The 213,666-nt window shown below is 35.6% G+C and overlaps 9 protein-coding genes across 21 annotated transcripts in view; 6 read left to right on the forward strand and 3 right to left on the reverse strand.

Moving 5' to 3' along the window:
- Nucleotides 1–1,820: 1,820 nt before the first annotated feature.
- On the reverse strand, nt 1,821–7,903 carry LOC135155332 (uncharacterized). Its single transcript, XM_064104279.1, has 3 exons — nt 7,891–7,903; nt 4,405–6,596; nt 1,821–4,277 (listed from the first exon to the last, which is right to left on the reverse strand). The coding sequence occupies exons 1-2, from the start codon at nt 7,901–7,903 to the stop codon at nt 6,154–6,156; spliced, it is 456 nt and encodes a 151-aa protein (XP_063960349.1). The 3' UTR covers nt 1,821–4,277; nt 4,405–6,153.
- LOC129260935 (uncharacterized) lies at nt 1,821–34,297 on the reverse strand. Of its 10 annotated transcripts, none has more exons than XR_010293740.1 (11): nt 34,227–34,297; nt 33,851–34,039; nt 32,618–32,676; nt 30,895–31,004; nt 24,410–24,552; nt 23,790–23,964; nt 22,962–23,080; nt 19,651–19,698; nt 15,497–15,547; nt 12,053–12,112; nt 4,877–6,596 (listed from the first exon to the last, which is right to left on the reverse strand). XR_010293740.1 is itself a non-coding variant. In XM_064100305.1 (10 exons), exons 2-9 carry the CDS (start codon nt 33,942–33,944, stop codon nt 12,072–12,074), a joined length of 789 nt encoding a protein of 262 aa, XP_063956375.1. In that variant the 5' UTR covers nt 33,945–34,039; nt 34,227–34,297; the 3' UTR covers nt 1,821–6,596; nt 12,053–12,071. The 10 variants fall into 10 exon arrangements, 6 of the variants coding, with proteins under 6 accessions (XP_063956375.1, XP_063956383.1, XP_063956378.1 ...); XR_010293746.1 differs by having other exon boundaries at nt 34,218–34,290; XR_008584590.2 differs by lacking the exon at nt 19,651–19,698 and having other exon boundaries at nt 1,821–6,596.
- A 241-nt stretch (nt 34,298–34,538) lies between these two features.
- Nucleotides 34,539–44,641, forward strand: LOC129260965 (enoyl-CoA hydratase domain-containing protein 3, mitochondrial-like). Its single transcript, XM_064100340.1, has 9 exons — nt 34,539–34,644; nt 35,656–35,798; nt 36,552–36,687; nt 37,702–37,807; nt 38,941–39,025; nt 40,152–40,261; nt 41,253–41,311; nt 41,864–41,970; nt 43,098–44,641. Exons 1-9 carry the CDS (start codon nt 34,561–34,563, stop codon nt 43,216–43,218), a joined length of 951 nt encoding a protein of 316 aa, XP_063956410.1. The 5' UTR covers nt 34,539–34,560; the 3' UTR covers nt 43,219–44,641.
- A 2,248-nt stretch (nt 44,642–46,889) lies between these two features.
- LOC129260991 (intraflagellar transport protein 74 homolog) lies at nt 46,890–65,631 on the reverse strand. The gene is made up of 12 exons (XM_054899017.2): nt 65,468–65,631; nt 62,746–62,878; nt 62,232–62,330; nt 61,056–61,134; nt 57,936–58,050; nt 56,507–56,691; nt 54,913–55,068; nt 54,683–54,760; nt 53,974–54,057; nt 53,491–53,649; nt 51,892–52,059; nt 46,890–50,414 (listed from the first exon to the last, which is right to left on the reverse strand). Exons 1-12 carry the CDS (start codon nt 65,520–65,522, stop codon nt 50,211–50,213), a joined length of 1,515 nt encoding a protein of 504 aa, XP_054754992.2. The 5' UTR covers nt 65,523–65,631; the 3' UTR covers nt 46,890–50,210.
- On the forward strand, nt 65,622–97,926 carry LOC129260974 (vacuolar protein sorting-associated protein 11 homolog). Of its 2 annotated transcripts, XR_010293754.1 has the most exons (27): nt 65,638–65,714; nt 66,760–66,834; nt 68,503–68,676; nt 69,339–69,389; nt 70,181–70,350; nt 71,135–71,282; nt 71,847–71,936; nt 72,411–72,547; nt 74,084–74,145; nt 76,016–76,095; nt 76,639–76,718; nt 77,126–77,279; nt 77,829–77,975; nt 78,367–78,411; nt 79,216–79,362; nt 80,602–80,707; nt 82,550–82,683; nt 83,664–83,798; nt 84,559–84,647; nt 85,040–85,114; nt 86,146–86,323; nt 86,962–87,083; nt 87,953–88,048; nt 89,031–89,157; nt 90,567–90,632; nt 92,732–92,878; nt 94,011–97,926. XR_010293754.1 is itself a non-coding variant. In XM_064100352.1 (26 exons), exons 1-26 carry the CDS (start codon nt 65,640–65,642, stop codon nt 94,785–94,787), a joined length of 3,540 nt encoding a protein of 1,179 aa, XP_063956422.1. In that variant the 5' UTR covers nt 65,622–65,639; the 3' UTR covers nt 94,788–97,926. The 2 variants fall into 2 exon arrangements, 1 of the variants encoding a protein (XP_063956422.1); XM_064100352.1 differs by lacking the exon at nt 92,732–92,878 and having other exon boundaries at nt 65,622–65,714.
- Nucleotides 97,927–99,011: 1,085 nt separating this feature from the next.
- LOC129277624 (cytochrome P450 2U1-like) lies at nt 99,012–110,612 on the forward strand. The gene is made up of 8 exons (XM_054913813.2): nt 99,012–99,465; nt 100,298–100,471; nt 101,298–101,457; nt 102,104–102,237; nt 102,830–103,065; nt 103,605–103,721; nt 107,840–108,167; nt 109,294–110,612. The coding sequence occupies exons 1-8, from the start codon at nt 99,273–99,275 to the stop codon at nt 109,515–109,517; spliced, it is 1,566 nt and encodes a 521-aa protein (XP_054769788.2). The 5' UTR covers nt 99,012–99,272; the 3' UTR covers nt 109,518–110,612.
- Nucleotides 110,613–114,200: 3,588 nt separating this feature from the next.
- LOC129260999 (telomeric repeat-binding factor 2-like) lies at nt 114,201–136,738 on the forward strand. Of its 2 annotated transcripts, none has more exons than XM_064100369.1 (9): nt 114,201–114,405; nt 119,121–119,362; nt 120,537–120,635; nt 123,854–124,000; nt 126,339–126,461; nt 128,566–128,617; nt 132,027–132,087; nt 133,428–133,573; nt 134,388–136,738. In XM_064100369.1, exons 1-9 carry the CDS (start codon nt 114,258–114,260, stop codon nt 134,651–134,653), a joined length of 1,284 nt encoding a protein of 427 aa, XP_063956439.1. In that variant the 5' UTR covers nt 114,201–114,257; the 3' UTR covers nt 134,654–136,738. The 2 variants fall into 2 exon arrangements, with proteins under 2 accessions (XP_063956439.1, XP_063956444.1); XM_064100374.1 differs by having other exon boundaries at nt 126,339–126,410.
- A 6,981-nt stretch (nt 136,739–143,719) lies between these two features.
- On the forward strand, nt 143,720–192,035 carry LOC129265717 (prolow-density lipoprotein receptor-related protein 1-like). 2 transcript variants are annotated; one of them, XM_064100383.1, is made up of 23 exons: nt 143,720–143,927; nt 149,008–149,141; nt 152,030–152,044; nt 152,854–152,934; nt 154,204–154,254; nt 156,256–156,285; nt 159,761–159,913; nt 160,576–160,770; nt 163,081–163,203; nt 163,722–163,826; nt 164,499–164,594; nt 165,508–165,618; nt 169,217–169,330; nt 170,360–170,467; nt 171,576–171,707; nt 172,464–172,592; nt 176,133–176,258; nt 177,512–177,604; nt 180,557–180,646; nt 181,988–182,066; nt 182,982–183,250; nt 184,513–184,655; nt 185,180–192,035. In XM_064100383.1, exons 1-23 carry the CDS (start codon nt 143,917–143,919, stop codon nt 185,351–185,353), a joined length of 2,562 nt encoding a protein of 853 aa, XP_063956453.1. In that variant the 5' UTR covers nt 143,720–143,916; the 3' UTR covers nt 185,354–192,035. The 2 variants fall into 2 exon arrangements, with proteins under 2 accessions (XP_063956453.1, XP_063956456.1); XM_064100386.1 differs by lacking the exon at nt 154,204–154,254.
- The window catches only part of LOC129265730 (suppressor of tumorigenicity 14 protein homolog), a 48,052-nt gene continuing 22,296 nt past the window's right edge, over nt 187,911–213,666 (forward strand). The window contains exons 1-11 of the mRNA XM_064100393.1: nt 187,911–187,999; nt 193,051–193,184; nt 195,467–195,481; nt 196,314–196,394; nt 199,857–199,886; nt 205,923–206,075; nt 206,783–206,977; nt 207,649–207,771; nt 210,392–210,496; nt 212,219–212,314; nt 212,996–213,106. Coding sequence (XP_063956463.1) covers nt 187,989–187,999; nt 193,051–193,184; nt 195,467–195,481; nt 196,314–196,394; nt 199,857–199,886; nt 205,923–206,075; nt 206,783–206,977; nt 207,649–207,771; nt 210,392–210,496; nt 212,219–212,314; nt 212,996–213,106 — 1,054 coding nt within the window. The 5' untranslated portion in view covers nt 187,911–187,988. The remainder of the gene's footprint in view (nt 188,000–193,050; nt 193,185–195,466; nt 195,482–196,313; nt 196,395–199,856; nt 199,887–205,922; nt 206,076–206,782; nt 206,978–207,648; nt 207,772–210,391; nt 210,497–212,218; nt 212,315–212,995; nt 213,107–213,666) is intronic.

The following is a 213,666-nucleotide window of genomic DNA, read 5'->3' on the forward strand; positions in this document are numbered from 1 at the left end:
TTCATGATTACAAGTTCAGGGTACGACTAATATAAAAACACACTTTTGAGTAGCATTCAACTCCTTGTGGGGCAGTGGTAAAGAGACTATTTATTTTGATGGAAAGGTTTGAGGTTCAAATCAAAGGCGGGTGGTGTTAATTCTTTTTATAAATTAAATATATGGGGTATCAATAGCATTTATCAGTCAGACCGCAGGTCCCTATGCTAATGAGCAAAAAGGCCAGATTCATCCAAATCATCTCGTGGCTGAATCCTCCTCCTTGCAAAATCTCGTGATTCGTGAGATTTTCTTTCTCTAAGAATTTACCTGTTTTTACCTCAAGTTAAATGAAATATTATTGCACCATCAGATAGAGTAAAAGTTACTCTTTCATATTGGTCATTTATTTTGTATACAATATTTTGTTAAATAAGTAAATTTCTGGCCTGAAAATGTGCCTCAAAACTGAATTTTCTTCCTCTGTTTTCTTTTGCAAATTGTGCAAAACTTTTTATTTTGAGCCTCAATGATATTTATATCAACATAAAGCTGAACTTCTGTACTTTCTCACAATGCCACTCTTGATATGCAGCACCTTTTAATCGGGTCAAGATCACACTTTTCCCACCAAGGTACAAGACGAGATTTCTGAAATTTTGTACTTGCATGAAATCCAGAGTTCTGATTGGCTGGATAAGATTCACAGAACAACAGGCGCGGTGTATTTGAGGAGATTACCACATGGGAAGTGTGACCTTCCCACGAACCCAGGCACTGGAACCGTTGGAATTCGCCAGTGTGCGGTCTCTTTGACCAATCAGAGTGCAGTATTCTTGTTTTCAAGCTGCTTTATGTACTTGGCAAATGAAAAGTGTGATCTTGACCCGATTAAACCAATTCTTATTTTGAAACCTATATCATTTCAAAGCATACATATTCAGCTTTATCATGATATAAAAATCATTTGGGCTCAAACAAAAATAAAGTGTGAAAATAGCAGCTTTTGTCAGGTGAAAATATTTATTTTGTAGCATATTTTAGATCAAAATTTTAACCTATATTACAAAATCTTTGAATAAATCCAAACACATGACCTGAAAGAATGATTCTTCTTTTTTACAATGGTACCAAATTCATGAAATTCGATGCACAATTAGAGCAGCAATGACCAAATGAAAAGAGGTGTTTTGGTCCGCATCAAGCTCATTAAATATGCAAAACATCTCAAGTCATGAATATCACTTGGATGAAAGAAGCCACTTTCTTGGGACCTGCAGTCTGACTGTTATTCCGCTGATGACGTATTTGCAAACCTGACAAAGTTGTTCATTAATGAGCCTGCCAAATCTACACAAGTATACTGTCATAGAGAAGAGGGTCGAGGAAAAAAATTAGGATATGGTCCGTGGAGTGTACAATTTATGATCATTAGCACATGGGGCAATTTTGTCTGGAGACATCTGAATACTACGAACAAATGGGAGAGCCTCTTTCAGTTTTGCAAGCATGAAATTCAATATATGCAGGTTTGTTGACTCTGTGACACTGAAATATCCAACATTTTTTTCTTTTCCATTCATACAATGTAATATTCCAAGGCAACAAAGGGGCTGTTCTTAATGTCCTATTGACAGGCCCCACTGTTCCTCCTTATTTTGGGGAAACATTTGGTGCCTTTTTTTATTTTGCCCATTTGTGATGAAATAAAAAATGTGCACTTTAGAAATAATGAAAATATTTGTTAAACGCTCATGTGAAAATATGTACGTAAACACTCAACATACTATTTGACAGACACAAAATTCGACTAAAATGAAAGAAACGTCACACAGTCCAAATAAGTCTACTACTACCTTTAATGGTAAAAAGATGATAGAAAATTCATTGCAATAAATACTGCCCATAAATAATGTGAAGTCATATACTTGTATCCCATAGAAAGTTAAATACAATTTAAAAAACAAAACAAAAAAATTTGACGAGTTTTACAAACTTATGATTCTCTGGACGACACTTTCTTGTACAGCACAATTTGTCCATGTAACTGCAGTTTCTTTGAAACATGAAATGATAAAGATATACACTGGACAAAATTTTATGTGGAGCACAATTTTTATCTGCCATTACTTTCTTTGAAAATGAAATCATAAAGATATACATTTATCTCGTTTTAATATACACAGCAAAAACAATATTGGTCAAATGTCTAATTGCACAATGTGATAATAAGTAAATACATGTACATGTATGTACTTTTTCCCTAGGGATAAAAATGAAAAGGCCTCCCAAATCACACTTCGAAAATACAATAATTGTCTTTTTTTCAATTTTCCTTATTGCATTAAGATTCATTTTGGTCCAGAATACAAAGGTAGTGATACTGCATTTATGATACTTCCATTACTTTAGCAAATATTGATGATAAGCCTTGCAAGATTACAAAACAAAAGGATATAATGCAGCAAATTCCATACTACAAATGAACGTGATTGGAATATATAAATGATATTTCAAGAAACTTTCAAATAGATAAATAAATGTTATTTCAATGTATTAGCACAAAACCTATACCCATGTTTCCATATCATATTTCAAATATATACCCATTTTTTTTATTATTTAAGATGTTTCCTCCATGATACTTTTCTTTGCTTCTAATTTTTCAAATTTCAAACAAATAATAGTAATATTAAAGATGTTTACAGTATTCAGAGAGAACAAATAGATCCAATACCTTTATACTCAATCTAAGGTCACATCAAAAACTTATTTCTAAAAGTGATCTTTTTACATAAATATTAAAACGATGAAAGACATACTCTATTTCTAGTTACCTAAACATGTACATACTGCAAGTAATTGTAAAATCATGCTAAATTTAAATTTTGAGTATCTGTTATATTTATGGTACAATAGTTTAACATGCACAAACATTTGCTCATTAAATGCTACAATGATTCAACATGCATGCTATTGTGAACTACATATTAAATGTTTTTCAACAAATCATTTATTGCTGGTAAATACAAATATGAAGATATTATACAAAGAGTTAAATTATACAGTACATGTGCATGGATATCCACATGTAAATTGTGGATTTTCCTGAATCCAAAATCAGAATTTTACCTGAAAGCTGACACACTTGTAGTAGTACTTGATATGATAACCTTTTTATTAGTTTCACAGAAAAAGGTTATTGAAGTACTTCAGAATCATTTGATAAAATGCTTAAGCTTCAAGTGAAGATATTACGAATATTCATTCATTTTCAAGCTACATTGGTTTCATAGAAAGAGGTTATTGAAGTACTTCAGAATCCTTTGATAAAGTGCTTAAGCTTCAAGTGAAGATATGAATATTCATGACGGCATAAGTGTAGTACTATAGATTCATATAATTACTTTATGAATATTGAATTTAATACTATATCACTGTCTCATCTAATCGTGATGAGGAATCACAGGCACACATATATTCATGACGTAACATTATGACATTATGCAAATTTCCCACTATTATAAACAATGTCCTTATGGACTGGTCAATATTATTCAAACAGATCATTTTTCCGTCAAGAGTTTCTAATTACAATTATTTCAAAAAATATCTCAATTATTCCAAACACCAATTCAATAACGGTTTCTACATGTACCAACCACCACCATGTTCATCAATCTTAGTTAAAATTGAAAGCAAACCAAAATATTTGGTTTTGATGAGTTTAAACATAATCATGAATATTTCTTCCTGCTGTGAAACAATGGACCAGACGACACTCTCAGCTAGATTCAGGTTTTAATACAGTAAGAGGTAAAGAATTGCTCAAGGTTCCAGGCCCAAAATCACCACTTTCACAGGTAACACAACAATTGTTCTGGCAGTTTGAATATATCAGAGGGCAGAGGGTTTGAGTTAGGATTGTAAGAGACTTTTTGTTTCAGAATAATGTTAAGATAAGGATTCAGGTTTATTTAGTTTTGGAGGTTAGATATCATGTTTGGGTTTAACATGCAGATTTTCCATCGGAGCAATTGTCGCCAGAGCAAACGTCATGAAACCCTTTCACAAAGATTTTATTTAGGCATATGTGATTGATCATAGGGCTGATTCTTAAGATTGATTTAATTGATCATTACATGCAATCAATTGTACAAATCAACTTTGCGATCAATCCCTATGCTTTGTGATACAAGCCTCTGAGGCAAAACATTGCTCAAGTACAGTTGAGGCCAAATATTTACATACACCCATGGAATTCAGTGAAATTTGTTCGCTTGCCAGAAGTATAAATACTACCATGACAAATTGGAATCGAATGAAAGAGCGTATTAAGCTCTTTTACATGATTGGGATGCGGTTGGGATTAAAGTATATTTCAGGTGGAAGTTTCTTTGAAGAAAAAAAGTAATATATTTGTGCCAAATGTATTCTATTGTTTTTTATTATATTTTCAAACATCGTTTCATAGAAATGTCAAATCTATGATTTATATTACATTTTCTATCATGGTATGTCACCACTGAACAAAAAAGTGTAATCTGAAATGATTGTGTTGAGAAGTAACTAGCACAGATATGAAATGTTTTTGTCAAGTTTTTATTTTCAATTTCAATTTAACATACCCGTACCTGTAGGCATCATCAAACAAGATAAAACAAGTTGACAGTTTTCTTGCTTTTTATAGAGTAAATTACCTATCTAAAGCATCTTTTTATTTTTATGGTCCATTTTGGACATTTTTGGCATTTTTTTTACTTGAATTTGCAATCCTTAAAACATCTAATTTACAAAAATAGGAAATAGTCTTCTCATTGACAACTTCCCAACAAACAATTCTGGACGGATATATAGATAAGAAGAAGAATAATACATGTGAGGAGAAATAAACCTGACTTTTTCATCTTACAGACTAATGAATAAATGCATAACGTCAATGGGATGATAAGCTCAATGTCTCGTAAAAGGTCAAATTTGTATCAGAGCCGGGAGTCAAGGTTGCCATATCTTTGGTACATACGATGGTAACCTTGTCAACCAACAGGAGCACATCATTGACTCCATTTTGCAAATTGAGACTGGGTTCTGGTGAGCAAACCAATACTCACTAGAACTTGAGATAAGAATCCTATAAACCCCACTGATGTTATGCAGAAAATCCTTCAGCTTCTTGAAAGACAATACATTGACCAACGGATTGTTGTGTCTTCAGGCATTTCTTTCCACATGAAATACAGCCTTCGGCACACCTTGGCTGTCGATCATCATCGTAAGCTCATTGTCGCAAAATCATCGCAGCAAACGTACACCACCCTTGAGGACAACTTGAAAAGCTTGGCAATTGAGGGTGGGGCTGTTTCATTACAATTCCGCCCCGTCTTACAAAGTATATGGAAATCCATCAATGTCATAATTTTTTCTTCAGAAAATATGCACAAAGTCCTTTGTAAACAAAGAGAAGCACACTGAATTTTCAAGAAAAATATGAATATACATCACAACTAGGAAATATTCTAAACAATCATGTATTTTAGATGTTGACGTTGCTGGCTTTCCGTAGTTGTGATTGATTGGATCAATCGTAACTCTTTGTAAGACGGGGTCCTGATCATACAGAATAATCTATGCATTCAATCATAGAAACCAGCTTCGAGATCAATCACTAGGCCTATTAGTGACGGTTCCTGACATCATCAGAAGATATGTCCTCAATACCGTTGTGAGTACTATTTTCAGAGAGATGTCACAAATTGCCCACCAAGTTTTTTCACATTACAAGGATGGAATAGTACAGGAAACAAGGGCGAGCTTTCGGCAAAGGTGTATTTGAGATAGCCTTATGCAGGAGGAACCCAACTACAATATGGCTTTATCGGGACTGCTATTTGGCATCCATCAGCATCCTTTGAAAAAAAAAGTTATCCAAAGATCTAAGCTCACCTCTAGGAATGATGCCATTACATAATAAAGGATATCTTTAAATCTGGGTCTCCATTTTGACAAGAGCCAAATTTTCGGCAATGAAAGCCAGAAATTCACAGTATCTCCTTTATATTACTCTCCAAATCACCCTTTCAGCTAACCTGGACGGTTTAAAAGTTCCAAAGCACAGTTAATAATACTGACCCGAATATTAAAAAAAGGTTAAAGGTTGGAGGGCAATTGATTAACCTACGACCCATGATTATTTTCAGAGAGTGTTGCAAGTGATTTATCGTCCCCCTGGTCATCATCCTTGTCGATGGCATCGACCAGGGCTTGCTTACTGAGCTTACGATGATGCTTCTTCTTCTTCTTATCTTTCTTCCTATCCTTGTCATCCGAATCACTGCCATCGAGGGACATTGTCCTCGGCGTGCTTGATGTCACGAGTGGGGGCAACTCGATAGCATGCCTTGACCCTCTTTGCTGGAGGAGGTAATTGGAGTTGTTCGATGAGAAGTTGTCTAGCTGTTTAGCGGGCTTGACCTCGATGGGGGTCGTGGTACCATTGGTGCTGGACTGGACTTCTGGTTGGACTTGGACTGGGGTATGGGCTCGAGCTTCTCGTCCTTCTTTGAGCTTCTTTTGTCGTCTGAATCTCTTGGTGGTGGTTGCAGTTGTGTTGGTGTCGGCTGAGGGGGTTCAAAGGAATGGATAATGAAAAGAAAAAAAAAAAGCCTGATAATTCATTTTGTCTACATTAATTAGGCCTACCATCAATTCTCTGTGTAAGGAGTTTTTTAGTGGTATCTTGCAAGAATATTATTAATGCAACTGACAGTGCAGAACTCCAGCTCATTATATTTCATATATCTTAAAAAATGACAATTAAAGCAAAACAAAGTCAAATTAAGATTCTTGTGAATTATTGAGAATTGTCAATCTTGATACAAAAAACAAATTGAATTAAAGGTTAAATATGCATGAAATTAAATACTGCATGTCATACATGTAATATGAGGATATATCGGTAACAATCATATGATGCAAGTGACATGAATGTTGACATATAGTAAATGAAATGGATAAAGATGTTAGAATGTTAGGATGTACAGTAATAATGCAGTCTAACCGGTGAAACCCCCGATACCAGACCAACAAAGATATTATTAGGCCCATAACACAAAGGCGGGTTAGCAATGATCGTAGAACCATTTTTTTTTTTACAATTGATTGCATTGACTACAATGTACAATCAATTGTAGAAATCAAACGTATGATTAATTGCTAACCTTGTGTTACGGGACCCTCTTAATAAGATCATTGACATACCATTGGTCGGTTGGGAGTCGGTTTTCGAGTGTTAGGAAGTAGGGCAGGTTACATTGTTAAGAACTTGGAATAAGTGATATAAGAAATGGAAAATACATTTAAATCGTTTTTTTATGTGATTTTTTCAACAATATTATGTCATGCACTTTCCCGTTGAAGGCATTCAACATTATCAAGAGCAGAAAACTTCACTCATGTAGGGCTGTGTCATAAAATCCAGTTATTAATGACAATTTCCAAGCTAGCATTAAAAGCAACTGAAATGGTGGCGTATGACTGGCAAAAAGCAACTTTGTCATTGTATTCCATCTAGCATTTATAATTAATTTTAGACAAATTTTTTAATTCAGCACTGAGGGGACCATTTCATGAAAGTTGTCAGCACTGACAAGTTGTCTTTCTCCGACAGTTACCATAGTAACAGTCAGAGCCAGTGCCTTTCAGCCAATCAAAACCAAGGATTTCACTGAAATTGTCAGCACTGACAATTTAGTCAGTGCTGACAACTTTCATGAAACACCCACCTGGGCTTACATGTATTTAATGTCATAAAGAGAGATAAAACTGTCCAATATTTTTGAAAATTACTTATTAAATTATATAATTCAAATGGAAAGTGTACAGTATTTTTAGTTCTCTGATAACCAGCAATACAGCTTACACACATGTCAACAAAGATATGATATGAAATAGTAGCTGGTATTAGAGGCTGATTCCAGAAAGTAGAGAGATGATGAAGGGAAAAGCAGCATGAAGGGACAAAAGCAGAATGTAGAAAAAAAGGATAAAGATTAAAAAGAAGGAAAGTTCTATCCTGCCAATTTTATAAAAGTAAAGCTTTGCTTCATTTACCCTTTAATCATACATGACTTCTAAATGAAAATGAGAATCTAAAATATTTTAAATAATCATCTATTGCAAAATGGTCAATTGCCAAAATGATAATCAAAGACCTATCCCATTTCATATTTTATTATGGAAATTATAGATCTGGGGCCCATTTCATAAAGAATTACAACTGTTGTAACTTTGCCATTATTGCAACTACCATGGCAACAGGGCTCAGCAGCCAATCAACATCAAGGTTTCCATGGTAGTTGCCATAATGGCAAAGTTACAACAGTTGCAACTATTTATGAAACTGGCCCCTGGGTGGCATTTCACAAAGAGTTGAGAGTGACATGCTTAAACCCCAATGCGCACATGTACATGTAATTTAACGCATAATAGATTGATCACTCCGCGGTAGAGTGCATCCCAGTCTTGCGCATGATCTGGGCAATATACAGCATGCAACTGAAATTTTAGTGAAATCTTTGTGAAACCCCCCTGCATTCCTACATGTAGCATTTACAGCACTGTGCAAAACGTAGCACGGTTTATTTTCAATATCTCTAATGTGAAAATGATATTTCATAGGTCAAAAAAAGATTGAATCATGGAGGACATATTCCCTCAAACGAAGATTTATATGGCCCTGCCAATTAAGGGAGGCTGTTGAATAGATGGAATCCCATCAAAAACTATTCCAAGAGAAAGAAAATAAGGCATGTGAATACAAGATTTTGTTTGCAGATTGGTGGGCATAAGGTCTCTGCCTGACCGCAGACAAAAAATAAGAAATATTCTACAGAAATAGAGGGCTGTTTGAACTCTAGCTCCTTGGTACAGCAAATGAAAGACATTGGTACACATTAACAATGGTCTTGTTTTTAATAACAAAAATTATAACATTACAAAGTATATTAGTGTAACTATGCTCAATCATGTTTGTAGACATCTCCATGTGCTTTCAAAAGATTTTGGCTAGTATTACTAATGAGCCTGCAGAGATTTAGCACATCTGATAATCTTATCATTCCTGCATTTCAAATAAGGTATTCCCACCAGAAATGTAAAGGTAAAAGACAGTACAATGAAATAACCCTCCTTTATTGGTTCTATTGTGATTGCTGAGTTACATTTATTGGTAGCAGAATTTCATACAATTATTACAGAAACTACATTTTGAATGCTTGCATTTTTGCTAAAAAAAGAATAGTAGAGCAAAGCTGTGTATATGAATATAGTAACGTTCCAATTAAGTCCATCTCTTTTTTTTTCTTTTGTCCAAGTCCATGTTTTAGCTACAATAAATCAAATATGAGACACTGTTGTTTAAACATTTACCAATCTTGTGTGTAGTTTATATCCTGAAATTCAACATTGAAATGCCCGAAAAAATCTGATTGAATTCCTCATTGGAATAACCAAAAATTGTTTTATTCCTTTTTCTTTAATTTACTTGAACTGAAATATAGACTTGAGTCATTCAATATTCATATTCTCAATTGATAATGTTAGAACTGCTGCACTGTACATGTATGTGCTATAATGGGGTTCTAACATATGTTGTAATTTCAGTGCAAAGTCAAGAAGGGGGGGGGGGGCAGTGGATAGTAGGAAGGGGAACATAGTATATCAATGTATGAGACCCCTCTGAAATTATCTATATCTTTTTTTGGAGGAAAATTATGTGAGATTCCGCCATCAGCCATGGTTGTGATTATTGTACATGAAACAAAACTTTAACCCATCGCCTATTTTAACGGGTGATCCCCGTTCACAGCCTTTGGGAATCATCGAATTCAGTGGTAAATGGGTTAACGTCTTGCAAAAAAGGTTAGTAGTTTTTCATATAATAGTAGGTTTATAATTGGTATCCCCATGTCATATAAAATGGAGTTTCTATGGTATTGCCGATTAAACTATATTATGTACACATGAAATAGAAAGTTGGGACATGGGCTTTGTTACTGTTATGTCTGACAGCTACATGTACATGTAGATAGATCCTTGTCATTTGATTGGTTGTTTGATGTCGATCATTCAGCCCATTTTACAATAACGTCATTATACGTGCAATTTTTGATCCATACGATTTTGTCCATTGCACGCTTGCCGAGACAACCTGCACCGGCGCTCAACGGAAAAACACTTGTGTTTGCAGTGCACATGTTGTAAATGCGACAATCAACAGACAGCATTCACACTGCATGCACTTTTGCATTGAAATTTATAAGTTTCAAATGACAAGGATTTTTTTTTTCAGGTGTCAAATAAAACAAATAATGAATGTTCTGTTCATTCGTGCAATGGACAGAACACTTAATTCTGTGAAAGACGAAATGAATGATCCATTCAACGAGGCGTAGCCAAGTTGAATGGATCTTTCACCTCATGAAGTAATCTGTCCATTGCACTCAGAATCATTTATTATTTGTAAGGAGTAATAGAAAGATTGAAACAGAACAAAAATTTAATTCAGATCAGTACAACAGAAATTATTTTCTCTACAGATTGTGGGGCTGCATGGCCAAGGTTTCTTAAATTATTTTTATAGCAATTTGTTGGAGAAAGGGGGGTGACATCAGTTTATATTTGCTTTAGTGATTTTTTTTTTAATTACAGCCAAAGTTTGATGAATGCTGAATGCTCTATAATCTAAATGCAATTTATGTGTGCCAATTAGAATGCATTTATTACTACACCAAACCACCCACATATATGATGCATATTACTGTGAATATAAGTAAGAACTGGTCACTTTGAAATAGTAATAATGATGACAATTATTTTTCTGATATCATTTATCTAACCTTTTTCATGACTCTTTAAATTTAAGAACCTCAAGGAAAAAATAATAATCACCATTACACTATTGGTGACCGGCCCTTAAATTAAATGTACATGTACCCAACTATACTGTACTAATGATATACTGCATGTCAATAAGTGCATTTCAGAGAAGAAAATATACCCATCTGTGGCAGATTTTTATTCAAATATAACTCGAATCGAAATGACATTTTCTTTTGAATACAATCAAACAATTGCAGACACACTTTTATTTTCAATATGACTCATGTCTGACCTATGTAACATAGATCTCTTTATTTTGGGGGTGGAAACAAATGAATTATGAATATAGATAGATTTACTTCCAGGGGTATTAAAAAATGAAATCTATAGGAGTACTTTATATTCATTATTTCAACGATGATAGATTAATATGTTTTTTTTTAAATCTTGTCAAAAATACTTCTACCAAGCTTCAGCTATAAATGTAATACATGCTAAATATTCTGTTGTGTATTTCATGTGTAATCTGCTATGATGGAATGCAAATTCCAGTAATTTGCAATACTAATCTGCAATTGAAGAATACCTAAGATGCTTGTTAACTACTTTCATCCTGCTATGTCACTTCACCTACATGTAGGAATGTACATCTATCCTGTAGTTAGTTATATCATACTTATATCTTTGAGTACATCCTATAAGTGTTTATCGCTTTATGCTACGCATCTTCTTGGCCTACTGAAAGTGATTAAAATTTGTACTCTAAATAAACTTTACATCACATACATGTAACAACCTTAGATTTAATAATTTAAAATAACTTTATGCCTCAAGATATCTCTCGATCACGTCCTACTTTTTGTTTGAAAAGAAAATGTATTAAACTCAAGACGTATTTATTTTCTTGTCTGGTAATAATATTGGACAATTGTAAGCATAGCGCATGCTGCATGGAGCAGTTTCAATTGATTATGCGATATGTAAATGTCAGCATCTTTTTATTTATTTTTTCATTAGACCTTCCTCAAGTTTTCATCTTCAGAATTTACACATCTGCCTGAAGCTGGGTATATATTTTTTTTCCTTCAAAGATATGCACTGTCGACATGTAAGTAAATTTGTGTATTATCCCAAATAGATGTTATACAGTACATGTAGAATATAAAACTTTTGACTTGCATGAGGATCAACTGACCTGGTCATAAAATCCTATATTAAGATGTCAACGCAACATTGACACCTGTAACATCTTCACCTGACAAGGAACACAAAAACAAAATCTCACACATGAAACTGTTCTATTGAGATAAAACCATAAGCAAAGAAATTGATATAGCAAACAAACAACAACAACAAAATAAAGAAAATAACATATTGAGAAAATAACTTTACAACTGATGGAATGGTCAAAATGAAACTGCAGTTTCACCAAATATGGACCAAAATGTCATAAAATTATAAACACTACAATTTGGAAGTTAAATTCAAGAAAATAAAGAATTACATGTACAGGTAATAATCAGAAATACCAAATTATAAAGGAAATTTACTTTCAAAACTTTTTATAACTCTTTCTTTCATTCTAATTTGAAACCAAGGCTTTCCCAGATATACACCAAAAGGAGAGTAGAGCAAGTGACGAAAAAAAAAAAATGAAAATGAAAAATATATATTAAACATTTTAAACTATCTTTCAATACAATACCGGTATAAATGTAATTGTTCAAGCATGTGACATTTTTTTTAAATATTACTATGGGAAGCAAAGTCTTACTCCTTGAAAAGATAAATGTGGGTTTTGGGGTTCTATGCTGAGAAAAAAAGGCTAACAAGCTAGACAAAATGTGTAAATGAATCATGTACAGTTGTTAAAATAATGAAAATGTGACACCATATTGCTGAAAATAATACAGTGAAAAGGCACTGCAGAAACTTAATAGGTGAGAGAGGGGCTATGTGTACACCACAAGCCAAGTGCTGTCAGAATTCATGGTAGAGTTAGTGTATTTTAGACCATGGAGATTTGTCATGAAAAAAAAAAAATTATTATGAAGTTGTTTGACAAATTTCAACGAAACTGACAATTGAATTCATTCATTGCCAATTCATAATTTGTTGTGTAGAAATGCCACTTTTTCATAAGATATCCCCCCCCCCCCGGGAACTGCTTTAAAAATGGTGTAGAACTTTGAAGAATAAAATTTTGAAATGGGAACAAACATGATTTTGCTTTCAAATGATTCACCTTCACAAAAATGCTCCTCTCTAAGATAGGTGTTATTCTAATTCTCTCCAGATTACTGTTTTCTCTTTCTTTTAAACTGAAAAATATTCTACGCTGTTGATAATAAATATTAATTTGTTAGTAAGAAAATGTACACTAAAAATGTAATGAGGTCTGCTTTTCCTTTAAAATATACATAGAAAATAAATTCCAATATCTGCACCCCATGTCAGCAACATTATTGACCTTCTCGGGGAGAATAAAAGAACCTAATTTCCAAGAAGGAAATGTATGAATGAATGCATGCACTGAAGCTAAAATCTTACAAAAAGTATAAATATAATACCTAAAAAAAAACAAGAAACATCAGCATGCATCTAAATACATAATTTGAGAAAATAAGTGGAAAATATGTACATTCAAAAAAACATATTCTAATGCAAATTAACAGGTCCTCCATCTCATACATGGAACACTCATTTCATGATAACTTGATTAACCTTCCACAAAAATAAACCTCCAGCAACCACCTATGGTGGGCGGAGACGCGGAGTCATAAAAATGAAACCATGTATGCATGTACACTGCTGAACCTCTATACTCCAATCGCCAATAATAGAGCATAAATTTCCCTCATTTCTTGATGTATAATATAGCTTTAATATAATGGCAACCTTCCTTCCCTTTTTCATTAAGCCAACATAGGTCTTAGACAATAATATAAATAAATGTATTATAAAACATTGGGTGATTTCAAGTTCAGTGTTGACCTTTAGGTGTTCGGTCAATTTTTACAGGATTATAACACCAAACATAAAATGAAGATGGTCCCGAAAAGTCACTCACTGGTTGTTGAGATGTCAATATTGTGATCTGGATCAGTTTTACAAACTCTGAATAAGTTTTGGAGCAACAATCCAAATTTCAACACTAACACCAAGGCCAACACCGTACTTGAAATCACCCAATGTATTAGGATACCAACAATTAAAACCAAATGCATGCAAAGTCTAGAGTAATTGTTGCAAGAGAGAATGATGTCATCGCACCCATTATGAAACCTCTTGAATTTTTATCTCTGTACATGACTACATGCTACAATAATTTCATTCATCCTGACCAGGTTCAACATACAGTACAGTATTAATAACAGAAAAGGGGTACACAATCACCAAAAAAAATCATAGAGCGAGCTGCAAACAAATTTATACTAAATCAACTTATCCATAATAGGATGTAATTACTTCATCTAAAGCTTAGTTTTTGATAGTTGGACTGAGTTCTATGAATGATTGCATTGAGTATTGTGTATGATCAATCTTAGAAACCAATTTTTTTCCTATGGGGGTCCTGCCCCTGGGGGGGAGGGGGGCACTTCCATTGACGAGTGGATACCATGCACGACCATGGGGTCTTAAAAAGCACCCTGAACAAGTATTTTCCATATTCTGAAAATGCACCCCTTAACAAGTATTGGCGTGTGAAACCCTACCCTTAAAAAGTATTGGAAACAAAACGATAACCTTGGCAAGTATTCCCTGAAATGACATAAACAAGTCGGCGATATTTTAATTGTTATATGTCACAGACGTCGGTTTTACATTTACCTACATTATTGGGTTTTGTACGGCCCCACCTCCCACACCTCATGCAGGTCGGACTCTAAGCCCGTATAGTGTTGACTGTTAAGGCAAAAAGTACATCCTTTATTTTTTAGTCTTTTTACCCTCACAAATTTGACCCTAAACACGTAGCTTCCAGCGAAATAGATACCTTTTTTCATTATTTTAGTGTTTTTTACACCCTTATTACGTATTACCTACGTAACGTGCCCTATCTTGAAAAGAAATCCTTTTTACGTGTTTTTTTGGTCGCGCATGGTATCCACTCGTCAATGTAAGTGCCCCCCCCCCCCGGGGGTCCTGTTAAATACTGTACATATACATCACATTTCAGTATCTTTTGTGTTTATCTGACTCTTCAAGAGACATTTCTAGTGTTCACTCACAATTATTATCCACTCCTGAAATTGATAGTGGGTTGACCCCCCCCCCCCAAGAAAAAGAATAAATAGCATACAAATATTGTAGCATTAAAAAAATCAAAGATGCTCATGAACGATAATACTCCCAACATACTAACTAATCAATGCACAAGCCAAAATAAATTATAGCATGCTAAAGCTTGTTTTAACGCATAACCTGAACCAAAGATTGAAAGAAATGTTAGTATGTACAGCAAATGCATTTTTTGAAACGAGTGATATTTTTTTCGTAAAAACAGGAATACAACAAGCAAGGAAATCATAAACACGAATGAAACAGAAACAAGCAAGAGGTCCTGGCATCAAGCAAAAGGAAGAACAGAAATTATTTTTAGAAAAACAAAAACACAAGGTGCGACGAATCTCTATACCTTTGTATGTGAGAACGGTGTCGAAGTATTGCCTATTTTATGCCTTCACCTCTGCCGATTTGTTACAAGTGAAATAAAGAAGTGAGGTGAAAGTGAAAAAAAGAAAGAAAACAATTAGTACAACCACTCGGGGAGTGAATGATAAGAATTTAAGAAAATGGGGAGGGGATATTAGAATATTTTAAGGTCAAAGACATATAAATGTAGGACTTTGGACTGAGAACAATGGAGCGTTATCTCTACATAATGATACAGATATGTTCCTGTGTAAAGGATTAATACAGGAGGATTATTCCCAATTGTCCCCTGAATAATCAATTGAATACAACATTCCATTTATCAATTAACTTAATTACATGGAGTCATTTGTAACATCTACTTTTAGAGCTTAGAGCTACATGTAATTGAATGAGATTGAGCCCTTGGAACAAATGAGTTTATATGAAAACAGAAAAATGAAAGAAAAAACAATTGTTTGAGAACAATTGAATAAACAATGAGAATTAAAGTTAACATGTCAAGGTCAGTATTAATGCTATGGAGATCCTCCCACTCGCTACTCGACCAATATTTGTGATGTCGCACATGAACAACTCTCCCCTTTGGACACTGAAAATTTCCCCAAAACATATATATTTTTGCTCATTCTGATATGATACTACAACTCTTTATCCATTATGAAACTTTTATTACGTCCTCCAAAGAAAAGAACATCCGATCTCCTGACTTGATACAAAGTGAGAGTTGACGTAAAGTATTACAGAAGTAAAGGGGGAGTTGCACAGGTGTCACATCACACATCATATTGCCAAAAGGAGGATGTCCATAACAATAGAGATCTCTACATTCAATTGCTAATTACTTGTCCAATACTGTTCTCACTCAAATGTTCACTGATCTTATCTTTTAATATTCTTTTATAAAAAAAAGGCAAACTTGGTCCAATTGCTTTATTTTCCTTTTATAGACACTATTAACATTTACTTTAGAGATTAGAGCTCATTAAATTTCAAAATAAAAATGGCAGAGCATATTAACTGAAATCCAACCTCAATAATGAAAAAAAAGATGTTTGTAATACTGGTGAAATTTTAATGAAACCAGACAAAAATGGGAAAATTATTTCATGATTTTTTTCTGAATGATATAAACAAGTATAACATAGTCAGATTTGCTTCTTGTAAATAGGCAATGATGCAACAACAAAAAAACCACCATCTGTTGCAAACATGATTAAATTTGCAAAGCATTTGAAACAGTGGAACTTGGCTAATTGATACCTTTTAAAAGGAAAGTTCAACAATAGTCCTCTACCTTTAGTGAAAAGTGCTACATTGTACTTTTTCATAAAACTTTTTTCAATAACTAATGCTGAAATACATATTAACAAATTGACTCTTAGCCAATCAAACATCATGATGTCAGTACAGTATACATTCTATCACTATGTTGTCATTGATACATATGTTTTACAAACTAAGGAGTGCCCCAGGGACAGCTATACTTGGGAGATTAACAAAAACGGTAACTATGCAAAAACAAACAAGTGTCATATATATTCTCACTAGTTGCAGTTCACTGGAAAGAAATGCCTATTTGAAATTTTCAGTGCAGTGGGGATCCCATCTTGCAAAGCATTCATGATTTCCACAAGGCTCTTCTTATTCTGCCTTTTAAATGAACTTTGAAGAGCAATACATAAAAGTGGCAATAAGCGTATACGTTTACATCATAAAATGATCATATACCGTCTATGTATCTAGGTGCACAAATTGAGGGCTTCACTATCATTAGGTAAAACAGAGAAAAAATGACATGGGTGCTCGGGTGACTTTCCACCTGAAATTGTAAAAAAGAGACTTGTAAATAAAAAAGAGCCTGGAAATTCCCCATTCACTACAATGTTAAAGCTTATCCATTCTTGCAGATTTATGAGGTAGGTTGTCAAAAGTAGGGCTCCCAGAAAAAAAAAGATTGCCTGCAGAAAAACCCCCAAAAATCATAGTATTGAAAACTGTATATTCTCTCGCAAGCGTAAATACACTTATCTGCATAATTATGAAATTTCAACACATATATCTGCATAATTATGAAATTTCAGCAACATGCACAAATGCTTTCGGAATGCACATTTCTGACTAAATACACGTGTATATATTGAAGCATTCTTGAATTTTCTTTTGTAATTATACTCAGGATAATTTAATTTTGTCTATGAATATCAGACAACTAGTTTGAATGAAGATGCTAGGTTTCTGATTTAAAGCTTTTTGGTGAATGCGAATGTGTATGAAAATTACAGAGAAATTAGTAAAATCATGACCACACAGGCCCTTCAACCCACTTACAATGCTTGAATTATGGCACCTCACAGCCAACATACATGTGTATTTAACCCCAATGCTTTCCCCACTCTCATGTAATCATCATATCATGCAGTCCTATTTTACTATTAATCTCTATTAGGACAGATACATGTAATGCAGGGCTCCACACTAACCCTTTTTTCTATTGGTCCAACCTGTTCATGTCAGATCAGTAGATTCCCAGTTTTCCCATTTTTTACTTGTCCAAACCTAAAATTTACTGGTCCCCAAAAGACTTGAGTTTTTTTTGCTGTCTCTTATCCCCCCCCCAAAAAAAAAAAATACATACACAACATAATTCATGAGAGCCATTTATCAATTTTGGAGAGCCATTTTCATAATTTACGAAAGACAAAATATCATTTGTATCAGTTGGATATATTTATTTTTCACTGGTCATGTCGGACCAGTATTAAAATCTGGCTATTTCTGAGAAGTTACTGGCCTAGCAACAAATTTTGCTGGTCTAGGACCATCAGACCAGTGCCAGTGTTGCGCACTGGATAATGATCCAAGTTATGCATGAAGTTTGTATCTACTGTACATGTGAAACATACAGATAGCATTTATCAACAGAAAAGTGATGGCTCAAAGTCACTAAAAGGGTTTCAGTTTAATAGTACGATCACTAATATGATAGTCATACTTAAGTTAGCTTCTGGAAATCACTAAAATCTTATAATACCTTTTAATTTATGCTTGGTAACATGACTTTAAAAATATCAAAAAACTTTTTGATAATAAGAACATGTTAAACATTTGAAATAAAGGACGACTGATTCAGGATATTATCAAAACACCCCCACCCTTTTAATCCATTTTGAGTCCAAGATGCATCATCTTTCAATCTGAGGGACGTGGGCTCGATTCCCAGCCATGGCGTGTTTTCCTTCAGGAAGAAAATTTACCCACATTGTGCTGCACTCAACCCAGGTGAGGTGGATTGGTATCCGGGCCGGTAGGATGAAATTCCTTGAATGCTTTGGTGCCTACATGGCAGCACAGCTAAAGCAGCGCTTTGTATCCTCAGGCAATAAGCAGTTTATGAATCAAGCTGTCATTATTATTTTGAGTCCATATTTGGCAAAAAGCAAACATTTCACAATAGTTGATGGGTCTGGTATGATCATGATACATTGGTATCAAGCTGTTGGCCCGGATATTCTTCATGCCAGAGGGACAAAAGAGAAGATTCTTAAACATTTACATGAGGCATTATTTCTGGAGCCCATCAGCACAAAGTTTGAATACTTCATTACAGGTTAAAAAAAATAGATACGGGGGCTTGGGGTGATTTTGCCCACCCCCCCCAAAAAAAAAAAGAGCCCCAAATTCTTCCTATTCACTGTGATGTTTTAAAGCTTATCCAATGTTGCAGATTTAGGTGGTAGATTGAGAAGAGTTGCCCCGAAAATAAATTGGGTTATTGCCTCCAGGCTGGAATGCTTTACTAATGCTTACATTGCATCCAACAAGAATTGAATATACTAGCAAAACAATATTAATATAATTTGCACAAACTATATTTTCAATCCTAATATGCAGTAAATTCAGTTCGTAACACACACCAATACAGCTGAAAATGGTCAGAAGTTTTGCTTTGGCATAGATGGTTATATGCAGGAGATATAACGGTTCTTTTGGCACTTTTCAACAAATCCAGAACAACATACAAACATTGAAAAATACATGCCCTTTAATGGAAAATGTAAAGCCGTGTATAAATAGATCAGATCAAGGCATACTATGTAGCTGTACAGTTTAAAACCAAGCAATTGCTTAGGTTACCTTTTTCTTCTTCCGGTTTAGCAACATTATCACTGACTTGTACATCGACTGCATGTACAAAGATATAGGAAACATTGAGATTATGAACAATGTCAATCTGGGCCCCATCTTACAAAGAGTTACGATCAATCCAATCAATCACAACTATGGACGGCCAGTAATGTCGACATCTAAAAATGCAAATTTGGTCAAAATATTGTCTAGATATGATGTACATTCATACATTTGCCGTTCCCTTGAAGATTCAATGTGATTCTCTTTGTTTTATTTTGGGAATTCCCTGTAGAAAAAATTATGACACTGATGGCTTTCCATAGAGTTACGATTAATTGGATCAATCCTAACTCTTTGTAAGACGGGGCCCTGTTGAGATCAGAATTTCAAAGAAATTGTAATAACATTAATAATATATGGACATTCCAACCAATAAAATCTTAGTGATCAGAGTTCAGAACAGTGGTAGGACCGCTGAAATCGAAATTCCGATTAGATAGAGCCTCCCTGTAGGAATAAGAACAAATTAATTTCCAAACTGTAACGATGTCATCATCGGCTGTGACTTGAAGCCAATTTGGGTTTTACTCCGACCACAGGGCTTGCGCAAAGCAAAATTATGATATAATTCGTCCTTTAACATTATGCCGAACTTAAAATGACATAACTTTACTTCTTGGAACTTTCACATTTAATTCAAAATGTGATTTATTACAAAACTTGTGTCGCATAGTGTTCGCTGGGCTTCAAGATAATTTCTTCTTCTTTTTTTTATTTAAAGATACTCCAACAGTGTAGGGAATACTTGAGCCTAAGGGCACCAGACAATTTTACCCTCATGACAGCCAAAAGTGCTTTGGGGCAACCATCTTTTCTAAGGTTGCCCCAAAATCTATCAGAAACAATATTTAGGGATGCCAGTTGGAATCGATCAGAGGGCCTGAAAATCACCTAGAATACATTATTTTGTACACAGAAATGCTAAAACTATGGCCTGAAAAAAAATTACCAGAGCCTGAATTCAGGCTTTTGCCTGAAAACTGGCATCCCTGAATATTTAAGAACATTTAGAAAATCAGTATTCTAGTATTCTACATGTACACACAGCAGAATAACGGCTATGCCTTTACAGCATAATTACTCATTGAACGATAAAACTAGCCCCTGAAATGAAAGATAAAGCCCCTGAAATTCAGCAATCACCCCAATGTGACTGACATAGCTCCTAAAAACAAACAAACAAATTCTTACCCTGTCATATTATTATAAAGGCCTAATTGTCTAAAAAAAAAAAAAAAAGCAGGTTTAATATGTGAAAAAAGAGGGGGCAGGGCAGGAGTAAAAAAAATACATTAGGAAAATTTACAATGAGATAAGAAAAGATAGAGACAGAGGTTGAATTTTGAGAATTTTTTTACAGAAAAGAAAGAGGGATATGATACAAATCAGAGAAAAAAACATAGAGAATTGTTTTGCAAAAGAAACTAATAAACAAAACAAATACAAGAGAAGAAATTAAAAGAACAGGGCACGGAGATAGAAGAGGAGAAAGGGAGAAATAGAAAGAGAAAGAGCAGAAGGAGGAGAAAGAAAAAGAAATAAAAAATGGAAAGGAAGAGGAGAAATGGCCAGATGGGTGGAGTGAGCGGGGTGGGGGGGGGGGGGGGTAAGAAAGAGGAGAAAGGGTTCAGAAAAAGGACAAAAAGAAAAAAAATGTGAAGAATAATAAGGAAAAGGAAAAGATCTCCATGAACCATCAACAGAGGAGAGTACAACATGGATGAAACAAAGATTACATACAGTGTAGAGGTACATTGAGGTACAATTCAACAAGATATTTGAACAAACTAGTAATTGAATACTGTATCAATTGAATGTTGAATGATACCAGCTACATTTAAAACCCCATATAACATAGCTTGTTACAGTTTGGCAGAAATGTCCCATTGGTATAGTATGCAAAGTGCAATGAATAGCACATTATAATATTGTTTACAATTCTTGAAAAGTTCAGAATCAAATTACCTTGTTTCGCTGGAAGTTATTAATGCAAAAGAGAGAAATAGTGGATTAAAAAAGCACACAATACTAATTTCTACATTGACACAAGATAAAAGCATGGTGACTGAAATAATATCACACAGCATATCTTCGGTCCATCAGTTACAAAAGGCATTAATAGACTGAAATATTAATGATTAAAGGGTGTTTTACAAGATGGAAATTTAAAATTCAAATTAAAATTTGAATTGTAACATTTGCTCTAAGGTGGCCGTGAGGAGAGTCAAAATCAGCCGTTATAACATATTTTGTGATAGCTTCATATCTATACTTGGTTTGAATAAAACCTGTTTTCAACTTGCCGTATTGCCACCGTTGAGCAAATGTGACTGAGGTATAAGACAATGTTTTAACCCAAAATACACCAGATAAGCCATAACTTGCTTGCCTGAACAGCCATGCAATTGATAACCTTGCACCAAGATTCTTGCGTTAGAAGAGTTTACGCATGTCATGTACAGGAAATATGTGTACAATGCATGATCACTCATGCATGGAAAAAAAAACATTTAAGCTTGGCATTTTGCGAGGACAAACGTCCATTAACACGGCACTTTAGTATGGGCCTGGATACATGTATATGAACATTGCAACCCTGCAAATGCACAAAATTGGTTTGACAAGGTTAACACTAAGCCCTGGAACATAATTGATTGGTTGATAGTGGTTAGAGCATTGGACTCATAATTGCAAGGTTGTCAGTTCAAGTCTCCGCTCTGCCATTGTCCCTACTTTGATAAAAATACCCAAGAGTAATATCTGTCATCTAATAAGGTAAACCACTATGCCTGATTAACCTAGACGGAAAGCGTTTCCTAGGAGATTGGTTATATACCAGCTTGGCGTTTGCCAGCAAAAAAAAAAGCTGTCCTGTCGAGTTCCTAAAGGAGTTACCATGAACAGAAACAAAAGCATTTTTGCAATTAATTGCATTGATTATAGTGTATGAGGCGAGACAAAATTCATAAAGTGTGCGCAATCTCCCCCTTCCCACAAAAAAAAATAGCGAAGGGGAGGGGCAGTTTCCCTGACTAACCATAACAAGGTCTCATTTCTTCTCCAACCCATTCAAAGTTGTGTTGGCTCAATCATGGGAAGTCCTCAAACTCTGAGAGGTGAGCCGGTGTGCTCACTGAGGGAAGAATGTTCAATTAACAGTTCAATTTAAGAGTTTGGAAAACAAGAGATTAATTCCTGCCATGAGGCAAAGAGGTCTGTCATCAGAATGGGAAGCTGGCTGTTTTATTCATACTCACCATTGTTATCTTCGATGCTATATCCACCGCTCTTGACGGCTGTGAGGGTGATCCCTTCATCTCCCTTGGAGCCTAGCTGCTTTTGTCTCTGCTCTTGTATCTTCTTCTCCCCACGCGACCTGAAAAAAAGGATAGCGACATGAACTAATCTCACACGCAGTCTACCACTTAGAACAATTCATACAGAAGGATAGGTAGCGCTTCTATGGGAATTACAATAAACAGTAAGACATTATTTGAGGAGTAATTTTCTCATTCAACACTGAAAATGCGTCAGGAACTCATTTTGTAGAATTTGACATGGAGTTCAACATGACATACATGTACATGTAGGTCAAACTTGTGCATTTGTTAGTGAAAAGCGACACCTTGTTTGGATTTTACATAAAGTACATGTAGGCAATTGTTAGTGTCTACAGGCATCTCCTGTGACAGAGAAGCACTCTCATGCAATACACAGTATATCTGAACCATGCAAGCAAAAAGAATGCTGAAGTCCTTTTAGGTAAAAAAGTATCAATTCTGAGATTTTTGCAGAAATTTCAAGTGGAAGTCCGATTCTAGTATAGGTGGCGAAATTCTATATTCCATTTTTTCGGGATATGAAAAGATTTTGTTCAACACAAAATTCAGATACAGACTTTGTACTATTAAATGCATTAAAAAAAATTCAGCAAAATCCCATCTTTGCACATATGAATGCCACCAATTCATGTAGCATTTAAGAAATTCTTTCCAAATTCGTCCCTCGGGTGGAGAGCGGCAATGAGGATTCATGTTTCGTGAGTTGACTACTTTGACCATGAGAACAGCGATAACAATACTCACTGCATGCAGGTCAGACAGACCGCCAGGAGCACGACAAGGACAAAGAGCACGCAGACGATCGGGACCATGATCTTGTCCAGGCCGGTGTCCAGCTCAATGATGCGCTTGTCACCAATGAACACAAGTGCCTGGCCAGTGGCGTTGTTGATGTCTGCTACACTCCCCTCCACAATAGCTACAAAGAGACAAGATTTTGATTTTTAGAGAAGAGAAAATTTGATAGTTCAGTTAAATATTTCTGTCTCCATAAACTAACATCAAATAGATTTTAACTTTATATTCATATTTGAAAAAAAAAATACAGCACATGCAATGTAAACATGTATGTTGAAGGTATATGGGCATACAGTATTATGACATTGTGGGGTAGGGGTAGCAAAATATTTAAAACTAAATAAAAATATGAAAAAATGTATATTCAAATATATATTTATGTTATTTAAAATATATATAGAGTCTGCATAATCACATTTGCTCTCCTCTAAATTATGGTTTTGCTGAATGTGTAACATAGTGAAGTCGAATTTTAGGCCAGAAATGTAAAAAAAAAATTATGATAGTGGTCTTCAAAATTTATGAAAACAAAACCATCTCAATACTGGAGATAGTAGAGCACTTACTGACTACTGTGGCTTTAGGAACGACATACTCCATGGCGGCGTCAGACGCCCTGTCGGCCTCAGGAATCCTTACATAAAAGGTCATTTTGATGTCCCCATTATAATACTCGGGAGAATTCTCAGAGAGTACAATGGTAAAGGGGCTGCAGAAAGATTGAAAGATTGTAGAAACATATGATTTAGATATATTATCATTTTATGTAACTGTTTTAAAATCCTGTCGGACTACATGTATGTACTATGTAGAGTGCTGATTAAAATATAAATTTCATATAAATTAAGTACACATTTAGCTTTATGCTTGTGGAAAACCATAAAAAATACAACAAAAATATTATTATCAAAAGTCTACAAAAACAAATGCATTTTCATGGATTTCCTATTTGTAGCCATATTGCATGGTTAACTATGCATGGCTGATCGCTATAAATAAGCTAGCTTTTGAAAGGTATTCATTTATTCAAATTATAGAAATTCAAGCATTATTTTGAAGTACTTAAACAAAACTTTTGTGATTCCTTGATTTCCTTCATCATTTTCTTTAAGGTATAAAACTTTTGAGGCATGCAAATTTCATCATGAAGTTCAGATACTGTAAAGCCAAATGATTTTCAAAAATATTCATTATTCAGATTGTTTCTACTCACTCACTCATGAGTACTAAGTAATCACAAAATCATAAAGAGGAGACTTAAGCTTTACACTGATGGGTCATTTTATTTGTGATACACTGTAAGTTGGGGTGTAGTGGTTAAGACTAGATAGTCTTTCAATTTGAGGGCCGTAATTTCGATTCCCAGCCATGACGTGTTTTCCTTTGATCAGCAAGAAATTTACCCACATTGTGCTGCACTCAACCTAGTTCAGATTCTGAACGATTTTATTTAAGAGCAATCCCCCAACCGCTGCCAGGCCGAGAGATGGCGTGATCCCGAATTGTACGGGCGAGGAATCCTCGCCCGTACAATTCCTCGCCCATACAATTCGGGATCACGCCATCTCTCGGCCTGGCAGCGGTTGGGGGATTGCTTTTAAATAAAATCGTTCAGAATCTGAACTACACTCAACCCAGGTGAAGTAAATGGGTACCGGCAGGAAATAATTCCTCAAAAAGCTGTGAGCACCGGAATCTGTAGACTAGCTTAGCCGCTGGGGTAATATATAGGAGAGCCTTGGGCACCTAACAAGGTGGATATGTGCACTAGATACAAATCCTAATACTATTATTATCATTAATAGAGCATCAGTTATTCTTGGTTCTGTTTTTTTTTCCTGTCCAGTGAACAGTATTGCATAACTCAACTTGGTGATTACACGATAATCAAATACTTGCTAATTACTTTGAGGCCGTTTTTTCTACCTATCTAATGAACAATACTACAATTCATTTCTATTATTAATGAAAAATACAATTCTCATACAGTACAATGCTGTCATTTCAACCTCCAATGACAATTTTTGTTTAAATGGTATACTAACATGTATCCATAACAATTCTACAGATTATCTTCAAAACAAACAGAGAAACCATGGTTAACGATATTCATACGTAGTGTACTACTTACTAGTAGCTTGCAATACATATTTACTCAATGATCAATGTGCATACATGTAGGAAAATAACTTAATTGTTAGACTAAGACTAGATTGCTACTTATATGTATAAATATGCATGCACCTTTAGACCTACAATGAACGCAACAAGCGTTCAAAATAAACCTCAAAATTGCCATTGAAAATGTTCCAAATTTGATAAAGACAATCAAAACATAAAATGGAAAAAGAACAATAAACTAAAAATGAAAATGAATGCTCAATGAATGAGTACCATACATGTATGAGTATGATTATTGATGAACATCAAGCATACACGAGCCTTGTAAGGGGCGTCTGTGTATATCAGCACTCTCAATGATTAATCTATCAATAATTAAACACACCCGCACAGGCTGCACCCAACAGAGTTCTTTCAGCAAAGCATAGTGATACAATGAATAGAGCCATTTAGACTTGAGTGCTTTACTGTATCACAATACAAAATTTCATTAATCATATTCAGTGATCAGTATTGTCAATGTTTTAGTTGTATTACATCTTCATGAACAAGTTCAATGAAGAGACAAATTTTATGTATGTCCTCCGTACAGTTCATGTAAAAAAAATTGAATATGAGCACAAGATATATGAGCAACTTTATAGGAGTATCATTTTTTTATTACGTACATGTATGTAGCTCCATATATCCCTGTACCACGGAGCTCCATGCCTATTCACTGCTAATTGTAATGATGTATTTTATGTATCATACAATTTTATTCATTTCATGCATTATAATGCATAAATAGAATAAAGTACATATGCTGACTTTTAGAAGTAGCCTTTTGGCCTCGGGGGGGGGGGGGGCACTTCCATTGACGAGTGGATACCAGCCACGACCATGGGTTTCGAAAAGCACCCTAAACAAGTATTTTCCATATTCTGAAAATGCACCCCTTAACAAGAAGTATTGGCATGTGAAACCCTACCCTTAAAAAGTATTGGAAGCAAAGTGGTACCCTTGACAAGTATTTCCTGAATTGACCCCCTAAAGCGATATTTAAATTGTTACATCACATACATGATCACGGACTTCGGCTTTAACTTTAATACATTGGGTTTTGTACCGCCCCACCTCCCAGGCCCACATATCGCTCATATCGGACTCTAAACAGATTATAAAGCATTTCATTCTTTTTTCACACCCTCGCAAATTTGACTGAAAACATGTAGCTTTCCTAGCAAAATACACCATTTTGGTATTTTAGTGTTTTTGACACCCTCATTACATTACATACCGGTACTTAACGTGCCCAATCTTGAAAAAGAGATCCTTTTACCTGCCCCCCCCCCTGGATTTTGACCTTAAAATGAATACTGTTCTATTATTTATTTCAACCTCAGAGGTGATGCCTGGGTAATTTGGTAGGGGGTGGGGTTGAACTTAAGGTGTTCAATTTTCTCCAAATTACTATCGTCTACCATTTTCAACACCTATCCCTATCTCTATTCAAATTTTTTTTCATATCCCCCCCCTTTTTTTTCCTTCAAGTTTATTTCACTGGGGGCTGTAAACGCCCACCTCCCTCTCTCTACAAGCAGCACCTCCTTGTTCATCCTGCTTTACAACAAGTAGACAATGTCAACAGTAGGCTATTGTCTATCATAACAATAGACAGTAGCCTACTCCATATACTACGCCTACTCACGTTCATGCAACTCTGCATGCAAGCACTTCATGTAATAATGGAGTGTATATACTACCACTCATAACACAAACACAGGGAGATACTATGCTTTGTCAAATTATGCAATGCTTGAGTGATTCTGGTCCATTGGATGTACAGTATTTTATAGATCCCTGAGGCTGTTTAATGATCCAATGCACTATGAAAAGTGTCATCTTCAGATGGCAAATACAGGGTGAATAGTTAATTCCTCTTCCTCTTTTACTACTGTACTACATCATTTATGTATGTATTGAAATGCACACGCATGCAATAACTAGAAGTGCACACACATGCAGAAAATGATATTTAAAAAATTATTGTTGTTTTATATCTATCAGGGTAATCCTTTTTTGTAAATACATGTATCAAAAGTGCAAGTGGTACAACATTATCCTTTTGAGAATGGGGGGGGGGGGGGAATACAGCATGAATGAGTGATCTACATGTAAATGCATGTATAATTTTATAAATGGAGATCATACCTGAGATACATACGTCAGGATGATTAAAAATTCTACAATTAAGTACCTGTGGTCTCGGAAAGCCCTCACCTGTTTCACTTATGTGGGCATACCAGCATTTTACCAGATTGGAATTATTACATCAGGGAAGTGTTATAACACTTCCCTGATTACATCATCTAATAAGTACACATTACACTAGACAATTGCCTCACATACAGTGTAGGAGACATTTATCATCTTATTATTTAGTAACTTGTCAGTAGTTATTTTGTTGGGCAGAGGTTCTTAACCATTAAAAAAAATTCAGTTACACCTTTAAAGAAACTTTAAGCAATGGCCTACATGCAATTAACTCTGATGCCCTTCTGATATGCATCAATGCCCCTCTTATTGACATCAATTGCTTTTTTTTTAGTCATTTTGTTATGTTCCCCATTCTATACTCTAATAATAATAAAGTACATGAACCCTTCAAAAAGAGATATTGTCCAAAAAACAATTGAAGTTTGAGGCCTGCTAGTATATTAACTATGAAAGGTAATTTTTTTTTTGTATCTCAGATGGATGCCGTACAATAACAAGTGGAATGCCTCTGGCCGTCTCACCTGCATCACGCGATTCAATATAGCAGCAGTGCTGATTTTGAAAACTACTATAACTCGCACAAGATGTTCAGTGATACTTGGTTACTCTTATTTCCACGTTTTATGAACTAGACCAATACACTTATAGAGATATGATGACAATTCAACAAATACCCCCAACGTGGCCAAAGTTCTTTGACCTTACATGACCTTTGACCTTGATCATGTGACCTGAAACTCGCACAGGATGTTCAGTGATACTTGATTACTATTATGTCCAAGTTTTATGAACTAGACCAACACACTTTCAAATTTATGGCTTTAATTCAACAAATACCCCAATTTGGCCAAAGTTCATTGACCCTAAATGACCTTTGACCTTGATCATGTGACCTGAAACTTGCACAGGATGTTCAGTAATACTTGATTATTATTATGTTCAAGTTTCATGAATCAGATCCATAAACTTTCAAAGTTATGATGGTAATTCAACAGATACCCCCAATTCGGCCAAAGTTCATTGACCCTAAATGACCTTTGACCTTGGTCATGTGATGTGAAACTCAAGCAGGATGTTTAGTGATACTTGATTAACCTTATGTATAAGTTTCATGAACTAGGTCCATATATTTTCTAAGTTATGATGACATTTCAAAAACTTAACCTTAGGTTAAGATTTTGATGTTGATTCCCCCAACATGGTCTAAGTTCATTGACCCTAAATGACCTTTGACCTTGGTCATGTGACATGAAACTCAGGCAGGATGTTCAGTAATACTTGATTAACCTTATGGCCAAGTTTCATGAACTAGGTCCATATACTTTCTAAGTTATGCTGTCATTTCAAAAACTTAACCTCAGGTTAAGATTTGGTGTTGACGCCGCCGCCGCCGTCGCCGTCGGAAAAGCGGCGCCTATAGTCTCACTCTGCTATGCAGGTGAGACAAAAATAAGCAATTCATCAACACAACAAGAAGAACACATACATGTACATACTGCCCAATTAACAAAATAGAATTACAGTGTAACATTCTGAATGACCTAATTGCAGATCCCATATTATGACCAAATGTACGTATCAGAAGTTGTCAAGACCAGTTCTAAAATGGATCAGTCCACTAATTCTTAATTTTTTTAAACATAATTGTCATCCAAGTATGTCTGACCCATTAAATTATTCACATACTATGAGTGAACAAGCTCTCTCCAAGCAAACATCCATACTGTGAAACTTAATCTTCTTTTATTCAAAGCAGCACTCATACAGAAACTATTTTGAGAATATTTGCCCTATCAAATATTCCTCCCACTTCCTGAATAGGTAGACTGTGACCCTAACCTATTAACCAAACCAACACAGCAGAAAAATACCAGTCTTGGAAACATAAACAGAAATACAATTATCAAATCAAATTGCACTCTCTTATTTTCTTGCAATAATTGAGGCACATTTCCATAATATTTAAGTCACATTTTTATATCTAAAATTTAAGTCACTTTCAATTTTCTTTTAGTTAACAGATACAATTTCCATGAGAATCTTAACTTAAAGATCAACATATGGGCTTGTAACAAATCAATCTTTATGCACATTTAAAGTCACACAAAGCATAATCAATAACAGATTAAAGAGAAAAAGAAAACAGGACAGGGGAATTAATTAAAAATTGCAAGAAGAATGCCTTTATTAATTCTATTTTCTTCTGAAAACAGTCAGCAAGATATTGGTAGAATACAAATGAATTGTAGCTGATTACACACTAAATTTTTACAAATATATTTGACAGATGAAATCTCATCTATTCTCTTTCCTAATTTCCGGGATTAAATCAATTTTTCATGTTATTCTTCATCAAGACAGTACATCAGGGCCCCGTCTTACAAAGAGTTGCGATTGATCCAATCAATCACAACTATGGACGGCCAGCAACGTCAACATCTATTATTCATATTTGTTCAAAATATTTTCTAACTATGATGCATATCTCAGGCATTCATTGTTTTCTTGAAAATTCACTGTGCTTCTCTTTGTTTACAAAGGACATTGTGCAAATATCCTGGAGAAAAAATTATGACACTGATGGATTTCCATAGAGTTACGATTTATCGGATCAATCGTAACTCTTTGTAAGACAGTACATCTGAACAAGGCTTTAGACTACAGAACTTACTCATTGTATGCCGAGATCTGACAGGAGGCAAAGTTACTTGAATCCATACAATAGTTGTTCACACTTGTAGTTACTGACGATGTGAATCCAACAGTCATGGCCTGGTCCCACTAAAGATTATAAACAAAGAATGATTCATATTAAAATGTATGCAAAGTGGGGGAAGGGAGGGATCAAGGTAAATGCTGTGGTTGTGACTCTGGTTGTCCCCATTCATAACAGCAGATTTATTACTTCTGACTTCATATTGAATAATAATTTCAAGTTCCCTCTGAAATAAAAATCATTTGACAATTATCATCAAGCTACATATAAGAAACAATAGCAACATGTTTGTGTATGCCTTGGCTAACCAGTCATCAAGTATGTACTCAGATCACACTGCCATTTAAAGAATCATCTACAAGTACGATGATACACCAACCTGGTGGACTGTTCTTTAACGGATGATGATGATGATGATGATGGAACATGTGAACCCTAATAAAATCATGAACAACATAATATACAAAGCTTTTTTTTTACAAAGCTAATTTTATCATAATGCCAAAGCTTTTAATTTTGAATTTTACTTCTTTCTTATCTAACTGAATCAAGTCACTTGTGTGCCTTCCATTTAAAACTTGGGTATCTCTTCAAAGATCAAATCATCATCCCCTTTTCTACTATTTTCATTCATATGTATTTCTTAAAACTGAATCCATAACTGCCAACCCTGACAACCAAGAAATAAGTACAGATTTCTAAGAAATTTCCACAAATAAAATAATTTCCTCTCCAAGACTACATAAACATTTTCAAAAAATAGGAACATGCAGGTCCATTCCTTTTCCAAAAATAAGAATATTCATTTTTAAAGGTGAAGTTTTAATAAGTTAGTCTTCATAAAAATCAGAAAAATCACATAAAAATATTAGTGAAGGTCTGATAATAATTATAATAATAATATTACATCACTTTATAGCGCATAATAAACAGAAAGTTTCTCTATGCGCTTTACAATAGAGGAAACAAAAATACATATCATAATAATTATAAACAAAGAAATAGACCTATAAATTACAGCAAATTATTCAAACTTACAATTGTTATCAATAAAATTATTTCCAATACTAAACCTAGTTATGAGTTACGGAAAAGATGAGTTTCAAGTAAGGACTTGAAAGTTGAATAAGTGGATGCCTGTCTGATATTTAGGGGTAATTTATTCCAAAGGGTTGGTCCAGCTACAGCAAATGATCTACCACCATAAAAGCATGTGTGGGTTTTGGAAATTTGAAGAAATGCTTGTTTGCTTGATCAAAGGTTACGGGAAGGGTTAGAATCATTTAGTAAATTGGACAAGTATGATGGAGATAAGCCATGCTGAGCTTAAAAACTTAACAAAGAATCTAAAATGTGATGCGTTTTTCTACAGAAAGCCAATGTAATAATGAAAATCAATCCAAGAATCAGAAAGTTATGATTATTTTTCAAGCTTTTGATGTGTCATATTTTATGCAAGCATCTCTCCCAAATCATGTATTTCTTAATGGAACATGACAGACTCAATAAGTCATCTTGGCATTAGATTACACTCAACTTTGCACTCTGAGCCAGAACAAAAGAAATGACAGTGAATCAATTCTTCTGCCTCGGCCACTCAATTGTTCTGGTCCTGAGTGTAGAGTCAAGTGTAATTACACTCAAAGATTGCAGACGGCCATTGTTCACCATTACTTACATCATCAATATCATAGATTTCATCAAATCTGACTTCAAGGGAATCACTTCCGATTTCATCTGATAAAAAGAAAAAAAAAATCTTTTTGAATTCAAACATAAAATCATAATTGAATACAAATGAGTGTCAAATGTTAGTGTTGTACATTTAGAAGATGAAATAATAAAGTTCTAAAAATAAAAAAACTTGGATCCATATCTGACTATATGCACCATTTCAATCATTTCGGGGGTTTCCTAACACACAAGCATTAATTTTACTATCTCTCTAACCTCTGCAAACATAAACGATCAATACAAAAAAACAACTTAGTATCAAGTACTGTACCAAAATTTACTGAGGATCGGGCAAACCATTTTCCTCTCTAAAATATGCAAAGTCTGTCTGTCAGGGGTATGTAATTCAAACACTGGTTCACCCTATATCATACAGTGTCTGTGTGCCCTAAAGGTAATAAAGCTAGGGGGCGCTGATTTTCCATTTAGGCCACAGGTAATATAAAAACAGATTTTCATGTGAAATTTCCATTCATATTCAATTATAATCTTAAATTAATACATGTATGAACTTGGTTCATACTTAATTCTAAAATACAGTATTTAGTTTTAGACGGAAATGATTTTAATTAACTTTGTGTCATGCCTATGGCTTGTATTCCCTCCAAATCATTTACAGATTGTATTATTTAAAGCTGAAAATGTAAAAAAAAATGCTTTACAATGAGTAGGCCTATAAATTATAATATCATGTTCAAAACTTTAATCCAATACAATAATCCCTCAGCTGGACATTCAAAACACTGTATCGGCCGAAAGATTGTGCAAATTTTTTTTTCTATCACCATGACAAACACCAATATAGCAGCGTAACCATCAGCACATTTTTCTTGCGATTCTAAAAAAACAACTTTTTAAATCAATATGTTGATAATACTTAAGTCACATTGTGTTTAAGCGTGCAGAATTACTATGTTACAAGTTAAAAATACCATATGCTGACCAGAAATTGTTTTGCAGACCTTGTTTACATATGCCATTGTGGGGAGGGGGTGATGCAGGATTGATACAAACAAAACAAAAGAGCCATTAACAGCAAATTATTTTTCCTCTAAGGCTCGAACTCCATTTGTCACCAGATTAACCATTTTTCAGACAGAACTTTCATGACTTTATCTTTTCTATTTGTTAATCTACTATATTATCGTCTGTCATTTTGTAGAAATAAGACACAAACCTTGCAATGTACACAAAGCTACATTTAAAAATGCTCCCAGGATTAGAATTAGCTGCACAAGCAGCTTTTCACTCAAGTATCCACGCCCTTCCATCGCTTGCTAAGTAATGCCGCTCCGCTCTGCTAACCCGAGCTGATTGAGGTATACTATTGTACTGCCGCACTGTTGAGTGTTGGCTCCCGGCTTCCCTGTGTAAAATTAAAACGAGATGAGGGCAAATTCCGGGTTAAGAACATTCGTCAAGCAGAAAAATAATCACTACTATGATTAATATTATAGCTAGAAGTGTGACTTGACATCTATGATTTCATTAAAAGCTAAATGATTAGAAAATTACTGTTACATTTCAACAAAATAACTGAAAACAAGACTTACTTTGATAAGTCGATGCGAGGGGATATAACGTTAGCTCTGTTATGTTGCCAAGCCGTTTATCATTATCAATTTAGACAAATCCATTTTATGTAGAGGGAAATATTTTAATATTGAGAAGAATAATATTATGACAAAAGAGTTCATGGTGAATCGATGCAAAAAAAATTGAACTATTGTGCTCAAATTGCGCTATAATTCTGTATTTAATGGGCATTTTCTTTGAAAGATACAAAATTACTATGTTGATTGAAGGAGATACACCCCCACATAAACCGTACACTACTTGCGAATTGCATGGCATGTGGGCGTGTCCTCGTTTTGATATGAAATCAAAATGGCTGCGCCCATGGCCGTGTATTCTGCTGTAAAACTGGCTCTAAATCCAGTAAAAACATGCCACTTGTGGAACTCTGTATCGGTAATATCTCCTTTTTTATATTCCATTAAAATGATTTCATATCATTTCCCATGTTTTTTCTACAGGATACACTGCAGCTGCCCGAAAAATAATCGATCTAAAAAGTTAGAGTAGGTTCATGATCTCGGTACGTGCAGTTTAATTTCGTTTCGCACGACTGATTTCATTTTGATCGCATCCCGGCCCGACGAGTCCCCGCAGCCAGCGGCCAGCTAAGTCTAAGACTAGAGATAGCCGGTCGGTCGGTGTGTTGGCGAAAGCGCTCTGACTTGCGGCTCACAAATTATGGCACGATTTTAAGTCAAGACAAGAGTTCAATCAAAATCAAGATTCAAGTGCACCACGGCCACGCGCCACCCCCACTGCTTTTAAACAATTTTTTACGTTGCTTGTTGTGGCTTGTGGCTTTGTGCAGTGATTTGGATGGATCGAATCCAGCAAAACAACTTAACAATAACATAAAATTAACAAGTCAAAACATTTATTTTAGTTGTAGGCCTCATTATGTTACTTGTTAGACTGAAGTTTGAAGTTCAATTTTTAATGAGTTTATTTCATGTTTTATTTTAGGTTTTTGCATATGACAGTGAGTTCATGTGTTGGAAATTGTTTATAGATCTATTTGATTGATGTTGCTATAATTTAGCCTCAAAAGGTTTAACAAAAAGTCAGCATTCGTCTCCAAGAATTTGGCAAGCAAAAAAACAAAACAAAACAAATGAAAAAAATAAAGGGACTTAATTGGGCCTACACAGACTGGGTGTTGTGGCGTGCGCCTGTAATCCAAGCTATGTGGGGAAGTTACAAATTGATGCAGAGGTTCGAGGTTCGAGCCCCGGTCACGTCTTTCGGATGGTGACGTTAAAGGTCGGTCCCAGACGTACATAATCATATCTAATTGATACACGTCTGACAAAACTCAAAATACACACACACACAATAGAACCCTCTAAAGAGCAAGCAAAGACTGATTATGATACTGTGTTTTTTTTTCACCAAAAAATCAAACAGGCAAGAAATGTTCATCCATCTTTCAACCAGGCAATCTTTCATCATGAGAAGAGGAGATTCTGTGCAGAGAGTAGTCGACCTCTCACCCAGGTCACTCAGGTAGACGGCATCAGGAAGATCACTCTTAGCAATCCTAAAAAGAGGTAAGTCGCAGGTCTTTGGTACTGGTACTAAGTGGTAGTCTGATTTGGTTTGAGGGGCAGGGGGCACCCCCCAAAAAAAAAAAGAAAAAAAAAACACCCCAAAACAATTATAATTAATAATCATAAAACTCTTAATAATGATTGATGATGATGGTGATGGTGATGATGATGATGATGATGATGATGATGGCAATGATGATGATGATGACAATGATGATGATGGTGGTGGTGGTTATGATGATGATGGTGTCGATAACGATTATGACCCAAAAATGAATAACAATAGAAATAAAATAATGAGAATAAAAAATAAAAAAAACTCTTCCAACACCCTTTTTTCGATTCCAATTTTTTATGCACCAGATCAAAACTTCATTGTTTGACCAGTCTATTCAGATCAAAGCAAATTTTTACTTCACTTCTTTCACTTTAACATCACCTTTTGAATAATACAATTCTTTTCAAAATCTGGTCAAACAAATGATCCCTCCATGATGATGCACTATATTGTGTATCTTTGTATTGTGTATCACAGAGGAGCTCTGTGTACCAGATCAAAATAAAGCAAATTTTAACTTCACTGTCATTTTACGACACCTCTTGAATATTACAATTATATTCTTTTCAAAATCATGTCAAACAATGAATTATGATATAAAAAGTATCCCTCCATGATGATACACTATATTGTGTATCTTTGTGCCTGACTCTCCTTTGAATTAGTTTTGTCGTTCTTCTTAATCTTTACAACAGGAATGCTCTTTCACTTGCCATGCTTAGCAGAGTCACAGAGGAGCTAACTCAAGATGTTGATGATGGCAACCTAAGGGCAATCATCATTGCTTCCCAGGGACCAGTCTACTCAGCAGGTCATGACCTCAGGGAATTGGTGAGTTCAGGGCCTAGAGGAGTTTGATCGATCCAGTCCATCTAAAGTTTAGAATTCTTGGCCCGAATTCACAAAGGTGATTTTGAAAACCATCAGTTAAACCCATGGTTTATGCAGATTTCATGTATGAATTATGCTTATTTACCATGTGTATTAAACAATGTCAATACTGATGCACACTTTTGTCATAGTACGTGAAATTGACGCCTGTTGCCATGGTTGAGTACGCTATTTTATTCATGAGTCCACTGTTATGAAGAGTGGCCTCCTTATTTCAAAATAGTGGACTTGGGAATAATTTTGCGCACTGTGACAAAAGCGCGCATCGGTATTGGTCATTTTTTTAGATACACAGTAAATTAAGTGTAAATTATACTGTTAATCTGCATTAACCATGGGTTCAACCATGGTTTTCAAAACCACCTTTGTGAATTAGGGCTCTGCTCTAATGGCTGAAAAAATGCAATGGCAACTACATTTATGTATGACTTGAATGTCATACATCACATTATTGATCCTTTGCCGAAGCCATGCTTAAAACGCGATTCCTAAGTCCTTTTTTCATCATATTATTAACCCATTGCTGAAGCTTTAGCTGGGTTTTATAAGCGATTCTGAACACTTTACAAAAGTTATATAACATATCATTGACCGTGTGCTCAAGTTTTAGCCATGCTTCAAAGGTGATTCCCAAGTAATTACTCAAGTTCACATTATTGAACCTTCGCCAAAGCCTTAGCCGGGCTATAGAGACGACTCCCAATCACCAAGTCCTTCAGAGAGGACTCAAAACCGATGGTACTTAGTTGTTTTCATAGACTCTGATACATCCAACCAATTATTCTTGCTGGGCAATAATATCCAAATCCGTTAGAAGCAACTGGAGATGTTAAACGGTATATGAGATTTGATGTATTAGAACTAAGTATTATCATTATTATTGTAACCCAGGAGAATATTAAAAGTAATCAGTATAATGTCTATTTCTCGAAATCAATGTCTTTCTGTCTACAGACCACCAGGACAGGTCGTGCCTACCATACAGAGGTGTTTAAGAAGTGCTCTGAAATGATGATGCTCATTGAAGATCTTCCTGTGCCTGTCATTGCTCAAGTCAAAGGTATACCACATGAATAGGCCTTTTTACTATTGAAGTGATTCAAATTTATGCATGTTTCTCTCCCGTCACGTCCCGTGTTTCTCTCCTGTAACCTGGTGAAAAGGTGTCACTTTCACCTAAATTATCATAATTATGATAGACTATTAAATTAATTGTTGCTATGGCTGGCAAACTTTCAAGCTGTCAAGAACAACCTTTGTTTGAGGAATATGCATACAATATTCATTATTATAGTAGATATTATAGTTTACAGGTCTATTATTTGTTCCCATTTGCATATGCTGCCTGTAAGGTCATTAGAATGGTCATAGAATTAACATCTGTAATGGAGTAAATGCTGTTATCAAAGTGGAAAAAGATAATTAAACTTTCATCTCAGCTGTGATGCAAGACTTTTTTGCTAAATGGGCTGTCATACTTTAAGACTTAATGCACTTTTACATTATTTTGGGGATAAGGGTGCATGATTGATTGAAACATAAGTGCTTGTTATTATACAAGAAATGGTGATTCTAACATTACTAATTACATATTATGCACAATCACAATATCCCACTTTCAGAGATACTAGAATAAACACTACAATGTACACTACAAGGCCTTGATTTAGGAATTCATAGGGGCAAGGCTATTATTTAAGAGGGCACTTAAAGAAAAGGGAAGGGATTGCTCACTTTAGAGGTTCTCCCAAGGTCACAGGCTATCAATAGTAAACTGTACTCTTCTAAGGGACCCTTGCACTGGATTACCACATGGCACCAAGGCCTCAGGTAAAAAGGGCACTTATTTTGGCCTTAAATCTAAAAAATAATTCGGAATGACATCAAGGGCTCGTATCATAAAGGATTTGCAACTGTTGTCACTTTGTCATAATGGAAACTACCATGGTATCAGGGCTCAGCAGCCAATCAAAATCAAGGTTACCATCAATACTATGGTAGTTGCCATATTGGCAAAGTATAGTTGCAAATCCTTTATGAAACAGGCTCCTGAGGGCATTGGAAGCCATGGCTTTTGGTAGCCTTGGGTTAATTTGAGCCCTGCAGTATGATATACTTTATGGAACCCCAATAAACAACAACTCTGTTTTATTCATTTCTCATATGTTATTATTTCTTGATATACTCTTTTAGGCCTTGCCACTGCAGCTGGATGCCAACTGGTAGCCAGTTGTGATATCGCTGTAGCTGCGGACACAGCTAGATTTGCTACCCCAGGGTGAGCACCATAATGGCATTGCCATATGTTATATTCTTTTTTTAAAAAGAGAGAAAAGGTGAATTGCAATTTTCATTTTTAGTATTTTTTCAAGAGATTCAATGACTTTTAATGTTTAAACCTATTATAAAAAAAACTTGAGCAGGAGGAGGCATGATAACTCAAGTCCATAGAGCTGGGGCCCGTCTCACAAAGAGTTGCGATTGATCCGATCAATCGCAACTATGGAAAGCCAGCAAAGTCAACATATACCATGCATGTTTGTTCAAAAGAAAATTCTAGATATGACGTATATTCATAAATTCATTGATTTCTTTACAAGTTTGTGTGTTCTCTTTTGTTTAAAAAGGACATTTTGCAAATTTCCTGTAAAAAAAATTATGACACTGATGGATTTCCATAGAGTTATGATTGATTGGATCAATCGTATCTCTTTGTAAGATGGGGCCTAGGAGTTTTGGATTATGGTGACCTGGGCGCGGGATAAACAGCCATGGGCTCCGTGGCATAAAAGTTACCATTATGGTAACTTTTCCATGCAATGGTAACTTGCATGGAATCCTTGATTCTTATTGGCTTTTGATCATCATTACCACATTGTGGAAGCGCCGTGGTGTAGCAGTTCTGACTCTAGCCTTATAATCAGAGGATCGTGTGTTTAATTCCCACTCTGGCCTAGCGTCCTTTGGCAAGGCGTCAATCCACAATTTGTAACTCTCCACCCAGGTGTTAAATGGGTACCCGGTAGGATGCGAATGCCTATGTAGTATGCCAAGCTATTGAGTCTTGGAACTCTTGTTGGAATGCTCCCCAGGGAGTGGAGAAGGTTCATACATTGTATGCAGGCATGCAAGGATCCGATGACCGGTGTAATAATATATCTGAAAAGCGCTTAGAGATGTCATTCTGATGTGTAAAGCGCTATATAAATGCGGAATATTATTATTATTGGATGGCAAAGTTACCAAAATAGTAACTTTTACACAACAGGGCCCTGGTCGGAATAAAAACATCCAACAAGTCCTTTCATGACAGCTCCTTCCTGAGGAGTAAAATAAATACTCTGAATCATCACTTTATTCCTCAGAGATTTCTAATAGATCTCTAATTTCATTTCACTATTCAGTATATCAGTAGGTCTGTTTTGTTCCACGCCAGCCGTTGCTCTAGGTCGAGCAGTCCCTAAGAAGATTGCAATGCAGATGCTCCTTACAGCCGAACCCATCTCTGCTGAAGGTGAGAGTAATAATAATACCATGTTAGTGAAAAAAAATTGACATCTCACATATCCCCAATTTAAGGAAAAAATATGTCATGAATACATAATTATTACATATGGCCTGAAAGAGTATATTCTCTCAAATAATTTGATACCATATTTATGTTGTATGTTTTAATGCTTGGATGATCAGGAGGTACTTGCAGCGATGTAAATTTTGATTTGCCCCAAATGAAGGCATGACTGCAATGAATAAATCCGGATGTCAGTGATGTCATAATCCTACAAGGGTGCCATTAAAATCCATTTCAAAACAAATTTTCAGTAATTTACATTGTAATTGTTTGATAAATACATTTTAGTAGCAATTCTAAAGTTAATATCATTGAAAATGGATTAGCAATTATGTTTTACTAACTCATATAGAATTATGACATCATTGGCATCTGGGGTTCATTCATTGCAGTCATGCCTTACTTTGGCGCAAGTCAAAATTCACATCACTGCAAAGAATACCTCCTGATTATCCAAGCGTGAAGTTATTTGGGCGAAGATACTCTTTCCAGCCATATATAATGATTATGCATTCATGACATATTTATAATTAAATTGGGAATTTGTGAGGTGTGATTTTTTTTTTACTCACATGGTAGTTTAATTCTTTATGTAAATCAATCTTTTTGAAATGGTGATTAGGATCCCAATGGATTGATTGGCTGAATTCTGTCACATGACCAGTTATTTATTCAACCTAATAGATTAATTTGCTAATGACTGGTACTAATGGCTAAGTCTATCGACCAAGCATGATTTTGAGATGTGAATGGATTATCAAATAACATGGATCCATATCACTATCTTATCAAACATATAACAAACATCATTTTGCTCAACAATCCAATGTAGGTAAATGTAGGTACTTTGTATGTGTTATTCTTGCTGGTCCTCCTGATGATATGTAATATTTTTATATTTATCTATTCTGTGTTCTTATTTTTTCATTTACAGAGGCTCTCAGACATGGCTTGATCAGCAAGGTGGTACCTGAAGAAGCAGTGGAAGAAGAAGTAAGAATGGTTCTTTGATAAACCAAAAATGGGAAAGTCCTCCTTAAGTTATTTCACACCTTGCACATACATGTAGATCAGATATAAACGGTTTAGTTTATGATACTTTTCTGTTAAACAGAAAATGCAAACTTGAGAAAGAATCACTGTTAAACTTGGATAAGTCTATATTGGAAAGCTTGTAATAATTTCCTATATGAAAAGAAAGTAATATGTATTTGTAATTATGATATACACTCCTAAGATACTACTATGTGTTTGATGACAATTTCACTTTTTTAAAGAAGAGTTCTTGGGTCTTACTATTCCTAAAAGGTGCTGTTACTGATTGGATTAGTCTCTGGACTTTGGAACCACAAAGTCCGGGTTAAAATCCCACCACAGCACTTGAGTCCTTTGGCAAGGTATTTATCTACATTTGCCACTCTCCACCCAGGTTTCATAAATGGGTTCTGATTAGGGTGTCCATGCTGTAGCTTGGCTAGAAAAATGCAGTGATCAAAAACATAGTAAGCATGATATAAATGTTGCATACTATTGTTATTATAACAGACTATGAGGATAGCACAAAAGATATGTGAGTACAGCGGTTCTGTCATCTCTCTTGGAAAAGCCTGCTTCAACACACAAATGAAGATGGACAGAAACTCAGCTTATGAGTAAGATACAGTTTGACATTCATTATCACAGTTTAATCAAAAAGAGATTCACATATTTTTTTCACTCCTCAAATTTGTTACAAATATCAATTATCTACTCTTTTCTTTAGAAAGAAAATAATAAATATGGGTAAACCATATCGAAGTCGAAATGAACAATGGTTTAAAAATTTCTTATTGAAAATATTGGCACTTTGCATTTTTACATAGTAAAGTAAAAAAAAATTAATTGCCTTGCCAATACAGTGTAGTGATTGATAAGCTACTACTTTTTATTTGGGGCACTGTCAGTTTTATCAATTTATTTCAAAACCCTTTTTTTTTCCTGTCAAATCCTGTATATATATCTTATTCTGTTTGGGATATCTAGTATTGTCCCTTGAAGGAGACGTGGTACCTCTATGGGTAACCATTGTACATGCAAATGGTTATAGCAGTCTTATTGACTGCATAGTTGTGGCATTATGCTTAGTGAAACTGGTATATAAAAGACTGCAATAGGAAACAATCCTACTGATGTAGTGTAGTTCAGTTGCAGAAATCCACTTGCAAGTTGGGGCCCCTGGTTCCCTATGAATGATCAATGGAAAGTTAGAGGCTGCTTTTATTAGTTACTAAAATCCTTCATATTCAATGACCACCCCCCCCCCCCCATAAAAAAAAAAAAAAAAAAAAAAATTAGGTACAATAATAATAATAATATTATTAATAATAATAATGATCATAATAATAATAATAATGATAATAATAATAATAATTGTAGATTTCTAGCAGTTGATATTTTAATTGAGTAATTCTTTTTGTATGTGTGACCCCCTTTTTCTTCACTCTTACTTGACTTTATGTACTGCTCAAGTAACATTTTAGAGCACTAGAAAATAGAGACAAGTCAATTCTGGAAGGTCCCACATTTAACAGGGGGTATGGCATTGCCCTTTCGATAACAAGTTTTGTGCAACTAGGACAAGATGTTGGATATTAGCCTGGATTTTCAGCAAGTCAGATGTAGGCTTATAATTATTACACATTTGAAATGATTGCGTGAAATATATCAGTAATCCACCTCAGTTCAGTGCTTCCGATAGTTTAATTGAAGTTTTCACATTCTCTTTTTTTTTTACCTGCAGCCATGCGAGTGATGTAATGGTGAACAATTTATCCTTGGTGGAAGGGCAGGAAGGAATTGATTCATTCGTCAATAAAAGGTCACCAGTCTGGAGGCATGGGTTTGACAAGGCGCATGATTGAGACATTTCTCCCCTTCTACTTTCTAACTGTCTTTCTCTCTCCTGTTTCTCTTTCTTTTTTCCATCTGCCTCTTTTCTTCTCTCTCTCTATCTTTTTCTTGCATTTCTTTCTCTCTTGTTCTCTTTCTGTGAAAGATGTTAATACAAGATAACAGTACCAAGTCTTCCATGAGCATGAATTGTAATATTGCATTTGCATCTCCAACTCGTAACTTACCCATTTTAACAAAAAGCATTGTTTGTATGCATAGATTTAATTAACCATTAAGAGACAATATGCAATTGAATAGTTATACTGTCTCAGTCAAATCTCTTGATACCACACTAATTTCTTCAATTTAGGCAAGATTTTACTTTGCAGATGCAAATAACACATTTTGAATATTCCTGTATGAAAATTGCTTAAGCTTGGGCGTTTATTTGACTTATGAAAGGCTGAGCTGTGCAGACCGTCACTGTATATTGTTAAAGAAAACTCATGCTTGATGTAAATTTTTCTTATTAATACACATATTGCTGATTTTAATTCATATCTTGTCAGGAATTATGAGAAGAAACTTTCCCCAAAGACTGGTAACTATGATCACCTCTTGTACAGTGATGAATTTATTCACTTTTACACTTCAGTTTTACTTTTCTCTACAGTGTTTTGATGAAGGTGGTAGGTTTCTATATTGGTTGAAAGTCAATGATATACTTTGTCAGTTTTCAACAGTCAAGAAAATGAAGATTTTAAGTTTCATTAATAGTTTGTACATGTATGTGAGGAGTAAAGTGTGCTACAAATTTCATCAACCTCCTTGTGTTCTGAACAGTAGAGAAAAATAAATGTCCAAATATTAAAATTTATTACAATGAATTTGGTTAATTTGTATTACAATTAACACTACATAGTTTAAATTTGCATAATTTAAAATGCTTGATAAATCATGGGTATCCAAGGATCTGCCTCTAATTTATGTGTGGCACATTTATTTGAAGCAAAGTCTGACGTCCCAATGTATTCATTGGTGACTTATTTCTGAAGTTCGATGTACTTGTCATCCAGACTTGCTAGGTCTCACACCCTAGGCGTGAGACTCCAGCATTTCCAAACTCTTGCTCATCCCCCCAAATCTCTTTCTCATGCCTCTATCACAGCCTATCCCCATATACGTAAAACAAAATACCTGATGATCTCACATTGAGTCAGGGTTCCCTCCCTAAAATTTTTGTGTCACTGGTCTTTGAATTTGGCATCTCTGGTCATCAGGTAGCTTGGATTTTGAGAATAACTTGCCTGTCGATTCATAGTCAAGTTACCAATGCCAAACAAATCAGTGCTCATGACCGAATGATTGTACTGTTGTGTATATTTTAATTTGAAAAGAAATCATGTAAAAATTGTATATTTTCAGAGAATAAATATAACTTATCAAATCTAACTGTATTCTTTATTTAGAGTTCTTGTGTGCTACATCATGGTGTAAAAATGCTTTAAATGAAACTACCGTGAGTCGAAATTCAACAACAGGAAATTCATGTCATTATGAAAATGAAAAAAAATCACATTTTTAATAAATCAATGTTGCTACATGTAACTCACATGTAATTTTTTAATGATTTATTGCTCATGAAGATTAAAAATATTTTGGTTATAAAGCGTGTATGAAATCGTCATGTCGATGCAAGAAGGCCATTAACATCACACATTCGCGCATCACATGTGCACAAATACACCCTTAGCAGCACGCATAAGGGCATTGCGTAAATGTGTTTCTGCACCGATAAAATGCGCGAAAATGTTTTGCTAAAGGCGTTCTTGCTCTGACACAACAATAATGTGTCTGAAAACAGGAGCAGCGTGTCTGGAGCCCGTCTTACAAAGAGTCGATTGCAACTATGGAAAGCCAGCAAAGTCAACATAAAATGCATGTTTGTTCAACCTTTTTTCTAGATATGAGGTATATTCATAAATTTATTGATTTCTGACAATTTGGTGTATTCTCCTTTGTTTTCAAAGGACATTTGCAAATTTCCTTTAGAAAAAATTATGACACTGATGGATTTCAATAGAGATACGATTGATTGGATCAATCGTAACTCTTTGTAAGACGGGGCCCCAGGTGTATGGGGGGGGGGCAATATGCCCAAAAAGGTGATGTTATATTTTTTCAATATAATCATGGGGCTAGTATAGCGTTACATGGCCCAGACATCTAATTTTTATACTCTTACCTTGTTTCCTCTTATTTTTTCAAATATATTCTCCTTTTTTTCACATCTTCAAACTAAATAAAATCATAACCAGGGGGGATGCAGTTCCTCCTGCCCCCTGTGATATGTTGAAAGCACAAATAAAATAATTTAAATTTTCCATGAAAATGGCACTTAATTGGAATTATGACATGAGGAACTTTTCACATGCAACATAAAGAGAAAACTAATTTTTTCATGGATTTAAACCAACCTTCATTTAATTTTCTGCTCTTTTTAGAACTAGCTGCCACAAGGAAAGACATTACTTTCATTTTCATGAGATGATCTGAAGTTGTTCATGTATACCATTTCACACACAGTGGTATACGAGCCGCACCATTCAAAGTTTGCAACTTCATATCGGGAGGGGGGTGGGTTCAGTGCTCCCTGCCCCCGGGTTATTTAAAGAAGTGGGGGAAGCAAAAAATGTCCCCCCCCCCCATCAAAATATTGGGTGTTACCCCGAGTCATATCATATATGGTAGAAGTGAAAGGTTTGCAATAACCAAAAAAAAAAAATCATGCATCTGAAATATTTGTGCTATTTTTTGTATAAAAAGTGAAGAGCTTGTCATGCCTTTTTTAATGCATCAGGTATTTCAGAGGCTTTTCTCCTGAAACCTGATATTTGGTGAATATTGATGTTGATTTAAATTTTCTTCACACCAAAGGCAAATCACATTTTCATTTTTTCCTGCAAATTGAGGTGAATGGAACTAAACGAAATATACATTTTCAATTTTTACATTACATTAACAAAAAATACTTGAAATCAGAATTTTCTTTTATTTAAAAACAGCTTACTCCATGAAGATGCATGTAGATTTTATGTTTTGGGCAAATGTACAATGTCTGGAATATGTAAATCAACAAATTTATGAATAAAGTAAAAACAAATTAGACTAATACTGACTGATTGGAAAATTTTATTTTGAAATATATGTTTAGAATATATATGTACATATACATATTTTACAAATTATAATGTAATACATTTGACAATTTCAAATTACATCTAATAGCTTTTCTTCAGTAAATGAATACAGCAGAAACTGGAATGCTTTACACACTGGAAATAGTATAAATATATATATGACACTGCAAACACGGAAAATAAACAAATCAGGAATGAATTATACTCACACCAATGGATTTGGTTTGTACGTTAATTTCCACAGAATAAAGGAATGTAAATGGTCTTTGAAATCAACAATCAAATATCTTTCTAAATACAACATCCACTATCACTGTTGAGTATTATGACCTCGTAATGTATCTCAAATTTTAATGAGAATTACTTGGTTTAATTGTTTGAATGCTAACATAATCAAGCAAGTTATATTCTCTCCTATGCAGTTGTATCACTCTATCATCCAAAATGAAGCAACTGACATGCTGAACAAAAGGATTTGTATCTCTTAAACTTCTTGCACTTGTATTTTTTATGCTCTCCATCATAACGCACCTGTAATAGATAATATTTAGTAATGTTGCCAAGCAGTGATATTTTACTGTTATATGAATTTATTGTTTACAGGTAATTTATTATTTTATTGTCAGCATCAAAATAAAATCAGTTATCTACATGAACAAAAAATAAAGGTTCAATAATGCACAACAAATTAAATCAAATATTTTTCAGATTTGTAAAAAGTAAAGAGACAGCCTCAGTATATTTGTTATACATGTAATGGCATTAGGATTAAAATGACCCCAAACAAAAGAAAATTGCAAAAAGAATCACGCATAATAAAGATATTAATTTGTTTTTCAGAGCATGATGACATTACTCTAATACAATATATATAGAAGTGGAAAATGAGTGAATTGATCAACTATTTTGTTTAAAAAGATTATAAGAAAAATGGATGAGGTACTTGCTTATTATAAGAGGTTACAATACACACTGCGATACATAAACTTTTTTTCACTCTCTCTATATTCAAGACGATTCCATAGAAAGAGCCCAAGAAGAAAGATACTATAGTATCATGGGCCCTCGGCCTAGTGTCAGAAGGAGAACATCATCCTTTTTTTCACTCTCTCTATATTCAAGAGTGAAAAAATTCAATAAGAATATACATGTACACACATATGGTTCTGAAACATTTTCTTTCCAGGAATACTGGTGTAGGCATTTCATAAAGATGTTAATGAAGTTATGCACAACTTTACGAACTACTGGAACATGTTCTTGAGTGGAAAGTCACTTACATAGGGATTATCATGAAGCAAAAGAAAGGGTCAACAGTCATTCATAAAGTCACTCGTAACTTACAAACGGCTTTATGAAACACCCACCAGAGGCCCATTTCATCAAGGACTTGCTACTGTTGTAACTTTGCCATCATGGCAACAACTACCATGGCAACAGGGCTCAGCAGCCAATCAAAATCAAGACTTCCATGATGATTGCCATAATGGCAAAGTTACAACAGTTGCAAGTCCTGTATGAAATGGGGCCCTGGTGTTAGTGTCCTAATATGAGATACACCAAATTTTGCCCTTTGCAACCATAGGGTTGAATTTTCTGTAAAACTAATGAAAACAGTAGACCTTATATTCATTCAGTGTATGCTTCTTAACAAGGATTTTAATCTACAAAGATTGGATTTCAACAAAAGGGTTACCAGTCGTGTGTAAATGTCGGTAACTTACAAATTACAGCTACATGTATATGAAACACCCAAGCATAACGTAATAGCGTGATTAGGAATATTCTAAGAGTCACCACATATGGCTAAGTTTCGCTGACAAAGTTCTAATCCTATTTTAATCACACACTTTGATTCTAACTTTCTTTCATTTTACAAACATTTACAGAATGCACAAACACAGATTCTAAACAACTTTGCATCTATGCACTGCAAATCACTAATACTACATACTCGTAGGTCACAAAAACAAATCTTAACTACTTGCAGCTGGAAATCACAAGTATGTGCACAATCAACTGTGAGCCATTCGATGTCTAGTATTGTACAAAAAATGACGATGTAGGCACAAGTAAACAGACTTATGAACTTGATGCAGGTGTAATTACATGTGGTTCTTTGGATGCTTGTTCATGCATTCAAATTGCTATTCCTTAGTTGTCTTTCATGTTCTGGGGCCCGTTGCTATCAAACGCAACTCAAAAAATTGAACGCAACTTCATTTTCATTTTTCAACCAATGAAATGCCATATAAGGGGCTTGATCTTGATTTTTTTAGTTGCGTTTAAAGGCAGCACTTTTGGTAACCGTCTCCAGAAAAGAGTCATGCTGTAGGCACCTTGTCAAAACATCCCCCAGAAGAATTATTCCTCTTTTGCGTGAATTCCTGATAAATCCAAGCTGAAAACAACACAAGATCAAGTATGATCACATGCGCAGCGATGTAACTAAGATACCCAGCGTTTGGATGAGTTTGCCACTGCACAATGTATTATTAAGTGTGTATTAAATGTGTACATACATATTAGCACTAAAAAGCATAACACTTAAAGTAGCAAGTGTAATAGCGTGATTAGGAATGAAAATCGTAGTAATTACAACCTTTTCTTAACAATTAACAGCTTTGGGAATACTTTGAAAATTAAGGCACACAAGCTTCAGGTAGATATGTCCTGTTGATATACCTCACAATACAATCAGTTAAACATTTAAAACAGCATGAATTAATAACAGCATAAATTAATTACAGCATCATTAATTAAATTGACAATCACCAATATTCACTCAATTAGGTGAGTTTATCTAAGCACTGATGAAAAACCTCTTTTTCTTCCTGAATTCACAGAAAATATTGTTTGAATAGCACCACTCATGGATACTTTTATGTAGTGAAATCCTCCCATAAATTTTTTCTTTCTTTTTACAATATTACCTGTAAACTTGATCAAATTGTCATTTTCTATAGATAAACAACTTATCTAGAACAATGTCTGTGGGTATAGATGGCATGAATATGTATCACATCTTGAAAGAATAATTCTTTTTTTTTAAACTTACCAAACTTGGTGTTTGAGACCATTTCCTTTTATTAATTTGAATCTTTTCTTCAAGTGAAATTTGTTACAGAAATTTTCCGCACCAGAAAAAACTGCCTATGCGCTACTTTTGGTGTATGTTCACAAGATTTATTAAAAACTGAAAATATAATTTGAAAAGAAATAGACCTGGCTGACATCCAATGATGAGAGCGTCTTCGTGTTTTCAACTACCTTTACCAAACTATAACATTTAAGCATGTTGCATTGTGTGTTTGATCTGCAACTGGAAACTTCTGACACTCATATCTTAATCCCTCAAAACTATCAGTCTAATCACATTCTAAATAAACCTTCTGTACACGTAGTAATGGACATAGCAATCATGCATGTTAAAAACTGTTTCTTCATTCTTCTAGCTATTCTTATCAAGCACTGATGAGCATGATGTGCCTGGTATTGTCCTTTATATCGACTACAGATTTTCACACCCCTCTTACCATTTTCCCTTTCCAAAAACTCTTATGGTAGTCATGCTTCATGAATATTCTGGAGTTATGGACCTGGCCATCATACTATGGGACAGTTTCTTCATGCTTTCGGCCATCTTCTTGAACTCCAACCATTTATGGCTCTGGACAGTGTTTCTAAAGCAGAATGATTAAAGGTCAAACCCTAATGACCATAAAGTGCATTGGATTGTTCTTTACATCAGTGACTACAGAATTTTCTACTCCCTCCCCGTCCCCTTTCCAAAAACTCCTATGGCATCAGGTACCTATTTTTCATGAATATTCTGGGGTAATGGACCTGGTCGTCATGCTCTGGGAGAGCTTCTTCATGCTTTCGGCCATCTTCTCGAACTCCGACCACTTCTGGGTCTGGATGGAGCTTTCTGCAACAGACTGCCTAGAGGTCTCGTCCAGCCTGATCTCCAGGGTGTGGATATGACTGTGAAGTCTCATCACCTCATGCTCCTTCTCTGCAAGCTGATCCAGAGAAAATCATTCATTTAATAATAATAATAATAACGGTATATTTACCCAGGGTTGCCACTTCAGTAGTTCAGTTCCAAAAACTGTTCTCCCAGCGGGCCCTGCTATTATTGTTACCCGGCTAAGCTGGGCTACCTATTCAGGTGCACACAGCTTTTTGAGGAATTACTTCCTGCCAGTACCCATTTACCTCACCTGGGTCGAGTGCAGCACACTGTGGATGAATTCCTTGCTGAAGGAAATTTCGCCATGGCTGGGATTTGAACCCACGACCCTCTGTTTCAAAGTCCGAAGACTAATCCACTGGGCCACGACACTCCACATTTCTTTTCATTTTAGGATTGCTTGGAAAATGTGACCAGTCACCCCAGAACTAACAATAAGTCGCCCAAAATGAATTTTCTTTAGTTTGAATAAGCACATATCCTTACCTTTAAAATGATATATAATTTGTCAAAATTGATAAACAATAACCCACTCAAACACTTGAATGAATGCAGAAGAAGCAGAGTGAAAGCTTCAGAAAATACAAAGAAAACAACCTTTGAAGTTCGTGTTTACTCAAGCATGAGATGTTTGCACTCACTCAAGCATGAGATGTGCACAATGTGCAAATGTCAACAAAACTTCCAAGCAGTCCACAAAACTTGAGTCAAAGAAACTCTTGTATCTTGTTTTCTAATCAACTTTACAACTTGAAATATTTACAGTATAAGAGATACTCCTTCAGATAAGTTAATTTTTTAATTTTGGCTTTTTGAAGACCAATTTACTATTTTGGCAGTTACAGAGAACCTTCCCTGGCGAATTATTGGTGGTTTTGGGGTGGCTGTTCACAAATGTGCTTGAACAGGATATGAATAAGGTTAGGATCAAAAGTTGGTTTACAACTTATTTGTGGTTGATTTGGGTAAACTTATGTCACAGGAGACACACCAACACATATTTGTATTAGATCAATAAACAATTTAATATAATATAAACAAGCAAATGCTCCTGTGCAACACAAGTCAACCAAAAAGTCAGTAAAATGCATGATAAAACACAGAAAAAATATACAAATCTACCATGACGTACAAGGATTTGACTAACGTACTCACATCAAAGGAACATCAAAGAGAGGGAGAACGGTACCACTGATGTTCTTAAGTGTGAATAGTTCTAGCTTGTTCCGAAAATGAGTCATTGTAAATTTGTTTTATATCCATCTGCATCATTCCTCATAACATCACATAAAGAAATAATAAAGAAAGAGAAAATTACAGCTTCAATTATTTTTATCGTATTTTTTGGGAGCACCAGTTAAGTGCAGGATGTACATAGTGGTTCAAGCTGCCAGGTGCAGTTCACATCCAATGACAATGCCTTTTTTAAATTGGACTCAACAGGGCTTATATCTTGAATAAAAAGCCATGAAAAATTACTCCTTACTTGAATTTATATAAGAGTAAATATCAAAAATAATTTTTACCTGTTTTTGAAGGTCAGAGACATGATCAACAAGCAGCATCTTATCCCGCCTGAGCTGAGCGTTCTCCTGTTCTACCCCGCCCTGTCTGCCTTCAAGCTCGGCAAGTCGACTCTTAGTTGTGTTATGGGTCAGGATGTTGTGGGTTTGTCTCTCGTCCTGCTTCGACAGCTGATTGGAAAAATGTCAAAATGAATGATTTCACATGATTCAACTTCGGCTGCCCTTTTTATTTCAAGCAAATATACATTACTGAGTCAATGTCAGCATGTTTACAATGATTTAACCTAGGATAACTTCTGCATGAAATAAATCATAAGAAATACTGTGATAAGTTAAGTTGGGTTAAATACAAGCTTTGACAAGCATTTTAATTTCATACTTTCAAAGACTGTAGATTTCACCTTCCTGAATTGATAGATACAGGATATTGACCCTCTTCTGTTTTCTGAATCTGTAATATGTATAGGATATTTTACTATCCCCTCCCTTGCCTGCTGCCACCTATCACACCCATAGATATGTTTTGTTTCATTCTTGTTTTGCCTTATACCCCCCCCCCCCATTGTTTACATTTTATTTTACCAATTTTTTTGTTACTACTTCATATCATAAGTTTTTCATGGGGTAATTAGAGGGACAGACCTCGATAGGTCAATGGCCTCCTGCCTGCCCCCTCACATCCGCCTCATAACAGTTTTGCCTTGCTTTGTTGTTCAGGGTTCCTACAGAAATTTGAAAATTGCTAAATTGCTGCTTTTGTTATGTAGAAATTGGGATGTCACAAAACTGGGAAAAATGGAAATAATGAACACCAATTATAATAGCAGAGTATGAGAGTTGTGAGACACGACAAACTGGAAAGCTCCCATAGCCAAGAGGTAAAAAATTCCATGACTTTTCACAAATTTTCCAAATTCCCTTACTTTTCCCTGACCAAAAATTTTTCCAGGATTTTCCATGACTGGGAGAACACTGATTGTTTTTGCTTGTTCTCTGCATATCCTCTTGTATATAAGTTATAATATTTCGATATGTTGTTTGTAATTTTTAAGAGATGTGAAATAAATTGAATTGAATTGATATTTATGACCGAGAAAATGCACAAGATAATTTACTATCATTCTGTCGTACTGATGATATCATCTCTATTTTGAATATTACAATATCAATCAAATTTTATATTGCAATTAAGCCCTTCTTTACCAGGCAAATGACTCTGCATCGGGCAAAAAAGTCTGGAACAATGTGATAAAAATTCAAGCTTGTAAGATCAATCATTGACATAGCTCCTACCTGCCCTTATATGCTAGAGCTCCTGTGAGTTCTGAGCTGACCGGGCTTGCCCCTTAAATTGTCGGTGAACGGAGCAGCAGGTAGGAGGGCACCAGCCCCCACCAGGATCTAGCTAGGAATTCCAGTGGGTGATACAAAAGTGTTCTCTTTGAAATTATGTACTCGGTTGTATTTGTTAAGACCTCTTTTTTATTTGTTCATATTTGCTGTTGTTTGTATATCCAAAGGAACTGTTGCTGGGCTAGCGCCATGAGTGTCTCTGGATGGTGAGTGCGCTCAACAAGATATCACAATTATTATTATTACCTGCTTCATAAGGTGTGCTACTCTTTCTCTCTCCTGCTTGAGGGATTCTCTGGCCTGGTCAAGATCAAACTTGAGCTGTTTCTCTTTATCCTTGACGGTGACAAGCTCGGTGATGTGCGTGGAGTGACGCGTGTCGCGAGACTCTCTCAGCATCTTTTCCTGTATACGGTAATGACAGCTGGATTTGATACAGTGCTTTTTTGCCAGAAGATACAAAGCGCAGCTGTTACTACCCAGCCTTTAGCCTGAGCTACCACTTTATCAGCAGTGCTCAGTGTATTTAACAAATTAATTCTCCAAGTTTACAGCAGAGTGACCAAAAATGAATACCATATGAACATGAAATCATTGCTATCATTATAATTGTTGTTCATCATCATCATTATTATAAGATTATCATCATCATCGTCATTGTCATTATTTATCTTTTTTTTTTTTACAAAATACACTATATGTTGTTAATGATAACAAGAATATACTCACCCTGTCCAGTTGTTTTTGTAGTTCTAATACCTGAGCTCCCATCATAGCATTCTCTTTTACTAGATTATTTACATCCTCAGACATCTAACAATAACAGTGAAAAGAGAAGGTGGAAAATTATAACGGTATCATTTGTTTCCCATGTCATAAGTTTTATTTAATTGCAGTCTCCATTATCCTACATGTTTATGTTACTAGTACCCCCCCCCCTTAGTATTGTGACGGGATAGTGAAGAGGAAATTTATTAAATTCAACATTTTGAATATTGTCAACAAAGATAATGAAAAAAAATACACAAGATATAACTGAATCATCTCTCGAAAATCTATATACAACAATGAGATATGCATAAAGCCACATAAATAAAAACAAATTAATAAGTGTTTGGTACCGCAAAGTCATAAAATAGCCTTAAAATGAACATACTGAAGCTTTACGACATGCACTCGTCGGAGTAAAATCGCATGAATGACCAGACCACTAGAGCGTAACAATATATAATAGAACTAAAATAGACAATGAACGCTAAACGACGAGCTGTGATTGGCTGTCAAATTATTTGAATTACAAAACTGCAACAGACACTGGTGTTGCCATATGTAGCTGTTGATTGTAATTCCACTGTATTTCACACAAAGTGAGAGGTGTTGTGATTTGCTTGCAATAACAAAAAGAAATGACTCATAAAAGAAAAGAGCAATGACTTACTTTGCTTTTTAGAAATCGATCTTGCTCTGCTTTCATCTCAGTCTCTTTCAGTTTCCGCTGCAATTGTCTGATCTCCTCCTGTAAGGAAATAACACAATGAAAAGATATTGGTCATATTTAGGGTCGCATGCGTTAAAGTCATGCATAACTTACAAATAGCTTTATGAAATGATAAATGACAAAAATTTGTCAAATTTGAGAATATATTTAAAATCACCACGCATTTTTACCCTGAATTCATTGACGGCTTGATCTTGTATGGATGCTGTGCTGGAGTAATATTTGTCCTCCATTTCCTGTAGTTGGGTTTGGGTTTTCAGCAGATCAGTCCTCTTTTCTTCCAATGCAAGCTGGGTTGCTCTCAAAGTATCAGCCTTCTGTTGCACCTGAAAATAAAAAATACCCTTGCATAAATTAGACAATGATTTCCATTCACCAAAGGAGAGAATGAGAAGATATCTCTGTAAAGGTAATGACTTGAATTTTTCAAATTTGTATTGATTTTCTGATTGTTCACATACACTTGTCAGCACTTGACTGAGGGGTATGTTTTTAATGAACACAGTGTCAGCTTTCTTTTTTTTTGCATCATCAACCCTAATTAATTCATTCTTTTCACATCTCTGTATATAACAACCCAAGAACAACACAATTTCACTTAAAAACCAAACAAAAAGTAATAAAATAATTATTGTAAATTGTTCATGTCTGCCATATGTGACAGTCAGAGGTTAGGGGGCACTTAAAAAGAGTTTTGACTTTAATACAAGTAGTAATTTAATTCTAGTTTTATATGAAATTAAACAAAGGTAAAACATGCTATTTGAACCAATGAGATTGCAAATCAAATTTTGAATGCTCATTAGGAACTCAAGCATGACTTTCGGCCAAACCAAACGCTCTGTACATTACTATTTTCATCCAACTCCAGTTCCCTAGTTATTCCCAAATCTACGGAGGCATGGGGGGTACAGGCTTTTGCACACACTGGCTCATTTCTCTAGAGTGATCTCCCTCTGGTTATCTGAAAATGAATTTCTGTTGACCTTATAAACATTACCTGAAGACACATCTAATCATTGCTTCTTATTCTTAATTGTCATAACTCCTTCTTTAATTATTATTGCATATAGTATATTTTTTCTCACTCTTTCTTTTATTGTGGATTGGGCACTGCACAGAGCGGATTCGGTGCATCATAACTATTATTATCAATATGACTTCATTATTCCTCTGCAAAGCTGCCAAGTTGTATTTTGCATTTTCAGTATTCTTATCCCCCAAAATCAGTATTTTGACAAAAAAATCATTATTTTTACCTTGTGAGATAAATATTTTGTTCTTTTCCCCAAAAAAGTGTATTTCATAATAAAATGCTTGGCGCACTCGCCCATCACGGCGCTCAAGCTGCATGCAAGCTAAAATGTGCACTGCTCTTGCAGATGAAAAAAAAACAACATTGAAACTTGTGTATATCTCACCCTGGTTTTTACAAAATGATTGAAAAAAAAACAAGTTACCTGAAATTACATTGATCTAATAACCATATTTGTGTACGTTTTATGAAATAGAGACATATAGAGATGATTTTTCTCAATAAATTTCGATTTTTTTTTTTTTTAATACAAAAAACGTATTTTTTAAAGAAAAAACGTACTGCCATATTTTGGTTGCAAAAACGTACTAAATACGGAAAAATCGTACTACTTGGCAGCTCTGCCTCTAGTTTAACCACAGTTATCAGTACTGCCTTAATATACCTTCCAATTATATCATACACTCTTTTTTATTCAAGAAATTAATCATAATTCATTTATTCCTCACCTCTGACTCAAGCATCTGAATACGATGTTCTGCGGTAGACAGCGATGAGGAACCCTTCTCTAGCTCTCCCCTTGCCATGGATATCTGCTGTTCTCTATCGTGTATCTCTCGTTGTATCATCTCGTTCTGTTTCTTCAGCTGTACAACCTCCTCCACCAGGAGTTTCTTTTCACGATGGTGACTGTCTGTAAAAGTGAAATTTCAAGAAGAAAAAAAACTGCTAAAAATCTCAATGTTAAACTCTCCCAAAAATATATCCATATGAAATCTATTGATACAATTCATGTATGACATCATGGCAAATCTATACATATACAATCTATCTATATGCGGGACCTTCTTGAAATAATTTGTCTCTGATTCGTGCATCATACGATAAGGTTTGTTCTTCTGCTCTAATTAAAACAAACTTATCGTCAGGGTGAACTTCCCCATTAAAGATGGAGTGAACTACCCAACACCGTGTGGTCTCTCAATAAATGTGTGTTATAAATAGATAGTCTCAAAATTTATCATTTGAGAAAACTATATGTAATACAGATAATAAAGTAGCCTATACTTTCTCTATGTTAGGATATTAATATGATTTTCAAAGGAAAAATACATGTGTTGTTACTTGGTAACATAATGTTTGTGCTAGGAATGTATCGACTAGTGAAGTTGTGTGTTATCATTCAACTGGTCATATATAACAAGACAACACTGCTCAGAATATTGCATTATGGGTAATAATCCTGGTCAGATATGAGCAGTTAAAAGGACAAGTCCACCCCAACACAATGTTGATTCAAATAAAAAAATAAAAATCCAACAAGCATAACACTGAAAATTTCATCCAAGTCGGATGTAAAATAAGAAAGTTACAGCATTTGAAGTTTCGCTTAATTTTACAAAATAGTTATATGCACATCCGGTTGGTATGCAAATGAGGGAACTGATGACATCACTCACTCACTATTTCTTTTGTATTTCATTATATGAAATATTATAATTTTCTCATCATTGTCCAGAAAAAAAGTTTTATTTCTCCCGGAACATGTGGCATTACCATTGTTAAACAAGTTATGGTTCAGTCAAGTTGGTCCTTATTGTCAAATCTGTAAAAATTGAAATATTGTATAATTCAAACAATAAAAAACAAAAGAAATAATGAGTGAGGGACATCATCGATTCTCTCATTTGCATGTGGCTAAATTGTGCCTATAACTATTTTGTGAAAAATAAGCGAAACTTTAAAATGTCATGACTTTCTTATTTCACATCCGATTTTGATGAAATTTTCAGCATTATGCTTGTCTGATTTTTCTCTATTGATTCAAATCAAAAATTTTCTGAGGTGGACTTGACCTTTAAAGACTTGAGGTGGGGCCATGAAGGCCGCCGGTTTGTAGGCCTTTCCCGACTAATGGGACCATGTGTTGCTATTTACCTGATAACATCCTGACCTTGCCATCCAGTCTCTCTTTCTCCGTACTGACCATGTCCAAGTTTGATTCTTTCCTTCTCACTTCAAGGTGTAGACTGTCAACATCGGACTGAAGATCCTGACAATTAAAGCAGTCACAAAATAATCACAAATTTGAAGCATTATGACAATTAAATACAACTGTTTCTCATACATAATGCTAACTTGAGTGAAATGTTAAACTACAACCCTTCTTATTAATTGGGTAAACCACAGTCCTCATCCATTTTTTTTTCTTATCAATTTTTAAATATTTGTGTGTGTGTGTGTGTTCTCACTTGATCTAGAACTCTATTGAGAACTGCAGATTCATGTGAATTCCAGAGAAGTACTTAATTAGCTTAAGTAGCTTTACTACATTAGACACCCCCTAAACTGGGGGCAGATCCAGGATTTTCCAAAAGGGGGGCACATTCATTTTCCAAAAAAAAAGTCCTCACTTATAAATGATCGACATATTATTGTTTAAAATATTTGCTGTCAATCTCAAAAGGGGGGGAGGAACACTTGTGTACATGGGCGGAAATCCCAGGGGGGACAGGGGGGACGTGTCCCCCCTACTCAAAATAATAGGGGGGACACAATATCAAATGTCCCCCCTACTATTTTTGGTCTTTTATGATGTTAAGAAATACATTATTCTAAATCGAAATAAAACATGTATTTTGGGAAGAGATGACCTTACTTTGGCGATGATAACATTTTTTTTGCTTGTCAAATTTTCCCGCCCCTTGTCCCCATAGGCGGATCCAGGGGGCCGAGGGGCCCGCCCCCCCCCCCCTCTTGGCGGAGCAAAAAAAGAAAAAAGGGAAAGAAAGAAGGGAAAAAGGAGGGAAAAGAGAGGAGGAAAAGAAAAGAAGGACGACGAGTGCATAAAATAAGATGAGGGGAAGACTTGGAAAATAAAAAGAATCTTTCGTGCCACTATATAAAATTTTCGCTCACTCTTCGCACTCGCATTGCCTGTTAGGTGAATTACATATCTTGTTCAATATGGAGTTCGAATATCAAGTTTGAAGTCAATATACAAAACATATTTCACCTCGGACATCGAACTTTCATTAATTTGTGTAATTTACAAATTGGTTTTTAAAAAGTGCTCTGTAAAAATGTCAGTTTTATGGTCTGAATGTTAACATTTGCTGCTTGCGCTGCGCGCTCGCAAATTTTGATTTATCAGGTACCTATTATTTTCGTGTATTCCATAAAGTTTTCAAAATATTCCTTTTCAGGTCTGATTGTCAAGACGTATCAGCTAGCGCGCTGTACGCTCGCATTTTGATTGGCGAGTTATATGAATGTTTCAATATTGATTATACAACAAACTACTTAAAATCCCCTTTTCATGACAGTTTATCAAAAATTTTAGCTCGCGATTTGCGCTCGCATTAATGGTTAAAAATATATTAAATGATGCATCCTATTCATAATAAAAAAAGTGAAATGTCCAGTTTTTAAGCCATGATATCATCAGATTTCGCACCTTCATTAGGCATTAATAAATATGATATTGATTTAATAATTAAATTTTCCCTTTTGTTTCATCTCGCGCTTAGCAAGAGGAATAGGAAGATAGTCATCATTTACATATGTTGTCATGTCGTAAGGATGTCCCGGTCCTATGTCAAAACTCAAAGTAATAATAATATCAGCTCTTTTTTAAGTGCGATCTATATCTACCTTACAATTTTTCTACAAAGTGCTTCAAATATAAAGCTGAAATTGACTTTTTTTTCAGATCGGAATATCAAAGTTTCATGATTTTCATGATTAAAGTTGTATTTAGAATGCCTAGATTATAGGTCTAAATATGAAACACGCTCGCGCATATTTATTCAGATACTCAACTTGTTTACTTATATACCTATTCTGCTTGAGTTACAAAAAGTGCTTAGAATTTCCAATCTTTAGGTGAAAATGTCAAAAAAAAATCAGCTTGCGCTTCGCGCTCGCATTATTTGATTGTCAAATGCTACTTTAACAGGTATCTTTTCCATCAGTTCATTTCTGCTCGCGCGTTGCGTTCGTATCTTTTTCAGGATAACAAACATTGCCCCTTCAAAGAAACAAACAAAAATCAACTTCGTGCTGCCGATCGGGGAAAATATGGCTGAAACAAATTTCCGCCCCCCCCCCCCCTATTGGCGAAGGCTGGATCCACCCCTATGTCCCCCCTACCTTTTGGGAGAGATTTCCGCCCCTGCTTGTGTAAGAATAGAGTATCAAGGTGTGATGTCATCAATTTTCCAATTTTGCATTTCAGCATTTTTGATACCATTTTTGGGTAAAGTCAATATATCATCGGCCTGGTTTCTAACTTTTAGAACCAGGCCAATAATACAGTGTACATTGACTTCAATGGGACTAATTATGTATTAATGAGGTCATATCTCAGGCCCCCATGGACTGGTTCCCACCAAATTTTTAAGGTGGAGGTATTTCATCATGCTCTAACAAAATATGGTATCAAATATGCGGAAATGCAAAAAAAAAATTTGTGACGTCATCACTTCGGAACTCTATGGCATATCTATATTGAAAATATTGACTGACTCTCAATGACTCTCTTAAGGGGGGCACGTCCCCTAGATTTGACACTGCCCTTAATAAACACTGGTTGTAATAAGAGACAGATTCACTTTGACCATTTATTAAGCCAAGGCCAGGGTTTATACATGGACAAGAAAATAAAGCTTTCATCATGAATAAATTGCAAAAACAAACCTTGATAAAGCACTTTCCCGCAATGTACATTATACTAATCATGGCAAGTTAAGGATCATGCCACAGCATATCAAAAGCAAAGAAATATACATCATTGACATACGTTTCAAGGAACTAAATCCCAACTTTTAGGATTAGAACATTATTGCAGATATGTAATGCTGGATGTTTTTCGTGGGCTGGAAATAGTCCAGAGCGTACAAAATCTGCACAATCTCAGACATTTATAAAAGGGTCTTCCTTTGGACAGGTTCTTCATTCACCTCAGGAAGCCAGAGGACAACAGGCAAAAAAAATCACATTAATGAGTTGTTAGTTCCAGTATTCATTTATTACAAGTTTTTAAACTGAATGACATACCTTGAGTCTATGCAGCATCTTGCTAGCTTCTTCAGTCATCCTTGGTTGAAGTTCAGTTGCTTTCTTGGCTTGGTCTCGAGTACAGAATAGTCAAGGTCAAAGAACATAGTGTTAACATTTCTTTTCAAATTTCCTCACTGATATAACATATGACCTTATGTCTTACTTATGACACAAAAAGCTCCATATAATATTTTGTGTTGAAGTATGGCATGGGAACCAAACTCAATTGATGAATGTCCATTCACATCTAAATAATGTTTCCAATAATAGCCTATACAGTGCGTCCCACAAAAAACGAAACCAAGATTAATCGATGATTTATCATAACTTACTCACAAATAAAATAGACAAACGACCTACCATTGTAAAGCTTAGAATCTCCCGTTTCATCTGAAATTATTAAGATTATTTCTCATTCACGCATGAGTGAGCAAAAACAATTTGAAGAGGGGATACCAAAAAGTCACTTGGCGGGCTGTATCTGGGTTTCAAAAAGAAAACCACATTTAAAAAAGTTCAATATCTGCTCTTTAATATGATACCTCAATTACAGAAAATGGTAAAAAAATAACAAAGTTCTGGTTATTTGAAATACGGCTTGAATTTCAATAATTTCATAAAATTTAGGGGTTTTACAGGCTAGCTTTCAGACTTGCTTGACACTCCGTTTTGTTGACGATCAGCCATGCATTAAGTCTGTTGTTAAAAATGCGATGGCTTATGTGGGAAACGGGCGAAAATGCGTTTATTTATTGAAATTATGGAAATACAAGCATTGATTCGAGGGTACAGAACTTTTTTACTTCTTGACCATTTTGTGATTAAGGTATCAAATAAAAGAGCAGATATTGAACTTTTTAGGCATGTGGTTTTCTTTTTGAAATTCAGATACCCCCAGCCAAATGAGTTTTTGGTATCCTTTCTTCAAATTGTTTTTGCTCACTCATGCGTGAATGAGGAATAATCTAAGTAATTTCAGATGAAAGAGGAGATGCTAAGCTTTACATTGGTAGGTCATTTGTCTATTGTATTCATGATTAAGTTACGATAAATCATCGCTTAATCTCGGTTTCGTTTTTCGTGGGACGCACTGTATATATTTTTGCAAAGTGGTGTGAAAAACTTATATTTTTTTACATTTACATAATTTATCTTTTTTTTCACAAAGGATATAGAAAATTGGCTTCCAGCTCCAGGAAGTAGATCTGCTGTTGTAGATTTTTGATGTATTCTGCTTCCAGGTTGTCATAGTCCGATCCTTTGGTAGATTTCCTGAGAATGTAGAAATAGATCATTTTAATGATGTTCTCACAAATACTTCTTTTAACCCCTCAAGATGTGCTTTATGGAGGCTGCTTTGAAATGAAAGGTCTAATCGACATATATTTTGACCATACTTCAAAACAACTTGCATAACAGAGCCTTGGAAAAACGCTTTAGCCGTATTTCATTAAACATAGAAAACATCATTACAACATGTACTATCAAGAAAAGAAAAATCCTTGTTGAAGTAATGATCTTTCATACATAGATAACTTGAAATTCTTCTCTTAGTCTTTAAAAATTTGAAATATTATCAACTTAAAAGTAATATGGATTTAAATTCATTTGAACACAGAAAAGAACAGAATTTGAATGATAGAGAAAAACCACACACTAATTCAAGAAAGAGAACTTGAGGACGTACATCGTTCCGGAACCAGTTCCAAAATTGGCTGCAATATTGGCCGAGGATCGCTTTGTCAGACTTCCCATGCTTCCACTGCGTCGAAGTGAAGATCGTCCCGTTCCTATGGTTCCTGTACCGGAAAAACTGGGTCCTGTATTTTGAAGAAAAAAAAACCAGATACATTGTGAAAGTGCTTTGTTGATGAAACATGGAGTAACCGGTAGTGCTTTAGATATGTCAGAGCTAATTCAACATTGGCCTTGTCAATGTCAATGACAATAATGAGACGATGATCAAAACATGCACAGTTCTAGAATTCTAACTGAAAATAATCTCATGCTTTCCTCATCTTTTATTGATCAATTCCCTATACCAACCTTGGTTTAAGCACTGAAATCCCCCCCCCAAAAAAAAAAACATTTACGAGAATGTTGTTTATAAAATCTTATATGAAATTAGTGTCTTGTTGTGGTGATGTGCTGGCATACGAGAATAAAATTGACTTTCACTGTGTCACTGTCAGTGTTGTAAATCGTAAATTGTGCTCTGCCATCTTAGCTGTCTTCCAGCTCAAAATCTACTGAAATTAATGTTGGTATTTTTCAACAGGTCAGCGTGTACATCTTGGACTTTTCCTAGCTTGTTACCGACTACGCACACGTCCACACAACTGACTAGACATCTAAGTATGATAACGTGCCCCAAGTCTATGCAGTGCCCCTTCTCTGTGCATATGCTAATCACAATTTCTGCGTGATTCTTATAAAGAAGATAAAGAACTATTATAAACTTTACACCAAGTCACCAGCAATATATTTGACAGATATTCATTAAGAAAAACTCAAAACAAAATGGTGGAAATTTTTTTTTTCAGGCATTTCATGGGACGGCCTCAAAATGCACCCTGCCCTTTCTCATCAAAATCCCCAAATCGTGTGTGAAGTGAATGTGTGCACAGACATGCCACACCAAAACAATTTTTTGTCCAATCTGAAAATGACTGGCCGATGTTGTTTTTCCAATATTTCTCTCAAATTTTCATGATAATTTTAGCACACTTTTCACTTATTCATAGTAGGGTGTCTGAAGCCACACTGAAAAGTGTCAGCATAAAACAGGCTAATTTAGGGGAAGATATGGCACATTTTTTCAGGGCAGTTCAGGCTACTAGAAAAATGTGATCTGAATTGATTATTAACTTGTGTTTGGCATGTATGGAAAGAGAAAATTCAGGGGCTTCTTTTGACAGTAAGGACAAGTTTATATGATCATTTTAAATAAGGATTTAGAGATAAATTGCAAACCCTTATTTTTGTGTGTGTTGAGATTGCCATTTCTCCATGCGTTTTCTATGGGAAAATGAAATTTCTGTTTTGCACATATTTTTTCACTTTGTCGCAATTTTTCATTGTGATCTGGTTTCCAAATCTTTATAAAAATCATACCATCAGATAGAGCATAAAAAATCCTATTGGACTCTTTATGGACAAGTTTTTGGCATTAATAATAAATTCATAACAGCTCTCGGAAGCTAAAAATTTGGATTTGTGTGTGTCCATTTCTTAACTACACAGTCTATGGCAGAGAAATGCTGAAAATTTACCTAATTTCATTCTTCTTTTTTGCAGCCAATAATTGGATTTTTTTCAAAAATGTTACATTTTTGTCAGTCTGAAGGTCATTTCTCTTCAAATTCACCAAAAAAATGTGATATTTTCTTGAAATAAGAAAAATATTTTTTTTTCTCCAGACACCCTATTCATAGACGTTAAGGCCACCGCACACCTTACGACCCGACCAGTCGCCGACTGGCTTGCGACTGGGTGAGGGGAGATGTGACGTCACAGCTCTTGTCAGCTTCGAGTCGCAGACCGGTCAAAGACAAGTCGCAAGGAAAATCGGAAGGATTTGACATGTCGAATCCTTATGACTCGATCGCAAGCTCAATCCAACTTCCAACCAATCAGACAGCAAGTTGCACGACGCGTATATGATAAACAACGCGCATACGCAGTAGTAAGCGCACTTTCTCAGTTGCTATGCCAAAAAGCAAAAAGCAAAAAGCGCATGCGTGAGTCGCAGATCGGATCGCAAGGTGTGCGGTGTCAAGGCTTATGACTGCCTTGCGACTCATCTCCCCTCACCCAGTCGCAAGCCAGTCGGCGACTGGTCGGGTCGTAAGGTGTGCGGTACGTGGCCTTTAGATTTAGTATAAAGGCCTCACGTCAGGCCTAAGTTAAGGCTATAATCTTATATTAATAGATCTAACTTAACTTAAGTTAGATCTAACGTTAGATCTGTCTAAGTTAGGAATTAGGTCTGTAACTTGTCAAGTCATGTCAAGTTTTCGTAAATTATGTAACTATTGTAAGGAACATTTGATTAATTATCCATTAATTTTTGTTGGCTTCCTTTTTTGTGAAGGAATTCATATCAAATCTTAACAAAACAGCTCAAGTGGGTGGTTATGTTTGCAGCTGTAAGAAACGCTAGACCGTCTCTGCTCTGGTAGTTTGGAAAATTGGCGGTTAACTTGAGCTAGCTAATATCCACTGCTGACTCAACCTAGGCCTAGCCCGCCGAGCGCCCAGCCCGCGGGCCCGGCTCAGGCCTCAGCTTTAGGCTGGCTCTGAAGTCTGAGCTCTGCACTGCTGCAGCAATTGTTGCAAATGCAAACAATCTGGCAAAAAATTATATTCGATGCCGCATAAATACGCTTACAAATTGCAGAATATAATACCTTTTGAAGACCTTGTCGGACTTTTGAATCTTGCCATACTTGAAATGGACGTCATCTTTGTAGAGATTCGCAGATATTTTAATTTTTAGGTCTGCAAAAATGTAGCTTTGCCTCTGGCTTTGGAAAGCGTTACTGGCAACGGGAATCCACGGAGGTACCAGGTCAAAGGTTAATGGGGAGGGGCCATCGCGCAGCCAGATTGACGACAACTAATTTCTATTCTGTCTACAAAATGGCCTTTTTGCAGGTAATTTCACTGGCTATTCGATTCTTATCGTTTGGTATAACTGTTATAGTTCTTCTTTTCTCATTAAAGACTGATTCTGTATTGTGCACTTAATCTATCGTCCTCTTCCCGACAGGATTTATCATGTTTTTATTGTACAGTCCCATTTGTATGATTTTTACGTTTGTTCTTTTTAAATTTTGTTTCAATTTCATCCTGTCTCCAATTTCTGTTTACCTGTCGTTGCCCCTTTTCCTCCTACTAGTTTGCCATTACATTTCGTCTATTTTTTTTCACGGATTCATCTTTGCGTACAATACACATTGCTTTAAGAATATAGATCTACACGATCTAACGTTAGATCTAATTAATTGAATTGAATTCTGCTGCTGAATGAATTGCAATGAGTGTGATAAATTTTGATGGGTGATTGATCAATGTAAAACTAAAAGATGAAACTGATAATGATGATGATGATAAAGATTGTCTTGATGATGATAAAGATTGTATTGATGATGATGATGATGTGATGATGATGATGATATGATTGATGATGATGATGTCGATGATGATGATGATGTCGATGATGATGATGATGTAATGATAAAGATGATAATGGTTTTGATTGTAATGATGATGATTGCGATGGTGAAGAAGATGATGATGATGGTGATGATGAAATTTCAAAAGTTCTATGAAAACCTGGTTATTCACACAAGCTTTTAATTAATTATTAATTCTTCCCCTTTTAGTTGGTTTCCATTTTCTTTTCTTTATTGCACCTTGAGCATCTTTTTATGATGGATAGCGGTGCATTACAAATGTTTGCATTATTATATTATTATCATTATTATTATTATTGTTATTATTAATAATAATAACAATAATAATAATAATAGTAATAATGATAATAATATTATCATTATTACTATTATTATTATTATTGTTACTATGCTGGTGATGATGATGAATTGTTGTTGTCAAATTTTTTTCCAATATGCAAAGTAGCTATTATTGACTTGATTATTTTTTTATCTTTAAATAATTGGGGAAAAAATCATTTCAGTGGAGGAGGTTTAATTTCTTTGAGAAGGATGTTGTGAAGTACCCTGACAGCACAGAGATCTTTGCAAAGCTGAAGGTAAGAATGTGATTCATCACCATTCATTTTAAGGTCTTCTTCTTAAGGGTGATTCTATATGTGTCGTACGGGACATTTCAACAACTATTTCTAGTCTCTTAGCTGAATGCTTGAGCAGTGAAATTTTCTTTTTTGTCAATGATAAAGTTATAGGTATTCGTGTGAAAAACTAATAACCAACAAAAAATGTTTGATCATGGGTGAATTAAAGGTGAAAATGTTACTTGTGTGTCGTACGGGACTCAGAAATGTCCCATACGACACGCAACATTCTCACACCTCTAATTCACCCATGGACAATGTATTTTTGTTGGTTGTCAATTTGTTACATGACTAGCAACTAGTACTTTATTATTACCACAAAACAAATTGAAGTTCCTCATTTATTTGGACAGCACGTTTAAAAGTGTTGTGAAAATGGTTTATTTTTCTAGCATGGAATCAACCTTTAAGGGGAAACCAACCCAAATAAAAACTTGTTTCAGAGGAAAAGGAAAAATCAGACAAGTTGATAGGTGAAAGTTTGAAGAATAAGAAATTTATGAATTTTTGAAAGGTGTAATAATTGGTAATCACTATACCCATGGAAACTTTAAATTGGCCGCATATGTGATGTCATAGTGATGTAAGGCAAGGGCTACTCTTCCATGTACTTCAATACATAAAATTGCTAAAATGTCATTTTTTCAAAAATAATGCTTCAAATTATATTTTTCTTTCATGAGGACATAAAACAATATACTACCTGGGTTATATTTAGATTACTGCCCCAGGGGAACAGGAGAAAACCAGAAATCCTTGATAATTAAGTACATGGCCTATAGGAAAGCTGTCTTTGCCCCTTGTCATAATTTACTTACCCAGTTGCCAATTTGAAATCTACATCTAGTCTTAGGGATCTCAATTTTAAAGCAGACATAAATTTCTTAACGCTTGTCTGATTTCTTTCAAATTTTCATCATTCTGTTTTCCTTATTTTTCTTCTTTCCAACGCAACATTTATGACCAAGGCTGGGTTCCCCTTTAACCAATACATGGCATCAGTGATCTTATCCATGATATTTCTCTAGTTTGCCGTTATTAGATTTATATTGTTTGTTTAAATCAATAACTGTATAATTTTCATGTGAATAAAAAAAATTGTTGTGAACAATGAAATCATTTCTCTGTACTGAAAAAATCCCCCCAATTTACAAATTTTGACGATCAGTTCATCTCTTAAAGGAAGCATGATATTTTGCAATGTTCAATTTTTATGGGGTATAGATGGTGTCTGTCTCAAATTTGACAAGGAAATGCAGTTTCATAAATACGGTAGCTATGATATGATATTGCAGTTTGAAAGTAATTTTTGTTCATAGCATATAGAATTTAATTTGATGATATAGTAACTGTAATCATGGAGCTATCTGTGTTTTATAGCTCCATGCTGTAATCTTTTGAAATTTATCTTTAAATTCAATGCATAATATATGCAGATGCATTTTGAAAGTTACCTGAAAATATATTTTCTTTACAAAACAAGTACTAGTAACCTAGTAATAATTCTTCTCAACATGCCAAAAGTTGTTCTCATTCTTGCACTTTTATGCTATTTTGCTTCTTTTATATTGAACATTGGTTCCATGTGTTACACTTTTTTTTATTCCTCACTGACTATGTTCATAGGACATTGACATCACGACATGTGCAAGTGGGCGTGGCCAGGTTACCCTGGGTGACTCGGAAGGCAACCTGCTGTTCTTGGACCGGAACCTGGATCTGGATGGTTTTAAGGCTTATGAACTGAGAGTGACCCATATCCACCAACTCAAGCAACATAATATCATCTTCACTATAGGGGTAATTGTATACAGTCAAGCCTGTTTTCACAACTCACCTGTATGTATAGAAGGACCAACTTTCTATGAAGACTACAATATTTGTGTCCCCCTTGAAAAGCTATGCCCATTCAAACATATATTATCGGAGCATGTCCATATATAGAAAAACATTTTTTTTTATGAGTCCACTGTATTTATTCATGAGTCCACTCTTCAAACAGCGGATTAAATAAAATAGTGTATCTAACCATGGTAACATGCGTCAATTTGGCGCACTGACAAAAGCGCGCATCAGCATTGGACATTTTTTAAACACGCGCCCGATTAAATTAAGCGTAATTTATACAGGAAATCTGCATAAACCATGGATTCAACCGTGTGTTTTCAAAACCACCTTTGTGAATTCGGGCCATAAAGAGACAGGGAAAGGAGTTGGTAGGTGAAATTAAATTGTACACAATTTGACAGGGAGAGGGGGATGCTGACTACCGGGTAGTTGATATTTATTGATTTTGTTCAAATGTAAAGAGTTATATGATGCAAAATTTATACATCGTATAGGTGTTATCAAATCTGCTCATGTTGATGCTTTCATAAGAAAAAGAATTATTTAGTTAATCTTATTTTTAGTGTCTAATTTTTTGATGTAGTTGTTTTCTTTGTTTTTATTGACATTTATAGCAAGATGAAGCTGGGATCAACCCTGTCATTAAAGTCTGGAATCTAGACAAGGTACAGTAATGATTATTTCTCTATTGTAAAGTGTTCTAAGTAGTTACAATATTTTGATGTTTTTACCATTCTTGTTCTATGGTGTTTACAGATCTATACCTAACGTGTCTTTAAATCATTCATTCTGCCTCTCATCTGGCTTTTCCATTTTCTTGCAATTTGAAACTTATGTATCATTATCATAATATTTCTTGTTAGTCAAGTTAATGTAAGAAAACCTGTATTTTTCCCCCTTTGTGGATAATAGATTTATCACTTTGATTGCCTCCCCTATGAACTGCAAGTTAATTGAAGAGTTCTTTATATATTTCCTTTCAAATGAACATGTAGATTATGTTATATTATGAATTGTTTGGAGTTATACATTATTTCTTCTTTCTGTCTTTATTAAGAAATAAACGTAAGGAAGTTTCTATAAAAAGAAACATTTCAAGCCATTTAAAGCCTCAGCTTATCACTCATATATATAAGTCTTGGTACACTGACCACTTTCCTAATATTGGAAGACTTTCTTGCTTGTACAATACATTCCATTGCATATACGCATACATCTTCATGAAAGGTACAGCAGAAATGTATTTCTTCTAAAATTAACATCATAAATGAACCTGATAAAGTGTATTTATACAGAAGTAATTGCCTTTATTGTATTCATTTGATAATTGAAAGAGAAACAAGTTTTTATTTACATGATTTATAATTCTTAAATGGAGGGATATGTTATTATTGTTAATGAAACTTAGGTTTAGAAAGTGAATAACATATTGCATTTTTCTGTATCTTTTTTGTAGCGTGATAAGTCCAACAACCCATCATGTAGCAGGATAACTCGAGCTTTGCCGGGCAGCAACGTAACGGCCAACGTGACGGCTATAGCAGTCAGCGAGAATCTGAACATGATGGCTATCGGCTTTCAAGATGGGACTGTGACACTCTTCAAGGGTGATGTGACCAGGGATAGGTAAGAATAGATGATGGTGATGATGGTGTTGATGATAATGGTGATGATGATGATGGTGATGTTGATGGTTATGATGGTGATGATGATAATCAAAAAGTGGTGGTGGTGGTGATGATGATGATTGTCATGTTAATGATGATGATGATGGTGTTGATGATGATGATGTTGGTGATGGTGATGAGGATGATGATGATGAGGATGAGGATGAGGATGATGATGATGATGATGATGATGATGATGAGGATGATGATGATGATGATGGTGTTGATGATGATGATGGTGTTGATGATGGTGATGATGATGATGGTGATGGTGATGGTGATGGTGATGATGATGATGGTGATGATGATAATAGTAAAAAAAGGTGGTGGTATTGGTAGTGATGATGATGATGATGGTCATGTTAATGATGATGATGCTGATGATGATTATGATGTTAGTTGAAGTGATGCTAATGTTGAGAATTATCCCTATGATTTTAATGGTGACAATGGTTTTGATGATGATTCTTATGACAGCAATTTTTGTCCTTCAACATTCCTAACTAAGAATGTTAGTGTTAGATATTTGAGGAAAGCTAAATTCTAATCTTTATGTAGGAAAATGGTGTACATATCATGCCAAATAAGTTTTTATGAATCATACATTAAATGTGAAAAGCAATTTCTGCTATTTGGCACATGTTTATCGTATAAATTTCCAGAGAGTCTTACAAATTTATCATAAGACTTTGCCTTACCATGTACCGTTGAGTCTTTCTTTTAATATTTCATTATGTATGCAGACACAGCAAGTCGCCAAAGGTTGTTCATAAGGGTCGTACCCAGGTGACCGGTTTGGCTTTCAGGCACACTCAACGCAGTAACGTTCTCTTCGTCTCAACGGAAGATGCCGTCATTGCTTGTCACATTGGCACCAAGGATGTTCGTACAGTGAGTAGAAATATAATTCATGATGATAGCATTGGTTATGATGATGATTAGGAACATCGCAAGGTTCTACGAGACAACATCCAAGGTATCACAAAGCTTGATGATGAGGGGGAGGAGGAGCAGGAGCTGGATGAGGATGATAGCAATAATGCGAACTAGTGTAGATATAATGATGAGGGATGGGGAGGAGGCGAATGAAGAGGAGGATAGTTTTAATGTTAATGATCATTTTGATGATTTGATTTGGTGATGATAATGTTAATGATGATGTTGATAATGATGGTGATGATGATAGGATGAGAATGATGATGAAATTATGATTTTGCTGCTTCTACTAGTTCTTCTGCTGATGATGTTGATGATGATGATCATGATGTTCATGACAATTATGGTGATGATGATAGTGATGATAATGATGATGGCAATGTTGTTGATGATGGTAATAGAAGTGATGTTACTCTGGTTGATGATGATGATGCAGATGGTGATGATTATGATGCTGATTCTGATGATTAATATGAAAAATGTTTTAAAATCTTTGAATTTTCTTTTCATGTTTTCTAGGAAACTTTGGATCACCATGGTTGTTCATCTCATTGTGCTGTCATGAGTGATGCGACTCAAGACCATCAGTTTGTTATTGGTAGAAATGATGTAAGTGATGCTCGCTCTCTCTTTTTATATTCAAAATTTGATGTGTACTCTTAAATAATTTATGATTCAAGGTACCATAATATGGATTCAATGTTTTCCCCAGTTTATCCTTCTTTGAATGATTGAGAGATTTTATTAAATTTTATTTAAATTTCAATTTGATTTAGACTCAAATAAACCATGAACATGAAAAAGTAAAGAGGTTGTGATGAGTGTTTAAAACATCATATTCAAGATAATTGCTTTCATACTAATTTGGCTGAAAATATACAGATATTTTGTTGCTTTTATTTTCCTTGAAAATATCAAAAAACTAATAATTTTTGCATTGGATGTAGATTAAATTTGTACTAGCATTATCAATACTGAGCTATCCTCTGTATATATAAGCAAATGCACAACAAAGGTTTCACAAAGTAATTTTTTTCATTTCTAAATTTTAAAGGCATAAAATCTGATATCTTTCATTTTTAGGCTGTGTACTTCTACCAGCCCGATGGGCGTGGCCCTTGCCTTGCCTTTGAGGGGCGTAAGACCATACTCCATTGGTTCAGGGGATATCTGGTGGTGGTAACGAAGGATAGTAAGACAATACCAAGACAAATCGCTGGGTGAGTCTTGAGAGATAGATGGAAAGATGGATGAATGATTGATTGATTGAATGAATGAATGAATGAATGAATGAATGAATGAATGAATGAATGAATGAATGAATGAATGAATGAATGAATGAATGAATGAATGAATGAATGAATGAATGAATGAATGAATGAATGAATGAATGAATGAATAAATTAATGAATGAATGAATGATGGATGGATGGATGGATGAACGAATGAACAACTGAATGAATTATTACATAAATGAATGAATGAATGAATGGATGGATGGATAGACGGACGGACAGACAGATGGATTGATAGTTAGATCAATAGAGATACAGTTCGTCAAAAAATAAGATTGATTGATCTCGTGAACTAGAATGATAGAGATATAACATTTACATGGAAATAAAAAATAGATAGATTATTACATTATTTGGTTAGATAGGCTAAGAGATATTTTGAAATAAATGAAAGGAGGTAGAATGTTGAAAAGATGGATGGATGGAATGATTATTTGACAGATGAATGGTTAGAAGAAAGATAGATAGCTATAATGATTATAAGATAGAATGTTAGTTAAATGGATTTTCAAAGTGGATGGAAAAATCAATAAATAAATGGATGGTAAAATTGGATGGATTGATAGATGTTGGATAGATGAACAAATTCAAAATATAGATGGATTGTGAGATTAGGTGGATATGTAAATTAATAAATGTTTTTTGAATGAATAAATAGATATATTGTCGGCCTTATGCCAAAAGGGCCTTTACTGTTTTTTGTCATTCTGGGATAATCACGTTTAAAGTTTTGGCTTGTTTAAGAAGCAATTTTTTTATGATGATAACTTCGTTTTGGAGGTCAATTTCGATATATATATTGAGATATTACATTTTACATGATATTGTATTGTATTTTTTGAAAAATATTGAGAAATTTTCATGCTATGAGCAAAAAAATATGTTAAGGGCCTTTTGGCATATGCGTTGAGTGAAGCTTATTTATGCCAAAAGGGCTGTAACCGAAGCGTATTTACGATTGCGCCCTCTTTTGGCATGAGGCATTATTGGCACGCATCTTCATCAAAAAGGGCCCTTTAACAGTGTGCGCGCACATTAGTGTCTTTTTGGCATAAAGAAATATAAAGAAGGCGCAATGAATATAATTATGCCAAAAGGCCTGTTGTAATGCATTATGTATGGTAATACCATTGGGTACAATGTTACCCTATTTAAGGCCCTTTTGGCAGACCAAAAAACGGGATACTCATTTAGGGCTTTATGGATTTCATAATCATAATGAATTTGGACAAATTAAGGACATCATTTTAAAAAGCATGTCAAGATGATACACGATGATATAAATAACTCAAATCACCCAAAAAATGGGTTTAGGCCCTTTTGGCATGAGGCAGACGATATATTAATTGATTTTCACAGATGAATAGAGAAATCAATGGATAGATGCACTGTTTTAGACTTTATGATGATCAAATTGTTTATGGCAGCATTATCTATCCTGATCCATTTTGTTTCCTTCAGAGAGGGCCTTGCAAGGATGATGGACACAGTGACTGTCTATGACATCCAGAACAAATTCATAGGTAGGTGAACCTTTGAACAAATTCTAAATGAAGTTATCCTGTAGTTGATGTAGTAGAGCCCATTTATACATATATATATATATATATATAATGGTGTCCTGCGTCATCTGTTGAGTTGGCCTCGCCTCATCTCATTATGTTTAATATTCACAACTCAACAGCGGTTGGTAGAAGTAAACTTCATCATCACACTATATATATATATATATATATATATATATATATACTTGTAAATAATTCAGCATCAACGCAAGACGTAGCTTCCATGTATCTCTTTATTACAAGCTTTCGGCCAATGGGGCCTTCATCAGGCCTATAATACATTGAAACAAACAGAACAAACCATACAAATAAGGTCGAAATAACAAAGTAAATGTGTAACAAAGGGTACAGAACAGAAGGGTTACACTAAGATAACAAAAATAACAGAAATTAACAACAGAGGGGGTTGAGTACAGAACAGAAGGATTATAGTAAGATAACAAAAAATAACAACAGAGGGGGTAATGACTTGAACGAGATGGTGGAATACAATAGAAACGATTGGGAAACTTAAGTGTGTGAAAGGACAAGGTATTTACCGGCATTGAAATTAACTTGGGATTCTGTTCATCAGGAGGAGTAGTGAGTCTTGTGTAGGTAATACTGTGAAAAAATGAGGATAATGTTTCAAGTAAAATGATAACTCGTTTCAATATTGTATCTTGTATTTGGGTACATAACTATATTGATCCGTTTACATAGTATTCAAGTAACTGGTGATACAAGTTGTAGTTTGAGACATAAAAGGGTACATTGTCATGCGCGGGGAAATATATACGTGTAATTTATATTGATGTTTGAGCGGTAAGCAACATAATATTTTGTTTATTATTATTATCAAACATCAATATAAATTACACGTATATATTTCCCCGCGCATGACAATGTACCCTTTTATGTCTCAAACTACAACTTGTATCACCAGTTACTTGAATACTATGTAAACGGATCAATATAGTTATGTACCCAAATACAAGATACAATATTGAAACGAGTTATCATTTTACTTGAAACATTATCCTCATTTTTTCACAGTATTACCTACACAAGACTCACTACTCCTCCTGATGAACAGAATCCCAAGTTAATTTCAATGCCGGTAAATACCTTGTCCTTTCACACACTTAAGTTTCCCAATCGTTTCTATTGTATTCCACCATCTCGTTCAAGTCATTACCCCCTCTGTTGTTATTTTTTGTTATCTTACTATAATCCTTCTGTTCTGTACTCAACCCCCTCTGTTGTTAATTTCTGTTATTTTTGTTATCTTAGTGTAACCCTTCTGTTCTGTACCCTTTGTTACACATTTACTTTGTTATTTCGACCTTATTTGTATGGTTTGTTCTGTTTGTTTCAATGCATTATAGGCCTGATGAAGGCCCCATTGGCCGAAAGCTTGTAATAAAGAGATACATGGAAGCTACGTCTTGCGTTGATGCTGAATTATTTACAAGTGTACATAGAACATGACGCGCTGTAATACACGTTATGCAAAGGGCCCTCTTCTTTTATATATATATATATATATATATATATTCTTGGAGCAGTCATAAATTTTTTTTTAATCACTGTACCTCTGTAACACTCAAATAGAATTTTATCATATGGAGATCTTTGACTTTTTTCTCTCAAACAATGTAACTACTCAAAAGCTTCATTCAAAGTTGCAAGAAGAGCTAATGTACAAATCTTGCAGTTACCTCTTGACCAAGTTCTACAGGGGCCAATTTGGTCCAGTAGACAATGTGCTATATGATGGGAAGAATAATTTTTTATGCATGTGATTACTATTCTTTTAAATTCATACACATTATTTATTTGTCTTCAGCATATTCTGCACCCGTCCCGGAAGTACTGGACATCATCCAGGAGTGGGGCTCCCTCTATGTTCTCGGAGGAGACAGGAAAGTAAGTGTGTATCCAAGATATGATTAAATATGAGCAATCCGATCCAATACTTATTTAACGAAGCGCCTTAATGTTCAGTTACAAAGCAGTGCACTCACACTACTCCATGTTTGGGTCACTAAAACAATAATTCAGTGCCTCAGAATGATTGTCTCTTTAGCAATTGACACTAGATTACCAAATTAGGATTTAGACTTTGACAACAGTCAACAGATTATAGATATATACTTGCCAACTGTCCCTATTTTGGGGAAAGAAAATCACCAATAACGACTCTATGTCCTTACTTTTGTGAAAGTTTGTCCATATGGTTGTCTAGAAAATTTTGCAATGTCCCTTATTATGGACTTGCAAGATTCGCAGGGTTGCGGATATCTATAAGATTCCATAATTTCAGTACATACTCGGACCATGGCTTTTAATAGATAAATCAAAGCTCTTTATTCATACTAATATGTAATAACATGTTTGTATCATGGATCTTGATTGTAGCTTAGCGTTGCTGTGGTTGCTCAAATTGTAATTTTCTTCTTCCTGTTACAGCTGTATCAACTCCAAGAGAAAGACACTCAAACTAAACTGGAGATGCTGTTTAAGAAGAACCTGTATGTCATGGCCATCAAGTAAGTACCGGTATTAGAATGACACTTTTTTGATTGCTTTTACAATGGTGAGATGGTGATGGAAGTGATGCAAAAGGTTGGGATAATGGTGGTTTGGGTTGTTGAGATTGTAGTGGTTATGGTGGTGTAAGTAGGAGGAGGTGGATGGTATTTAAATGAGATGACATTTGAAGATTCTCTGATCAAACTTTAAGTTTAAAGTTTGTTATATCAATTTGACGTTCACTTTGTTAAAGAACAACTGATACCCCGATCGATTATTTTCAAGCATCCAAGCTTTATGTAAATAGTTCAAATGTAGCAAACATTACTTCTGCTGAGAATTTGTCACTGAGTTTATGCATGATTTAAACTTGTCATTGCCATTATAGCTACAAATAATACATTACATTTACTTGAATTTGCAGTCTTGCCAGGAGTCAGCATTATGACTATGATGGTTTGATTGATATATTCACCCAATATGGAGATCATTTGTACAGCAAGGGGGACCATGATGGGGCCATAGCACAGTACAAGAAGACCATCGGTAGATTGGAACCTTCGTACGTCATCAGAAAGGTAAGAGGGTTGATTGGGGTAATAGTGGTGGCTGGGAGGAAGAGGGAGGAGGGAGAGGGAATGGATGGAGGAAGAGGGGAATAAGGAAGTAGAGGGGAAGAGGAGGAGGAGGAGGAGAGGAAAGAGGAAATGAGGAGTTTCAGAAGGACTTTAATAGATTGGAACCTTTGTATGTTGTCAGGAAGGTATGGAGACTGGTCAGGGTAGTAGTGATGGTTGGAAGGAATGTGTAGAAATGGGACGAAGAGGGGATGGGGAGAGGGAGGAGAAGGAAACGGTGGGAAGAAGAGAAGGAAACTTGAAAAACAATACATTCATTTTACAGAAATATGAATAAGCAAACAAGTTTACAAAAGCTTGACATGTACTATGATCTAATGCTAAAACAAACTAATGATTTCACTTAGAACTTGCTCAATATGATTTTTCTCATTAGTAATAATATCAAGTATGTCCAAAGATTTAGATACTTATACATGAATGAATTTTAATTTTCAAGATATTCCATCAATATGTTACCTAATTTTACCCCTGTCCCTCCTTCTGTAGTTCCTTGATGCTCAGCGGATTCACAACCTGACTGCCTATCTTCAAGAGCTTCACAAGCAGTCTATAGCAAATGAAGATCACACAACTCTCCTGCTCAATTGCTACACCAAACTCAAAGATACCAATAAGCTTGATGAATTCATCATGGTAAGTCAATAAGACAGTTTAGGGTTATGATACAACAGATCCTCACAACAATTTCAATTGTTAAGGTATTTTGCACAAAAAAAGCATGTCATACTTTAAATTAATGATCACACTCTCAAAGGACAGTTTAGTCTACATACCAATCTACATTCATGTATTCAAACTCATCACATGATTTTCTTTGCTTAACTTTGAATAGTCTAATTGGTTGAAGATAGTTTTGCACTCTCGTGTCCCATTAAAAACTTATTCTGTTTTGAATGAAGAATTATCCCTATTTAGGTTTTTGCGAAAGTTAGATCTCTATAATTTTCTATGAAAACACATGTAATCTTGTTAAGTTGTACATGTAAGCTATTAACACCTTAGGAATTCTCCTTTTCCTTTCTAGACAAAGGATAAAGATGTTGACTTTGACGTGGAGACAGCTATGAAGGTATGTTCTTGATTGATTAAGTGGATTTTAATAAAATATTTGATTGAGAGCATTCACATAACCAAGCATTTTATTGCTGAACATGTAACATTGCTTTTGAGGATCAGTCATTAGTCAAGTACCATAACCGGTCACAGTACTAACATTACAATGAAATGCCAATTAAAAGAATCAACATTATTTTATAAAATTGATATTACTCATCATCTTGCTTAAGCATCCAATAGTTACCTGAATTGGTATCTTCAAACAATCTACACAAAATGGGTATTTCCCTAACCATTGAAATTGTTTCAAAGGTACCCTTTGGTATATTTCTTATTTATGCCTTCATTGTTTCATATTAACGCTTTGGTGATAGGTATATCTAATGCCCTCAGTGTTTCATAGTTACCCCTTGGTGATAGTTCTATGCCCTCATTTTTTCAACAGAATCCTCTGATGATAGTTATTTCGATTGCTCTCATTGTTTCAAAGGTACCCTTTGGTGATAGTTCTTAATAATGCCCTCATTGTTTCAAAGCTGATAGTCCTTACTAATACCCTCATTGTTTCAAAGGTACGCTTTGGTTATAGTCCTTTAAGAAGCTAAAAGAGTATGACAAATTCAATCTTGGTCAATTGAATTGCAGTGCTGGTAGTGATATGCATGATAGATGTTGGTTACTGTGTTTCAAGATTTGACATAAATCACAGCACTTTAAGATGGGACCCGAGAGTTAAACTTGAGATAACTCAAACTAACACTTCCCATTGATTGGTAATTGTGAATGTTACATTTTATCATGTTATTTCCTATTAAAGGTATGTAGGCAAGCTGGGTACTTCAAGCATGCCCTTTTCCTGGCCGAGAAGCACAAGCAGCATGACTGGTATCTCAAGGTACAACTGGAAGACATCAAAGATTACCAGAAGGCTCTGAATTACATCAGCACACTAGAGTTCTATGAGGTAAGATAAATCACTGCATTAGGGTGAAAGAGGGGATGGGGAGGGATAGGGACTGTGGTATTGATTGGTATGCAGGCAAGCCGGGTACTTCAAGCACGCTCTTTTCCTGGCTGAGAAGCACAAGCAGCATGACTGGTATCTCAAGGTACAACTAGAAGACATCAAAGATTACCAGAAGGCTCTGAATTACATCAGCACACTAGAGTTCTATGAGGTAAGATAAATCACTGCATTAGGGTGACAGAGGGACGGGGAGGGATAAGGATTGTAGTATTGATTGGTATGCAGGCAAGCTTGGTTCTTCAAGCACGCCCTTTTCCTGGCCGAGAAGCACAAGCAGCATGACTGGTATCTCAAGGTACAACTAGAAGACATCAAAGATTACCAGAAGGCTCTGAATTACATCAGCACACTAGAGTTCTATGAGGTAAGATAAATCACTGCATTAGGGTGAAAGAGGGGATGGGGAGGGATAGGGACTGTGGTATTGATTGGTATGCAGGCAAGCCGGGTACTTCAAGCACGCTCTTTTCCTGGCTGAGAAGCACAAGCAGCATGACTGGTATCTCAAGGTACAACTAGAAGACATCAAAGATTACCAGAAGGCTCTCAATTACATCAGCACACTAGATTTCTATGAGGTATGAACATACTATACCAAAGGGTATAGTATGAGGTATAGAATTCTATGAGGTATGAACAACCTCTGCAGTCGAGAGGGGGAGGGGTTACTTGGTATTTGATAAGTGTGCATGCAAGGCAAATACTTCCAACTACAATCCCACTTGCCTACATTGGTTCTGATCAATTAAATGAAATACAGAAGGCTTCAACTTCAATTCTGCTGAATATGTTAAGTGAATATATAAACACGTTGAAGATTCAGAAGAAATATTTGAATGCCTTTTTCTTGATAACCATGTATCCTTTTTTTCTGCAAAAGCAACAAGTTTATAGAGAAGCTGCAGTGATTTTGTAACTTGTTATATGTGTTCTACTGTTGATTCATTCCCATTTCTCATTTCTTATTTCATTGGACTAGTTGGTATGAATTTTCTATGATGGAATATTTCTCCTTTGTTGCCCTATCTGGAGGGATATGACAGTGATTCTTTACTAAATTTAAAAGAGTATTCGGTTAGGCATTTTCAAAACAATTTCCCCTCTCATAGAATATTTAAATTTAAATATGAAAGTGGAAGGCACTCATTTTTTTTCTTTTCATCTCATCCCATTTAGGCAATGGATAACATCAAGAAGTATGGGAAGATCCTGATGACTGAGGTACCCAAAGAAGCCACTGATTTCCTCAAGGTCTTGTGCACAGACTACAAACCAGCAGACAGTGAGTAGTTCATCACTTTATATATTTTCATATATCAGGGCCAGTATTCAGTTAAAAAGCACAGATTGATTAAGTACATTTCTAAATATTTCAAGAAAAATGCTTATACTCATATGCGGATCACTTCAAATTATTTTATTTATCAAGTCAAATTTATGCAAAATACTAACTAACATCCATTGTGACATGACGTCAAAGCCAAATAATGCGCAATGTATGTATCCTCCTGTGCACAGGATGTATGACTGCGCATATCTTGTAAACTGTATGCAAGCCAGAATCAAGCCAGTTGGATGTTTCATAAAGCTGTTCGTAAAGTTACGCACGACTGGTGACCTTTCTTGTGCCACACTATCCCTATGTAGCTCACTTAGCACCTAAGATCATGTTCCAGTCTTGCGTAAAGTTGTGCGTAAATTTGTGCGTAACTTTAAAACAGCTTTATGAAACACCCACCAGGTAGGGAGCTGACCTAGATGTTTAAGCACAATGCATAACCAAATGAGACAATTAAATAGCCAAGATATAAACATGTAAGTATTTAACTTAAGCAGAATACTGAGTAAAATACTTAAATTCTTGCTTCAGTATCAAATTGAATTCAAAGAACCATCCCCAGCAATTTGTTGTTTGTTTTGGGGTTGGCTGTTCATATATGCATTTGACGCACTGTAAAATGCAGTGTTACATTCGTTTCTAAGAGTGATTGCATCTCTTATTGAGTGTTGCAAGAAACTGCAATCAATTGCACTTCAATGTCAGGTCCCAAAGTTATTCTTAAGTAAGTCTTGCAAATAATTGCAAAATTTGCAATTGATCGCTGGTCTCAGAGGTCTATTTCTTGTATCAACAAGTATAAATTGATTTGCTTTAATGAAAGCTGTTTATTGCTTGTAAATTTGGCATTGATTGCATGTTTCATGCAACACCCCCTTATCAGTCTTACAGGGTTCTGTTTGATTTTGTAAATGTTTATTTCACAGCCCAAGATTCCATGCAATCAACTGATATAGAACAATCCAATGGTAATTGATTCTGAATAGCAGCATGCCACAAATGATTACATGGTGTTTGAATTCTGAACATGATCAGGATATGGTTGTTATGCACGTTCTGGGGCCAGTTTCAGAAAACATGTTATAGTATAAACTTTTCAGTTACAGTTAAAAGCTACTGAAATTCTCCAGTCTGATTGGTTGATAGTGCATTTGTTATATAAATTATGTTTTTGTTATTTTAACAAGTCTTTGTGAAATGGTTACCTGTTCTATATGTGCACCTATTTTTTGTCTTCAGTAGATTATTTTTGTTGATGCCTGTAAAATTAAGAGGGGAGAAACATTATTCACCTCCTGTTTCATGTCAGATTATTAATTGCAAAAAGAAACTGCACATTTGTACTAAATTATAGCATGATACACCATACATGCGGAGCTGCCTTCCATATATCTGTGCAAAAGTTAATAATTTTGCATGGTTTAGGTAAAAGGTTTGTTTTATTGCTTGGAATAGATTAGATGGTGAATCATAAGAAGAAGAATATTTGTTTCATGTTGCATGCAAACAAGTTCAGTTTTTCAACAGAATGACTTTGTAAATTTTGGGAGACATAGTTCTTGAACTTTTACTCCTCAGACAAATTAAGAATGATTCATTGTTTAAAATGGCTAGTTGGATGTAGAAAGTATTGGACTTTGCCCTATATTTCTTCATCACTAAATAACTAAGGACCATGAGATACGTAGGAAAATGTTTATTTGATGCTTTTCTTTGGAGAATTATTAAATTTATGAAATGTTGTATGCCGAGGTAATTGTATCCGTTTTCTTCCTCCCTTTTTAGGGCCCCTAGTGGACCCCTCCACTCTGTCAGGGGGGATGCCGCCTCCCATCCAGAGGGCTTCTGTCGAGGAGTTCATCCACATCTTTGTCAACAACTCGGCACAGCTCATGGAATTCCTGGAGCATATGATCAAGGTATTCACTTTTCAAATGCAACTGTCTAACCTTAATTCTCTTTGTACACTTTAAAATATAAATGCTAATTGTGATAACAATTTCAAACTGAGTTTGAGCAATGAATATGAATAAAATGACTACCAAAGTGTTTGTATGTTTAAATAAGAATATGTGTGAAGTGATTCTCTTAGAAAATGTATATTTGCTGATATCAATCAATTAGGCATGGAATTTCAATCAAATGTTGAGTGTCTTTCCATGCATTAATAATACACTGCCCCTTATGTACTTGTTTGTGTTGATGATCTTCAGTGCATTTTTTTTTTTCAGCTTAGATTTCTTGAATTCACAAAGTTAGGTTTATATCAATGTACCAGATGAAGATTCACGATGATATAATGACAATTTTGATTGAAAGGAAAATGAAACCTTTGAAACAAGATAGCCTGCATAAAAAAAAACAGAAAATGAGAAAAATTGAATAAATAATAAGAAAGTTATAAGCATTTATAGTCTAGATCATTATCATAATGTAGATCCTCCAGTTGGCAATGCGACAAAGATGTGTGATGTCACTTGTGAACAACTTTTCCATTACTTTTCTATATATTTCACCTTAAACTGTCTATTTTATCACATCTGTCAGTAGATCATGTATTCTTTCAATAAGAGGGCATGTAATACAGATTTTTAAAGAATACATTATGGATAAAGAGTTTGTATCACTATAAGAACGAGCAAAAAGGACAATATTCAACTGCTCATAACTTTCTCATTTGTCCGATTTTTCTCAAACTGTCTTTTATCTTATTCTTTCATTTTTCTCTTTTCACACAAGCCCACTTGTTCCAAAGGTTTCATTCCCCTTTAAAGACTTTCTCTTAGAATCCTTATTTGCTGTAACTGCATTTCTGTTGCTATAAACTATCTTTTATTGAAAATTTGACATCTTTTATAAAACTATTTTTTTATTTTTGATAACTTGTCCTTTTAATCAGGTCCAGACAGAGTCTTCCAGTCAGATCTACAACACTCTCCTGGAGCTCTATCTCCACGACATGGCCCACGAAACAGAAAAGCGCCCTCGTTTGGAGCTTGAGAAGAAGGCCATGGCTTTGCTGCAGGCAGGAGAAGTGAGAACCAAAAAAAATTGATTTTTGCATTGGTAGTCTGAGACTGCATTTACGCTTCCATTGCAAAGACAGAATCAGCGTTTTGTACGCTGTTTTAGAACGCCAATCGCAAACATGGTACTGGGAGTGCTGTTTATGCTTAATTTTTTCAGAGGTGAAATTATGATAGGCAGCTGGCTTTGCATCACATGTTTTGGTGTCCCAGAAAGAGAGGTCATAGACATCATCAGTTCGGTTTTCATTTGTAATACTGTCTCTGTGATGTCTCCTCATCTTAACTCATGTTCCATATATTTTGCTCCCTGAACATTCATTGTAATGACAAATCAGAGGAATATTAACAGCCTTAGTACTTAAATTGATAGTTTCACATGTATTTAATTTTTTAGTCATTATTAAAAACATTAAGTGCTGTTTAAATGAAAGTAAGAAAGGACGCAACCATGTTTTGAACTAGACATGTAGGAAATCACCGATTCTGGCTTGAAAAGTGTAAGTATTTAAAACACATCCTTAGCTGAACAAATTCAACAACTAGACATCCAGTTTTTAGGATTTAATCTCTGTACATGTGTACTTGTTAGTTTTTCAGTGATATATTTCACCAATGAAAAGTTGCATGCAGTCCTTAAAAATGTTTCAACTTTGATAGGATTTGTATAAGAAATATTCAATTAGAAATCCCCAAAGTAAAATAAAATCATTTGCACATTTCTCTCCTTCTGTTGTACTCAAAGTGATTTTCTCTTCTTGAAAACAGACCAGATACGACATAGACCAGGCTCTTGTACTTTGTCAGATGCACAGTTTCCAGAAGGGTATTCTTTATCTCTATGAAAAGGCTCAACTGTAAGTAGTCATTTCTCTCAGAAATAACCTTTTTTTTCTCTTTTTCTCTCTCTCTTGCTTTATCTCTTCTTTCTCCCCTCTCTCTTACACCCCCGCCCCCAGAAACACAAACTTTCTCTGTTTTCTCCATCTTTTGTCTTTTAGCTCTTTTTCCTGTTTCTTTTTTACGTACTCTTTATGATCTGTTTTCATCTACAGTATCTTGCTTTTGTGGTGCTTTTCTAGAACAATCATATAACAACATCTCTTCAAAGTCTTATGTATTACAGTGAAGTTGATTTATTCCAATTCATTTTGATGTTATTATTATAATTTTATTATTATTTTCATTTCTTACTAAATGTTTATTGATTCAGTTTGCAGCTAAAAATCTGTTTCTATCTACTTTACAGCTATCAACAGATACTCCATTTCTATATGGAACATGACAGCTATGATAAGATTATTCAGACTTGCAAATCCTATGGGTAAGTAATAAAGGAGTACAAAACATACTCTATTTTGTATTTTCATTGAATATCTTGTAATTCATACTTCAGTTGTAATAATAATGCATGCTTTATTACTTCAAAAACTTCTGAGAGTATCATGTCATATTGCATAGAACTTATTCTTTTAAATGTGTGATCATGGTAACTTCCATGGGATCCTTGGTTTGATTGGATGTTAGCATTGTTCCAATGATAGAAACAATTTATTGTCAAAATCTTCTTGAAAAAATTAAGTTAAGTTTTTAAGCAAAGAGCTTTTTCAGATTGAAATGTTATTGTCATGAACAAATACTGTGTTTATCATTACGTTGGATAATTCCTTTTGCATATTGATAGCTTTGTTTTACATGTATTTATTACATGTTGAAAACACTCAGTAAAATCAAGCATTTTGAATTCCTTTCGATAATGAAAAAGTGAAAATGGCATGAAACTAGATAACTATATTCTCTTATGCATGTCTTGTATTCTCGTCAAAATTCCTTGAATCCTATAGTAGATGGTGAATTAAATACAGATTCCAGATTCACCCTGACGGCTTTTGTTTTATGCACCACTCATTGTATCAACATGCTCCTTATTTATTTCAAAATGTGCGAGTTGACGTTTGACGCATTCTCATCGATACGATGACATGTTACTTTATGTCATCTTTCACTTGGAGAATGTCATCCATGATGCCGTCACCTACTGTGGGCATGCCAAGCGCAAGACTGTCACGGCCATGGACGTGGTCTATGCACTAAAGAGGCAGGGCCGTACTCTGTGCGGTTTCGGCGGCTAATCTAACCATATGGTTATGGCTTGAAATAGGCATTTTATTGTATGAGCAAACAATTGTTGTTCAATTTTCTTAAATTTCAATTTTTGTCAACAGATTTAAAAGTACTTTCAAATGCATACCACATAAAGATTTCCTATTCTATGACCACCTTTCCGTATTTCTTTAATCTGACTGTTCCCATTACTCAGAATTTCCTCCATCCCCTGCATTTTTACTCTGCCAGGAACAAAGATCCTAACCTGTGGGTACAGGCCCTTTCCTATTTTGCTGCCAAGGAAGAGAACTGCAAGCCGTTCATCGTTGAAGTCCTCTCCCAGATTGACCGAAGGAATCTGCTGCCCCCTCTCTTGGTCATCCAGACGCTTGCCCACAATTCCACAGCTACGCTGTCAGTCATCAAAGTGCGTAAAGGAAGTCTTGATTAACAAATCCAACATCTAGCACAACTGCGCACTATCACATATATTTTTTTAATTTTATCCACCGATGATTATCGTGTCGGCAAGACAAAATATTCATATCTCCAATATTTTAGATGAAGCTGCCCAATATTTATTGTGTGATCTCCTATAAACATACTTGTAAAAAATAAGGGGTTGTTTAAGTGCCAAATTACTCATGATATTTAATGCACAATCTCAACAATAGCATGATCTGACCAATGAGGTGATGTGTCTTGGAAATTCAAGTGTGACTTTTAGCCAAACTTTAATCTTTGTTTATACCCCCTATTAATCCTATATTTTTGTTGCTATCTGATATCAGATCAATGGACGTCTAAAATATTGTTGAATTCTACCACTACATCTAAATGAACATATTACAATTTTTTTGCTTTTGATGATGATTATTTGTCGTTTGTTTGACTGTCATTTTCTCTCTCTTTATTAGGGAACTATTTATAACAATCTTTTAATTTTCATTTTAGTCTCTGATTTCATGATTTATTGTTCCATGTTACTTTTGTGTATATTTCATGATTTTATGACTGAATTGATGGATCGACATTAAAAAAAAAATGTATCCCTGAATTCTGCAGGATTATATTGTGAGAAGACTGCAGCAGGAGAACGATCAGATTGCCGATGACGAGAGATTGATCAAACAATACAGAGAAGAGACCAAGAAGATGAAGAGCCAGATTGAAGAAATGAAAACAAGGTAAGAATCAGATCCCTTGAAACCATTTGATTTGTCGAATAAGGGCCACCGCACATCTAACGATTAGTCTGTGACCAGGGGCCCGTTTCATAAAGGACTTTCATCACCATTATCATCCCCACCACCAACACTAGCGAAAGCATCACCACCATCCTAAACCAATGTTTGTGAAACTTTGCCATTACGGCAACTACATGTACCATGGTAACCTTGATTATGATTGGCTGCTGAGCCCTGTTACCATGGTAGTTGCCATTATTTTTATGGCAAAGTTTTAACAGTTGCAAGTCCTTTATGAAACGGGACACTGGTCTTAAAAATTTGATGCGAATATTTAGAAGACATCTGGAGGGATTCAAAACTCCAATTTAGTCTGACATTTTATTTTCAGTTTCTAGTGAATTTCCAAATTGACAGTCAACATAAAATGATCTTTATATTTCATCTGTAGACTTGGAATGAAAAGTAAAGGGCCAAGAGTAGGGAAGGAATCTGAAAATGTACATGAATCAACGATATGAATTTCATTAATTTTGATGAGATAATCATCCACAGGTCACCTCAATAGAAATATCTAACAATTTCCGATTATTTTTTCTTTGTATCACTTGTCTGAACTTCTTCCAACTTCCTTTCTTTTCTCTTTTTCTTCTTTTCTCCCTTTGATTTCCTATGTTTCTTTGTACCTCTTCTCTTTATTTTCCTCTATCTCTCTTTCTCTGTATCTCTCTTTTCTTTGTTTCTTTCTCATGCCTTTTGTCTGTTTACTGTATCTCTGTCTGTCTCTGTTTCTGTCTCTCTTTCTGCCTTTCTTTCTCTCACCCTCTATCTTTTTTCTATATTTTCTCATTCCCTTTGTCTATGTACAGTGCTAAGATGTTTCAGGTGTCTAAGTGTAGTGTGTGCAATCATCCGTTGGAGTTGCCCTCGGTTCATTTCCTCTGTCAACATTCCTACCATCAACAGTAAGTTTAATCACTTTTTGGCAAAGCATTCAGGGTAAAATGGGAACCAAATTTATTTATTTTACTTTTCATTTATTCGGTTTAAAACATAAATACATAATTCAAAGGTCCAAGGACCAAAATGAACATGTTAACAAAAAATACAAAAACAAACTATATCTGGAACATTATAAAATATGATAAAGTAAATAGGCTGCAAAAATGAAAATAAACAAAAAATTGCCGCACTTTTTGATTCACCACATGTCCGACAGAGTTTTTTTTCCCCTATATGTAAAGGCAAAAGGCATTCTCTTGATGTGGAGACTAACCAAATTGCTTATATAAGTACAAAGTTCTGTAGGTCAGGAAGAAATTGTTTTCCTATAAAATAACATGGAAACATACATAAAATACATATATCGTTTTGGGACCATATATCCTCAGATTCAACCTTACCTATCATTCTCAATAAGATATATAGAGATTAATATGTTCGATTTTATTTCACAAAAATTACATGAATTAAAGTTTCTGAACCAGGTAATGATGGCTGTTTAGAGATCTGAAATCAAAGCTTGTGTAATATCTGTTCTGTAATTCAGGAAAACTATATCAAATATATAAAATGTTTTTGTTGTTGTTGGTGTTATTATTATTATTGTTATTATTTCATTACAGTCGTTTAAAATGTTTTTGTTGTTGTTGGTGTTGTTATTATTATTATTGTTATTATTTCATTACAGTTGTTTAAAATGTTTTTGTTGTTGTTGGTGTTGTTATTATTATTGTTATTATTTCATTACAGTTGTTTAAAATGTTTTTGTTGTTGTTGGTGTTGTTATTATTATTATTGTTATTATTTCATTACAGTTGTTTAAAATGTTTTTGTTGTTGTTGGTGTTGTTATTATTATTATTGTTATTATTTCATTACAGTTGTTTAAAATGTTTTTGTTGTTGTTGGTGTTGTTATTATTATTATTGTTATTATTTCATTACAGTTGTTTTGAGAGTTATGCTGAGAATGAGCAGGAGTGTCCTGCTTGTCTGCCGGAGAATCGCAAAGTACTTGACATCATTAAGGCCCAGGAGCAGAGTAAAGACCTTCATGAACAGTTCCATCGACAGGTAAGAAAGCTTCTGCTTGCAATGACACATTCAATTTGAATAGACCCGTTTTAGAGGGTTCGCACAAGCTGCCATGTTGGAGGACAAGCATTAAAGTACCTCATCATCAAACCATGATCAATCATGAGCGCCTAGGCAGCCCAGCTAAAGCCGGGGTAATAATAATAGCAGGGCCCACTGGGAGAACAGTTTTCAGAACTGAAGTGGTTTCCCTGGGTAAATATACCTATATTATTATAATCATTATTATTATTATTAATCATTGTTTTTATGGTCTAATGCAGAGGTTTCCTATTGTAATGCCGTTCAACATGGCTGCTTGTAACTTCATTACCCCTCAATATAAAGATTGTTCTAAACTTAAAATTACTGAAAGAACATGTCAAAGATAACAAATATTTTGCATGTCTTATTATCCTGACATCTCAATAGTCAATGGCAAAGCATCAAAATAAAGACTTTTTTATTCAATATGACTTACAGTGCAATCAAGTAATTATGACAGAAATGTGTAGTTTTAATATTGACCTTGTTATATTTGTTTTGATCTTTTATACACAAACTCTGTTTTACTCCTTTTTCATCTCTCTCTTTACTATATTCCCACTCTTCTCCCCTGCTCTTCCCTCATAATCACTCTCCTCTTCTCTCTTTTCATCTTCCTTTTCTCCCCTTCCCTCCTCTCCCCTCCCCTTTCCTCCCCCTCTCCCCTTTCCTCCCCTTCCCTCCACTCCCCCTCCCCTCCCCCTCCCTTTTCCTCCCTCCCCTCCCCCTCCCTTTTCCTCCCTCCCCTCCCCTTTCCTCCCTCCCCTTTCCTCCCCTCCCTTTCCTCCCCTCACCTTTCCTCCCCTCCCCTCCCTCCCCCTCCCCTTTCCTCCCCTCCCCCTCCCTCCCCTCATCAATTCCTCCCTTCCTTTCCCATCTTCCTCATTTTTTCTCCCTCTGTCTATCATAACCCCCTCCCTTCATGATACCTGTCACTCAATTATTCTTGTACATAAATTCTACTCCTTTTCCATTTCTTTGTCTCTTTCCATCTTCCTTTTCTCCCCTCCTCTCCCCTCCCCTTTCCTCTCCTATCCTTTCCTCCCCCCTCTCCCCTTTCCTCCCCTCTCCCTCCCTCCCCTCATCAATCACTTCCTTCCATTCCCATCTTCCTCATTCTTTTTCCCTCTCTCTATCATAACCCCCTCCCTCCATGATACCTGTCACTCAATTCTCCCCTCCCCTTTCCTCCCCTCACCTTTCCTCCCCTCACCTTTCCTCCCCTCCCCTTTTCTCCCCTCCCCTCCCCCTCCTCACTCCCTCTCCCCCTCTCCTTGTCTTTACTCTCAACCCCTCTCCCAATCATTTCCCCCTCTCTGTCACACTCACTCCTCATGCTACCTGCCACTCAATCATTACTGTAGCTGGAAAAGTCCCAAGATGGATTCTCAGTTGTAGCAGATTATTTCGGCAGAGGAGTTTTCAATAAGGTATTTAGACAATTTCATCTTTAATTCGATTACACTACAATGCCATTTTCCCGTCAATTAACCTTGCTTGCATCTTGTAGAACTTGTTTGCATGTGTAGTTTGAGTAATTCTAAGAGTATTATCACATGTTTATGTAGTGTGTTTCTTGTCTAGTAATTATGCTGGTACTGGGTATGTGTTAAGGTAATGGTTTGTATTAGGTGTGGTGGCTTGCAGTGCATTTTTATATATTTGTGTTGATTATTACTCTTCGTTGTATGTGTGATTTTATTTTATTTCTTATAAAAGGTAATATTCTAATTTGTATAGCAGAGTTACCGAGCACTTTTATGTAGTACGCATCAGTTGTGCTGTGCAAATGGTTGTTGGTTCTTTATCAATATACATCATTGTGCAATAGAATAAGTTTAAAAAATTAATTTTGACATCAATTACATTCTCTGCCTTTGTCACCTGGTAAATCAAAAAGTAGTACTGAAACCCAAAGCCAACACTAACCCTAGAACTTACCATTATTTCAAACACAAATCCCTATCACAACTCTAGCCATAAGATTTTGGAGAATTTAAAACAGGAGCAATTGTCACTGGAGCAAATGGCATTAGCCAGTCAGAGTCAATGTTGCATACACATTTTGGCCAAAACACTGATCGGGAACCAATCAGAATTGTTCTGTCACATTTGCAATCCATTTCAAACCTCTGTCTTAATACTGAGCACTGGTTTCAACATAACAACATTTCTTGTTTTACTCCTTATTTAACACCCCTCCTTAACTGTGCTTTACTGTATTGATGGTGGGTTCCTATTCACACCTCATTTGAACAATCTTCTTCAAAATTCTTCATTTTCGTAGTTTGTAATATGTAGGTTCTGCAGAGAAATTTGTGTCAAAATCACTTTTCATGAAAAACACCTTCAATTAGAGAATTTTTGGCAGGGCATTTTTCCTGAAGGCAATGATTTATGATTATGTTGATAAAAAAGTTACTTTTATGGTAATTGCAGTGGCAGAAGTTGCCTCTTTTAAAGTGTGAAAGTTTTTGGCCACACTGTCTTTGCTTCAAGGTTCTCTGCATGATCTGTGAATATTTTAATGTGAAAAACTTGAATTAATTTCTTCTTGGAGTTGGGTTTTAACATTTGAGGGCCTGTAACACAAAGGATAGCGATTGATTGTAAGGTGATCAGTGTAATCACGTATAAAAATTAAATGTACTGTACGATCAAGTGCTAAAGTTTGTGTTATGGGTCCCTGGCCTGGATTCACAAAAGAGGTTGACCATTTGTGAGGTTTAACTTCTCTATGCATACTGAAATAAAGATTAATTTTTGAAAAAATTGATAACAACTGGATCTGAGCCCAGAACATAAGCTGAGAATTGATCATTTGGATGATTTTTATGATTGATCATACACAATGTATAATGCTATCAATCTTAAAAAATCAGTCTTGCAATCGATTGCTAAGCTTTATGTTACAGGGTCCTGGTTGTATATGCCTAGGGGCACATTGCACAAAGAATCACAATCAAATGCAACTCTACACATCTTAACATAACTGAATTTCAGTCATGAAAATCATGCATTTTCGACTTGTGATTTATTTTTTTTACTTGAGTTTGAAAGCAACTCTCCCTGCAACGGCCCCCCAGATGACCATACCGGTGAAGTGGGAGGGGTCGAGCCGATCTCTGGTTCCAACTTTTGTGAATCCATCCTTCTGGTCCATATTCTGAAGTCTGGTTTAACTATTCTGTGGTCTAACTCTGTGTTAAAATAATGGGGAGCTAAAATTTCAAAATTGCATTAACCCTTATATGTCTCCTATCCTTCACTTGGCTCTTTACTCATGTCTTAATGATGAAGATAACTATTTTAGTAATTATTTTGAGTCCATTTTGAATGAGTGAAATGTCAAATGAACCGTCAAATTGAACTTTTTCCTTTAGAAGTACAGTACCTGTCATAATTGGCTCTCCATAGTTAAACCACAACTTAAGTCCAGAGTGTAAATTAAACCAAACTTCAGAATACGGGCACTTCTGTGTCTAACCTCTTTATTGTACACCTGTCTTTCAATCTATGTCATTGTCAGTTGATAGTGTCGTCTGCCTCAATTGCCGACCACTCTCTGAACGATTCTCAGACACCCTCCTCTCACCTCGACAACCTTTCCTTCTAAAAGCATGAAACCAAATGGTTGCCTGCTGTTTGCATTTTGTCTTTAGTCTTTAGCATTTTTGTAAGTGTTTGAGATTTGTCTAATGGTAAAGCACAGTTTTGGTAAGGGTCGTACCCAGGGGGAAAATATTACAAGGAGGCTCAAGGCAATAATACTCAATGAGCCCTGGAAAATGAGAAAAGAGCACCATTCTCTGCAATGTTATAACTTATTAATCAATGAATGTTGCTGATTTAGGCAGCCTTTTATGAAAAGTAGCCCCCCAAAATTAAAAATTAATTTTTTGCCCGGTCGTACCAATCATTTTCCTTTTACATAATGATTGAAATGTAATTTGTTTCTGTAAGAGAAAGTAAAATGCTGATGACATTTGGTCTCCTGATAGATTGCAAATTTACTGTTCATAATATTGACATACCTTCAATTCATTATATGTTCATGCAGTACATTCATACACATTTACATGAATTCATAGCTTGCATTCAAATTCATAGCTAGCATTCAACATTCCAGCATTTGTCCTATTGAAATTAACATGCATATGCACATATGTATCTGCAATTTTATTCAATTTGTGCTCATAGTTGTGTCAGCTCCACATTTTGACCTGAACTGAAATTGTGCTTTACCGTTGCATTGTTCTGTTCATATTGGTTTTTGTTCATTATTAATTTGTGGTAAACTGCCTTAAACAATTTTTTTTTTAAATCTAAAATAGATATCGAAATTCAAGAATAACAAAGTATAGGTGAAAAAGTTTGAAAGCTTGAGCAATGACACAGTGTATATTCAGTTTTATTTATTTTTTCATTCATGTAAAATATAGAACACTGAAAGCGCATTATGCAGCATTTAATTTGTTCTTTTTTGTGCAACCATTTTGTCTTGATATTGTGAACTGTGATCTTCACAGTGAATTAGTGTTCTGTTGCATGTGTTAATTGTTTGTATACTGATTTAATTGAACATGTTTTATTACTGCCTTGTTATTTGTGACTTCATAGCTATGAACTAAAATGATTAATGGAGACAGGACTAGCATGGATAAAATGACATAAGATTGTGGTATTAGATAAATGCTTCAAAGTCGTAGCATTCTTGATGATTTTATATCTTATGTATTATTAATTTTCTTGTAGTTTTTATTCTAACAAATGATTCAATATTCTAACTTAATTATTATCTTGTATAGGTCACCCTCCTCACAGACTCCTTTAGTCCTGCTAAAACGACAACCTCAAATCAAAGGTCACAACCAAGCCAGCCAGCAAGACCACCAGCCCAACCAGCCCAGCCAATCAGGTCTGCAGCAACGCAAGCCCGACCAACCCCTAGTGCAATTTCCAGTGCCCCTAGACCACAGGGAGGTATACCTACCCAACAACCGGCCAAGACCCAGCTTTCCAGGCCCCCGACCTCATCCACGCCAAGCTCCCGCCAACAGGCTCCCCCGCAGAGACCCGCCACGCCCCCAACAAAAAGAACCCCGCCCCCTTCCCAACAGGCTCCACCAACGAGGTCCGTGCCACCTCCAACGCAAGCCATGGCAAGCAAGCCCATCAGGCCTGCCGATCCCCCGAAGAGGGTACAAACCCCGCCCCAGCAGAGCCAAGCCCGCAGCACCCCGCCCGCCAAAGAATACAACCCGTTTGACGAACCCGATGAACCGGTGAAATCTACATCCCAGCAAGGGCGGAGTACAGCTCTCCCGGCTGCCATGATGAGGCGGGGACAGGCGGGCGGTAAAGGTTCGGGCCAGTCATCCCCTGCAGAGTACAATCCATTTACCCATCCAGATGGCCAACTGAGCAGGGGTTCACCATCTTCCACCGGAGGACAGCAAGCTGCTCCCCGCAGGGCACCCACCCCTCCTAATCCATTTGATGATGAACCTAGCTCGACTGGAAAGAATCCATTTGAAGATGATATGATACATGACGAGGACAAGAATAATCCTTTCTTTAACTGAAATTCTTCAAATGGCACCAGTACAAAATGGAAATGAACTCATAGACATTGCCAGTTGCTCAATATTGCATTTATCATTGAGATTATGCTTGAGCTTGATCTTGTTATATTTTACTGTAATTTTTACCTTACTTGAGATGAGAATAAACACTGACTGTTGTATGGTATTGGTTAATCGTACGCCATAATAATGTTTATAATTATGTTCAGGTATTTGTTAATTAATTATGTTGATATTATCGATATTTCAGCAATTGGTCTCTGGTCATAGCGTTTATTAGATACACATGACATTCCTTTATTTGCCTGGAATTACTTGTTTATTTATCAACTCTAGCTGTACATGTATTTTTGTTTGGTTATTGCTTCAAGCTGTAATGATAGACCAGTCCGTAGTTACTTCATGGACAATTTTGGTCAAATGACCTTTCATTTCTTTCATTATGATAGGCAGATTTCAAAGCAAGATATTACATAAGCTTGCCTTACATAGCAGGATGAAGAAATTGAATAGACCAGGTGACTAGAATAGCACACAAATGAACACTTTATGAAGGTATTCGTTGCATTCCTACTTTGAATGCATATCATAGCATGTTGCACAATGTACTTGGCAAACTGTGAAATACCAGTGTTCGTGGACTCAATGTTGCTCTTTGTGGATGTGAATGAAAACCACAATTCAAAAGAATATATGAATAAACAAGACATCCAGGTTGGTGCTTATCTCATTAGATTTTAAACCACCATGTCACTTTAGTACAAATGACCTTCCTCTGATCATGCGTAGAATCGTTTGATCATGCGCAGAAAGGAACTACGAACTGGCTTATTGCTATATTCTATCATAAATTTGAAAAATATTGTATTCTAACACTCACCAGTGTGTTTGCAGTAAGTACCAAGTAGGAGATTGGTCTGATTCTGCACATATTGTAGATAATCATATTGAATGCACTTTCTATTTCTTTAACAGATACATTGTATCTATAAATAGTCCAAAATGCAAATTCTTCTTCAGATTTTCAACTACCAGTTCTATCGATTTTTGTTTTGGATGAGACATTCCTCAGCTTTGCTTGCAGGTTTTTTTATACGCCTGTCCAAGACGGGACGTATTCTGGTATCACGCTCGTTGTCTTGTCCGTCTGTCTGTCCGTCTGTTAACTTTTCCTTTAAATGCGATAACTTCACTGTGACTTAACCTAGGCTCATATAATTTGGTGTGTATGATACTAGCATGGATCCCAGGAAGCCTATTGATTTTATGGTCAAAAGGTCAAAGGTAAAGGTCACAGTGACATGTTTTCATCTTAGCCTTCTGCAGTCCTGGTAAACGTGATAAGTTCAGTTTGACTTAACCTAGGCTCGTATAATTTGATGTGTATGATACTAGCATGGATCCCAGGAAGCCTATTGATGTTGAGGTCAAGATCAAAGGTCAAGGTCACAGTGACATGTTTTCATCTTAGCCTTCTGCAGTCCTTGTAAATGCAATAACTTCAGTTTAACTTAACCTAGGCTCATGTAATTTGGTGTGTATGATACTAGCATGGATCCCAGGAAGCCTATTGATTTTGAGGTCAAAAGGTCAAAGGTCACAGTGACATGCTTTCATTTTACCCTTCTGAAGTCCTTGTACACTCGATAACTCAAATAAGTTGGTGTGTTTGATACTAGCATGGGTGAAAGTATTCCAGTTTCTCCTATAATGGTTTTTTCGCACCTATCAAACAGAATGCCAGTAGCTCCTATGTAGGTTAGACTCTACAACTGAAGAAGCATTATACATCATCAATTGTGCAATGAAATATATGTATATTCAAAGATACAATCTTTGAGAAAGTGTCAGTGTACAAGATTGCACTTTTGCAGCTGTAAAATATTCTGTACTCTTAAGGTGCAATTCTGGGGGCAAACAAGTATAAAAGGGTTCCCAATGATCAAATCATAATTGTGTTTTATTTTCCCTGGCTAACCACTTCAGTTATAAGACTGCTCTACTAGCAAACCCTTTATAACATGTAATTATGACACTTCTTCAATCTGAATACTAAGTTCCAAGCAAGATAGCAGAATGTTCTCCTTTGCTAAGTTCTTGGAAGGACTCGGCTGTAGATTGAACCCATGACCTCCTGTTCAAGAGGCAGATGCTCTACCACCGAGCCACCAGGCTAGGCTTGCATATAAAACCTAAGATATGTGCATAATTCATTAGATTTTTGTTTAAAAATTTCATTTTTGCATAATAGCGCATTAATTTCAAAAGGCACAGGTGACGCCAAACAAATAATAATAATAATAAAATAATTTTATGTCATGAATCCAACAACATACATTCTTGTATTTTATATGATGAGCTACATGCATACTATGTTTAGATGAATTGAAGAAATAAGTGAACAAAATTGTAGACACCCCCTTCCCCCACCATATTTTGGGGATTGAAATTGCCCATTCTTTTTTAGCACTAAAAGCAGTGTTATATAATGGACTATAAACTAATAATCTATAAATGCGAAGAAATTTCATTAAATTCTATTTTTCCTCAAACTTTCTTACAAATCTTAATTCATATTTTGCAGTGAAACGTAATCATTGATGCACATATGGCATATGTAGCACTTATATACTGATTTTCCCCCCAATTTTTTTCCAACAATAAGGATATTAAGAATATGTGACCTAAAATCTGTTTTTCAATGACCATAATTTTGTTTACATTGTTATATAATGTATTTAAGTACATGTATTCCATTTATAACACAGAAACAATCTTTATCAAGATACACTGTTGTGTTTTTCAGTTAAAGATATATTAATATTGCATCTTGCCTTTATTATAAGATTAGAACCAGAGATATTTCTCTTTAGTTTGGGTCAGTGTTTTTTTAATTTTTATAAAACCTATGCTTATCTTCATTTCCTATTATGGAAGTAAATAGCAGAGTTGGAAAGTTATTGTTGATTTTTATATGTTTAAAAAGAATATTAATACTCATTTATTTGGCATTTGTTGATATTGTCACAGAGGAGAATATAATGTACAAAGTACAATAATGTACAAAAGGTGAATGCATGTAAAATTGTAAAGAAATTGATCATGAATATAGTTGAATTAAATATAATTAGAGACTTTACATCTAAAGATGTATCCAAGTATCAATGCCTAATTAAGAAAATGTAGACTTTGCAGGGAAAAGTGAAAGTTAGACAAATAAATGAGATAAGCATATAGAGAGAAAGAAAGTAACTAGTCGGAGAGAGGGAGATAGTATGAGAAAAGGATGTGTGAGAGAGAAAGAAAGGGATGTGTGAGGGTGCTTGTGTATGTGTGTGTGTGTGAGAGAGAGAGGGGAGATAATGTGGGGTAAAGGTTGTATGTGTGTGTGTGTGAGAGAGAGAGAGTGAAAAGGAGAAAGAGAGGGCAGAGGTAGATGGAGAAAGATTGCCCAAGGAACGCAGTTATTAATAATTACCTCTTATAAAGCACTATTTCAAAAGTTACAAAGCGAAAGCAAAATGACAATAGATTTAGATTGTTTTAATATTAAAGAAAAATGTTCATACACAGACGATGGGGTGGGGGTAAGGTGATATGGAAAAGAGATAGAAAAGGGGACAGATAGAGGGAATAGATTATGTAGATTTGATGAATAGAAGTTATAGAGGTAACAGATTAGAATAAAAGCATTAGAAAATTTCTGCTTTTCTCCTTCTTTTTCTTCTTTTATATGTTTCATTATTTTTTAGAATTAACCATGTGAATCATTAAAATTCCTGATGACTTAAAAAAACATTTAATATAAAAAGAAGATAACAGTTCTAGCAAAAGAAGAACCGGGGTATAACAAAGATACCGGTATCAATTATAAAGGGCTCCACTTTTCTCAGATTATTTTATTTAAAAGCAACTGATATATAAATGTTTAAGAGTACATTGGAATCGCATTCAGATAGCAAATTTAATGTTTTTTTCATGTTAGTTTGTAAGTACTATGGTCTACCAATAAATTTCAATTTCTTTTTTTGGATATACGGAAAAAGATTACGCACGACGCGGTTCAAATCCCTCGCCACAGAGGGAACAATATCCATAATCGCAATCGGAAAGGGGTATTCTTCCGAAACCACTGGCGCTTGTTGTCCAAATCCCGACACTATTCACATTGGTTTATCAAGCGTGCACTAACAGAATGTAGGTAAATCCATATTAGAAATAGCTGTATTGCAGACAGAATTATTATGAAACCAACTAGCTCGTCACGTCAAAACCGGCGTCAAAATTATCAGACAAACAGCAGACAACAAAAGCGACGATATTTATCTCGGTGCAACACAAATCGGCGTAAAAGTTCAAGTACTCTTCCATCTTTTAATATAATAATTTGATAAATCAGCACTCTCAGTGGAAGCCGACGACCGAAAGCCTGAAGAAGAGAGAAAAATAACCATTATTCACGAGACATTATAAGCGAAGGATATTATGTCACTTGATTGTGTAATCGGAACGTTTGCTGGCCTTGGGTTGCAGACGATATTAGTTGGGTTGTTTGGCGCCCTTTTGGTTATCTGGTGTTTTGGATCGAGAAAACAGACGACATCCAACCTTCCACCGGGACCCACGGGACTACCGCTTTTAGGATACCTGCCCTTCCTCAAACTGCCACCGTTCAAAGGTCGGAATATAAGAACTTTGCAATCTGTTTGTTTTGAAAGATTATACTGTATTCTTTATCCCATGCATCCCATGCATCCCCGTCCCCTTCTCTCTTTCTTTCTCAATCTCCTTCGATCCTGTATATGATGTCTTATTTTATTCCCTCGATAATTTTTCCGCCCTGCATCAGTTATGTATGACTGCCTTTTGTATGTCCTACCCCCTAATTAATCTTGCATATATATATACCTACAGTAGTCATCAGCATGGTGAAATTGATATTATTGGATAAATGATGATTATAAACCTATAACACTGAGAATAAATATCTGCGGTTCATATTGGCAGTCGCACAATGTGTATATATGTATAGTTTTATTTCACACATCTTTTTTTTCCGCCGCAATGTTTCACCTAGAATAATTGTTCTCTTTTCATTATCGATCAGACACGTCCTCATAAAGCATGTAAAAAGCGGTCTTCGTTATTATTATTTGTCTTTTTGAAAAGCTGTGTTACGGATAACGAACTTTTACCTCACGTACAACCAAAGCTATGCTTTTGAGTGAATCTCCCATTTCCAATTTTCCACAGATACCTTTTTTTTCTATTTAAATCATGTTATATAATTTGTCAACAAGATGTACCATAATTTGTGTATATCTTTACATGTTTATTTTAATTGATGTTGTTGAATATAATTATAATGATAATGATTCGTATCGTAAATATTTGTTATAAATGTATGAAAATGATTTGTAACAATATTTATGTCATTTCTGTTGGAAATAAAATCTGAATCTGAATAGAAACTGTAAACATTGATTCTCTTTGCAATGCATTACATAAAGGTTTCACACATTTGGCAAAGCAATATGGCGGACTGATCAGCCTCCGACTCGGCACCAAACTATGCGTGGTCCTCAACGATGTCGACTCGGTCAGGCAATCCCTGATCAAGGAAGCCGATGTCTTCACCGATCGCAACGTCCCCATCGAGTACTCGCTTGCTCTACCATTAGAAGGTGACGGAATCACAGAAATTATTTTTTTTCAAAAAGGCGCATTTCAAAAAGTAAATTTTTAAGAGAAGGAAGTATTTATTTAATTTCCGCACAAGACCACACCCATAACCCTGCGAAGCGTGGTGCCCCCGAGATGTGTCTACTTCATAGTAGGGGATGCTGCGTATGTTAATCGGCAGCACCCCCTGAAAACCAGATTGGTATGCCAAACTGTAGAATTTTCACCCGTAATCACCTTCATTTTGTAGCGTTTGTAGCGGAAACCCCTTTTTTCTTGTCTAAATTATTTCTGATCAAAATAAGCTTCATTTTGGAGCAAGAACCTATTTTTTCTTGTCACCCCCTCTTCAAAATTCGTCCCCAGAGCCATGACCACACTCTTATTCATGTTTGATCTCTACGTTTTTTCACAATGAAATTGTGCGCCTATAATGGTGTTATATTCGACACTTTTAAAGGATGCAAAACACACCAGAAATTGATGGATGGATGGATGGCTGGATGACTTGATTAATAAAATCAATTCTTCTTTCAAAACAATTACCAAGTTTAGTTGAGTATATACCGAACGTATGCGTATTTTAAGGCGGCATACATTTTCTATATAGAGGCATGCATTAACAGATGAAGGAAGACTTAGGAAGATGCCATCACACTTATCATGCTTATAAAGGAGTGGTCCTCCAAGATGCAGAGAATAGAGCAGAAAGTAGCTTGTCTGATGATGGATTTTAAGTGTCATTCCATACGGTATGCAATACATTATTAGCACTTGAGCAAAGATCACATAAATATGAATTTCCGTACTTACGCAATATCTTTACAGGAAGTCTTGCGTTTGCCAGTGGAGACAAATGGAGAGAACTGCGGACGTTCGTCGCCAAGTCGTTCAGATTGTTTGAAGTTGAAAAGGAGAAGTTGGAGTCGGTGATCGTGAGAGAGTCGGAGCGACTTTGCAAGGCTTTTCATGATGAAGCAAGCGAAAGGTTCTAAGCTAAAGCTAGAATAATTATATGCATTCATGATGAATAACATGCTGAACAATTGAAAATATCATTACCACAAGGGATACTAATAAAATACTATTGAAATCTAGAATCTCTCAAATAGAATGTCACAAAATGAAATCGAGGACAATGACTTTTTGAAAAAGTGATAAACGTAATATAAGAAATCGATTTACGAGTAAAAGAAGCTGATTTTTTTTTACAATAGTTCTTAATGCTCTCATCTCACTCCAACTCTAATTGTATCATCACACAATTCTCTCCCCCCTCTCTCTCTCTCTCTCCCTCATTCTCTTTTATTATCAACTTGTCCCTCTGATCTCCATGTATTTATTTCTCCCCACCATAATGATGACCGCACCAACCTTGGCACCAGCCAATATGGGCCTGCGGTCTATTCTAAACTTGGTACTCCTTAATTAGTATTGTATAAGTGGGCCTATGCGTTATCTAGTATTTTTTATTTTTGAAATTCATCCTTATTTTCTTTGTACATACGTTTCTTTACATAATGTATAATTATCAGACTGATTTGATTTTAACATTCGATTGTTAGACAAGAATAAAGACATATTTCCAAACAAAGCGATAAGATTCATCATTATCTCATTATTACAATTCAAAGCTTCTCAGGAGGTGATGCCTTTGACCCACATCACATCATCAAGAACGCTGTCTCCAACATCATCTGCAGCATCTGTTTTGGTCAAACTTACGAATACTCGGATCCAGAGTTCAAGCATATTCTCACCGTTGTAGGTTCGTATTGAATGTTAAGTCTAACAGAATATTTTAATTCCGATTTATCAACTTATGAACATTCACAGAGAGAAAGAGAGAGAGGGGGGGGGGGTCGGATATAATAACGTCTATGAATAGTAGATAATATATGGTTGTTTTTTTTACAATTCGATATACAGGTCATCGTAAGAATTTTTATACCAAAAGAACTCTGTTCTGATAGCAATACGTCGGTTTCATCCAAAATTTGATCCATTTGAAACAAAAAAACATAAAAGAATACTACTAAAGATATGACACACTGTTTATTTGATATGAGTAAATTTATGAAAATAATTTGATTAATTATTCTGACAGAGGAAAAGAGAGAAGAGAGAGAAAAAATCCAAATCAATCATATTTCAAACTTGTGACTTACCCAGTTTTGAAAGTTGATAACTTTAAGTTATACAGAATGAAAATTAGAATATAGGATGTTAATCCCTTAATAAGGGATTAAATGTATTATTTTGCCCCTAATCATTAAATGATTTTAGGGTGGAGTGAGAGTTGGTATACTGCAAACTCGTGAGAACCTCTATTTCGATACCTTTTTTTTATTCAATTCTAGGAAATTCCTTCCGGAGCTTATCACCGTCTGGGCTCCTCTTGGTCAGTAGATATTTTTACTATACCCCGCTCTACCGTGAAGTCCGCCACGACCTCGCGATCCTCCAGGACTTCATCCGCGGGATCGTCCAGCGACACCAAGAAACTTTTGACCCGGACAACACCCGTGACATCATCGATATGTACCTGGCAGAGGTCAGACAGCTGAAAGAGGATGGAAAAGAAACACACCTTAAGGTACAAGTTCAAGTTAGAACGGGCGGGTGTTTCGTAAAGCAGTTCGTAAATTACGAATGACTTTAAGCACAACGAATTACTGTTTCTTGTGCTAAATGATATATTCCTATGTAAATGACGTACCGTCTAAGAACATTTTCCAGTCGCTTGTGAAGTCCTACGGAACTTTACGAACAGTTTTATGATTCGCCCATCAGATATGTACATATATTTTCTTATTTAGTAGTCGGGCACTCATATTTTGTCTCAATCTTTAAATCGGTCTCGAAGGTCTAGGCGTACAGCAAGGTTTTATTATCGGTCCTCCCGTTTTTCGTTTGTATGATTACTATCTTCATCTCTGTTCTGATTTATTAACCTTTGTTTAATTGTCATCATTGATATCTGGTAAGGATGAACACTGACTATCTGTTCTGTTTAATATGTTATAAGGTATTAAATCTGTACTTGTGATTAAAGAAAAATGTATATATATCATGTTAGGAAACAAATACCGATTTTCAACTTTATAGTTTAATCTCCTTTGGTGTCTCACATAGGAAGAGAATATCTGGAGGGGTGTGTTTGATATCTTCCTCGCTGCTTCTGAATCGATGACGTCAGCATTGCGTTGGATCTTACTCTACCTTATTGCACACCCCGGGCTACAGAGAAAGGTATTTAAAAATTAATCGGGTATTGTCTTTTTGGAATATTAATAATAAGTGATAAAATGCAACCTGATCAGGTGCTCGAGCATCCAAGGATTCCTTCGTAGTGGATAACCATATATTTACCTGGGTGGAGAGTGGCAAATGTAGATAAACGCCTGGTCAAAGGACGCGAGTGTCATTGTGGGATTCAAATCCGGGCCTTGTGGTTTGGAGACTTATCCATTGAACCACAACGCGTCTATTGCAATCGATTCATACAAATTACATAATGACATTATGTGTCTCATCTATTCATACCGACTACATTAACATATGTGTTCCTATATAAACAGTAAAAGTTGAGGTCAATTGACATCGGTTTGGTGCAAGGGGTAGGTTGACGAGAATTGACACCGGTTCGGTGCAAGGGTTGGTTGACGAGAATTGACACCGGTTCGGTGCAAGGGTTGGTTGACGAGAATTGACACCGGTAAGGTACATGAGTTGGTTGTCGAGAATTGACACCGGTTCGGTACAAGGGTTGGTTGACGAGAATTGACATCGGTTTGGTTCAAGAGTTGGTTGACGATAATCATGGGTGTCGATCGGTATTCTTGGTTGGGGGGGGGGGAAGATTGACACAAATGTTCTTGTGGATGGGGATCTTTCAACATTACCCCCAATAAAATCACAAGTTAGGACATTTTGGAGTGGTTGATATGCATGGTGTTCTTGCAGTGGCGTACCGTGAGTCACGGCATTGGGGGGGGGTACCAGCAAAATTTTTGAGTCACTTAGTGAGCGCGCGAAGCGCGCTCAGTTGCCAGGTATACTGACCTAATAGGGACATTTTAAGGACAGTAAGGCGAGCGCGAAGCGCGAGCTGAAAATTTTTGATATGCAGACCAAAAAAGGACATTATAAGCAAATTTTTGTAATCATGATACATACCTGTCTCGCTAAACAAACAATGCGAGCGCGAAGCGCGAGCTGAAATTTTTGTAAATATTTACCCCAAACAAGGACATGTTAAGGACTATATTTTAGGAATCCATTAAGAGTATACATATCTCACCATAGTCATCTAATGCGAGTGCAAAGCGCTTGCTGATTTTGCTACATCTAAACACATGAAGCACTTTTTGTAGTCATTGTAATCATGATAATACGCATCTCACTCATCAAATATTGCGAGCGCGAAGCGCGAGCTGAAAATTTAGGATATTTAGACCTGAAGAGAGGCATTCTAAGGCCTGTTTGTAAGAATTCACTAAGACCATACGATACGTATTCACTAAACAAATGATGCGATCGAAAAATTTTGATATTCAGATCAGAAAAAGGGACATTTTAAGGACTGCTTTTTAGGAATTCATGAAGAGCAGTCATATCTCACCAATCTACTAGTGCGAACGTAAGCACGGACAGGAAATGTTTTATATTAACACCTCAAAATGGGGCAATCACTTTAAGTAGTCATGAAAAAGAACCATATGTCACTACATAAAACAATAATAAGTCGAAGTGCGAGGAATTATATTTGGTGTATATTGACTTAAAAACGTTAAACAGACAATGCGAGTACCGGGAACAATGAAGAAATCTAGGCCTGAGCAAAATAAAGTTATGAAAATATGTTTCTTATGTATTATAACATAACATTATTATAATATAACATTATAATGAACAATAATTTCTTTATTCCCACTACGTTTCTCTTCCTTTCTCCCCTTCCCCGTTTTTTTTTGTCCAGCCGATTGGGGGACACGTGTCCCCATGCCCCCCCCCCCCCCCCGTAGTTACGCCACTGTGTTCTTGGAAATTCTTTCATTATTGCAGTGTACTGTACTTATAATTTTTTTTTGAAAATTCAATTTGTATTACAAGTAAGCCTATTCTAAACTCATACGAAAGAAAAAATGACAAAAATTGTCTGGACCATGTACAAAGTGATCTGTTTATTGGACATGATGTATACAACTTCTCTCTTAAATCTAACCCGACTGGCGATATATTTTTTCTTCTTAATGCATGATGATAAAATGCAGATTCGGACAAATTAAGACTAGCACAAATTACAAACTGCGTGGCTTCTCGTGCACCATCGGGCTTACCGTCATTCCTTAGACGATTTTAACCCTGGATTTCAACATGTTTTAAATGCTTTATAAGTGCATAAAACAAAAACAAACATAAAAACAATCAAAACTCAACTGTCATGTTATGATATTTCTCCAACATTTTCTTGAACCATCAGTGTGTAATATCAGCTAATATATGTGTTAAAATGAAATTTACGTACCGCATGAGTGTGCTCATATAGAATGCAAAACTGTCATCCCTTTCCAAACTCAAAAGAGATTTCTTTTTGCCAAAATAAGAAAGAGCCAATCAAGTTTAGTTATTCAAGTCCATAACAATAACAAGAATAACGTGGGAAAAAATCCGATTTTCATATCCGAAGATACGCTTTAGAGAGAAATTAATTATTCTTTATTATTCTTTCTGAAAACATTAATTGATTTCACTTATTAAAAATTGTAAAAATATGATCATATTACCACTGGTGGGATGGAACACCCTATCAACAAAAGTTGTTTGTCGTCGGGGTCCTTTTATGTCATGTGTTAAAAAATATCATATACGTAAACATTTCATTCTTTTTCATCTTGAACCTCCACCCATCTGTTTAAAAGTCCTGGAAAAGAATGTTTTTATTTAATAACAATATACACAAATTGCGAGGGAAACAAACTGATTGATGGCATACTATAATCATCACTATAATCATCATGATCAAACCTTTACATTTTTTCATCATCATTATTATAAATTTTCTACCCTAAATTATTGGGGGGGATGATAATACAGGCCATCCCCCCCACTTGAAATATTGGGGGATATATCCCCCATCCCCCCCCCCCCCGTGATCGACACCCATGACGAGAATTAACCCCGGTTTGGTGCAAGGATTTGTTGACGAGAATTGACCCCGGTTTGGTGCAAGGGTTGGTTGACGAGAATTAACATCGGTTTTGTGCAAGGGTTGGATGACGAGAATTGACACCGGTTTAGTGCAAGGGTTGGTTGACAAGAATTGACACCGGTTCAGTGCAAGGGTTGGTTGTCGAGAATTAACACCGGTATGGTGCATGAGTTGGTTGTCGAGAATTGACACCGGTTCGGTGCAAAGGTTGGTTGACGAGAATTGACACCGGTTTGGTGCAAGGGTTGGTTGACGATAATTAACACCAGTTTGGTGCATGAGTTGGTTGTCGAGAATTGACACTGGTTTGGTGCAAGAATTGGTTGACGAAAATTTACACCGGTTTAGTGCAATGGTTGGTTGACGAGAAGTAACATCGATTTTGTGCATGGGTTGGTTGACGAGAATTGACACCGGTTTGGTGCAAGGGTTGGTTGACGAGAATTGACACCGGTTTGGTGCAAGGGTTGGTTGACGAGAATTGACACCGGTTTGGTGCAAGTGGTAGGTTGACGAGAATTGACACTGGTTTGGTGCATGTGATGGTTGACGAGAATTGACACTGGTTTGGTGCATGTGATGGTTGACGAGAATTGACACTGATTTGGTACAAGGGTTGGTTGACGAGAATCGGCACTAATCGCTGCTTGAAAAAGGCTCCATAAAACATTCTGAAGCTGGATGTAGACCAGGTGGGGATGTACATATTTTGACAATGGTTCGACCCGAAAGCTTTGTCTGCTTAGAACGTTAAGTTCCGGTGTCTCTATGGATCTAGTGATGCATGTCGAGTTTTGAAACAGGATATTATAACTAGGTAGAGACGTTGCGTGCTACCTCTGTGTTCTAGTTTATACTCTGGTAAATGCAGTTCAAAATTTTCGAGGTTCGTCCTAGCTATATCCCTTGATCCATAAAACGAGTAACTGGATAGCAACGCATGGCCAACGTGAGGTCTCACGATTAATGATCCACATTTTATTACCATATTTGGCGATAATTTTGTTTCAATTACAATTTCCAAAACTTGTATTGCCCTTCGATAAACAAAGCAACGACATTTTTATTTTTGCTCTCGTTGCGCTGCCAAACAAGGCAACAACTGATAGCTGTATTCGAAATATTTGATATGATGTGATTCTTTCTATTCATACAGATACGAGCTGACATTTTGCGAGTCATCGGGCCGTCTCGTAACCCAACTATCAAAGACCGTGACGAACTCCCGCTCATCGAAGCTACGTGCATGGAAGTCCTTCGACTTCGACCACCGGCTCCTATGGGCGGTCCCCGACAGGTCAAGCGGGATGTCGAGGTCAAAGGTTATGTCATCCCGGAAGGGACGTTGGTCCTGACTAACGTCTGGCACATTCATCAGAACGCTGAAAACTGGCAGGATCCGGAGCGGTTTAACCCGAGTCGTTTTTTAAACGAAGATGGAAAGGAATTGGTGAAGAATCCGGCTTTCTTGCCATACGGAGCAGGTAATCAGGCCACTTTAGAGATTTCTCAGATGACCTCACACAGTGGACGGCATAAGAAACATGAGCCTCAGATCATAAACATTGAATTGTCACGGTTTGATACACAAATATTTGTGTGCCTTCTAACATGTCTGCCTCTGGGAAAGTTATATTCCTGAACTATTCCTTCGCTCCCCACATACAGCCTAGCTGTATATAATAAAAAAGCTTTGTAGCACTTGCTAAAATCCAGATTTGGAATGCTCCTCGGAGAGCCAGAATTCGATAACTCGAGTATTAAATCATGTATGTTTGGATGTGGATGATGTATTAAGCGCTAAATATAGGGAAATATTTTTATTCATTATTATCATTAATACTATTAGACTATTATTATTCTATTTAAAATGAATAAAACGGGGGATTGAGTGAATGGAAGAGCGCAAGAGTTGGCCAAAGAAAAACGGAACGGTGAGTAGGAAAGCTGGCACACCATTCACATAAGCACATTGCTCTTTATTTCATTGTAATTGATTGTTTCAATTCATTCCATCAAACTTAAGTGTATCATCGATCTGTTTATTTCCCTAAAACTATAGCAACCGTGTCGGCATCTATGCATCAGTATACAAAATTCCGTAATTTTTCCTTTCAACTCAAATCTCGTAAAATTAAGGAAAAACTAAATGATCCCTATTCCCTACGATGGTACATGGATGGGAAGTATTATGATATCACCATGAAGCCAATTGGTAATGACAATTTACATTCAAGACAATTTTAAATACGTCATAAGCTAAGAGGCGTTTTGTGAACATATTTTGTCGTTTGGCAATTTGTCAGATCTGACAACTTTTCTTGATTTCGATTAGCCGATGAACACATGCAATTCTTGTAGTAATGTTGGATAGAACATACTTTGGCGGATGGTTTTATCGGATAAAACATCCGATGGGTCACGTAATAACGCTTCCCCCGATGAGTTGTGAAAATTGAGAGGATTTCGCAACTTAACAGAACAGTAAGTTCTATTGATAATATTGGATAACTGACAAGAGAAAACGCCCTATTGAGCTAAAATATGAATTATACAGCTATTGTTTTGAAATAAGCATTCGTGGTTTTCTTCCATTTTTCAATCTATCAGGTAGGCGTCTATGCATTGGAGACCGAATTGCTCGGATGCAGATGTTTTTGTTCCTGACCACCTTGATCCGAAGATTCGAATTTTCCTTGCCGGATGGCGATGTTCCCGATTTCAACGTCGATGGTGGCAACTTCACCCTTTCCGCAGTGCCCTTCAAAATTATTGTCAGAGAAGTGGAGAGCAATATGGCCCCGACCGCCGTGCACACACAAATAGAAGATTAACTTTTTTCCTTTTGATATTTTTTCGTAACAAAAAATTTAGAAAAAGGGTGATATTAATATAAAACCCCTTCTTCCTTTTTTCGTATTGTGTTTATGTATTTGTGTTACAGGTGTATCCCACAAAAAGCTTTACCTTTAGGGAATTACGTTTTCTTTTAACAAATCTGTTCTATATTTATATTATATTTGATGACAAATTATTTTTTATGATTTATATTGAAAAATTATATTTTGTGAAAATGAAAGAAAATAAATGATTTATTTCAATGAATGAATTTAATAAAAATATATATATGTCGCAAATATATTTTAGTTCTGTAACCAAGAGCTATTCTTGATCAAATTTTATTGTGAAAAGTATGCCTTATTATGTTTATGTTATGATTATTTTGATGATGAAGTTAGACAGCATGTAAGGGGCACTGGGTCACTCCCCTGCGGTCCTCCCCATCCTTTTACCGAAAGTTGTACAAGTTTTAAGGTATCTTGTGATGACAGGTGTCCTCTCCCCTTTGAACTTCGGGTAAAGATCGATCAACTTTCTTGTAAGAATGAAAACCAAGTGGATCAATGGCCTTGTCAGATTTTTGGACAATAAATTGTCGTTTTTCCGATGAAGAAGCCCCTTTTCTCGCGAAACTAATTATATTCCCTATTTTCTGTGCCCCACAATGTCCCGTTATGAAATTATACGAAGTTGCAAAACAGATGTAGCTATAGACGCATTACTAATCACAAATCTAATATTTCGGACTTTTCATGTTTTTTATGATGATAACGTGGTGTAATGGCAATTAAAAATAATTGTAGTGAATAAGTGTTTAAACGTGCACACGTTGGTACCATTACAAGCAATACCTTCAGCATCATCTATTCAATACGTGATTAAATGACAATCTAGACAAAATATTCTTTGATCAAGGGCGTAGGGGACCTGCTGACTCGTGTAGGTGATCGAACACTGGACCTTCTCAAACGCCTAAGTCGACGGCTTGGTCACAAAGCAACTTTTTTAATTGCTTCGGAATTTCCTTCTGTATAATTATTTCGATAATTCTTAATAATGAAAATAAATGTAGATATATCTATAAAATATTTGAATTGTGATTGCGGTTACATTTTTAGTACTTATAGAGCGTGAGTAGCTAGAGTGAGAGAAATCTAAAGAGAGGGGTGAACGTGAAAGAAAGATTGCGGGGTTGATTGAACTATCTAATTCCATCACTGTGGGTGTCGATCCGTGTTCATGGTAGGAGGATGACTGATACATTTTCCCCTTATTAGTCGGTTTTTTAAGTTTTGTTTATTTTTATTTTATTTTATATTTATTTTATTTTAATGTATTTTATTTTATTATTTATTTATTTTTATTTATTTATTTATTTTTTTTTTTTTTGGGGGGGGGGGTCAGTGGCTTGGTGAGTCTAAAAGAAATTAGGGGACGTAAATGGCACAATTTATATAGCTGCGGGCGAAGCGAGCATGTAAAATTGTCATCTTTTTTATACAAAAAAAAATCTATTGGGGGATAAATTTTGACATGATTTTTTTTAATGTATCATATTTCAGAGTTTTTCTATCCTTTTTTTTTTTTTTGGGGGGGGGGGTCCATGGCCCTCAATCCACACATGCCATCAAGTGGGGGGTAGTAAGTCTGGAGTTTAGAGTATGTTAGCTTTATTCATCAACAAGACTAGGTACATATACATGTACATATAAGGACTTTATAAATGCAAAAGCATTGCGCGCCGGGGCTGAAATTTGAAAAATTAACCTGACTGAATAAGCCATTTTCACTGCATCCTTGTGCTGCACAAGAACATGGAGTACTATTGCCTTCTCAATCTAAAAATGGCATGACTGCCGTTTGTATGTGTGTTAACGGGCTCTTTCTGGTTTTATTTCCCTTGGATACACTATTTCAAATTTAAATTCTCATTTCAATCTTTGTTCTCAACTTATTTTATAAACCGGGATAATTAAAGCAGGTCTGAATTAAAGAATACTAACAACAAACTTAAGTGTGTTAGCTTTATTCATCAGAAAATATTAATATCAAGAAAAAAAAAGTGACATTCAATAGGTTCATAAAATAAACGGGGCACAGGGGGCACATCCCATGCGCTTGGTCGTTGGGAGTCGCGATTTAAAAATATATATATATATACAGTGCGTATCAAAAAAAAGTTTACACTTTGAAAAAATCCTGTAAAATTATACATTTGTAATATTTTGAAGATTTTTCCACATTTTAACATTGGTACAGATCCATTTAAGCAAATGACAATATAACTGCCGAAAAATATTTCCGCTTGAATGAGCACCACTTACTTTTGAAAAGTTAGTGAAAAACGATTTGTGCAGAACTTTGAAAATGTTATGCGAATAAAAGTAGACCTTAATCATGAAGGATACATGGAATTTTGCTAGTAAAATTGATTTGAAGATATCTTTTGCCTTTTTGTATTTGTTTCCTTGCCCAAAACACTTCAAAGAGTGCATTTTGCCCCACCCCACTCCCCCACACACCGAGGCCATTATGACGATATTTGCTTTACACTGAGCTGTGATTTACATGGAATGGCTTAAGCCTGATTTTCATTTTGTTCATAATTGCCAAGCTTGGGAAAAGTGTGGAGAAACAAGTATTAAATGAAAAATAAAATGTAAACCCACATTCAATGATAAAAACTTAGTGAAAAAATGCTGGAGATGTCTGATATAAACTTTTGTTCAGATTAAGTTATGTCCTCAGATCAAGCTGGCACAAAAAGGGTAAAGGTTGTGCTTACTAAGTGTTAAAATTTCAATTTGGGTGGCAAAATTGTTCCAAAATGCTTGAATGTATCCGTTTTATTTCAATTGACTAAAAGTGCAAGGGAAATGTCTGAGAAATGTTTCGCAGGCAGGGGTGTCGATCCATTTTTCAGATTGGGGGGGGGGGGCAAAATCATGAATCAACTTTCCAAAGGCGCTCGATCACACAAAACAAACAGACTCAAACACACACACACACACACATATGCCTATATATATATATATATGCACACACACACACACACACACATCTCACCAACAAATTAAATTTTAAAAACTTTAAAAAAATAATAGATGCGAGCGCGAAGCGCGAGCTTAAAATTTTGATATTTTGATCTGAAAAAAGAAGAAGTTTAATTGACGTTTTTAATAAAGAACAAGAAATATATCCAACAAAAGATTATTGCAAATCGAAGTGGGAGTTCTTTTGAGGTATAGAACTGAAAACGGGACATTCTATTCACCTATTCAATCATGAAAAGTATGGGTTTTTGCTACAGAAATGATGCGAGCGCGAGCTGAAATTTTTTTATATTCTAATCTGAAAACCGGACATTTTGAGCACGATTTTAGATGAAGAACAAGTTGTGTATCTCAATCTCGCTTGCTGATTTCTGTGTAACATTACAATCTTATTTTATTTTTTGCACATGCGGAATTATTGGGGGGGCAAAACGATATGTTTGCCCCCCAATATTTTCATTGGTGGGGCGGTTGCCCCCCCTGCCCCCCCCCCCCATGATTGACGCCTCTGTTCGCAGGGTAAGTTTGATTTCGCCCTTTCCCCTTGACACAGCGTGAAAACGAGCATTTCTGCGCAAACAGATTTCTACGAGCTTTACAAAAATGGACAGTGCTCACTCAAGTGTAATATTCTGACAAAACTTTTACTTTCATTGGATAGATGAGACCCAAACCCAAGATTATATGTGGAAAAATTACCCACATGTTGTATATTTTTTAATTCCCAGTGCTTTTTCACAGTGTAAACTTTTTTTTGATACGCACTGTATAATCTAAGCAGTTACCTTTAGTGACCTTTTTTCTTTTTATCACCAATCTGTTTATGAAAGGCATGGTTTCATTCAACAACAATTAATACAAGAAAACTTCAAGAAAAAGAATGATGGTCATCATGCGCATACACGCGGCCGTCAATTATCATGATCATCTTGTAGTCCTTTGATCATGATAATCATGATCATTATTTTCATATGATTCACATTATGATGTCCGGAAATTATCGGGGGATGAAAACACATGCCATCCCTTCTACCTGAAATATTGGGGAGATATATATATCCCATCCCACCCCCACCAAGACCTATGAATTTAAGTTTACTTAGTAATTCTATTCTATTTTGTTATGTTCCTTTTTTAGTAGGCCTATTTGCTCTAGGCATATCTCGGCTCTGACTGGTAAACATGTCAATTTGCAATAAATAAAACCGGGAGTGCTACACTACAGGCGGTAAGGGTGACTACCACCATGACTTTGAAAGAAGTGAAGAGAAAAAGGAATGGGAATACAAAAAGAAAGAGAAAAAGGGAAAGGAAGTAGGAGAAATAAGATTTATATTGCCCCAAAGAAGGATTGCCTATGATTTTGAGTGATTTTCGATTCTCGTGTGTTCTCATGGAATTTTTTTGCTGTCTACGATACCCCTGCCACCCCTCCCTGCCAACATAAGAAGCACACCTAATTTTGTCTGAAGGAGAGCAGCAATAGACATTCTACTTTGATCGATGAACAGGCTTAGTCCTACAACATCGTTGTTGTAAACTAAACTAAACTAAAGAACACGCCAAAACTGGTTTAGATTTGGTGACAGAGTCTACTTTTCAAAATTGCTTTAGTAGCTCAAAGACACCATGAAACCTTAACCCGCGCCGAAGATATGATTTGAAATCAAAAAAGTTATCATGGAATCTAACACCTCAGAACTTCTCATGAAAGCAGATGACTGCGAAATATTTGGATGGATTTTTGATTATGCTGCATGGATGGCATGGGACGAATTCCAGCGAAATCATACCGTCGATTCCAGAACAGAAAGGTCATTCATGACGGGTACGTTAAAGCGCGCGGAGGGCGGGGTGTTGAGGGAGGCGCCAAGGCCGGAGGAACGCCCGAGTGCCTGGCCTGAGTTACGGCAGTATGCAAGGTCCTAATCCCATCTGCCACGACTGGTGCGGGGCTGAGCCAGGCCCAGGGTGACCAGATTTCACAAAATGAAATACGGGACAATCGAAAAAGCACGCTAGCTGCACGAGCGGATCTACCGAGCCAACAAAGAAGGCTAATGTTAGACTTGTAAAAAATATATATATAAAGGAAGGGAAGGTGAACGAAAGAATGAAGGAGAGGAAGAAGAGATGAGAGAAAAAGAGACAAATTGAGACTTTAATAAGAGGAAAGAAAAAAAATGAAGGGCAAAATGAAGGAAAAAATAAAACAAGTTAGAATAAAAGCAGGATAAATGAAAGATTGGGAAAAGGTGTCCATCATTCTTTGAAATGAATAAAGAAAGGAAGGAAGGGAAGATGAAGAAATGTGTGAAAGAAAAAAATAAAGGAGAGAAAGGAGGAAGAAAGAAAGAAGGAAGGAAGGAAAGAAAAATGTTTCATTCATTCTTTCAAAGAAAGAAAGAAGAAAACAGGAAGGAAGGAAAAGAATATAAGGGAAAAAATAAGATTAAGAAGGAAAAAAGAAAATGAAGAATGAAAGAAAAGATGAAAGAGAGGGAGGAAAGAATGAAAAAAAGAACGAAAATAATGGAAGGAGAGAAAGAACGAAAAGAAAAAGGAGAGGAAGGGAGAAGGAAGGAAAAGAATGAAAGAAAAAAAAGGAAAGTGGGAGAAAGAAAGAAAAATGAACAGAGAGAGAAAGGAAGGACAAGATAGAAAAGGAAAAATAATTAAAGAAAAGAGTTCAAACTTCAAGCAAATCTACAAAAATCCAATCATCTAAAAAAATATATATATATTTTGAAATATATTTAAAAACGGTAGCACTTGCGGGGCTTCGTTCAAGGTACAAAGAATTTTCTATATTTTTTGTTTAATTTGTCATCGCTTTGAATGTTTTCCAAAAAGTATCATCAGCAAAAATAATATAAAAAGTACATTTTTAAAGTTATTGCATTTATTGGTGTCTCTATTTTATCAAACAATCATTGGAATTGCGCTTACAATGAATCAAGAATCTAGTTTTAAAATACCCACAAGCTGAATTAAGGTTGTGAATTGTATATTAGCGCCACCAACGACCTTCCTTTTATTTCTGTGGAAGAGACATGCGAAGCCACTTTCCAGGCCGGAGTAAGCGATTTTGCTCTTTTTTGTGTCCTTTTTATATTAAAATATATGTTAAAAATTGAAAATGAAACACTTTTCACCAGAAAAAGCCCTGGTGAGTAGCGGAATGAGTTTCGGCTAACATTATTCGCGTTATGAAGAGACAACTCTACAGTCCACTGCGTAGACACGTACATAGTGCGAGGTTAGTATAGTATACTAACCTGGCAATACGTGTGAGTGGCCTAACGTTAGCCAGGCAGGCGCAGGTTCTTTGTAGTAGAGAGTAAAGTTACTCACGTTAGCCTTAAAGGTCAAGTCCACCTCAGGAAAATGCTGACTTGAATAAATAGACAAAATCAAACTAGCATAGTGCTGAAAATTTCATCAAAATTGGATGTAATATAAGAAAGTTATGACATTTTAAAGTTTTGCTTATTTTTCACAAAACAGTGATATGCACAACTAGGTGAGTCAGTATACAAATAGCGAATAGGCATGAGTGCGATGGTGCGAGATTTCGCATGAGGTGAAAGAAAGATGATCTATTCAACGAGGCGTTAGCCGAGTTGAATAGAGTGTTTCTTTCTTTCACCGAATGCGAAATCTCGCACCATTGCACTCATGCCTATTCGCTATTTGTGTTGTACAACGCCTCGGAGTTTAGCGAATTTATGAAAAACAAAGAGTTTTTCCTGCAGTAATCTATGAAAAGGGAGCAAAAATATGGAAAGCGAAAAGCAAAATCCCACACAAGCGAACACCTCGGGCAGCATTGCGCATTTAGCCAGCAGGCTATACGCGTATTGCACCTGCATTCTTACTGAGCGCAATGAATTGAATCGTATTGTGACGTCACCTCCTAAAGCCGTGCAACGGTACATTTTGGATGGTACGTCTTTTGTGCAACGGTACGAATGTTTGACATTCAGCCTCCCATTTGCTCGCGTACAACAAGCTAAGTAGGCGTTGTACAATAGATGATGTCAATCACTCACTATTTCTTTTGTTTTTTATTGTTTGAATTATACAATATTTCATTTTTTTAGATTTGACAATAAGGACCAACTTGACTGAACCATATAGTATTGAACAATACTTATTCTACATATTCAGGGAGGAATTAATCGGTGTATCACTTGACAATGGGGAGAAATTTAGAATATTTCATATAATAAAATACAAAAGAAATAGTGAGTGGATGACGTCATAGTCTCCTCATTTGCATACCAGCCAGGATGTGCATATAACTGTTTTGTGAAATTAAGGGAAACTTTAAAATGTCATAACTTTCTTATTTTACATCCGATTTTGATGAAATTTTCAGTGTTAAGTTTGTTGGATTTTTCTCTTTTTATTCAAATCAACTTTTTGTTGGGGTGGACCTGTCCTTTAAATACTATTCACGGAGCCAGAGCGTGTGCCTGTTGAACTCTTACCTGCTTTAACACGGGTTGGGAAAAAATTAAACCTGGCTTAACTTAAGTCTTGACTTTAGATCTAGAGTCTATCCCCTGATTTTCCGTTTTCCCTCTCAATGAATCCAGCGAGGCATAGATTAGATTAGAAATCATGATGATTACGCGAACAGTTATAATTTTTTTCTTGGATGTAATTTTTTTTCACTTTTGTATATTTGATGTTAGAATCTACAGTAACGTATAGAGGCGCTGGTCAGAAAATTTGGATTGTCCCATTTTACAGGGACTGTCTCAGTTTTCAGAGATTTTTCCACACAAAAAATCTAGAAAAGTTCATTCTCTTGTTAAGTGCGGACACTAATCAAGTGTGCTAGTCAATGTACCAGGACCAGGTTTCATAACGATTATTGGACAACAGTGCAGAAGTCGTGAAAAATCTATGGTGAACTGGGGGAATTGAGGTCACTGAATCTATTTTTAGCACTCTCAATCCCCGTAATTGCCATCTATGTCCCGCAGGGGTAAGTGTAAAAAAAAACTGTCCCTATAAACAAGGACAATCTCAATTTATCAAGACATGATTTGTATTGGTTTACAAGGATATCCTTGTTTTCTGGGAAAAACCCAATTTTTGGACCAGCGCCTCCACTGATTTATTTTTTTTCAAAACAAAATATTTTTTGAAAAGACCCAATTATAAAAAAAAAGTATTTAGAAGATGGGTTCGACTCGCCACTGTTTACTCCGTTAGCTAATTGAGCTGATTTTAGCGGACCATCACATATTTGCGATCAATTCCTGTGTCGTCAAGAACATTAAGGACATTGTTATGATTGTTGACATAAGGATAATCAAGTATCAATGATTGTCAAGCATGAGTCTTGGGTCACATGATCAAGGTTAAAGCCAAAGGTCATTTGACCCGTTAATGAATTTGATATTTTATTATCTTATGAATGGTGTTTCTTTAAAATAATTATTCAACAGCTGTTTTCAAAGTCAGCACTGCTGCTATATTGAATTGCATAATGCAGGCGAGACTGCCAGAGGCATTCCACTTGTTTAATTCATTGTCCAGTCTATGAGTTAAAGATGTTTAGTTTTACTATTGACCAAAATGTCTGAAAGCTGGGATTAGTGGGTGAAAATTGGTTGCTCGAATGAAACAAGGAATCTAGATCTTAATAGTTAGGCCTACAGCTTGAGTTGAATGATCAATTGTAAAATTGAAATAGTTATTTGCGATTGATTACTGTAAAAGTGGAAATTTTCGCGGATTTCGCGGCAAGATCGGCGAGTGCGAATTTAAAAACACGCGAATTTATAAGCATCTATATTAATGCAAGTTTTGAACCGCGATTCAATTGCGTGTATCGTTTTGGCAAATAGATTGCATAATTTGACATATAGAGGGCGGCATTTAAGCAAGCAAGCTTGAGCTCCAAAATCATATGCATCGCGAGAATTTGTTCCAAAGCAATGCAATAATTTTTTAACAGTCGCAGATCGGTATTTAAATTATGATTTTGGTTGAAATATAAATTGCTTTTGCTGTTTGATTGGTGAGTGTTTAGATCTGTTAAGTTTTTAAGAAGACTTTGGGTCGATCGCCATGTTTCTTGATTGATCCCATGCACTTTGAATAGCCGTAATCCCCCCGGTACTTACCCGGTGCTCGGCCGTCCATACCAGGCCAGCAGCTAGCAGCGCCTCCGTTTTTGCCTTCCCCGATGTCCGCCCCGCGAGAAAAGTTGCGCTAAATGTCACAAAAGCTCATGATTGGATCAAAACAATGCTGAATTATGCCACTTTAGAGCTAGAGTTATGATCAGAAAATACAATTTCATTGCTGAAATGTTAATTAAAACCATTCACAGACACAGATGGGCAAGATTCGCAAGAAGGAAGTGACTTTGTTGTGATTATGGAGTGTGCAGCGCGAATTCAAGAACCCGCGAATATGTTTTGAAGCCGTCAAGCGCGAAAAATTAATCCCGCGAAAATAACAGCGTTTACAGTACTTTACAAACATTTTCTTGTAACCCCTTTAATCTTTTTTTTTTTACAGGAGTGATGGAGTACACCCCAGGGGTGAACCAAGAAAGGATCCACCATGTTGAGTTTGTCCATCTCCTCTGCCTGTTGGCTGACGGTGAGAAGGTCGACCTGTGTTACACCAGAGGGGATGAAGCCCATCGTACACCCCTGGAGATTGCCTTGGATAACGTCACTAAGCTTGAGGAAAGCATGAAACAGAAGAGCCCGATGCGGAGCGAAATGGCCGAATTGAGACGACTCATCAAGATTCAGGTGAGAAAATTTTCCCTTTTATTATTCTGTGTGTTACTTACTTTTGTTGGTGTGAACTGGGTCATTGTTGTTGCCATACATGTGAATCAATACACTTGTGATTCCATACTCCAGAGACCATTGCTCCAATGGATCATAATTTGCATGTAGGGGTGAGGGGGGAGTTCTCCCTGGTGTAAATTTGGTTAAATAGAAGCACACCAAAAAAAACACCAAAAACATTGGTGAAGATTTGCCAAAAATCCATCCAAGAATAACATGGTTTATTATTTTTGTAAAGAAATGTGCTAAAGAGCAATTTTGTATGAGCAAAGGCCCAGTCACACTCACCTCTAATTTACAAGGCAAGATTTCCTGGTTCTGAAATCAAAAATATATATTGTACTTTGCTAAAATTGAATTTGAAGCAAGTCAAAATTGGGCCCAATATGGAAAGAATGATCGTTTTGAGGAGACAAGAACCAGGTGAGGTCATTCTTCATTTGTATAATTTATATTCTGTGTGTCACTATGGTTTGTAGACTAGGCTGTTGTTTGGTTTGATTGTGAATGTGTGCAAATACTAAATTTTTAAAGATAATAGCTTATTTTATTCATTGTCAGAGTTTGCAAAGCACAACAATTATTATCCCAGCATTAGCTTGAGCCACATGTGCCACTTCATCAGGGGTGCTCTGTGCATTAACAGAATTAATCCTACCAATTACCCAGATACCTCACCTGGGTTGATAGCATCACAATATGGATCAGTTTCTTGCTGAAGGAAATTACACGCTGTCTTACATTTGAACCCATGACCTCTGTTATAAAGTCCAGAGACTATCCCACTGGAGTCAACTAGACCAGGGCCCCGTCTTACAAAGAGTTGGGATTGATCCAATCAATCACAATTATGGACGGCCAGCAACTTCAACATCTAACATGCATGCATGTCTGTTCAAAATATTTTCTATGATGTATATTCATACATTCGTAGTTGTCTTGAAGATTCAGTGCCATTCTCTCTGTTTACTAAGGAGATTGTGCAAATTTCCTGTAGAAAAAATTATGAAACTGATGGATTTCCATAGAGTTACGATTGATTGGATCAATCGTAACTCTTTGTAAGACAGGGCCCAGAACTCTCCATTAGGTTTGTTAACAATGTATCAACATGTTTCCTCTGTTCATACAGGCCGTTCTTGCTCTGTTGAGGGCTCGGGATACACACTCTGCTAAGAATCTTCTGACAGCATTCTGGCCAAAGCAGATTAAACGATCAGCAGAAGATAAGGTAAATAAAAGCATGCAAAAAATTTGATGTGCTAGACACCGTTCTCATTATACTTTCTAAAACTGGTTTACTGAAAACCGGTTCAGGAAACAAGTTTGGAAGATCGCTTTGCTAGCGTTCCCATTTGATCACCCGAAAGTGGTTTTCAAAACCACTTCATGTAAAGCTGTCTTGTTGCCATGGGAACACTCTTAGTGGGATGACATGTTTTGCGCTAAATTTGAAACCGCAGAGTTGGCAGAGAGAGCGAAGTTGGCTCAGTCAGTAAAGTGTCTGCCAGTCGAACCAAAGATCGTGGGTTCGAGTCCACCCCGGATGGATGACTGAAGCCATTGCGTTGTGTGTAAACGTCTCTCTCCTGTTTCATAGATGCAGGCTATGTTACAGTGGAAAACACTCTGTCTCTCAGATAGGACGTTAAATGGAGGCCCTGTGTAGAGGAGAGTCACCACCTTTGCACGTTAAGAACCCACTGCACTATTCGAATAAGAGTAGGGGAAACCCCGGTGAAGTGGTCCACCTGCATTCCCCCAACCAGGTATATCGAGAGGAGAGACCTGCGGGTCACAGTTCTGTGTGCGCGCCCCTCTAGGCGACCCAGATCGGCTGGCTCCTCCATAAATGCGCCTTTGAATGTCTTTGACAGATATATGGCGCTATACAAATGCTGTGCATCATCATCATCTTTCCACATACAGTGTGTGGAGTAGCGCGCTCAAAATGTGCAAAGATCGCTTCCCGAAGAACGGTTGTGTCCTCACTAAAACCAGTTTAACGAGGCAAAGCGATCTTCAAAACTACAACTCGAGGTGGTTTTCACTTCCAAGACCTCTTCGGCCGTTCTCATTACACGTTAAACTAGTTTCCATGAAACTAGTTTTAGGACGGTAGTGAGAACGGTGTCCATGTATCCTAGCAGTCAGGAAAGACTTTCACATTTCATCCCTCCCTGAATATGCCATTGTTGCAAGCTATTATAAAATGAAGAGCTTCCAGATCTACAAAAATTTAGATATTATATAGTGAGTAACATCATCGACTCTTGATTTGCACATCACAGTTTTGTGAATATGACTTTTGTGAAAATAAAGTTAGTTTTGAATGTGTCATGGATTTCTTATTCTACATCCAATTTCTATTAAAGTTTCATTGTTATACTTGTTTGATTTTTCTCTTATTCAAATCAACTTTTTGTTGGGGTGAACTTGACCTTTAACAAATATGACATTTGGACAGGGTGTTGTCATTTTTTTTTCTTGGCAATTCAAACCCTTTGTTGTTTTTTAATGTTTAAAATTTTTGAATTTAGTGTATCAGACAGGTGAAATTAAGTCTCCATATTTATTGAATTCAATTAGATATTACTGAGTGGTTGTAGATTCTCATGTCCTCATAGACATGACAATATGACATGCAGTAAGGTTTTCTTGCCAAAAGTCGATCACACATTTCCTGCAGGAATCCCGCAAGCGGCTCTTCATTACCAATCCTCACATATCATCATGTAGATAAAGTAATGGGGAATGCAGGGGAACAGCTGTGAGAGATGCTTAGTGCCTTTGTAGCGGGATGCCCAATAAAAGATGCTGCAAATTTTGTATTAAAAGCCGATGCGCTACGAATTATGCATAACACCACTGGATCCCGATGTGAATGAAATATGCGTCTTTCACTCCGGCTTTTCCCCATTCCCATTTTATTTCTGTAATGAATATTGGGACTTGCAAAGGGCAAGTCTTGTGAGATTCCTGTTGGAACAACTCGGCTCTGACCTGGGGCCCATCTTACAAAGAGTTGCGATTGATCCGTTCAATCGCAACTAAGGAAAGCCAGCAAAGTCAACATATAATTATAAAATGCATGTTTGTTCAAAAAAATTCTAGATATGTGTGTATATCCATAAATTCATTGATATCTTGATAATTTGGTGTGTACTCCTTTGTATACAAAGGACATTTTACAAATTTCCTGTATAAAAAATTGACACTGATGGATTTCCATAGAGTTACGTTAATTGGATAAATCGTAACTCTTTGTAGGATGGGGCCCTGTTCGTAATGACCCTTGACATTGAGGAGACAAGAACCTCCATGGTTAAACGATACTGAAATCTTGCACTGTCGTTGGCTTCTGGTTAATTGCCATTGGTCATAGATTGCAAACATTTATTACTGATAATATCAGTTTTTAGGACACAGGGCCCTCCACTCCTGTGTGTATACAGTGGAAAGTTCATCATCATCATTTTATTCAGTCAGCATTTTGACTCGTGCGCCATGATGACACTCCCTCCTTCCACTTCATTCTGTCTTGATCATCCTCCTCGTACAGACCAATCTTACTGCTCTCCTTCTTTACCATATCTATCTTTGGTCTCCCTCTCCTCTCATTCCATCCACTTCCAGATTCCATGCTCTTTTAACAGGTCCCTCTTCCCTCCTCCAACACATGGTCCATCCATCTCAGACCACTCCTCCTTTATACCACTTCCACAACACTTTCTTCCAAACCCAACCTTTCCATGAGCTCACTCGTGTCCTTTCTATCATATCTGAACACCACACAGTATAGTATGGTATTGGAATAATAATTCAATATTATAAAATATATCATGATGCCATTATGGGTAAAAGATAAAGGAGATGGTTTCAGTTTGGCTGCTCTCCCTTCACAATTTTTGTTTTGTTTTTGTTTTGTTGTTGTTTTGTTTTTGTGTGTTTTATATATAAAATCTTTATTCAGATTGTTGTACACTTTCTAAGTATAAACGTAGAGACTTATTTTTTGGTATTGTCTTACAAAATATGGAGATATAAATATGTATTTTTTTATTATGGGATAGCCTATTCACATCTTTATTAAACAAAGTATTATATATATCAATTTTATTATTTGCTCAGAACTTAAAAAGTCTTTGTTTGGATTTGTTTCATCATACAATACCGCATTATTATACAGTAAATACAAGTGAAAGAAACTGTTTTTCTCTGTTTGTTTTATGTGTTGTGATAATCTTTGTTCAAAAAATGTTTATCATAATGTATAATAGTTCATTTGTTATATTGCTGTATACATGTACTTCACTTTATTTTGTATATTTAATAAATTTATTACCCTTGTATGTATGAAAAATGTGATATCTGAATAAAGGCTAAAAAAACATTTAAAAAAAACCACACAAATAAGAATTTATTTTAATCACTGCTCTTTCTATGCAGGAGGTTGTGACTACTCTGAACGCCATGATAGAAGGCAAGAAGAACAAGGCATTTGATGCGGCACACAGCCATCCAAAGTTCTGCCAGTCGCTGATACCCATCCTGAAGCAGGTCCATGACCGGTTCAAGAGGCCGTTCCTCATCGAGGTCAGTTAAGGTTTTCTCTTCTGTGGGTTGTAAAACGGACCCAATCTGATTTTTTGCTCATTATTGCCAACTTTAATGCAGCAAACGTCAAAATCCTGGCATAGTAATTTCTTGTGAGTGGGCTGTATGTGCGCATAGCCATAGAACTTGTACTGTAACTGCATTGGCGATGTTGAATTAGGGTTTCGTTTAATAAGCTGGAGCTCTTCGTCTTTGCAGCATTTAATTTTCGCTGTATACAAAATGGATTTCATATTGATACTGCTCTTTGGTTTACTTGTGAAAAAATATCAGGTGAGTCATTTTTGTCTACGCTTTTCCGACGGCGGCAGCAGCGTCAACATCAAATCTTAACCCAAGGTTAAGTTTTTGAAATGATATCATAACTTAGAAAGTATATGGACCTAGTTCATGAAACTTGGACATAAGGGTAATCAAGTATTACTGAACAACTTGCCTTGGTTTCAGGTCACATGACCAAGACCAAAGGTCATTTAGGGTCAATGAACTTAGACCACGTTGGGGGAATCAATTTCGAAATCTTTTTTCAATTCAATTCAGCATTTATTTCCAAATTCATTGAAAAGAACAAAATGAGAACAAAAGTATATATACACAAAGAAAAAATGAATAACATAAAACAAAGCACAGGTATCAACAGAACATAACTGAAACAAATAGTGGTGATGATAAAATTATGGTTGGCACATGATTATAGAAATATAGATGAACAAAATAATGAATGGAAATTGGGCATGCACAAAAAAGCCATAAAAAGGCTTGTTAAAACGCACATACCCAAGAAATATCAATCGTTAAAAATAAAATTCAGTATATGGTATTAGGTATTAGGTATACTTAACCTACAGTAAGGCTAAGTTTTTGAAATGTCATCATAACTTAAAAAATATATGGACCTAGTTCATGAAACTTACACATAAGGGTAATGAAGTATTACTATCCTGCCCGAGATTCAGGTCACATGACCAAGGTCAAAGGTCATTTAGGGTCAATGAACTTTGGCCATGTTGGGGGTAATTGTTGAATTGCCATCATAACTTTGAAAGTTTATGGATATAGTTAATGAAATGTGGACATAGGGGTATTGCTCATCTTGGACAAGTCGTAGGTCACTTGATGAAGATCAAATGTCATTTAGGGTCAATGAATGTAGTAGCATATTATATGAATGGTGTTTTAGGGGGAATATATCATAGTCATTTTCAAAGTCAGCACTGCTGCTATATTGAATTGCGTAATGCAGACGAGAGTGCCAGAGGCGCTCCACTTGTTTCTAAAATATTTATGAGGGATGACAAGTAGTGTGAATTCTCATACTCGTAGTTCACCGTGAAAAGTCTGTTTTATACATACAAAGTTTGCTGGAAATTTGTGGTGATTGCCAGGTAATCTATTATGCTGGCCATACAGCAGGTTCGAGATTAAGTACTGTAGGTGACAAAACGTAATATTGAGAAAATTTCCTTAGTTTGATTCAATCTGATGCACCAGTCCTGTAACTCTTATTCCCTTAGAGGAAGTTAAGCCTTTAGTCTTTTGATTTCCATTAAGAGTGCTCTGAAATTGAAAGAATTTTCTTGGCAAGTTAAAGCGACAAAATTTATCAAGAGTGACATTCCACATTATGAAGTGAACATATACGTGGTTTAAGGTCAGCTCCATTGAGAGGAAAACTCCCCTGGTGACTTCATCAAAGAGCTGTTGTTTGGGTAAAAGCTTTCTCCTGGGAGATTTTTTCCCCCTTGCCAGTGAGCTCTCCTCTACAAGTGGTGTGCTTCAGGTTACAATAAGGAAAATGAAACCCTACAAACCAGTTGTGAATACAAAAGAGAAAAATACAAAAATGAATCAATGAAAGTTTGAGAAAAAGAAAATGAATGAATGAGCTTCAGATCACCAACACTAACACCGAACATGACATCATGATTTTTCCAATCTCTGGGGGTGGGTGGTTGGTAAATGGGGAAATTACATGTAAATCGTCAACACCAGCTTCAGCAGACGGCATTCAACACCAGCACTCAACACAAACTGCCCGAAATACGTCACATTTTTCAAGGTCAATCCTAACACCAGCCTGATTTCAAGTATGGTGTTGTTGCTGGTGTTGGTGCTGTCACATCACCAACACCAGATTTAAACTCCGTACTTGAAATCACCCATTGTTCATGTGGGAATGGTAAGTGGAGGACTTGCAATGTTGGCAGGTATGTTGTCCTCCTGGGGGGTGGTGAATGTCCTGATACTGAAAACACTTGTTTTTAAGATTCGCTTGTGGATGAACTTTCACCTTTACTGTTCAATGTTTTCTTTATAGGTAATTGCCAAGAAGAAGGACATCCAGACGGCAAAGCCAGCTACCGTCATCCCTCACAGTCAATTAAAGAAGGCATGTGGACCTAAAATGTGGAAAAAAGTTCTTGAGGCATCAGAGAAAATGGTACTTGTATCACTTTCTCTCCCTCTCTACTAACAAGATAGGGGTATTGAAGATAAATGCCAGACGTGGTGACGATTTCAAAATGAGTTCTTACAGAATCCACGAAAATGACCACCTAAGTTTTTGTATGTATGAATTAAAGATGTGTCAAAAGATTCTGGAAGAAATGATATAATTGCTGAGAAATTAGTAAAATAAGCATGGGATTCCAGCCAGATGTCAGGGTTTTTTTTTTGCCAAGCAATGATAATACATTGTCCCACATGGGTTTATCTTTGTTGGTGATCTTCCATGGGATTTATTTTCAGCTTGGATTTCAGGATTTCACAAAGTTTAGTTTTAGTAACTATCCCAATTCAAGATGCATGATATGTAGTTTCAGAGACTTTATCATTACATGTGGTGTCTACTGCAACTACATTCATTTGTCTTTAACAAAGGTACAGGATAGGAAATAATCTATATTTTTAGGGGCTATATTTCTTCCTTTTTTTTTACTTTCCACAATGGGGTGATTTCAGATTTTTTTTTTTTTTTTTAATTTTTTTATTTGAAGGGCTACCTTTAGGGGTAAAAAGTAATTGTGCAGTAAAAGCAAATATTATTCTTCTGCGACAGTTAGAATTTCTTGATAATTATTGATTTTCTTAATGATATTTAAATATTGTTTGGAACAGATCTTGGGGCAACTGTAGAAAGAATGATCGCCCCAAAGCATGCATTTTGGGGGAATTTTAGGGGGCACTTTGGGCTGTCATGGGGGTCAAATCGCCCGTCGCCATCATGTATTTCCTACGTTGGGTGGTATTCTGATTACTCCTTGTTCTTCCCTGCGCCTTGGATTCATCTTTCAATTGGATACATGTATCGCCTTAAATTTCTCATTTCTTACTTGTGACTGGTGGTACATGTATGTATGTCTTGGGGAAAAAAGTGGTCAACCCACAGGCCTCTCATGATAATGGACGTTTGTGGTGCAAATATTCTGGAATGCACGAGTTAAACCCTGTTTAATTCAAAATTGAGCAAGACTTTTAGTCCATATTTCTATGAAATGCTAGGTTTAATCTTACTTCTTCAATATTCATGGCAAAGAGTGTCCCGAATAATCCATAATCCATAATAATCGTAGAAATCCATGAAAAGACAGTCCCATTTCCATGTTAGATTTTTATCAGGGATACCTGATGGGTGCATTACAAACCAGTGTTCCTTTTACAGTCTACTTTAAGATACCTTCCTCTACAATTCTCTTGACCAGAGCCAACTTTCTTTTTATTCAAAGAACATAATGTTCTGCACTATGGATGTGTTCATGGTATGAAAACAATATCGAGTCTTCTTTGTTTTAACTGAATGTAGATACCATATTTTCAAGTAATTCAACCGCCGCCGTGAATAAACCACTCCCCCAAAATCGGGGAGGTTAAAAAAAAAATTGGCAGACAAAAATAAATAATATATTAGGTTAGCCAACTTCACTTAAAAAATATATAAAGATCAGAAATGATATAAATCATTTTTGCAATTTTGTAAGTGGTAACTTCAACTTTAACTTTATTTTTCAATGAATATAAATTATTTCTTTGTTGAACAAAGTATAAGAAAGGAAAAAGTAAAAAATAAAAAAAGGGACAGAAAATGAGAGAAAAAAGGAGAAATAGTAATGAAGAATAAAGGACATTATTTTTTGCTTTTTAAAAACCGATTACGATTATGGTCCATTACGATTGGTTTCGATTTCATGCATGTTATAGAGCATTTCCTATGAATAATCCGGGGAGGGGGAAAAGGGTGCGGTTAATTTACCAGAAAATATGATAAGGAATAATATTACACATGATAGTTTACCATAATAGCAAAGTTAAAGCAGTCATAAGTCCCTTATGATACTGGTCCAAGAGCCTCTTTATTTGACTTTTTATCCAATATTGTAAGTTTGATCACAGATTTTGAAGATAAGAAAAAAATTACTGTTAATGTTATTTTTTTCTTCATATTTTGTTATTCTTATAGGTTGGTGAAGATTTGAAGATAAAGGAAAAATTCCTGTTGTTAATGTTCTTTCATATTTTGTTCTTGTTTTCAATTTTCATACATGTAGGTCGAAGAAGGCAAGTCCTCCAGTTCAAGCTCATCTCCAAGACGTACTCCAAGTAAGATGTTATAAATTTAACTTTTGCAGGGCTGCCAACTATTAAAAAAAAAACTCCTATGATTTTCATAGGTTGTACAGTGCACCAAATTTCTGTGCACTGAAATTGGTCTCACTTTCATTTTATTACTCTTTGAGTGAGGTTGTGTTCTGGGGAGCCAGCAAGAAGTGAACCTCATTTTTTTTTTGTCTTACCTGCATAGCAGAGTGAGACTATAGGCGCCGCTTTACCAACAACGGCGTCAACATCAAATCTTAACCGAAGGTTAAGTTTTTTAAATGACAGCATAACTAAGAAAGTACATGTATATGGACCTAGTTAATGAAACTTGGACATAAGGTTAATCAAGTATTACTTAACATCCTGCCTGAGTTTCAGGTCACATGACCAAATTAACCGTTCTTCTGTTTTCCCATTTTTACATATTTCATTGATGAATCAAAATATTGAAAAAATTACTGTTTTTCTGTTTTAAATTTCGAAAATGGAACCAATTTTCACTCAATATTTAATTTTTGCTTTTTTCCGTTTCGAAATCAGAAAAAACAAATTGTCTAACAGTACCTTGATTTAGCAGCTCTGCTTGTGTTATCATCTATCAGCCTGGAGGTCCATACCTCCATAATCCCGTCTTACAAAGAGTTACGATTGATCCAATCAATCTCAACTGTATGGAAATCCATTCACACCATAATTTTTTCTGCTTGAAATTTGCAAGATCTCCGAGTTGGTAAACAAAGAGAATCACACTGAATCTTCAAGAGAATGATGAATACGGGTATATGACATTATTATATAGAAAATATTTGAACAAATTTGCACTTTAGATGTTGAAGTTGCTGGCCGTCCATAGTTGTGATTGATCGGATTAATCGCAACTCTTTGTAAGACGGGGCCCATGACATACATGTACCATCAAGACAACACTCGAATTGCATAGGTGCCAATTAGTGTAGGACTGATTTTCAGTACCGTAAGTAACGGAGTATAAACCGCACCCGTGGATTAACCGCACCCCCAACTTTGGACTAAAAAATAAAATAAAATAAAATCATCACACTCTCTTTCTAAATCCTTCTCACATTTTATTTGAGGTACCAAGAAACGAAAACTAAGTTAAAGATTTCAAATTATCAAAAGAGATTTCCGGTATACGGAAATCTGCTGTTCTTGATCAAGTCAACTACAAATGATAGCAAGAAAGAAAGGTTCCGACATTATTGGCCACTTACACAATCACCTCACAGTGTACACACACAGCATGCACTGCCGTTCTTGTACATTGCAAAGTACGATACGGTACCGGTACATCACATCACGATATCATCAAATTATGCTAAAGCTACCATGTCTTTCCCTGTGTAGGAAGAGGAAGAAACATTCACATTTCCCGCATCACAACCTCACTATCACTTTCAGAATTTGTCTAGCATTCAATGTCTTAGCATGAATTTTGGATACGGGATTACAGGAAGGTTCAAGAAACAAAGACATTGGCATTTTTTTTCAGTTGTTTTTTACGGCTTCGTGCCGTCTCTCGTGTGTGGTGGTGTCTTATGAAAAGCAAATAGGAAAGAAAAAAAAGCTGGCGCGCGCGGGCAGTAATTTAATCGTAATGGGACTTTGGGGGAGGGGAGGGGGTAAAATGAATAGCGCCAGCTTAAGTCTTACTATAACCACAATACAAAGCATGCAAGCTTTCACTCTCGCTCGGCTGTGCATGTGACAAAATATTACCGAGTATGCTTGGCGTGTGTTTGAACTTAGCAGGGGAATTTCGCTGCTTTGAATCAATGACTTAAGAATAAAGTCAAAATTAGTGTCATGAAGGTAGGTGCGTTTGTTAATCAAACTTTTATGGACAATTCTTGATTAAGATCATAATAATCGCTTCCCATTACATGCGGCTAATACCCCTCTAAACGACATTACACTAGGTGGCTACGCCCGGCCACTCGATGTGTTGTGAACTGCATGGCAGACGTCTACGGTACATGTTCGGAAGGGGTTACGATGGGCTGCTAAAATTATTATTTTCTTGAGTCTTTCTCTAGCCTTGTCATCATAACAGACATCAAATATCATGTTAGCTATAGATATAAACTAAACCAAAACCGATTTCCCTGTGAATAACCTTCGTTCAGGGGGAAATGGACTTGGTTTTTCTTTTCAGACCGAGTCTGGCTCAGACCTATCACCGTGGATAAACCGCACCCCTGACTTTTGCTTCTATCCCGCCGAGAAAAAGGTGTGGTTAAGAGAGCTTTACTTACGGTAATTACACATTGTAATAATAATAATAGGCATTTGTTTAGCGCTATCTTTCTATAAGCAATCTATTCTGAGGTGCATTGTTGTTATCACCATGGCTATAGCTCGAGCTGTAAAATGAGAGAATACTGAAGTTTTCATGCAAAATACTGGTAGTTTCAGTTTTATGTGTTTGTCATATGGTATTTCTGGCAGCTCTGAAATAGATAAATATTTACATAATATTGACTGGCCTTGAGGGGAACATCAAGTATGTCGCCCGCAACAGAATCATATTTGCCCGAGTCTTTAGACAATGGCAGTATGGTTCTTTTAAGGGCAACATATTTGATGTTTCCCGAAAGAAGAGCCAGTCAATATTATTATCATTACCTAAGGCTGTACAATGTGTAATTGAAGCTAATATTTGGAACAATTTATAAGCCTGTTAAACAGTGTTTGCTGATCACTACTTCTGATTCCAGGTTATTCACGAACTTAGCGAAGTAACCCTTAATAAGCAATTGTGACGTAAATTGTTACCTTGCAGTCGCGCATCATGCATGGCGCGCACATACACTTAACGCGTAGAAATATACAATGTGTTGGTTCATAAACCGGTTCCAGCCAGATTTTTCAAATACTAAAATTAGCGATCAAAATCGGCTCCTACTACGCAAGCGCATTAGCAGAAATATGGCCAATATTGCCCTCTGTTTTGTACAGGATTCCTACGGGCAAAGCCTGGGTGGGCAACATGGCAAATGTTTACCTCGTTGGTCTTGGATTGAAAGTAGCGAGCGAAACATGACTTTTATTTATCTGCTAAAATGCCTTGTAAGGTAATAATTGTTTATATATTCTGTAGTGACCCTCATGGGAGTTTAAGCTTCGGTTAAACAGCAGCAGAATGACAGTTCAAACGATAAAAATTTGGTCGATTGACAAACTACAATTTTTTTTTATAGAAAAGTACTTATTTTGGAGGTAGAGAATACAAATTTGCTCCTTCAAAGGGTTGCAGCTGTGACTCTGTGACTACACACGTACCCCCATTGGTGAAGTTCTTGCTTTACATGTGGTTTTAACAACTGAAATCCCTACATTTGACAACCTTTGCATCAACAAAGTAATTTTGCGTCTTGGTATTTTTTTTTAGGACGTGGTCGAAAGTTGCCGGCTTCATCAACTTCAGAAGAAGAGCCTAGTCCTGCGAAAAGGTGAGAAATTACATTCTTAAAGGGCAAGTCCTCTCCAAGATAAATTGGTTTGGATATAAATCAAATGATAGACCCAAAGGTCAGTCTTTACTGAATATCCCATATGGGCAATCCCATGAAATACGCACGTCAGACCCCCTAAACGTAGGACTTTCCGTGAAGGAATTGTCTCTTGTTCCCAAATTCATATGAAAGATTTATAATGCTCTCAAATTATCAAGAGTTGAGCAGTTAATGAATTGAAGTAAGTACAGAGAAACGAGGTTGACTATTTCATGGAATTCTGAAACTGTCGAAATAAGGACAAAAAGAATACCAACAAAGAGTAGGCTGAAATGCCCCCAAAACATTTCTTCAAGGCAAATGAATGTAATTGCAGTAAAAACTGATTTCTTGTCTGTAAAACCAAGATTAATTTTCACAATCCTATTTTAGACCAAGATCTGGGACAGTTGCATTAACGGAACTTTAGGAAATCATGAAATCTCAAGCTGAAAAACAATCGCCTGAATATCACCAACACAGATAAACACTTGTTGGACAGTGTATTATTATTGCTTGGAAAAATGGCCTGACATCTGACTGGCATGCCGGGCTCATTAATTTTCAGCAATTTCATAATTTCTTCATGAATCCTTTGGCACATATTTTTTGTATTTATTTATACAGTGGTGCTCAATTGTGAACCGCACCAGAAAAATGAACATATTTTAAGTGTTCAAGTTCTGCCATGTTTTAAATGAAGAGTTTGGTTGCAAAAGGGGTTAGGTCCACTCCAAGAAAATCAGTTGTTTTATTCTCCCATATTGCAATATTCATATGCGAAACTTAATTTTTACGATACCGTACCATGTGAACATAAAATAGGGTATAAAAGAAATCCACCTGTCTTCATATTTTTTTTGATATTTTCCCAAAAAATTCTTTGTGGACCTAACCCCTTTTGATAAAAGAGTTATTTTTCTTTGCCATTTCAACTTTTCTTTGGTATCTTTATAGAGCTACTAAAAATCTATACATTGAGACCATAAAAAAAATCAAATTTGATGAAAAATGGTTCTAACCCCTTTTGCAACTGAGCTCTTCAAATATTCTATTGTGAAGTCAGGTGATGATATATTACCTTAAATATTGTATTGCCAAACATTGTAGTGGTGTTGTCTACATTCAACACTCATCATGAAGAAGCGCATATTGTGAAGGGGTTCACTTACTTCTGAGCACAGCCATACATACAGACACTTGGACAAGGATTTCATTGGATTCTGTATGAACTCGTTTTTGATATCGTCATCACCTCCGGCATTTATCTTTTTATTCTTGATATTACCTTGCTCCAGGGGAAGAAGCATCCGATCACTGAAGTATGGACAGAGTTCCAAGATTGCCAAGAAGTCGTCAGATCCTGAAAAGAATACAGAGAAAGTAGAATGGGACAGCATCCTTGACAGTGATGAGGAAGGTGAACTGAAAACAAGGATAAATGGTAAAAGGTTTTTTTTCTATTCTACGTTTATGGTTATTCAACTGTGAAAGTAGAATGGGAGAACATAATAGACAGTGATAATGACTGAACTAAAAAATGAGAAATAAGAAGTGAAAATATTGGATTTGTTCTCCAAGTAAAATGAATATGAAATTCAGAGGCTCGTATTCTGAACTCCACGTTAACTTACATGATGGTATAAATCTATGGTTTAACTATGGATAGCCAATCTATCCATCAATCATAAAGAGAATGTGTTTCATTAAATAAATCAAAGGTTTGTCTATGCGATGCCTTTCTTTTCCATTAAAATCATCTGAAAGGAATGCCGTTGATATCAGAAAAAAATGGTTAAAGCAAAATTTTTACGCCTTTGACTTTCCATAATTTTGTAAACAAATTTAAACTCATATTGATTTTAAACCAGAGAAATCAGAATACAGGCTATTGGATTACATTGAGAAACGACATGTATCAAGAATAGGGATGTACAACTGAACATAAAATAGGGATTTTAAAAAAATGCAAGATAAATTTGTATGGGGGGATACTGATTTTCCCAAATGCACAACGAAAATGTAATGACCTCTGACAAAGTTTCAAGTTGTCATGTTTGCATTTTGAGGGTTTATATTGGTGAGGTATCTTTTGTACACATGTGTATGGAAATCAAGAAATCAAATTCTGTAATTTATACATAATATTAAATCAGGAGGATAATATGATAATCTACAGTGTGTATTGAAGTCATATTAATCTTTGTTCTACTCTTCAGATTCTCTTTCACTATAAATTGCATTTTTTTGTCCATCAGGTGACAAATCAATCAACACTCCTGTCATAAATGCCACCCTTGGAGAAATCCCAGGGAATATTCCACATCGAAAGCATCACAAGAACCCTACACCAACAAAGAGAAGGCCGTGGTCTTCGGAAGAAGAGGAGGAACTGAAGCTTGGCATCAACCGCTTCGGGGTCGGCAAGTGGGCGGAAATCAACGAGGCTTACTGTTTCAACAACAGGACAAACGTGCAGCTGAAGGACAAGTACAGGACAATGGTGAAACAAGGCCTTATTTAGACAGATAAGAAATGGACTATGATAAACTTAGGCCTCAGCATCAACTTGTTGTCTGGTGAGATGACTGCATGATGAATACAGGACAATGGTAATTCAATGTCTCCTAGATCAGCAACTAGTTGTCTGGCTAGTTTGTGAGACAGCAAGATAAGTCGACGAAGAAGATAACCAAGGTCTCCGCAGGAACTAAAAATCATCTGGCTTGTTTGTTAGACAGCAAGACAAGTCAAGTATAGTGATATACCAAAGCCTCCACAGCAACTAGTTGTCTTGCTCGTTTGTTAGACAGCAAGGTAAATCAAGGACGATGGTAAACCAAGGCCTCTGCAGCAACTTGTCTTGCTTGTTTGTTTGACGGCAACATAAGTCAAGTACAATGGTAAACCAAGGCCTCCACAGCAACTAGTCTTCTTGCTCGTTTGTTAGACAGCAAGATAAATCAAGGACGATGTTAAACCACGGCCTCCGGAGCAACTAGTCATCTGGCTTGTTTGTTAGACCGCAAGATAAGTCAAGGAAGAAGATAACCAAGGCCTCTGCAGCAACTAGTCGTCTTGCTAGTTGGTAGAAAGCAAGATAAGTCAAGGACGATGGTAAACCAAGACCTCCGCAGCAAAGTTTGAGATTTTACAATGTTCGTCACGAATACTGCACATCAATTTTCATGCACGATGATGTCACAATGACCTACTTGCATGATAGCATTTTTACAATTGCTTTCATCAAAAATATTAAATGCCTAACAATTGACCAATCAGATTGCAGGTATTTTGATACCCATTCTATGATACGTCATATGTGTCGGCAGCAATAATCTGTATAAAACGTTTGTCTTTAATGCTGTTTATTGATTGTTTTATTTCCGTGGAGCAATTGAACATACAAAATAAAATTGATTATCGGTAATGTTTCATGGTAAAATCATGGCAAAGTCATTGCATAGGAGGGGACAGTCACTAGCACAAATGTTTGAAAAAGGTGCCCCTCATGTAGAAGGCTTACACTATATATCATGTACAGTATCAACACGGGAATTTTGCTGCATGTATTAACAAATTGGTGTATTGCCAACAAAATATATATGTTTCATCGCAAGTATGTGATCATTTTTCTGTTAAACTGCATACCACTTCCTCACTATTGATCGACGTGATATGACTGAGATCAGGGCCCCCAGTAGCACAAAGTGTACCAATTGATTGCGGGGCTTCAATTTACGATTGATCATGCACAATAATCAATGCAATCAATCATAGAAATCGGCCCCACTATCAATTGCTAAGATTTATGTTACGGGGCCCAGTGCCCTGTTTCATAAAAAGATTGTTCAATTAATCGTAATTGGAAGTCTATGGTAAACCATGTACAAAAAGTTAAAATCAATTGTAAAAATGTTACAATCAGTTGTAGATATTGATCATATCTTTTAATGTTGCACCCCCTGGAAGTTAAGAATATTTTTCAATGCTGAAGCTAATACCGTGCGAGTCAAAAAAAAACTTGACACCTCACAAATCCGCAATTTGATACCATTTTTATGTGGTATGTCTTCACGCTTGGATAATCAGTAGGTATTCTTTGCAGCGATGCAAAGTTTGATTTACGCCAAAGTAAGGCATGAATGCAATTAATGAACCCCAGATGCCAATGTTGTCATAATCCTTCATGGGTAAGTTAACATTTTTGCAAAGCCCTTTTCAATAATATTAACTTGAGAATTAATAGTGTTTTTTATTACAATTATAATGTAAATTACTGAAAAAGTATTTTGAAATGGAATTTAATGCAACCCTTGTAGGACTATGACATCATTGGCATCTGGATTCATTCATTTGCACTCATGCCTTACTTTGGTGCAAATCAAAATTTACATCACTGCAAAGAATACCTCCTGATCATCCAAGCGTTAACACATACCACATATATATATATATATATATGGTATCAAATTATTTGGAAGAACATACTATTTCAGGCCATATGTATGATAATTATGTGTTCATGACATATTTTTTCCTTACATTGAAGATTTGTGAGGTGACCATGTTTTTTTGACTCACATGGTCTACTGAATGAATGTATACCAAAAGAAAAATCACTTTGAACATTGTAGCCGTGAATTACATATTTGTCATTGATTAAAGAGGAGTTTACCCTCACATCTTGTTTATTTCAATAGAAGCATAAACTTTGGCAACAATGACAGTTACAACTTTTTATGGTGCCAAACATGCGAGCAGCTCACCGCTCATCGTATGTCATGTAATGTAAATTCTATTAATTGCCAATTATGAATGGTTCCTGAATGATCAATTTTCCTTCGTAGAATGTATACGTGAAATGATTATATTGACTGGCCTTGAGGGGAACGTCAAGTATATTGCCAGCAAAATAATCATATTGGCCTGAGTCTTTAGACGAGGGCAATATGGGTCTTTAAGGGCAATATGTTTGATGTTCCCCGAAAGGAGAACCAGTCAATATTTTTCTTATCATCCAAATCAGATATCTAGAGCAAAAATCATGATAATGGTGATATTTCTATTAAGAATAGAGTTCTATTGTGCCATGTTTATATCAGGGTCTAGGCTCTGCACTTTACCATTATGACGTACTAGCAAGCGCCCGGATCCAGCGTTGTGACGTATATTGTTGGTGCGCAGATCATTATGAAGCGTATCTCTTTATACGCATCTTAAAATGCCCGGATGTGAGACCAGGGAAAATGCAAAGGTATGTTTTGCGTTGTCTGTGCATGCAAAGTCAATATGCGCATTGAGACCGAGGAAAATATACCTATTCCTACCCTATATTCAGAAAATGTAGGGCAATCTGGTTTGTAATTACCAGCTCAGATGTCTGATACGGATAATATGTTTTATTGTTAATACTTGATCGCATAGGTAAAGATATTTTTCAATTTTCTGTGATATTTTATAGAATTGATACTCGTATATCATGTGATATATAAGGGAGCTGCTCACTTGTGGCTTTACAGATTTAAAACATTTACAAATCTGGTATCCTAGATCTTAGAACTGAGCGTTGTGGGTTCGAATTCCAACCATGACATTATTTCCTCCAGCAAGAAATTTACCCACATTTTGCTGCACTCAACCCAAGTGAGGTACATGGCTACAAGGCAGGATGAATGTGCCAATCAAGAGGCAACTAGAAAATCACACCTCATAAATGCTATATGTTATTATTATCATTATTAATCTTGCCAAACCTTTGTTGATAATTTCTTTTATTATTATTCTGGGTTTTGTTTCGCCCACCAGAGGTGAATTCAAGAAAGGAATATATCAAGATTTCACAAGCAACTTACAATCAATTGCAAATCAGTTTCAGTCCCAATATCAATCCCATCTCTTGCAATTATTTGCAAATTTGTAGTTGAATACAGGGGCCCGTCTTACAAAGAGTTGTGATTGATCCGATCGATCGCAACTATGGAAAGCCATCAACATCTGAAATACATGTTTGTTCAAAAAACATTTCTAGTTCTTGTTCAGTTTGGTAGATCTATTGCTGGGGTACCAACCAAACCTGGGCCATAGATTCACTGGGGATACCTTCATGCCATGGTGGTGTCGTAAACAACATTACATGGCATGATTATTTGGGTCATCGGCATTCATTCATTTTGAGGAGGATGGAGTAGCACAAGGTATTATATTTTCTAGAGTGGTTGTAGAGTCCCACTCTAGAGTGGCAGTTTCAAGAGCAATTAGTACAGATTAAAGAGGTTGGTGCTGAATCAGATGCTGATAATGCTGGCCTCGCCTTCCTCCAGTCTCTTTTGAGTCCTGCAACTCTTGTGACCAAAAAAATTACTTGTGTAACCAGTATACAGCTTGGGAAGTATTTATTTGATCACATTCCAATACTATTTCCTCACCAAAATACTGATTTTCAGCTTTGAAAATACTGAAATGTTCTTGTTCAGTTTGGCAGATCTGTTGCTGGGGTACCAACCATACTTGGGCCATACATGTAGATGCACTGGGGATACCTTCATGCCATGGTGGTGTCGTAAATAACATGGCATGATTATTCGGGTCATCATCGGCATTCATTTATTTTGAGGAACGATGGAGTAGCACAAGGTATATTTTCTAGAGTGGTTGTAGAGTCCCACTCTAGAGTGGCAGTTTCAAGAGTAATTAGTACAGATGGAAGTTGGTGCTGAATCAGATGCTGCAATTGCCTTCCTCCCAGCTCTTGTGAGTCCTGCAACTCTTGTGACAATTTTTTTTATTTACTTGTGTAACCAGTATACAGCTTGGGAAGTATTCATTTGATCACATTCTATGGGCGATTGGTAGAAAAGTGGTATAATATTTTTCTCCCAAACTGTATATATAGATACAATTATGTTGTGTCATTGAGATCACATTGTTGATTTGGCTTTCAAACTTGGGGTTCATTCGTGTTATCTTGCCTTCGGAGGTCACGTTGAAAGCTCAGAGATCATTGTTATATTTGTACTTGCAAGGTCTTGTATGACAATCACCTTGCAGAAATCCAGATAGCAGCTTGTCATTAAGCTAAACTGGAATATCAATGCAACGTGTTGGCAGAGGGACAGTTCATGTTTACAGCGGAGAATGAGGCTTATTATTGACAAAAATATGGAGATGTGCTGTAGAAACCAAGATACGGGGTCTAGAGGAACTTACACCTGACCAGAGGAGGTATTACATGGATGATAGGTAGAGCAGGCTCCTGGAAGGTGGTCACTGTTGGAGATGTTACTGCGGCAGTTGCATGGTAACTCTAGTTGCAACCAATCCTGGGATATCGATGCTCTGACAGAACCTGCATTTTCATTTATGTACATGATGATGAAAGACATTCAAGAAACTGTCAAGCGAGACTGCATTGACTTCTTGGTGTGGGAGTTTGTTCCAGTCATGGACAGGTCATTGATCATAAGCAAAATTATTGATGTTAGTTTTTGATGTCTGAAAGCATGTACATGTATTTTTTTGGTTCTAGTTACAGAAGTGCTTAAGGTAAAGAAAGAGAAATCGTCCGTGTAATGACTGATTGTGCATTGATGATTAGCTCTTTGTATAAAATGTTTTTGAAAATGAAATTCATTAATCTACATTTATGAAATACATGAAGAGTAATACGCGTATGACACCGTAATTTTCTCATTGCATTCATAGGGGCAGTGATTCGCCGTTAGAAAAAAATTGTCCTTTCTGTTCTGTTTCTGAAATCTGTAATTCCACTTCAAACTTGATCTGAAATGGAAATTCTGTTTTTATCATTAAAAAATGTACATATCGAAAACATGAATTCTGTTTTGATTTACCAGGATAAATGGAAAATCACTTTCCCTGTGCTGTACATATCATTCTTGTATGGAAAATAAAATTTAAAAAAGTAAAACTGACATCTTCCATTTGTTTTACAACCTATTTTGAAGGTGTTCCTTTTATAGATTTGCTTTGTTCAAATCAATTTTATGTTGGGTAGACTTGATGTCTAAAAGACCTTAAAGGAGAATGAAACCCTTGAAACCAGCTGAATCCATATCAAAGATAAAAATCAAAGAAACATATTGTTGAAAGTTTGAGGAAGATTGAATGAATAATAAGAAAGTTATGAGCATTTGAAAATTGAGATCACTAAGGCCATGTAGATCCTCCCATTGGCAATGCAACCAAGATCTGTGATGTCACACACGTACAACTCCCTCATTACTTTAGTACTTATTTCACTTATATTCTCACTTTTATAGAGTCTATCACAAGGTGAGGTGTTCTCTTTATGAGAGGACAAGTACAGAGGTTTCACAACATTATATCAATGATGAATCGTTTGTCATATGATTAGAATGAGCAAAAAGAGATGTTTTGGGGTACATTTTCAGTGTCCAAAAGGGGAGAGTTGTCCAGTTTTGGACACTGAAAATATACCCCAAAACATCTCTTTTTGCTCATTCTAATCATATGACAAACGATTCATCAATGATATAATGTTGTGAAACCTCTGTACTTGTCCTCTCCGTCATAAAGAGAACACCTCACCTTGTGATAGACTCTATAAAAGTGAGAATATAATTGAAATAAGTACTAAAGTAATGAGGGAGTTGTACGTGTGTGACATCACAGATCTTGGTCGCATTGCCAATGGGAGGATCTACATGGCATTAGTGATCTCAATATTCAAATGCTCATAACTTTCTTATTATTCATTCAATCTTCCTCAAACTTTCAACAATATGTTTCTTTGATTTTTCTCTTTATATGGATTCAGATGGTTTCAAGGGTTTCATTCTCCTTTAAGGTTCATATCATGCCTTGATCGATGCCATCATAAGGATGTGTGGTACCCCAAAAAAGGGATGCCTCCCCCCCCCCCCCCAGATATTTTCCAAATTATCATATGAAAAGGGAGAAGAGGAAAGTTGAAATAAGAAGGAATAGACATAAAGAAGTGTAAAAAAAGAGGTCTTTTTCATGTAACTCTATATCAAATTGATAGAAAAAATGATCAAAATATATGTTCCTCACACTGCTCCTAGTTATAACTGGAAAAACTATATACTTCAGATCCCTGCTATTCAAGAATATATCTTTGACTCAAATATGTACTTCTATTACAGAAATATTGTTAAAAAATGTGTCCCTAACGACTTCATTCTTACACACACAGGCTAACTGTGATCTATATTTATTCATTTTCTATGTGTACATGTTTACCTTTTGTATTTTAATTTCAGTCTTTTATATAAGTGTTCTTTATAGCTTTGATGCTTAATTGCCTCAGCAAATGAAATGTTGTTCTCATTCAAATGAATCGAGCAGGAGTTTGGTCTTCAACTGTACATTTGCATAAACCATGGCTTTATTATTATTAATCTATTGTGCAGCTAATATTTGACATGTGATTTGTTCAACTCTTTTTTAGGTCTCAAAGCAATGGAGACAAGGAGACAGAGCGAGAGAGAAAAAAAGGGAAAGAATGAGAAAAGGAGAGGGAAGTGGATGGAGAGAAGTGGAGGGAGGGAGAGGGGGATAGAGTGGAGGTGAAGGGACGGTCTAGAGTCGAAGAGTAGATATGGGAGAGGAAGGAGGTATAGATGGAAAGGGGGAAGGAGAGAAACAGCTCGAAAAGATAGTGAAACTGTCGATCCCATCAACTTGAATAATATTGTCCTTTCAGAAAAGGGGAAACCATTTCAGTTTTCGCACAAGAATGCGAGTTCTCACTACACAAACATAGTCCTTGACCTGTGTAACTTCGACACAACGCGACATGAAATCAGAGCAATGATTGTTCGCATTATTTTACAAAAAAAGACAGATTTAGCGTAGACATGCATTTGGAAAATGTTGACATTGAACTGCACACATTCAACAGTATCCTTTCATGTTGGCCGAGGCGTGCCGACGACATAGAAATAAATAACTTTGGATTGGGTACGAAGGTATTTTTGCATCAGGGGATCGCCCTATGCCCGGGAAAGCAGCGGATTTTCGGATATTGCCACGAGAGTTGAATTACCGTCCCCTCTCTTCCCATGATAAGATCACATAAATTGTTCTTTCTTTTTTTTATTCATTCAACGCCTTAATTTTCATTGAATACCCTTAAATTTCTGACTGATTTGACTTTTTAAGTGCAAAATCCTTGACAGAATAATTCCAAAATTAAAGTGGATATTTCATCTTTTAATTTAGCTCTTTCCTCATGAATTTTAGTTATCACTTATGATTTATAAATTTGCGTTCTCAATGGGCGGATGATTTTTGCGGGGGGGGGGGGGGTAAATGACCCTGAAGTGGTTTATTTATACTCAGTTGAATATAATGGGTCTTTTAAAAGGAACGCACCCATACCTGTCGTTTTTATACTCTACTTATGACTCTTTTTCTCTCCTCTTTTTTTTTTTAACCCGCAGAGGCGAACATATTTTAGACTTATGCTGTTTTTTTAGTTATGTTTAATCGCTCTGAACTTGTTTGCACTTCATACGTTAACAGTCCGCAGCATCTACCCCATTTTCTTTTTATCAATCATTCGTCCGTGACTAATAGAAAAAAGCAAGGCAGTTTTTTTTTCATGTCTCGCTCAATGTCATCTTTTTCAGATCACCTCTTTTTGTCATGTCGCCATTGTCCTTTTTGGTTCTCATACTTACTCACGTGAAAGGAATTCTGATAAGGATCAAGTTCCACTTACGTGTACATTTTAAAAGAAAAGTTCATACTACGAGCTAATAAGTCTTGAAACTGCGACGCAGGACGAATCCGAACACACTTAAATGCAAGTCAAATCACAATCAACAGCTGGGAGGTCTTTGTCGAAAATTGGTGAACTGGAATAGCAGATCCATCTTATTAAAGTTTCATCTAACTTCTGAGCGAAATGTAGCCCTACTCTCCACCCAGTCATCGTTGAAAGACGTTGAGTGTAGATTAAGCCACCTTCGATTTCCATAACCACTGGCATGATATAGATAGGCCTAGGTAGAGACACTGCCCACCCCCCCCCCTAAAGAAATAATTTTTGGATACTGAAATAGCAAGTATATTATATCGACACCGTTCACCAATATATCAACATGAAAAGGTGACACGGCCCCTTTAATACCTGTACAGAACAACACACACACAAAAAATAATAAAATTGATCTGTACACCGCCTACACAATTCGACTATGAATATAATGATTTTCGGAGATAATAGATGAACGATTCCGTGAATAATGTCCACTGCAAACCGAAATGTGTTTGTCATGTTCCGTTGAATCGAAATCCCTTGAAAGATTGCGCAGAGGTTCTTTTGTAGTAGGGTGAAGTAGAAAGAATTACTCGGCTACGAAACTTACAGTTTTTTTTTTTTTTTGGGGGGGGTTGGGGGAGGCACCTATTGTTCTTAAGTGTTGATAGCTTTTGACATTGGTATGTGATGTGACTAGGGTTTGGGGAGTACTGTACTCCCATTCAATAATTTGTCTGTCTGTCTCCATCCCCCGCTGCATGTACGTCCCCCTTATTTTTACTACCCCGGCCCCCCCTCTCTCTCTCTCTCCTATTTTGTTCTCAATTTCAAAAGGGTATATCATGAGACTGCACACAAACATTAGGGTGTGTAATAAAAGAGAAGTTCAGCATTCCTCTGCGGTTTGAAATAGATGGGTTTTCATTTTACACCCGTGAAGGAGGAACATATACAATCGTTTCCACAAATCGCGGTCTTTCATCTTCATTAATTGCTGTTATAATATTTGATTGACAATGGCGAACGGGTATGTTGTACATTTTAATCCTTCTTTGCATAAGTTCGTCTTTCTTTGCTTTCTAAAATTACCTAAAATATCCGGATAAATTCGGTAAAAAGGTATATGTATCTCCACAAATGGATTAATAAAAACATTGGGGCGACCCATTTTGAAGCCAATTGTTACGGGTGTATAAAAATGAGGAAACCCGAATATCGTGTTTTTTTTAATGATAACTTAAGATGACGATGATCAAGATAATATCAATCAGTATTCGAAATAAGTTTTAGGTTTCTCTGGTCATTTACACACTGCGTGGTTAAAAAGTTGTGTCAGATTGCAGGTGTTTCCCTATTATAATCGGGAAATCGACCTTTTTGCCACGAAGAATTAGAATACTCTATCCAGGCCTATATCAATTGCATTATGCTTATCACTATCAGGCATCTGAATGGAAGTTTCTAATTGTTATTCATTTTAAGAAAAAAGGGGTTTCAGATGAGGAATATATTTTTATGTGCTCAACAAGCTTTGCTTTTATACAGACCAACTCTTTCCCATACTGTATATCTGTTATTCTCAACAAATTGTTCATGAGCTTATTACTGTTTTTTTAACATCATTGATATTGTACATGAATGAATGTATTTGTGTACTGCAAAAACTCTGGTGTTAATTTATCACCAGCCCGGAATCTATATATGTCAACACCAGAGAAGTGTTAAACAACACCAGTTTCGTTTTGGTCTAACACGTACCAGATAGGTGTTTATACAACACCAATTAGTATTAAAACAGCATCTATTTGATTCCAAACTGGTGTTGTTTCAATACTTCTCTGGTGTGGACATATATAGATTCCAGGCTGGTGTTAAATCAACACCGGAGTTTTTGCAGTGTGCCTTTCAGTGGAAAGAAATAAACTTGAACTTGAACTTCCATGTTTGAATATTATGTATACATTACAAATAATGCGTTTAATTACCAAAGTGCATGATAAGTAGCTGCATATTGGTAATATTGTTTTATAACAATGGTCATAAGTGACTTGCGCTCTCAAAACCGAATTGAATAATAATTCAAATCTACTTTCTTCTTTTCAATTGATATTTTAATAGAAATGTGATTTCTCTTATATTTAAAAGTTATCTTTCTTTTTTTCATCATGTATTCATTTCATCAATGAAATTTCTCAAAAAAAAACATGATGAAGCCATAAAATTTGATTTTTCATAACAATGATCATAATCATCGTTGCGTAAGTAACATAGTATAACATACACAATGTAATTTACACAACGATGCCATTTACTATGTACATACACAATTATGTCATTTACTATGTACTTTACACAACAATGTCATTTACTATTACACAACGATGCCACTTAATACGTAACTTACACAACGATGCCATTTAATATATGTAACTTACACACTGATGTCATTTACTATGTAATTTACTCAACGATGTCATTTACTATGTAATTTACACAACATTGTCATTTACTATTTAACCTACACAACGATGCCAATTAGTTATTATACGTAACTTACACAACGATTCTATTTGCCTTGTAACTTACACAATGATGTCATAAATTTACTAAGTAAATTACACAACAATGTCATTTACTAAATAAACTTACACAACGATGTCATTTACTATGTAACTTACACAACGATCTCATTTGCTATGTAACTTACACACCGATGTCATTTGCTAGGTAACTTACACAACGATGTCATTTACTATGTAATTTACACAACAATGTCATTTACTATTTAACCTACACAACGATGCCAATTACTATACGTAACTTACACAACGATTCCATTTGCTATGTAACTTCCACAATGATGTCATTTACTATGTAAATTACACAACAATGTCATTTACTTTACATAACTTACACAATGATGTCATTTACTATATAATTTACTCAACGATGACATTTTCTATGTAACTTACACAACGATGCCATTTAATACATAACTTACAAAACGATGCCATTAACTATGTAATTTACACAACGATGTCATTTACTATGTAACTTACACAACGATGCCATCTGCTATATGTAACTTACCCAATGATGTCAATTACTATGTAATTTACACAACGATGACATTAACTAAATAACTTACACAACGATGCCATTTACTATGTAGTTTACACATTGATGCCATTTACTACGTAACTTACAGAACGATGCCACTTACTACGTAACTTACACAACGATGCCATTTAATATATGTAACTTACACACTGATGTCATTTACTGTGTAATTTACTCAACGATGTCATTTACTAAATATACTTACACAACGATGCCATTTACTACGTAACTTACACAACGATGCTATTTACTATGTAACTTACACAACGATGTCATTTACTATGTAACTTACACAACGATGTCATTTACTATGTAACTTACACACCGATGTCATTTGCTATATAACTTACACAATGATGTCATTTACTATGTAATTTACACAATAATGTCATTTACTATTTAACCTACACAACGATGCCAATTACTATACGTAACTTAAACAACGATGTCATTTATTATGTAACTTACACAACGATGTCATTTACTATGTAACTTACACAACGATATCATTTGCTTTGTAACTTACACAACGATGTCATTTGCTATGTAAGTTACACAATTATATCATTTACTATGTAATTTACACAACATTGTCATTGACTATTTAACCTACTCAACGATGCCAATTACTATACGTAACTTACACAACGATTCAATTTGCTATGTAACTTACACAATGATGTCATTTACTATGTAAATTACACAACAATGTCATTTACTACACATAACTTACACAATGATGTCATTTACTATATAATTTACTCAACGATGACATTTTCTATGTAACTTTCACAACGATGCCATTTAATACATAACTTACAAAACGATGCCATTAACTATATAATTTACACAACGATGTCATTTACTATGTAACTTACACAACGATGCCATTTACTATGTAGCTTACACAACGATGCCATTTACTACGTAACTTACACAACGATGCCATCTGCTATGTGTAAGTTACACAATGATGTCAATTACTATGTAATTTACACAACGATGACATTAACTATATAACTTACATAACGATGCCATTTACTATGTAGCTTACATAGCGATGCCATTTACTACGTAATAACTTACACAACGATGCCATTTGCTATGTAACTTACACAATGATGTAATTTACACAACAATGTCATTTACTATGTAACTTACACAACGATTTCATTAACTATGTAACTTACACAACGATGTCATTTACTATGCAACCTACACAACGATGTCATTTACTATGTAACTAACACATCGAAGTCATTTACTATGTAACTTACACAACGATGTCATATACTATGTAGCTTACACAACGATGTCATTTACTTTGTAACTTACACAACAATGCCATTTACTACGTAAATTACAGAACGATGCCATTTGCTATGTAACTAACACATCGATGTCATTTACTATGTAACTTACACAACGATGTCATTTACTATGTAGCTTACACAACGATGCCATTTACTACGTAACTTACAGAACGATACCATTTGCTATGTAACTTACACAATAATGTCATTTATTACTATGTAATTTACTCAACGATGTCATTTACTATGTAACTTACACAACGATGCCACTTTACTACGTAATTTACACAACGAAGTCCAACATGCGTCCAAACAAATCGGATGTTTACTCTTTCCATCGTTATAATTATCATAACGGCACTTCTTTTGGAAGTTATATTGTATCTATATAAATATCATTGATTTTTTTATATTGATTATTGATGAGAACTGCAATCAATCCAAGGACTGATTTAGTGGTGAACATACACAAGTGCAACGATGCTTAAACGATAAGTATAGATTGCTGAAAAAACGATGAACATAGATCGCTTAACGAAAAAGAAAATATACAAACAAGAAATAAAATGAAAAGTGGTGTTGGTTAAAATCAACCAAAAGAAAAAAAAATTATGTGACAACTCATTACAAAATATTTGGATGCATTTTATGAAACAATAAATTACAAGAAGTTTGTATTTTATTTTTGTTTTTTTTAATGATAATACTAAACGATCGACTACTGTAAATTTCAGGTTATGTAGGATGTTAACTGTCCCTATAATTAGTTCAATTGTAAAAGGTCTATCAATTTTTTATTATGCGAATGGCTTTATCTGAATGTGAAAAGGAATCAAGATCATTTATACCCACTTGGTCTAATTCTCCTATCTATATATATTTTGTTCGAGACATATTTTTTTTAATCATGATCATGGTCTAAATCACCTTGGTTTACTTTACCAGTTTGGCGGAAGTACCGCTCTGTAAAAACGCTGTTTTAAACACGTTGTTTAAGCCCGTCACTCTAACGACTACTGTTTAAACTTTTTAAAACAACTGTTTGAACTTTTTAACCAACTGATTAAACTTTTTAAACAAGTTGAACATTTTTAACAATTACAAACAAGTTTAAACAACTTTTCGTTAGAGTGACAGGCTTAAAAAACGTGCTATTTTTACTGTTCGTTTGGTCTAATCATCACTTGGCTAACTGCCATTTATTCTAATGCCGAGATTGTCTACTTTCCTTCCCGTCTACATATTATTTTGAACTTTGTTCAATGAAAATTTGGTTCGTAAAAAGATAGGCCTATAGACCAGGTGGACTAACTGAATATTAGACAAACTGGTCTGTGAGCTACATTGTAATTTGACCAAATGATCAGTACTGTAGACCAACTGGTTGTAGACGAATTGGGATTATACCATCCGGGATGAGACCCAATGAAAAGTAGACAAAGCTCGTGTGGACCAAGTGGTAATTTACCAAAATGGTCAGTAGACCAATTGGTTTACTTTTAGACGAACTGGGAGTAGACCATGCGGGATAGCACCAAACGAAAAATTAAAAAAAGTGGGTAAACCAAGTGTCAATAAGTTTATTCAGGTGGTGGATTAATTTCTTTTCCTGAACATTCAAACTTTATCTTTTTTTTATCCTGTAGCCCGTATTTTTCTTCTTTTCTCCATCAGTCATCACTTCGAGTCTGGCGTGCCGATTGTCAAGTCGAAAGGAACACCGACTTCGGTGATTTGTGCAGTACTCGTCATCGTGCTCATAACCGTTGCCGCTCTCGTTGGCATCGCGATGCACATCTACACCTTAGGTGAGATCTCAGAGAGAGAGAAAGAAATTGGAGAAAGATAGAAATCAAGAAAGATGGTTATTAATAGAAAGAGGAGGATGGGGAGAAAGCAAGAAAGAGGGATTTAAAGAGAGGGGGGAGGGAGAGTTGGGGAGAAGCAGCGGGTGGAGATGAGGACGAGGGGGTTGAGGATACTTAATGAACTTTTTTTTAAATACTTTTGATTACTATATATTTCATTTTATTTTATTCTATTTTAATATTTTACTTATTTTATCAAAAAAAAAAAAAAACAGAGAAGCCCATTCAACAATATGTTGGTCTCCCACAGGCCATGTGACAATGTACATAAAGAAACATTACTTAACAGACATTATAGCATAACATGTATATATATATATATATATATATATATATATATATATATATATATATATATATGCAAGTAGAACAATCTCAAAGCAAAAATGCTATTAATAATAATAATAATAATAGTTGGATTTATAAAGCGCTTTTTGCCAGAGGATACAAAGCGCTGCTATTATTACCCCGGCTTTAGCTCGAGCTACCATCACCGGCGCTCAGTGCATGCAAGGAATTACTCCTGCCGGGTACCAATTCACCTCACCTGGGTCGAGTGCAGCACAGTGTGGATAAATTTCTTGCTGAAGGAAAATACGCCATGGCTACGATTCGAACACACGACCCTCTGTTTCAAAGGCGAGAGTCAGAACCACTAGACCACGACGCACCCATTAGTTGGATCTGAAAGTGTAACCATATAACAGATAGACCTGTATGTGATGACGATAACTTAATAACATAATCTTTGTTGAATATTTTCACATGAATAGTTTTACCTATTTTACGTTAACCTTGCATTTTTCTGGGCCTCCACCCAACTCTTCCCCTGGTGTATGTTTTTTTCTACTACCATTGTTGGAACCATAATGACAAAAATTACACAAGCCGAAAAGTACAATGAGATTTGTCTGTAAACAATTGATGAAAGCAGCCTCATTGAAATTGATTTATATTGAAACAAAAGATTGGTTCAATCTGAAAGGGGAAAGAATACACAGTCGACTAAAGGTCAATCGTGAGCCCAAAATTGACTTCGAAAAAACACCTGTTCTAATATTCAAACGCCATACAAATTCTTTAGCATTGTTCGAAAATTATTTTTATTTATACTACATGTATATATTACATAAGATTTTTTTCCCATAACTTTATGAAACGTAATTGGCTTAGGGCCTATGTGTTCATCATTCCTGGTGCTCGCATTGTCTGTTTAATGAGATAGATAATCATGTTCAAGGGGGTTAAATTCATTACCAATTTAAGTCATCCCTAAACAAATGGACCTACAACAAGTCCATGCTCAAAACAAACCTATTTAACTCACCGCATTCGTTTCTTCTTGTCATTGTCACACCCCTAGACATCTGAATGTGTTACCATCTTTATCAAGGACTTATGGGGCGTTGCAAGAAGCTTGCAATCAATATTCTATTTTCGGTCCCTAAATCACTTACAAGTCTTGAAATTAATTGTGACTTTGCGATTGAGTGCTAATCTACTTCTGGAAACTAGGAGTGTAATCTGATTTGCTACAGTTAAAATAACATTGATTTATCAATTGTAAAATTGGAACAGAATATTTGCAATTGATTGCAAATATTTTCTTGCAAGTTGCAACACTCCCTAAGAGTATTATCTTGCAACGAAAAAAAAAAGACCAACATGCTATCCATTTTCAAAAGTGTCGATTTGAATACTTACTTCGTCTGATAGTGTTTTCCTCCTGGTTGCTTTGTGTATTTCCATTTTTTCTTATTTTCCCTCTTTCCGTGATTTGTAATTTGTATTATGTTTTATAGCTGTTGATGTTAATTTGTATATTAAAAAATATTGAAAGATAAAAAAATCTCTATATTTCTGATTTATGATGTATTGCCTTGACACAACCATATTCTATCATAATATTCGTATTTATTTGTATTCTTGCTCACAGGCTACTTGGGTACTCAAAAGCTGATACAAATGAATGAAAATGCATAATAAGATATATATCAACACACCACTTTGTCAATGTAATGACAAAGTGAATTGTACGTCAATTTTCTGTGTGAAATCGACAATTATTTGATCTTGTATCTTGTATGTATTATCATTCTTTTCTTTAATAACTTTCAAGAGACAGTGACCAAAAAATGTTACTGCGGGTGTTGCTGCCGATGATGCTACTATCACTATTACCGTTGTGATGTTGTTGTTGCTTACACTTATATTCGTCTATTATAGGTGTCACATGCTTAATTGCAACAAGAAGGCAAAAGTATTCATTCGACCAAACACATTCCAAGGATCTGTAATTTGACATAGCTGATTGACAAAAAATAGGCCTATACATATGCTTAGCCATCTAACATTGATTCTAAGAAGGGCAATCACTTCACTTCCTTAGCGCAAATGAAGAAATAGCACTTAACTTTTGGAACTATTTGACTGGCGGAAGTGATTAGGGTTATCTTATTCTTTCAGTAGATGAAAGAGATCTCGCTACTAGATGTTTTCAAACATGTTGAACTATTTCAAAAATTAAGCGGTCAACATACCCTTTGATGATCAGATATGATATCTCAGATATATTTCCTGTATACCGGTCGTAAACGTTCAGTGCCCATAACTTAATCCTTATTTTATAAGATGTTGTTATGGTTACTGCCATCCAACACGTGTGTTTACTGAGGAAATATTTACAGGTGTGACACCTTTTCACAATGAAATACCAATAATATGGCACTATTCTTGTACACCTTAGCACATTAGTTGAATTACATACAATTATAATAGTCTAATTTTTACCCCCCCCTTCTCTCTCTCTCTCTCTCTCTCTTCCACAGAGCTTTCCAGACAAGGTAAATTGAAATCACTTCCAAGTAGGCCTATATTACTTTTAGCTAATTTTTGCATTTTTGCATTATGGGACAGAAGACTATATAATCAAATTTAGTCATTGTTGTATGATGTCAATCGCTGACATTTCGGGGGTATTTATTGTTGCAATTTCAGAATGATAGAAAATATTTATATAATTCAAATTTTGTTTAATCAAGAAGAACAGTTTCCCATACATCAGCCAGCCTATTGTGTAGACTGACTTCTTACAAAGCTTAAATTTGATAAGAGAAATCGAATAGTAGTTGATTCTATTTCAGACAAACTGAATAGAATACAAACTTAGATGTAGTTTTAAAAGAATTATTGTGCTAATGCACGAAATTCCCATAATTCTATATTTGTTAGAAATCAGACGAAGTGACCAATACGTTTAGTGGGCATTTGACCAAAATAATAGGCACTTGAAAAGGAGGCTGTAATTGGCATATATTAATATACGTTAAGATTTAATATTGATTCTAATTTACTATACGGGACAGAATTAGGGTGGCCTGTTACAAAGTAACATGTGTTTATTACGTAATAACAGCCTATAGAAGAAGGAAAGAAATATAAAGAACAAATACGTTTCTGTTGATGAAATTTGGCGCAATGAATAAGTAGTTGATTCCACATTAGGATATCAGTGTTTTACTTCGGGCATGTCGGGTGTATGGAGCAATAGATACTGTGGATAGGTATGAGTAGAAAATGTAGTTTAGTTTGACGGTTTATAGATATATCTGAAACAACTGATTTATTTTTCCCTCATCATTAATATCATTAGGTGGTAAAGGCATGGTCAATAAGACGGAAACGACGGAGTCAATGACCACGACTGCCACTACGCCAATGACTACTCCCGAACGTATGTACTGCGTCTCTTACTTTACCAATATTGCTTGAATATGTGTTTTAATCTGTTGTATCCTTTACCCCCTACTAATCTCTTAGTTTGGGATAATAAGCACTGTTTGCCACAGGCCTATAGATGTGTAGAGTATGAAAGGGGATCCCAACCATAGTCTTAAAACGTTGTGCGGGAAGGAGAACAATAAGAAAAACAGAATGGTGAAAGTTTAAAAGAAATCGGAGAAGCAATAAGAAAGTTATGACTGTTTTAAAATTGGATTGCAAATTTCAAATTGATGAATGGGTAAGTAAATTATGACAATCGGCAAAGACAACTATAGACATGGGCCATGGACTTAATTATCAGGGATTTGTGATTTTTCATCCCAAGTAACTATTCCCCTGGGGCAATAATATTAATATAACCCAGGTAGCATATTTTTTTAATGTCCTCATAAAAGAAAAATATAATTTGAAGTAATTAATTTTTATTTTAAAATTCATTTTAGCCATTATTTGGTTTGGGGTACATGGAAGGTAAGTCCTTGCCTTAACATCAATATGACATCACAAATGCGGCCAATTTGAAGTCTCCATAGTGATCACCAATGTTTATAACTTTTGAAAATTTCTTTTTGCTTGTCCGATATTGTTTAAACATTCACCTATCAGCATGTCTGATTTTTCTTTTTCCTCTAAAAACAACTTTCTATTTGGGCTGGATTCCCATTTAAGAATGGTGAGCTTAGCTAGATTGCTCTTCATTTTGTGTATTAATGTGTATTGTATTTCTTTACATGATTATGAATTTTCCTGCATGATAAGGTCTCATTTGCATTAATTATTTTGTATTGACATAATCAACATTTGTCATCGTATTCATCTACATTTGTCTTCATAATTACATTATTTTGCTTGCTGCATTTGTAATTCATTTAATTTTCATGTAGATTATTATTCTAATTTCATAGTGTACTTGCTTTTTACATACATCTTTTTGTTTGCATGTTTGCAAATGTATTTGCAATTGCAAAAATGTGCTCTTACATTTGCATTTTGCATATGTATTTGCATATGTTGCATTTATGTATTTGCATTTGCGTTTCTGTGTTTGAATTTGCGTATGTATTGCATATGCATTTCGTGCTTGTATTGTTAATTGTGTTTGCTTTTGTATTTGCATTAATATTTCATTAATATATGAATTTGAATTTTCCTTTTTTGCATTTTAACATTTGTTTTTTGTGAATGCTTGTTGGCTTTTTTATTACGACGATTACATCAGAGATGACCACCACATCTATGGATACCACAGTGGATATTACCACTCCTGAACGTAGGTATATTTTGCACTTATACCAGCAATAATTTTTTTCAGGTTATTCGAATCTTTTAGACAAATATAGACGTGCATGCTTATTTATTACTACCTTGATAGTGATATCCTTTTCATTCATTCATTTATTCATTCATTCATTCACTCACTCACTCATTCATTCATTTATCGATTCATTCGTTTGTTTGTCACATTTATTATGTATTCATTTATATATCCATGCCAGTAAACAATTATCTCATTCGAAGCTTTTAGCTGTAGATGCTCATACATATATATTTCAACTTTATATCTTATTTTAATGATCACTATCATGGACAATGGCCATTTGTAGGATTTTTTAGGGGGGAGGCAAATTTCCGCAAAATGTTCCAGAAAACCGAGAGAGGGGGAGAAGCAACAGAGCTTTTTTAATAATAAATTGATGGACCTAGTACACACTTTGTGTAGAATCTGAGTGAACTATCAATAAAATTAGGGGTTTTGAAGACTTTTGTTGGTGTCACGGGAAAGAGCCCCTCAGTGCGAAGCGGACTGGCGTCATAGGCGGCGGGGGGACGGGGGGTCCTGTCCCCCCTAAATCTGAGGTGGGAGACGAACCCCCCTTAAAATTTCTGTTGATAGCCTTTTTTTTTTGCTTGTCAATTTTGTTTCCTGCGTTCCCCCCTAAATTCAGGTGGCCCCCCTAAAATTTTGGTTGATAACTTTTTTTTTTGCTTGTTCAATTTTTTACCCGTGTCCATCCCAAAATTTCAGGTGGACCCCCCTAAATTTTTTGGCTTCCGCCGCCAATGACTGCCGTGCATTCTGTAAATTCTGTTTTGAAAAATAGATTTGGCCTTTCCTTTAATTATTGTATATTTTGGGAGGTTTTATGGCCCTACGGGAAAGGAGAATGGACTGCTCATAATACAATAGACCTATAGAGTCAGGTGATTGCACAAGTACAGAACATGAATAACAACATCGTTAAACACACAAAACGCCCTCGCATAACAAACTTCCACAACTTATGACAAAAATCTCCACCGGTTTGGGGTGAATGCCACATGGGGATGAGCGCCCCCCCCCCCTTTAAAGTAGTCGGGAAAAAAGTGGAGAAGGGAAAGGGGGAAAGAAGAAGAAGAAGAAGTACGAGGAGGTAAGAAAGAAAAATGGTAAATGTAATAAAACGAAGTCTTTGTCATACCCCTATGACCCCCCCCCCCCAAAAAAAAAGACGTCGGCTTTACGTTGTCACCCCCCCCCCCCCCATCAAAATATCTTTGAGCCAACCCTGGTACTGCTGTTTTCCCAAGTATTCTTTGTCATATATAATATAACATCGAACACCTCCAAAATAACTTTAGTCCAAGTTGGGGGGTAACCAGGGGCTGGAATTATTTTGTTAGACTATTGAAATCTACTTGTACCATTCTCATTTACTTTATCGCTTTATGATCGTGTGTACCTATGTTGTTGTTTCTACAATATCTATTAAATGCCAGTGTCTTCAGAATTATCCAGAATTTTCTGTCTTACAATTTTCCTTATTCTATTTGTTTGTAGATATAGTCATAGGGTCCTTTTTCCCCGTGATCTTTTAAGTTTATACATGGATGAATGTGTCAAGTATTTGACTATTATAGCAGCAGTGATTTTTTTCAACCAGACTTTAGGTTTTTTGTTAATTTCCCAAATCCTAAAACAATTTAGGTAATTTGTTTGGAAAGTTATTGTTTTCACCCTGATCGAATTAAAATTGTATACAAAATTATGTGACTACATATGATTTTGATTTCTTTTTTTTTAATATTCTCTCCATTTTGTAAGTTTCTGTTTCTAACTTATGATTTCAAGCTGTAATTATAATAATGATTATTCGGAATCTTACAATTTGAAGTGATTGTTATCATCATTGTGATTTGTAAGGGTTCAAGCATTTATCATTGATGATAATTTTTCTGGTATCTCTGATACTTTTAATCAATGTTGAATCATTACATTCTTTTTCAAATACAGCTTGCTTGATGCCAGAGAATGTTTCTGTTGGTAAGTTAAATATTTTGGTCTGTATCTGGCAAGCAAACTTTCATAATTATCATGTAATGTTGATTTGATATGGAAATAATCATTTATTTCATAACCTTGTTATTTTACATTTTTATCGTCATTACTATAACCATTATTGTGGTGGGTTTTTTTTAGAGGGGGTGGGTCTGAAATTAATTTTCAGCATGCTATCTTTGTAGTCTAGGAATCTTTTTTTTTTTTATTAAAAAGCCATTGCATGAATCAGAAGGGGCTTTTATTCAATAATTCAATTGATTCACTCGTCAAGAAAGAAATCTATTCTTCTTGTATTATTGTCAATAAGTAAAGGGAATTTGCATTTCAAAAGGTCCTTGAGCGTACATGATTTATAAATACACCTACCACAATAGAGTGTCTGTAAACGCAGCAAACAACAACCGTAAAAAAATTTCCACGGTTTTGACGGAATATACATTCGATTTGACAATGCAGGAATTGGACCGTAAAGATATCTGTTTGTAAAATTCCTCGGCTTCAAATCCAAGAACAAGCAGGCCCAAAAAAAAAAAAATTTACAGGGGTGGTGTGCAAATTTTAAGATTAGATATAATGGACTTGTCATGGGGACAAAACTGACGGTTAGGGGGGACAGGGGTATGGGCCCCGGCCAATGAGAAATTATTCAACGAAGATTGGTATTGTGGGGGGGGGGGTAAATGTGAAGTTTGATTGATTATAAGTCGAGTAGCATTCAAAATAATGCGAGCGTGCGATTTGACAGGAAGAAAAAAAAAGTGAGTTTCGCTCGCTTGAATTAGATATGTACAATATAGGCCTAATCACCAATACGTAAATCTGTTCTGCTCTTGAGAGAAATAATTTTAGATACAGATTTCGTTATATCGAGTTGAGCGCAATATGGTGATAGACCGTGATGTGGGGAAATAAAAACTTAGTTTGCCATAGCTCTGAATAAGGGAGGCAGTTTTATTTTCCACTACTGGGATGAGGGGGGGGGGGGTCCGTGAATTATCCCCGCAAAATAGGCTTTTAAACATTAGTATGCAAGGAAACTTATCGATCAGCGAGAAAATTTGCATTTTCAAGAGGGAAACCTAGTATTCTGAAAGTATATAACGGTATAAATTCGGCTAATTGGATATTATATTTATTGTCGTCAAAGCAAGTAGTGACATGCCCCTTCTGGAAAATGAATTTCAATTTCCTTGTATAAATTTGTTCATACAAGAATTTGTTACTCTAAGTGGGGAAACAAAGCGTTTTGAAAATCATTTCCTAACATTATTTTTTTAGTGCACACATGTTTATTTAATACTTGATTTATAATTATTAAGAATGAATGCTCATGGGTTTAGTCAGTGAAGAGCCGGGAATATCAACCATGATAATCTATTAGGTAAATTCAAATCTTCTGTTGGGATTGTTGGGAAATCATGGAAATGGTTTCATAGCTATTTAAGTAATAGAAATGTTGTTGCAATGATCGATGGATCATTGTCATCTGAAAAACCCATCTCTCATGGGGTGCCGCAAGGATCCATCTTGGGTCCGATCCTTTTCCTAAATGACTTACCTATATGTTTCGATAAATCGCCAGTACACCTTTACGCAGATGATACCGTAGTCTATTATTCTGACAAAGATCCCATTTTAGTTCAAAATACTTTACAACATGAATTAAATTCTTTGAAAATTTGGATGTGGCAAAATATATTAAAATAAACTCCACCAAAACTGTATATGTTTGTTGATTGGTACAAAACGTATGATTCAGAAGCATGATACATTAAATCTAAAGGGTTTTACTATTGATTTTGAACTAAAATGGAATGATCGTGTTTTTAACCTTTGCAATAAAGTCCGTAAGATGATTAGTTTTTTGGGTAGACTTAGTTCTTTTTTTAATGACTCAAGTCTAAATCTTTTATATAAAGCTGTAATATTGCCACATTTTGACTACGCGGACATAATTTAGTCTTCTGCGACTAAATCTTGTTTGAGCATAAAACCGTGCAGGTAGGATCATTATAAAATAAAAACTGTCAGAGCACCGACCAGTACATGAAATTCATTATACTCTAGGCTGGCCAGGGAAATTTAGCAACAACGTCAATTCTTTTATATACAATATTCCATGATATGTCGCCGGCCTATTTAAAACAAAGATTTATTTTTAAGACATCGAGATACCATACTCTGAAAGGTAATCAAGTTGTCTTGCCCAAACCTTATACTGAAAAATGCAAACGTTCATTTCAATATCGTTGTGGAAAATCATATAACAAAGTTTTGCAAATAACCGGTAAAATGTATAGGACTTTCATGCTATAGGACTGTCGGGGGGGGGGGGGGTAATGTGATCTTGCACCGAGAGTTCATACATCAATTCTTTTACATTTTTTAAATAATTTGTTCTATATGTATTTATTAGTAATTTTCCATATTGAAATGTCAATTTAATTAATTTATCTATAGGGACCCCGGGGAAGAACAGGTTGGATATTATATTAGATTTTGATTTGATTTATTTATTATAGCCAATCTGAAACGGATATATAATTTTGTGATATATAATTTTGTATTACATGCACTGTTAAGTGTAATTATTTTACATTGTTATATTGTATGTATTTATTTGATCATGTAATGTTTATTTTGTATTCATGTATTTTTAAATCATGAATACTCAAACCAAACCAATAGGGCCTATAGACCCTAGACTTTTCATGTTTGAAGTCAGGTTCCTTAGACCACTCGGCCACGACGCCTCCACATGCAAATGCTAGCTCTTCCATTAACAAACAACCGGTATCGGACTAATAATAAACAAGGGCCTATTTTATATAAAAAATAACAATATTCCGCTTTTATATCAGGGGCCGCGGAAGCGGGGGGGGGGGGGGGGCTGGGGGGCTTCAGCCCCCCCCCCCTCCCCACATTTTCCAAAACCGTGTGCAAAAACGTAAAAATGACCATAATATTATGATTGCGATTGTTTGCATGGTAAGCCACCCCCCCCCCCACTTTGAAAACCGTTCCGCGGCCCCTCTATATAACGCTTTTTATACCAAAACGACGTCTCAAAGCGCTTTACAGATGAACTTTTACCCCTGCTATCGGATCCTGGCTTGTCCACGCACACAATGCATGGACTTTTATACATTCCTTGGGGAGCATTCTAATAATTTAGTTTCAAAACTCAATTGCTAGGCATGCTACCAAGCCTTCGCATCCTATTTCTATTTTGATATTTTTGTAATTTCCCTCATTTTTTTCAACTAATCGGTAACCTAATTGCCGTGGTTATGTATAATTACTGGCGTTTCAAGTAAATCAGCAATTCAAGACGAACTTGATTTTAATGACCTGTCACTCAACCCCCCCCCCCCTCTCTCTCTCTCTCCCTCTCTCTCTTCCTCTCTACCGTTCACGCTTGATCATGATACATTATCATTCAATTATCAATTTGCAGAGGAATTTGACCTGGTGGTCGGCGAGGTACTAAATGTGACGTCACCATGTTTCCCCTCCGAGGACGACCTCCCTCCAGGCACGACCATGGTGTTCAACGCTCCAGAAGGATACAGGGTCAAGATCTCTTTCAGCGAGTTCAGATTCGATCCATGTAAGTCACACAAAAATGAGTTAAAGAATGATAAGAAATCAAATATCTTTCATGTCTTTGTTCATGTTATTCATTCCATTTTACAATTTTTACATTCCTTCATCGTAATTTTTCATGAATTGATAAATGTATGAGTTATTGGTAGATATTACAATATCACTCCAATAACACCATACACCTCCCCAAAAATGACCATAATGACATTATTTTAAAAAATCAAAAGAGAAAAAACGCAACGAAATGTTCAGATATAATGTGATTTCTTTTACTGATTATTCTGAAACAAGCTTTATCGATTTATCGAAATAGGGATCGAAACTAATAAAAATAATTCAAGCAATGTGCTTTTTAAGTGAAGAACACCAGGGAAGAACAAAATCGTCTATAGGGACAATTTTTTTTTCTTAATTATCCGATGTTCATTGCATAAACTAACAAACAGTGATTTTCTTCTGAAATACAACCTTTTCCCCAAAACCGTGTACAAAAACGTAAGACCATCTGTTTGTGATTTTTTGCATGTTCAGCCCCCCCCCCCTTCAACAAAACCGTTCCGCGGCCCCTGAACTTCAACGCTGTTTCAGTGAACTGAGTTACTTTTTACGACATTGACAATTTTAAAAAACTTCTATTTTCATCCTCCCTCTCACGTCCCTGCACAGATGGACTGAATCGAATTTGGTTAGGTAACGGTGAAGTTCCGAGGTCCTCCGAAGGGTTCATAGGATACTTCCAAGGCTACGATCTCCCGCCCGACGTGGTGTCTACTGATAGCACTATGTGGTTGATGATGTTTTCTCCTTATTATTACATGAATGCTGCATTTGAAGCCGAGGTGTCTGCCGTCACCGATCAAGGTAAGGGTACTTCCGGAGAAGAAAACAAAACCAGGACGGAAGACAAACAGGCGAGGATGGAAGTTTTTTAATTCGATCTGCGCATGCTTATTCGTTAAACCCCCGTCACACTAAAGGCGAAATGAGCCGGAATGCCGTCGGAATGAAAATTCTTGGTATATTCCTGGATATTCGAAGCGCATTCTAAAAATTCTGACTGCATTCTGAGTGCATTCCAGACATTCGGGTCCATTCTTGTGACCGGCCCGAATGTTTTGCTCATGTTCAAAACTTTCGAAGTGCATTAGAAGTGGAGAAATATCGAACGACATTCGAAGTGCATTCTGACTGCATTCTAAATATTCTTACGACATTCTAAGAGCTTTCGAGGCATTCTGATCGCATTCTAGAGAAAACCGAATCGCATAAAACGCGGCCAGCTGCTGTTGTAACGTCATTTGGCAGTAGAAGTCACCCGGTCATGATATCTTCTGGGTCTTCTCCTCCTTTTTCTTCTCCTGGCGTCCTCCACATCTCTCTCAAGCAGTTCTTGCTGGAGGACAACAATCTGGAGCAAAGTAATTTGGTCAAGGAGGTCCATACTCTGTGGTGGTTATGGGCTAGACTGATGAAAATGCTAGATTCTGGGACCATTCCGGCGGCATTCTTGATAAGTTCGGGACATTCGTGTTGCATTCTAAGTACATTTTAAGTATTTGAGGTGCATTCTATTTGAATTCTTGAAAGTTCGAACCGAACTCGGCGACCTTTCCGGCAGCGTTCTGAATTCAATCGAGGTACCTTCCAACCAGACTTCGGGCAGTACTACGGGAAGCAATCGAACCACACTCGTACGGTATTCGAAGTGTATTCTAAATATTCTTGCTGCATTCTTAATATTCTTCCTGTGTTCCGACTGTATTCGAGCTGCATTCGACAGTCAATACACCCGGAATGTTCAAGAATCATTCGAGGCAGGATCGAAGGACGTTCTAAGTATTCGAACGACATTTTTGCAAAAGTAGTAACAATTTCAAATACCCTCCCGAATGTGGCACGAATTTTGAAAGTTCTTCATTCCGGCTGGTTCTGCTCGATTCCTGCTGATTCCGAATAAGTGTGACGGGGGTATAAAGAAAGTGCATGGACTGAGCATGTGTAGATCTTGAACCTTTCGTACTCTATGATTTCTAGCACATAATAATGATGATACTAAAACGAATGTGCTGCATAGTTTGAAAACGAGTACAAAGACCCCTATTTCGATGTTTTGATCTCTTATACCTTCCTCTACTTTGCAATTTGTGAAGAAAAGTGACATTAATTTAAATGAAATAGAGCATTTTTGTACTTTTAGAATTTTTGATCGAGATTTTACAAGTCTTTGTAACTTTACACATCATTTTGTGCAAACACGAGAACATCATCATTCAACATCTAACGAATGTTTTAAGGTTTTGATCGCCTGAATTATAGTTCCGCATTTAGTTTCGATTGGCGAAATTCCGAGCTCAATAATGAACCTATTAGTAGGAACCATGGTTTAATATATATTTGACCTACATAGTACCAAAGCAAATCTGTGTATAGTCTGATGTCAACTGCCGGACCTCCTTAAGTTCGTCGCAGAAAATGTCTCACGACTGTTAAAGGACAAGTCCACTCTAACAAAAAGTTGATTCGTATAAAAAGAGAAAAATCCAACAAATATAACACTGAAAATTTCATCAAAATCGGATGTAAAATAATAAAGTTATGACATTTTAAAGTTTCGCCTACTTTCACAAAACAGTTACTTTCACATCCTTGTCGGTATGCAAATGAGGAGACTGATGACATCACTAGATCACTCACTATTTCTTTTGTATTTTATTATATGAAATATGAAATATTCAAATTTTCTCCATGTTGTCGTGTAAAACAACAATAAATTGCTCTCTGATCATGTGCAATTAGCATAATACTAATACTATTAATACTATATGGTTCAATCAAGTTGGTCCTTTTTGTCAAATCTGTAAAAAATGAAATATTGTATCATTCAAACAATAAAAAACAAAAGAAATAGTGAGTAAGGGACATCATGCATGTCACTGAGTTGTGCATATCACTGTTTTGTGAAAAATAAGCGAAAATTTAAAATGTCATAACTTTCTTATTTTACCTCCGATTATGATGAAATTTTCAATATAAATTGATTTTTCTCTATTTATTCAAATCAACATTTTTCTTGGGTGGACTTGACCTTAAAGCTCCTTAATTTCCTTTAAAAAATATTCGCTTTTGATCTGCATTCTGCACCCCCCCTTCTCTCTCTCTCTCTCTGTACAGACGCCCAGATAAACTGCCCAGGTACATCTCAACAATGTCGGTATGCTTTGATGTGTTTCACTGAAGAAGAAGTATGTAGTGGAGAGTCCGACTGCCCAAGCGGAACCGACGAAATTGGATGTGGTCAGTGTTTACATTTAAATTATCGCGATCGAGCAAAAATATGATGTTGTTTTGTTTTTCACATTTAAAGCAGTTTTGACTTTATTATTATCCAGCAACTCTCCGTATGATTTGAAAGTATTAGTTGCCATAAATGCATTTGCCCACAAAATAAACTTATCTTAATCGTGATTCAGTTTAATTTGAATAGTGTTTTTATTCAGGAGAATTCAAAATTCTGTTCGTTTTCCTTTTCTATATTGTTTGTGTGTATGTTTATTTCTCTTGAAGCGCCATGAGCACCGAAAGGTGGACCTGTGCGCTAAATAAGTAGCCATCATTATTATTCAGTAAAATAGTGAATATTAGATAAACCATATGGTAAATGTTAATTAAGTCAGTATAACTGGAAATATAATATCTAAATCTTTCTATGTTTTCAAGTATCTTGTACGAGAGGCTTTGTAATCATATTTATAAATTCCTCTCATTGCGAGCACTTTACTTTGACCTGTTTGTTTTTTCTGTTATTTGTTTAGATTGTTTGAGTGCCCGAGATATCAAATGTCCAGATGGACAATGTATCCAACGTGACCAAATGTGTGACGAGTTTCCGTCTTGTGACAACGATAATGCCAACTGTAGTAAGTTTGTGTGCTTTTACAACGAAATCGTTTAAATTTATCATCACTGGGGTATTTATGGGGGCCCAAAACAAATTACGATTAAGAAAACAAGTGAAAAGGGAAAGGAAAGGGAAGGAGAGGGTGAAACATGACATTATTTAATGAATATCATGTCAAAATCTATCAGAAAATTATTATCCCCCCCCCCCCCCCCTTGAGAGGCACAATTAAAATTGTAATGTTTATTTTGTGGATGAAATGTCCTTAATTTTTTTTTTTTTTTTGGCTTGTCAAATTTTTCTTCGGGAAAATTTGCCCCCCCCCCCTTTTGGAAAAACCCGGATCCGCCCCTGGTAGTAGTAGTAGTAGCATATTCGCGTACTAATGAGGGCTTTGGTGGAGCTGGACCCCCTTATGATAAAATAATAAAATAAATAATAGATTAATATAAACTGTATGATTTACGAAAAAAAAAAACATATCTTCATTTAAATAATTTCATAGTATTTTTATACGTTTCAAGATAATTTCGTTGAATGTTCAATTTTTTTTCAATTAATTTATACACCAAAGCTATAAAATCATTTGTGTATAATATGTGTTCGCTCTCTTTGTTTTCTTGTAAAGTTTAGAAATAGTGAAATTGCCATGATTTGCATTATGATATTTTATTTTTTTTTCGTTGTGTAGACTTTCGGTGTCCAGAAGGATATAACATATCCACGTTACTATTTTGTGACAGTGTCAACGATTGTGGGGACCATTCAGATGAACAACAAAATTGCGGTAAGCCTTTCCCAGAAGTCTTTTATTTTTGCACAAAATAATGTCGGGCCCGAATTTTCCAGCAAAATACTCTAAATAGACTTCCTTTCTAAATGAATGTAGTAGTATCTTCTATATTGCAGGTTCAATCGAAATTATTAACAAGGCCCCGTCTTACAAAGAGTTAAGATTGATCCAATCAATCGTAACTCTATGGAAATCTATCAGTGTCATAATTTTTTCTAAAGGAAATTTGCAGAATGTCCTTTGTAAACAAAGAGAAGCACAGTGAATTTTCAAGAAAACAATGAATGCATGATCATAGTTAGAAAATATTTTTAACAAACATGCATAATAGATGTTGATGTTGCTGGCCGTCCATAGTTGTTATTGATCGGATCAATCGCAACTCTTTGTAAGACGGGGCCCAGGGACCTTATCGGGGTGGCGTTTTATCAGCCTTTGTTATCTGACAAGTTGTCACCTCTGTATGGCAACTTTCCTTGGTTCTGATTGGCTGAGAGACTGTTACTATGGTAACTGTCGGAGAAAATTTCTTTATCCGACTGGTCCTTTCTTAAAACACCCCCCCCCAAAAAAAAATGTCAAACCTGAAAAATGTGAATAAGTTTCGAATATTGCTATGAAAGTATCAATCTAAATTCTAGTCTGCGAGGTTTATTCTTTCTCATTCAGACGTTGCTTTGATGTAAATGATGCATTTCTTCATTAAATTTATCCACTCTGCAAAATGATAATAACATGTATATATATATAATTTTTTATTAGTTTGTAGAAAAGAGGGGGAAGATATGAAATAAAATAAATCTCAAAATCAAATCAATGATCAGTAAGTGTAAGAGACTGAAATGCAATGATATATTTACACATTTTTGAATTAAACATAATATGTGTTGGTCTTTGTGATTGCCAGCTTGTGACCACGAGAATCTTCACTTATGTGGGAGTGGGGAGTGTATCTACGATTACAATGTCTGTGATGGCGTATCGCAGTGTAGTAACGGCTCCGATGAGGAAAATTGCGGTAAGTAGATAACGACGATGATAACCACAATGATAGCGACGATGATCTCGATTATTAACCAACCTTTAATGATTGTGAACATCCCCTCAGACTTTTTTAATCCCCTCAGACTTTTTTAAACTAACCCAAAAGGTGGTTAGAATATTAACGACCAACTGTCGGTTAATCAAGTCCTTGTTCATTTTGCTTTAACCAACACTTGGAATGTTCATGTTGGAATTCATTTCTCTACTGGTTAAATGTCTGAGAGTGCAGTGGGGTTCGCCCCCATTCTTGGGGATAGGAGTGGGAGACGAGGCCCCGGCTCTTCATAAATTCCCTGTCTGTGAGTACTTTGGCGAGAAGACCTTGTCTCACGGTGAGCATGAAATTATGTAAAGTATGATGATAATGATGGTTGTGACCGAATATGACGATGGAATTTGTATTTTTATTAAATACATTATCTGATTCATGAGACGTGTCTGAATATTTCACTGACAAAAGAAAAGGTGGGTCAAACGTAAGGTCTAGTGGTTAGAGCTTTGGGCATGTAATCGCAATGTTGTGAGTTCAAATCACAGCTCTGCCATTGTCCCCACTTTGATTGAAAAGGCCCAAGACATATCTGTCGTTTATAAGATCAGCCACTATGCCTGATTAACTTTTACGTAAAATGTTTCTAATGTTATTGGTTATATACCAGCTTGGCGTTTACCAGCAAAAAGTTGTCCTGCCAAGTTCTTTCCGGGAGTTACAAGAAACAGAAACAAGTACATGACAAAGTTGGAAAAGATAAAGATGATTACAATCTAAAAACCAAGGACTGAAAATAAATCCAGATCAGCTGTGGATAGTGACCAGCCGAATATTGGATTTATTTGAAATCTTTAGGATTAACTTTCAAATCTCAAAAGATTTAAATTAAAATCTTTTAGATTTATATCTAAATCAGCAAGGTTTAAAATTAAATCTGATATGTTGGTCACTATTCACAGCCAAACTGGATTTATTTTAAATCCTTGATTCTTAAAAGGTATGATAATAGTTGATGATGATGATGATGATGATGTGGATGCTGCTACTGCTGCTGTTGCTGCTGATGATGATCGTGACGACGACGATGATGACGATGATGATGATGATGATGATAATAATTATTGTGATGATGACGATGATTATGATGATGTTGGAGATGATGATGATGATTGTGATGAAGTCTTAGTGGTAGAGATGAACATGATGGACGTTAATGATTTCAGCAAGATTCTGGTGGAAATTATGTATGGTATCCCAGTGAAGAAACGTATGCGAAATATGAGGATGATCGTATTGAATTAAGGGGCGTGTACTATATTGTGCACGCTATTTCATGTAAATACACTCGGCAAAAAAAGTTCTTGGACACTTATAAAAGTTAAAATATTCCATATATATATTTGATTAAAGGCAAATTATTGTATGTCAACATGACCAGACTATATTCCTCTTCCAGTATGACATGACATTTTCATGTGAACAGTCATGCATGGGTGGTTAAATGCTTTAAACACTAGCAATGTCAGTAAAAGAAAATTGCAAGAAATGGACCATTCAAATGCTAATGATCATGGCAATCCTGTAGGCATACATTCAACAATTTCAACAGGGGGTTATCATTTGAATTGAATGCTTAGGGATGCATCATGAGATGCACAATGAGATGGATCATTTGGACACTCACTTTCAAGATGAAGCTTTCCAACCAAGAGCTTGCAAGAGCAATAGGAATGTTGCAGTCTGGGCAGTCATTTAGACAAGTGGCCCGATATTTCCAAGTTTCACCAACAACAATTTCAAATTTGAACCAGCAGTATTTGGCTACTGATGAAGTTAGAGACCGCCCTAGGAGTGGTCGACCTAGGGCCACCACCCCTGCAGAGGATAAGGACAATTTTCTTTTGCTTATGCCAAGATACTGAAATTTGACATTTTTTTCATCGACTAACTTTGACTTAAAATTCCAGTGGAATAGTGATGCATCCAAGATATACCGTGAACTTATATAGATCTGTTATAACTCCTATCAAATGAGAAAAAGGTCTACTCACTTCATTGTTTCTTCTCGTATGAAATTCTTGGTGCTACGAACTCAAAGTGACAATGTTTGTTGAGAATAAGACGGGCAATAAACTTGCCCGATCTTCACGATACAATGGTTGTTGTTTGATATAAAAGAAGGTTTATCAATTCCTTGTGTCTGGTATCCTTCACGATACGTTTTATTGATAATAAGTTATTTTTAATTCACTTCTCCTTATTTCGGAGATAGTTTTGATTTTAATAATCAGCTATGCATGTTTGACCTATGTCTGAAATAACATGAAAAATACAGTACGTGTTCCCTCTATGAATATTCATAATATAGTATTAAGACTTGCTGACGCTTCAAATTTTTTCCATTCTTGCGATCTCTGCGATCTTTACACCATTTTGTGTTTCATTCTTTTTTAATGAGTAATTGATATCTTTATGTTTAAAGTGTTTTTTTTTTTTTTTTTTTTTTTTTTTTTTTTTTTTTTTTTGTTCTTTGATTGTTTTTATTTAATAAGCAATAATTAATATTTCTATGTCCTTTATGAGTAATACTTCATACATTTATGTCTAATGGTATATCATGTTCTTGTGGCAGGCAAATTTCCGGAACTGGACGTACTGATTGTTTTTTATGTAGAAATCCAATAACCAATACCCATTTAGATGAAGAAAATCATGACGAATTATCCGTTGAAAACGAATATCATACCCTTGATGAATTTCAGCAATTGATATCAAATCTTAATAGATTACCGCTATATATTCTTTTACATTTTAATTGCCGTAGCCTGAAAAGAAATTTTGATGCTCTTAGTTCATATCTACATCTCATTAATTCATATCAATCTATTATCGCAGTTACTGAAACATGGCTCAAAGAAGGTGATGAGGAAGGATATAATTTACCAGGTTTTTCGTTCACTGCAAAATCTCGTAAAATGAAGAGAGGGGGTGGTATAGGTATTTATGTACGCAGTGATATACAGTTTAAAAGAAGACAAGATCTTGATATCTTCAATGATAATATTGAAAGCATGTCTATAGAAATCAATTCGAAACCAACTAATCATATAATATCCGTGATATATAGACCACCAAATCAATCAAAGGTAAAATTTATGGATGACATAACCATACTTTTAAATAATATTTCAAAGGAAAAGAAACAGTCCACACTATTGGGTGACTTTAATATAAATATTCTTAACTATAACATAAATTCCTCTGTTAATAATTTTGTTGATACTTTGGCTACTTTTTCCTTCTATCCACAAATAGTAAAACCGACAAGAATTACTCCAACATCAACGACCGCCTTAGACAATATCATATGTAATATCCCCGAAAAGGTTATTAAGTCGGGTATACTCACTGAAGAAGAATATTGTCTGGTCATGTTGACATACAATAATTTGCCTTTAATCAAATATCTGTATGGAATATTTTAACTTTTATAAGTGTCCAAGAACTTTTTTGCCGAGTGTAATGATATCATTATCATCTATTATCATGATCAATCTTTTCGTCACCCTGTGTTTTCTAGTTTGTCAGAGCTGGCAGGTGATTTGTCCGAACAATAACACATGTATGCCCTGGTGGATAAGATGTGACGGTGTCGACGATTGCGGTGATAACAGTGATGAACAGGATTGTCCAGGTATTTGATGTATTATGTGAGGATAAGGAATAGGAGTAGGAGTAGAAGGAATAGTAGTAGTATATTAGTATAGTAGTATAGTAGTAGCAGTAGTAGTAGTAGTAGTAGTAGTAGTAGTAGTAGTAGTAATAATAATAATAATAATTTTACGCCATTCCAAGTTTGCAGCATTTGTGCATTTTTGCATTGTCTATGGCATGTTAACCCCCCTTTTTACATCCAGGATCTGAGCAGGGACATTTCCCTAATCATATCCAGGCTCATCAATTCATAAACTTTGGCATGTTCAGAAGGGGAATCAGTGTCCCAACTTGAAAGAAAATGTGAATGATGGATGAGTAAAATAAGTTGAAAAATAAAGGGGAATCCACAAATTAATCCCCCTTTGCAAAAAGAAACCGGAGAAACCAGAGAAAATTTTGACTTTTTTCAGTTTCTTTTAAACAGTTACATTGGTTGAATTAACTTGACTTCAGTAGCTTATTAACTAAAAAAAAAGGGAATGAAAACAAAAATGTTGTATTGTTGGAATTAGGCATGAAACAGAGCATCTCCCGTTATCAAACATGAAATGAACTGTCAAATACTGTTTTTGCCCTTCTGACTGGGCCTTCTGAACATGCTCAAGGTTGTGATTTGATGAGCCTGGTTAGATCATGGAGATTTCCCTGGACAGATCAGGGAATTCCTTGGTCAGAATGGTCAAAGTGGGTCGATATGCTAGAAAGTGCAGAACACACAGCAGTGCTGCATGCATGCAAACTTGGAATGGGCTGAAAAGCACCACTGTTACATAATAGACTGTGTATTCAAAAACCACTGAAGCGAGACCAATTAATTTTTTTATAGAAGTTAGGACATGAGATGAGCTTCCTAGTTCCATACATTTCATTGAGAATCATTCTTATTTTTTGAATTAATTTAGCCGCATATCAGAGGGACATTTTTTGGGGGCTGCCCTGTATGTTAAACAATAGTGGAATGGAATGATATTTGTTCTAATATATTTTGTTTGTATATACATCACAGTGTGTCATGAGAACGCATATGATTGTGGCAATCATCAGTGTATACCAGCTTCTTGGGGGTGCGATGGAATCTCTGACTGCTATGACGGGCAAGACGAAGAAAATTGCCGTAAGTTTTCAGGAGCATGATACACTGTTCAAAATGTTGGGCAACATACTTACTGTGAACACAACATTTGGTTAAAACTTTATCAAATTCTTGGTAGTTTTAAACCAATAATGTGTGCTTTTGGTGAAAACTACACAGTATTGGTTGAAAACAACCCAGACATGGATAATTTTTTAACCAATTGTTGTATGGACAGTATGTTGCCCAACATTTTAAGAGTGTAAAGAAGAGATGTCGAAAAAAGACAAGGGAAAAGAGGACGGTTACTTCGATCAGCGCATGTTTTGGTCCTCATAAAATTGGAAAAAAAATATCATGTGATACTTCTTATCTTTTTATAATCTATGGCATGTTTTGAAATTCATTATCAACAAATACGTATCAGATATTTATGCTGAAAAATGTGTAATATTAATAGATGATGGTATAAATCAGTATGGACGTAAAACTGTGATGCTTACATATATGTGCTAAATATTACTTTTACGACATCTATCATTGCCTGTTTTCAATTGGCATATAGTTGTTTTATCCCATCTTGGTAAAATTGTTTAATATGCTAATTCCATGTTTATACATGTATAGCCGGAAACAATTTAATCAATCACTAGATTTATGTCTCTTGTTATTCCCGTGTAAGCCATGTATACCTGATTAATTTACATTTATACACTTGTCTCATTAAAAAAAAACTCCCTTTAAGCAGTTCTACCAACCTTATTGGCATCATTATTTGTTTTCTCCTTATTCCGGCACAGTAATATATTATCTTCAAGTCTTTAAAGAAATACCATTTGTTTATAATTTCTGTTTTTTATTTTACTCATGCAAGCAAATGAATTACTGACTTTATCCCCACAGAATCATATTCTGGTTACAAATATCCAGGATTAATGTTATCCCATGTATACAATTATTCTACTCTACTCTTTTTTTTAATTTCAACATATAACATTGATTTTATTACTTTCACATGTCATTTTGTTATGATCATTGATATTGTATATATTTTGTATTTTACCTTATAAAGAATTTCGCAATTCAGCCTTCGGCTGCGATGAAGTGTTCTTAATAACCCATTCCAATTTCATTTCCAATTATCATATAGCACCACCGGAACCATGTGAGGAGGGCGAGTTCCAGTGCGAGGATGGAAAGTGTCTGCGCCAGGCCCTGGTATGTGACGACGTAGAACAATGCGACTACGGTGAAGACGAAAATGCAACACTCTGCGGCAGAGGTATTAAACCTTGAATTTACCTTTAATTGACCCTGAATTTATCTTAAATATACATTGAATTTACCTTGAATTTGTCATGAATTTACCTTGCATCTACCTTAATTTTACCTTGAAATTACCTTAATTCACCAATAATGTACCTTGAAATTACCTGGATTTATATTTAATTTACCTTGAACTTGCTTTTAATTTACTTTGAATTTACACTCAATTTACCTTGAATATACTTTGAATTCATCTTGAGATTTGCCTTGAATTTGTATTTACCTTACATTTACCTTGATTCCTCTTTAAATTTACCCTGAAATTACCTTAAAATTACCTTGAAATCACCTTGCATTTACCTTGAATCAACCATAAATTTACCCTAAATCTTTCTTAAATTCAACTTTAAATTGCCTTGAATTTATTTTGGTTCTACCCTGAATTTACCCGGAATTAACATTGAACCTACTATTGAATTACCTTGTCATATTCCAACTTATTTCATTCACGTACATTGTAGTAATATCCAAAATTACAATTTGTATGTAAATTTCTTTTGTGTAAAAGTTTAAGAGGAAGAAATATCTCTGATACACTAACATAAATGCATCGAATTCTGGTTCATGCACATTAATTTCACTTTTTAACAATAGGCAATATTACTTTACTCGTTGAAGCTCGTTAAAGTTTCATTAACCCCCCCCCCCCCCCGCTGCATGTGGCTATAGCATTTTGTTACTACACTCTATCCAAATTATTTATATATCCTAGACGAGGAAGATTCTGATTGTTACGGGTACGAATGTGGAGATGGGTCTTATTGTATCCCTTTGGATTATATATGTGACGACTACGCTGATTGCGATAATGCAGAAGACGAGGAGTACTGTGAAGAAGAAGGTGAGAGTTAAACGGTGGCAGGAAGCAGGGGCGGATCCAGGATTTTCCAAAAGGAGGGGGGCACATTTTCCCGAGGAAAATTTGAGAAGCAAAAAAAAAAGGTTCTCACTAAAGATGAAGGTCAATTTGTCCCACGTAAAATTGAACAATAAAAAAAAGGTTATCATTTAAAAATGAAGGTTATTTTGTCACACGTACAATTTGACAAGCAAAAAAAAGTCCTCACCTGTGTATGAACGACATATTCCCATTAAAAATATTTGATGTGACTCTAAAAGGGGCGCACTCATGTATGAACGACATGTTTATATTGATAATATTGACTCTGAAAGGGGGCACGCAGTGGCGTAACAGGGGTCGGTTGCCAGGGGGGGCAAGAGCCAAAAATTTCCCGGTCATATCATGGTATGAACAGGATTTTTTTTAGGATTGTGCCCAAGCATTAGGGCAAAGCAGCTCAATGCGTGATAAGTACAAAAAAGAGGGGGCACAGCATGACGCTCGCTACAAAAAATTGCTTAATATAAAGTCCCGAGCGAGCGAAGCGAGCGAGAAAAAAAATCACCTTTTCATGAGAATCTAACTTAGAAATTGATTTTGACAAGATATTCAGAAAATATCATCATATCTTACATCGTCCTTTGCTTTCCTTTCACCTTTTCTTTTTGTTCTTGGCCAGTGCCATGCGGATTGGGTCCGGCGCAGTGGCGGCACCAGAATTTTTAACGTAGGGGAAGGCAAAGAACATTTGGAGGAGGGGGGGCAACACTATTTGTTTGCCTATTTCACAAAATTTGTGAAATAGGCAAACAAATAGTGTTGCCCCCCCTCCTCCAAATTCGAGTGAGAAGCATGAGCTCATTTTGTTCAATGTAGGCACTACTGACTTTAAATTGACCTGTTAAGGACTAGCTATCCGCATTGGATCATGCAGATTATATCTCACCAAATAAATAATGTGAGCGCGAAGCGCGAGCTGAAAATTTTAGATATCCTCAGATAACTGGACGTTCTAAGCACTTTTTGTTATCATTAACTGGATGGCTATCTAACGAAACAATTGATGCGAGCGCGTAGCCAAAAATGTTTGATTTATGAAAATTGTGAATACGCAGGATGTGTATCTTGCATAAAACGAGTAATGAAAACTCTAATCGCGAGAAGCATATTGACTTGAACACTGGATTTGTATGCCCCATGTGAACATATAATTTACTTATCTCATTCAACAGTTACTGCGAGCGCGTAGCGCGAGCGAAATTTTGTATGACCTGAAAGATGTATGTTGACATATATTGTTGAGAGCTAACAGTGAATGGATGAGAAAATTTCAAAATTTAAAGAACAAAAAGCTGTTTTAGAGCACTTTGCAGATTAATTAGGATGCTTATGACAACATTAACTACACATCATTTTTTTGCATTTTTCAAAATTTCGGGGGGGGGGGGAGCAAGTGGGGTAAACCCATTGGGGGCAAATGCCCCCGTGCCTCCCTCTTGGTTCCATCACTGGTCCGGGGCAACCTTGTAATATTTTAAACATTGCAGATGGCCACTTTATTATCAAACCGCAGGTATGGAGATATATTAGTATATATCTCTATGAGGTACATACACAACACAGCTTAAAAGCAGTTGCGGATAACAAACGAAATATTTTGAGGCAGCAAAACGTAGCAAATGTGGTAAAATTTGTAAAAAGTCTCCAGCGAGCGAAGCGAGCCATAAAAATGGCCTTTTGTAAAAAGATTTTGAAATTGAATTCTGATGTGATAATAGCTTTGAAAATTTAGCCAAAGTAAACATTGATAGACTTTGTACGGTAGATCTAGCAGGCGCAAAGCTTTACTTATAGGTTATGATCGACATAGGGGGATATATAAATAGCCCTTGGCTAAGAAATTTTTTGTCCTGATTACGACCATCATTGCATAAAAATTAGCAAGCTGATAATATACGCCATCCACCTTTCTTCCCGTTCTTTATATGTTTTAATCCTCGGCAGCCCGGTCGTGTTATTAAGTTCTTTTTTTTTCTTGTCCATTTTCTTCATATTCTGATTTTCCAATTTAGCTTGTGGCTCTACCTTCATTTCCCGTTTCTTTTTGCCTCGTTCTCCCATTTTCCCGCCATTCTTGCCTGTGCCATTAAGTCATATCTTTTGAATTTATATCCCTTTCTTGCTAATCATGCTAATGTATTAGTATTTCAGGATATTTTGTACTTTCTCAAATGTTCTGCCGTTCCTTTTCCCGCTTTCCTTCCGTTTTCTCTATTTATATTCTTTCTTTGTGTCTCTTACATTTCACCTTTTCCCTTACCCTTTCCTCCTTTTTTTTTCTTTCTTTCCCTTTCCCTTTCTCTCTTTCTCCCTTTTCTATTTTTCCCGTTTTTTTCCCCGGTGAAATCCGCCAGGGGGGCAGCTTGCCCCCCCCCCGATCCGCCACTGGCAGGAAGAAATCAAATTGATCAAATATAGGGCCACTCAAACTAGGGGTTCTCAGAAACACCCTTATAAATGAATAAATATATAAATGAATATTAAAGTAAATAAGTAAATAAATATATAAATGAATAAGTAAATAAATAAATATATAAATAAATAAAATCTATGAAAAAATAAAAAAGAAAAGATAATAAATGAATAGATTAAAACAAAAAAAAATAAATGAAGAAATGAAAAATAAAAATAACGATGCGAATAGAGTAAAATAACTAAATGTTAACCATCTTTGGAGTTGATAACCTTTTTCATTCTGTATAACAAATTCTCATTGAGGAAAATCTCAACCAATACTTTTTTTTCTTATCAAATTCATGAGAAGGTAAGGTCGACCATATCTTGAGTTCATAAACTTTTTTTATCAAATTGTTGACCCATTCTAAATCTATAGTCGACCCTTTCTAAATAGCTCGGAATGTTTAATCTGGATTCAATTCCAAATCATGTAAAAATGTGAAAAATGAAGTTATAAAAATTACGATTCATCATTGGCATGTTTCGTAAACTTTGTCAAGAAGAATAGATTTCTGTAACAAAATTAAGTACTTTATTATTGATAGACAGTACACCCATATATACATTTTTAATATTCTCATTCGATGTTTTTGTTTGTAAGGTACGTGTATTGAATTTCATCTACAGTATACCGACGTGTGAGAAAACCCTCATTTCTCCTATATGTTCCTTATTTTTGTATATCGTCATGAAAAAATATGTGAAAGACAAAACAATAATTATGTTTCGTCATTAATCTGAGGCAGATTTTTAATATCTGAATTAAGCTCTAGTGCCTTAATCAAATTAGGATTGCAATGCAATTATAATCAGAGTGTGGTCGTCTTGATCGACGTATTAATATAGTATGAAATTTATAGGCATACTATTTTTATTCTATTTTTCCAGGGGGATAAATTTTAATATTAAATAGTCTTGCTTTAATATTGAAATGTAGCGCGCGCGCTCTCTCTCTCTCTTTGCCTCAATTAATTAACCAAAACGCTTTCTTTTAAACTTTCTTTTCATTTAAATCTTCTCTAGAAGAGTGTGAGGAGGGGTATTCTCCGTGCCCCGGCCGATCCTGTATTGCAAATAAATACCTCTGTAACGGAATAACTGATTGTCCAGGAGGAGTAGACGAGGTCAACTGTACAGCCACACCTCCAGGTAATATAACTCCAAGAGGTTTTCATGATAATTCCTTCATCAAAGTTTATAGTCGTACTTACCTATTCCACAACACACACACACATACATGCACACACCCTTACCCACTCACCTACGCCACACACACATGCCCACATAAAAGACGATCATATTTTCTTATATGATAATGAGTAGGAGTTTATTTTTCATGTTTCCATATAGTGACCCTCCGGAAATTATATATTTCTGTGCTCTAGTTCATATGAAAATTTGTAATACTTTAAATGGTCTTCACTTGGACAATTGACGAAGTGAAATAACAATGAAGAAAGTGGTGGTCAGACCTGCAAAAATGTTGATGGAGTTACCCTACAATTAATACAATATATTGTATTGAGTATGCTATACAGTGCGTCCCACAAAAACGAAACCGAGATTTATCGATGATTTATCATAACTTAATCACAAATACAATAGACAAGTGACCTACCATTTTAAAGCTTAGAATCTCTTCTTTCATCTGAAATTACTTATATTATTTCTTATTCACGCATAAGTGAGCACAATTTGAAGAAAGGATACCAAAAACTCATTTGGCGGGGGTATCTGAATTTCAAAAAGAAAATCACATGCCTAAAAAGTTAAATATCTGCTCTTTTATTTTATACCTTAATCACAGAAAATGGTCAAGAAAAAAAAAGATCTGTTCCCTCGAAACAATGCTTGTATTTCCATAATTTCATTAAATAAACGTGTTTTCACCGGTTTCTCACAGAAGCTATCGCACGGTTAACAAAAGACTGAATGCATGGCTGATCGTCAACAAAACAGAGTGTCGAGTGAGTCTGGACGCTAGCCTGTAAAACCTCTTCATTAATATGAAATTATTGAAATTCAAGCCTTATTTCAAATAACCAGAACTTTGTTATTTCTTGATAATTTTCTGTAATTGAGGTATCATATTAAAGAGCAGATATTGAACCTTTTAAAAATGTGGTTTTCTTTTTGAAACACAGATACAGCCCGCCAAGTGACTTTTTGGTATCCCCTCTTCAAATTGTTTTTGTTCACTTATGCGTGAATGAGAAATAATTTAAGTAATTTCAGATGAAAGAGGAGATTCTAAGCTTTACAATGGTAGGTCACTTGTCTTTGTATTTGTGATTAAGTTATGATAAATCATCGATAAATCTCGGTTTCATTTTTTCTGGGACGCACTGTATATAAAAAAAATTATATTTATGAATTTCTACTAAATTTCATCAAACCTATAGATCCATGTGTATCTATCAACGGTTCGGAATACTTTGTGTGTGATGGTAAAGAGGACTGCCCCGGAGGAACAGATGAATCACGACCTGAGTGCAGTGAGTAAATGTACCCTAACTTGTCATATATCTATATTGTTGGTTGATCGATTGATTGATTGAGGGATCAAGCAAAATGAACACAATAAATGAGAAAGAAAAAAAAACAAATCACTTAAAAAAAAAAAAAAAAAACGAATATTCATGCAGGTTTTAGAAACATACCTGTGTGAGAGAAGTTAAATTGCAGCGTTTTTTAATGAATTTAAATTTACATTTTTATACATTTCCAATCAACAAAATAGACAAAATTCAATTGAAGTAACCGTACATATTCAAAATAACACTGACTGTTCAATGGTATATACATAAAAAAAAATTGAAAATGAAATAAACAGAAACTAAAGTAAGCTGCAATTTATATTTGGCTATGAACATGATGAAAAGTATGTGAAACTGAACGGAGGGAGAAAAGCAAGTCCCTGCACTAAGTTTCAATACTTGATTAACAAAACGATATACAATAATGGAGACGATTGGAAGTCGAGCTTTAGACAAGAAATCTACAAAATATCAAAGTAAAGCGCATAAGCGACTACACAATAAAGAGAAAATAATTTAGATAATAATTACGACAATTAATGTATGCTAATATTAATGTATAATATGATATAATGTAAGTAGAGTGTGAGATAGAAGAAAATATTTTAGTTTGTTGATAATTCCGATTCTTCTTGAAATTATTTTGCATATGTTATCGATATGTGGTTTCCATGATAGTTTATTGCAATAAGAACATCCAAGAATCTGGTCTCAGAAATTTTTTTCAAGAACAGTGTTATAAAAGATAAGATGGTCAGGGAAGGTATGTATATATTTTGTTACTAAAAAGCATAAAATTCGTCTTTTGCGGGTTAAGTGATAGTTCATTAGCCTTAATCCAGCCTATCATATGTATGAGTTCTGAGTTTATAATTCTTACAAGTTAGTTGGTTTACGTTATCATGAGAAAAGAAAATGTTCGAATCGTCAGCAAACAGTATCAATGTTAGTAATTTTTAAAATACAATTAATACAAGTAATAAAAAAAAGAGGACCAACTAAGCCACCCTGTAGTACTCCACATGTAATGGGAAGAGTAGAAGAAATAATGTTAACTGAAACAAATTCAGTCTGTCTGTTAGGTAGCTCCTAAACCACTTCGACCGAATACCATAAAAATAAAGCTTATGAAAAATTATTTCGTGGTTAATGGTGTCGAAGGCATTGGAGAAGTCCTGGAAAAAGTATGACAACCTTTATCTATGGAAGTAGTGATTTTATCAATAAAATACAGAATTGCATGTGAGGTGCTATGATTTTCACGAAACCCAAATTGCGAGTTCGAAAATATATTGTGTTAATAAAAGAATGTACTTGCACGTATATGTACAAGTTTTTCAAGAATTTTAGATAACGAAGTGAGCAATGAAATAGGACGGTAGTTAGAAACAAGTTGAATATCCCCTTTTTGTCTCACCTGCATAGCAGAGTGAGACTATAGGCGCCGCTTTTCCGACGGCGGCGGCGTCAACACCAAATCTTAACCGAAGTTCATGAAACTTTGCCATAAAGTTAATCAAGTATTACTGAACATCCTGCCCAAGTTTCATGTCACATGACCAAGGTCAAAGGTCATTTAGGGTCAATGAACGTAGACCATGTTGGGGGAATCAACATCAAAATCTTAACCTAAGGTTAAGTTTTTGAAATGTCATCATAACTTAGAAAATATATGAACCTAGTTCATGAAACTTGGACATAAGGTTAATCAAGTATTACTGAACACCCTGCATGAGTTTCACGTCACATGACTATGGTCAAATGTCATTTAGGGTCAATGAACTTTGGCCATAATGGGGGTATCTGTTGAATTACCATCATAACTTTGAAAGTTTATGGATCTGACTCATGAAACTTGGACATAAGAGTAATCAAGTATCACTGCACATCATGTGCGAGTTTCAGGTCACATGATCAAGGTCAACGGTCATGTAAGGTCAATGAACTTTGGTCATGTTTTTTGTTGTTGTTGAACTACCATCATATCTCTGTAAGTGTATTGGTCTAGATCATAAAACGTGGACATAAGAGTAACCAAATATCACTGAACATCTTGTGTGAGTTTCAGGTCACATGGCCAAGGTAAAAGGTCAATTGATATTGGCCATGTTGGGGGTATTTGTTGAATTACCATCATAACTCTGTAAGTATATTGGTCTAGTTCATAAAACTTGGACATAAGAGTCGTCTAGTATTACTGAACATCCCATGCGAGTTTCAGGTCACATGACCAAAGTCAAAGGTCATTTAAGGTCATTGAACTTTGGCCATTTTAGAGGTAATTATTAGATTGCTGTTTTTTTTTTCCTTGTTGATATTATGTCTGTATATATATATATATTTGTAATGATGCACTTTTTCTTTATAATTACCGTTCATACTTTTGCATGTCTTTCACTCATGTATTTTAAGATGTTTTCATGAAATGTATGTATGTAAATCCCAAAAAAATTTCCTTTATGGACCTGAATAAATTGAATTGAATTGAATAACTTTCAAAGTTTATAGATATAGTGTATAAAATGTGGATATAGGGGTAATCAAGTATCACTGACAAGTTTTAGGTCACATTATCAAGGACAAATGTCAATGAACGTAGTATTGTATCATATGAATGGTGTTTTTTGTGAATAGTTATTAAAAGGTTGTTTTTCAAAGTCAGCACTGCTGCTATATTGAATCGCGTGATGCAGGTGAAACCGCCAGAGGCATTCCACTTGTTGTTAAGAGGGATGAATTTTGCTATTTTCATGAGATTAGGTACCTTACCTGTGTTTAAAGAATTATTGAATATATTTGCACGAGTTTTCAGCATTTTCTCTCAAATAAAAGACAGATAAATTTGGATAATGACAAGATATGACAAGACAAGAGAATTGATTTCTTGATTCATGTGGTTTGTTATTGCAGATTGCGGAACGATTCCTTTGTCTCAGTCGAGAATCATCGGTGGTCAGGATTCGGAAAGGGGAAATTGGCCAATGCAAATCTTAATCAGCAGTGAGAACAATTATCAAATACATGTATATATATATATATATATATATATATATATATATATATATATATATATATATATATATATATATATATAAATATATATATATACTTTGGATAATAAAAGTAGAAAAGTTAAAGGAGGGGTGTAGATTGCGGACGGGGAATGCCTTTATGCCTTTTCCTTGGATTCGAGATGAAAGGTGTTGGATGCCACGTGTAGATGTGTAATAGCGCAGTGGACAAGTCGCCGGACTTTGAACCACGAGGTCCGGGGTTCAAACCCCACCATGGCACTCGCGTCTTTTGTCAATGCGTTTATGTACATTTGCCACTCTCCACCCATTTGTAGGAATTCCTTAAATGGGCCAGGGTAGCTTGCAGCGTTTAGAAAAATTGTTTTAAGCGCTATGTAAATGTTGCATAATATATTATTCAAACTATTACTATTAATATTATTATTATGATTATCATTATTATTACGTGATATTTTATCACAAATATGTTCAGCATTTGTATTATTATTTGCATGGGGTGGAGTCCCCAGTCCCGGTGATACTGAAAACGTAAAAATTCATCAAAATTCGGGAAGAACACGGAATTCACAGAATTACACGGAAAGCACATTGTTCTGGCTTAGTGAGTTGAATTAATAAAATAACATCGAAGATCATGGAGAAAAAAATTGAAGAATCTGTCTATCAAGCCTCTCCGCATTGTTAAGCATGCGTTTGCTAATGTTTATCTGCATAGACATGGGCGGATCCAGGATTTTCTCAATGAGGGCACTTTGTCAGGAAAATTTTGACCCCCCCCCCCAAAAAAAAAAAAAAGTCTACCCCAAATGGAGGTCGTTTGTTGTAGGAAAAATTGGACAAGCAAAAAAGGTCTTCACTCCCAAAGCGATGTTATTATATTCCATGAATAAGGTGAGTGCATCTCAAATAGGTATGTGGGGGTGGGGTACGGGCCAGATGTCTCACCCCCCCCCCCCCCCACCTCCATGGATCCGCCACTGTTCATAGATTTTCAGTACTTACAATATTGCATTATAAAAATACGTTTTGTACATATAATCACCAAAGAACAAGGAATGTGATGTTTCGAACAGCAAAGAACATCGAATTGGCGGCATTTAAGGAAACCCAAGTCTGGGGTCTGGCGTAATTAAGATTTAAAATAGTTTCCCTTAGTTCAATGTAAAAGTCTATCAGTAGGAATTAATTGTTGGTCGATGTCTACGAACTCATTTCATTACCATTGTTGTTTTATGTTACATTTTTTTATCCCTATTGTCATAATGATCATAATTACTATGTTTGTTCATTTTCACCACCCATTCAGCTGAGAATACGTCGGCCAATCTCTTTTGCGGAGGCACTATTCTCAACCGTCGTTGGGTACTGACTGCTGCTCACTGTGTGTGAGTATGCCAGGGCCCCGTCTTACAAAGAGTTACGATTAATCCGATCAACCTCATCTATATGGAGAGCCATCAATGTCATAATTGCTACTGTACATGCAGGGAATTCGCAAAGTGTCCTTTATAAATAACGAGAATAAAGAATTTCCAAGAAAACAATGTATAAATGTACATAATATCTGGGTTTTTTTGTGTGAAAACAAAACAAACATGCAGCTTAGATGTTGACATTACTGGCTTTCCATAGTTTTGGTTGAACGGATCGATTAGTAACTCTTTGAAAGACGGGGCCCAGATAGGGAGAAAGGAGGGGAGAGAGTGATAGAAAGAACGATATAGTGACAGAGAACCATAGATGGAGAGAGAGAGATGATATTTCTTTTTACAATATTTTTTTTTCTTGAAAGACTCGTTTGCATTTCATTCTGTCAATGTTCTAATGTAAATGTATAAAGTGATAGCTGAGGGTAAATGTGTGTCTTTCTACGCACCATAATTATACTGTATCAATAATCATGTGTATTTATCACTTGTATTGGATATTCATTTGCATTGTAATTGTTTGTAATTATTTTATTTAATGTGTAATTTGATTTATTATTATTGTTGAGAAATGACAATAAACTTGAACCTTGAATCGCGATGATAGAACGATGAAAGTAAACTGCCATGCAATAGTAATCACAAACCTGGGTTTCAATAATGAAAATATCACAGCGTATATGGTCATAACATAAAATATATAAATATACAATACTAAAATAGGCAGCGTGTACAACATGACAAAGAAACCATCTCACGCAATCTACAACAGACAGCATCATTTCGGTCATTTTCATAACCTTATTTTGTCCTGGTAAAGGGATAAATTACCATTATTCGTAAAAAAATTAACATTCTATTCGAAACTCTTAGGTTGCCAAGTACGGTTGGAAATGTCTACGTCGTCGCAGGTGTGACGGATGTGAATGAAAACAACTCTACCTGGCAGTTCAGGCTCATCGCTGACGCCGTATGCAATCCCGAGTTCGCCTCCAATACCTTTCTCGGGGGTGACAACTGTCTCTTGCTCATGGATGAACCCTTTGAGTTCAATGAATACGTGCAGCCGGTCTGCATACCTGGCCCCAACTTTACCCTTGATCACTACGCCACCGCCGTGGGATGGGGACAAACAGGGGGAGGTGAGAACAGCAACACGTATCTCTGTTTTATGTTGATGTAATCTGTCATCGGGGGGGGGGGTCATAAAGCTGTTCGTAGTTTAAGAGGGACTTTAAGAACGACCGTGAACCTTTCTTACGCGCTAACATATTGGTGTATACCATTTACCCAAAGAAAGGATCACCAGTCCTCCTTAAAGTCGCCCTTAACTTACGAACAGCTTTATAAAACCCCACCTGGGGTCAATTGCAGTAAGGGTTATGCTCAAACACAAACTCCAAAAGTCAAACGCAACTAGACTTTCAACAAATAGAATACGAGTATTAGTAACTTGTGGTTGATTTCTTGACTTGCGTTTTAAGACAACTATTTCTTTAACGGACTCCTGGTCATGTTATATCAGTTCTTAAATGTCAAGTCCATCCGAAGAAAAAAAATTGAGCTGAATGAAAACGGGACAATCTAATCTAGATGAGAAAGTTGTGATATTTTCCACTCTCCCCTCCCTCCCCCCTCTCTCTCTCTCTCTCTTATTGTCACAAAACCACTTTCTGATGTCATTGTACTTGATGATGAATATAGTCTGTAAATGACCAATATGCAATCGGAGATGAATATATTCACTTGAAAACGAATATACTTTATTGATGACGATTATAATCACTTGATGATAAATATACTCACTTTGTGACGATTATAATCACTAGATGACAAACATACTCTCTCTTGGTGACGAATATATTCACTTTATGACGAATATACTCTCTTAGACGAATATACTCACTTGATGACGAATATACTCTCTTGGTACCGAATACTAGTATACTCTCTTGGTAACGAATATACTCTCTAGATGACGAATATACTCTCTTGGTGACGAATATACCCTCTTAATGACGAATATACTCTCTTGTGACGAAAAGACTCTATAGATGACGAATATACTCTCTAGATGACGAATATACTCTCTTGGTGACGAATATACTCTCTAGATAACCAATATACTCTCTTGGTGACGAATATACCACCTAGATTGCGAATTTATTTTCTGGATGACGAATACACTCTCTTGTTGACAAATCTACTCTCTTGGTGACGAATATGCTATATTCTCTTCATATACCAGCCTCTCTCTGTTATTTTCGGAGGTCGCAAATTCGAGTCTAAAAATATTCTACGTTCGTAAATTTATTTATTATGTTAATTTTCCTAATTATTATTGCGTGTTCTAATGTTCTTATCATGTTCTAATCGTCATTTCTATTTCTTCGAACTATCCCAGGATACATAGCTCCTAATCTTCAGGTGGTCCGCCTACCCGTATGGCCAGACAATATTTGTGACAGATATAGTTACTTTGGCAGTGATAATGTTGAAAAAGTAATCTGCATCGGTTACGAGAAGGGAGGCCATGGATTATGCTTTGTGAGTATCTAGCGTTTTTGTTGACAAAAAAATCTAGAAACATAATCAAATGAAATAGAGAAGTAAAAAAAACCTGCGTAATCTTATAATCGAATAAATGAATCAATAAAGTTGAGGCCGTAAAATGAAATTACAAACATTATATATTTCATTAAATTTTTCTTAGCTAACAAATATTTTAAGGCTATTGAATATAAAGAAAGTGGATAAAACGCTTATTAATTTTTTAGCGGTATGACTTAGTAGATGTCGAGTGAGCTGCGATTGGCTTACGGTAAACAAAATTAGGCTTGACAGCCAATCACAGCTCGTCATTCAGCGACCACTGGTATATTATTTCGTGATCTAGCGTTCTATTCACCTATGTCATTTATACTCACGAGTGTATATGTTAAAAACATTCAGTGTGTTTGTTTCCAATGCTATTTTTCCGAATTTGCAACACCAAACACTTATTCATTTGATAGATACAAACGTATGATGCTAAGGCAAGATTTTTTTCTTCGTTTTCCTTTTCAATTCAGGGCGATTCTGGTGGATCTATTCTTATGGAGAGGGATAATCTCTGGTACGTCGTCGGGACTGTGTCGGGTGGGAGTGAATGCGGTGCTCCGTTCACACCCAGCATATGCACAAAAACTTCCTACTATTACCAATTCATCAATGACACCATAAACAATGTCTATCCGGACTATTGATGAAAAAATATCTCATAGAGACAGCGTTTTATGATGATGGTTGATGAATAGTAGTGTATATGGCAAATCTGTCAATTTTGACTTTTATTGTCTTCTTCTTTTTTATAACGACCATAAATTGTTTCCTTTTGGGTCTTTTTAAACATTTATCCACTTATGAAAAATAATTGATATTTTTGGACATTTGTTTTTTATTTGAAAAGAAATAGTAAGATAATACTATTCTATTGGATTGACGAAGAAATTTCTTATCGACGGAGTAATCAAGTTTTCTATATAGCCAAACGTATGTTATGTAATCACAAACCCTCTCGCAAGTTCCGACATGCATCAAATTCAAACCTTTTTTTGAGAGAGAGACTAAGTGTTTCGAAAGAATATATTCAAGTACTTGTAGTCGTGGTAGTCGACAAAAATATAGAAAAATTGATAGTGTTCTTTTATTTTTTGCTCATGAACTTTTAATTGATTGCATACACTATCATTTTGTTTTCTCTATGCATAAACAGATTTTATATCCTTATAGAATATGAACTGAAATAAAGACCCTCGTCATCACACACAAAATGTGGAATATCCCACTCACCATAGACCTATTATCATGTGTAATGGTAGCATCATACTGTGAATCATTCAGAATACAAATGATATATGTTATTTGTTTGTTGATTTCCTTTTAGTAATCGATGCAAGTTTAAAATTTGTTTCTTTATATATATATACTTGCCAAATATCATATTACATTGGTCAGTGTTGGTGTATTAATAGTAAAATGCTAAATTTGTATCGTTTGTTGTTTATCCCTCATTTGGTTAGGTCTATATTCTGATTGTGTATAATATGAGGAAGAATAGAAAATTTTATGAAATCTGTTGAATGTCATACCTTTACATTCTTCGTACAGACAGTAGTGAGTAACACGTTTAATCCTAGTGACATGTTGGGGGTATTTGGATTAGTTGCGATGTAATTTTCATGAGGTGAAAGGGAAAAAAGTTTAAAATTTCACAATGTTGATGCATTTGTATATATGTCACATTCATATTCATGTCACTGTGCTGTATAGATTTGAACGTCTTAGTAATCCCCAATAGGTGTATATTCATGGTTGAAATCAATGGCATAAACGGATATGAATAGTCTGCAGACACAGACCCGTGGCTTTCGCAATTCATATAATGCTTAATGCAGTCTGAAGTAGTGAGACTAGATTCACTATGTACTGTGATGGCTGGCTCATCTCTATGGGCTGGCTCTACAGTACACAACCCGAGAGTTGGGTGTCTCATAGTACTTATAGTCTTCACTCTAGACACGGTGGTTAAAGTGTCAAGTATGAGTCTGTGCTTGCAGACTAGGCTATGAAAGTGGATACATGAGAGAGCTATGGTTTATCAGCAAAGGTAAGATTATTTGCTGATATGAATTAATTTAACCAAGACATGGGTGCCGATTGGTGTTCATTATTGAGGGAATCCTGAAGACAGGGGGGCCGGGGGGTAAATTTCAACAAGATAATGTCATGTATAAAAACCAAAACGCAGGACGAATCCAAGAACACACTTAAATGCAAGTCAAAGCACAATCAACAGCTGGGAGGTCTTTGTCGAAAATTGGTGAACTGGAATAGCAGATCCATCCTATTAAAGTTTTATCTAACTTCTGAGCGAAATGTAGCCCTACTCTCTATACTCTACTCTCTATACTCCCCCAAGTAATTAGTTAAGGCTGGAGCATATTATGTGCAGGCTTCCAGCAATTTTACCACGATAACCTTCAGAATTTTATTTTTCAACTTATATCGCATATTTCTAATTACATCTAAAATAGTCACAACAAGATTGGTTCCCCCATTATAGCCTCAATTTGATTTTGCTCATTAAATTTCACCAAAAAGAAATTCTTAGAAAGAAAACAAAACATTTCGAATCTGCTACCGCATCTGTCAGGTACTATAGTTAGGTCATTAATAATAATAATAATAAACAGTTCTTGTATAGCGCATATCACGATTATGAATAATGTCTCTATGCGCTTCCAAAGGACTTGGATATTATTACCCCAGCTGTAGCTTGGCAGCCGTAATTACTAAGATTACAGCGCACACGCATTTCAAGGAATAAATTCCTGCCAGGTACCCATTCACCTCACCTGGGTTGAGTGCAGCACAATGTGGATAAATTTCTTGCCGAAGGAAATTACGCCATGGCTGGGATTCGAACCCACAACCCTCTGTTTCAAAGTCCGGAGACTAATCCACTGGGCCACAACGCTCCGCGTTACCATGTATAAACTTATCCTCTCATGCACTCCCTCTTTCGCCCCCATCCAGTTCTCTCTCCCACTCCCTCTCTGTGTCTGTCTGTCTGTCTCCATCCCCCCGCTGCATGTCCCCCTTATTTTTACTGCCCCCCCCCTCTCTCTCTCTCCTATTTTGTTCTCAATTTCAAAAGGGTATATCATGAGACTGCACACAAACAATAGGGTGTGTAATAAAAGAGAAGTTCAGCATTCCTCTGCGGTTTGAAATAGATGGGTTTTCATTTTACACCCGTGAAGGAGGAACATATACAATCGTTTCCACAAATCGCGGTCTTTCATCTTCATTAATTGCTGTTATAATATTTGATTGACAATGGCGAACGGGTATGTTGTACATTTTAATCCTTCTTTGAATAAGTTCGACTTTCTTTGCTTTCTAAAATTACCTAAAATATCCGGATAAATTCGGTAAAAAGTTATATGTATCTCCACAAGGATCAATAAAAATATTGGGGCGACCCATTTTGAAGCCGATTGTTACGGGTGTATAAAAATGAGGAAACCCGAATATCTTTTTTTGTTAATGATAACTTAAGGTGACGATGATCAAGATAATATCAATCAGTATTCGAAATAAGTTTTAGGTTTCTCTGGTCATTTACACACTGCGTGGTTAAAAAGTTGTGTCAGATTGCAGATGTTTCCCTATTATAATCGGGAAATCGACCTTTTTGCCACGAAGAATTAGAATACTCTATCCAGGCCTATATCAATTGCATTATGCTTATCACTATCAGGCATCTGAATTGAAGTTTCTAATTGTTATTCATTTTAAGAAAAAAGGGGTTTCAGATGAGGAATATATTTTCATGTGCTCAACAAGCTTTGCTTTTATACAGACCAACTCTTTCCCATACTGTATATCTGATATTCTCAACAAATTGTTCATGAGCTTATTACTGTCTTTTTTAACATCATTGATATTGTACATGAATGAATGTATTTGTGTACTGCAAAAACTCTGGTGTTAATTTATCACCAGCCCGGAATCTATATATGTCAACACCAGAGAAGTGTTAAACAACACCAGTTTCGTTTTGGTCTAACACGTACTAGATAGGTGTTTGTACAACACCAATTAGTATTAAAACAGCATCTGTTTGATTCCAAACTGGTGTTGGTGTGGACATAGATTCCAGGCTGGTGTTAAATCAACACCGGAGTTTTTGCAGTGTGCCTTTCAGTGGAAAGAAATAAACTTGAACTTGAACTTCCATGTTTGAATATTATGTATACATTAGAAATGTGTTTAATTACCATGCATGTGAAGTAGCTGCATATTGGTAATATTATTTTATAACAATGGTTATAAGTGACTTGCGCTCTCAAAACCGAATTGAATAATAATTCCAATCTAATTTCTCCTTTTCAATTGATATTTTAATAGAAATGTGACTTCTCTTATATTTAAAAGTTATCTTTCTTTTTTTTCATCCTGTATTCATTTCATCAATGAAATTTCTCAAAACAAAACATGATGAAGCCATAAAATTTGATTTTTCATAATAATGATCATAATCATCGTTGCGTAAGTTACATAGTTTATAACATAAACGATGTAATTTAAACAGCGATGTCATTTACTATGTAACTTACACAATTATGTCATTTACTATGTACTTTACACAATGTCATTTACTATTACACAACGATGCCATTTAATATATGTTACTTACACACTGATGTCATTTACTATGTAATTTACTCAACGATGTAATTTACTAAATAAACTTACACAACGATGCCATTTACTACGTAACTGACACAACGATGCCATTTACTACGTAACTTACACAACAATGTCATTTACTATTTAACCTACACAACGATGCCAATTACTATACGTAACTTACACAACGATGTCATTTACTATGTAACTTACACAACGATGTCATTTACTATGTAACTTACACAACGATGTCATTTGCTAGTAACTTACACAATGATGTCATTTACTATGTAATTTACACAACAATGTCATTTACTAGTTAACCTACACAACGATGCCAATTACTACGTAACTTACACAACGATTCCATTTGCTATGTAACTTACACAATTATGTCATTTACTATGTACTTTACACAATGTCATTTACTATTACACAACGATGCCATTTAATATATGTTACTTACACACTGATGTCATTTACTAGTTAACCTACACAACGATGCCAATTACTACGTAACTGACACAACGATGCCATTTACTACGTAACTTACACAACAATGTCATTTACTATTTAACCTACACAACGATGCCAATTACTATACGTAACTTACACAACGATGTCATTTACTATGTAACTTACACAACGATGTCATTTACTATGTAACTTACACAACGATTCCATTTGCTATGTAACTTACACAATTATGTCATTTACTATGTAAATTACACAACAATGTCATTTACTATGTAACCTACACAGCGATGCCATTAACTATACATGACTTACACAATGATGTTCATTTACTATATAATTTACTCAACGATGTAATTTACTATGTAACTTACACAAGGATGCCATTTACTATGCAGCTTACACAACGATGTCATTTGCTAGTAACTTACACAATGATGTCATTTACTATGTAATTTACACAACAATGTCATTTACTAGTTAACCTACACAACGATGCCAATTACTACGTAATTTACTCAACGATGTAATTTACTAAATAAACTTACACAACGATGCCATTTACTACGTAACTGACACAACGATGCCATTTACTATGTAACTTACACAACGATGTCATTTACTACGTAACTTACACAACAATGTCATTTACTATTTAACCTACACAACGATGCCAATTACTATACGTAACTTACACAACGATGTCATTTACTATGTAACTTACACAACGATGTCATTTACTATGTAACTTACACAACGATGTCATTTGCTAGTAACTTACACAATGATGTCATTTACTATGTAATTTACATAACAATGTCATTTACTAGTTAACCTACACAACGATGCCAATTACTACGTAACTTACACAACGATTCCATTTGCTATGTAACTTACACAATGATGTCATTTACTATGTAACCTACACAGCGATGCCATTAACTATACATAACTTACACAATGATGTCATTTACTATATAATTTACTCAACGATGTCATTTACTATGTAACTTACACAACGATGCCATTAACTATGTAGCTTACACAACGATGCCATTTACTACGTAACTTACACAACGATGCCATCTGCTATATGTAACTTACACAATGATGTTATTTACTATGTAATTGTCATTTACAATGTAACCTACACAACGATGTCATTTACTATGTAACTTACACAACGATGTCATTTACTATGTAACTTACACAACGATGTAATTTACTATGTAACCTACACAACGATGTCATTTACTATGTAACTAACACATCGATGTCATTTACTATGTAACTTACACAACGATGTCATTTACTATGTAGCTTACACAACGATGTCATTTACTTTGTAACTTACACAACGATGCCATTTACTACGTAACTTACAGAACGATGCCATTTGCTATGTAACTAACACATCGATGCCATTTACTATGTAACTTACACAACGATGTCATTTACTATGTAACTTACACAACGATGTCATTTACTATGTAACTTACACAACGATGCCATTTACTACGTAACTTACACAACGAAGTCCAACATGCGTCCAAAAAAATCGGATGTTTACTCTTTCCATCGTTATGATTATCATAACGGCACTTCTTTTGGAAGTTATATTGTGTCTGTATAAATATCATTGATTTTTTTATTATTGATTATTGATGAGAACTGCAATCAATCCAAGGACTGATTTAATGGTAAACATACACAAATGCAACGATGCTTAAACGATAAGTATAGATTGCTTTAAAAAAAACGATGAACATAGATCGCTTAACGAAAAAGAAAATATATAAACAAGAAATAAAATTAAAAGTGGTGTTGGTTAAAATCAACCAAAAGAAAATAAAAATTATGTGACAACTCATTACAAAATATTTGGATGCATTATTTTTATGAAACAATAAATTACAAGAAGTTTGTATTTTTTGGGTTTTTTTTAATGATAATACTAAACGATCGACTACTGTAAATTTTAGGTTATGTATACATGACCTAAAATTTACAGTAGTCGATCGTTTAGTATTATCATTAAAAAAACAAAAAAAAATACAAACTTCTTGTAATCGTAACAGTTAACATCCTATAGGATGTTAACTGTTACGATATCAGTATTGATATCTAAGCACTTCATACACCTCCCGCAACATGGATACCATGCCTGTTGATTGGCCTGCCTAGCTGGCCTGTATAATAAAACTGTATATACGTTCACTACCAAAGTCTCCACCAGAGTCCTTTGTATTGGATCATTAACTATCCCTATAATAAGTTCGATTTTAAAAGGTCTATCTATTTTTGATTATGCGAATGGCTTTATCTGAATGTGAAAAGGAATCAAGATTATTTATACCCACTCGGTCTAATTCTCCTATATATATATATTTTGTTCGATACATTTTTTTTAAATTATGATCATGGTCTAAATCTCAGATTGTTTAACACCATCATGGCTAAATCACCTTGGTTTACTTTACCAGTTTGGCGTTAGTACCGCTCTGTAAAAACGCTGTTTTAAACACGTTATTTAAGCCCGTCACTCTAACAACTACTGTTTAAACTTTTTAAAACAACTGTTTGAATTTTTTTAACAACTGTTTAAACTTTTTGAACAAGTTGTTTAAAAATTTTAAAACAATTACAAACAAGTTTAAACAACTTGTTATTAGAGTGACAGGCTTAAACGCCGCCTATTTTTTTTTTACTGTGCGTTTGGTCTATAATCATTACTTGGCTAACTGCCATTTCGTCTAATGCCGAGATTGTCTAATTTCCTTCCCGTCTACATTTTTTCACTTTTTTCAATGAAAATTTGGTTCATAAAAAGATTATATAATCATATGCCTATATACCAATTGGGTATAGTCTAACTGAATATTAGACAAATTGGTATGTGGGCTACATTGTAATTTGACCAAATGATCAGTACTGTAGACCAACTGGTTGTAGACGAATTGGGATTATACCATCCGGGATGAGACCCAATGAAAAGTAGACAAAGCTCGTGTGGACCAAGTGGTAATTTACTAAAATGGTCGTAGACCAATTGGTTTTACTTTTAGACGAACTGGGAGTAGACCATGTGCAACACCAAACGAAAAATTAAATAAAGTGCGTAAACCAAGTGACAACAAGTTTATTCAGGTGGTGGATTAACTTCTTTTCCTGAACATTCAAACTTTATTTTTTTTTATCCTGTAGCCCGTATTTTTCTTCTTTTCTCCATCAGTCATCACTTCGAGTCTGGCGCGCCGATTGTCAAGTCGAAAGGAACACCGACTTCGGTGATTTGTACAGTACTCGTCATCGTGCTCATAACCGTTGCCGCTCTCGTTGGCATCGCGATGCACATCTACACCTTAGGTGAGATCTCAGAAAGAGAGAAAGAAATTGGAGAAAGATAGAAATCAAGAAAGATAGTTATTAATAGAAAGAGGAGGATGGGGAGAAAGCAAGAAAGAGGGATTTACAGAGAGGGGGGGGGGAGAGTTGGGGAGAAGCAGGGGGTGGAGATGAGGACGAGGGGGTTGAGGATACTTAATGATTTTTTTTTTAATACTTTGGATTACTTTATTTTTTATTTTATTTTATTCTATTTTAATATTTTACTTATTTTATCCAAAAAAAAAAAAAACAGAGAAGCCCATTCAACAATATGTTGGTCTCCCACAGGCCATGTGACAATGTACATAAAAAACATTACTTAACAAACATTATAGCATAACTTGCAAGTAGAACAATCTCAAAGCAAAAATGCTATTAGTTGGATCTGAATGTGTAACCATATAACAGATAGACCTGTATGTGATGACGATAACTTAATAACGTCATCTTTGTTGAATATTTTCACATGAATAGTTTTACCTATTTTACGTTAAACTTGCATTTTTCTGGGCCTCCACCCAACTCTTCCCCTGGTGTATGTTTTTTTCTATTACCATTGTTGGAACCATAATGACAAAAATTACACAAGCCGAAAAGTACAATGAGATTTGTCTGTAAACAATTGATGAAAGCAGCCTCATTGACAATGATTTGTATTTAAAAAAGAAGATTGGTTCAATCTGAAAGGGGAAAGAATACACAGTCGACTAAAGGTCAATCGTGAGCCCAAAATTGACTTCGAAAAATAAAACCCGTTCTTATATTAAAACGCCATACAAATTCTTTAGCATCGTTCGAAAATTATTTTTTATTTATACTTCATGTATATATTACATAGTATTTATTCTATCATATTCGTATTTATTTGTATTATTGCTCACAGGCTATTTGAATACTCAAAAGCTGATAAAATGGCAATATAACATAATTATCAGCACACCATTTTGTCAATGTAATGGCAAAGTGAATTGTACGTCAATTTTTGGGTGAAATCGACAGTTATTTAATCTTGTATGTTACTCTTATCATTTTTTCCTTACTGACTTTCAAGTACACAGTGAACGAAAAAGTTACTGCGGGTGTTGCTGCCGAAGATGCTACTATCACTATTACCGTTGTCATTTTGTTGTTAAATACAATTATATTGTCTATAATAGGTGTCACAAGCTTAATTGCAACAAGAAGGCAAAAAGTATTAATTCGACCAAACACATACGTGGAGCGTTGTGGCCCAGTGGATTAGTCTTCGGACTTTGAAACAGAGGGTCGTGGGTTCGAATCCCAGCCATAGCGTAATTTCCTTCAGCAAGAAATTGATCCACAGTTTGCTGCACTCAACCCAGGTGAGGTAAATGGGTACCGGTAGGAAGTAATTCCTTAAAAAGCTGTGTGCGCTATGAACGCCTAGCTTAGCCGGGTAATATAGGAGCGCCTTCAGCACCTAGCAAGGTGGATATGTGCGCAATATAAATACCCTATATTATTATTATACCAAGGATTTGTATTTTGACATAGCTGATTGACAAAAATTAGGCCTATAGGCCTATACATATGCTTAGCCATCTAACATTGATTCTAAGAAGGGCATTCACTTCACTTTCTTAGTCCAAATGTTGAAGAAATATCATTTAACTTTTGGAACTATTCGACTGGAGGAAGTGATAAGGGTTATCTAATTCTTTCAGTAGATGTTTTCATACATGTTGAACTATTTCAAAAATTAAGCGGTCAACGTACCCTTTGATGATCACATATGAAATCTCAGATATATGTCCTGTATTCCGGTCGTAAACAAGTAATTAGTTATAAGATTTTGTTGTGTTTACTGCCATCCATAGGCGGCGGAAGCGGGAGAGACGGGGGGACCTGTCCCCCTAAATTTGAGATGGGGGGACGATCCCCCCTTAATTTGGTTTATAACCTTTTTTTTTTTTTTTGCTTGTCACTTTTTGTTCCTGCGTCCCCCCTAAATTCCGGTGGACCCCCCTAAAATGTTTATGATCCCCCCTAAAATTTAGGTTGATAACCTATTTTTTTTGGCAAAAGATTGTGGTGGTCCCCCCTAAAAAATTTGGCTCCCGCCGCCAATGCTGCCATCCAACACGCGTTTTTACTGATGAAATATTTACAGGTGTGACACCTTTTCACAATGAAATACCAATAATATGGCACTATCATTGTACACGTTAGCACATTAGTTGAATTACATACAATTATAATAGTCTAATATTTCCCCCTCCCTCTCTCTCTCTTTTCCACAGAGCTTTCCAGACAAGGTAAATTGAAATCACTTCCAAGTAGGCCTATATTACTTTTGGCTAATTTTTGCATATTTGCATTATGGGACAGAAGTATATAATCAAACTGTGTCATTGTTGTATGATGTCAATCGCTGACATTTCGGGGTATTTATTTTTGCAATTCAAGAATGATAAGAAATGTTTATATAAATCAAATTTTGTTTAATCAAGAAGAACAGTTTCCCATACAACAGCTAGCCTATTGTGTAGACTGACTTCTTACAAAGCTTAAATTGATAAGAGAAATCGAATAGTAGTTGATTCTTTTTCAGACAAACTGAATAGAATACAAACTTAGATGTAGTTTTAAAAGAATTCTTGTACTAATGCACGAAATTCCATTAATTCTATATTTGTTAGAAATCAGACGAAGTGACCAATACGTTTAGAGGGAATTTGACCAAAATAATAGGCACTTAAAATTGAGGATTAATTGGCACATATTGATATATTTTAAGATTATTGATTCTAATTTTTTTACTGTACGGGACGGCATTAGGATGGCCTGTAACAAAGTAACATGTGTTTACTACGTAATAACAACCTATAGAAGTAGGAAAGAAATATAACTCGAGGAACAAATACGTTTCTGTTGATGAAATTTGGCGCAATGAATAAGTAGTTAATTCCACAGCAGGATATCAGTGTTTTACTTCGGACATGTCGGGTGTATGGAGCAATAGATACTGTGGGTAGGTATGAGCTAGTAGAAAATGTAGTTTAGTTTGACGGTTTATAGATGTATCTGTAACAACTGATTCATTTGTTCTCTTATTACCCTTATTATTATTATTATTATTGTCATTAGGAGGTAAAGGTATGGTCAATAAGACGGAAACGACGGAGTCAATGACCACGACTACCTCTACGCCAATGACTACCCCCGAACGTATGTACTGCGTCTCTTACTTTACCAATATTGCTTGAATATGTGTTTTTAATCTGTTGTATCCTTTACCCCCTACTAATCTCTTAGTTTGGAATAAGCACTGTTTGCCACAGGCCTATAGATGTGTAGAGTATGAAAGGGGATCCCAACCTTGGTCATAAAATGTTGTGCGGGAAGGAGAACAATAAGTAAAACAGAATGGTGAAAGTTTAAAAGAAATCGGACAAGCAATAAGAAAGTTATGGCTGTTTTAAAATTGAGATGCAAATTTTTAAATTGATAACTGGGTTAGTAAATTATGACAATCGGCAGGGACAATTTCCCCAATGGGCCATGGACTTAATTATCAGGGATTTGTGATTTCTTCCCAATTAACTATTCCCCCTGGGGCAGTAATGAAAATACAACACAGGTACCATAATTGTTTAATGTCCTCATGAAAGAAAAATGTAACCCAGGTAGCATAATTGTGTAATGTCCCCATGAAAGAAAAATATAATTTAAAGTAATTCATTTTGAAAAAAAAAGTCATTTTAGCCATTATTTGGTTTGGGGTACATGGAAGGTAAGTCCTTCCCTTAATATCAATATGACATCACAAATGCGGCCCATTTGAAGTCTCCATAGTGATCGCCAATTTTTATAACTTTTGAAAATTTCTTTTTGCTTGTCCGATATTGTTCAAACATTCACCTATCAGTATGTCTGATTTTTCTTTTTCCTCTAAAACAACTTTTTATTTGGGCTGGATTCCCATTTAAGAATGGTGAGCTTAGCTAGATTGCTCTTCATTTTGTGTATTAGTGTGTATTGTATTTCTTTACATGATTATGAATTTTCCTGCATGATAAGGTCTCATTTGCATTAATTATTTTGTATTGACATAATCAACATTTGTCATCGTATTCATCTACATTTGTTTTCATAATTACATTATTGTGCTTGCTGCATTTGTAATTGTAATTCATTTAATTTTCATGTAGATTATTATTCTAATTTCATAGTGTACTTGCTTTTTACATTCATCTTTTTGTATGCATGTTTGCATTTTGTATTTGCATTTGTATTTGCAAATGTATTTGCAATTGCACTTAAGTTTGTATTTGCATAATGTGCTCTTACATTTGCATTTTGCATATGTATTTGCATATGTTGCATTTATGTATTTGCATTTGCGTTTCTGTGTTTGAATTTGCGTATGCATTGCATTTCGTGCTTGTATTGTTAATTGTGTTTGCTTTTGTATTTGCATTTACATTTCATTAATATATGAATTTAAATTTTGCCTTTTTTTGCATTTGTCTTTTTAAAATGCTTGTTGGCTTTTTATTACGACGATAACATCGGAGATGACCACCACATTTATGGATACCACAGTGGATATTATCACTCCATAACGTAGGTATATTTTGCACTTATACCAGCAATAATTTTTTTCAGGTTATTCGAATCTTTTAGACGAATATAGACGTGCATGCTTATTTATTACTACCTTGATAGTGATATCCTTTTCATTCATTCATTTATTCATTCATTCATTCACTCACTCACTCATTCATTAATTTATCGATTCATTTGTTTTTTTGTCACATTTATTATGTATTCATTTATATATCCATGCCAGTGAACAATTATCTCATTCGAAGCTTTTAGCTGTAGATGCTCTTACATATATATTTCAACTTTATAATATCTTATTTCAATGATCACTATCATGGACAATGGCCATTTGTAGGATTTTTTTTGGGGGAGGCAAATTTCCGCAAAATGTTCCAGAAAACCGAGAGAGGGAGAGAAGCAACCGAGCTTCTTTTTAATAACAAATTGATGGCCCTAGTACACACTTTGTGTAGAATCTGAGTGAACTATCAATAAAATTAGGGGTTTTGAAGACTTTTGTTGGTGTCACGGGAAATAGCCCGTCAGTGCGAAGCGGACTGCCGTGCATTCTGTAAATTCTGTTTTGACAAATAGATTTGGCCTCTCCTTTTATAATTGTATATTTTGGGGGTATATGGTCGCACAGGAATGGAGAATGGACTACTCATAATTCAATAGACCTATAGAGTCAGGTCATTGCACAAGTACAGAAAATGAATAACAACATCGTTAAACACACAAAACGCCCTCGCGTAACAAACTTCCACAACCTATGAGAAATATCTCCACCGGTTTGGGCAGTGCTACATGGGGATGTGCGGACCCCCCCCCTCTCAGATTGATTTTAAGGTAGTCGGGAAATAAGCCTTGAGAAAGAAGGGAAAGGGAGAAAGAAGAAGAAGAATAAAGAAGAAGAAGAAGGAGGAGAAGAAGAATAAGAAGAAGAAGGAGAAGAAGTAAGATGAGGTAAGAAAGAAAAATGATGAATGTAATAAAACGAAGTCTTTGTCATACCCCTATGACCTCCCGTCCCCCCAAAAAAACAAGACGTCGACTTTACGTTGTCACCTCCCCCCCCCCCTCCTATCAAAATATCTTTGCGTCAACCTAGGTACTGTTGTTCTCCCAAGTATTTTTTTTGTCATATGATATAATATCGAACACCTCCAAAATATTCGTATAAGTCCAAGTTGGGGGTAACCTAGTCTACAAATGTAGACCACATCTGCAGTGTGTACCACAGCTGATTCAACGAGTCTGCATAGCAGACTAGGTCTACTCTGGCTGCATCGCTCGCCCATTCAGGCTGGTTTGTTTCGCGAACCAGCAGCAGCGCGCTTCGCGCGCAGAGATCCCACCTCACGAGCCATTCAGAGTCTGCATAGCAGACTAGGGGTAACCAGGGGCTGATATTATTTTGTTAGACTATCGAAATCTACTTGTACCATTCTCATTTACTTTATCGCTTTATGATCGTGTGTACCTATGTTGTTGTTTCTACAATATCTATTTAAATGCCAGTGTCTTCAGAATTATCCAGAATTTTCTGTCTTACAATTTTCCTTATTCTATTTGTTTGTAGATATAGTCATAGGGTCCTTTTTCCCCGTGATCTTTTAAGTTTATACATGGATGAATGTGTCAAGTATTTGCCTATTATAGCAGAAATGATTTTTTTTCAGCCAGACTTTAGTTGTTTTTTTTAATTTCCCAAATCCTAAAACAATTTAGGTAATTTGTTTGGAAAGTTATTGTTTTCACCCTGATCGAATTAAAATTGTATAAAATTATGTGACTACATATGATTTTGATTTCTTTTTCTTATATTTTCTGCATTTTGTAAGTTTCTGGGACTGAATAAAAACTTTGACAGGTATTTCTTAATGTTTGAAGTTCAAAAGGATTTTCTAAGTAAATTATTTCAAGCTGTAATTATAATGATGATTGTTTGGCATCTTATAATTTGAAGTGATTGTTATCATCATTGTGATTTGTAAGGGTTCAAGCATTTATCATTGATAATTTTTCTGATATCTCTGATACTTTTAATCAATGTTGAATTACATTCTTTTTCAAATACAGCTTGCTTGATGCCACAGAATGTTTCCGTTGGTAAGTTAAATGTTTTTGTCTGTACCTGGCAAGCAAACTTTCATAATTATCATGTAACGTTGATTGGATTTTGTATTCTTGGCCTTTAAATGTTATGAAATCATTTATTTTATAACCTTGTTATTTTACATTTTTATCGTCATTACTATCGTTATTTTGGTGGGTTTTTTTTTCTCGAGGTGGTGGGTCTTAAATTAATTTTTCAGCATGCTATCTCTGTAGTATAGGAGTAATTTTTTTATTAAAAAGCCATTGCATGAAACAGTAGGGCCTTTTACTCAATAATTAAATAGCTTCACCCGTCAAAAAAGAAATATATTAATCTCGTATTATTGTCAATAAGTAAAGGGGATTTGCATTTCAAAAGGTCATTGAGCGTACATGATTTATAAATACACTTACCACAATAGAGTGTCTGTGAAACGCAGCAAACAACGACCGCAATAATTTTCCACGGTTTTGACGGAATATACATTCGATTTTACAATGCAGGAATTGGACCGTAAAGATCTCTGCTTGTAAAATTCCTCGGCTTCAAGTCCAAGAACAAGCAGGCCTGAAAAAAAAGAAATTGCAGGGTTGGTGTGCAAATTTTAAGATTTGATATAATGGACTTGTCGTTGGGGCAAAACTGACGATTAGGGGGGACATGGGGTATGGGCCCCGGCCAAAGAGAAATTATTCAACGAAGATTGATATGGGGGGGGGGTAAAATGTGAAGTTTGATTGATTATAAGTCGAGTAGCATTCAAAATAATGCGAGCTTGAATTATATATGTACAATATAGGCCTAATCACCAATACGTAAATCTGTTCTGCTTTTGAAAGAAATAATTTTAGATACAGATTTCGTTATATCTAGTTGAGCGCAATATGGTGATAGGGAGGCAGTTTTATTTTCCACTACTGGGATGAGGGGGGGGGGGGGTGGTTCCGTGAATCATCCCCGGAAAATAGGTTTTTAATCATTAGTATGCAAGGAAACTTATCGATCAGCGAGAAAATTTGGATTTTCAAGAGGGAAACCTATAGTATTCTGAAAGTATATAACGGTATGAAATCGGCTAATCGGATATTATATTTATTGTCGTCAAAGCATGTAGTGGCATGCCCTTTCTGGAAAATGAATTCCAATTTGATTGTATGCGAGGGAGCTAAGCGAACGAAGAAGATAATTTGTTATTCTAAGTGGAGAAACATAGCGTTTTGAATATCATTTCCTAACATTATTATTATTATTTAGCAAGTGCACACATGGTTATTGAATACTGTCTTGATTTGAAATTATTGAGAATGAATGCTCTTGGGTTTAGTCAGTGAAGAGCCGGGAATATCAACCATGATAATCTTTTAGGTAAACTCAAGTTTTATGAGGGATTGATGGGAAATCATGGAAATGGTTTCATAGCTATTTAAGTAATAGAAATGTTAAAATGATCGATGGATCACTGTCATCTGAAAAATCCATCTCTCATGAGGTGCCGCAAGGATCCATCTTGGGTCCGATCCTTTTCCTTAATGACTTACCTATGTTACGATAAATACACCTTGACGCAGGTGATACCGTAGTCTATTATTCTGATAAAGATCCCATTTAAGTTCAAACTACTACAACATGAATTAAATTCTTTGACAAAATTGAATGTGGCAAAATACATTCTTAAAACAAATCAGTCAAACTAACTAGACCAGTAGTCAGCTGGGTGCAACTGATTTTCTAGTCACATTTCTGACAAATATTCTAGTCGGAAATAACTCTGTTCTAGTAAAATACGACTAGAAAATAGTCAAATATGACGAGAATAACAGTTGCACCCAGCTGACCCTATCAAGTAGTCATTTTTTACTGATTTGTTTTTAGAGTGTAGATTAAAAAGAAACTCCACCAAAACTGTATGTTTGTTGATTGGTACAAAACGTATGATTCAGAAGCATGATACATTAAATCTAAAGGGTATTACTATTGATTTTGAACTAAAATGGAATGATCATGTTTTGAACCATTGCAAAAAAGTCAGTAAGATGATCATTTTTTTTTGGTAGACTTAGTTCTTTTTTAATGAGTCAAGTTTAAATCTTTTATGTAAGGCTGTATATATTGCCACATTTTGACTATACGGACATAATTTGGTCTTCTGCGACTAATTTTGTTTGAGTATGTTACAAAAAATGCAAAACCGTGCAGGTATAGGATCATTTTAAAATCAAAACTGTCAGAGCACCGACCAGTACATGAAAATCATTATACTCTAGGCTGGGAAACTTTACAGAAACGTCAATTCTTTTATATAAAATATTCCATGATATGTCGCCTGGGAAATTTTTAAGACATCGAGATACCATACTCTGAAACGTAATGAAGTTGTCTTGCCCAAACCTAATACTGAAAAATGCAAACGTTCATTTCAATATCGTTGTGGAAAATTATAGAACAAAGTTTTGTAAATAACCGGTAAAATGTAATGGTGGTTTCATGCTAGTACTGTCCGGGGGGGGGGGGGGTAATGTGATTTAGCACCGAGAGTTCATTCATCTATTCTTTTACATTTTTAAAATGATTTGTTCTATATGTATTTATTAGCAATTTTTCATATTGTAATATTAATTTAATCAATTTATCTATATGGACCTCGGGGAAGAACAGGTTGGCTATTATAGCCAATCTGAAACGGATATATAATTTTGTGATATATAATTTTGTATTACATGCATTGTTAAGTTTGATTATTGATACATTGTTATATTGTATATAATCATTTGATCATGTACTGTTTATTTTGTTTATATTTATGTATTTATAAAAATTGTGAATAAAACCAAACCAAATTAATATAGAACCCTAGACTTTTCATGTTTGAAGTCAGGTTCCTTAGACCACTCGGCCACGACGCGACGCCTCCACATGTAAATGCAAGCTCTTCCATTAGCAAACAACCGGTATCTGACTGATAATAAATACAGGCCTATTTGATAGCAAAAATAACAATATTCCGCTTTTATATCAGGGGCCGCGGAAGCGGGGGGCTGGGGGACTTCAGCCCCCCCCTCCCCACTTTTATCCCAAAACCGTGTACAAAAACGTAAAAATTACCATAATTTTATGATTGTGATTGCTTGCATGGTAAGCCCCCCCCCCCCCACCACTTTGAAAATCGTTCCGCGGCCCTTGTATATAACGCTTTTTATACCAAAACGACGTCTCCAAGCGCTTTTACAGATGTGCTTTTACCCCTGCTATCGGATCCTGGCTTGTCCACTCACACAATGCATTGACTTTTATACATTCCTTGGGGAGCATTCTAATAAGTTAGTTTCAAAACTCAATTGCTAGGCATGCTACCAGGCCTTCGCATCCTATTTCTATTTTGATATTTTTGTAATTTCCCTCATTTTTTTCTTCATCTAATCGGTAAAGCTGTGGTCACATCCCGTCGTACTTGCACGTGCACGCAGTCTACGTGCGAAAACGTGGGCAAAAATCGGGAAATTCGTACGTCACGCACGTGGTGAGTACCGACTCGGTACGGATTTGGCAGTGCGCAGACACGACGCAGAACTTTTAGTGCAGGAGGAACTTTCGCTGCGTGCAGGCTACGTTCGAGCTACGGATTTGCCCCACGTGCGCGCACGCACGCCCTCGGTACTGCCAAAGTACGCACAACGCACCGACTCCGTGAGACTTTTTAGATATTCGCCGCGGCCACTTCCTGTAACGAAGGTGCACTTAGCAAGTGTGCGTTGCCGCACGGATAATTGCGTGGCCCGTGCTTACTCGGCACTTTCCCAATCTAATTATTCAAATGAACGTGAAGAACTCACGTGCACGTGCGGAGTAAGCATGTGATCAGCACTTACAACGCACGTTGTGCTCAAATATAAACAAGAAAACACAAAGTCATATTCTATTACCATGTTCCACATAATGACCTTATTCTTATTTATTCACACACTATATAATACATGAATTTCATGAACTATGTCCAAAATTTATTATCATGAGTGCTTGAAGAGGTTGTAGAATGTAAAAAAATGAAATCGAATCGTGTATCATGAGTTCAAACAAAGACAGTGGGAAACTGTATTAGTCCGCCAAATAAAATAAAAACAAGAATTAAAAAAAAAAAAAATCATAGATTTCTATGAAATGAAATAATGCTTATTACGAGTTCCTGCGTTCACACAACGAGATCCTGCCATGGTATTCGTCCGAGCGGGGAACTGTAATAGTTCGCGAAGTAGTTCCTTAGGGGTTTTCCTTCCCTCGCAGCCCGTTGGCCGACCATCTGGTCGGGTTCGGTCATCTGTACATCATTCCTCCAGGCCCCGGGGATTACCTTGCCATCCGCATCCTCACGGTCCACATTCACGTCAGTTTGTCCGGGCCGGTGCTTTCGAAGCAAATTGTGAAGGATGATACAACCCAACAGGACGCAAATTCCGTTGTTAGGCTCCATCTGCAAGGTAGTCAAGAGACATCGCCATCGATGAGCCAATATCCCGAAACCGTTCTCTACGACACGACGAGCCCGAGAGGTCCGATAGTTCATTACCCTCTCTTTGTGTATCAGGGCATGGCGACAATATGGCTTCATCAGCCACTTTCGAAGGGGAAACGCGTCGTCGCCCACTAGGAAATTAGGAAAATTCTGGTCGTCACCTGGCAGTGGATCCGGTGGTGGAAATCCAATGGTGGTTCCCTCAAGTGCTCCCGGAATGCTCCCCAAAACGTGGACTGGTTTAACACGCCTGCATCTGAAGAGGAGCCGTTGGCCCCAATATTGCACCACAAGAAGGAATAGTTAGAATCCACGATTGCCATGAGCACCACAGAGCAGAACCACTTATAAGAGCGATTCACTCGTCCTGGGTAGAGGGCATGGTGCGCATCTATCTCCTTATATTCCTCGTATAGGGCGGTGCAAACTTCCGGTACGAACGTGGATATACTATTGTGTGCCACCCGGAAGTCATATGCAAGGGACCTGCTTCCCGTTGCCAAAAAAGCGAAGAGTGATGGCGAGTTTTAGGCCAGGTTCCAAGGCGCGGCGACTCCTGAAACATTGAAAGTATCTACACCATTGATATATAGTCAATATGTGTAATCACACGTAAAGACAATTCCTTCTTTTTTCTAAAAGGAAAGGCAACCCCCTCCCCATAATGGAGAATATAAGTTTTAATTGGCATTATAATTGCAGTTAGTTTTGACCTTTTCTATTCAAGAAGGATTGCTTCAAAACTGTCAATATTCTTTATTACAAAATTAAGGAGTTAGAAGTAGCGAATGAAATAATTGTTTATAACCCGTCAAGTAATATTTGCCGTCCAAGTTATCGATTTTTATAAAGGTGCCACGTCTTGCTCATGCCCTGCCACTTGAAGCTGCTCTTGCAGTATCAGAAGTATCTGGAGTCTCTGTGGTAGAAGAGGCGGCATTTTGAAGGACGTCAGAAGATCAATCTCTATAAATATACCCCACCACATAGGGGGGAGGGGCTTACGTTCATCGCAAGTGCATGCAGTTGCAACCTGCGCGTAAGTAAGGACGGCGTACGTGAGCAGCACGTGTAAGTACGGCCTCCATTCCAAAATGTGTCGAACGCACGGAGATCGTACGTTGTAAGCAGGTACAACTCACTCCACACGTGCGCGACGTACATTGCACGCAATCGCTCACTGCAAGGCGTGACACGCGGGCAGCGCACGCACTACGTACTTACACCTTGCGTAGTCGTACGAGTGACGTGCGTCGATGCACTTGCTCCCTGCGTTCGCCACTTTTCCCTACGTTTTCAGAAAAACGCAGCGACCGTAGCCTCCCCCAAAAAACGTACGGCCAAAAAACCGTACGGCGGCTTGTGACCAGGGCTTACCCTAGTTGCCTTGGTCATGTTGGTTATGTATAATTACTGGCGTTTCAAGCAAATCAGCAATTCAAGACGAAACTGTTGATTTTAATGACCTGTCCCTCTCTCTCTTCCTCTCTACCATTCCCGCTTGATCATGATACATTATCATTCAATTATCAATTTACAGAGGAATTTGACCTGGTGGTCGGCGAGGTACTAAATGTGACATCACCATGTTTCCCCTCCGAGGACGACCTCCCTCCAGGCACGACCATGGTGTTCAACGCTCCAGAAGGATACAGGGTCAAGATCTCTTTCAGCGAGTTCAGATTCGATCCATGTAAGTCACACAAAAATGAGTTAAAGAATGATAAGAAATCAACAATCTTTCATGTCTTTATTCATTGTACTGTATTTCAATATATTTACATTCCTTCACCGTTAATTTTTATGAATTGATAAATGTATAGATGGGTTATAGATACCACTTCAATAACAACATACACCCCAATAACAAAAAGAGGACCATATAATGACATTATTTTTAAAAATAAAAAGATAAAAAACAACGCAACGAAATTTTTAGACAGAATGAGAATTTTTAGTGATCAATCTGGAAAAAGCTTTATCGATTTATCGAAATAGGAGTCGAAACTAATAGAAATAATTCAAGCATTTAGCTTTTTAAATGAAGAATATCCGGGGAAACATAATCATCTATATATATTAATAGGGACGATTTTTTTTAAATCATTCGATGTTCATTGCATAAACAAACAGTGATTTTTCGTCTGAAATACAACCGGGGGGGGGGGGGGCTGCCGCTCCAGCCCCCCACCTTTTTCCAAAACCGTGTACAAAAACGTATGAACATCTGTTTGTGATTTTTTGCATGTTCAGCCCCCCGGCTCAGCCCCCCTCCCCCCTTGAAAACCGTTCCGCGGCCCCTGGACTTCAACGCTGTTTCAGTGAACTGAGTTACTTTTTACGACATTGGCAATTTAAAAAAACTTATATTTTCATCCTCCCTCTCACGTGCCTGGACAGATGGACTGAATCGTATTTGGTTAGGTAACGGTGAAGTTCCTAGGTCCTCAGAAGGGTTCATAGGATACTTCCAAGGCTACGATCTCCCGCCCGACGTGGTGTCTGCCGATAGCACTATGTGGTTGATGATGTTTTCTCCTTATGATTACATGAATGCTGCATTTGAAGCCGAGGTATCTGCCGTCACCGATCAAGGTAAGGGTACTTCCGGAGAAGAAAACAAAACCAGGACGGAAGACAAACAGGCGAGGATGGAAGTTTTTTATTCGATCTGCGCATGCTTATTCGTAAAGAAAGTGCATGGACTGAGCATGTGTAGATCTTGAACCTTCGTCCTCTATGATTTCTAGCATAATGATAATACTAAAACGAATGTGCTGCATAGTTTGAAAATGAGTACAAAGACCCCTATTTCGATGTTTTGATCTATTAATCAAACCTTCCTCTACTTCTTTGCAATTTGTGAAGAAAATGACATTAATCTAAATGAAGTAGATAATGTTTGTACTTTTATAAATTTTATTCGAAAATTTACAAGTCTTTGTAACTTTACGCATCATTTTGTGCAAACGCGAGAACATCATCATTCAACATCTAACGAATGTTCTAAGATTTTGATTGCCTGAATATATAAAGTCCCGCCTTAGTTTCGATTGGCGAAATTCCGAGCTCAATAATGAAAAAATAGGGTCCATGGTTTAATAATTTGACCTAAATAAGTACAAAAGCAAATCTGTGTTAAGTCTTATGTGAACTGCCAGAAAGTGTCTCACGACTGTTAAGTTCCTTAATTTCCTTTAAAAAATATTCGCTTTTGATCTGCATTCTGCACCCGCCTCCCTTTCTCTCTCTCTCTCTCCGTACAGACGCCCAGATAAACTGCCCAGGTACATCTCAACAATGTCGGTATGCTTTGATGTGTTTCACTGAAGAAGAAGTGTGTAGTGGAGAGTCCGACTGCCCAAGCGGAACCGACGAAATTGGATGTGGTCAGTGTTTACATTTAAATGATCGTGATTGAGCAAAACAATGATGTTGTTTTGTTTTTCACATTTAAAGCAGTTTCACTTTATTATTATCCAGCAACTCTCCGTCTGATTCGAAAGCATTAGTTGCCATAAATGCATCTGCCCACAAAAGAGAATAAACTTATCTTAATCGTGATTCAGTTTAATTTGAATAGTGTTTTTATTCAGGAGAATTCAAAATTCTGTTCGTTTTCCTTTTCTATATTGTTTGTGTGTATGTTTATTTCTCTTGAAGCGCCATGAGCACCGAAAGGTGGACTTGTGCGCTATATAAGTAGCCATCATTATTATTCAGTAAAATAGTAAATATAAGACAGGGGCGGATCCAGCCTTCGCCAGTAGTGGGGCCCGGATTTTTTTCCAGCCATATTCCCCGGTCGCCGGCCGCTCGAAGATGATTTCTGGTTTCTTTGAAGGGGTAGTCCTAATAGTCACTTCTTAGCTTTATTCTTATAAATAAACATAAATATATGATATCATAATCCTTGTTTATATAATGCGAGTGCGAAGCGCGAGCTATTTTTTGGGGGATCTTATGTATTTTTTCCTAAAATTTCGATCATTCTGGGCAATGTTTGTTATCCTGAAAAAGATGTGTATGCAAATGAATAATTACTACGAACGTGAAGCGCGAGCAGAAATGAACTGATGGAAAAGGTATCTGTTAAAAAGAGCTTGCAGTTAGCCATGAAGACGTTACATATTTTAAAAATCAAATAATGCGAGCGCGGAGCGCGAGCTGAAATTTTTTGACAATTTTACCTAAGGAATGGAAATTCTAAGCTCTTTTTGTAACTTGAACAAAATAGGTATATGACTAAACAATTGATGCGAGCGCGAGCGAAAAATTTCGAGATTTTGACCTACTGAACGAGATCGAGACACTCTATTCAACTTTTGTAGATCATGACAAAGATGAGTAAGTGGGGATCATCCTTACATTAATAATGCGAGCGCAGAGCGCTAGCAGAAAAATTTTATATACATTTTGATGTGGTCGAAAATGTACCTGTTAAGTATTGCTTGCAATTAGCCATGAAGACGTTACATATTTCAACAGTCCAATCATGCGAGCGCGAAGCGCGAGCTGAATTTTTTTTTGACATTTCTACATAAAGAATGTAAAATTTCAATCAATTTTTGTAATCGTGAACAGGATAACTAAACAATTGATGCGAGCGCGAAGCGCGAGCGGAACAAAATCGAGATTTAGACCTAAAAACGGGACACTCTATTAATGTTTTGTAAATCATGAAAAGATTTAGATAAATAGGGGATCTTCCTACAATAATAATGCGAGTACAAAGTGCGAGCAGAAAATTTTTGATATTGTGATCTGAAACTGGATAATTATTTAAATAGAGAACAAGTTGAGTATCTGAATAAACATGCGCGCGCGTTTTTTATATTTAGACCTAGAATCTAGGCATTCTAAATGCATCTTTTATCATGAAAATCAAAGCGAGCGCGAAGTGCGAGCTTAAACTATTTGATATTCCGATCTGAAAAAAGGCAATTTCAGCTCTATATTTCAAGCACTTTGTAGGAAAATTGTGAGGTGGATATGGATCGCAATTAATAAAGAGCTGATATTTTTAATTATTATTACTTTGAGTTTTAACATAGGACCGGGACATCCTTAGGACATGCATATGAAATGATAGCCTATATCTTCATATTCCTCTTGCTAAGCGCGAGAGGAAACAAAAGGGACAATATGATTATTAAATTAATATTTTATTCATCAATGCCCAATGAGGGCGCAAAATCTGATGATATTATGGCCTGAAAACCGGACATTTCAAGCACTTTTGTAATAAAAAATTGGATGCATTAGTTAATAATATTTTAACTATTAATGCGAGCGCAAATCGCGAGCCAAATTTTTTGATAAATTTTCATGAAAAGGGGATTTTAAGTATTTTGTTGTATAATCAATATTGAGACATACATAACTCGCCAATCAAAATACGAGCGTGCAGCTTTGCTGATACGTTCTGACAATCTTACCTGAAAAGGGATATTTTGAAAACTTTGTTGAATACACGAAAATAATAGCCTATAGGTACCTGATAAATCAAAATTTGCGAGCGCGAGCAGAAAATGTTAATATTCAGACCATAAAACTAACATTTTACAGAGCACTTTTTAAAAATCAATTTGTAAATCACACAAAATATTGAAAGTTCGATTTCCGAGGTGAATATGTTTTGTATATTGACTTCCAAACTTGATATCTAGACTCCATATTGAAGAAAATTTTATATACATGAAAGATTCTTTTTATTTTCCAAGTCTTCCCCTCATGTTATTTATATTCACTTGTCTCCCTCTTTCTTTTTCTCCCCTTTTTCCCTCCCTTTTCCCCTTTTTTTTCCTTCTTTCCCTTTTTTCTTTATTTGCTCCGCCAATAGGGGGGAGCCGGGCCCCCCTCCTGGATCCGCCTATGTAAGATAAACCATGGTAAATGTTAATTAAGTCAGTATATCTGGAAATACTGTATAATATAAAAATCATTCTATGCTTCGTCTTATTGTGAGGACTTTACTTTGACCTGTTTTTTTTTCTTTTATTTGTTTAGATTGTTTGAATGCCCGAGATATCAAATGTCCAGATGGACAATGTATCAAACGTGACCAAATGTGTGACGAGTTTCCGTCTTGTGACAACGATAATGCCAACTGTAGTAAGTTCGTTTGCTTTTACAACGAAATCGTTTAAATTTATCATCACTGGGGTATAGATGGGGGCCTTGGGGAATATTGATTCCCCCCCCCCCGAAAAACAGAAAAACATTCACGATTAAGAAAACAAAAGAGTAAAGGGAAATAAAATGAAAGGAGAGGGGTGAAACATGAGGTCAATGACGTCTAATGCCAATTCGTCCAATTGCCATCTCGTCTACTATCATTTGCTCTACCATCAGTTCGTCCACTCACCACAAGGTCTACTTTCATTTAGTCTAATGCCATTCCGTCTATTAACCAGTTGATCCAATAGCAATTTAGTCCATATACCATTTGGTATAATTGAACTTAAGTGTTAATCGGTGCAAAATGAATGAAAAGAAAATTGGTATAAGACCATTTGGTTCTTAGACGAAATGGTTATAGACGAACTGGTGATTAGACGAAGTGATGATTGGACCAAATGGTTGTTAGACGAAATGTTGATGGACGGAATGGCATTAGACTAAATGAAGGTAGACCATGTGGCGTGTGGACGATTTGGCAGCAGTTTACCAAACATGACATCATTTAATGAATATCATGTGAAAATCTATCAGGAAATTCGATTGTGTATTGAAAATGTCAAAAAAATGTCCCATACGCCAGTCTGACCCCTCAAAATAGTAGTAGTAGAAGTTACAATAGTAGTAGTAGTAGTAGAATTAGTAGTAGTAATAGTAGTAGTAGTAGTAGTACTAGTAGTAGTAGTAGTAGTAGTATATTTGCATACTAATGAGGGCTTTGGTGGAGCTGGACCCCCTGAAGAAAAATAGTAAATTAATATAAACTGTATGATTAAAAAATAATTTCATAGTATTTCTACGTTTCAAGAGAATTTCGTTGAATGTTCAATGTTTTTCAATTAATGTATACACCAAAGCTATGAAATCATTTGTGTATAAGATTTGCTCGCTCTCTTTCATTTTCTTTTATTTTTTTCTCACTTATTGCAATATTCTTATGAGAAACTAAATTGTCATGATGTACTACCCTATCATATGAACATGAAATTGGATATAAAAGAAATCTGCCTGTCTTCATTTTTTTTCTATATATTAAAAAAAAAGTATCATTGTGGACCTAACCCCTTTTGCAAGTAAACTTAAATGAATCGAATCTCTTTTGATTAAAAAAGTGATTTTTCTTTGCCACTTTTATTCACGTTTTCATTTGAATTTCAAATTTTCTTTGGTATCATCAGAGTGACTAAAAATTTAGAGGTTTAGAGACAAAAAACAATAAAATTTATGAAAAATGGACCTAACCCCTTTTGACAAATGAGTTCTTTAGAAGAGTTTTGTTGCAAAAGGGGTTAGGTCCACTCCAAGAAAATAATTTTTTTTAATTCTCCCATATTGTAATATTCTTAAGCGAAACTGAATTTTCATGATACCCTACCATGAGAACATAAAATTGGGTATAAGAGAAATCTACCTGTCTTCATATTTTTTATGATATTCTTTTCCAAAAAAAACTGTGTTGACCTAACCCCTTTTGCAACTAAACTTAAATGGACCTAACCCCTTTTGAAAAAAAAGTAATTTTTCTTTGCCATTTTAGTTCATTTTTTAATAGGAATTTGATGAAAAATGGACCTAACCCCTTTTGCAAGTGAGCTCTTCAAATAGTGCAATTGCCATGATTTGCATTATCATGATAATTTATTTTTCTTTGTGCAGCCTTTCGGTGTCCAGAAGGATATAACATATCCACGTTACTATTTTGTGACAGTGTCAACGACTGTGGGGACCATTCAGATGAACAACAAAATTGCGGTAAGCCTTTCCCAGAAGTCTTTTATTTTTGCACAAAATAATGTCGGGCCCAAATTTTCCAGCAAAATACTCTAAATAGACTTCCTTTCTAAATGAATGTAGCAGTATCTTCTTTAATGCAGGTTCAATCGAAATTATTAACAGGTCTCTGAAGCCCGGCGCGCACTACGCGATCGGGGTGGCGTTTTATCAGCCTTTTATTATCTTACAAGTTGTCACCTCTGTATGGCAACTTTCCTTGGTTCTGATTGGCTGAGAGACTGTTACTATGGTAACTGTCGGATAAAACTTCTTTGTCGGATAAATTATCCGAATGGCCCTTTCTTAAAACACCCCCCCCCCGAAAAAAATTTCAAACCTGTAAAATCTGAATAAGTGTCGAATATTGCTATGAAAGTATCAATCTAAATTCTAGTCTGCGAGGTTTATTCTTTCTCATTCTGACATTGCTTTGATGTTAATGATGCATTTTTCCATTAAATTTATCCACTCTGCAAAATGATAATAACATCTATATATATATAATTTTTTATTAGTTTGTAGAAAAGAGGGGGAAGATATGAAATAAAATAAATCTCAAAATCAAATCAATGATCAGTAAGTGTAAGAGACTGAAATGCAATAATATATTTACACATTTTTTAATTAAACATAATATGTGTTGGTCTTTGTGATTGCCAGCTTGTGACCACGAGAATCTTCACTTATGTGGGAGTGGGGAGTGTATCTACGATTACAATGTCTGTGATGGCGTATCGCAGTGTAGTAACGGCTCCGATGAGGAAAATTGCGGTAAGTAGATAACGACGATGATAACCACAATGACAGCGACGATGATCTCGATTATTAACCAACCTTTAATGATTGTGAACATCCCCTCAGACTTTTTTAAACTAACCAAAAAGTTGGTTAGAATATTAACGACCAACTGTCGGTTAATCAAGTACTTGGAATGTTCATGTTCGAATTTCTCTACTGGTTAAATGTCTGAGAGTGCAGTGGGGTCGCCACCCTTCTTGGGGTGGGAGGGGGAGATGAGGCCCTTACTCTCAATGAATCCCCTGTTTGTGAGTAATTTAATTGGCGAGAACGCCTTGTCTCACGGTGAGCATGAAATTATGTGAAGTATGATGACAATGATGGTTGTGACTGAATATGACGATGGAATTTGCATTTTTTGAAAAAATACAATATATGATTCGTGAGATGTCTCTGAATATTTCACTGACAAAATAGGTCAAACGTGTGGTCTAGTGATTAGAGCTTTGGACACATAATCGCAAGGTTGTGAGTTCAAATCACAGCTCTGCCATTGTCCCCACTTTGATTGAAATACCCGAGAGTAATATATG

Source organism: Lytechinus pictus, chromosome 1 (genome assembly GCF_037042905.1).
Source record: "Lytechinus pictus isolate F3 Inbred chromosome 1, Lp3.0, whole genome shotgun sequence".
Classification (NCBI taxonomy): Eukaryota; Metazoa; Echinodermata; class Echinoidea; order Temnopleuroida; family Toxopneustidae; genus Lytechinus; species Lytechinus pictus.

Excerpts from the sequence above, each read along its gene's own strand:
- LOC129260935 (XM_064100305.1), bottom strand. The coding sequence starts at position 33,944 with ATGGAAGGGCGTGGATACTTGAGTGAAAAGCTGCTTGTGCAGCTAATT. Across the intron at positions 24,553-30,894 it reads CAGATCTCGGCATACAATGA|CCCCTTTACCATTGTACTCT; the intron begins GTAAGTTCTGTA and ends ATCTTTCTGCAG. Across the intron at positions 23,965-24,409 it reads TCCTAAAGCCACAGTAGTCA|CTATTGTGGAGGGGAGTGTA; the intron begins GTAAGTGCTCTA and ends GTCTCTTTGTAG.
- LOC129260965 (XM_064100340.1), top strand. The coding sequence starts at position 34,561 with ATGGCTGCGCCCATGGCCGTGTATTCTGCTGTAAAACTGGCTCTAAAT. Across the intron at positions 34,645-35,655 it reads ACTTGTGGAACTCTGTATCG|GCAAGAAATGTTCATCCATC; the intron begins GTAATATCTCCT and ends AAAATCAAACAG. Across the intron at positions 37,808-38,940 it reads TGTCATTGCTCAAGTCAAAG|GCCTTGCCACTGCAGCTGGA; the intron begins GTATACCACATG and ends ATACTCTTTTAG.
- LOC129260991 (XM_054899017.2), bottom strand. The coding sequence starts at position 65,522 with ATGACGTCCATTTCAAGTATGGCAAGATTCAAAAGTCCGACAAGGTCT. Across the intron at positions 62,879-65,467 it reads TCCGACAAGGTCTTCAAAAG|GACCCAGTTTTTCCGGTACA; the intron begins GTATTATATTCT and ends TTCAAAATACAG. Across the intron at positions 61,135-62,231 it reads GAGCTGGAAGCCAATTTTCT|TCGAGACCAAGCCAAGAAAG; the intron begins ATATCCTTTGTG and ends ACTATTCTGTAC.
- LOC129260974 (XM_064100352.1), top strand. The coding sequence starts at position 65,640 with ATGGGGAGGGGCCATCGCGCAGCCAGATTGACGACAACTAATTTCTAT. Across the intron at positions 71,937-72,410 it reads TTGTTATTGGTAGAAATGAT|GCTGTGTACTTCTACCAGCC; the intron begins GTAAGTGATGCT and ends TTTCATTTTTAG. Across the intron at positions 72,548-74,083 it reads ATACCAAGACAAATCGCTGG|AGAGGGCCTTGCAAGGATGA; the intron begins GTGAGTCTTGAG and ends TGTTTCCTTCAG.
- LOC129277624 (XM_054913813.2), top strand. The coding sequence starts at position 99,273 with ATGTCACTTGATTGTGTAATCGGAACGTTTGCTGGCCTTGGGTTGCAG. Across the intron at positions 99,466-100,297 it reads CAAACTGCCACCGTTCAAAG|GTTTCACACATTTGGCAAAG; the intron begins GTCGGAATATAA and ends CATTACATAAAG. Across the intron at positions 108,168-109,293 it reads TTTCTTGCCATACGGAGCAG|GTAGGCGTCTATGCATTGGA; the intron begins GTAATCAGGCCA and ends TCAATCTATCAG.
- LOC129260999 (XM_064100369.1), top strand. The coding sequence starts at position 114,258 with ATGGAATCTAACACCTCAGAACTTCTCATGAAAGCAGATGACTGCGAA. Across the intron at positions 114,406-119,120 it reads AGAAAGGTCATTCATGACGG|GAGTGATGGAGTACACCCCA; the intron begins GTACGTTAAAGC and ends TTTTTTTTACAG. Across the intron at positions 128,618-132,026 it reads ATCTCCAAGACGTACTCCAA|GACGTGGTCGAAAGTTGCCG; the intron begins GTAAGATGTTAT and ends ATTTTTTTTTAG.
- LOC129265717 (XM_064100383.1), top strand. Across the intron at positions 169,331-170,359 it reads TGATGAACAGGATTGTCCAG|TGTGTCATGAGAACGCATAT; the intron begins GTATTTGATGTA and ends TATACATCACAG. Across the intron at positions 176,259-177,511 it reads CTGTACAGCCACACCTCCAG|ATCCATGTGTATCTATCAAC; the intron begins GTAATATAACTC and ends TCAAACCTATAG.